General features: G+C 36.8%; 2 protein-coding genes, 4 long non-coding RNA genes and 1 pseudogene across 10 annotated transcripts; 4 read left to right on the top strand and 3 right to left on the bottom strand.

The window, feature by feature from the left end:
• The first annotated feature begins 24,522 nt into the window (after positions 1–24,522).
• On the top strand, positions 24,523–110,434 carry LOC140641788 (uncharacterized). Of its 2 annotated transcripts, XR_012038375.1 has the most exons (5): positions 24,523–24,580; positions 36,778–36,868; positions 54,732–54,797; positions 58,389–58,475; positions 110,185–110,434. It is a non-coding gene; the product is annotated as an uncharacterized lncRNA (long non-coding RNA). The 2 variants fall into 2 exon arrangements; XR_012038376.1 differs by lacking the exon at positions 58,389–58,475.
• Positions 102,474–130,999, bottom strand: LOC140641787 (uncharacterized). Its single transcript, XR_012038374.1, has 6 exons — positions 130,687–130,999; positions 130,496–130,551; positions 121,391–121,615; positions 121,177–121,305; positions 106,003–106,144; positions 102,474–102,729 (listed from the first exon to the last, which is right to left on the bottom strand). It is a non-coding gene; the product is annotated as an uncharacterized lncRNA (long non-coding RNA).
• Positions 115,698–115,816, bottom strand: LOC140642031 (5S ribosomal RNA; annotated as a pseudogene).
• Positions 131,000–139,089: 8,090 nt separating the features above from the next.
• On the top strand, positions 139,090–150,421 carry LOC140641789 (uncharacterized). Of its 2 annotated transcripts, XR_012038378.1 has the most exons (6): positions 139,090–139,340; positions 140,648–140,677; positions 140,755–140,883; positions 145,113–145,166; positions 145,737–145,947; positions 149,923–150,421. It is a non-coding gene; the product is annotated as an uncharacterized lncRNA (long non-coding RNA). The 2 variants fall into 2 exon arrangements; XR_012038377.1 differs by lacking the exon at positions 140,755–140,883.
• Positions 150,422–153,955: 3,534 nt separating this feature from the next.
• Positions 153,956–165,909, bottom strand: LOC140641790 (uncharacterized). Its single transcript, XR_012038379.1, has 2 exons — positions 165,005–165,909; positions 153,956–155,282 (listed from the first exon to the last, which is right to left on the bottom strand). It is a non-coding gene; the product is annotated as an uncharacterized lncRNA (long non-coding RNA).
• A 313-nt stretch (positions 165,910–166,222) lies between these two features.
• On the top strand, positions 166,223–230,141 carry SMC2 (structural maintenance of chromosomes 2). Of its 3 annotated transcripts, none has more exons than XM_072842203.1 (26): positions 166,223–166,243; positions 167,266–167,495; positions 168,080–168,229; positions 170,476–170,598; positions 172,005–172,043; positions 175,183–175,293; positions 175,467–175,511; positions 177,332–177,565; positions 177,764–177,913; positions 180,458–180,691; positions 182,104–182,263; positions 188,728–188,845; positions 189,620–189,758; positions 190,270–190,389; positions 191,958–192,162; positions 201,699–201,834; positions 204,420–204,544; positions 207,222–207,415; positions 208,402–208,545; positions 211,150–211,344; positions 213,592–213,792; positions 215,773–215,889; positions 219,083–219,243; positions 223,048–223,195; positions 224,201–228,365; positions 228,593–230,141. In XM_072842203.1, exons 2-25 carry the CDS (start codon positions 167,328–167,330, stop codon positions 224,357–224,359), a joined length of 3,576 nt encoding a protein of 1,191 aa, XP_072698304.1. In that variant the 5' UTR covers positions 166,223–166,243; positions 167,266–167,327; the 3' UTR covers positions 224,360–228,365; positions 228,593–230,141. The 3 variants fall into 3 exon arrangements, with proteins under 3 accessions (XP_072698304.1, XP_072698302.1, XP_072698303.1); XM_072842201.1 differs by lacking the exon at positions 166,223–166,243 and adding an exon at positions 166,275–166,467; XM_072842202.1 differs by lacking the exon at positions 166,223–166,243 and adding an exon at positions 166,275–166,450.
• A 3,231-nt stretch (positions 230,142–233,372) lies between these two features.
• LOC140641792 (F-actin-capping protein subunit alpha-1-like) lies at positions 233,373–235,709 on the top strand. The gene has a single exon (XM_072842204.1). It carries the CDS (start codon positions 233,407–233,409, stop codon positions 233,788–233,790), a length of 384 nt encoding a protein of 127 aa, XP_072698305.1. The 5' UTR covers positions 233,373–233,406; the 3' UTR covers positions 233,791–235,709.
• Positions 235,710–288,358: the final 52,649 nt, after the last annotated feature.

Raw genomic sequence — 288,358 nt, forward strand, 5'->3', positions numbered from 1 at the left:
CATATTTCCCACTGAGCCACTTAGGCACCCCCACAACTTTTTGCTTGAGTGTTGAAATGAGGGAATCCCTGTCTGTGATTTGTACTTACTACTTTACTTGAACTTTAAAGGAAATTCTGAGAGTGATCCTTTAGAAAGCATATATTTTGAGTCAGAAACAAGCCTTCTTCAAGGAAAAAGTGGGGAAAAAGAACAACTGGAGTTAGAGTTCTCTGACCAGCACTTTGCCAATTTCAGGATACTAGATGCAGCTGAGATGCAGGATAATTAAATTCTAACACATTGTGGCCTTTGAGAAAGTGGAGCTCTGCCTGGAGAAGCAATTATAAGAATCAGCCAAGAACAAAATGCAGATCCTAAGATGTGGGCTATATTCAACCAGTGTGGTTGAGTGATTTCTTGTAGGTCATCTCCATTCTTCTATGGAGCCCATCCATAGCCCATTGAGGTTTTATTTTCATCATGGTAATTTTCAGGTCTATAATTTCCATTTCTTTCTTTTTTACAAAATCTATTTAGTTGCTGAGATTTTCAATCTTTTCATTTGTCACAAGGCAATTTTTAACTGATTTTTGAACCATTTAAATGATGGCTACTTCAAAATCCATATTAGGTAATTTACATATCTGATTCATCTTGATGTTACTGTCTGTTGGTTATCTGCTCTCATTCAAGTTGTGATTTGCTTACTGGAAATTTTGGGTATTATACGGTGAGATTCTAGATACATGAGAAATAAAAATACACATGTTGAAAGTAACTTGTACATGATGGTTTATAGGTGCTTTGTTCATAATAGCCCAAAAATTAAAATCACAAGATATTTCCTATCAGGATAAGGATAATCAAACTTGTTACTTTCACATAATGGAAAAATAATTAGCAATAAATACAAGTGAATTACAGATACATCCTGCAATATCAATGCATCTCAAAAATATTGCATTGAGTGAAAGAAGGCACAGAAGAGTACATACTGTATGATCCCATTTATATAAAATTCAAGAACAAGATAGACTAGTATATGGCAATAGAAATCAGACATGGCTGGCTATGGAGAAGAGAGTTGACTAAAATGGGCACCAAGTATCTTTCTGGAATGAAAAAATGTTCTAAATTTTTATGGCTATCCCAGTTGCTTTCTCAAAACTCACTGATTTATACACCTAAGTTCTATGCATTTCATTGCAGGTTCATTTTCCCTCAATTAAAAACTGCAAAAATAAATACAAGTAAATAAATAACTGATGTGCTGATAAAACTTTTTTTAATCTTATGCAAAAGAATACTGTGTATCTCATGACAACACTCTGTCAGGAATAAATTCCTCCTTTTCTTAGCATGGGGACACTCCCTACTCTGCCATCATTGATACCAGAAATCTAACAACAAATAAGCAACAAAGAACGTGATGCTGTCTTAGTCTCCAACTCCCTACCACTACCCCCTATTTGCACCTACTTGTGAATTTTTCCATAACCTGCTTTAAGAAATCTATGAAATGATAGTGCTGAGGTCACAGTGATTGCATTATGTAGGTAATGGCAATGAGAGTTCATTTTGGAGCCTTTCTTTTTTTTCTTTTTTGTTTTTATTTATTTATTCATGGGAGACACAGAGACTGAGACAGAGACAGAGACAGAGACAGAGAGAGAGAGAGAGGCACAGAGAGAAACAGGCTCCGTACAGAGAGCCCGATGTGGGACGCGATCCTGGGACTCTAGGATCACGCCCTGGGCTGAAGGTGGTGCTAAACCGCTGAGCCACCCGGGCTGCCCTGCAAGTTCATTTTTATGACTAAATACAATGTAATAAATAAACACTATTGGATGAATACTAATAACCAAAGGCAACAGACTTTCCTAGGCCAAACTGCAGTCTTTTGTAACATGTTTGAATAGCTGAGTAGAAAATAATACTCGTGTATAAAAGAATATATCAACAAAAAGACTTACTTTTCCTACTAAAGTGCTGTCTCTGCCTAGGTGAACAGTGCTATCCATCAGTTGTCATTGTGTCTCTCTGCCCCCTCAAGAATCCCTCTGCTAGGGACACACCTGGCTGGCTCAATCTGTAGAGCATGCAACTCTTGGTCTCAGGGTTATACATTTGAATCCCCACATTTGAGTATAGATATTACTTAGAAATAAAATCTTTAAAAAAATCCCTCTGTTATCCCTGACTGTTAGTAGCTCTGCTCTATGGCCTACTCTTCATCACCTAACATAGAAGTCAAAAGGTAGATTTTGGACCTTCCACCTATTCACACAGTAGCTTATGCTAGGTGCTGTTTATCTCAAACATTACCATTTACCATTAACCATATCCAGTTTCAAGAAATAAATTATCTTCCTGAAGAGGTAAAATAGGATACATAAAATGAAAATATCATGGGGGGCCTGGGTGGCTCAGTCAGTTAAGCATCAGACTCTTGATTTGGCTAGGTTGTGATCTTAGGGTCGTGAGATGGAACCTCACATCAGGATCTACACTCAAAGGGGAGTCTGGGGATTCTCTCTCTCTAAAATAAACAAATTAATCTTTAAAAAAATCATAAAATGAAAACATCATGGGCAGCACTCCACAATGCAATTGCAATAGTCATTTAGAGTAATAAATCCTGTGTAAAGACAATCACTATAATAAATCCAGTTATTAGAGATATTATTGCTGTCATAATTACAGAATTAAGAACTAAAGGGTATGTTGAATTGTCTGAAGAAAATCATTCTTGTGCAAATAACAACAGCTGTTCAAATTTCTAAGTTGCTAAAATCCTTAAGCCCTAGCTCACCAATCTTTATATGAATATACTTTCTGTTTTGATGATTATTTTTTCAGCATGGCTGACAATTTATTTCACTTTCAAAATCAGACACACAGGTGACCACAATCGATCAAATTTATATTGCAGAGGAAGCCAAGAAATATTTCATTTAACTTAAAAATAGGCCACTAAAAAAGAGATAATGAAATAGACCAAGACTTTGTCTTCATGAAGAGCTGCAAAGAAAAGGTGTAACCAGATTCTTCCAGTAAACCTCTTTTACACAAATCTTGTGGGCATCCTAGACTTAGTAAACATGTTACGGGTCCTTGTGCAAAAAAAAAAAAAAAAATATTGCGCACCCTCAAATTGTGCCAAATGTACCATGTACTGATAATGTACCATTTAATATGAAAAGTTTCAACAAAGCCAAACAGGTACTTGGTGATTGGGTAGCCTTCATAATAGTAAGTGTCTTTTCTGAAACTGGTCCATATTCCAATGATAATTTACTCTGGATGGAGAATTTAGCCTTAGAACAAGAAAAATAAAGAATGAAGGAATGAAAGAATGGTTTATTGGTGGAGTTTAACACCCTTGATACTTGTAATCTGCTATATAATCACCAGAGAGGGTCACTGCAAGCTCCAGTGGTAGGAAGACAGATTAGTTTGAAGAAAAAAAATGTTCAACCTGCATAGTTGGTGTGGAGAAGAAAAAACATTTTTCTGTATCATCTATCAATGCTGCCGTTGGTATTTATTTTTGTTTTAAAGATTTGTTTAATTTTTGAGGGAGAAAGGGGGGGTAGGAGCAGAGGGAGAAGGAGAGAGAGAATTCTAAGCAAACCCCCTGCTTAGCATGGAGCCTCATGACCCTATCATGACCTGAGGTGAAATCAAAAGTCAGATGCTGGGGGCACCTGGGTGGCCCAGTGGTTGAGTGTCTGCATTTGGCTCAGGTCATGATCCCGAGGTCCTGGGATCAGGCTCCCTGTAGTGAGCCTGGTTCTCCCTCTGCCTGTGTCTCTGCCTCTCTGTGTGTGTCTCTCATAAATAAATAAATAAAATCTTAAAAAAAAAATAGAGTCGGACTCTCAACTGACTAAGCCATCCAGGTGCCCCCCTAAGGCATTTATTTTAATACACTTACTAGTCTTTGTATAAAATTGCTAATGCCAAAACTTTTAACATACGTACATACATGCATACACACACATACATACATGCATATATACACAAACACATAGATAAGCAAGCAAACAATTGAATAATTCATTAAATGCAGTTGTATTTGGAAGATCTTTTTTGGTTGTCACATATAAGAGTTAAGTCCCTATTTTCATTTTTGTTTTAGCAAAAGAATGTTTGAGGCCTTCCCTAGAAAGTACACTGACACTGGCATTGTCAATGTTAGTATGTCTGTGTTGGAATTGTACCCAACTAAGACTTTCAAAATGAGGAAAGCTAATATAATAATGCCTTCTAGTCACCGCATCATATCATTCTGATTTCTTAGTATCACTTTTCATTATCTGTTTTCTCATGTTTATGTATTATGTGCCATTTAGAATAGACACTTCTATTTTTCACTATGATACTGTACTTAAAAGATTGCTGGCACTTGTAAACACTTATTACATTTGTGAGAGGGAAGGGTTGATGGTGCTCAATCAGCTCTGGAGAGGAATGTGGGTGAGGAGAAAGAAGGATATCTATAGCCGTGAAATAGAGTCCTTAGCCACTTATACTTTCCTAAATATAACTTATGTGTATTTTTATAAATAACATAACCTGCTTTTCTTCCTCACTAATTATGGGTTGCAGTTGGCCATCTTTGAAGACTTCTCAGTCCAAAAAGATTGTACTGATGGAGACTGTGACTGTCCATTAAAGTCTTTTGGCTGGGTTTACATAGAAGCCTAGTGAGATGCTGTTGTTTAAGTGTGAATTCTTCTTCCTGAATTCTGTCTATACTATTTCACTTCCAAGTCTGAGTTTTCTGGACAGGTAGAACTGAGACTGAGTACCTGAGCATAGTATTTTCTTTAAGTTAATGCCATCCTGTAGAGTAAGTGAGGACAACCACCTAATCTTCCCTGGGAACAACCTCCATGTATGCTAACAATTGTTGTTGCATTTGTTAAGGCACACTTCAGAAAACCAACTGCTTTTAAGTAGGTTGAATATAAACCTTGTAAAAATAATTTAAATTTTTTTTTTCTAAAAACATAATGTAACAGTTAAGGTTCTAGAAAACAGACCAATGTATGTGTATGTACATATAAGCATGCACAAGCCTATGTATGTATGTATATGTGTATATACATAAGTATATATTTTAAGGGGTCTTTGATTATAATTTTAATAGTTTAATTATGGCTTTTGAAGAAAGTAAAAATTTTACAAAATTAAACATGCACACCAATAGTAAGACACAACCTAATACCAGAAACTAGATCGTAAAATCAAGGTAGTTTCTTGTTGGTGCAACATTGAATGTGTTGAGGAGAGGGAGGAGATGTAGCTTGAACAACCATCTCAAGCAGAAACTTGTAAAACTAAAATTATTAAAATTCTTAGGCAAAAGCAAAGGAGCAAATCATCATGACCCAAAACTAAAACCATACCCATTAGCAATCATTCCTCATTCCTCCCTTCTTCCAGCATCTGGCAATAATGAATCCACTTTTGCCTCTATGGGTTTTTTTTTTTTTTAATCTTTTCATCAGTTCATGAGCATTTGAATTGTCTCCACTTTTTGGCTATTATGAATATTGCTGCTATGAATGTTTGCTTACAAGTTTTTCTGTGGACATACATTTTCAGTTCTCTTGGGTATATACCACAAGAGTGAAATTGCTGAGTCATATGGTACCAAGTTTAACATTTTGAGGAAATGCTAAACTGTTCTCCAAAGTGATTGGAATGTTTTACAATGCCACAGGCAATGTGAGATTTCCAGTTGGCCACATATCATCAATGCTTGTTATTGTATCTTTTTTAATTTATAGAAATTTTAGCCATCCTAGTGAGTGTGAGATAAAATCTTATTGTGATTTTGATTTGCATATTTTCCCAGTGAATAATTATGGTCAGAACCTTTTCATGTGCTTAGTGGACATTGTAGATCTTATCTGAAGAAACAATACCTTCATTGACTGGCAGTGGGATCCAAGTATAAGAACGTACCTATTTAAAAAAAAAAAAAAAAAAAAAGAACGTACCTATTTTGGTTTTCTTAAAAATTCACAAAACATAAGCCATTCACTGTCAGAGGGATAGGGTGGAAAGGCATGGACTTTCACCTAATTTTATATCACATAAAAATTAAGGTTTAATATACTTCTTATCATAGCGCTTCTAGAGTTCAACACAGTGTCTGGCATATAGAAGACTCTCAATATGTTTGTTCTAATGAATAGGATTACATATACATTTGTTAGTGTTTACACTGCTAGTGGGATATTTGTAGAGTATCCATGCCTCTTGAAAATATCATTGGGGATATGCTAGGGATGCTATATAATTTTAAAGTTGATCACAAAAATCTAATCAAAGTAAAAATCATGTCCAGCAAGAGGGAATTTTCTTTCTTTTTTAAAAAAAGTATTTATTTATTCATGAGAGACATAGAGAGAGAGAGGCAGAGACACAGGCAGAGGGAGAAGCAGGCTCATGGAGGAAGCCCGATGCAAGACTCCATCCCCGGACCCCAGGATCACACTCTGAGCTTCAAAGGCAGATGCTCAACCACTGAGCCACCCAGGCATCCCAAGAGGGGATTTTCAAGCAAAGTATAATATAACCCATAACGAAAAGCCACATAAATAAAAATAAATTTTGCAATCAATCCATGTTTATTTTCTTCAAAACTTGTTAATGATATTTTGTGAAATCAATAAGAAAAATATGAGAATACTATATAAACCATAGGAAAATTTTTAAAGTAATCTTATAAGGGAAAGGCTTTTGTAAATATGACATAAAATTCAGAAGCATTAAATCTATTATATAAAAATTCAATGATCTATATAAAATATAAAGTTACATGGAAAAGCCCAACATAAGCATTTCAAAAATGAAACTAGTGAAAATACTTGCAAATTTTTTTAGAGACATGGTATAATTTTTCTATTATGTAAACAATTTTATATCAATAAAATGAACAACCTACAAGAGAAAGAACAAGGATATGCTAAGTAAAGGAAGATAATATACATATGCATTTTAAACATATGAAAATATTTAGTATATTGAGAAAAATACAAGTAAGAACTACACTGAGATGCAGTTTATTTAGTCTGGCAAAAATAGAAAAAGTTTTAAAACACACTAATATATTAGTGACAGTGTAGGGGAATGGAAATTCTCCAAAGATCATTGAACTCATATAAATTGTTAAACATTTGTGGAAAACAATAGTATTTATCACGATGATAAATACTGCCATTTGACCCAGCACTTTTGTTTCTAAAGAATTTACTCTACAGATATTTTCAGCCATGTAAGAAATTACATATGTACAATATTTTATATTGCATTATTGATTGTAATAATAAAAGAATAGAAGCAATATAAATATTTATTAATAGAGGATTACTTAAATAAATTATGGTACATATATCCATATAATGATAATGAATACAGCCATTAAAATGATTGAGGAAGTTCTTCATAAACTGATCTGTAAAATTCTCTAAGATATATTGTTAGGTAAAAAAAAAAAAATCAAGGCATAGGACAATACATAATAATATTCTGGTTTCGTATATAATTGTAATTAGGAGCAGGATACATATATGTATGCACAGAATATCACTGGGAATAATATAAGATATTCATAATATTGGTTGTCTCTAAAGGAAATGACATATGCAGCTTAGAAAAGAGATTGGAATTTTAAACCATATGAATTCATTATATTTAATAATATGTAAATAAAACTTAGCTACAGACAAAGTTCACACAAGATTATGTGAAGTATAATCCCAATTTTTTTTTAAGATTTTATTTATTTATTCATGAGAGACACAGAGAGAGAGAGAGAGCACAGACACAGGCAGAGGGAGAAGCAGTCTCCATGCAGGGAGCCTGACGTGGGACTTGATCCAGGGTCTCCAGGATCACACCCCGGGATGAAGACGGCACTAAACCACGGAGCCACCTGGGCTGCCCATATAATTCCAATTTTTAGCAAACAAATGAATAATATAAATTAGCTAACTGACACTGAGAGGGCCTAGAAGTGATGCCAATAGCAAAGAACATACTCAGTGCTCATATTTTGGTTTCTAAACACAATCATCCAGTAAAAGAAACCAGGGTTGCTTGGAAAAAATGGCTGATTTGGTTGGGTACAGGGCAAGAGAAGATAAAGATGAATGTAAATCATCTAGTAGTATCAGAAGTGCTCAAAAACATCAAAAGACTAGCCATGTTAAATGACCACAAGATCCAACCTAAAAGAGCACCCAGTGACCAAAACTGGAAAAATTTGAGTAATGAAATAGTGTAATATTGGATTATAAGGCAAAATATAAAATAAATATCCATGAATCTGTATTGTTATAAACAATTGAATAAATAAGTAAATAGAGAAGAGATGACTCTTCCTTACAAAATAATTCCAAGAGATGATAGATGATAGATAGATGATAGATAGATAGATAGATAGATAGATAGATAGATAGATAGATAGATATAATCCCTTCTCTAAGAGTGGAGCTTAATCCCATCCTGGCCCCAAGGGTGATCTAGATTTAAGAGTGGAGCTTAATCCCATCCTGGCCCCAAGTGTGATCTAGACTTAGTGACTCTTGTAAAAGAAAAGACTAGGGAAAAGAGGAAGTAACTTTCTATTGAAGAAACCTAGCAGACACTACCTTAACCAAGTCATCAAGATTGACATAATCAGGGATGTCAAGTACATATGTAATCTCTGGTGTCATGTGATGAGAAGAATACCTTATATCTTTGGTGTTTCTCCACAAATCCTTAACCCAAGACCAATCATGAGAAAACTATCACACAAATATAGATTAGGGGACATTCAACTGGACAGTACTAACCCACAACACTGTAAAGGTCATTTAAACAAAGAAAGACAAATTTATAGACCAGAGGAGGCTGGGAAACATGCATGAGGTGTGGTACCTAGATTAGATCCTGGAACATAAAGTAGACATTAATGAAATATCTGGTAAAATCCAACTAAAGTCTGGAGTTCAGTTATTAGTAATGCACCAATTTTGGTCATTTGAACTGGAAAAGAGGGCTCAGAAGCTTCAGTCTGTGTATTTCAGTAGATTTCAGTAGATTATTTTCTGGTCACAATTGTGCGTGGATAGAACAAGGAAGAAAACTCCAATATTAGCCTTCTCATTGCCTTCCTTTCTCCACTATTTTTACCAGTTCCTCCATAGTGATCTCCATAACTCATTTCTCCAGATGAGGTGATGTGAGGAATAAGGAGAGCATTGTTCAGAGTGGGCAGTTCAAGCTCTCTGATTGAGAAATGCATGGAGAAAGGAAGTGCCTTAATCAAATGTAGTAAAAATTGGCCAGTTTCTTCACCATTGGTTCCTTCCCTGGAACACCTACTAATGGATGGATAGGCATGCATGTATGTATAAATATAAATATATATGTAAATAGTGAATGAGGAAACTGGAAAATGGCCAAAGCTTACTTTTAAGAAGCGGGTCACATCCATAACTATTTCTGGAGGAACCATTTGGTAAAGGGAACAACTATATACTTTAAAGATAGATAAATAAAAACCTCAAACCAGGAAACCAATGAGAAGTTTATATTTTAAGAAATTTAATTCTCTTAAAAGAGAATGAGTAAATCACTGAAAATTCTACATTAGGTTCATGTTATGTGTAGAAAGCAATCTTCAGTACTTCCAATCTGCTATTAAAGATAAACCTAATGCAATTTTCATTTGAGGCTTAGCTTTACTATACTTGAAATATAACACTTTCCTCAACTGTTAATATTCCATCTATGAAAAAGTAAATTAAAATACCTCAATCTACTGGTACCTTTTATATAACCTTTTCCTTGCATTATTTTTTATGTCTTTAAAAGCATAATTGCAGCCAGCTTAACATAACCAAACTATACATGAAACTTTCCTAATGTTTGCTTACCTCAAATAATTTGGTCTTATTAGTGACTATAACCATAACGTAGCTATAGACATTTGTATGAATGGTATTTGTACTTCCAATAAATTGGTCTCATGCACATATGCAGTCAATACATTTCCTTTTTTTTTATTTTTTGCATAAAACATATCATAGATTTTTTTTTCTTTTTCTTTCTCTCAGAATTTCTACTGTAACATTCAGTCCTGGTCCGTGATATGGTAACTAACACAGATTGCCTTTTTTCTCCTCTGAAAACAAACTTGCAAGTGATCTCAGGACAACAGAGATGTGAGCTAATGGATATAAGAAACTGAGGGGAAAAAAAAAAAAAAAAGAGGAAAAAAACAATCTCTGACAGCTGACAACTGTTAGCTGCCTGGCCGCCAATGGCTAGGTTGTAGTGTTGCTTCCTGAACATAAACCATTTCATGGAATATCACTGTCACATAAGGTTATTTTGTGACCTTGATGGAAACAAAAATAAGGAAAGGATATAACCACATTCTCCTCTCAAAGCCAATGTGAGTGCCTAATACTCGTTTACCAGTGACAGCCCTGCTTTGTCCCTCTCCACTTCTGAATTAAAATGATTAATGTACTTAGTAACCAAATAGCCTCCATTCTCTTTCTTTTTCCTAAAGTTGAAATATAGTTGATGTACAATCTTATATTCATTTTAGGTATACAATACAGTGATTCAATAATTCGGTATATTAAACTAGGTTCACAGTGATAAGAGCAGTTAACATCTGTCACCATACTACATTATTACAATTTATGGACTTATATTCCCCATGACTTACTTATTTTATAACTGGAGATTTGTACCACTTAATCCCCTTCATCTATTTTGCCTCAAATCCACCCTCCCCCCAGCTTTGGCAACCACCACTTTGTTCTCTGTATTTATGATTCTGTTTCTGCTTGGTTTTTGTCGTTTGTTCATTTGTTTTGCTTTTTAGATTCTACATACAAGTGAAATCATATGTAATTTGTCTTTTTCTGACATATTTCACTTAGCATAATACTTTCTAGGTCCATCCGTGTTATTGTGAATGTCAAGATCTTATTCTTTTTATAGCTTAGTATTCCATTGCACATCTTTATCTGTTCATCTATCAGTGGACACTTAGGTTGCTTTAATATCCTGGCTATTATAAATAATGCTACAATAATATACAGGTACATACATTTTTTAAAATTAGCATTTTTATTTCCTTTGGATAAAGAGCGGAATTACCGGTTTGTATGATATTTCTATTTTTTAACTTTTTTAAGGACCTTCCATACTGTTTTTCCACAGTGGCTGCAATTTCCACCAACAGTGTAAGAGGGTTCTCTTTGTTCCACATCATCATCAACACTTTTTATTTCTTGTCTGTTTGATATTAGCTATTCTGATAGATGTAAGGTGATATCTCATTGTGGTTTGATTTGCATTTCCCTAATAATTAGTGAGTCATGTGTCTGGTGGACATCTATATGTCTTCTTTAGAAAAATGTCTTTTCAGAACCTCTGCCCATTTTTAAATCAGATTATTTGGTTTTTGGTGTTAAGTTGTATAGGTTATTAATATATTTTGGATATTAACCCCTTATTGGATATAGCACTCACAAATATCTTCTCCCATTCAGTAGGTTGATTTGTTGTTTTGTTGATGATTTCCCTCACTGTGAAAAAGCTTTTTATTTTGATGTGGTCCAACAGTTTATGTTTGCTTTTGCTTGCCTGAGGAGACTTATCTAGAAAAATGTTGCTAAGGCCGATGCCCATGAGACAGCTGCCTACATTTTCTTTAAAGAATCTGTTTCACGTCTGACATTTAGGTATTTAATCCATTTTTAGTTTATTTTTGTGTATGGTATAAGAAAGAGGCCTCTGCTTTCTGAAAATCCAATCAAAAAACAGACTCCCAAATCACCTAGTATAAACCCAAATCCCATACATTATCATTCTAATTCCATTTCACTAAGATTATTTTCCTCGTAGCATATAGTTTTCCTTGCTGCAGCAAATTAATAAACCTACATTTGTTTGACTACAGGTGTATTCGTGGTAGTCTTTGGGCACCAGACTTTAATGAAACAAACAAAAACTATGGGAAGATTACTGGTGGATAAAAGGTCTTGTTATCACCATGGTTGTTTGGCAGCTGTGGGATGGGTTGGAGGGTGACATGTATGTGTATTTTGGCTACAGTGGGAGGAAGAGCAGAAGAAAGTTATATACTGTGGATGAAGATAGGTTACAGGAAAGCTTGAAAGACTTTAATTTTGCTCTATTTTTCTTTCTCATATATGCTGCCTGATTTTCATATTGTCCTTATTCCCATATTGTCCCTTCATTTTGCCTTCGCTGGGAGCCCAAACAAAGCCCAGCAGCACCATTACTATTGTTCAGGTGCTTTAATAACACCCCTCTTTTTGCCATCTCTTTCTGACAAATGGATATCAAAAGAGGGGTGTTGTTACTCATAAGAGCTGGTTAGAAGTTGAGACTAAAGTTTATGAAAGAGAGCGTTCTGCTAATGCTCTCTGTGACCTTTCCAGCCCAGCTCTTGAGGCACTTGAATTGAAGACAGCTTTGGTTTTCAGGGAAGACATAACTACTGAGGATTTCTTCCTTGTACTAGTGCAAAAAGAATGAATGTTAACGAGAGGCCAGGTTCCCAGAGTTAATGAATTTTCTCTACTCAGGAAATATGGACCCTTGGTGTCACTAAGTAATCCAATAGTTTATTCCAGAAGAGCTGTTTCGGTGAAAATTCAAATGCATGGAAAACATGTGTAGTGGATTATAATACCCTCTAATACTCTCCAGTGATTTCTCTTCATCGAATCCATTGAGTTTATTCATGAAACCTGTGGTCATATATGACCGTGGTGATTTTCCTTGGGAGGGAAAAGTACAGCCTCATTTCCATCTTTATGTAGCCACTCCTCCTGTATCAATCACTGTTCTTTTGTGGACCTCCTTTGTACCTCTGATGGTCAGTATAGATTTTGCCCCCCAGAAGGCATTGAAATAGATGAGAACAGTGTGCTCAACTAATTTGTTCCAATGTTCACTGTATTTGAAGCTGAAAATTCACTCTCTAATCATGTCCAGCCACATTGTCTTATAAAGGTTATCAAGGTCTCTGCAGTGATATAAAATGACAATATTAACCTAGTCTAATAACAAAATACAACATCAAGATGTCCCAAGGTTGAATATAAACTCCTCTCATTATTAAATTTCTGGTAAAATTTATATTCAGATATAATGCCTCTGTGATTTAGTACACAGACTCTGAACCAGATTACCTGGCCTCACATGTCAGTTCTTGCACTTACTTGGTTTGTGATCCTGGGAAAGTTCACCAAACTCCCTCTGCCTTCGTTTTTCTTCTCTGACAAATGGGAATATGACAAGACTTGCAGAGTTGTGAAAATTAAATGAATTGATATCTCTAAAGCTTTTAGAAATATTTCTGGCAGATAAGTGTTTTATGAAAATCATTGTTTACTACTCTACTTGTATCTTAAAAATTGCATTGAAGTCAAACAATCACCCCTATATCCCTCAGTTTCTTATTCTGCTTAGCATCAGTTAACATATTCTCCATCTTCAGATTCTTGAAGAGATCCATTCATTGGTTATCCATTCAGTGGCTGTCCATTCTGGATATTTTCATTGGAAAAACGATTGCTTCTGACTTAAACGGCGGTAGCAGCTCTGAACCTAAGTCATGCCAAGCCAGCTTCTGATGTACTTCAACTTTGTTATCAGCTTCATCGACCTATAATTTACAAACAATAGAACTCACGAATTCTCAATGTATAATTTGATGAGTTCTGAGAACTGTTTGCAGTCTTGTAACCACCACCACAACCATGAAATAGACATTTCCATCACCACAAAAAGTGCCTTTGTGCCCCCTTTTTTTGTCAGTATCTTCTGTCCAACTCCTGGCTCCTTGAAGCTGCCAGCCTTCTATCACTATAGCGTTGCCTACTCCAGAATTTTATATAAATGGAATCACACATTATATAGTTTTTCTCTCCAGCTTCTTTCACTTGGCAAATCTTTTGAGATTCATCCAGCTTTCTTGCATGTCTCAGTAGTTCATTTATTTTTATTAAGTAGTATTTCATCATGTGGCTTTACTAATCTTTTAAACTTCGTTTTTAAAAAAGGGAAAATGAGAGATTTTTTGGGCAATTGGGATAAAAGGACAAAGATACTCAAAGATCCTATCTGGCTGTTCTGAGAGCTGAGGAATTGATATTTGTCATACTTATAACCCTTTTGTAAAGATAAATATCTTGTCCATGGCATCTACATTTTTGCCTACATTAAAATATACCCCGATCTTGTGCTGTATGCCCATCTTCTACTACTTCTTCGAAAGCCTTCTGCACTGACTCCTCACTGAACCAACTACAGGTGTCTCCAAATATCCTTGTTTCTACAGATGCAGTTCTCTCTGTCAGGAACTGCTCTCCCTCCATTGTCAATCTATCAAGTTCCTTCCTGTTCATACTTTATAGCTCAGTTGAGATATCACCTTCCCTGCCTTGTCTTTCCTGATCTGTACAACTAGAATTAATTACTTCTTTCTTGGTGTCCCCAAAGCATCATGTATATAACTCCACTATATCACTCATTTAATTGTGATTTATAAACAAATTCAGATATGTCTCTATTATGGAAAAAGATAGTGTTGTTCAACTTTGTTCCCCAATGTAAGTTTAATGCTCAGCACCAATGTAGATATTCAATAAATGTTTGTTTGATGGAATAAAATGAATAAATGAATGCATTAAAAGTGCCCTCCTGTTGATACACGTCCGTCATAGGTAGTGTAAGTACATGAACTAAACTCTCTGCTTGTAAATTGCCTGGAAATCTACTTCTTTGCTCCCCGTAGGGTTTTGAAACAGGGAACAGGGAAATCTGCTAATGGTCGGATAAATCTTGGTGAATTTTAAGGAAACAACTGCTATCCGCTGAAAAGTGCACTTAATTATTCACGGTGCATAGGGGTTTCTGTGACATGACTAGCAACAAGCTCTTGGCCCTTCAGACGGGAAGGATGCATTCCTAATTAAACCGTGACCCATGCTGTCTCCTGCTGCCAGATTTCCTTGAGTAGTCACTGGAGATGAAATTCTAATTATGACATTTGAAGAAATAAAATTCTCCAGGGAAAGCAGCCTCCAAAGACAGACTGTATGTCGACAGCTGTTGTGGAAATTACTTATTTTAACCTTTGCCATAAAAATTGTAAAACTGATCCAGCTCCTTCTCTGTGGCAAACATTTTGGGAGATGGATTTGTAGGTGTGTTTTGGGGATTAGCCTAAAGCCAAGACAGCATCATTTTGCAACAGAAGTTCCATTAAAGTTTCTTAAATTTTAGTGAACTTCTGTTCAGGAAGTCCTTTTAAATTCTGATGAGCTGACATTTGAATGTTTCTGTAGCAGATGGCTATCAGCTAAAAGAAATGCACAATATTTTATTCTCACTAGCTGAAACCAAATTTGAAGGATATGATAGATTTTTTTCTAATTAAAACTCTTAGAAGCTTGGGTCATAGATTTTATTCATTTAAAAAATGAAAATTCAAACTGCCTCGGACAGAAAGTCAAGTTTCCAGATGTAGGTTTTTTTGTAAAAAAAAAAACTGGAAAAATGGAAATGGAAGCATGGTTCTCCAAGACACCTATACTATAGCCATTTAGAACAACACATTTAAAAATCATTGTACTTAATCAAATATTATTTATGAAAGTCTACATAACTAAGATTTTATTTATCCATCAATTATTTTTCTAGAAATTTCTATTCAAGTACCTCTCTCTCTCTCTCTTTCTCTCTCTCTCTCTCTCTCTTTTTTTTTTTTTTTTTTTTTTTTTTTTAGCAGATAGCTAGTCTGTGCTCAACAGGAGATTTGGAAGAATTGTTCAGGGTTTCTGACCTGCAGGGATTTCACTACCCTAGTGGGAAGATAAAGTTAACACACACAGAGAATCACATATAGTTAGGAAAAAGCTACTAAAATGAAAAAATTCCTTATCAAATCTCAATGTTCACAGATGATGACTCAGGACAGAGACTTAAAGTGCTTTACCGAAAGATACACATCTAATTAGTAGCAGAGTTTAAGATGTACTTCTATCGGTTTTTCTCATAGCATCAGAATGATTTATATATTCTAGTGGTTTTGCTTTTCTGATTGAACATTGAAACAGAATCTAAGTTTTTATAACCTCAAAGCCCACACTCTTTTCTAAAAATGTTTTTTCTCGGTTTTATTGGTCTTTTACTATAATAATAAAAGACCTGGCTTGGATATACTAAAGATCTTAAAATTCTCCTTTTCAAGATGACCTTCTCACCAAAATAGAGAGCCAAGATGCCTCATAAGCCTCTGCCTCACTCAACTGTGTCATCATCAACCACTAGTAAATAACTCCAGACAAGTAAAGTGCTAGCTGTTTCAGAGCTTGATGAATAGCTTTATGGGCCCCTTCTCACAGCTGTCATTGTTCTGACAGCTTGATTGAATACAACTCTTGCACTGTACCAAGGGGAGCTGCCCACAAAGTCCATCACATGTTTCTAAGTGTTTCTGGTCGCATGCTTCCAGGACAACACCACAGTACAAACCCAGCAACCTGTTACTCTAAGGGGAAAGTAAACTCTGATCTCCTAGAACCTAACTCAAATCTTCTCTAAGGAGATTCATAGATCAAAATTCGTCTCTCCATATGGCATGCACATATATCCCCATAGAATTAGATCATGTTCATCTTCCAAAATCTTATCACACCAAATGGCTGTTGAACAACATCTGAATTCATTTCAGTTAAGCAATGAAACATTTAAGAAGGGGAGTAAGCATGAAACGACAGCTTCCTCTCAGTTCAGAAAGTTACCTGTCCATCTTGTCTTGTTTCTCTTTGCATCTGTATTTGTTCTCCATAGATACATGCTGGTGCCCACCCCCCCGCCTTGCCTGCAAATTCTTTCCTGTTGCAGTTTCTGGGCTAACCCCGACATATGTGGAAGTAGATCAGCATCCTCAATCTCTCATCCTCCTCTTCCTGGTCTGGTCTGTTGTGGCTAAGACCTAATGCCCACCGAGAGTCAGGTTGCTGGCTTACACCACTTCTTTTTAAGATGGCTTCACTAACCATGAGATTTGGGACTAATCTCCCTACAGGCTAATTCTGAGATCTTTGTCGCCCTCCAAGTCAAAACTCCCCCTTTTCCTTTTGTTGCTTTAATTACAAGGCTTAAGTTATACTCCAGCCCTTCTTCCTAATTTCTAGTTAACTTCTTTAAGCTGAGTAGCTTCCAGCCAAGTACTGCCTCGTGCTCTAGGACTCTATGTTCTTCCTTGGCAGACATGTGCCCTTCTGGCATACTGTCTAATCCAGCAGCCCAGGTTGCATCACGGTGAGTATGGACTCATGGACAGCAACTTCTTAAGTCTCAAGGGCTGATTCCACCATCATCCCTTGCTATAGTGTTTCATCCCACCAGCATCAAAGGTGCTAGATCTATGCCTTGAGAATTTTAGGACACTTCAGATACCCATAATCAGCTAACTGCTTCCTCTAGTCACTATTCCTGTACTGTTATGCACTTGTGTTTTGAATTGACCCCATCCATGGCTTTACTCTAAAACTGAATAATTGACCTACTTTTAAGATATGTGCGGCAAATGGCTATGTACGAAATACACGATTTTGAGGTGGAAGTAGCCCACACCACAGTTCAGCAAAACATTCCCTTTATCGAGCATCCACGCACAGTCCTAGGATGCACGCCTGATAGAAGAGACAATCATATAGCCAAAAAATATACAAAATCTGTATTTCCCAGGCCATAGCTGCTTAAAGTATAAATAAGAGCATCTTACCAAACTGTTTCTCTGGCTTCATCACTATCTGCTCTATAGGAATCTAATCCACACTCAGATACACCCCCTGTGGTTCAGGGTGTCCCTTTTAATTTTCTTATTTATTACAATAGCATGTACTGTTTTCCTCCTCCTCTGCTACAGCTCACTGTGATGCTACGCCGGTCAATAATGATTCAAAAAGAATGAGCCCTGTTATCGATGTCTGTTGGCACCCACTGATGCTGATGCCAACATAAGTTTTAGATGTTTGTTCCGAGAAGCCAATGACAGAGGTTAAAAGCATGTGTGTTGATGTTAAAGATGCCACAGCTTGCTATGTGTTTGCTCTAGTAGTTCTTTTATGGCTGCCCATTGATCCTTTATTTTTCTTTTGGAAACACTGTCTCTCTTCTGCACAGAAATGCTGTTCCTCCAGAACTAAACATGAGTTCTGAAAGGTTACATTACTCTTAAAAGCATGCGCATCTCCCCATGTCCCCATCCCCAACTACGTGATTGGCTTGGTGCTGGGTACCTAACTCAAATTAACCTTATTCTTGGATTTTATAACATGACATTAGATTAAGCAAATGTCAGCTTTTCCCAAGAAACAGGTGATGAGTCCCTGAAGATTTCAACAGCATAGTGCTTGCCATGTGGAAGACAAATTTGCAGTAGAGGGGAATGTTGTCATAGAGAAAGAGGAAGACAGAAGAACTCTAGAGAGATTTCTGGCCTCATTGAGACTTCCTTAGGAAGTATTGTACCCAATGACTAGCTTCACTTCTGTCTTTCTTACAGTTACAGGATAACCCTGAGCTTCTTGCTGAGGTATGTAGACACACTAATATCTGAACTATGGGCTTTATCCCCTGAATTTATTATTGGCAATATTATTGAAGAATTGATATCAGTCCTGTTAAATACTGGGCTCTCGTTTTCCAGCTTCTTTTTTTTTTTCCCTAAATGTTCTCACTCAGGTATTTCATTTTACTTTCTTAATATGTTTTTTAAGTTTTTATTTTAATTCCAGTTAATTACCATAAGATGTTATATTAGTTTCAGGTATACAATATAGTGATTCAACACTTTCATTCATACATCACCTGGTGCTCATCACAACAAGTACACTCCTTAATCCCCCTTTCTATTTAACCCATCCCCTCAACTCACTCCCCTCTGGTAACTATCAGTTTATTCTCTGAAATTAAGAGTCTGTTTCTTGGTTTCTCTCTCTCTCTCTCTCTCTCTCTCCTTTCCCTTTGCTTGATTGGTTTGTTTCTTAAATTCCATATGTGAATGAAGTCATATGGTATTTGTCTCTCACTCACTTATTTCACTTAGCATAATACTCTCTAGCTCCAGCCACATCATTGCAAATGGCAAGATTTCATTCTTTTTCATGGCTGAATAATATTCCATCACACACACACACACACACACACACACACACACGCCACTTCTTTTTTATCCATTCATCAGTTGATAGACATTTGGGCTGCTTCCATATCTTGGCTACTATAAATAATGCTGCTATAAACATAGGAGTGCATATATCCCTTTAAATTAGTATCCTTGTATTCTTTGAGTTAGTACCCAGTGGTGTGATTTCTGGATCATAAGGTAGTTCTCTTTTTAACTTTTTGAGGAACCTTAACTTACACAGTAGCTGCACCAGTTTGCATTCCCACCAAGAGTGCACAAGCATTCCCTTTTCTTCATATCCTTGCCAACCTCTGTTGTTTCTTATGTTGATTTTAGCCATTCTGATAGGTATGAGGTGATATATCATTGAAGTTTTGGTTTGCATTTCCCTGATGATCAGTGATGATGAGTGTCTTTTCATGTGTCTGCTGGCCATCTGCATGTCTTCTTTGGAAAAATGTCTGTTCATGTCTTCTGCCTATGTTTTGATTGGATTATTTGTTTTTTGGTGTTGAGTTTTATAAGTTCTATATATATTTTAGATGCTAACCCTTTATCAGATATGTCATTTGCTAATATCTTCTCCTATTCTATAGGTTGCCTTTTAGTTTGTTGTTTCCTTCACTGTGTTAAAGCTTTTTATTTTGATGTATCTGAAGTTTACTTTTGTTTTGTGTCCCTTGCCTAAGGAGACATATCTAGAAAGAAGTTTCTATGGCTGATGTCAAAGAAGTTACTGCCTATGTTCTCCTCTAGGAGTTTTATGCTTTCAGGTCTCACATTTAGGTCTTTAATTAATTTGAATTTATTTTTGTGTATGGTGTAAGAAAGTGACCCAGGTTTTATTTTCTTTTGCATGTTGCTGTCCAGTTTTCCCAACACTATTTCTTGGAAGACCTTTTTTCCATTGGATATTCTTTCCTTCTTTGTCAAAGATTAACAAAGATTGACTGGATAGTTGTGGATTCATTTCTGCATTTTCTATTCTGTTCTATTGATCTGTGTTTCTATTTTTGTGCCAGTACCATACTGTTTGGAACACTACTGTTTTGTAATATAACCGTAAGTCCAGAATTTTGATGCCTCCAGCTTTACTTTTTCTTTTCAAGATTGCTTTGGTTATTTGGGGTCTTTTATACGTCCATACAAATTTAGGATTGTTTATCAATTTTGTTGATTTTTTTCAAGGAGCAGCTCCTGGTTTCATTGACCTGTTCTATTGTTTTTTAGTTTCTATATCATTATTTCTACTCTAATCTTTATTTTTCCTTCCTTCTTTTAGGTTTGTTTATTGTTCTCTAACCTCTCCTTCAGGTGCAAGGTTAGATTTTTTAATTTTCACTCAGGTATTTTAATCCTTTCACTTTAAACCTTTAAACCTTTCACTAGGTTTCAGTTATAAATCTATATGAGCTATGACATATTCAAAATCATGTACTCTGTTTTCTATCATCCAAAACAGGTCCAATGACTCAGACAAAATTTCTGTGCTGTCATTCTCTCTTACCTCCCAGGAGGCTTTTCAACTTCTATTAAAAATTCCTAGAATCCTTGTCCTGTCAATAAAAACTAGATTACCTGGTATGTAATATAGAACTACAGGGAGAAGAGCAGAATCAGGTAGGGCATCCTAGAAGAGGTGGTAGTGAAGAAGAGTCATGAAGAATGGATTTAATTCTATGCTTACAGATAAAATCTGTGATTTCCTACTTGAAAAAAATGTTAAGAATGTATACACTCTTTCAGTGCACCCCAAAATCGCTTCCTAGAAGCACAAAAAAGTATATTTCAAACCTGGCTAGCTAGACAAAATTCAACAAAACTTGCATCGTTTCATTCACTTTGAGGTTTGTCCTAGTTTTGCAATAAATAAGTTAAGCATTGCCAGGAAAAATAATAACAAAATAAAAACTCTCAATTGTCTGATTTCTGCTAAACCTGTGGGTTTTATCAGCATTATAGATTTCCTGTAACATTCTCCTCATATACTGTTTCCCTGCGTCTTTATTTCATTTACTAGAGCAGAAAGTGGAATATAGATCTGCCTGTAGCTCCAGGAATGGATGGACAAGTGAAAATAATCTGTCATTGTGTCTTTCTGTGAATGAAACATTGACACCAAACAGGCAAAACCCTGGAAAGAAATATGAAAATTGGGTCAGAGTACAGCATGCATTGCAAAAGATACATCGAGTGCCTTTTCAGGAAACTAAGCAAGAAATGGAAGTAAGGGGAATTATATTTTTCCAGCCGAGTGCAGACAATTGTCATTAGTCATCTCTTCAAAGTCTTTGCCTTCTTACTTGATGTCACCCAATATTCTAAATCTTTTGTTTTGTTTTTTCCTAAGGGAAGTCTTAAAAACATGTTAGTGAAATAAAACGGATAGATATTGATGCATATGTCACTTCCATGGTGAAAACAAAACAAAACTAGAAACAAAACCCTAATAGGATTCCCTTGCTCATGTAGGGACCAGTTTCTGCCTCCTCAGATTGCTGTGAACAGCGAGTGCTCTCAGAGCAGGACCCTGGCTTCCTTCTCAGTCTTTTCCTGCTTTCAATCCCAGTGCACCTTTTAGATTCCCAAGATTTTGTACTCTCTATTTCTTATCCCCATAATGCTTTTCCCCACTTTCCCTCCTAAGAAATTCTGGAACATCCTCCAAGCCCACTCTTGTGTTGCTTCTTCTCTGCCCTCCTACCATCTCTCCCCAGCAGGTAGAGTGTAACACCCGTTCTGTCCATGTTCTCGCTGCAGGTTGATCACACACCTGCTGCAGAATTTATCAAATTGCCTGTGGGCATCTCTCAAACATTAGCCTTTAGGCTCTTTCAAGGCAGAAGGGAGGTCCTCAGTTTGATTAATTCGAAGCATTTCTAACCCCTACTTCAACATGTGGAATATCGTCAAATCCTCCAGTTTGTTGGAATCAACTTGTATGTATGTATGTATGTATGTGCAAAAAGGTGGTTTAATTAAAGCAAGGGGACAGAACCCATGGGCAGAAAGAGTTGCTTGTTCTTGTTAGTTTAAACTGGCTTAAACTGCACCCTACACAAAAAGGGATAGCATCTCCTTCAATGGATTTGGGGGAGAGGGAGAGGACCGTGTCTGTCTTTTTAGCACCTCCTGTTCTGATTTTCTTCTTCCATTGAATTCTCTCTTTTCTTCTTTTCTCCTTCTGTGCATGCTGTCCAGTTGCAATACTATACCCTACTAGACACCGTCCTTAAAAATACACTTTTTCTAGAGTTGCCTGGGTGGCTCAGTCAGTTAAGTGTCTGCTGTTGGCTCAGGTCGTGATCTTGGGTTTCTGGGATTGAGCCCGAGTCAGGCTCCCTGCTCAGCAGGAAGCCTGCTTCTCCCTCTGCCACTCTCCCTGCTTGTATACTTTCTCTCTCTGTGTCAAATAAACAAATAAAATCATATACATATATATATATATACACACACACACGCACATCTATATATATGTGTGTGTATGTATGTATATATGTGTGTATATACACATATATATTCTAATTCTTAGGAGTCTCTGGACCATTCCTACTATCTGCACACAAATTCCTCTGGTCATCCCTTCCTGTTTGGTCCAGGCTCCTGCCTGAATGTTGGGTGTCCTTTCTTCCTTGATTTCATTATTTCTCCTCCCTAGTTTAAGCACCCTGCACTTCAGAAAAGTTTATTCATATGGCTCTTTGGCTTCCTCCTGGTTATACCCTTAAAACTATCATGCTACTATCACAATTGCCATCCAGGTATTTTACCAAACAAAAGTTTCTGTCTAGTTATTCTAAAATCAGCTTCCATGTAGGTATCTTACTCCAACAACACACGTAATGAGTATTTGGTTATTAGACCCTGTGCTAGATTCAAGGAATGCAATAGTGAATAAAACATGGTACAGCTCTAAATGATTTGATAGCCTAGAAGAGTCCTGTTCATTTTTGATAGCTGAAGTATTTACACACAGCAGGAACATAGTTAAAGGCCCTATAGGATTAAGAAAAGAAATGGAGTCTTCTTTTTAGGTGGTTAAAATTAATATGGATTTTATCTGGCATCATGTGAGATATGATCAAAGGCAGAATAGTGTGGTTAATGAACTTTACAAATCCCTTCCTAACCTCTAATTCACCAATTCCTTTATTTACCACTCTTCCTAGACACAAATTCAACCTCATGAATATACAGTAGCATTGAAATTATAGATATTTTCATTGATACAATGGAACTGTGGAAAAGATAATATTCTTGAAACACACTTTACATATCTTATTAAACAATTAACTGAAATCATTTTGAAAGTTACTTTCTCTTAAGGGATTAAGAAGCATAGATAAAACTGCCTTATAAAAAGGATGTGAAAGATGGCCATATAAAAGCTTAAGCTGATACTTATATTATTTAATAAGAGTATAAATCATTCCTTGAAAGGCTTTATGTTTTTGAAAAGAGACTTTACTGAAAATGAATTAAGTATTAAATGAACTAAATTGATTTAAGAAATTTAATGATTTCTAGGGTAGTTATATTTTTGAGAAAAGATATGGAGCTTTCCATTCTATGTATTTCATTAACAGTTTCATTATCACTGCCATCATACTAATTGGCTTTTTAGTACCTAGCACCCTTTGTAATAGTTTGGGATTCTTTTTGAAAACCGCAGGTATGCCTTTGTCCTTGCCATATTGTTCATCCAAGGGATATGGCATCAAAGTTTCCTGACTCTTCTTTATCCAAAATGTTATCACAGGACACAAGTACTAAAAAATTAATAAGGCTAATGAAGCTTAAACCTCAGTCAGGTCCCCTTAAATAAAGGTACCCCTGGAGGGGCCCTAATATTGGGTTCATATAGTCACATATTTTTTGTAAAGTTTGCAAAGCAGGATACTCTAACCTACTTTTACCTACAGATAAGTATTCCAATCTAAGTCCCATTTCTCTCCAGTCCAACCTTTCTGGAATAACCAGAAAATTTTTGTGTTTGACTAAAAGGAATTTGAATCGGAGATATAGTTAGTTTGGGGGTTTTAGTATATATGTAATTCAGAGCCACTGAATTACATGTAACTATATTATATGTAACTATATCATATAGATATTTGGAACTACTTCTGCTTAAAGTTAGGATATTACTAGCTTTATGGTATAAAAATGGATTCCAGAAATATTATCTCTGTCTTCTGTGCCAACTTACCTTGTTTGTGTCATGAAGAATTAGAATGATACCGCAGTACAAATATAACCTATGATAGTCAGTGTCAGAAGTACATGGGAGTGGAGAAGAAAGATGGATTTAAACGTGTGGAGCATCTGTGAAGTTGAGAGGTAATTGCTGTTTTTTTGTTTTTGTTTTTCTGTGTGTGTGTGTGTGTGTGTGTGTGTGTGTAGGTGTGTGTTCGGCAATTCTTCATAGATGATGTGTGATCTGCCTTAGGCAAACTGAGTGTGTATGATGTACTCATTTCTGTGTTTGGTTTAGGCATGCATCCAGTGGGCAACAAGGGCAGGTGGCATCAAATTGATTGACTTTTCATTCCAGATTACAGTGACTGGTCACTGAAAATTTGTTTTAGGAATAACCTTTTAATTGGAATGAGTCCCTCTCAGTCTTAAAATGAGATCATCTCAGAAGAGACGGTCAAGGACTTCCTAGCACCATAAATAAATTTTAAGTTTGGATCATCAGTTTTGCTGTCTGACTTGGAGTGAGAAGTTGAGATCTGGGAAAGTATATTTGAATTATAATAAAGAAATTCAGAAGAAAATGCCCTGGATTACAGACTCAGTAACATGGAGCACAGGGGCCTTCTGGCAGCTGTCAAATCACATGTTGCCTGATAGAGAGGCAAATACCTCTTCACACTTAAGGTTATCTCTAGAAAGATATGATTTTCCAGAACCTTCTAGTGAGTCATAATATAAAGTCTATGAATAGGGGACATTCCAATAAGAAAAATATGTGACCAGTAAATCTCATTTTGTTTACTGCATTGCTTTATGTTCTGTTGACAGTGCAGTATTTTGCTTGGTGCATGTCCTTCTAGGAAGAGAAAAAATCGAGTTCAATCATTAGACTATAAATTCAACATTAATAGAAAAATGAATTATTCATCCATATTTATAGCCTGTGTATAAGTATCTGGCCTTTGCCATCATAGCTGTTTTTCTTATGTGAATTAATAATAGATAAAAGCCTACTTACTTTCAAATGCCAGAACCCTTTTGCTTGGTTTTTTATTTAAACCTAATTTTTTTTTAAAAAGGAATTAATAAGGTTGGTGTATCATATATCACTTCTGATATCCTCAGGCTATAAGATCACAAAAATTTTATCTTTAGTGGCATTAGGCTGCAAAATTATTAACTTCTGTAAGGGAGATAACAATTAACTTCAGTGCAATATCTTCCTCCTGACTAGAGGTGGTCACTGAACATAGGATTTATAGGAATATACATATATAGGGATATAAATACTCTGAAAGTTACTGGTAAAAATGAAAATCAACAATTTTAGGATTATTTTTAATACTTTATAGCTGAGAGTTTTGTGTAGTGAAATAACTCATGATTGATTCATCCTTAAGAATTCAATTCATAGTTATTTTTAAAGAATAAAATAGTTGCATAATTCTTCATCCAGTTAATTGCATCTACCTCCTTATCTACCTAATGGGCAAGGTATAGTGGTGTAAAGAATTTGTGCTTTGGATCTAGTTAGACCCTCTTTAAATCTTGGCTCTCTCACTATTTAAATATATTGTTATGATCAAGCAATGTTGTCTCTAAAACAATTTTTATCAACTGAAAAATATGGATTTTAATAGATAACCTGGGAAGAATTTATGCAGATTATGTTCAACAATTAAATGTGCTGATTATTTAATTCTCAACTCAGGTTCCCTCTTTTTGCAAGAGCGTATTCTGTTCTTCCCATTTCTACTTTTGCCAAATGGGGATACCCAGCCTCCTCTCAATCCCCTTCTAAAATTGCTCTTACTTTGTGAAAGCAATTTATATTTACAAATATATAAATTTATATTTATATTATAGTTTATATTAAAGGAACTTCATAAAAAGTCTGTTATGGTCATCACAGCATGTACTGATCAGTTGTGAGAACACTTTTCATCAAATTACCCATATGCCTTCTATGAGGACCCGTAAGAGAAATTCATTTTTGGTTTTTCTTCTAAAAAAAATACATTCATCCTAAGGGTTGTTATCTTATGTGCACTATGAGTTATAGGATTAATAGTGATTTATTAGTTTAGAGCAAAATTAATGTCCATCTTTAGCAAATGTGTGTAAACTTATGGGATATATCATGGGTACTAATTTCATTTTCAAATCTATTACATTTCTGAGACTTACAGTCTCATCTCTTGCTTAAGTATATTTTTTAAAAATTGTTGTTTATCTTAGAGGGAGTGAGCGCTCACACACAAATAGGGGAGGGGCAGAGAGAGAGAATTCCAAGCAGACCCCATGCTCACATGAGCCCAGTGCAAGGGCTCCGCCCCAGGACCCTAAGATCATGACTTCAACCAAAACCAAGAATCAGATAGTTAACCAACTGAGCCACCCAAGCATCCCAAATATTTTTATTTTGCTTTATTTACTTAATCTTAGCCTTTCTAAATCCTCTTCATAAGAAATTAAAAATTAAAAATAAATTAATAAATATGACCTTGTCTAGTTCAGAGTTGCTGTCAAGATTATGAAACAATGTATCTCACAGCCGTGTGTTTTATTACTTGTCAAGAGTTAAACAAATGCTTAGTAATATATACTCTGGTAGTCTTTTGTATTTTTATGTGCATCCTGACTCATTCTTTAACTTTTTACATGTGCTTTTGCTCAGATTTTTCACTAAGAATTGTCTGATGTAGATTCAGTGACATTTTATCATCTCTCGGAAATTTATATTTGTGCATATTTATAAATAAGATGGAACAATCCAAAATGGCAAACGTTTAGACAATGTGACTGAATTGTAGGCAACTGACTGGCCAACCAGACTAATTCAAAGTATGCCGTGCTAAAACGACAAAAACAAAGAGCAAACTTTAAATGTTGCTATGAAGAAAGTGCATTCCCCCAGCTTCTAGAATCTCCATCTTTTTTTTTTATCTTACATCTAGCTTGATGCACCCTGACCCCAATGGGCTTTTTACCATGGTAATCTATATTTTATCACTAGCCCTGGAATAATGCTAAATATAAAGAAAATCACTTTAAAGGAGGGGGGGAGGTCGTATTTTTTTTCTTTCCTTATGGAAACAAATCTGTTTTCCTTCTGGCCTCTTCTCCCTTTATGGTCTCTATGAAGACAGCAAGGTACATGCCATCTTGGGACAAAGAGGTTATGTGTAGAGAACATAACATATATATGTGTAGAGTGTAGGAAGTAGTGTAGAGAAGTAGGAAGACTGCTCTGTTGACATGGGTAAGGGAAGCAAAAAGGAGTAGCACAGCAAGGGGAATAGAGTCACATCCGGGGTTCCTTTCAGGGTACAGAATGGAAATTTCAAGGGTGGGGAGCAATGAGTCTCTAAGAGAAGCTCATATATGAAATGAGATCGTAGCACATAATGATGAAGTAAAGTGGCTAGGAAAATTAACTGGAGACAACTTTCAAAGAATTCATCAATGAAGCCATCTGGCCCCTTCTTTGCTAGCTTCTTAAAATAGAACTTTAGGTCATGGTTGAGTAAACTTTTTGGTAAAGAGCCAAAGAATAAATAGTTTAAGCTTTGCAGATTGAGGATATTCTATAGATACTTTTATAGGTATGCATATTGAAGATATTCTACATAAACATATCTGACTATTAAAATATAGCCATTTAAAAATCTAAAGGCATTTCTGTTTGATGGGCTATAAAAAATATCCCTACCAGTATTTGGCCCACTGGCTCTTATTTATCAAACTCTGCCTTATATCACTTGTTTTATATCTTCCTTCTTTTCTAAAACAAGCTATTAAAGCTAAAATTTTCTTCAAAGCATTGCTTCAGCTGAATCTTACAAATAGTTATATTTTCATTGTCATTCAAAAAATTACCTTTTCAATTTCTCCTTTTACCGTAGCTTTACTTGAAGTTTTTCAATTTCCAAACGTTTAGAAAAGGGTTGTTCTGGATATAACATTGTCCCTGATTTTAAGTCCACTATGGTCACAGTTAAACTCTCTCACATTTCAGTCTTTTATAACTTATTGAGATCGTTTTGATGGCTTAGCATATGTCCCATCTTATTGGATGTATACTGTGCCCTTCTAAAAAATGTACATTTGGCAAATTGTTAGATGTAGTTTTCTATGAATGTCAATTTGGTCAAGGTGGTTAAAGATATTCTATGTCTTTACTAATATTTTGTCTGGATATTCTATCAGTTACTGAACAAGTGGTATTAATATCACAAAATATGCTTATGCATTTATCTGTTTTTCTCTTTATATCTGTCAGATTTTACTTTATGTGTTTTGGAGCCTCTATTTTTAGAGGCAGACTTGTTTTTTGAAATATTTTTCTGCAGAATTAATCCATTTATTATTTTGAAATTCCTCTCAATCTCTGGTAATAGGTTTTGTCTTCATCATCTGATATTATCCTTACTATTTATTTGGTATTTTTTTAGCATCCTTTGAATTCAACCTCTGTGAGTCTTTATATTTAGTGTATCACTTCTAAACAGCATATATTTAGGTCTTGCTGAGATTTTTTTTTTCCTTTTCACTCATATATGCATATTATACTACTTGGTCAATTTACATTTATATAATTATATAGGAGTAGATTTATGTAATTGTAAATAAGATATGTTTATCCCACTTTACTAATTATTTTCTATTTATAATTTCTGTTCCTTGTTCCTCTGTTACTCCTTCTGAACTTCTTTTATGTTAATTGAATTTTTTTTAAAGATTTTATTTATTTATTCACGAGAACAGAGAAAGAGGCAGAGACATAGGTAGAGAGAAAAACAGGCTCCCTGCTGGGAGCCTGATGTGGGACTCGATCTCAGGACTCCAGGATCACGCCCTGGGCCAAAGGCAGATGCTCAACCACTGAGTCACCCAGGCATCCCTGAATTTTTTTTTTATAATTCTCTTTTAAATTATCTTTAGATTCTTTGCTATACCTCTTGGTATTAATTTTTAGAGGTTCCTTTCTATAATGTCTCCCAAATTAGAGTAATTTGAGTTAGAATAATTAGAGTTCACATATCTCTTCATGTAAAATGTGAGAACCTTGAAATTACCCACCTTGTGCTGTGGTTTCCATGTGTATTACATCTACATATGTTACTAATCACACAATATGTTACAATGTTGTTTTAACTAATCATTTATATTTTAAATAAATAAATAGAAAAACTATTTCTGATACTATTCCTTCCTAAAGAGCAAATTTCTATGTGGTAACATTTCCCTATGGTCTGAAAAAACTTTTTTTTTTAAAGATTTTATTTATTTATTCATGAGAGACATAGAGAGAGGCAGAGACACAGGCAGAGGGAGAAGCAGGCTCCACGCAGGGAGCCGGATGCGGGACTTGATCCCAGGGCTCCAGGATCATACCCCTGGCTGAAGGCAGCGCTAAATCGCTGAGCCACCCAGGGATTCCTGAAAAAAACTTTTTTTTAAAGATTTTTTTTCATTTATTTGAAAGAGACAGAGAGAGAGAGAGCTCTTGAGCAGGGGAAGGGGCAGAGAGAGAAAGGGAGAGAGAATCTCAAGCAGACTCCTCTTTAAGGACAGAGCCTGAAATGGGGCCTAATCTCATAACCCTGAGATCATGACCTGAACCGAAATCAGGAGTCAGATGCTTAACTGACTGAGCCACCCAGATACCTTCTTAATATTTCTTGTAATGTAGGTCTGCTGGTGACATATTCTATTAGTTTTAATTTATCTAAAAATATCTTTTTTTAATGTAAAAATATCTTTATTTTACCTTCATTCTTTTCTTTTTATTTTACCTTCATTCTTGAAAGGATATAAAATTCTGTCTTCTGAACACTATTGTTTCTAGCAAGAAATTAGAAATCCTATTTACTGTACCTCCCAATATAGAAAATCTGCTCTCTAAATTTTGTGATTATATTTGCTTTTCTGTGGTTTGTCTTTGATTTTCTTAGGTGTCATTTTCTTTGTTTTTATACTACTTATGGATTAATGACTATATTCAGGTGGTTGAACAGGTCAGCCCAGTACTGGCTATACAATCATCTGGGGTGTTTTAAAAATATCTGATATTTGGGAATAATTGATTATGGCCCACTCTTGTATTGAATCTGAATCTATCTTCAAATCTTCTCAATACAGAGTTCCAGGAAGCAGTTATCATTCTCTCAGACTTAAAACTTTAGATGAAAACGTTTGTCATGTATGCTGCAAACCATGGCCTTTCAGAGTTGCTTTCTATAAAGAAAACCAATGGCTTCATAATGTGCTCCATAACACATTTGCTCAGAGTCACTCGGTTAATGGGCAGCAGAGATGATTATAGCTTTGATCAGGGATCATCTGATTTGAAAGCCTGACCATTCCCTCTTGACTTCAGTGACTCCTATAGAGAAAAGTAACAGTTGTTAATCTAAAGTCTGAAGACAGATTTGAACTCAGCCCTAGAGAAGAAAATTTAGAAACCACAATATATGGTCTTAGATAATCTCTAACAATTGGTTTTAAAATATTTGAGATCTAGTTCCTTTGTTTAACATCACATGAAAATACTTCACTCATTTGATCACTAGAGCTAATTTTCAAAACATTTTAAAGATTTATTTTCAGCTTTAACCTCAATTCTTTGTTTCATACTTGAATATTTTCTATTCATCTCCAAAATGGTATTTTTCTCCTAAGTACATTTATTGCTTCTAACACAATGCAGAGTTCAGGAGAGGGAGAAAGAAATCTCTATAGTGTGTTTTATTACACCCAAGTGCCTCCCCAAGCTGCAAAATTATCCACTTACCAGAGCACAGGGGTGGCTGATGACAAAAAGTTCAAGACCATGAACATGGGTATGTTTCATATGGGAGATAAATCCCTATGCTAGAGGTTGAACCTTTTTAAATCATTAAAATCAATAACTCACTCTACTTGTAGTGAATCTGGGCTTAACAAGCACATTTCTAAGTGTCGGTATTTCTTCTCTGCTAATAATTGGGAAGAGTAAAAAAGCATGACTTTCTTACCAAATACCTATCACAAAATAATTACCATTCTTACTTAAATATTTAAAAATTGTGTGTATATTTGTGTGTGTGTGCATATGTGTGTATAAATGGGTTTGACCAAAATATTCTATTCAGTGCTTCCATGAAAAATCACTATAGAGGCCCCACAGTAATTTGGCAAGAAAAATATAAAATAACTGGAGTTTTTTAAAAAACATAAATATATGATATATACTTAACGAACATTTTAAACAGTTTTGCCCTAGTATTTAAGCCAAATTAAAATGAATTGTCCAATTGTATTATCAAAGACTTAAAAGACTAAAGGAAATTTCTTCCACAAAAGGATATTACTTATTTTTTGGCATAATCTATTTGTCTCCAAAATGGTTTCCAATTTGCAATACCATATGGTATTGTGTTTTTTTATGTGATTTTGTACATGAAATTGAAATTTAAAAAACTCATTTCAGTTTTAATAATTTTATCTTTAATTCTAGACTTGCTGCCCATCAAATATATGCTAATAAAATATACTTATTACTTGGGACACAGTGGTCTATCTCCCTGATGATTTATCTGAATAAGTTTTCTGAATCATAAGTATTAATTATCTAAGCAAAGTGCTGATATCTCTGGGTAAATATGTCCATCAATTTCACATATTTATACTTTCTTACAAAAATATTCACTGTAGACATTGGTTAGCCTAAGAAAAATAAAATAGTTGAATTTTCCTATTTGTGTATGCCACAAGGTCAGTTTCATCTACCAACATCTCTTCAGAAATTTAATACTGCTTAGTTCAGAAGAAAAGAATCTAAAACAACTTTTAATTGCTGTTGCCTTAAGGCAACCACCAAGTTAATCTTGGAGAGTGAAAAGAAATTCCAATTTAATTTATTACGAGATCTATACATTTGTTAGAAAAGTACAGGCTAGACCAGTGTTTCTGACTGTTTACTTGGAAATGCATTTAGAAATTGCCTAATAGATAGAAATATATTAACTTTGACTAAATGAGTTTTATCAACTCAGTATTAACAAGTATGGTCAAAAATGGATGTTGGATTCGTCTAATCTGCAAAACCACTGTGAAGGGGAGTGCTATCCATGAAAACATCAAGGAATTATGTGGGTAAGATGGTGAGGTACTCTATTCTCTTCTGCTTTTCTAACTAATGGGATTTGCTATTTTAGTGCAGAAGAAAACCTCTGGGCCTTTTGGTATTTGACTGAACTTTAAATACTAAATCTATCCTGGCATTGCTGAGCCAGTCTGTTCAATCTGCATTCTCAAAGCCATGTATACATTGGAACAATGAAAAAGTAGAATCCGTGATTAAGAAATGCAGAGGGTTTGCTACTGCCCTTATCCATCACTCTTAGCAATGTTAAATTTAAACTTCTGGATTTGTAATGTACCTAATTACACAGAGACTATCTTTTAGTTTGTGATATTTATAAAAAGCTCTTCAATTATTTTAACCCAATTACCAAAGTAAGCGATTAAATTATTTTAGATACAGAGCTACTTCCAAATTTTCAAAACCATATACTTACACACCTAAGTATTGGCAATCATTAATCAACTTGTCTCAAATATTTATTTCTCCTGCTTTGACTGAAGTTCAAACATAGTTGAGTATAGGATTGCTTTCAGGAAATACAGTAATACTGATATTCCTATGTAGCATTATTATTATAGCCAAATTTTTAATAAAATGATTAAATTGGTTTAAAACATTTCCACAGTAACTAACAAATCATCATTAGAGGTGATGGTATCTAATGCAAAAAAAAAAAAAGTTATAGCCAAATCAGTGCATTTGTACTCTATTCATTTCAGTATAGATTACTTCTGAAAAGAATATGCTAATATGTAGCAAAACCAAAGGTTTTCATGGCTTTTGCTATGGTAATTCCACATTTGGAAATTTGTCCTATGGGAATAATTCAACAGAAGAAAGAAGGTATATGCTTAAAGAATATTCAGTGCAGCATTTTCTGTAATAGAATAAATGCTGAACAATAGGGAAAGGCTTGTTAAATGATGGTACATTCATATAATGGGATATTACACAGCTATGAAAAATGATGATTATGAAGATAAAGGGGAGACAAGTATTTGTAATACAATTTCAAGTGGCAAAAAAAAAACCCATAGATTGTAATTTATACTCAGCTTCAACTGTGTAAAATAAGCTATTTGCAAATAACACACGAAAGTAATACACAAAGAATGAAAAATACCTGCTATATTAGGATAGAAAGAGTCATGGGTAATTGCTTTTCATTTTTTTCCATTGCATTTTATTAGTAGTAACAATGGTGAGCATGACAATGAAAATAAAAACACCTATAATATATCCAAGGTGAAAAGCCACATCACAGTCAGAAAAGCTGAACACTTTTAAAAGGTTTTGGAAATAGACTATTTTTTAAAGCAGTTATAGGTCACAGCAAAATTGAACAGAAAGTAGAGAGTTCTCATATACCCTCTGCCCAAACACATGCACAGCCTCCCCTATTGTCACCACCCCCCACCAACATGGTACATTGGTTATAATCTGTGACCTTGCTTTGACATCATTATCACCCAAAGTCCATAGTTTATGTTAGAGTGTAATCTTGTACATTTTATGAGGGTTTTTTTTTATTGCCTCATGGGGAGTTCTGTATAATTTATAAGTTTTGGCAAATATTTAATGAAATGTTTCCACCATTATAATATTATACAGAATAGGTTCACTGTCCCCAAATCCTTACTGCTCTGCTTCTTCAGCCCTCTGTGCTCCCGAGCTCTGGCAGCCTTTAATATTTTTTTCTTTCTTTTCTTTTCCATTTTTAGGTTTACCAGTTTATTAAAAAGATGAAAATTCATGAATAGGCAAATGGAAGAGATGCTTAAGACAACTAAAAAAAAAAAAAAAAAAAAAACCATAGGGACGCCTGGGGGCTCAGCGGCTGAGCGCCTGCCTTTGGCCCAGGGCATGATCCAGGAGTCCTGGGATCGAATCTCACATCTGGCTCCCTGCATGGAGCCTGCTTCTCCCTCTGCCTATGTTTCTGCCTCTCTCTCTGTATCTCTCATGAATAAATAAATGAAATCTTTTAAAATTTTTTTAAAAATTAAAAAACATAATTTTTAAAAAATGTCTCCATGGTTTTGTGTTTTTTTTCCAGAATCTCATATAGTTTAAATCATACTGTACATACCTGTTCCAGATTTTCAATCAGTAATATACATTTAAGATTCCTCCATCCTTTTTCAAGGCTTGAGAGCTCATTTCTTTTCAGCACTGAGTAATACTCCATTTCCTGGATGTAGCAGTTTATTTATCCATTTACCTACTGAAGGGCATCTTGGTTGCTTCTAAATTTCAGCAGTTATGAATAAAGCTGCTGTAAACAACCATGTGCAAGTATTTGTGTGGGCATAAGTTTTCAACTCCTCTAAATACCAAGGAATGTGATTACTGAATCACATAGTAAATTTCTTTTTCACCAAAAAAAAAAAAAAAAAGTATGTTTCTTTTTGCAAGAAACAACCCAAATGTCTTCTAAAATGGCTGTATCGGGGTGCATGGGTGGCTCAGTCAGTTAAGTGTCTGCTTTTAGCTCAGGTCATGATCCCAGGGTGCTAGGATCGAGCCCCATGTCAAGTTACCTGCTCAGTGGGGAGGTTGCGTCTCCCTTTCCCTTTGACCGCTCCCCCACTTATGCTCTCTCTCTCTCTCACTCTCTCTCATAAGTAAACAAAATATTTAATAGTTAAATAATGTAATGGCTGTATAATTTTGCATTACAACTAGCAATTAAGAGTTCCTGCTGCTCCATATCATATCAACATTTGATGTTGTTAGTGTTCTGGACTTTGGCCATTCTAAGGTGTGTGTAGTATCTCATTATTTTCATTGGTATTTCCCTGAAGGCGTACCATATGGAATATTTGTTTATATACTTATTTACCATCTATATATCTTCTTTGGGGAAGTGATTGTTAATGTCTTCAGCTCATATTTTTAATCGTGTTGTTCATATTCTTGTTGATTTTAAGAGTTTTTGTGTATTTGGGATAGCAGTCCTTTATCAGGTGCCCCTTTTGTAAATATTTTCTCTTATTCTCTAGCACTTCTCTTGATAGTCTCTCACCAGAAATGTTTAATTTTAATGAAGTTCAGTTTATCAATTTTTCTTTCATGGGTCATGCCTTTGTTGTATCTAAATATTTACTGCTAAGCACAAGTTTGCCTACATTTTTTCCTATTTTGTTTTATAGGTGTTTTAAGTCTACTACACATTCTGAATTAACTTTTGTGAAGAATGTACGGTCTGTTTCTGGATTCATTATTTGCAATTAGGTGTCCAGTTTTCCCAGCACCATTTGTTGTTGAAAAGATTACCTTTGCTCCGTTGCTTTTTCTCCTTTATCAGAGATCAGTTTACTATATTTGTATGAGTTTCTTTTTTTTTAAGATTTCATTTATTTATTCATGAGAGATGGTGAGAGGCAGAATAGGCAGAGGGATAAGCAGGCTCCCTCCAAAGAGCCTGATGCAGGACTCAATCCCAGGACCCCAGGACCCTGGGACAACAACCTAGCCAAAGTCAGATGCTCAGCCACTGAGCCACCTAGGTGCCCCATGTGGGTTTACTTCTGAGCTCTCTCTCTTTTTTTTTTTCCATTGATCTGTCTGTTCTTTCACTAATACCACAGTCTTTTAATTACTGTACCTTTTTGGTATATCTTAAGTGGGTAATGTCAGTCTTCCAACTTTCTTCTTCCCCTTCAATATTGTGTTGGCTATTCTGGTTTTTTTGCCTCTCCATATAAACTTTAGAATCAGTTTGTCAGTGTCCACAAAATAACTTGCAAGGATTTTGATTGGGATTGCATTGAATCTATAGGTTAATTTAGGAAAAACTGACATCTTGACAATATTGAGTCTTCCTATTCATAAACATTAAATATCTATCCATTTTTTTAGTTTTTTTATTTATTTTATCAGTGCTTTATAGTTTTTCTCATATAGATCTTGGACATATTTATTAGATTTATACTTAAATTGTTTAATTTTTTGGAGTGCTAATGTCAGTGGTAATGTCAATTGTAGTGGTTTGTAATTTCAAATTTCATTGGTTCATTGCTAATATATAGCTAAAGCAAATGACTTTCATATGTTAACCTTATAAAAATCTTGCTATCATTGCATATTATTCCAGGAGGATTTTGTCCTTTTGCTGATTTTTTGGAATTTTCTATATTGACAATGATGGCATCCTTCCTGATCTTTTACCTTTTATTTCCTTCTCTTGTCCTATTGGATTTTCTAGGACTTCCAGTACAATGTTGAAGAGCAGTGGTGAGAGAGGATATCCTTGTCTTGTTCCTGATTCTATCGTGAAATATTCAAGTTTCTCATCAGTAAGTACAGTGTTAGTTACAGGTTTTTTGAAGATATTCTTTATCAAGTTGAGGAAGCCCCCTGTATTCCTGGTTTACTGAGAGTTTTAAATCATGACTTGGTGTTGGAACTTATCAATTTCTTTATCTGCATCTATTGATATGATGATGTGATTTTTCTTCTTGATTGATGGATCACATAAACTGATTTCTGAATATTGAAATTGCTCTCAATACCTTGGATAAATCCTACTGAGTAGTGGTGTATAATTCTTTTTATACTTTGCTGGATTTGATTTGCTAATACTTCACTGAGAATTTTTGCATCTATTTCTCATGATAGATTGGTCTGTAGTTTTCCTTTCTCATAATGTATTTGTTTGGTTTCAAAACATTATTAGGGTAATGCTGGCCTCCTGGAATGAGTTAGGAAATATTCCTTCTGCGTTTGTCTTGTGAAAGAGTTTATAGAAAATTGGCCTAATTTCTTTCTTAAATGTTTATTAGAATTCACCAGTGAACCCATTTGGGCCTGATGCTTTCTGTTTTATAAGGATAATAATTATTGATTCAATTTCTTTTATAGACATAGGCCTATTCAGATTGTGTATTTCTTCTTATGTGAATTCTGGTAGATTGTGTCTTTCAAGGAACTGGTTGATTTAATCTAGATTACCGAATATGTAGGCCTAGAGTTATTTATAGTTTTCCCATTTTTAAAATGGGTTGTTCATTTTCTTATTGTGGAGTTTAAGAGCTCTTTGTATATTTTGGATAACAGTCCTATACTTTAAAGATTTTGAGCCAGACGGGAACATACCTTTGCTAAAACTTTGCTCTGCAGATTAACCTCTGAAAGAATACATTCACTGTGATTATCTGGTAATATAGTCACATGCAGAAAAGGGACAGTTAGAAGACCTGGGTTACATTATCAGTTCTAATCTAAATTAGTTGGTGAGTGTCATAAGTCATTTAACATCTAAATCAATCCCACACATATGTAAGTTTAATAATTGATAATAATAAGCACTTTACCCCACAGATTTTATACAAGTTATAGTCTAGTAGAGAAGTTAATGGGATTCATTTTTCAGCAAATATGTGAGCACTGCTTTCCAAGTCTTTCCCAGTTTGCCATGTTGAGATGACACATTCAGGTGGTAGCAATGGTTGCATGCCTATCAAGGATAACATTCTGACAGATGTTAGAAGCTTGACTTTTCTCAATCTTAGATTGACTTTGGACTGGTTAACATATCCAAATCTCAGTTTCTGACTTTGAAAAATAATGCTAGGCAAGTGGGAAGCACAATATTGCTTTTTAGTCAATGATAGATACTACTACCAATAATAATAATACAAGAATAATCATTCCAGGCAGCAATAACAGCGGTTTCTTTCATTTTTATTTTAAGATTTTATGTGTTTATTTGAGAGAGTGAGAGAGAGGGACCAACAAGAGAGTACGTGAGTGGTGGGGAGGAGTGGAGGAGAGGGAGAAACAGATTCCCTGCTAAGCAGAGAGCCTTATGTGGGACTTGATCCCAGGACCCTGGGATCATGACCTGAGCCAAAGGCAGACACTTTAACTGGGTCACCTAGGCACCCCAATAACGGGTGCTAATAATATGTTTAATATGTATAATGCACTGTAATAAGCAATTTGCATCCATTACCTCTCTAAGTCTTGCCAAAAAAACCCACAATGTTAAGAGGGCTATATTTATTATTCCTATTATACAGAGAAGCAAAATTAGTCTTTGAGAACACACTGTTAAATAAAAAATTTGATTAAACTAGTTTCATCTCCCAAATATAATTGATAGCATTTCAAAGTGGTTTCTTTAAAACTTCTGCGTTTTCACATAAATATCATTTTTCAGTGCTAATTAAGACTCTTCTAAACATTACCATTAATTATTTAATGTCCTTAATGCTAGATATTTAAGGTTTCTGAAAGTTTTCGACTATGGAAGTAATGTTGCAATGGCCATCTCTAAGCATAAAGTTTTATTTTTTACTCTACTTCAAATGATGCCCTTAGGATAATTTGAGAAAAGGTATATTTTTCATTTTTTAAGATTCTTGATTAAAATGGGCAGTTTGTTGTCCCAAAAGTTTGTGCCAAAATACAACATTTAATATACATATACATATGAGAATAATACATATCAATGTGTATAAATATAGATACATAATTTTAAATCAGTTCAATATATTTATAATATTTATTTTTTGAAAAGAGATTTGAAGAAGCAAGCCAATCTGGTATATATGAATGAGAATTTCAGAAATCACTGCTAACATCACCCTACAGAAAATAAGCTTTCAATTCTACCAGGATAAAAATCACTGAAGCAAATAAAATTTCTCCATTCATAGATTACGGCAGTAAATTGGTCCAAAAGGGTAAACAAAAAACATCAAAGCTAATGGAAGAGACAGATGCTAGATAAGAAGATGAGTGTGCTGAACTGAAGACTAGCGTTTGTTAGGCTTTAAGGAACAGATGACTGGAAAATATAAGATCCTTCTGCAGGGTTGTCAGAGTGAAACGACTTATAAATGATCAATTTTCTCTTTTGTAAAGTTAGAAACAATGGATTACTTTAACTGACAGCCAAAGAAAAGAAAGGTTACTGAGAAGAAAGAGAGCAGATTGCTAATGGAAAATGACTCTCAAAAAAACTCGTGAATTTTTAGGGAAAGTTGAAACTTCAAGAAAATTAGAACAAAGAAATAGTTAATTCAGAGAATAAAGATTAAGAACCAGAAATGGTCTTGGCAGCCCATAAAGCAATGCATCCTTTTTATCCATTCAATTCTAAATATTTTCTGATTACCTAATAGATGCTGGGCAGTGAGTTAGACCACACCAAATAAAATTACTTTAGACAGTGTCTCTGGCAATGGAGTTTGAGAGTCTATTTTAAGAGTAAACAAATAAAGGTAATTATAACTTCTTCAGTAACAATTAAAATGTACATAGCCAAACAAAGAGATGCCTTATTTACCATCAATTAACAAAGTTGAGAAAGTTCCCTCTGTTTTATAATAGCCTATGTTGTCAAAAGTGAGTATAGAGGCAGTCTATCCACTATTAATGACATTGTTAATTGATGCTATGAGGTACCAGTGAAATTTAACCCAGGGAAATTTAACCAGAAAAGGATTGTGAAGAGTTAAGAGATTTTTACCTTCCTTGCAAGCTAAAAATTTAGCCTGCAACACTTATATGAAGGTTGGCGGAAGGATGTGAGACTCTGTAGCCGCAGTATCATTTTCTTGTATTTTCTTGTGCCAGTGCCCCAAGCCCAGGCATCCACAGAGGAAAGTGAAGAGGTCCAGGTGACATACCCATATGTGATCGACTGCAACAGAAGAGAGGAACTTGACCCTTAATGACACCAGACAGTAAGCTGCTTTCCCATTGTTCTGGAGGGAGATAACACCTCTATTTTCCAAGACTGTTCAGTACATAAACATCTATGAAAATTATTTGGAACAAAGGTAGTGAGTGATTGTGCTTACAAAATGTAGATAATTGTCTCCCAATATACCCTACACATCAAAAATGTTTAAAAAAATAACTGATATTATCTAAAGGATAGGGTTGCTAAAATAAGATTTAAATGAATAAAAAATTTTACTCCATATGGAGATAGCAGTTTCAAGTTTATAAATAATTACCAGCCTCAAGGATGTCAGGGAGAGGTTTGAGACCATCAGGACAGTTCCCCAGGTCCTTTCTTGTCACATTATGAATACTCTAAGAATAGTGTATAGTCCTGTCACTTGCAAAGAAGGGGACTGTTTCGATATTTCCTACTCATTCAGTTGTTCAATTTCATTGTCATTACATAGCATATATGACATATTCCAAGAACTATTCCCTATAAATATGTTTGTTTACCACAAACAATTCTACACAGATTGGATAGATCCTGCTAAAAGAATTCCATAATAAAGTCTCCTCTACTAGCAAATATCATCAATGGATCTGCTAGCAGATATGTCAATGTATTTATTAAGAGGTAGGTGAGGTGGGTGCTATAAGTAATAACTTCTGGACAACTCAGTTCCCTTAGACATAAAACAAGAAAAATAATACCTACCTCATGTTTATTTTGAGAATTAAACATGTTAATACATGTAAAGCATTGAATAGTATACATCTTATAATATCTTATATAGAGTAAAAATCTATGTTGGTTAACACTATTATGATAAACAAAATCTCTTTTAGGGAAATGTTTAAAAAGTTTGATGTATTCATCTGATAAAAATCTAATCTTTTAAGTTTTATGAAATATTTAGTGCAATAGGAAAATGCTCATAACATATGGTTAAGTAAAACTACCTTGATTCAAAACTATATTCCCATAATATACTATTTTGCAAAATACGTATGTGCATCTACATAATAGAAGAAAATAATAGAAGAAAAATTCCCAAATAATATTCACTGAGGTTGAGATTTGACCAATAAGACTTTAATCATAGGAAAATTGGACACTCCTAAATAAAGTGGGGCTTTATATTTAAATTTTTTTAATATTTTATTTATTTGAGAGATAGAAAGCATGAGCAGAGGAAGGGGCAGAGGGATAAACAGACGCCCCCCTGAGGGGGGAGCCCAACATGAATGCACAAGGTTCAGTCTCAGGCCCCTGAGATCATGACCTGAACCAAAATCAAGAGGCTGATGCTTACCAGCTGAGCCACCCAGGTGCCAAAGTAAGGCTTTTTAAATACCTTCTTATGAATTCCATTTATATAAGCATGTGAACCTTTGTTAGTAGCATGATGAACTCTAGACTGATTCAACTTCTGTGCAAAATCCTTTTGTATTAGCTTTTAAAAATTGTAGGAAGATCCTGTTTAAGATGAAAAATATTTGCGTTAATCTTATTATGAACTTCTGCTTTTAAAATTTGTTTGTTCCCAGAAAACCAGTGCTTTGTTTATCCCTCTATTTATAATGCTTCCAATATCTGAGACTCTAACTAATGTTCCCTACCTAACAGAGAGGCTTTCTTTAGTCATTCAATAGGGGGAGATACTTAGTTGTAGTTTGTCTTTGCTCTTCCGAAGGAATTTTGAATGCTCTAATAGAACTTTGAAGCTAGAATTGCATAAAAACAACAAAAAACACCTTTGATGCTTCACATTAATGATTGCATTAATTTTATGAAAACCAGTTTGACTATAAAACCGGTCAGTTACTAATTTATAAACTACATCAATTGATTATTTGACTATCTTTTCCTAACAAATGCCAAGTGAATTATTGACTTACTTGGAACTGAAGGACACCTAGAGTCATCTAATTAACATAGAATTCAGGGCAGTCCACCTCCCTACCTTGTGATTAAATTTAGCTGATCTGGCCAGGCTGTTTTCTTTCTCTTTCATTGTATGATGCATTTCCTTTGTGAATTTCAGTGCAGGAATTAAGGGGGACAGTGATGAGATCTGAGTAGATAAATTTCTCTGCCTCTTCCAAACAGGCTCTGAAAATCCCCCTTCCTCATTTGACAGATATGGAAACTAAGATCCAGGGTTAGCTAGGTGGTTGCTTAAAACAAAACTGTTAGAGATGGATCTGAATCAAAGGCTTTTGACATCCAATTCCATATTATTCTTCATAAGCTGCAACAACTCTTTTTAAAGCACTATCTGGGGATCCCTGGATGGCGCAGCGGTTTGGCGCCTGCCTTTGGCCCAGGGCACGATCCTGGAGACCGGGGATCGAATCCCACATCCGGCTCCCGGTGAATGGAGCCTGCTTCTCCCTCTGCCTATGTCTCTGCCTCTCTCTCTTTCTCTCTCTGTGACTATCATAAATAAATAAAAAAAATTTAAAAAAAAATAAAAAAAAATAAAGCACTATCTGTCAAAAAATAACTACTTGAGTTAATTATAGTAGATATGCACACAGGGCTTTTGCTGGGGCGGGGGTGGGGGGGCGTCATCTGGAATGAGATGGTCAGGTGTAAATATGATATTTACACCTGACCATGATATTACCCATTATGATATTTGATATTTGATATATGATATTTGATATTTATGATATTGATATGATACCCATTATTGATATTTATGATATTACCCATTACCCATTATGATATTTACACCTGATTTACCCATTTAAGATGGGTAATCTTACACAGAAGTCCATCTGTGAAATGAGTCAGCCTGGTGTGTGGGACCAGGAATGGGAGATAGTACAATGCTGAAAGCTCAAATGGACTAGAATTTCATCCACAGCACACTGTACACTGAGTCTGCAAGAAGAAACAAATTCCAGGGCTGGGTCAATGGTGAAAAAGAAGGAGTTGACTTGACCAGCTTGACGTCAGATTTTGGTTGAGTCTGGCAATGCAGGGTAAGCAGAGATACCTAAACTGTAAGACTGGGAAGAGCAGAAGATGTCTGCGTATTATTAACAAGGAGGAAAATAAAAAGATTAATTTGTTAACCAAACATACACTTTTGCATTTGAAGGTTTTTCCCCCCATGGATTCTGTTAATGAGTGAAGAATATTCAAATATATTCTTATAATTTTTCTCTACTTTATCAATAATACTGATTATGGGACTTCATCAGAAGATGTTGATAAGCTATTCACTTAGCCTGAGTAGCAAAATGCATGAAATGGCATTGCCTAAGGGCTTTATACAGAGAAAAAATTGAAAACATAGCCAGCTGCCAGATGGAAGATATGTTTGCAGAGCTCCAAAAACTGCTGCAGAGCAAACACTGCTGAACAATAGCAACTGGGGCCTGCCTTGGCACTTGTTATCTATTTGCAGTCATTCATAAAATTTTAATGTTTGGACATTAAACAGAGCACAGAAGAGATATTGCTCTGGTCTGCTAAGTGTTAGTGCTGGATTAAGACCTAAAGTCAGAATTATGAAAAACACCACACCACAAGCAGCTATAATGATTGAGGGGAATGTGACTGCTGCTGTTTGTTCATCTAGGATGATGGCACTTACTGATAAAAATACAAATTACTTCCTATAACTTATTTATGATCAGCATGGAATCATACAACAGCACCCTGCTATCCTGTTCTGCAATGATATATATAATCATTGGCCAGGTTTATGGAAGAAGTCTCAGAAATGATCTTTCCTCGGGGTATCAATATGTACGAACGAAGGACCGTTATTTGAGCTTAATTTGCCTAATTACAGCGGATTACTCTATGTTAGCAAGGGTAATTTCTCAAGTCAGTCTCTGCAGATGCTTTGTGTGAAATGGGAGAGATAAAAAGAATGTCTCCAAAAGAAGAGGTGTAGAAGAAGAGCGCAGAGCTTGGAGTCGGTCAAAGGAAAGGCATTTACCTCTCCAGACCTCATTATTTTGTTTCATCTATAAAAGCTGATAATATCTAGTTTATATGGTGTTGGAATAATTTAACAAAACACCATAAAGGAATGCTCTGATTACAGTCTGGTTTATAACAAGAGAATAATCACAACAAAGAATATTTGACTGTTGCTACCAGATTCCTCTTTTGACCTAAAATTTTAAACACTGAGGAGGGAGTGAAGGTCTCTCCACCAGAAATTCCCTAAGAGGAGGTTGGCCTCTCTTTATCACTCGCCACCCTCGACCCCACATCCCCCCCCATATACCTCAATATTAGTTATGACTACTCCTTTAACCCCATTCCAGGAATGATCTATGCTCACTTGCAAGCTAAATCCCAACCAGTATGAAAACTAACCAAAATATATTAAGTTTTCTTCTTAGCAAGTGAAATTCAAAAATAGTTCACAGCTGCCATCCATGCCTGATGAATGAGTTTCTGGAGGTGTTCAAAACCCCAGGTGCCTGTGAGAGCATCATGCTGAAACTTCTTGACCTACACTAATGCTGTGCAATATCTCTGCTTGACTAACTACAGACTAAACTTTCTCTGCTGGGCTGGGAATACTAAGTCTCTGGCCTCAGCTTGTGGTCATTACTCATACTTCTTACCAGTGTCCCCTCTGTTGCTCTCAAATCTGTAATGTCACACAAAATATCTGCCCCATTTAAAATAGAATTTTTTGGAACAGATGTCTGCCTGGCTTGGATTTGAGTTTGGCCTGTGTCCCTGGGGTTTATGATCCTGGATTTACACCACCATTTACTTCTTCCTCATCTTGTGCTTGCACCCTATCTTGGTTGCCCTCTGAAATCCATATAAACTACTTCCAGTTCACATTCATTTAGTTATTGACTTTCTATTCTTGGAAGAGTTCCTAATATCAACAACTCAGCCCGGACCTAAAGTTTAAGACACTCTTGGTTGCTTTATAAAGGCTCATTTAGTTTAAAATTCATGCAATGGGAGAAGTTTAATTTGTGGCTTTTTGGTCTTATGAAGTTGTTAAACCAAGTTTGCTTAGATTAACAAACTGGTTTTCTACTGAAACTCATTTCTTCACCTCCATTCTATGCTCCATATTCAACAAATGAAACATTTTAAATAAAAAAAGAACCAGTTTTAAGAAGTTATTAGAATTCACTCCGGATTCTGTAAGGGGGAGTATTATACTCTACAATACAATGGCTTAGCAAGAATGAGAGAACATATTCTCAGCCAATGGAGAATGAATGTTTGACTGTCCTGTATCCAGAAAAATAAAAGACCCAGAAGTGGAATATTATGCTGTGTTGTAGAAAATTACAGAAAAGTCTAAACTGCTCATTAGAAAAATTTTATTTTCAAGGTTGTTTATATCTATTCATGCTATTTCTACTTCCTAACGAAACATGTTGGGCCATACACTATTGTATAAATTTAATTATTAGAAGCATCCAATTTATACATAATTAGGCAGTTTACACTTTCAGAGTTTAAGACATTTGAAAATGTTTTTTAAATATAACAAGCAGGGATGCCTGGATGGCTCAGTGGTTGGGTGTCTGCCTTTGGCTCAGAATGTGATCCCAGAGTTCCAGGATTGAGTCCCACATCAGGCTCCCTGCATGGAGCCTGCTTCTGCCTCCGCCTATGTCTCTGCCTCTTTCTGTGTGTATCTCTCATGAATAAATAAATAAAATCTTTAAATAAATAAATAAATAAATAAATAAAACAAGCAATAATTTTTAAAATATTTCTATTATAGGGAAATGTATAAAAGATCTAGAAAGAGGTAAATACCTCTATTTACTAAAAAGATCATGAATAAATTTCAGTAGTGTGGATCTAAATACAAAATGTTTAATAAACAAAAACTAAAAAACCCACAGAAGTTGGCTAGGAAAAATCATAAAGAATGAATCTCAATTAATTGTAGGATAAATCAATAAATATTATGTAAAATTCATTATGTGTCAGATTTTAGGAGTCCCAACCTACTCAAGTCCTGAGCATTAGTCACCCATTTTGGGTGGGAGGAGCCATCTCTGGAAAGAAGGAGAGTTCCTTGTCTGCAGAATGAATGAAGTGTTCATTCATGTCCTGGCATCATCCCCTATGCCTGATTATACTCATTGTCTTTCTTCTCCTTGTCCATGTTTGTAGCTTAAATCATGCTGACAGAAAACAACAAAGAGACACAACCTATTTTCCATGATGAAAACAAGGAGGGAAAAGATAGTCATATCTTTTTTTTGTTTTTCTTCATTATTCTTTGCTGTCAGATACTTCCCATGGTGTCCCCTCCCCATTATTTCCTTTTGTCTTCTTCATTTTCCTCTCCATCCCCCTACTCTTCCTTTTCTTGATCCTTTCTTTTCTGTGATCTTCATCATTACCCCTTTTCTCTTTTTCCATGTCTTTTCTTCTTTTCCTGAAAGACTTCAAAAGTACATATCAATCATTAAACAAGGTTGAAGTCGGTACTCAGCTTCTGAGGACTTGCAAATCAAGATATCAAAAGCTCACCACTAGAAATATTTTAAAGCCTTTATGAATAAATAGTGCAGCACCCTAACAAAGACCACCAGAGAAGCCTGTTAACCCAACAAAACTGAGTCTACTAAACTTACCAAAGCAGAGGACATCATCATCTTGATAATTTTAAATATGTCTCAAAAGGGAAAAGTTTTGGAAAGTCTTGAATTTTGGAGTCTGGGGTAAAGTGGCTTAAGGCAGGTCTTTTAAGATAGTAAATGAACTGGGAAAACATTTATGATGTATCCTTTAGTATTTAGATGGTAAATGAACTAGGAAACATTTATGATGTATCCTTTAGTATTGCTGTACCATCGGGCCAAGAATCTTAAAGCAAGCCTTGATAATCAACCTGTTGTTCTGATTAGCAAACTGTGTCTAGGTGATGAACTTTTGTCCACATCATTCACCTAGATAGTTTGGTTTATAAAAATTTCTTCAAGCAAAAAAAAAAAAAAAAGAATTATTTACTGGGTGTCAGGTTTATTTCCTTCGTTAAAAAATTCTTGAGAAAAGAATTGAATCATATTGACATGAGTGGTCTCAGTTCTTAGTCCCTTATAATTTAATTATGGTTAAATTCTCTGGGAGCAGTGGTCTTAGTTTTTACAGAAGGAATGGTCTCAGTTCAACATAGAGAAAAGTATCAAATAAAGTCTCTCACAATATACTTTGGAAAGAAGGTAAAATACATGCTGGACAATTCTCCATCAGGGAAAGTACTGTACCCTGTGGGTATTTGGAGATATGTCCAGGGAGTATTATTTGCATTTAGAGGCTAGTGTCAAGGAATGCTAAATGAATAATGATATGTAAAGCATCTCATACAACAGAATTGTCATAGCTGAAATGCCAATAGAGCCCCTCTTAGAAAACAATGACTGGCTGATAGTAACTTTAGGTAGAGTTCCTCTTGTTTAAAAGCCACACTAGAAGTATACAGATTAGCAGCTCATCAGTTTATAGTAGTCCTCTCCATTAACATGTCAGAAAATTCTCTTGTTTTCAACATTCCAAAAAACCCATGAAGAACTAGGAAGTAGATTAAATAAAGTTGGAAGGGATATCTACTATCCTAGGAAACAATCAAGATTCAATTTTTTTCTCAAAAAGAATAAAAGAAATGGGAAATTCAACAGTAACAAAATTTAGTATTCATCCATCAAAGTAAAATCAAGTTGGCTTCCAGAAGACCATACGTAGCAGTAGTTTAAGCAAGGAAATTAAAGATTCAGCAGATCACAAAATTAATATGAACCTACAAATTTAGTGAAAATTGGATTAAATTATTGGAAGAACACTAGAGTGCCAATTTCAAAGCACAGTAGGAGAAGCATATTAGATTATATACATCGCATTTTATGAGAGACATTAGCAAAACAAAATGGAGCCAGGAGAAAATAACCAAGATGATGAAGAGAGTAGAGAGACCTTGGCATATCCATACTGTATGAGAAATTAAGTAATAGGGGCTTATAGCCTGGAGATAGGAGTCTCGATATTCAACATGTGGTTCGCTGACCAACAGGATTGGCTCACCTGAGAACTCATTAGAAATGCAGAAACTCAGATCTCATCCCAGATTCATTAAGTGAGAATCTGCATTTTTACAAGGTGCCAGGTAATTCTTACACGTACATTCATGTCTAATAAGTGGTTGGAGGACTGTTTCTTGATCTTACCTGAAAGTAATAATCATCTGATGTGTGTGATGGAAATGCTGATTCCCTAGACCCAAACTCAGACTTTTGGGTTCAGAATTTCCTGGGGAAAAGACTAGGTGATCTGTAGGTTTAGCAAGTGCCATGTGATCTTAATCAGGCAAATTTGGGAAACTGTTCCAATTCCCAGAACTAGATGTAGAAAGACTGTTAAGATCAGCTAGATTTTGACTATAATTTCCAAAACTTTGTTCTATCAGAAGAATATGCTGCTTTGGGAGGTAATGAGCCCTGGTCACAGAGCTATTATAAGTAGAGGCTCACCATCTCTCAGAAATGACAAGGAAGGGAAGTTTGTTCTCTGTAGGAGGTAGAACTAGATGATTCTATGTTTCCTTCCAAATATAAAATGTAGAGTCTTCTAAATCCAGCTGTGATTTCTCAAACCAATTTGTAGAGATACTTGATAATAAAAGCCAGAGGCAAATCCAAGAATAAAAAATTTTGACCCCTGTTTCAGTGGGCCCATTCCCACTGCTGCCTTTCATTAGAATTTGCTGGTAATTCATCTAAACTGTGATCCCAGTGGCACCAGGAACTGAAAATAGATCCACAGGTTCCAGGAAGTAATTAACGGTTTTTCTACTGAGCTCAGCTTGAATTAACTTCGAGGAGTCTTGCAGCTGCCTAGATTTTTCACACCAAGTCATGTCATGGTGCATAATTTGATGCTGTAATTTATTCACAGTTAATTCTTATTAAATGAAGCCCAGTGGCAGTTTTACCGTAATAAGGAAAGAAAGTACTCCTTGTTTTATTGCCAGAAAACTGTTCACTGAGGTGAAAAATCAAGACTCACCTATGATCTGTTAATATACAGGTAATTGTTATGTGGTGCTCTCCAATTGAGCAGCTACACGAGTTCTCAAATGGAACTGCGATGAAGTTCCACCTCTATTTCTCTTTTATGACTCTGGTTATTTGAAGATTACATTCAATTAGAGTTTTGCCCTTCTGTTTCAAACTCTAGCACCAAGTTACACCACTCACTCAGGATTTTGCAGCAGTTATTGTAACAAAATCAGACAGCCATCATTTCATTCAGGCATGCTCACTCACTCTCTCTTATGTATTAAAGTGTTGTGGAGGGAAAAAAAATAGTTGCTCTGAGCAAGAAGGGAGAGCGGAGCAAAGGGGAGAGGCTCTGACAGGTGTGAAAATTGGCTTTGTCAGTCTAAGGTGTGGACCTTAAATGCATAATCCGTACCCCATGCCAGTATGCATCACTTGTGTGAGTAAGATTGGTGTTAGGGGTGTTGCCATGACTGGATAGAAGTAGAAAGAGGGGAAAGGAAATGTATGAGATTTTGTGATGTTCAAATAAAGTCATTTGCTGGTAACTTTGTTTTTTTTTTTTTTTTTAAAGAAACAATATTTTCCTCAAGTTTGAATCTAAAAAATAACACTTGATCCTGCTCAGTGAGTGGCATTATTGCCCATCAACCATTTCATGCTAGAAATAATAATGCTCCCCAGTCATGCTCAGTTCTCCCTCCCAGCCCCACATTCAATTTGTTCACCAAGTCCTGTTCATTTTATCTATTAAAATGCTCTTGAAAATAACACATGTTCACCAAACTCATAAGTTAATAATTCATCCATGCATTTACCATGTATTGGTAACATGGTAACAATTATGTGTTGGACAGTCTCACAGAAAAGATTTAAAAAGTGCACTAACCAAGGTCCCTACTAATAAGCTAGGCCCTAAATGATAGAATGAGCCTCTATCTTCTCTCCCTCACATAAATCTCTTTCTCCAACCAGTACATTTGTATGAAGGTATCTCTGTGGCAGGTCTGACTCCACTAAAATCTAAATGACTCCTAACTGGGTGTAATCATGAAAGTCACCTGAATTCTTTGGAAAGAAAGAAAAACAGACAAGGAAGGAAGGAAAGAAGGAAGGAAGGAAGGAAGGAAGGAAGGAAGGAAGGAAGGAAGGAAGGAAGGACAGAAGACAGGAGGGAATGGGGGAAGGAGAAAAAGGAAGGGAGGGTGGGGGACAAGGACATCTCCTTTGTTGGTTATCACTGGAGCCAAGTCAGCAAAAGTTGACTAGTAAAAAACTAGGCTGCCTGGAATTCTTATCTAGGGGAATTTAGAAAACACTAGACTAAAGGCTTCAGCCAAAATACATAGCTTGATGCTCAAAATTCTCCATAATCTGCTCAGACCCGCCATATACATAATACTTCACATTCTCTAAGGTACTCTAGCCTCCAGTCCATTGATTCACAATCATGTTTTCAAACCAAAATAACTGTGAAGCTTTGTAAATAACTCACACAAGTAGGTCTCATCCCTATAACTCTGGTACACAGGATCCTCCAGACCTAGAGTGTGGCCCATAAACAGCACGACGAGGGATTCTGATTCACAGCCAAGTTTGAAACCTGTTGCCTTTTCACAAACAGCCACTCCTTTTTCTCTCACCACCATCCTGTCTCCCTCTGGCTGGGATCATCTACTTTTTTTCCCTTTGTGAACCCAAGAAGCCAATTTTCAGAACTCCCTTTAATTGTCACCTCCTGTCTAAAGACTTATTTGCCTCACCTCCACCAACGAGTTTCCCTTTTTTGAGTTTTCATAATACTTTGCTCACAGTGCTAGCCTCTTAGTACATTGTCTCATATCTGTTTGAATAAAATCGCCTCTTTTGTTGAATTGAGTCTTCTTACCTGAGACAGTGATATTTTTGTCCCTATATGCCTTATATCCTAGGAATGCATCTAAAAGAAAAGTAGGAAAATAGGATGGAAGAAAGGGGAGGTTATTGAGAAGGTGCACAATGGGAGGCATTTGGGTGCTATTACTCTTATTCTTCAATTTCTTCACCAGAGTAGTGATTACACTGATGTGTTCATTTTATAGTAATTCATTGAACCATACACTTTTGTGTTTATCTGTTTATATATGTTTTGCCTCAGTATTTAGTTTAAAAGAGAGAAAAAGAGACGGAATGAAAGTGTCCACATTAGTGAAGATGAACCCAAAGTCCAAACTCAGAAAGGAGACTACCTGGCTACTTGTTTCTCTTCCACATTATCTTTGCCCTGAGCCATTTTCTTTAAAGAAGTCTCTGCCAATTGGGTGTAATCATGTATGCCTACTGGTTGTGTCTTTTATCAAATGGGAATCATGGAATTTATGGTATTGTTCTTGACAATCTGGTGTATCTTTTAAAATAGGGAGAATCAGGGGATCCCTGGATGGCTCAGTGGTTTTGCGCCTGCCTTTGGCCCAAGAGTCCCGGGATTGAGTCCCATATCAGGCCACCGGCATGGAGCCTGCTTCTCCCTCTGCCTGTGTCTCTGCCTCTCTCTCTCTCTAGGTCTATCATAAATAAATAAATAAATCTTAAAAAAAAATAAAATAGGGAGAATCAGATTACCATTAAATGATTTGAAAATCAAAAATTCTGATTCTAATCAAATTCTGAGTCAAAAATTCTGATTCCCAGCCTTTTATGCCTTGACAATTTAGTAGTTGTGATCCTCAAACACATTAGTCTTTGTTTTTTTTTTTTAAGATTTTATTTATTTGAGAGAGAGAGAGCAACATTTCAGCAGGGTGAGGGGCAGAGGGAGAAGGAGAAGCAGCTCCCCGCTGAGCATGGAGACCAATGTGGGACTCAATCCCAGGACCCCAAGATCATGACCTGAGCCAAAGGCAGCCACTTAACTATAAGCCACCCAGGTGCCTCATTATTCTCTGTTTTTGAGACACAGCTTCCCATTTAATAAAATTGATTTTTCATTTTTCGTTCTAGTACATTTTATTAAATGTACTAGATACTAGACTCTACTACTATATATGCTAGAGTTGGGGCTCAACACTAGAAACTAGACAAGTTTACTGCCCTTAAAATGCTGACAGACTATTGGGGAGAGGTATGATTATAATATAGGGTAAGAAGTACCATAAAAGCCCTTTGTGGAATGTGCATGTGTATCAGGAAAGATGAATACCTCCTGTCCAACCTACCACATATCGGTGTCCCGTTGTGAGCTTCTAATGATACGGACATTTTCATCCCACTTGGATGGGAGAAGAGAAAGAGGGACAGATTATAGAATGAAAAGCAGACTATTAAAGATAAAGCCTTGGGTGAGATTGACAGTTCCACTTCTAAAGTTGACTCTTGGGACACCTGGGTGGCTCAGGGATTGAGCTTCTGCCTTTGGCTTAGGGCATGATGCTGGAGTCCCAGGATCAAGTACCACACAGGGCTCCCTGCGTGAAGCCTATTTCTCCTCTCTCTGCCTGCGTCTTTGTCTCTCTCTCTCTCTGTGCCTCTCATGAATAAAATATTTTAAATAAAATATTTAAAAAAAAATTAAAGTTGACTCTTGGCTAATTCTTGACTGGTGGTTGCCTATTATAGTTACTTCAACTAATACTTACTGAATCCCAATCATGTGCAGGGTATTTGGTTAAAGCCTAAAAATAAAGCAGAAAAAAAAAAAAAAAAGATAGAGTTCATCTCTCTGCCTTTGGAAGTTCACAGGAGGAACAGACAACCAGAAAATGAAAACGACGCCATAAGTAGTATAACAAGGAAGTAGAGTTTATGTTCGTACATTCATGTCTGAGAGAAGCTGACCTGAATTTGGGAAGTTGGGTAAACCTTTCCAGGAATGAAGGGTAAAGAATTAACCAAGAAAGGAGAAGAATGTGAAGTTATGGGTTTAGTGATTCATCCGGTGGGAACAACTCAGACAAGGATCCAAAGGAAAGAATTTGACAAGTTCAGGCAACTGAGAGAAGTGCAGAACGTCCATGAGGAAATAAATGGTAACTTCTGAGGCTGCAGAGGCAGGTGCAAACCAATTCGTATAGGCCCTCCCAAATTTGGGAAACCAGGTTCCAGAGTTTTGACTTACATTCTGGAGGTCAACAGAGATATCAGAACCCCTTGTAAGCATTTGAAGTAGCAGAGTGATCTTCTATGAGTTATATCTAAGGAAAAAAAATCCCTTAAATTTCAGTTTGAGAAATTCCCTGTGGTGAGGGCCAGATTGGGGTAGGAAAGTAAACCAGCTTCTACTCCCACTTAGTATGTGGTGTGCTGGACCATAAGTGAAGGTGCAGGATAAGCATGGTACACTTTCAAGAAGTTTATATTTTACTTAGAATTGGGGCTAAAGTTTGTATTCCATATTTTTAGGATGTTCCACGACATACCTGTCACATATACAGAGTCAGCAGCACCTTACTGCTGTCAGGGGCCAGCCTCATGTTTTCATCATGAAAACTCACAGAGTAGAACATTTTATTTGCAGCAACAGATTAGGAAACTTGGAACTTTTGTCTAGTCCCTGTGGCTTCCCAAAGAAACAAAGTAACTAAGATGACAGCGCTTCTCTGCCACAGTTTGTGACTCAGTACTAAGCAGCAGTCATCAATATAAAAGCCATGAGATGTACTTAGATGTTTATTTAAAGTATGGGCTTTATTATTGGGGAGATGCAAATTAGTCTAAATGTCAGTATCTGTTGTGTGAAAAAAGAAACTGAACAATTACCACATGAAACTCTCTTTCAGCAACATTTAAAAGCCAATCATGCAAATTTTGAAGGCAAATCATCAGAAGTTTTGGAGCTAAAAAGAGAAATGTCTTGACTAGGAGCGAAACAATAAAAAAAACAATCAAACAAGCAAATGAAAAATTGTCTGACACTGTCTTCAAGATCACTTTCAAAAATCATCTTGGAAAGAAATCTCATATTTAGAAGTACATTTAGAAAACTGCTATACTGCAAATAAGGCCAAATCTGTTTGAATCAAAAAGGGGTAACCAAATACTTCCCATAGAGATCTCACCAACCAACATATTTTAATGTATTCTAGACATAAGAACAACTCGTTAGGAGACCGATGTTAACCTGCTATTCTTTTTAACAACTGCTTGAAAACAATATTATAATTTGGAAAATATTTGTAATTATTATTATTTCCCATAATTGGAGTACGTTTTCTAGTAAAAATGAGTTTTGAATTATGTGTAGAGATTTCCTGGGTGAATATATTTTTTGTGACTTTTCTGTGAGCTGGGAGTTGTCCCAGGATACTTGATGTCATCAACATGGTCTGAAAACTAGCCTTGTAGTCGTCCACTTCTTATCATAAGCATCTTAAAGACATCTGGACATTAAGTGAATAAAACACAAAACCCCCACAGATTTAAATAATTTAACAATCGTAACATAAGCCTAACTAATTCTGTTTCTTTCTCATGTACCTGTTCCCTTAGGAACCATACCAACAATTAGTGCTTCGATAGCAGCAAGCAACACAGAGCAGACACTGCACTGGAGAGGTAAGCTACACCCAGCATGGGGAGTCCGTTATTACAGGAAGACTTAATTCTGAAGGGAGCTAATGAGGGAAGGCTTAAAAGTGACAATAATTTATGTGCATGCCTTAAAAGGTATTAAGTGATTTGGATTCTAAACGTGTCCAGATCCCAATTCCAGTGCATGGGTGGGAAGTTCTCTCCACCTCCCAAACAATTCTCTGGACACCCATGGGGTGTCCTACAATTCTACTCAATTCTGATCCCATCTACCCAGAGGTCATGTCAGATTCCACAGTTTAAGGGGTCACTCCTATAAGACTCACCTACCTCTCTACTTCAGATGACAGTTGCCAGTCCAAATTGTTACCTATACTTCAGACCAACTGGCTAAAAATCAGAGGTTCCCAAGACCTCTTCCTTTGGCTCAATTGATTTGGCAGAATGGCTGACAGAGCTCAGAAAATCTGTTTACTGGAAGCAGGAAATCTGTTTACTGGAAGCCAGAAACTTCCATGCTATCTCTGAGGGAGCCCCTGTACCCACACCTCCACCTGTCCACCAACCTGGAAGCTCTCTAAAACCCTGTCATTTGGGGGTTCTATGAAGGATTCGTTATAAAGGCATGATTGAGTAAATCATTACTCAATCACTTCTCTCTCTTCCCTGGAGGAGACTGGGAATGGATGTGGGGGTCAGGTACCTGAAGGGTCAGATTCTCTAATCTTGTAGTTGGTTCCCCTGACAACGAGCATCCTTATGCAGAAGTCACGGAAGGGCTTTCCAAAATTCATTTTTTTAACATAATAAAAGATACTTTTATTACTCTTATCACAGGAAATCCCAATGGCTATATGAGCCAGGACTTAGGACAGAACACATATTATGAGAAATATATGTGGTCATCTGGGTGTTTTGTTTTGTTTAGGTGCTGTGCTTTAACCTATATAATGTTTAGAAATATTTAAGGAGTTTTAAAGTAAGAAAGTGAAGAAGCTCAGCTTTGACAGGTCTCAGAGGACTTGCACATGTTATGGAGTTAGGTAGGCACCTATTTTGGAACACTAGGGATGTGGTATTTCTATCAGTTTCTTTTATTTTCAGTATAAGCCTATTTTCCTCTTTTAAGCTGCTGTGCCAGGGGACTCTCAAGCAATTGAACTTTGCAGGCCCCAGTGACTTTTTGGCCATCTGCCACATAGCCCCTTTCTTAACTATAAAGCAATACCACAAAATTGAAACTAGAAGAACATGGTACCTCAGGGTTTGGGCAATTCCATTTCAAGAAATAATTTATGTAATTAACAACCCAGAAAGAAATAAGACTGTGAGATATTGTACAGATATATATATATATATATATATATATATATATATATATATATTTTAAAACACACAAAAAAAACCTTATTTCTAGATTTCTGTTACAAGCTAGGAAAGCCTGAGTATCAGTGCCTCAACAGAGAAAAGAAAAGTTGTAAGTTAACTTCCCTGCTGACAATTTTTTTAATCCTCCCTTTCCTAAAGCAGAAGTTAAGTGTTTCCTGCTCATATGTAATACCTGATTATCATATACTGAGTGTAGTTTTTGACAAATTCATTTGACTAATATTTATTTCTGGAGTTCTGAATCTTCTCTCATTACCTTATTACTATTTTTTTTAACGAGCCATTTAGTTCATTTAGCACTCGGCAAAGGTAAAGTTTCCTCTCCTAGTTTAAGCCAAAAATTCTCAAAAATAGTTGGATGAGGAGTTATTTTTTAAAAATATCTGTAAGTAAGGGTGTCAGGGCCAACAGTAACAATCTATAAATGCTATTTTTAGTGAATATGTCTGTTTATGCCACAAGACTATAAATTACTTGAAGACGTATATATATATGTATGTATATTTTATTTTCCTAGCAGAAGTCTCACACAGAGTGGCTATGCCAATAAACTTTGATGAATGAATAAATGAAATGGAAAAATTAATAAAGGAAATATCTAAAATATTACTGATTTAATGGTATATTTAAGAAAGTTCTTAGATATACAAATTAGTTATTGTAAGGCACTTTACGAGGAATACCAAGGACACTGTTTTGTCCCGGTGGTTACATCAAATTTTGTCTTCTATGAAATCATCCCAAAAAGTAAATTGTGAATGTTATTTCTAAATGACTCAGAAAATGAAAACCCCAAAGATATTACTGGGGAAGGGTGGGGGTGGGAAGAGACATTTCATGGAAATAAGGAATAAACAAACAAAGCCCCTAATTATGACTCAAGAAAATATATTGGTAGTACAGTGTTGAAACAAATTGTCAATTCTGTCTTGACTTCTTTTTTTTTTTTGTCTTGACTTCTTTTTTTTTTTTTAATTTTTTTTTTTAATTTATTTATGATAGTCACAGAGAGAGAGAGAGAGAGAGAGAGAGAGAGAGGCAGAGACACAGGCAGAGGGAGAAGCAGGCTCCATGCACCGGGAGCCTGACGTGGGATTTGATCCCGGGTCTCCAGGATCGCGCCCTCGGCCAAAGGCAGGCGCCAAACCGCTGCGCCACCCAGGGATCCCTTTGTCTTGACTTCTGATGTTAAGGACTTTTATATTTCTGTATACATAGTTCCTTGTATATATAAGGCATTTCTTTCTCTATCAGGCACATTTTGGAGTTTTTTTGAGAAATTTTCAAATGCAGTCAAATTGTCACAGTTTTGCTGTCAAAATAATAATAATAATAATAATGAGAGTGAGAAACTCTGCTCTCAGATTGCCCTGAGCTTCCATTTCTGATATCGTTCTGCATCACAACTTCCTTCTTCCTTGTCGAGATCTCTTCTGCTGGAACCTGGGCTCTTTGTGTCCAGAAACCATGTGTAGTTGTTGTATTACCAGCAACCAGCTCAGTGCCTCACTCATAAGTGGTAAAGTTAGTAGATTCCTAAGGGGTAAAGTTAGTAGATTCCTATATAATGAGTAAGTGAAAGAATGAATGAGCAAAAACCTGCCTCTGGAATATCTGTAGAAACCAATTTCAGGTTTATGCACTGGCAGATGAAGAAGACGGTCAGAATTAATCAGAAATAAAAACTATATTTTCTACAGCCAGAATTTAAAAAATTTGTCATGTTTCACATGGACCTGAGCTTTACTGCCTCACTTCCCCTGCTGTTTGGATTTCAACATGGTGAAGGAAAATCGAACATTTGCAGGATGCATTATAAGGAGACCAGATCTGTGCAATAATAAAACCACAAAATCAAAAATGAAAATTTAGGCTCCCTTATCTGGAATTATGATACAAGTAAACATTGGGTGGATTCTACAGTTTTTTTAAATAGGAAAAAAAATAACCAAAACAAGTTTTATCTTATAATGTTATTATTGCACTTTTCAGTTAATGAATCGTCTTTAAAAATTAAAATTGGCAAGCATATGTTTGGTGTATATATAGTTTCTACATACATGTGCTAGATTCTTATAACATCATACATTCAATAAAAATTATTAGTAGATAGATATTATTTGAACTTCATAAAACCTTTAGAGGCAGCTACGTTTTAGATATTGTTGTATTTACTGGTCGGGAAAATGAGTGTCAGATAAGTGAAATTACTTGCTCACCCAACAGAGCCAAGATTCAAGCATGGACCCTGACTGTAGTCATGTGTAATGTGCCAGCCTGCGTGGCCTTCGTTTCCCAGAGACCTTATGAAAGGTATGTGGGAGGGGAACAGCATTCCAGTCTGGCTTTCACCTGGACCACTTTCCCGTGTGCTTGCTTGGCCTGCCTGTGACCATGGCTTCCCAGTCATGTGCATCATTAGGGCCCCGGTTCTTCCATTCTTCACCTACCCATTTACCTGCTCTTGTCACCCCCTCCCCCAGCCTCAAACCCAGTTCTGAATTGATATTAATCCTCTTGCTTCCAACTCCGAAAAGTCATCAGACTTTCTCTGGAGATGCTGGCATCCCAGACTGTCATTAGGACAAGGTTTAGCATATTCAAGATCAGTCTGGGGTCTAAGATGCATGCTAAGTGCCATATAACCCTGGCACTGAACCTAGCTGTCAGCCCTCTCAGCTTCGGCACCAAAGAGGGAAACAAGGATCCCAGTGGCATCTGTGCTTAGACCTCCTGAGAGTCCCAGGAGGGGGTGCGACCTACTCAGGCTTTCCTCTGCAGAAACAGAAGCATGGGCTTCCGGATGTGGGTCAATATCCATGAGAGAAACAACCCATGTAGGTGCTCTTCTCCTATAACCTGGAAACCACGACAGTCCCATCTGCTACAATACTGAAAAGCAGGGAGTTGCAGTGTTTCTCAAGGGGGTAGAACCATCGCATAATACAACAGCTGCATTTGACCCAGGGCTGGTCCCCCAGGGTTTTACCCCTGCTACTTAATCAGCACCTTAAGTTGTCTTACTTCCCTCCCTGCCAACCTCCCAACCTCCTCCCAATACTCTGGACATCAGCCCAGAAAGGCTCTTTCTATCCTTGTACTAAGAACCAGAGGCACCTGCTTCGAAGCCAGACCGCAGGAGCTTCAGGCAGCAGTGCACTTACAAGTCATAAAACTTTATTATTTTTTATTTTTTAATTGTCTCGCTTTGTCTTTAAAGAACCGGTAGTGAATTTTCAATTCACAAATTAAAATTCTCGAGATTTCACAGATGAGGAAAACGAGCTTAAGGAAATTGGAAGAAATGTAAAACTAGTTTAAGTCAGAGCCCACATGTAAATGTAGGCAGTCTGATTTCAGCTCTGGGGTAGGGGAAGGGGGCAGTAGGAGGTGGTGGGTAGGAGAAAGGAGACTTCACCTCCACCTGTGATACTCTGATAGCTGCTGCCCAAGGCAGTGCCGTACACCGAGGAGGTCTTGGCACAGGAATTAAATTTCAGTGATGCTCAATTAGAGGTGACCTACTGGTAATGGCAAAAAGCACCAAGATAGCATTTGGACCAATTTTAATCCCAGTTGCTTCAGTCCTGGTGAACTGGTAATGGAACCACCCAGTGAGCAAGCATAGATCAGAGGACTTCAGATCATGGGCAGATTGGAGAAATTTTGGTTTTTCCTCCAATAGCCTCCTTTCTTAGGAAACATTCTCGAATAATTTGTGGCAGGATTTTTGCAGAAAGCAGAGTACATTCAGTTCTTTCCAATTACCCAAAAGCCTTGACTCTCTGTTGCAGGATTTTTATTCCTTTAGTGCCCAAGGCTCTTGGTCACACCACTTCAAAGAATAAAGAGATAGACCAGACAAAGAGTGGTGGGCAGCAAGGCAGCAAAGTTGATTGAGCCTAGTACAAATCTCCCAGAGAGGGAGGGGATCCGAGAGAGTTGCCTTCAGAGTTTCTAAGTTTAGAGGGTTTTATGGGGTCTTTTGCAGAACTATCTTAAGTAATCAGGGCTTTGGTCATGTATCTGTCTACCTATTAGGTTAATGTCAATATGCGGATGGTCTTTTGGGGCTGACATCTGGGGGCTTATGTCTTAACTTCTCCTTGCCCATGATAGGGACAAATGCTTTGTGGTTAATTGTCTTATTTTAGGACGTTTTGCAGAAGCCATTTCTGCAAAGGCTGCAAAACAGAATGCCAGTGCAGTCCTGTCTAAGCTGCAAAATAGTATATTAGTGCTGTTTTATCTTAGCTGTCCTGACTCCATATTTTCTTGCTGGGGACCCTGACCCTGACTACCTAACTGTCCAGCTAACTCCGAACGTCTCCAGCATGTCTTCCAGGGCTTCGTGCTCTGCCTCTGCTTACCTCGCACACAGTGCCTGTCCCTTTAGCACATTACTAGTATGCACTGTCTGCAGTTCCACAAAATGGAACTGCTCTTATGTCCAGGTCCTTGCTCACACCGTCATTTCTGTCTGGATCATACTTTTCCAGTCTCTTTTCTCTTTTGTCATCTTCCACAAATAAACTTAGCCATTATTATATTTGGGAAACCTCTCTGAATCCCCCTAATTACATGTTACTTACCCCTAATGTGTCTTTCTCTGATCACACACTGTACTGTACCCTCTTTGTGATGATGTCACTCAAATATAAACTCCTGAAGGGTAGAAGCCACATCTAGCTGCTAGAAATATGTCTGGTACATAATATGCACTCCAAAAATATTTATTAATTTAGTGCTGAATTCTTTCTATTAAAAGGAATTTTATTTCCAAAATTATCTCTTATCTATAGGGATTGGGATAGTAGCAGATAGAAATGTCAGGATAGAAGCATAATAAATGGCAAGTTAATTTGGGTTAGATTGGAAGGGGCCTTCATGCTGGATATTCTTGATGCGTTTTCCTCCTGAATCCACCCTGTTCTGGGTTCCAGGAGTCTGAACTTTGGGGTCCACATGTACCATGTTCTCTAAGCATCTGACTGAATTCTACTAGTGGATGCCCGAGAGGGAGATTATAAGGCATATATTGGGACATTTGTTTTCTTAGCTCCCCACTTTGCAGCTGAATCCCAGTCATTTAACTACCAAAGTGCTCATCCTCTATGGGGGTGACCCTCTCCTGAGGCTGCTGCTCTTTCCCAGTTCAGGGACAGAAGCTAAGCTAAGTTTTGCCATCAATTTTGAATTTCTCTTTAGCCTTCCCCCACACACATTCGTTCCTTGTAAATTTGTAAGTGGTTGCACCCTCTTCCTACAAGGCACCTAAGCTATACAGCTTTACATTGTGTGAGATTGGGACTTAATTCTGTATGAAATGAGAACCAAAAGGTTTTAGAATATAAAGATATCCATGCAACTTGAATATTAGCAGGAAAAAAATGACCTATCACACTGTAGTTTCCTTAGGAGCAGAACCCTTGCCTTATTCGGTGCCATAACCAGCACCTACAAGACTATATGATATACCTGGCCACAACACATACTTATTAAACAACATAAGTAACCTTGAAAACAATTGATTAAATCTGCATAACCTAAAGCTTGAATTTTAATCAAGTACAGACAAAGAGAATGAATTAAAAAAAAAAAAAGAGCCCCTAGTTATTGGAAAGAAAGAGCAACAAAGCAGGTAGATTCCAGAGAAATCCTATAAGCTAACAGCAGGCAATCTAAATGAGTAATTCCCCGAGAGAGCAGGACCTGCAAAGCACCTCTTCCCATGTAGGTGATGTTGTACTGGCTCTGACACAGCCATCTTACTGTGACCATAGATAATTCCTCTCAGTGATTAACTGCACTAGGACAGTGCTGCAGTGAGCACTTATTGCTTTACAATCCATAAGGACAGACCGGGAATCGAAGGCATCATTGCCAGCAAGGCACCATTTACCTCGTCCTGCAAACATCACTCTGATATCAAAAGGTGGTTGACTTTGATAAACTTTCCAAGTATAGGGCCTCTGAAGATATTTTTAGAATCAGGAAGCCTGTAAGATAAGTACAAGATGCCAAACAGAACTGAGGAAATAAGGGGAGAAAGGGAGGAGAAATTAAACAAAGAAAAACTCTGCTGGATTTCCTGAACAAATTCTTCTACTTCCCCCTTGTGGCCGAATTTCCCAAGAAGTGGGATTTCTTTTTCCCTCCAAGCAACATTTATTATTATTTGGGTCAGATTATAAAAATAAAACTTGTTTATTACAAATGATACAGAAAGTGCATTGGAGCAGATAGATAGAACGCCTTATGGGGAGGCATAAATTCTGCAAGCAGGATTTTATAAATGAATTAATGTTTCCACGAAGGCTTAACCAAGAACAAAGAGATCCATCCAGGAGCTTGACTGGTACAGAAAGGTAAGCTCCATCTGTGGAGAGACTCATCTAATTCTCGTGATCACCCTGTGTGGTAAATAGCGTTATCCCCAAATTAGTAATCTAAGAGTGCTATAAAAACTATTATATATTTGCTGCCTACTGTGTTCTAGCATGTGCTAGCCTTCTGCACAAACTCATTTAATCTTTAAAACATCCCTGTGGGATTAGGTGAGAAAACCAACTTTATTTAATTTCCCAAGGTACTACAGCTTATACACGACAGAGGTGGACCTTTAACCTGTCCTTTGAACTACAAATTCTCCAGTATTTCCACCATTCCATGTTGCTCATCATTTTCCCTCTGAATTCCTCTTTTTATCTTTCTACCCAGTTATTTCTTCTTCTTAAAAAGACTTATTTATTTATTTGAGATGGGGGCAGAGAGAGAGAGGGAGAGAGAGGGAGAGAGAGAATCTTCAAGCAGTCTCTGCACTGAGCAACAGAGCCAGAGGTGGAGCTCAATCTCAGGACCCTGAAATCATGACCTGAGTGGAAATCAAGAGTTAGATGTGTAACTGACTGAGCCACGCAGGCGCACCACCACTAGTTTCTTTAAATTGGTCTTGTACTTCCAGTAGGGACACCCATGACTTCTAGGAGATTCTTCTACCTTTGTACTATTCTGTACATTTTCTACCTACTTACCAAAGACAGGGTAAAGGTTCTCCTCCTGACTCTGTGCCTTAGTTACATACTCATATTAATAATTAGTGGGATAACCAGAATTATAAAATGTGCTTTGTTCTCTTCAACCTACCGTACTCCTGGAGTAGGGAACACTTTCAAAATAGTTCAGCATTATTTTCTTTAAAATTGTAGTAGACACATTTGGATTCAAGAGACAATATGGAGTGGGAATTATCAAATTTTCTGAGTTGGAAGTGGAAGACTAGAGGGGAGCAGAACTTGTGAACCATTGTATTTGGGGACATATTTGAAAAAACTGCAAAATCACATATGGCTATTCAAAATGCTGTATAACAGAGAGGAGACAAAAGAATGTATTATTTGCTAGTCTATCTCTTTTATCCATTCCAGAGAATCTTAATTCTAATTTTTCAGGACTGCTGGATGTGTTTAATTCTGTCAAGTTACCTCATAATATTTAAGTAACTAGAAAACATATATTAATTGGCATTTTAAAAATGTGTTATAAAGGTTATTGGAGGAGTTGTTTTAGGGTAAGTGAGCAGAAGTAGATGCAGAAAACATGGGGCAAGTAGTTATCAAATTCTCAATATTTAATATTCTATTTCTTCAATGCAATAGATCTTCCATTAATAAGTAAGGACCCAGTTGCTTCTTGGGTTTAATTCCTGGCTTTATAGCTCGCAGAAGTGTGACCCTGAACAAATTACTGACCCCACATTTTTTTAAAGATTTTATTTATTTATTCATAGACATGCACACAGAGAGAGAGAGAGAAAGGCAGAGACACAGGCAGAGGGAGAAGCAGGCTCCACGCAGGGAGCCCAACATGGGACTTGATCTGGGGTCTCCAGGACCCTGGGCTGAAGGTGGCACCAAACTGCTGCACCACCGGGGCTGCCCTGATCCCACATTTGTAGTGATGACAAAAATTTGTTGTGAGGCTCAAATGAGTACTGCTTTAAAGTACTTGGTATAAAGGACATTTGGCCAATGATTGCTCTTTGTATTAGAGCTTGAAAATTACTTCATCTAAAATTTACCTTCAAGAGAACATCTACTAATGACTGGTTGACCAATCAACACCAGGAACACTCTGGATAGCATTATTTCTTTGGTGATTTTTCTGCTAATAAGTCTCCTTTTCATACTTTAAAACCTTGAAAATGCATCTTGTATTTATATAACAGTTACATGTTTTCAAATGCAATTGTATGCATTTTTTCATTTGGTCTGGCAACCAATACTTTAGCTTCATGACTACCGTGCTGTTTCTGTGGCCAGTCCCAACACTGGACTCAAGTGGTCTTTTGGTTTTGGGCTTTTTTTTTTTTTTTAAGATTCATTTATTTACTTGAGGGGGGAGAGAGAGAGTGAGAGAGAGAGAGAGAGAGCATGCACATGTGGTAGGGAAGGATAGAAGGAGAAGGAGAGAGAAACTCAAGCAGATTCCTCATTGAGCATGCATCCCAACACTGGGCTCGATCCCACCACCAGGAGATCATGACCTGAGCCTAAACCAAGATTCAGACACTTAAGTGACTGCCCCAACCAGGTGCCCCTAGACTCTTAAGTTTTAAGTCCTCCCAGGAAGGCCAGTGTGAGAGCACCCACATTTACCCAATGCATAAGGTTAGAAGCTAGGCTGGAATTTAGAAAATCACTGAAAGCTCATATGAGCTGCCCTCTGCTTCTGAACAACCATAGAAAATATCTGTTGTATTATATGTATAACCCCCAAGAGGTTGTGAATTAAGTATTCAACACTGATACTCATATCATATCATTCATTTCATATATAAATTAAAAACCTAGGGGTGATGGAAGGGGAGGAGGGCGGGGGGTGGGGGTGAATGGGTGACGGGCACTGAGGGGGGGCACTTGACAGGATGAGCACTGGGTGTTATTCTGTATGTTGGTAAATTGAACACCAATAAAAAATAAATGTATTAAAAAAATAAAAAAATAAAAACCTATATGTATAGCATTTGTCTGATTATAAAAGCAAAGAAACTATAGAGAGATATGAAAAAGAAAATAAAACAATCCTTTTGTTAGTGAGAGTAGTGATAGACCCTGTTAATGTTTTAATACATTTAATTCCACAATTTTTCTATGAGTTTTCATGATTTTACTTTCTTTTTTATAGGATTGAAAACACATGTAGAATTTTTAATCAATCAATAAGTAAAAATATTTATTTCGTGTTACAAAGCCTTCTCAGTGGATATGCAAGATGCAAATATAAATATAAATTGATCTTCAAATGACAATTAATATTAAGGACCCACCTACACACCACCATCAGCACCATGAGGACCAAAGCATAGTTATGTTAGTCTCCTCTTCTGTCCGCATAGTATTTTTGTCATGTGTTCTGAACCATAACAAATCTGTCTTCCTGCACCTACCCTCTGAGTTCTTTGAGGACAGGATCTGTGGGTGGTGGTGTCTATCTTGGGGAGAGAGATCAATGTAATAGTGAAGAGAGAGAGAACCCGGGATAATACTGCTTGGGCTGGTTTGTCAGCTCTGCTATTTGATACTTTTTAGGGAGTTACTCAGCTTCCTCACTGAAAAAACAGGACACCAAAGGTTTGTTCCAAGAATAAGAGGAGGTGATCCACATATGAAAAACTTAGTGCTTAGTAAATTCTTGATAGATATTATGTTGTACATCCAGAACCAAACATTGAATGCAGCCTGGAAAAAGTACCCCCAAAATTGAACTAAATATTTTTAGCCTGACCAATAATTATGAAGTTGAGATTGAACAGATCTGATCCAGGCTGTCACTGACTTATTGTGGGAGTTCGGGTGTAATCCTCTCTGAGTTTTGGCCTTCCCACTTGGAATATGGGAATAATGAGTGACATAAAACCAAACTATAATAAGGGTTATACAAACACATGATGCTCAAGCACCATGAGTCGATTTTCCAGAGAATCAATTCCCAGAATTGATGATGCTAATGACTCAGAGATGATAAATGCTTTTCAAGTTTTGGGGGGTACATTTTACCTCTCTCCTTCCCAGAAAGGCTGTGCCAGTTTTCAATTCACTAACACAGTACCTGAATTAATGATTTCTCTTACCAGAAAGGTTATCGTTATTTCTAAAATGATTCGCCAGTTTCATGCTTTCTTTAATTCTTGTTTTTTTTTTCTTTTATAGATGTTTTGTTGTTGTTTCTACTGCTGAGGGTTGAGCTTCTCTATGTTTACAATGATTTGTACTATATCTCTGTGTATTTCCCCTACATTTCTTGTATCCATTTTTCTGTAAGACCACTTCACATTTCCTTGCCAATGGGTAAGGGTTACATATTAGGGATATTAACATGATGATAGATTTTCTAATCATTTCATGATGATAGATTTTCTAATCATTTCTTTGTTGGAGATCCTAACCAAAGAATGATTATAAAACAGAAGAGGGGCACGTGGGAGGCTCAGTCAATTGAGTATCTGACTCTTGATTTCTGCTCAGGTCACGATCTCATGGTCATGAGATTGAGCCCCACATTGAGCTCCACATCGTGTTAGTAGGCTTGGGGCTGAGCCTATTTGAGATTCTTTCTCCTCCTCTCTTTCTGCCCTCCCCTGCCCTCAACTCTTTCTCTTTCTCTCTCTAAAATAAATAAATAAATCTTAAAAAAAAAAAAAAAAAAAAAAACAGAAAAAAAGAAAACACTAAGCCATAAAGGTCTTAACAAATAGTAGCTTTTTTGGTAACATTTTAAATAACCTCTGAAATCCCAACTATAAACCAGATTTAGACTTAGAAAACTCATTTGTATTAGTCTCCTTATGTCCTATAGAGTTTGTAGCCTTCTATTTATAAGCATTATCACATTAACAAAACCTGAAACTTCTGGGGCACCTATGTCAAATTCTGCAAAAAGAGCTTTAAAATTGTAAAATTTTAAAGTTGTCCCATGACTAAAAAAGAGCCTGCTTTTGCAGTTAGAAGCTTGAGTGAGTTCTCACTGATTAAAGTTTAGAACCTCTTAAAAAATTTAATGAACCAAAACAATTGTTCTAATATTAAACACCCTCTTAGTAAATCTTAAAGAGGTTTAGTATTGAACCAGAATAACCTCTTTTTTTTTGAAACTCAGAAACCATTCACCTTAATACATAATAAAAGATTTTGAAACATTTTGGCAAAATAGCATTCATTTTCCTTTTCCTCAGGGTTACCCAAAATACCAAAACCCTTATAAAGAGAATACATGGCCTTTATTTTTAAAAACAAACCACTTAGTAATTGAACTACTACTCCTGGAAGGCTTCTTTCTGTTAATGGATTTTTTTTTTTTTTTGTAGCCTTTAGTTCAGTGCTATTAGTGAGAGTTAGATACACCTTCCTTTCTGTCACCAGAACACCTATGTCTATGTGTTTATTATCCCAGAGTCCTCTTTGAGTGGGAAGAAATATTTGTCTCTATATCTGCAGATCCACACAGGGCTCAGTCCTTTATAGTTGTAAAGTAATATTCTACTGAACTGGGTAGTGGTGAAGACATATACAAGATCCAAGGCATGAATTTGCTCTCCTCTTGCTGATTATGGGCAGAAAAGAACAATTTCAAAAAATTTAGCCAACATTTTACGAATTGAGATTCTATAGAATAATGTTACCAGAGATTTTTTGAGATCACTGCATAATGGGTGAAAAAAGTTAAATATTTGGGAACCATTTCCTCCTCTTGGATATGCATAATACACCAATGCACCCACAAAGCCTCTGAAGAGCTATTGCAGCATAAGGAAAAGGATTATTTCATACACACCTCTTTCAGCTTCTAAAATAAAGAGACAATAAGTTGTCTGACTTATTTTAAAAGTTGCCTCATGAAAGAGGGATGGAGAGCTAGAAGGTAAGAGTCAATAGAGAGAAGTATAGAATAACAAGCAAGTTGAACTCATTAAATTAATTAAAATTAACAATACAAGCAACTCCAAAATCAAGAAGAAGATTTAATTCTGCAATGGGGTATGATAAGTAATACACTCAACTTAGAGAAAATAAAATCAATAATATGGCAGATAAACTTGAGAAATTCTAAGAATAAAGGGTAAAAAGAGAGATCAATACAAGACAATATAATAAACATTTTGAGCAGAATTACAGATCCAACCTATGAATTAAATGTGTTCCTTGTGAAAACACAGTAAGATCAATAGCAAGAGCAAAACCAAGACACAATTTAAGAACTTCTGGAGAAAAAGTGAATAAAAATACCTAGAAACTACACATGAAGTAACCTACTCAGTTATGTGGAAAATGCATAAACGCATTAAAAGTCATACCCAGATTTATCCTGGGCTCTGGAATTTTAAACTCTACTTTGGAGCTGCACATACACAAAAATAAAGGGAACAATATAATGAATTTCCGTATATTCATCACTCAGCTTCAGCAGATACTATGTTAGTTTTTCTTTTATTGTATCCTCTTTTTTAACTTTCAGGAGGAATTTTGTGTCCTTTTACCTACAAATAGTATACAACTTTAATAAAAATAAATTTTTCATATAATCACCATAATATTAGCACATCTAATAATGTTAATAGTGAACTTAATTTCCCTTTGGCCAGATCATAAAAATAGAGAGAAGTCAGACAGCCATCTAACTGTTTGCAGTTAAGGTATCTCTACTTTGAAAAACCAAACAAACCAAAGAAAACAGAAACCACCTTGTATAAACATTCTTAATTTCAAATACTGGCTCCTCCATTTGTTGATGCATGACCTAAGGGAAGATTCATAGCTGCTGTAATTATCAGTTTCCTGGTCTGCAAAATGTGAATATTGCTACTATCTGTATCATTGGCTTATTACCATAAAGACGAAATAAGATAGCACGTAGTAAATTTCAGTATATATTAGCTAAGGTTATCGTAAGTGTATATATGTATACATATGTATAATATATACACAGAGAGACAGAGGAAGATAGAAAAGTAGAAAAAAGTGATAAAATAACTTACCAAGGATATAGAGGCAGTAAATATACAGAAATATACAGAAAAAAAGTAAACATAGTTTTTTGATCATATATAATTCCCTTTCCAAAACCATTAAAAAATAACTCCTTCTGCCATCTGAAGACATCTAAACACTGCCAGTATTTGATATTTATAATTCTGAACTTTTTAAAGGTACTATTATTTTATAAGTTTTCCAAATATAACACTCAGGTAAATTTTAGTACAGACCAAATTTCCAAAGTCCTACCTCTTTCTTACTTTCTTCGTCTAAATGTTGAAAATTTTGTCTTGCTGGTTTCTCTCTCTAATTGCTTTAAGAGATAAAATAAACTCATTACAAATAGATTTTCTGGAAATCAAGACTGGTCAATGAAGCTGTTCAACAATGTTTTTCATGGTCAGTATCTACTGTCATACTTCATTTTTCTACGAAATGATCACTACGTTGGCTCTGGCTCACCTTGGCCTACCCAAATCAAATTTCAGAAAAGATTAAACTGAAATGATCTCTTCTGAACATCTCCTTTCATCACCTAACTAGCTTGGCATTTCTTAATAGTTCAGGTACAAGTTTTAATGTATCCTCGTAAAAGAGATATCGTCACGTTAACTATACTCTCAGAAATACTCGCCTTGGCCTTTTAGCAATCCTAAGTTTATCTGGTGAAACAGCTGGCTGGGGGGTAGCAAAACCATTTGGTAAGAAAATAATCAGATCCACTGAAGTATTTAACAGCAAGTATTTATTCCTATAAACCACGTTCAAGCATTCTTGAGGGTTCTCAATAATTTAAAGCACCTTAAAATGTGCACACTTATCTGAACCAGCTTGATCCCCCTTATGAGTCTTTTTTCAGTATGCAAAGGAGTCCACTTGGGATCCTATCTGGCAATATAGAATCAGAGGTCCCATCCAAATGTAACATATCAGCATTTAGATAAATGGAGCCCTTGCTCCTAGTAATATTTTTGCATATAAATTATTAAATCGGGATCCCTGGGTGGCGCAGCGGTTTGGCGCCTGCCTTTGGCCCGGGGCACGATCCTGGAGACCCGGGATCGAATCCCATGTCGGGCTCCCGGTGCATGGAGCCTGCTTCTCCCTCTGCCTGTGTCTCTGCCTCTCTCTCTCTCTGTGACTATCATAAATAAATAAAAGTTAAAAAAATTTTAAAAAAAAAAAATAAATTATTAAATCCTCCTCTAACCTCCTCTAAGCCACAGGGAATTTTTCAAATGTTAAATATATATATGTAGGTATGTAGATATAGATATAGATATATAGATCTCCTTTTGGATTCTATATGCCCAGTTATACTGTCTAAGGTTTCTCTTCCAATCCTTACAATATAATCTTTCTGTATCCTCTGTATCCCTCTATTCTCTTTTAAGTTTCTGCATGCATCTTGGGTCTATCTGATCTGTGCATGTGTGTGGGACAGATAGATAGATCTGTCCTGACTCCTCCTCCTCCATCTAATATTAAGCCTCATGAAAAAGCAGGAAATCTGTTTTGTTATTGCTTTCTGGCTCCATGCCTAAGACAGTGCTTGATAGTTAGAGGGTACTTAATAAATCATAAATGAATAAGCAAGTAAGGTCCTCTGACTCTAAATCTCTGTGCCTAAAATTAGATGTTGTAATAGATCACTAATAGAGATCCTGCCTATTTTGGTAACAATTGATTTCCAAAATAAGTTGTTCCAGTAGAAATAAAGCTATTGTTAAAAGATAAACTGAGGCGTCTTAAAAATTTTTAAGAGTTCATTTGAGAATTTATCAGTTCTGATCAGACAGTGCTAAACTGAAGTGGTTAGGGGCTTGCTGCCCCACCCCACCCCAGCCAGGAGCCTTGGGGAAACACCTACACAAAATAAGTGCAGAAGGAAAGTATTTGATTGGCTATAATTTTAAAAAAAAAAAAGATTGTATTTATTTTTTCATGAAAGACACAGAGAGAGAGAAAGAGAGAGAGAGAGAGGCAGAGACACAGGCAGAGGGAGAAGTAGGCTCCATGCAGGGAGCCCGACATGGGACTTGACCCTGGGTCTCCAGGATCACGCCCTGGGCGCTCAGAAAGCAGACTCTCAACCACTGAGCCACCCAGGGACCCCGACTGGCTATAACTTAAAGCTTACTTGGCTGTTGGTGACTGGTTGGCCTTGGCGGGTTGCTTTCATAACCATGAAGCATCTACATGCTTAGATTTTGATTTGCTTACATAGGCAGCCACGGCATTAGAGCCACATCAGTCTCATGGCTTCCTTGTTTAATGCAATGCTACATTATTAAAAATAAGTTATAAAAACAAACCTCTATGAGGAAAAGAGGAATATGAGGTATATAGTTTCAAAGTAACAATAAAAATTCTGAGGGGCGCCTGGGTGGCAGCAGGAAGGGTAAATCAGACTCTTGGTTTTGGCTCAGGTTGTGATCTCAGGGTTGTGAGATGGAGGCCAGCATTGGGCTCTGCACTCAGTGTGGGTCTGCTTGAGATTCTCTCTCCCTTTCCCTCCACTCTTCCCATTTGTGCTCTCTTTGTTTCTCTCAAATAAATAAATCTTTCAAAAAAATTTTTTTTCTGACAGGAATTTTAGTAATCGTGTGCGTGTGTGTGTGTGTGTGTGTGTATTTATAGAGAAAGAGTGTGCAGTGGTGAAGGGGGAAGGAAAAGGGAAAGAGAATATTAAGTGGTTCCATGCCCAACAGGGAGCCCATCATGGAACTGGATCTCAATACTCTAAGATCATGACCTGAGCCAAATTGACGAGTCAGGCGCTTAACCAACCAAGCGACCTGGGCACCCCTTAGTAATTGTGTTTTGAAATCTGAAAATATTGCTCTAAAACTTAAGCATCTCTGATTAAATTCTGAGGGTAAACTGGGGTCATGATATACGGAGACTTTCAGGCAGTACAAAGAGTTTAGGGTTTCTGCCTGTGATGGCCAGCAGTTGAAGAGTTTTAGAGACAAAACCATACTGTGTTGCATTTTAAAAATCAAGTCCACTATAGCTTCTCCCTGATAGAGGAAGGAAGAGTATCCATGAACCCAGATCAGATCCGAAGTTCCCTGAAGCAGCGAGTGTGAGGGATGATGGTGGGCTTGTTCTGCTTCTGTACTCAGCAAGCATTCTTCAGACCTTTACTTGCCTGCTGACCTAGTAAACACATTCTAGAGATGCCAGTAGGAGAGTGCTACTTTATGTAGAAGTTTAACTCTTCTTTTTTAAATTAATATATTAACATTCTGTTTTTATACATCAGCTTGATGAACTTAATTACTGTGATTCTACTTGTGTTGGGAAAAAAAAAAAACAACTTACAAATGTCTAAGACTGCAAAGCTGTTGATCATAGCCTGGACCTTGACAAATGCACTAGGATAATGGCACTTAGTAGAGCCTGATGAAGGACATGTAAGTCATCTTTTTCTGGTGACACCGTGAACCCCACCCTGGCTAGGCTTCAATTTGAATTTCGAATGTGCTGTTGATCCCTCAACATCTGAGCTTAGAGTTGTCACTGCACCTCAGGGACCGCTTTATTTCACAGCTGCAGAGAGACTCCCCCTTTCTCTATTTTATTTATCTGTTATTACTACAATGTCACTTTAGCAAAGAGCAGTCATAGACCTAACTGTAAGGAAATAGTCTTTATTGTCCCTGCAGACCACAAATTCCTTTCATAGCTGAGCAGACATGAAGGAGGCAAGCAGTCTGGAAGGAGGATGAGGCAATGAGGAAGATACATATGGAAACAAATAGATCTTACACTTTTCTTTGGTTTTTTTTTTTTCTTAATCCTCCTCTGTCACTTTGATTCCTGACACCGACAGTACTCTTAATAGCAAGCAGTAACAGCTACCAATTCGTAGAGCACTTACAAATATTGCTGTTAATAATATTTTTATTATAAACAATAATTATTTTATTGAGCTGTTAGAGTCTTCATTGTACCGTACATGCTCTTTGTCCTAGCCTAAGCTTGGAGAACAGACACGATATGCCTCTTGTGAAATTGAAGACATCTGTGTTCTAATCTTATTTTGTTTCATGCGGCAAAGGCATATCAAGAGGGAGACATTTATTAGTTTATATATTAGCTTATGTTTATGCGGCTTTGTTGCATGTTTTTTTGTGTGTTATCATTCCTTACTCCCAGATTATTTGCCCACATGTACATCCTTGAGTTAGCTTTGCGTTTGCTTGGCATCGTTGCCATGAAATCTTGAGGGCCTGCTTCCAAAATGTGCCCATTTAACTGTATGTTGATCATGAAAGCTCTATTTTAGTACTGATCTGGAAAGCAGGAAGGAAGATAAAATTAACTTTTAAACCTCTAGGTCACAGGGAGTGCCCTAATGCCATTCACAGTGCTAGTGCAGGGCAAGTTAGGAGCTCAACAGAGTCCTCACCAAAATGAGCGGCCAGTGGCTATGTTACCCAAGACTGTAGAAGGGGGACAGGGAGCGAAATAAGGATTTTTTTCCCCACTTAGGTTTTGAATCAATCAAAAGTAAGGCCAGAAGTCAGCAGATGGCTATTGATTTACTTACGTTTGCTATTTACAAGGCAGAATTTGAGAATGTGGCTTCTTTTGTGAGCAAGTAAGCTTCCTCATATTTAACTCCCGAATGGGTTTATCCACTCATTTATGGTTAGATTCACTCACCTATATTTAGAGGAGCAGAAATGCACATGCATTCTCTGCAATTAGCTCACTCACAAAAGAAAAGAGAGAGAGAGAGAGAGGAAAAGCGCCAGAGCTCTTAAAGGTCTAGTTTTTCTCCAAAACTCATCAATTAGGTATGTTATTGCCTACTCCATCCCTCCAACTGCCCCCTCAGGGGAAGGATAATGGAGAGTAAATACTTGCCAGCTAATGAAAGTCCCTCCGCATAGAAGGAAACATCAGGAGAATGGAATAAATATTCTCGTTTAAAAGTACCAAACAAGTCCATTGCATCATTTTTTTTTCCCTCCTCCTTTCTTTTTTTGAAGAGAACTCTCTCCTTTACACCTTTTTCCATGTCTCTTTTGCATGTCACTGACCTCCAGTGGCCTACTGTGAACACGCAATCTTTTTTTTCCCTTTGTAAAACATAAAGTACATAAGGTAAGTGACAAACATGTAGAGCATAATAAAAATTGTTAAGCATACACCTGTCTGATCATCATCTAGATTGTTATAAAGCTACTGGCCTTCCCAAATAGAGATGTGCTCATTCTTGATTACAATTCTCAATCTCCGACTGGTAGTCTCTGATTATCCAGGTGATCGTCATCCTGATTTTGGGGTTAGTCATAACCTTGATTTTTCTTTAAAGTTTTATCATCCATGAATGCAGCCCTAAAAATATAGATTGTTTGCCTGTTTTCGAACTAAATATAAATCAATCCTGTATGTATTTTTACATTTTTGCTTCTTTCAACCCAAGTGTGAGACTCATCTATGTTGCTGTACATAGCTATAGTTGGCTTGTTTTTCACTTCTTTAAAGAATCCTATTTATGAATATGCCACAATTTACTTATCCACTTGTGATGGCTAATTTTATGTCAACTTGATTGGTCTAAGGGATGCTCAGATAGCAAGTAAAAGATTATTTCTGGGTATATCTGTAAGGATGCTTTTGGAAGTGATTAGCATTTGAACAGGTAGACTGAGTAAAGATTGCTCTCACCAATGCAGTGAGATTGGATGATATCATCCAATCCATTGAGGGGCAGACTAGAACAAAAAGGCAGATGAAGGGAGAATTTTTCTTAAACTTTTTTTTAAATTTTTATTTATTTATGATAGTCACAGAGAGAGAGAGAGGCAGAGACATAGGCAGAGGGAGAAACAGGCTCCATGCACCAGGAGCCCGATGTGGGATTTGATCCCAGGTCTCCAGGATCGCGCCCTGGTCCAAAGGCAGGCACTAAACCGCTGTGCCACCCAGGGATCTGAGAATTTGTTCTTTATTTGAGCTGGGACATCCATCTTCTGCCCTCAGCATCAGTGTCCCTAATTCTGGGGCCTCTGGACTTGGACTTGAAACATGCTACCAGCTTTCCTGGTTCTCCAGCTTGCCAATGGCAGATGGTGGGACTTCTTAGGCTCCATTATTGCATAAGCCAATTCCTATAATAAATCTTCTCATACATATACATATAACACATATGCATATCATATCCCTGAAGAACCCTGACTAATACGCCATTTTACTGTGATGAACAGTTGGATATTATGAAGAATGTTGTTCTGGACATTCTTGTGTATGTATTTTGATTCAGAAGTTCCCAGTTTCTTGTAGTAGGATATCTAGGAGTAGAATCTCCTGTCAGTAGCCACATGAATAAACCATCTTGGAAGCAGATCCTCTAGTCCTTTGAAACAAGTCTTTGGATGACTACAGGCCTGATAAATATCTCCACTGAAATCTCATAGATGACCCTAAGCCAGAACTGCCCAGCTAAACAATGCCTGTACTCTTGAATTTCAGAAAATGGGAAATATTAAATATGCATTGTTCTAAGCTACTAAATTTGGGAAATTTGTTAAGTCGTAATAAATATCTATTTTGCCTGCTTTATTTTTCTCCATTGCACTTATTACTGTCATATCATATAATTTATTTATTTTGATTATAGTATAATATCATTTGCAGAGCATAAACATATGGAGAAGGAATTCCATTTGTTTTTCCTTTTTTCCCCATTTGTTTTTCCTATTGATATATCTTCAACATCTATAATTATAGTAATAATAACATTTACAGTAATAATAAAATGATATTTATTTACTATGTACAATGCCTATCAGGCAACCACAGAGTGATTTCAAGTAGGCAATCCAAAGCTACTGGAGAAGGTCATGGCTGGAGATAAAGATTTGGGAGCCATGAGCACACAGAATGTTCCTAGAACTGCATAAGGCCATCTAGCACTATAGATAGAAAACAAAGGACATCCCAAGAAAACAAAGGACATCCCAGATCACATCCTTCTAGAACTCCCAACAGTTAGCAAGAGAGAGGTGACAAGGAAAATTGAGGAAGAGTAGTTAGTGGTGAAGAGGAAAAAAAATACCAATTCTCAGAAAGTGACAGCAAAGAATAAAAATATAGTAAGAATTATAGAAAGCCTGCTATTTGCCAAGTGAGGCACTTTAAATAACTTCCAACTGGTTATCAAAATAAATAACTCTCCAAGGTAAGTTTTATTACTCACAGTTTGTAAGAGAAAATCAAGGTGCTTGTGGGCTAAATTCTTGCCCTAGGTCACATCACAGAGAAGTAGTTGAGCCAGGAGTTGATTCCAGATCAGTATAGCATCATGTTTCTCCACTAAAACATTCCCAGAATTAGTTTTTAATACCCATCTATTCTGAAGATATGACACTTGTGTTATCCTTTTTACAATCATATTCAATTTTTTTTCAGTTAATATGATGCAATGACATATAGAAAAGTATGGAGGCAGCTTGAGGTTATCACTTACAAGCAAAATGTGAAATGTTACAACTCAAGGAATATGTATCAGGTTTCCCAGAGGGACACTTCGAAGACAGTGTCTACTTTCTCACTTACCTTTGGCATCTTCTCTGACTTTACCTACATGCTGGAGTACACCTGAGTAAATATCATAAATTTTATTTGGTGAAGGAGAAAGCCTTAGTCATAAGTAATGATTATATTATACTAAAAGTGTAGTCAAGCGTGATGTTTCTCGGATGACTAGCAATTGAAATTATTAATCATTTAATTGAAGAATTCACTTCAGAGAAACCTACAAACAAAGCTCATGCTAATGCTGTCCTGCAGGTTTCAATTCATTTTCTCTAGAAGAAGAAAAGTAAACTGTTATTTATCATCATAATAAAAACTCATCATATTCCAAGATGTCAATAACAGTGAGATAGATTTTTGGTATAAACTCCTACGGTATTTTCAACCTAGCAATTTGCAACCAAGCATACTTCAAGTGCCTGTGCATGAATGATTTTCAAGTGGGTGACAGAATGGCTAAATATGTTAGGAATACCTCTGTGGTGTTCCCGAATATGACTATCGCTCCAGACATTTTTTAGTTGATCCAGATATCTTGATCCAACTTTCCAAGGAACTCAGATACGCCTCTATTTTGAAAACACTCCATATATGCATAATACATATATAAAACAGGAGAAACTACGTCTGCTTAAAAATTATATAAATATAATTTATACATAGGGCAGCTCCAGTGGTCCAGCAGTTTAGCGCCGCCTTCAGCCTGGGGCATGATCCTGGACACCTGGGATGAAGTCCCACGTTGGGCTCCCTGCATGGAGCCTGCTTCTCCCTCTGCCTGTGTCTCTGCCTCTCTCTCTCTCTCTCTCTCTCTCCCCCTGTGACTATCATAAATAAATAAAAATTAAAAAAAATAAAGATTTTATTTATTCATGACAGACACAGAGAGAGAGAGAGAGAGGCAGAGACACAGGTAGAGGGAGAAGCAGGCTCCATGCACCGGGAGCCCGACGTGGGATTCGATCCCGGGTCTCCAGGGATCCCAAATCTTTAAAATATATATAGAATTTTTATATATATATTTAGATATTATGATGTATTATGTCATATACTATGTAATATTCTATAATCATGTAATATTATATAAAATACATACTATATTCTGTAATTATATTACAGAATTCATATTATAGAATATATTATAATATATAATACAATATCATAAACATATAGGATATATATTATATCATGTATTATACAATACATTTAATATAGTGCATATTATAGTATAACATAAATATATAGTATGATATGTGATTATATAATAATTATTATACCTATGATAATATATAAGAATTATTATTATATTTATATACAATGTATATGTTATAGACATTTTTGTATATTATATGTATATAATGCTGAATTCCCAAACTCAATGTTTGACACAAATTATTACTGAAAAAGCTCCTTAACAGGTTTCCAGTCACATTCCCTTCAAATTTACGAAGTGTGTGACTGCCAAAATTTGTTTTCAAAAATGCAAATACAATTATGCCACAGTACCTACTAAGAACTCTTCAGTAGTTTCATTTTGATGCCAGGCTAGAAATTCCAGTTCCTAAGGTGGCATAAAGCCTTTATTATGCATCCTCTGCCTTGTGTTCAAGCCGCGCCTCTTATTACTTCCTACCTTGCACTGTTGCCTCCAACAATTTCAAGCTACTAACAGATTTTTTTACTCTCACAACCCTATCTACTCACACGTCCCCCTCTACCTAGAACAACTAATTCTCTCCCCCTAGCTGATGCTTATTTTCGAAGACTTTGCTCAGGCATCACACCATCCTGGAATCCTTCCTGAGCTTTCTAGACCTGGTTGCAGGAAAATACCATTTGCACTTTATGTTAGTGACGTTGTAACCATTTATGTGGTATATCTCCCATGTTAAAGTTGATCTCCTGGAGTTCATTACTATATATCTCTCACCTAGTGTTAGAAGTTTGGGATGTTGTTTTGGTGCTGGAATACAAATACTCATTCTTTCCTTCAGGCATTTTCTGCTATGAGAGTGAATATCCAAAAGTAGCAATAGCATAATGGGTGCTGAAGAAGAAGCTTTCTGGACACAAGTTGATTTTTTATTCTTCTAAATCTAGGGATTCACTGGTAAGCTATGCTGATATGAAAGGATTAGGCCTTGAAGAGTGTATAGCACCCCCTTTGGTCCACTTCTCTGAATCTGAAGTGACTATAATTGTGTATGAGGATAGTACCTGCTTTTTCTACGTTAGTCACAGAACACAGATAGATAACCAGGTGACAGCTGGTCCTGCTGTGGTAAGCCTTGCTGGGAACACTACCCAAATAAGTTCAGGAAATTAAAAAAAAAAAAAAAAAGATGTAGTAATTCAGATTCTGTATTTTATATATAATAACCCCACACTCCTGTAAAATGAGTTCCAGTGAATGTCTCAGGCTTTTACCAGGTTAGTAATCCCGTCTTTTTTTTTTAAGATTTTATTTATTTATCCATGAGAGATACACAGAGAGAGAGAGAGAGGCAGAAACGCAGGCAGAGCGATAAACAGGCTCCATGCAGGGAGCCCGACGTGGGACTCGATCCCAGGTCTCCAGGATCAGGCCCTGGGCTGAAGGCGACGCTAAACCACTGAGCCACCCGGGCTGCCCATCCCCTGTCTTTTTTATCTAGAAAGACAGCTAGACAAAATGACCATGTGTATTTCTTCCAGCCACCTTTGCTATAAGTCTTTATACCCCTTCTCTATACTGGTAAGACAACTTTAAATTTTTATAGCAATCTGTAATAATCAAAATTCCACGTACATTATATCATATAATCTTCAGTATCATGTAATCTTCAACAAAATTGGGATGTTAAACCTTAATGTCTCTTACAGGTAAGAAACTTGAGGATAATAAATGTAAAATAATTAGACCTGGTCATAAAGCTAATGAGCAGCAGAACCGCACATTTTCTGAAAGACTTGGTATATTCATCCTAGTATTGCAACAAAGTATGCTTCCAATGCCCACGCAATGATTCTCAGCTGGGGTGAAGAAAGACCAAATATGGCAGAAATACCTCTGTGGTGTTCCCAAAATCTACATGACTGTCCTTGCTTCCATGAGCTTTCCAAGTTATTTTGTTCTAGCTGCCCAAGGAACATATCATTTATTTTGAAAACTATTCATATGCATAGTGCATATATAGTATGAGGGGAAAAAGAATGTAAGTGAAAACAAATAGTCTTTGAGGCTTTTTATTTATGAATGTACTTACGTCAAGAATCATGTGTGTAGTCTAGCTATTTCAACCTAGAATTCAGACAGATTCCTTCCTGCCTGTAGATCTGAAAGGTTGGGACTAAGATGTTTAGATGAGGGGTGGATATTTCCTTAGGAAAATCTCAGAAGAGGGAAATGTCAGTCTCCTAGAGACTGAGATTTCTTTAGGGAATCTCATCCTGAGAAAAGAGAAAGTTCAAACAGAAGAAAGCTTTCCAGTTCTGCAGACCTCAGAAATTGACTTCAGAAGAGGCAGAAAGTAGAATTGGTGATTCTTTTATGTTCTTTATCCTAGCCCACCACGGTGTAGAAAAAGCCAGAAACTCAGAGTGAAACATCTGTCCATAAATTAAAGATATACTTGAAGTGGAAACCTCCCTTCCCAGTTGTGTTTCAGGGACTTGAGTGTAGAGAACATGATGTAGGATAATAAGGTGTTAACACAATTGATAAGAACTCCCAAGTCATCTTACAAAAAGTTTAAACATTCAAGTGCAAATAGTTGAGAAAGCCAGCAAATGTGTATTGATATATGTCCCTGTTTTGATATATTTCCACTAAAAATAAGTTCAAAAGTTTTTAACTGTCTTTGGAAAGGATCATTACATTTAGTGGAGATAAGTTTTGCTAAACACCTAATTCTGTGATATACCAGTTAAATAGGAACAAGAATAATGAAAGAAGATTTTTAATACCCTCACTTCAGGGCTTTGATACTCAGATCTGCATGGTCACCATTCCGACATAGAAATATTTTGAAGCTCTTGAGAAATATGTGAGCCTGTTCAGTAATTGTGAACTGACAGTCTTCTAATTACAAGACTCCATTTCCCCCAGAATCTATTGCTGTCATCAAATATTTATCTGTTTGTTTGCTAGGGTGTGCTTTTTGCCTTTTCTCAACTCACTGATAGGTATTTTATAGTTTATAACAATTTAAATCTTATTGGTATAAAACAACTGGGAAAACACTGTAGACTAGAACTATAACTTACATTAAATCAGCAAACTAGGAATCAAGGGCAGTGGAAGAATCAACCAAATAAACAGTCATGGTTCTTTTTCTATAGGATAAAACATCACCTACCTGTCAGGGAAAAAATAAGGCAGATTCGTGTGAACTTGGAGAGAGAGGAAGTTGCTAAAAGTCTGGGAGTGTCATACAGACATGTTTACTTTAAAATCCAAAGTTTTTTGTTTTGTTTTTGTTTAGAGAGAAAGTGTATACATGAGTGGTGGGAAGGGGCAGAGGGAGAGGGAGAGAGGGAATCTCAAGCAGACTCCATGCCCTGCATGAAGCCCAAAGCAGGGCCCGATCTCTCAGAACCCTGAGTTCATGACCTGAGCCAAAATCAAGAGTCAGATTCTTAACTTAATGAGCCAACCAGGTGCCTCGTAAAATTTGATGTTTTAATTGAGGGCTATCTTAATGTTTCTAGGCTTCCAAAGTTCTTTGCTAAAATGACATGTGACAGGATTATATACCACAACGTTGATTGATATTATTGCTGGTGAGTTGCGATTGTGATTGATGGGGTATTTTTGCTTGTTTCTCCTCTTCTTAATAGAACACAAGGTGTCATTTTCTCTCTTTCAGCACACTCCAAAACAGAAATAAAGATTAAAAGCTCATAGGCTTACTTCTCAGGTTGATACCTGCCTCCCACCTCGCTCACAGAAACCATGTGAGGATAGGACTGAGAGACAGCAGCATGGAAGAAAAGTGGCAACTTAAATAGCAGATGAGAGATTCATATGGAGGGGTCAAGGGAAAGAGGGTAGGAAGACGAAGACAAAACCTCTAGAGCAGAGTTTCTTTTTGTTTTTCCTTTTTTATTTTCTTTTTCTATTTAAATTCAATTAATATGTAGCATATTATTAGTCTCCAAGGTAGGGTTCAGGGATTCATCATCAGTCTTATATGACAGCTGGTGTAGAGCAGAGTTTCTTAAGCAGGGTTCTCCAGAATCCTAGGAGTCCACTAGATGATGCTAGGGGTTCCTTGAGAGATTGACTTAGAAAAATAAATTATTCATGGTTTTTGGAACTTTGTGCTCTGTGGAATGCCAGCACTTAGAGTGGTAGACAGTCATCATGCCACCTTGCTTGTGATCTCATCAGATGTCTTTTAACCCCAAATGGCAGTGTGCAGGATTGCGTGCACTTAATTGATTCCATTCTCAGTTGCTAACATGAGATAAAGGATGGTGGTGATCACTGATGAGCACGGTATTGTATTGAGGAGCCGATGACAGGCTTCTTCCTTCTAAAACCAACCTTCCTTGAAGCTGTGTTGGCTGGATCCTCCAGGTGTAGACTCAAAGACAGAGTTAGAAGAGAAAGAGATGTATTTGGGGAAATTCCTACAAAAGAGAAGGAACAGAAGCATGCAGAAGAAGCCTCAAGACTGGAATGCTGATCTGACATCTGTGAAAGGGGAAGGAAAGAAAGGAAAGTCAGGTTGGAAGATCTTTAGATGACAGCACTTTGTTGCAAGAGTCAGGCAGCGAACAGGTTGCTGGTGTACAAAGATGCCCCATAAAGGAATCTCTCACTGGACATGAATGAGCAGACGCTGTTACCCAGCCACATCTTTCATTCATTATGGGCTGCCTGGGAAGAACATGGCTTTGGTTCAAACACTGCAGTGCAGCATCCTCGCAACTCACCAGCAAATTCCCTCTTGAAAGGCAATCTGAGCTGCACACCTGCCACATTTCACCTTGTGCGCCGCATGAATCCACTTCTCCATACATGTTCGACTTACAGATCCTCAGGGTTCCAGCTGACCTCTCTTTTTGTGGAGGAACTCAGGAGCAGGAGATTAATGGGACAAAAGTAGAGTAGTTGGTATCCATCCTCCACTGTCCATTCCAAATATCCATCCTCTGCTTGTGTTGGTGACTGAGATGAAAGTGTGACGAATCCACATTCCCAAAGGAACCATATCCTTCCAGGACCAGAGTTGCTTCGTTGTCCCTTCCATGGTCACAGTCAAAGGACTACTGAAAAGCACCCAAGCAGGATTATCCAGATTATCCAGCAGGTATTTTTCCCACCCCCATTGTTTAAATAATTTTCATGTTTAGTGCCTATTTCCATGTGCTTGTCTACTTACATCTCCACTCAACCTCCTTGCTTTGGTCTTCTTGTCCTTTTCCTGTCAGGTCCCTGGGCACCTGGCCAGGCCATTTGCTATTGCTCACAGTTCTGTACATCTGTACATCTGTACATCTTCTCACCTAAGGCCATCTCTCCTTTCATATGGAATGGGTGGCTGCTGTGCTCATCGGGAAGATTTTTCCTTACAACTGTATTACCAGGCTGACTCCAAATGTGGCTGATGGCAAGTACTGCCCATTTTGGGCTTCTACCCACAAATCAAGCTGGGCTCTCACTCAAGCTTCTTTCTCCTTCTTCTGTATGGTCACAGCTATGAGCTGAGGGAAGGACAAACTGTTGGGTGACATGAGGGCCTGCTCCTCCTAGTTGAGCTTGAACACAAATGTACCACTTCTGTCTTACTGTGGACCGTTGTTGAGCCTACCTGACTACACTGACCTGGTAGGTCTGATAGGATCCAACTCAGTGTAGTGTTCTGAACACATGGTCACTTGGTTGCTCGTAGTCAAGTGTCCCATCTCTGCAAGACAAACCACATTGCCAGGAGTTGTTTCTCAAAAGGTGTATCATTCTCTGGTGAAAGGGGTGTGTTTTTATTCTAGATTCCCAGGGGCCTGTGTCATGATTCTCCCACAGGGACTTGCCAAAGCCTACAATCCTCTCAGGGACACCTTTGTTACCATAGGTTCTTCTGGATTATAGGACTCAAATAGAAGAGTTTCTCGCACCACAGTGTAGGCCTGCTATAGAGTCCTCTCCTGCTCTAGTCCCATTCAGAGCTAGGAACCTTCCATGACACCTAAAATATGGACCAAAGCATTATTCCTCAGTGTGGAATACGTTGCCTCCAGAAACCAAAGAAGTCTACTGAGCATTGTGTTTATTTTTCAGTAGTAGGGAATGCAAAAAAAGCAGAAATGTGTCTTTTCACAAAAACCAGAACCTGAATCTAAAAATTTACTCAAGTGGCAGGACCTTGAATCATTATAAATTTCATCTGTCCTTTTCTATAGTGTATAAATCTTACCTAACGCCTCCAGCATGCTAGCCACCTCTTGCTAACCTTACCTGATAAACATGATGGCATCAACAAAATGAATCAATGTGATATTTTGTAGTATGTCCAAACAGTCCACATCTCTTCTGGTTATATTATGACAGAGAGCAAGAAAGTAAATGTAGTGTGGAACAACACCGTAAATGTATTTTGTTGTCCATTCTGTGTGAATACAAACTATTTGCAAGAGAAAATAATGCATTTGACAAATCAGTGGCTGCATACTATGTGCCTTAGACCCTTGTAATCTGCTCCAACCAAGGTACCACATCTGCTACAACAGCTACAATCAGGGCTATCACTTGGGTAAGTTTGCAGTAGTACAAAGTCACTCTCCAGAGTACATGTGTTTTCAGAATTTAGTGGCAATATAATAATGACTACCACTCTTACATCCTTAAGAATAGAGCTAATCTCCACCATCCCCCTGGAATACCATATTGTATTAATTAGTTATATTTTGGGAGAGGAGGGGAACACTTTCAGAGGCTTCTGATCACTCTGATTCCACGGGACCATGATCTTTTGTAGGGCTTCCATCAACCCCTGAATATGTCAATTCCAATTATATAGTCAAGGACCTGCTAAGTGACCATTTCCATTTACGATGGACTGTTACTGGGCCTACCTGACTTTATTGACCTGGTAAGTGTGACAGAGTCCAACTCAAAATGTAGAGTTCTGGATGCATCATCACTTGGTGTCCCTTTACGGGACCAGTAATATTAGATAGATTCACAGAACCAGTAGTTCTGCTGTAAATATACCTTTGGCAGGACCGTATTTGTTACCTGCTTCCTGTAGGCTCCCACTCCAACAAGATCCTTGATAATACTTTGAGGCTGCAAGTATCAATGTCAACTTAGACCCTGTGTCCAGTAGCCTTCAAAAAGTCTAGATATTATTTTATTCCTGAAACACAGTGATCTGAGTAAATGACTAGGCGACTGAGAACACCACAGTCTAAATCTGCCAGGGTGTTGCATGGGCCTCCCTCCTCAGGATCTAATTACCTGTTTAGTCATAAGGTTCTGGGTCTGAAAACTGACTCAAGTTGAGAAATTCAGCAAAAGATCATAATTTCCAATTAAAGTGGTCCATCCACAGTCTCTTGAATATTCATGCTTACCTTCTTTTGATTGCCTATATTAAGCAACACTCTTGTTGGCTGTTAATCTATGTTACCATGATAGTGTAGTCTATTAATAATCTCCAAGCCTCCTCTTCTGCCTCTCTGACTTGTCAGTCATTACATTAATTGCAGTCTCCTTCCTGCAACTTTGGGACCTCATTATCTGTATTATTATATTATTTTTAAAAAATATTTTATTTATTCATGAGAGACACAGAGAGAGAGAAAGACAGAGACACAGGCAGAGGGAGAAGCAGGCTCCATGCAGGAAGCCCAATATGGGACTCGATCCCAGGCTCTAGGATCACACTCTGGGCTGAAGGCAGGTGCTAAACCACTGAGCCACCCAGGGATCCCCTGTATTATTATATTAATAAGCCAAGCTTGTGCCCATCGGCCAGCGATGATGGTGTCCATCTCTCCAGTGCATTCTTGAAGGCCTTAGTAAGTTATGTGTTTCCTAAAGTTTCCCGCTAAACCTCTGATGGCTCTTCTGTTCCAGCATGTCCACTCCCCTCTGAGTCTTTTAATCATTTCATACACTGTTGACCATGCGTGCCTCCAACAAGTGTGTAACAAGTCTCCTGATGTAACAGACAATCAGAGGGAATTTTTCGTCATAGAAAGGGAATTTTTATGAGCCACAACTTAAATGTCCTCCTGTTGCTTTGCTGTTTTCAGAAATATTGCAAGCCACCGATCAAGTAAGTTAGAAGACATTTTTGAAATGTCTTGTTCATTATTTATTATGCCCTTTTGTTTTATATTTTATTAATATTTGTGTTTTTAAGCAAGTCAGATGGTCCAGTATGAAGCATCTTTGCAGACATGAGATGGAAAAGGAAGATTCTAGAGTTAGGCCTATGAACAATTCCCATACAGTTCGTGATAAAGAATTACAATCTTCTTGGTGGTTTCATTGCACTAGTGTATCAAGCGAGACAAAGAATAAATTCCTCTCTTACCAGGGAAGCTATTTTTCCATGGATTTTTACATGGGCTGGTAATCCAAGTTGTTTTGACCTGTTGCATGTTGTTTGTGGCAGACAAGTTAAAGATTTTTTTTATTTTTTAAAACATTTTAAAAATAATCTCTACACTCAACATGGGGCTTGAACCCACAATCCCGAGATCAAGAGTCTTATGCTCCACTGACTGAATCATCCAGGCACCCCTGTGGCAGGCAAGTTAAAATGCTGCACTGCCTCCAGAAATCTTGGAAAGACACTTAAGTACAAATTACATCCAGTTGACAAAGAAAGATGATGATTATTTTAAGCATCTATTGGAATTTCAAAATAGAGTAAAGCTTTTGTCAAGAAAAGGTCACACTCATTGAAAAGTCTCAAAATCAAGTTACTGAGCAACAAAACATTGCCTAGAAGAAAAAAAGTTACACAACTGGTGAAAAAAACTGCCAGTATATAGTAAGTAAATTAAGATTCAGCAGGAGGAATTGAAAAGATTTCTCATGAAAAAATGTCAATACAGGGTTGACATGTCACATAATATCAAATGGAATTTTGTATAATAAACTGAAAAATGAGGTTTTCTATCCAGGTTGATGAAGAAACAGATGTCACCAATAATGTCATGTTATAGGATTTGTAAGATTTGTAAATGATGGAGAAATTTAAGAAAGATTTCACTGCTGCCATACATTGCCCAGAACAGAGGTAAAGCTATATTTAATGTTTTTTTTTCTTTATACTTGGAAAAAAATAAAGACGTGTCTTAGAGGAATTACATCGGCATCTGTCCTGATGGTGCCCCATCAATGGTTGGTTCTGTGAGAAGGTTTCTCTCTCTAATTGTTAAAAAATAAAATTCTAACATTGTATCCACACACTGATTTTTTTTGCAAGAGGTAAAGATGAAATAAATTACATTCTTGTTGAAGCTACAAAAGTAATTAGCTTTATTAAGCAAAGACCAGTTTACTTGAAAATGGTTTAAAAACCTGAACAAAGAGCTTATAAATTTCTTCTAAATGCAGAAATCTGGCGGCTTAACAAAGAAGAGTTCTCAATACGGTATTGGAACTAAAATATATATTGTAGAAGTACTAGGATTTTCAAAAAAAAAATAGTAGCTGGATTTTGCTGAGTGGTTTGAAGAAGAGTGCTACAGAAACTAGCTACTGAAGAGAGATTTTTCTTCACGTGAACTGGTTGGACAAAATGGAAAGATTCTCGGCCTTAAAAGGAAACTGAATTTTGGGAGGAAAAATTTCAGGTTGCAAAAGAAAATCTTTTAAGTTTCCATTGCTGCCAGAGCTTGAGAATAGGGGGAGGGAATCAAGTTATACTGAAAAACCACTTAGGAAAACTGCAACAAAAAAAAAAAAAAAAAAGTTTTTCTTTTCTTCTCTCTTGAACACCTATGTATGACTGGGCGCTTTCTCTGTACCTTCTGCCTTGCCTGAGAACTTTGCGTGAAGAAAAGAATCTTCTGAGCTGCACACTGATTTAATACTCAAGATGATATTTATTCACTTGCCTTAGAGAAGTTCTAGGTTTCTGTGAATAGAGTACCCTGCATTCATTGGAAAGCAATGAACACTGACCTGACATTTTCAAACTTTGATATGTGTGAGCAAGCTTATTCATTTAGCAATCATCAAGAGCGAAGACAGAAACTCTATTTCTGTTGAACATAAAATCTGTGTGTGCTTACCTCAAGCTTCATCCAGAATTAAGAATTTGTGCAGTGAAAATGAAACATAGATTCTACATTAAAAGGTAAAGGATTTCTTTATTTCAAGTTTCAGAAATAACCCTTTTATGTATATACAGGTCTATACAAGAATAGGAAACCAACACATGTGTATAATAATTTTGCAACTTCTAGAATTAAAATAGAGCTAGGATTAAAGTTGACACGATCATATGTCACTCAGTTAAAGAAATTATTAAAGGCTTGCATGCAATGTGTTTCAGGATATATATCTTATCTTATGGTTTTAGTAAATTTACTATATTCATTGTCAACAAATCTTACTGTAACCCATATTACTTAAATTAACATATTATCTTTATTTAAATTAAATTTCCTGAGCCTACTTTTAAAGGAACTAAATCCTATTTTGACTTAAGCAACTTATTTAACAGAGGCAAACTATAGCCCATAGGCTAAAGTTGGCCTATATATATATATTTTTTAAGATTTTATTTATTTATTCATGCGAGACAGAGAGAGAGAGAGAGAGGGGCAGAGACACAGGCAGAGGGAGAAGCAGGCTCCCAGGCAGGGACTTGATCCCAGGTCTCCAGGATCAGGCCCTGGGCTGAAGGCAGCGCTAAACCCCTGAGCCACCAGGGCTGCCCAAAGTTGGCCTATATTAAAACATGTTTTCACTAATAAAGTTTTATTGGAACACAGCCATGTCCATTCCCTTATGTATTTTCCATGGCTGCTTTTGCTTTACAACAGCTGACTCGAATAACTGCAACAGAAACCATATGACTTCCAAAGCCTAGAATACTTATTATCTGGTCCTTTACAGGAAGAGGTTGTTGGCCCTTATTTAACAGAAATTTATTATGGTTACCTTGTGATTCTTTATATCTTTATGAAGTTAAGAAAAAAGCTAAGCTAGGCTTAACAATCTGGTGGTTCTGTTTTGTTTTTCCCCAACATGTTTAGCTATAAAGTCATTCTTGGTTTAAATGGAGAAAGGCCTGATTAACAGTTTGAATAATAAAAATATGTGCAAAGACCTTTAGTCAAAGGATAAAATTCTTAAAAATCAAATAAGAAATTTAAGAAAGGGAACACTTGAACTTTTGTTTATCAATATTACTGACTTCCATAAAGTTTATTTCCTGTGTGGACCAGGAGAACTATAAACATAGAGTAATAATTTGGCCAAATAGATCCACAGGAAAATATCATTCTGTACTCAAAAGGACATTGCCAATTATTATAAGATCACTTCATCTATGTGCCAATAGTCCTAAGGCATCCTGAACTATTGCTGTAATAATTTTTATGGAGAGGTTCCCTGAGAGCCCGCAATTATTTCAGTAGTTCCTCCATGGAAGGAGGATTGAGAAAGGCTGCCCTAGAGAGGAAGCACAGTGGAAGGAACCCAGAGAATAAGCTGTCTGTGAGCAGGATCCCCTACCACCATCCTCAGATCATTATTAATAGATAGCCTGCCTCGTAGGAAATATGTAAGCTTCCCTGTTACAAGTACAGAAATTGTGGACACAGGAAATAAGCACATAGAGATAGAAGTAAGAAGAACCTCACCATCCCACTGTAATAAATCTGATGGAAGCAGTTGAAAATGTTTCTAAGAGTAGCACCTGCTGAGAGAAATTCATCTCTCCCACTACAGAAAGAAAGGAACATTCCCTTGACTAGAAAAGAGAATGGGGCAAATTATGAAGTAATGGAACAGAGTCCAAATATTAATTCCAACGTCTTACATCCCTGAAAGTATGGGATGAAACACAGAGACAAAGAGATACAGCTGAGAAGACGTAGAATGATAGGATGAGGCAAGAAGATTCCATAGCTTCCCCCTGCCCCATGCAATACAGTTGACCCTTCAACAAACCAGGGGTTAGGGACAATGACCACCCTCACAACAGTAAAAAATCTGTGTATAACTTTTGACTCCCCAAAAGCTCGACTAATAGCTTATTGTTGACTGGAAGCCTTATGGATAACAGAAATAGTTGATTAACACATATTTTGTATGTTATATGCTTTATATACCATATTCTTATGAAAAAGTAATCTAGAAAAAAGAAAATGTTATTAAAACCATAAGGAGGAGAGAATACATTTAACAGTACTATATTTATTGAAAAAAAAATCAGTATATATAAATAGACCCACACTATTCAAACCTGTGTTTTTCAAGGGTCAGCTGTACTTTCTTCCGGAGTACTGGCCACGTGGGTAGGTCATCTGTAATGAAGGGCCAAATGGCATCATCTTATAGTATTATTTTCTTAGTGGGGGAAACCAGACATTCCACGTAGTAGGTGGATCTCTATGGCTTAGCTCCTCATGGCTGATACCAGTCAGGTCATTTTCCAATGAATGGAAATTACGAATACTCCCTTTGCTACAGATTAACTTCATCTTGAAGCCTATTTGCTTACTTTGTTCCACTTGAGACTGAACAAGTTTCTTAGAAAAAATAGAAGAGAGAAAATAATAAGAGAGAGAAAGAGAGAGAGAGAGCTGGTAAATTTTGGAAACAGATTCCAGATTTTTAATGATGCCAAAAAGAAGGGGAGGCATGTAATTTGTAAAGTACCCTCAGGGCCCTAAAACATGATTAGTCAAACACATAGAAAACATTTTCAAACCTTTTCTTAATTGTAACAGATGGTTGAGCAATACATTTCTATTTCAAGCTAAGGGATGTTCTGCAAATATATCTGGCTGGAGCCCAGACTGGCCAGGATAGTATTTCATTGCTCAAAGAAGTTTGTGTGTGTAGTGAACTGTTAGAATTGCTACCACTAGCTGTCTGGGTGAGACTATTATTATTGAAATTGAAACCCTTAGTGTAGTAAAATTTCAAATTTAAAAGGAATAAGCCTTCCATATCCCTCTCATTTTAGAGATTGAAAAACAACAACAACAACAACAACAACAAAAAAAGAAAACTAAGATTTAGATCAGCTAAGTGAAATACTCCAAACCACACAGCTAATTGCAGAGCTGAAACCCAAACTGGAAACACCTGGTTTTTAGTGAAGCACTACCTCCACTCACCATCACATGTGTGATGCCACCAGTAGTAATGAGTATCAAAGAGGTTAAAAAGTAGTTCATCCAAAGTCACATAGCTAGTCCACACATAACTAGTCCATCAAGATCCATTTCTGATTCTAAAATTTCTGCCTCATAAAATAATTCCCAGGGCTATTAAATCTCTGCATGGGGCAAAGAGAAGAAAATTGACTTTGGAATTAAAGAGACCCAAATTCTTTTTAAAAACTTATTTTTATTCGAGTTGATATACAATGTTACTTTAGTTCCAGGTGATTGAACTTTGCTTTATCTTATGCTCTGCTCATCACAAGTGTAGCTACCATCTGTCGTCATACAACGCTATTAGAATATCATTGATTATATTCTCTATGCTGTGCCTTTTATTCCCATGACTTACTCATTTTATAACTAGAAGTTTGTATCTCCCACTCCCTTTCACCCATTTTGACCATCTCCCTACCCCCTCTCCTCTGGCAATTATCAATGTGTTCTTATATTTGTAAGTCGAGTTCTGCTTTTGATTTTTTTTAGATTCCACATATTAGTGAAATCATATGGTATTTTAAATAGACCTAAATTCTAAACTCAACACTATCACTTGGTAGCTGTGTGCACCGTGGCAATATACAAGTTTCCTTAAGTATCAGATTATCAGTTAATCATCCATAAAATTAATATTGATTAATCTTAAAATTGATATGAGGTTTTTTTGTTGTTGTTTTTTTTAAGATTTATTTATTTGAGAGAGCAGAGAGAGGGACAAAGGGAGAGTGAAACCCTAAGCAGACTCTGAGCTGAGTACAGGGCCTGACTCGGGCTAGATCTCAAGACCCTGAGATCATGACCTGGGCCAAAACCAAAAGTCAGACACTCAACTGACTGTACCATTCATGTGCCCATTAAAGTTGATATGAGTTTTAAATAAGAATATATATATATCGGGATCCCTGGGTGGCGCAGTGGTTTAGCTCCTGTCTTTGGCCCAGGGCGCGATCCTGGAGACCCGGGATCGAATCCCACATCGGGCTCCCGGTGCATGGAGCCTGCTTCTCCCTCTGCCTGTGTCTCTGCCTCTCTCTCTCTCTCTCTCTCTCTCTGTGACTATCATAAATAAATAAAAATTAAAAAAAATAAAAAGAATATATATATATATATATCACAGTGTCTATCATATATCAAGTACTCAATAGTATCAAGTACTCAATATATCAAGTACTCTCTATATATATACCACAGTGTCTGTCATATATCAAGTACTCAATAGATGTTATTTTCTCTATGTCAACATGTTCTTTAATTATGTATTGCCAGTATGTCATTAATTTGAAGTGGGGAGAACAAATTCTTCTATTCTGTACAAACCACATCATCCACCTACTTAGATCTTCAAGTGAGGGGGAGGTTGACATAAGAAGAGGAAGTAAACAGGAAGGTAAAAAGAGTGTATTCAGAAAATTTGCACCCACCCACAAGTGAATAGAAACATCAGAAAATATAGAGGCTTTGAACTCTAGTGCTATCTATTTCAGCCCCTGTAATTAGCGGTGATTGATGATACAACCTGTCCTTAGGAAGTCTTTCAAACACCAACTATACCCAAAGCTTTGTAATGGAAACTCACTTCACCCCCTTACTGTCCTGTCCGCCTACTCATGCATCTGAAAGAAATATGAGTCTCATCCTCCAGTCAGATGTGAAGCCCTGTGAGGAGAGCAAATAATGAGAAGAAGCCCTGTACACTAAATCCCTTTGGCAAGGAGGTTAGGAGAAGCTGGGTATCCTGGGTATCCTGAGGTTGGGTATCTTTTTGCCTATTACTACCTTGCTTCAAAAAGCCAAAGGCATATATATATGAGATCCCTGGGTGGCTCAGCAGTTTAACACCTGCCTTCCGCCCAGGGCGTGATTCTGGAGTTCCGGGATCGAGTCCCACATCAGGCTCCCTGCATGGAGCCTGCTTCTCCCTCTGCCTGTGTCTCTCATGAATAAATAAATAAAATCTTAAAAAAAAAAGAAGTCAAAAGGCAATCTCAAATCCTGACCTAGTGAGGTTGTCCTCATTACTCCCATTTTATGTATAAGTAACTGACCCTCTGACACTGTGTAAAGACTTATGTACTTATCAAATTCATACAGCTTGCAAGTGACAAAATCAATATTGCTAGGGTATACTTTCAGGAAAAGGGGATCTGGGGGCACCTGAGTGACTCAGTTGGTTAAGCATCTGCCTTCAGCTCAGGTCATGATCCCAGGGTTCTGGGATTGAGCCCCACATCAGACTTCCCTGCTAAGCAGAGAGTCTGCTTCTCCCTCTCCCTATGTTCCTCCCTCTACTTATACATTCTCTCTCTCTCTGTCAAATAAATAAATAAAATATTTTTTAAAAAAAGAAAAGAAAAAAGGGATCCAGAATGGGTAATTAGAGCAAGAATTAAAGAAAAGATACAGGAATTAGAACCAAATGACCCAGGAACATAAGCAGCAGCCATTGCCTTCAATGGTGCTTTAATATCTATCATTCTGGTAGAACTAGTGAACGGACATGATGAACACCAATAATGTTAATCATGGTAATCAGTTAATCATGCATGAAAGGGTGACATTAACACCAACATCTTAAAATTGATATGAGTTTTTAAAAAAGATTTATTACTTGCAGAAAGCAAGTAAGGGGGACCCTCAGCAGAGATTCCTTCTTGGGCATTTAGAATGTGGACCTTTGCACAGGTGGTTTTACTCTACCTGGAACACTTCCATCGCTTTTCAAATGGATCTGAGATATAAATAAAAATATTAATTATGCTAAATGTTTTATCTGTTTCATTAGGGAAAAAACATTGAAGTTCTCCCAATAGTGTGCACAGAGATCATCTGGACATATCAGATTGTCCATAATCTTTATGGCTTAAAACAACACAAATGAATTTATGGTTCTATTTTTTTTTTTTTTATCTTATGGTTCTAAAAGTCAAAAGTCAGATATGGGTCTCACTGGCCTACAGTCAAGGTATCTGTAGAGCTGCATTCCCTCTAAGGCTTTCAGGGATAATCTGTCTTCTTACCTTTCCTAGTTTCTAGGGCCCATCTGCCATGCTCACCTTATCGTCTCTTCTTCCACCTCCAAAGCACATCATTCTGACTCTACTTCCATCATCACATTCCCTCTCTCTGACCTTGGTTATGTTGCTTCCCTGTTATAAGGACAGTTGTTATTACATTGAACCTATCTGAGTAATCCAGGATAATCTCACCTCAAAATGCTTAATTTAATGACAGCAGAGTCAATATGTTGCATGTTTACCATGTAACATATTTATAGTTTCTAGGGATTAGGATTGGAGCATCTCTGAGGGGTCATTTTTCTATCTACCAAACAGGTCTTAATTATTTTTCTTTATCTGGGGTTTTCAAACTGAGTGGAACCCCATTCCTCTCTTTATGTTTACCTATAGCATGTTTCCCCTGATCTCCCATGCAGAAACTTCAAAACTTGAAGTTTTGAGAGAGTCCTCCCTCTCATTCTTTCTTGCATCCAAACTCTAAAACATCCCCCAAATTTCCCTTCTCTATCCCATTTGCATTCTTAATTCAGGCTCTTTTAACTTATTGCCTGGATTATTTCAAAGGCATCCAAACTCAACCTCATGCAATAATTTCTCCCTGCTCCAATCCATTTTGCAAAGTTCTTCCATAATTAACACGCAATTATGTGTCAGACTCTTTTCTTAAGGCCACAGCTGAGTTAGGGACAGATGGAGCTAGGCAGAGAAAGATAAGGGAAAACCCAGAGTGAGGGTCCCAGAAATCTGTAGGCTCCCATAAATCCCAGGGACACTGAAGGGCCCAGAGTCAGGCTCCTACCCATGCCAAGGAAACAGAGATAAGGCAGCAAAAACAGAGAAAAATAAAATAAAAAATAAATCTGTCCCCCTAGCTCCAAAATGTTAGAGAGTATCTTCCTTTGGTGGCTACTGATGGAGAATCACAGAAACTCACCAGACCCCAAAACAGCCATATGTCATTCACTCAAGACAGCACAAAAAATCTCAAGGCCATAAATTTTCTAGTTAGGTTCTCAATAAAAGACCAACTCTACAAGCCCTCAGTCATAACCCTGTCAGGACCCCTTCTAACTTCTGAGAGCTTTCTCTGTATCTTTGCTTAATAAACTTCTGTCTCTTTACTCACTCTCCATTGTCCTCTGGATTCATTCTTTGATTCCCTGAGACAAGAACCTAGCCCTCCTATATCACAACTGCTCCATACACCTCAACTTGGCAATCAAAATCCCTTCAAAATCTTACTGCAAACTTCTTCCAATCCCCTTTTATATACCTTACATCCCAGCCACACGGAACTTTGCGTAATTTCCCAGTAAGATCTCGGAGCAGTTGAAGATGCTTTGACTTTACTCATTGTATTGCTGAGTATCCTTAATTTTTTTTCTTTACCGGTGGAATTCAGATCAGCCTTTTCATACACCCACCAAGTATATGAAATTCACCTTGTCCATTCCACCAGGTATCTCTTCTCCAAATGCTGTACCATACCAAATTATTCATTTCCATGCCTGTCCCCAACAATTCCTAGTTTTTTATTATGGCATCTATGACATTCTTTTCTACTACTTGCTTATCATCGTATGCTATTTCCCAAACTACAAGCTCATTGAAGAAGGCAGGGACTGAGTCTCATTCTTGTTTTATTTCCTATCTAGTGCTTAATCTATTTCTGATCTAGTGCTTAATCTAGCCCTGGCTCATGACTCAGCTTTTCATTCTGAGTAAAATTGGGACTTAGACTTGGCTCTTTACTGAACAGTGGATTAGTGACACCGGGGAAACAACTTACTAGTATGTATTTTCAATTTTGTTTGGGGGAGATTGATAAAAAGAAAAAAAAGAGAAAGAAAGAATAGTTTCTTAAATTTACTTTTTTTTTTTCTCTAATGTTTGGAGAGATAAAACAAAAAAATGGAAGACAAAATATGCCTGTTCTGATCCAGCCTGAGAGCTAGATCTGACCTGGATAGAAAGAGCAACAGCAGGAAGGAACTGAAGGGATTATAAGATGTAATGTTGTAAAACTTTTGAAAAGAAGTGCTATTTTTGAGTCCCAATGGAAGAATTTCACAGAAGTGGGTGCAAAGTAATTGCCCTACCCTATCACAGTCTGTAGTATGAGAATGTTTGGAGCAGTGACCCATGAAAAAAATCTCTGTTATGACCAAGTAATAGGGGAGATTATTGGCACTCAGCAAAAAGTTTCACTGTTCTAGAATGCTTCAGTGGTCATACCGGGGCAGAGGGCCTTCCCACAAGTTTTTGGGCATTAGACCTTTGGCAAATACACCAGAGCAGAAGAACATGAAAAAATTTATTCCGAGCTCATATAAACTCCCTTTTGGGGATTCCCAGATATAGTTGTATTTATTCCCAAAGAATTAAGCAGACTGAGGTTGTGTAATCGTGCAGATTAGAATGAGGAGTCATGAGAAATTTAGTGTTAAAGTTCATGCAACCGGACACTTAACCAAAGCTGGTAAGGTCTAAGGTCATTCAGGTTACATAAAAGATTTAATGAATGAGTGAACAATAAGTGCTTGATGTGATGGAGGTCAGAGTTTTTTCACTATTACCAAAATGCAGGTTTTATTTTCAGTACCAGGCCTATCCTTTATAAGAAATGATGAACTCATGTCATTGAAGGTCTGTTTCCAATAGGAGTTCATTATTTTAAAAGCTTAATTCAGTGGCTGGCACATAGTCTAGGTTTGATTCCTGAGCCTTTGTCCTCACCTAGAATCAACTGCAAGCCTTTTATAACACTATGTATTTTTTTTTTCATCCATGGAGCAGTAGTATCAGTGAACTACTATTTATCCACTATATGGTACAAAGGAAAGCTACATATGTAATGTGATTTGTAGTAGGAGATAAAAGAATCTCTATCAAATAAAGCATGATGATCTACTTAGCCTTACTATTAACTAAGGGGAAAACAAAAAAGTATACAGAGTTAAAAATAAATGAAACATTAATATAGTATATCTATTCTGTTGTGCAAGTGCCTATGAGATGTTAAGTTGAAATATTGTCTAACATTTTGCCGATAGGGGGAAAAAATAACAGCAGATGGGCCAAGCAGAAGGCAGAACAAAATCATTTTATATTCTTTTCAATATAGTTTTTTTTTTCAGTTTCATTACAGATAGGACTGTGATAGATAATTCTACATCAGAAGACATGCATCAGATATTCTTGCAATTATACACATGTGTTACTTTTAGGGCTACTTTCACAAGTAAGATATTACTAGTAAGTTCTTTTCCAGGAGGCATGGATGAAATGAGGAATCCCTGAAGAGTACAAGAATTATGCAGGATGGTAAAAGTGGAGAGGCTTCCACTAGGAAGCTGCATTCTGTGATGCCACTGCCCTGCATTTAATATTGACTGATTTTAGCCATGAAGATGTTTATTAGTTATCATGCACTACTCTGATCTTGTTCAATTTGTCATCAGGAGCAAAGTGGTATAACAGCAAAGACAACAGATGTTGGGGATGACAAGCCAAATTATTGGAAACTCAGCCAATAATTTCTCCTCAAAAGTAAATGGTTTGACTTTATAATCTCCTGAATTCATTTCTTTCATAAGCAGCCCATGGGTTTGCATTGTTGAATTGGAACGCCATCTGTTTCCTGGACGCAGATAACCTTGGTTCCTGCCCCACATGATAAGTCCACCCGTCACAGTTCAACTAACATTCTCCTGTTATTATAAACCCAAGTGCAGCATTCTCAGTCAGGACCACAACTGGAAGACTGATAATATTCTCCCAGGAAATTTGCGTATTTTAGCACGCTCCTTCAAATCCAAAGTTTTGAAACAAACGTTGTCCAACCTATTTTTAAAATGTATTTATGATGGTAAAGAAGCATGTTTATAAGAAGTCTTCTGTTAATGTTTATGTTGAGGCACACTCATTTGTTAGTAATGGAAACTAGTTTTTTTTTTTTAATTTTTTATTTATTTATGATAGTCACACACAGAGAGAGAGAGAGAGAGAGAGAGGCAGAGACACAGGCAGAGGGAGAAGCAGGCTCCATGCACCAGGAGCCCGACATGGGATTCGATCCCGGGTCTCCAGGATCGCGCCCTGGGCCAAAGGCAGGCGCCAAACTGCTGCGCCACCCAGGGATCCCGAAACTAGTTTTATTTAAATAATACTTTATGCTGGTTCACTATTGGCAAAATATATATTAATTCACATTGATTATAATAATCCTATGATTATTATTCAGGATTTATAGAAGAGGGAATCAAGACTTGAGAGTTTATTTATCAATTCTTATTGAGAATTTCCTGGGTGCTGGATAGGAGAGGTATTAAGGGTTTAGCTGTCAGTAAAATGGACATAGATTCTGACCCCACGAGTCTTAAATCTAGTAGAGGAGACAGGGCTTAAATATGTTATATTGATAACTATGAAGAAAATTAAAGGGGTATGATCAGAGAGTATAACAAGATAGTTTAGTTTAGAAGGGAAGGTCAGGGAAGCCTTCTCTGAAGAAGGGACACTGAAGCTGACACCACAAAGATGATTGGGAGTCACCCGGGCAAAAAGTACAAGAAAGAGTGGGGTAGGCAAAGCTTTAGGAAGGCTTTCGGTGGGAAAGAGGTTAGCTCTTTCCAAGAACGGATGAGAGACAGTGAGCTGGCTCAAAGGTAAACCAAAGGAAAAGTGAGATGAGGAAAAATGAAGTAGGAAACAGGGGACCTATGGGGTCACATTCAACATCTGCCTTACTTGCCCAATGTCACACACATAGAAGTTGGCCTCACTGAGATTAAAACTTGTCTCTTAAAAAAAAAACAAAAAACAAAAAACAAAAAACAAACAAAAAAAACTTGTCTTTTGATTTCTGTTCTATTTCTCTTCACTTCTTTATGGTACTTTCTTCATTAAAGAAAAAAATTAAGCACTCGTATAGGACCATAGATTTGCGTAGATGAACAGAGGCTGCTGTGAAAACAAACAAAACAACAAAGCAACTTGTTGCTCCTTCAGGTTTGTTGCCTGAAAACCTGTTTGTTGTTTTTGTTTGGTTTGGTGGAGGACTTAGGTCAGTCATGTGATGATTCAGTGATGAATAAGCTTGTTTCCTGCCAAATTATCATGGGTAGAGTGGTTATTTTCCATGAGCAGCTTTGTGTCATTGTTACTTTAAGCCAGATAACTAATTTCTTTGGGGACAAGTTCCCTCACCTGTAAGAAAAGGCTGAGAGAATTTCCTAAGAAACTTTTATCAATTGCTCCTGGCAGTTATCTGCCCACCACAAGGGTAATCAGCCTTAAGTTGCAGTTGCCCTGCAGATAACAGAGCAGAGAGAACAGAAACCCTTAATGAAATCATTGAGCCTTTGTATCACTCGATGTCAAAGCTTGGTCTAGCTCTCTGCTTTCTGTAATGGGAATGAAGAAAACAGTAATGATGGCATTTCTAATTAAGCTGATTGAAGTGAATTTCTCTATAGCTGAAATCATCAATGTATGTACCTTTTCTATCTTAACATAAATTTGAGGCTCTATTGCATGTGTTCTAGTATATTCTGGACTTGTTAGTACACATTTCAAAGTCATATTTTTCTGAGTACTTCAAGAGTGCAAAATTTTATACTAGGGCAGAGATGAATGAGGTGGGGTCTTTTCCCTTGAGTTGCATACAAACATGAAAAGGGGCAAATGAAATGTACAAATGCCAGTTATCTAAGGCAGATGCATATATATTATGAACATAAGTAAGATGTGATGCCTAGGGGTGCTTGGGTGGCTCATTTGTTTAAGCATCTGACTTCAGCTCAGGTCATGATCTCAGGGTCCTGGGATTGAGCCCCATGTCTGGCCCTGTGCTCTGTGGGGAGCCTGCTTCTTTCTCCCTCTCCCTCCCCCCTCCACCTGCTCATGCTCTCTCTGTCTCTCTCAAATAAATAAATAAAATATTTTTAAAAAATAGATGTGATGCCTATTAATCCCACTTACATCCTGTGCCCTATCTCTCCCCTTCCATGAGTTTTTTGGTTGTTTATAATATCTAATATGTCAAATCCATACCTTGATTGAGCCGACAGATGTTTTTTAGGAAAAGATATTTTCTTTATATGATACATAATACATACATTTGGACTCTGAAAGTTGTGATAGTGAGTTTCCTTTTCATCTCCTTTTTCTTCTTTTTTTTTTTCATCTCCTTTTTCTATGCATTGTAATTCTCTTCTCTACATCAGCTGTGGTGGGTTGAATAGTGTTCTCTAAAAATAAAATTAATGTATACCCATAACCTCAAAATGTAACCCTATTTGGAAATAGAATCTTTGTAGGTATGATCAAGGTAAAGACTGAAATGAGAGGGTGGTTGTTGAACTATATTTCTTACCAAAGAAGAAAATTTTAAAAATGAGAGTTCCTCTGGGCTGTGGGTAGAGGATGAGCTGAAGAGCAGCCAGAGAGCTGGCACTGAAGGAAGTCTCTAAAACAGAATTCTGAACTCATAGCGTTAAGAGAGAGGGTGGTAGGAGACCCATAACGTGTGTGGCAACCCAATAATAGAGGAGAGCTATATAGTCTCCCTCAAAAATAGCAGTAATCAGGGGCACCTGGGTGGCTCAGTGGTTGAGTAGCTGCCTTTGGGCTCAGGTCGCGATCCCAGGGTCCAGGATCAAGTGCCACATCAGGCTCCTTCCCGCAGGGAGCGTGCTTCTCCCTCTGCCTATGTATCTGCCTCTCTCTCTTTGTCTCTCATGAACAAATAAATAAAATCTTTTAAAAAGAAAAAGCAGTAATTATAATAAAGCTGGGACCCTGGTAAACCATAGCAAGAGTTTCCCATGCCACCATAAGATGATTGCAGTAGAGCTGGTTGCCTAGGGTTTCAGGTACCTAAACTGCTGAAGCAGCCCCACTAATTTCCCATGGCCCCAGGGAGGCCTCACTTCTTCCCATCCTCTGAGATTAACAAGGAGATTACTGGGAATAGACAGCCATAGACCCTCTATCCTATGCTACAGCTTTCCCCAGAGTATTCCTCCCAAATGCAAACATGAACACATCAGCAAATACTAGATGAAGGAATGATAATGGCCAAAGGCCAGTCAGGACTCTGCATTTCATGGATGTGGGTCTGTGTTCCGTATTAACTTTCTGTGTTATCTCGTCACCATGTGGTCACCTTACCCTACACCCAACATTCTCTCTGCACGGAGATGCAATTACAGGAAGAAGTGCAAGGGAGGAAATATCGATTTGAGGGAATGGCAGTGAAGTGACTACAAGCAAACTTGAATTTACTGGTTTTACCTAGAATTGCCCAAATTAAGTTTCTCTGACACCAGGTTAAACAGTAGCTTAAAACAGAGATTAAATTTAATTATAGACATGACATCTAATTTTCCTATTTTGTTATCCAAAGTCTGTGGACTTCATAATTGCATTTCTATACAACAAAATGTAAATTAGTTGTAATAAGCCAAATACATTTATATTTGTTATAAATAGCCTTACCCAGCTTTAAACTTTGATAGTGAAAAAAAAATAAATAAAAAATAAACTTTGATAGTGTACAGAAAATAACTTGGTCTCTGTATATTCTCTAACAACACATTTTCTGTATGATTTTACCTCTTTTCTAAGGTGTAAAGATAATACATAATATTCTATAAGCAGTTCTTTACACAGACCTGTTTTCTTTTTCTCACTTTCCAAGGTGAGATAATTGCAAACAGAACTTTAACAAAGCCATATACAGTAGATTTTCTAAAATGGATAATTGGACATATCTTAAACACTTAAATATAGAATAATCAAGTAAATGAAGATATAGTGTGAATTAGTGTCGGTTACTAAGAGTCAGAATTTCAAAAAATATTTAACAGTGGAAGAAAAACACTCAGTATATATTAACCTGACAATGATATAGAAAGTTAAACATATAATTTTTCAGTTTTAGTATATTTATTCCTTTCTTGTTTGGGTAAAGTGTGTTTGTTTTTCATCCATATATAAAAGGCCCCTCTTCACTGATTATCTGTCAAAATGAGTCAAAATCATCCTCTTTTGTGCTTCATCTATGCTCTGCACTTAGATTTCATTACACTGGTGGCTTGTCTTATTTCTAATCTTGCTGTGTCCTATGTATCTTTGTATCACCAACCACTAGCATTGAGATTACCCCCAATTAGCTAGTAATTTGTTTGTTTAGGGCATAGAAAATAGACAGGACCCTGATTTTAGATCACATATGCAAAACAAGATTTTTGGTTAATTGAGAAGTTTACACTTTAAATGGGAATTGTCAATATTGATAAACACTAAAATGAGACAAAAGAAAAGGAAAACTGGCATTGATTTCAGGATTTGCACACAAATTTATTGAACATTCATAAAATGAAATCCTCTGAAAATGCCATGGAAACTCTGAACGTATATTTGAAGGAGGGTATATTTCTTCCTTGGATTCTGTCAAGAGGTCAATTGATCAATTAGAGAGCTGTCACACCAGCGATTTATCTTAGAACTAGACTCCTCTTACCAGCAAATTGTTTGATGAGCATTAAAGTCACAAGACTGTGTTTCATTTGAATTGTTTTTCCTTTGTTAATTTTCCAGAAGGGAGGAAATTAGCTAAAATGAAGAAGAAATTGTGTAAAGAGACAAATTATGGACTAATCATTGAAACTCCAAATGTCATTTATTTCTGTTATTTATCAAGAATTCAAATTGGGCTTTCATTAATATTATACCTCAGGACTCTAAGTCTATACCCTGACTAATATAAGAATCATAGTTCTGATTCTCAATATATAGTACTTTTAGCTATTTTAAACTCTATTTGTGATCATCACTAGCTTAAATTTCTGCTAATAATGGAATGCTTACCAGATCTTGATTGGGTCTTTCAGTACTTGCCATGGGTCTAACTAAAAACCTCTCTGAAGTTCTTGTATTAGGCAGAATTGAGGTATTTTGTAGATTGGGGTTACAGAAAACTGACAAAGCAATAAGGGTTAACAGATCCTCCTTCCCTATCCCCCCAAATCCCTATCATGCAAATTGATGGTCTACTCAATTGTAACTAACCAATAGTGTGAACCAGGGCCTTCAGGAAAAGCCTGAAGTAGAAGAACCAATAACCTAGGACATTTAGAGGGAGAATTTGTTTCCACTTGATTTTATGCCTTTCTACTTCTGTCTGCTAAGTTACAATTTAAAATTACCTCTGAAGAATGAGACTCAGCAATACCTACAGCTGAGCACCAGTCCAGCTGATGGACAGATGTCCTATAGTAATCTCGCTGTTTTGAGTTTTAAACATACTAGCTCTGAATTGCATTGCCTTTTAAGTTCCTGCTGACTCCATGAAAGTAATAAAGAGCAATAGACCAGAACTACAGCCATTATCTAACCTGGTGGTTCTCATCAGGAATAGTCGCACATTCCAGGAAGCATTTGAGAAATTTGTGGGTACATTTTTGGATGTTGCAATTTTTGGGGATATGACTGGTGTTTAGCGAGTGGGAGTCAGAGATGCTCCATAATGTGTGGGATAGCTACCCACAATGAAGATTTATCTCACATCCTAGGTAATTTGTAATTTGAAGATCAGTGGTTCTCAAACCTTAGCCTGTTTCAGAATCTCCTGGAAGGCTTGTTAAAGCGCAGACAGGTGGTCCCCACTCCCAGTTTTTGATTCACTGTGCCTAGGATGGGGCCAGCGAATTTGCATTTCTACCAAGTTCCTAGGTGATGCTGATGCTTCTGGTCCAGGGCCCACATTTTGAGACCTATAGCTCTAGATAGGTAGTCATGTAGGTGGGAGACTGTTTATAGCTCTGGGTCAAAAAACTAGATCCACTTTACATATAAAAAGCTATTTTTGCATGGTTTTAATATACATTGAATATTTTAGTAATGTAATACCATATAATTTAAGAGATATGAATTTTGTTGTGTTTAGGCTTTAACAAGAGTTATTTAACAATTCAGAAAGTCCTTTCACCCAGAATTAGTCATCATCAATGCCAGGCCAGCACCAGCACCACCTACCTCTGTCTGCCTATATTTATAGCTTTTGCATCTAAATATGTAACAGAGATTTGAAACTTCTTTTAGAAAGCCTACAACTAAATATTAAATCAGTAAAGAGATATGAAAATCAGATATTTCTCCAATATTTCATTAATACGTTATTTCAAAATATTTATAAACACCCTAGAGCAGCGCAGATGTAAAATAGCCAATCTATTATAACACACAGATGTAAAAATTACTGAAATCATTCGTTTTGAGTATGCTAGTTGATTTTCAATCTTATTCTTTTGTTTTGTTTTGTTTTTAAGATTTCTTTATTTACATGATAGAAAGAGAGAATACAAGTGGGTAGAGGGAGAAGCAGACTCCCTGCTGAGCAGTGAGCCTAACATGGAGCTCTATCCCAGGACCCTGGGATCATGACCTTAGCCAAAGGCAGATGCTTAACCCACTGAGCCACCCAGGTGCCCTTCAGTCTTACTCTAGTATTATTCTCAGAGATCTATTACACATCTTCTCTACTTCCTCTTCATTGCTGTTTACTTTTCCAGTCCACCTTCTATTCCCCACCACATGTCAAAGGATACAATTTCTAAGGTCCTTTTAGATATTATAGACCAATAGAAGGATTTCAAGATAGGGCATATTTTTTCCTACACCTAACTTTTCCATGTCATAGAGTAATTATATGGATACTACACTTAAAAATAGGATGTGTTTTATTTGTAATGATAATATATTCCCTCATTGTATCTACTTCTCCATCTCTAATCATTGTCATGTTAACTTGTTTTTAGCTACCATTATTTCTCTCCTTTTCCTACAATATACAGGTAAGTCTGACCTTTTTTTAATTAACTCTAACACTATTTTTCTTATTTCAGTGTGCACTCTTGTGTCTCTTATTTTCCTATGCTTCTCTTATGGAATGGTTTCTGATCACCTGGTATCCAATAAATCCAAATGTTCCTTGTAAGGAATATAATTTTCTGACCACTTCAACATGTCCTTCTGTAAAGCCATAACTGAACATTTGCCAATTGAAATATACATATTATTTTATTATGAATTACTTTCTCTTCAGTTCATCTTTATGTATAGTTAGAGTGTGATACCTATTTTGGTGGTAATTTTTCTATAGTAGATTATATTACATACGAATTTCACTTCAGGATAACAAAGAGGGCATTAGAAATATTTGTTATAAAAGGGGATGTTGGCCTGGGTAGAACTGAGAACCAATGATCTAGTCCAATCCCTGGTTGTTTTTTTCATAAATTAGGTTCACAGTGAAAAACTTTAATGTATTTACATGAGAACCCACAGCTGTTTAGAGAAACTGATGCTTCTAAAATCTGAGTGTACCAATTTCAAGTCCAATGACCCTCCAACTAGAACAAAAATAATGTAGTTGCTTTGTCCTTTTCCCTATTTCAATGTAAGAGGCAAGAAGCTGAGTACAGAGATTTATGCCATTTCTGATCATGGATCATAACAGCAACTGAATTTTCTTTATGGCTTCAGGTATAATTTTTCTATGGCAAATTTCACTTATTGGTTTTTCTCCATCTAAAATCTATAAATCCACAGGTTCTTGTTTGAGTCAAAGAAATTGTGTTGTAGATGATCCCTTTTTCATTATAGCATACCTTTGCTCTGCCTTCCAATGCTAAGAAATTGGTTCAGGCAGCACTTTGAAAGGGATACATTTCCCAGGAAAAGGCACAGAAATGGAGGCAATCATCTTCAACTGACAGAAAAGAGTGGTGAACTCAGAAAGACTGAGAACATAATCAATACTGAATCAGACTAAGCACAATGAAGTACCAGATTATTAGAGAGCCGTCTTTAAAGTGTGATACTTACAATCCAGGAGGAGCCTGGGTGCTTTGGAAGCTAGGCTCAGCATTTATTAAGCACTCCCATCGCACACATCATGGATTGCTGAGAGTTGGTCAAAAGTTTACTACCACCGAATGCAATAATTGAATATGTCTTTGTGTGTGACCTGGAGAAATGAATCATTTTCAGCAGCTTATATTTTTAAGACTTATTACCTTAGCGTTCTATAGAGGATCAATGCCCCTGCATTGGTTTTATTTCTGTTATTGTTATTGTTATTGTTGTTTTATGGTTATAGTTTTTTGTTGTTTGTATTTTATCTTGCTCTCTCAGAAATAAGGTCATTATAAGAAACAACATGAAATTAGTGCAGGGAAAAGCTTTGGTTATTCTAAGGAACCACATAATTTTGGTTTTCTCCCTCTGATCATAAGAAATGTGTAACATATCTAGTCGCTCCTTTCATCTTTTCTGCCTGAAATCTCAGAGCCCAAGTTGGAATACAACTATACAAAATATTTGGGCCATTATTATAGGCATATTTGTCTTTTCTGTCCTACCCTATGATTTTTTTTCTATTTTATTATAATTTTATAGAGTTCGTTATTGATGTAGTCTGTTTTAAATTTTTCATTGAGGGTGCCTGGGTGGCTCAGTGGTTGAGCGTCTGCCTTAGGCTCAGGTTGTGATCCCGGGGTCCTGGGATCGAGTCCTATATCAGGCTCCCCGTAGGGAGCCTGCTTCTCCCTCTGCCTATGTCTCTGCCTCTCTGTGTGTGTCTCTCATGAATAAATAAATAAAATCTTTTAAAAAGAATCTTACATTGAATGATGTGGAGGATAGACAAATAGATTTGAATAAATAGGGTCAAAATGCTCGTCTCACAGGCAACCACTTTGATTCCAGTAATGCAAGAGTTTGGTTTCTTTTTTAAAGTGTCCACTTGTCTTAAACTTGAGAAATAGATGTAGTGTCTTAGAAAAAGCAAGTACCTAAGGGCATTTGCTTGGAGCATTCAAAAAGGATCACTAGGGAAGAAACATTCATTAGACAACAGAATAGATTTTATACCTAATTAAAGAACATTCTCAAATAAAATTAAGTAAGTTCATAGAGATATCTTGGTGCATAGGTTGACACAGGAAGAACTGTGAAAGACATCCTACTTCTGTCCCAGCAGAGAAAAGAAGAGGCAAAGAGATAAGGGTATCTTGGAATTAGCAAGCTCACAAATGAGGTGACATCGCATCTAACGCTCATGATCTTGGCTCTAAAATTTTGTAAATCTTTTAAAGAAAGTAAAGGCTGCCATGAGAGAAAATAACAGGATAGTTAGTAGAAGTGTCTCTGAAGAAACAACATGTAAGCAGACTAGAAGGGTAAATTCAGCCAGCCAGGTGAAGAGTGGGCAATGGAGAACATTCCAGGCAGAGAATAGAGATCCCAAGGTGGGAGAGCACTTGATGCCTTTGGAGACTAGAAAAGACTAGGATGGCAGAAATATAATGAGCTAGAGTAAAAGTAGTGTAGCATTAAGTTGAAGACCTGGGCATGGGGAGAGTTTAAACAGAGCAGAGGCGTAATCAATTTGCATTTTTAAAATACCAGTTTGGCCTCCATGTATAGACAACACTGTGTGTGTTGAGAAAGGAAAGGTGGGTAACAGAAGACACAGATAAGAGACTGTTGCAGCAGTCCACAGGAGAAAGAATAATGGCTGAGACAGAGATGATGTCTGGAAAGTTGGCAAATGGGGGGCCAGATTCTGGATGTATATTGAAGGTAGAATTGATATATCATGGGAGCAGAATGAATATAGGGTAAGAAGGTAGGGTGTCTAAAAATGGTTCTCGGGTTTTTGGCACATAAACATCTAAGCAATTATGATGTTTAACTTGATCAGAAGATTAAGGGAATTGTGGGAATAGAGTAGGAAAATGGTGATAGGTTTTATTGGAGCAATCCTAATATTGGCATGTCTATAAACCATCTAAGAGGAGGAGCACGGGGGTGGCTCAGTCTGTTAAGTGTCTGCCTTCAGGTCAGATAATGATCCCAGGGTCCCTGCTCAGTAGGGAGTCTGCTTTGCCTTCTGCCTGCCATTCCCCCTGCTTGCACATGCCCTCTGTCAAATCAATCAATCAATCAATCAATTGATCAATCTCCTCTTAGATGCCATGTGATTCATTGGATAACTAAACCTGAGGTTCAAATATGATCAGTAAAGATATACATTTTGGAGTCAATGGCATGTACACGACTTTTAAAGCCATGGTAATAAATGCTGTCACCTAGAGAGAGAGTATAAAAAAGAAAATTCAAGAGTTCCATACTTCCCTGTGTCTTTTCCTTCTTCTACCTCTTTGTTCCTAGGAGCAAGCCAAGGGAAAAATTACTAAGAAACCCATGCTCCATCAGATCCTGGGGCTGTAATTGAGTGGGTGATACTTCCTTATCACCCAGATGCCAGTTATGCAAACTCTGTTAATTGATTCAGTGGAGATTTGCTTGACAACTGGATTGTGATCTTCTAAGAACTTTATCTCATGGGTGTTTTTAGTTTGTTTTTGTTTTGTTTTGTTTTGTTTTTGTCTTTGCTTTTTTTTTTGCATTCCACTTCCTACTCATTTGAGCAGTGAAAAATACCAAGGACCCATAATTCTAATTTTCCCATTATCACTAGCATTGTCTTTAAACAAAATTAACAAAGACTGCAGGACCAGAAAAGGCAGCGGAAGGAAAGAGTCACAATAATACAAAGGAAGCCTAAAGAAAATAGATGTATATTGGGTTTTCAATATTTACAGGGCACACTCGTCTATGCTTTTCCTATAGCAAATATTTGGGGTGGAGTTATCTGACATGTCCCAATATCTCAGGTATCATGTGGACACTGGAGGTGGAGGAGATAGGGATAAGCCTTCCAGGAGCTTACACAGTATTTCATAGTGTATTGTATTTTATCTAACTTTCAGAACAGCATATACTTTTTTTAAATCTCCCATTTAACAGGTCCAGCAATTAAAGCTAATTTGTCCATCAACACCCCAAAATAAGGAAAGAACTAGTATAAAATTTTGTATAGTAGCTATGTTCCAGGATTAAGTGATTGAGTGAATAAAGATATATATAGGCAAAAGAAAAAAGTGTATATATTATATATAATATATACACACATATCTTTGCAAACATACATGTGTATATATATATTTGTGTATATATATTTGTAAATATATATGTGTATATACATATACACACACACACACATATATATTAGAAAGCAGAATCTCAGAGTCATTTCATTGAATGAACCCCTGTTTTTATATAATTAAACAAATTTCTTGGTTATAGCCAGAGTCATTACAAACTAAAATCCATAGCCATTTTAAAATAAGCCCAGGAAAGTGAAGCACACAGTGCTTTTATCTTTTCTAAAGATATGGCAAGAGTTTCATTCACGTCTTCAAAAAAATGTTAAATGAGACTTTACATCAAATTAATTATTGAAGAAAGAGAAAAAAATCAAATTTTGGAAAATTGAGAGAGCATAAAATCCTGTTCTATGAAGAGGTCCCTGTACAATTAGGTTTAGTACATTACCTGACTGTGTGGCTAAAGTAGTCTTTTAATAGAGATGCAAAACAGGAATCTGGGCTAGTTCTAGGATAATGGCTAAGTGTTCAATAGGGATGGATGTTAAGTACTCTGGTTTATTACATTCTGTTTATTGCATTTTGAATACCTTAAAATGACAATTTAATGTAACTGAAATTATAAAGAGTGGATTTTATGCCAGCCACTTCTTAGCAAAAACCTGTGAGATATGACCAGAGATCAGAGGCTAAGTCTTTATTACATTATGGAAACAAGAATGAATTTCTAAAAATGAAAGGGCAACTCCCAACTGTGAAGAGTTTTATGTTTGTTTTTAACAGACTTTCACTCCCAGGCCATGACTCACATTTAAGAGCTTCTCACTCCAGAGCAGACCCTCGAGGCAGGGAGTTTTAAATCATAAACTTAAGGAAACATTGATTTGTTGAAACTTTTGAAGGCATTAAATATAGCCTTTGTGTGACCTTAGCCAGAATGGGAAAACATCGGTCAATCTTGAAACATTGACTCACTGGAAGGTAAAAACCTTCAGTAGAGTATCATGGCCAAGAGAAAAATTTCATGTGATGGTATTTTTGTGTTTGTTTTTAGGAGAAAGAGTCTACAGCCATACCACCCTGAACGCGCCGGATCTCGTCTGTTTTTAGGAGAAAGAAATATAAAATATTATATATCCTGGGGCGCCTGCGTGGATCAGTCAGTTGGAGCATCCGACTGGGTTTCAGCTCTGGTCATGATCTCAGGGTCATGAGATAGAGCCCCACGTCCAGCTTCCTTCTCAGCATGGGGTCTGCTTGAGATTCTCTGTCTTCCCCCCCCCATCTGTCCCTCTCCCCTTGCTTGCATGTACTTTCTCTCTCAAATAAATACATAAATAAAATCTTTAAAAAAAATATATATATATATATACATCGTACATTCCCCTCGGAATATATATATATATATATATATATATATATATATATATATATATCCTGGCTTTAGATCTTTAGATAGTAAGAACAGAAAACATAAAACCTGTATCTTTTAACTGTTATTGTCATGGGATGATTCAACAACAACCAAAGTACATTTACCACTCTTACTGATATTTAAGGGAAGTAAGGAAAATAGGCAAAAGAAAAAAAGAGATGAGATCAATAAGGAGGTGAAGGTAAAGATGAAGAGGAGATTCCACCTAAGAAGCAAGGAGGAGAGAAAGAACATGTGCTTAAAAATATTTTAAAACCCTTTATTCTTAGGATTAGGTTTTGCTGAAGATAACCAAAAAAGTGAAAATAACAGTGGCTTAAACAAAGTAGTATTTATTTCTCTCACACATAAAAGCTTAAGCAGGCAGGACAGCTCTAGTATTGGGGTCCCCCAACCATCAGCAACCCTAATTCTTTTTTTGAAGATTATTTATTTATTCATGAGAGACACATAGAGAGAGGCAGAGACATAGGCAGAGAGAGAGAAGCAGCCTCCCTGCAGGGAGCCCGATGTGAGACTCAATCCCAGGACCCCGGGATCATGCCTTGAGCCCAAGGCAGATGCTCCACCACTGAGCCACCCAGGGGCCCCTTGGCAACACTCATTCATTCAGTCATATTGCCCTGCCCACGGTGATATCGTGCCACATGCACCAGGGTGGCTGCTCACGTACACCCCACCAAGTCCATGTTCTAGGTGTTCTTTAGGAGTAGAAGAAGGAAGAAAAGCATTTCCTCTTCTTCCATTAGTCAAGTTTCCTTAAAGTTGCATGTTTTACTTTGTCACATGTCTATACCTAGCTGTAAACAAGTCCAAGAAATGTAAAAATTTCAAGTTTAAAATTGGAGTTTCTGTCACTAAGTAAAAAGGGAAGAATTGATATTTCTATATATAACTAATACTAATTTCCACCCAAACTCATCATTTATTGGCATTTTCTGGGATCACAATTATTAGGTTTTTGTGAAGTTATAACAAACTAAAATGTCCCAATTCTTCTGAACAGTCCTATTTTCTACATTTGATCATTAAATAATAGTTTGGAAGACAATTTGTATTTTCCCATGAAGTTTTAAAATTTTTCCTTAGAGGTAGAAAGGAATTACTTTGAGATTTTAAAATTTATTCTGAGGCTCTTATACTATTCAATCAATTTAACTGTGTCTGCTCATATCTTGAGTATTTTCTTCCTCCTGTAGTTGTGATTTGCATGGAATCTATTGGTGTGATTAGCTAAAGCATCCAAATTTCAAGTGTTCTTTCAAAAAAGATAAATTATGAAATATAGTATTAAATGTAAGTAATTTGCTATTTCTTTGTAGGATACTATATGTAAAAATATAATTAAGGAGAAAATTTTGTTTGTAATCCATATGCCCCTAGCTAGAATTAAGGAAATCAAGCTGTTCCTTCTATTAGTAATAACTCTGAAATAATTTGGGTTGAGGAAAAAATAACAGCAAGAATTATACTTATATAGTATTTACCAACATTGGAATGCATAGTCAATTTTTTAAAATTCTGATAAATAGAACACTAAATGACTTTCAAGGCTAGACTATGAAAAGCTTCTGCCTGGCTTTCTCTTTCTCTCAGAACATGAAGTCTTGCAGCTCTGAGCTGCCATGTAAGAGCCAAGCTAGCCAGGCCACCATGTCAGAGAGACTCTGAGGGAGACTACATAGAGACAGAACAAGATGCCCAAGAAGCCCCCATTGCGAGGTGTGGCACTGACATAAAGGCCCGACATAACCATCTCCTTGTCCAAAAATAGGCATTATCTAAGATGAGACAGTATATGCCAATGTTTATTGTATCCATTGATTTGCTATCTATTTCTGCTGATTGACTTGATCAAAATATATTCAGTAATGACCTGAGACCGATCTCTGCAAAACTTGAAGTGGGTGGTTAAAAGAAAAAAAAAAAAAAAAAACTGAAGACTTGCACAGCATTGGACATATATTTATTTTGCTTCAAAAAATAAAAATAAAACAATTCAATGAACAAAACAAAACCTTTCTGAGGCTTTGTAACTTTTGCTTACAACATAGCCCTCCACTTTTTTGGAAGAGAAGAAAACGTGACATATGGAGGAGGTATAAATCCAGTGGAAATAATAATGTTTAGTTGTAGAGCTCTTTCTTTCCTAGGTATTATTTTATTGAAACTTCACAGCAGTTATCTATAGAATTAAACATAAGTTTTATTTCCACTCTAGAAATGAAGAAACTGAGGTTTCAGAGAGGCAAAGAGCATCTCTGTTCAAGAACCACTCCCTCTACAACCACCCAAAGTCAACTCTTTCATGAGTTGGTCATGAAACATAGGACCGTGTTCCTCCTTCATAGGGTAATAGCATTTACAACTTGCACTTATTTGTGTGATTAGTTACATATTAAACTTGTCTTCTCCACAAGATTGTACATTTCATTGGAACACGGACTGTGTTTGTTGTAACCATTGTAATCTAACCATTGTAATCTTCAGCACTTCCCACGTGTCTAGTTTATTATTAGTATTCAATAACATTTTATGAATGAATTGACAAAGTCATGCTCTCCAGCATTGATGAAATAATATCCAAAAACACCAAACTTTTGAAGTGACTCTGAGCTTCTAAATCTCTAGCTTTTCAAGTGTTTTAAAAAGACTTTATGTCAAGGATATTTATGGTGAAAAATCATGCACTCTCACAAGATATATTTTTAACTTTTTAAAATATGTAAATTAAATTAATTAACACATAGTGTATTTTAGTTTCAGAGGTAGAGGTCAGTGATTCATCAATCTTATATAATACCCAGTGCTCATTATATCTCATGCCCTCCTTAATGTCCATCACCCAGTTACCCCATCCCCCTACCCCTCTCCCCTCCACCAAGCCTGTTTGTTTCCTATGATTAAGAGTCTCTTATGGTTGTCTCCTCCTTCTCTGATTTCATCTTGCTTTATTTTTCCCTCCCTTCTCCTATGATCTTCTGTTTTGTTTGTTCAATTCCACATATCAGTGAGATCATATGATAATTATCTTTCTCTGATTGACTTATTTCACTTAGAATAATACCCTCTAGTTCCATCTGCATAATTGCAAATGGCAAGATTTCTTTTTTCAATGGCTGAGTCATATTTATATATATATATATATATATACCACATCTTCTTTATCTATTCATCTGTCGATGGACATTTGGGTTCTTGCCACAGTTTGGCTATTGTGGAATTGCCGCTATAAACATTGGGATGCAGGTAGACCTTCGGATCACTACACTTGTATCTTTGGGGTAAATACCTAGTAGTGAAATTGCTGGGCCATAGGGTAGCTCTATTTTCAACTTTTTGAGGAACCTCCATACTGTTTTCCAGAGTGGCTGCAACAGCTTGCATTTCCACCAACAGTTTAAGAGGGTTCTCCTTTCTCTGCATCCTTGCCAACATCTGTTGTTTTCTTTCCTTTTCTGCTTTTTTTTTAAAGATTTATTTATTTATTCATGAGAGAGAGAGAGAGAGAGGCAGAGACACAGGCAGAGGGAGAAGCAGGCTCCATGCAGGGAGCCCAATGTGGGACTCAATCCCGGGACTACAGGATCACACCCTGGGCCAAAGGTGGGCGCCAAACCACTGAGCCACCCAGGGATCCCCCATCTGTCGTTTTCTGACTTGTTAATTTTAGCCACTCTGACCAGTTTTCACAAGATATTTAAAATGCTCTTCTGCTCAGCCACAATTCAGATTTTTAAACTCAGTCATCAGAGGGAAATAATCACTAACAAATCATAAAAGTAGAGGTTTGCTTCAAAGGAAGTTTTTTCATTTATTCATGTATTCAATTATTTATATATTTTTTCCAACAAGCATTTTATAGTGTCTCCTATGTGTTTAAAACCACATTAGGTGCTATAGGGAATGGGAAATTAAATATAATATACAATCCCTATCTCAGGATCCTTATAATCGATTTTAAGAGACTAGAAAATCATTTGTCAACTTTTGAAATGGAAGATTATTAACAAATAACTAAGTTTCAAAAGTATTGTGCAGGGAATTCATCCTAGTAGACATTTATTGGAGACTGAAGTTGTTTAGATGTATTTTCATCGAAAAAGCCAAAGCGAAACAGAACAAATTATGGACTGATTGTGGAAACTGCAAGTATGGCTGGAACAACTAAAGGGTGTGTGGCAATATAGTTGGGAGAGGGAATGAGGTGATAGCGATGAAGTGGTAGACAAAGTCCAGATCATGAAGGGCTTTATGTTCTCTTAATCCCAAAATCTGTTGGAAACCATGGCATACTTTTCCTGTTACCAAGCCATCCTGGAAATAATGCAGGTGATAGAAAGGGATACGGCAGCAATGGCTTATACAAGGCAAAGAGATAAGCTATGAGTATTCTAGATAATATAGATATGAAACATCAGAATATGGAAGCTACAATTTTTGGTTATTGAGTGAATACCATGAGGTGGAAGGGGTTAAGTAAGATGTGGAAATAGAGTATTATTAGGCCTAGGATTCTTGTTTCAGAGAATGGGAAGAAGATGGCACTATTTATAGAGAAAGAAAAAAGAACTACCAAGCATAGCAAATTTATGGTTAATCCAAGATTATTTGACTACAACAGAACTTTCAATATATTGACCCTCCCACTTTTTGCATTATTCATTCACCCAATCCATGTCCTCACTTTCTTTTTATCCAGCTCAGACTCCATGCTTAGCATTAAAATAATCCTCTTGCATATACTCACATTTCCTTTCTTTCCTCCACTCTCTCTGAAGAGTTTATTTTATTTTTTTTTTAATATATATTTTTTAATTTTTTTATTTATTTATGATAGTCACAGAGAGAGAGAGAGAGACAGAGACACAGGCAGAGGGAGAAGCAGGCTCCATGCACCGGGAGCCTGATGTGGGATTCGATCCCGGGTCTCCAGGATCGCGCCCTGGGCCAAAGGCAGGCGCCAAACCGCTGCGCCACCCAGGGATCCCATCTCTGAAGAGTTTACATGGTAAAACCCCTTCTCCTACTAGTCACAACCTTCTACCTATTTCTTCCTCTGTACTTGAGCAGCTAAATGTACTGGGGAGAAAAAGCATAGTCATGTTTATTTGTCACACTATTTGGTTTAAAGCCTACAGCACCTGGTCTTCCCAGGCAGTTTCCCATCCTAGTACTAACCAGGCCAGATCCTGCTTAGGTTCCAAGGTCAGACAAGATTGGGCACATTCAAGGTGGTATGGCCATAGACCATTTGTCACACTATAAACTCAAAACCACAAATGCATAGCAGATTTTTACCATTGCTGGACAACCCTACAATATATCCCTAATTTATGTACTCTCTTTCTCTCCCATTTCACATTTTTTCCCTCCTCTCCACTCGAAATGTCAAAGCCCTATCTCCTTCTCACTTTTAGCTGATGCCCTTCCTTCTCACTTCATTGATAACCAAAACTACATAGAGTCAAATTCACCTTGAAAATTTCTTGGAGGGGCACCTGGGTGGCTCAGTGGTTGAGTGTCTGCCTTTGGCTTCCATCATGATCCTGGAGTTCTGGGATCAAGTCCTGCATCAGGCTTCCTGTAGGGAGCCTGCTTCTTCCTATGCCTATGTCTCTGCCTCTGTCTCTGTGTCTCTGATGAATAAATAAATTTTTTTTTAAAAGACAATTTCTTGGAAATTCCCACATTGGAGATGGACACATCCTCACTTAGGAAGTCTAATACAACCAGTTTTTGCTCTGTCATTGAAACTTTCCCTAGGTTAGTACCAGCTAAAGTATATAGACTACATTCATAGTCCTTATTTTCCCAACGTCTTTAGACATTATAATCATACTTTCTACAGCTAGATGCTCACACTATGAGAGCTGTATGAGAAGTGACATCAGCTAGGGAGGGCACATATTCACCTCTCTCATCTTATTCTCACTCTGGGGCATAGGCTCACTGAATGAAATGGAAGGAAAATGTTTAGCTTTTTCTATAGCTTTTTAATCTCTCATTTTTTTGGAGAGTGGGAGCTGATGAGTGTGAAATGTTAACTCACATTTTATTCACAGATGTATGATGTGACCTCGCTGAAAAACAGGATGCATTTTCTGCTTCTCGTTAAGTGGAGTCATCTATTTAAAATGCTGAGCACAGTGCCTGGCATATAGTGAACAATAAGTGTAAGCTATTAGTAGTAGTGTTAATATTCAAGAGTTTATGTTACAGCTAAATGGAGAGGACATATGAATATAAAGATAAATGGTGGCATACAAGAAATACTAAGTAACTATTATAGGTGTTTCAGAGCAGAGAGAGATCACCATCAGATAAATCCTCAATTAGATTTAAAATGTTATATATAAAAATGCATGAGATTATAACAAGAAGAAAGCTACCAGCTGTGAACCAACAGTTCAGATCAGAAACAGGACAACACTGGAGATAATTTCCAGACCATTTCCAGGAAAAATAAGCCACAAAATCAAAGTTTATACACAAAGTTACACACATATGCTTTATGGGTTTCAAGAAATTAACTGAAACTGTCTTCATTAACTGTCTCATTTGGTGCTCATGGAACTTAGTTGGTGGAAGGGAAGGTACTCCTGTCCTCATTTTACTAATGAAGAAACTGTCCCTTGGAGGTCTATGACTTGCCTTCCTTCTACTCGGTAGCAGAGCCTGCACAAGAGCTGCATTGGGTTCTCTGACTCTAAATCCAGCACCTTATCCATCTCATTCTTCTTGTTCCGCCTGCAACCATAATTCAAAGAGAAGAGCATGTGCTCTGATAATAAGTGCCAGGTTTAATATATTGCTTAAAGTATTTCAGTGTGTTGGCAAAGTCCATTTAAAAAGAACAAGAAAATCCTTAAAAGTTGTGCAACCATCAATACTGTTATTCCATTAACTAGACATGCTGGTATCATCTTAATTTAAATATTTGTAAGCAGAAAAGAGATGCTCATTTTTATTCACAATGCCTTTCCTACCCCATCTGGCACAAGCAATTTCCTTTTGTGTGCCTTTAAACTGTGTTATAAAGAAATTAATTTTACCCTGAGGGCTTTCACTGTGAATCTCACAACTTTCATTCTGGTTATTTCTCAGTTTCATCATCAGTAACAAATTGTTCTTGTGGGGGGAATTGTGCCTGTCAATTTTTCTTGTTTAGCCCATCAAATTTTTCATTAGGTGTCGCCACTAACAAATGCCTTTGTTTTCTTTCCAAAGTTGTTGGCAGCTATTATAATTATTTTATCAGAAAAACACAATTTATATTGGTATATATTTATTAATTGGAAAATTACCTTTCAAATTAGTTTATAATGAGAGTGATTATGTTTACTATCACTTAGACATGTGGTAAATAAAAGAGTCAATTCAAATAAAGGATGTGATTAATAATTAAAAATACAAATGTCAGTATTGTAGTTGTTTCACTGTCCTTCCTATGCAGTTTGTCTTAATGATTTCGGTAGGTGATTAGAAAAATTTGCTGATGCCTAACCTCAGCTTCCTAAAGGTCAGTGGCCTTTGGGAGATGAAAGACAGAAGATAGAAAAATGCTATTACTTTTCTTTTTTTTTTTTTTTTTTTAATTTATGATAGTCACAGAGAGCGAGAGAGAGAGAGAGAGAGAGAGGCACAGACACAGGCAGAGGGAGAAGCAGGCTCCATGCACCGGGAGCCCAACGTGGGATTTGATCCCGGGTCTCCAGGATCGCGCCCTGGGCCAAAGGCAGGCGCCAAACCGCTGCACCACCCAGGGATCCCCTGCTATTACTTTTCTAAAAATATTTATTTATTTTATTTGAGAGAGAGAGAGAGAGAGAGAAAGTGCATGTTCAGTGAAGAGTCCTCAGCAGACCTGCCCATGACCCTGGAATCATGACCTGAGCTAAAACCAAGAGTCAGACGCTTAACCAATTGTACCACCCAGGCTCCTCTTTTATAGTAATAAATCCTATGACTTTTATTAATTCTTTCTCTCTTTTTTAAAGATTTTATTTATGTATGCACAAGAGACACAAAGACAGAGGCAGACATAGGCAGAGGGAGAGGCAGGCTCCCTGCGGGGAGCCCAATCCAGGAACTTGATCCCAGGACCCCGGGATCATGACCTGAGCCAAAGGCAGATGCTCAACTGCTGAGCCACCCAGGTGCCCCTATTAATTCTTTTTTTCTTGATTCACTTCTCTAAGTTGGACTTGGCTTTGTCGGCAGGACCATGAAGATAGACATGGTGTAACTCCTGGCTTCAAAGAGGTCAGGTCTAAAAATGTCACAATGTCAACAGCTATCAATCAATCACCCAACATTTTCTTTCTTTTTTTTTTAATAATAAATTTATTTTTTATTGGTGTTCAATTTGCCAGCATACAGAATAACACCCAGTGCTCATCCTGTCAAGTGCCCCCCTCAGTGCCCGTCACCCATTCACCCCCCACCTCCCGCCCTCCTCCTCTTCCACCACCCCTAGTTCGTTTCCCAGAGTTAGGAGTCTTTATGTTCTGTCTCCCTTTCTGATATTTCCCACACATTTCTTCTCCCTTCCCTTCTATTCCCTTTCACTATTATTTATATTCCCCAAATGAATGAGACCATATAATGTTTGTCCTTCTCCAATTGACTTATTTCACTCAGCATAATACCCTCCACTTCCATCCACGTCAAAGCAAATGGTGGGTATTTGTCGTTTCTAATGGCTGAGGAATATTCCATTGTATACATAGACCACATCTTCTTTATCCACTCATCTTTCGATGGACACCGAGGCTCCTTCCACAGTTTGGCTATTGTGGACATTGCTGCTAGAAACATCGGGGTGCAGGTGTCCCGGCGTTTCATTGCATCTGTATCTTTGGGGTAAATCCCCAACAGTGCAATTGCTGGGTCGTAGGGCAGGTCTATTTTTAACTCTTTGAGGAACCTCCACACAGTTTTCCAGAGTGGCTGCACCAGTTCACATTCCCACCAACAGTGCAGGAGGGTTCCCTTTTCTCCGCATCCTCTCCAACATTTGTTGTTTCCTGCCTTGTTAATTTTCCCCATTCTCACTGGTGTGAGGTGGTATCTCATTGTGGTTTTGATTTGTATTTCCCTGATGGCAAGTGATGCAGAGCATTTTCTCATGTGCTTGTTGGCCATGTCTATGTCTTCCTCTGTGAGATTTCTCTTCATGTCTTTTGCCCATTTCATGATTGGATTGTTTGTTTCTTTGGTGTTGAGTTTAATAAGTTCTTTATAGATCTTGGAAACTAGCCCTTTATCTGATACGTCATTTGCAAATATCTTCTCCCATTCTGTAGGTTGTCTTTTAGTTTCGTTGACTGTGTCCTTTGCTGTACAAAAGCTTCTTATCTTGATGAAGTCCCAATAGTTCATTTTTGCTTTTGTTTCTTTTGCCTTCGTGGATGTATCTTGCAAGAAGTTACTGTGGCCGAGTTCAAAAAGGGTGTTGCCTGTGTTCTCCTCTAGGATTTTGATGGAATCTTGTCTCACATTTAGGTCTTTCATCCATTTGAGTTTACCTTTGTGTATAGTGCAAGAGAGTGGTCCAGTTTCATTCTTCTCCATGTGGATGTCCAATTTTCCCAGCACCATTTATTGAAGAGACTGTCTTTCTTCCAGTGGATAGTCTTTCCTCCTTTATCGAATATTAGTTGCCCATAAAGTTCAGGGTCCACTTCTGGGTTCTCTACTCTGTTCCATTGATCTATGTGTCTGTTTTTGTGCCAGTACCACACTGTCTTGATGACCACAGCTTTGTAGTACAACCTGAAATCTGGCATTGTGATGCCCCAGATATGGTTTTCTTTTTTAAAATTCCCCTGGCTATTCGGGGTCTTTTCTGATTCCACACAAATCTTAAAATAATTTGTTCTAACTCTCTGAAGAAAGTCCATGTATTTTGACAGGGATTGCATTAAACGTGTAAATTGCCCTGGGTAACATTGACATTTTCACAATATTAATTCTGCCAATCCATGAGCATGGAATATTTTTCCATCTCTTTGTGTCTTCCTCAATTTCTTTCAGAAGTGTTCTATAGTTTTTAGGGTATGGATCCTTTACCTCTTTGGTTAGGTTTATTCCTAGGTATCTTATGCTTTTGGGTGCAATTGTAAATGGGATTGACTCCTTAATTTCTCTTTCTTCAGTCTCATTGTTAGTGTATAGAAATGCCACTGACTTCTGGGCATTGATTTTGTATCCTGCCACACTGCCAAATAGCTGTATGAGTTCTAGCAATCTTGGGGTGGAGGCTTTTGGGTTTTCTATGTAGAGTATCATGTCATCGGCGAAGATGGAGAGTTTGACTTCTTCTTTGCCAATGTGAGCCTTTAATGTCTTTCTGTTGTCTGATTGCTGAGGCTAGGACTTCCAGTACTATGTTGAATAGCAGTGGTGAGAGTGGACATCCCTGTCTTGTTCCTGATCTTAGGAGAAAGGCTCCCAGTGCTTCCCCATTGAGAATCACCCAACATTTTCTACATAATGGGCCGAAGTCCAGGTTTTTTCACAAGGTACATAAATACTTTGTTATTTAAATCTCAGATTAATCTTAGAAGTAAAACACACTGTGAGGAATATGAAATTTGCAGAACTTACCTCCTAAAGGTTATGGACCTGGGCAGTGGCAGGACTCAGGCTGTGAACCTCAGTCTCTCCATGTCTCTGTGTCTGTGTCTGTCTCTCTCTCCTTCTTGAACTACCATGAGTAGTGGTGGAGCCACCAGGCTATACAAAAACAGACAAGTCTCTGCCTTACTTTTCTTGGCTCCTGCTCCTCAGAAAGACCTGACCCCAAATGCATTGAGCTCACCATTTTTCTAACACGCACTGTCATTAGAATATCCTGGAAGCAATGCTTGTGTCCACAGCATCCCTCTCCACAAATCACCAGGTATCGCTGAGGCTTTTGGTCAGAACTTCCAGATGTCACCATGGTCTCTGTCTAAGCCATGACCAATCAAATTCGCACTGTCGTATCACATCCCATCGTAACTTCAGATAAACAGATATTTCTAATTATGTGACAGGAACTGAACTAGGAGATAGAGATAAATGAAATGTTAACATGTGATATCTGCCCTCAGAAATTCTAAGGGAGGACACACTATAAACTCATTTTGATGAGGATGAAGAGCACAGTCGAAATTTATTCAGAGATAAACAGCCAAAAAAAAACCATTATTTTTTTGCATTAGAAATGTCCAGCCCTCCCCACTTTGGGGAGACACCCTCTTGGAGATCCCTGGGTGGCTCAGCGGTTTAGCACCGCCTTCAGCCCAGGGCGTGACCTTGGAGCCCCGGGATTGAGTCCACATCAGGCTCCCTGCATGGAGCTTGCTTCTCCCTCTGCCTGTGTCTCTGCCTCTTCTCTCTCTCTCTGTGTCTCTTATAAATAAATAAAATCTTAAAAAAAAAAGAAATATCCAAATCCTGAACATGGTCAGACGTACAAGAATGTTCTTCCTTGGGGGCACCTGGCTGGCTCAGTTGGTAGAGCACGAAGTTATTGATCTCAGGGTTGTGAGGTCAAACCCCATGTTGGGTGTAAAGATTACTTAAAAAAAAAATCTTAACACAAAAAAAATGGTCTGCCTTGGTTGGCAATAGGCAAGAGGTGGGGGGAAGGATCTAAATGTAGAACATTTAAATATTTAAAACAATTCCTAAAAATATGTGTCACAATTCAAATTAAAGAGGTGTGAAAGTGCAGACTGAGGTGGACAGATTAGATTTAAAGCCTGGTTTACTACTTCTCTTAGACTCAGTTTCCTCTGAAAAAAAACGTTAGGAATGACTTCCACATTTTTTATTGTATATCTGATGCTAGAATGAGATAATGTGTGTCCTTGCTTAGCACAGTATCTGGCACTTACTATTGAGTCAGAATATGCACATATAACATAGAATTAGTATTTAAATTTTCAGGACACATGTAAGGTACCTTCAGAGATTCTGGCTCATGTAGGATATAGGATATCAGACTGTTTTGACAATTATTTTAGACGAGTATGTCCAATATTTACATGTATGGAAGGGAATAGAACATCCAAAATAATAGTCCGTGTAATCTTATGATTGATGAAATATCAGGTAACACTGCTTTTTTTTTTTTATCAGAGAGTTGTTATGAATGCTTTAAGCTTGAAGACCTCACGTACTCAGTATAAACCTGTATTTACACAATCCTACACCAGTACGTTCTCACCTGCCAACATGAGTGGATCACAGTTACTCCATAAATGCCTGTGGCACTACTGCATTGTGGGTTTCTCACAGCAGGGACCATGACTTCTGTCTTTGAATCTTTAGTGCCTGACATGTACCAGGTACTTAATAAGTACCGGTTGAAAGGACACTAATAACTTTTACCCATTTAAACATTATAAATTTCATTTTTTATGATAGGTACACACATGACATAATTTCAGTTTCTAATGACAACATAATAGAATTATTGAGGAAATCACACAACTGGGGAAATGGATGTAATTGGTGTCACTTGAAATTCATGAACACCTTGATCACCAGCCTTGAATAAATATTCACTTCTAGCATGCAGTGTTCCTGTTTCTCCAAGAAGCTTATTTTTCTGTTCTTTACTCAGATTGTTCCTTTTTGCTACTTTGTACACCGCCCAGCACCACTTTATTATGCTGACCTGGTCTCATAGCTCCCAGAAGCTATGACATGGGAAGCACCCCCTCTTCCTATCACTAAGTCAGCAACCCAAGGGCCTGACCTGCCCTTACTTTTTCTACCTTTCAGATGCAATGGAGAAGCTCCCCACACCAGCTGAAGTCATTCCTTCACCCCATGCCCTGTGGCCAGTCACCTTTAGAGGATTTTGCTTCCTGATTATTCCCCCTCTCTTCTGCATTATCAGTCTCTCCTTCTGTCATGAATAATTCCTGCTAGCATGTAAAGATTGTCCATCATCACATATATTTAAACAATATTTCCTTATGTCCTCTTTACCCACTCCCCATTTTTCTGCTCACTTTCAGAGCCAACTTCTTCAAGAGTCGTCAACCCAAACTGTCTATGCTGCTTCTCCCAGCAGCTCACTCTTCAGTTCCCTACTGTTTAGCCTCTGCCCCCACCATTTCTCTAAAATTATTCTTGTCAAGGTTTCCAGTGACCCTCATGCTTTCCTCTCTCACTGGATCTCCAACCACGGGACCGACTATTCCCTCACAAATTACTCTTCTTTCATAAAATCTGCAGTATTACTTCGCTCTAACTTATTTTGTCCACCCTCTGCATCCTCCTCAGTGTCTTTGGTCTTCCTCCAGTCTACAACCTTCTTTTCTCTCTTCTATCTTTCACTGGGTGATCTCATTCATTCCTATGACTTTAAATATCATGTATGTGCCAACCCCTCCAGTGTAATATCTGTGGCCCAAACCTTTCCTCATCCCGAACCCCATTAAACTGAAGGCATTTAACATATAAATGATAAAATACAAGTTTTTCCTTTTAACAGGTATTTTTCTCTATATTTTTCCTATTTCAGTAGATAGCATGACCACCTACCCAAGTGCCCAAGCCATAAATCGTAATATCATTTTTAATGCCACCTTTGGTTTATCTTTTACATTCTGGTTACCAACAGATAATTTATATACCTTGAAAATTTATCCCTTCTTTTCCTTCTTTCTTGCTACTATCTGGCACCATGTCACCATCATCTTCCTTCCACCCGAGCAACTAAAACAATTCTCCCACAGGGACACTACACTTTCCTATTTTCCCCCCAATTCTCAATGTATTTGTTACACATTGGACAGTAATATTTTGTAAAGACCCAATCAGATTGTGAGACTCCTCTGCTTAGAACACTTCTACATAATTCCATATTATTTATAATGAATATAAATTGCTTTTGATAGCCTGCAAGGAACACTGTGATCTTTTATACCTCTCCAGCTCACCTCTGGCCATTTCCAGCCTTACCCCCTATACTTGTAACACATAGGCCTTTTCTCAATTCATGAAACCACTAAGGTCATTCCTGCTATAGGGCCTTTCTCTCCCTGGAATGTTCTCCTTTTGGTTCTTTAGGTAGTTAAATACTTCACATTCTCAATACTGCTTCCTCATAAAGAAACTTTAAGTATCAACTGCCCATCTTACTAAGTAGCATTACTCACTTCCCCATTATTCATCATAAAAACACCCTTCAACGCAACTTTTTCATCATATTCATTGGTCAAATTCAGCAGTTGATTTCCAAGTCGCCAATCTAGTGACCATTTCTTAATATTCTTCGTGCTCATTCTATTAGCAGCATTTGGAAGCTTGTTAGTCCCTCTTCCTTTAAAAATCTTATGTACCTTTCAGGTGGGCAGTGGTATACTAGAGCTTGCTTTGCAAGATACAGCTGTTAATTTTTTGGAATTTTGTAAGCCGATTGCTGAATAATGATACATAGCATAAAGTTGGTTATGGTAGAAGTACTTATACCACAGAAATTGGCAAGCATTAAAAATTAGGGCTTTTAATTTTAGAAGGCCGTTTGTTAAACATTTATCATCACACCATTGACTCTGGAACATTGCTCTTTTAGATCTTCTCCTGCCTTGCAAAAACGTATTCCTGATCTTTGAACATTGGTGTGCCCCAGAGCTATGAGTTCATGGACCTCTTTTCTTATTCATCTATATTCATTTTCCAAGGGATCCCATGATTTTAAATACCATCTACTTGATGACTCCAAAGTTTTTATCTCAAGCCCTAACTTTTCTGCTGCACCTCATATTCCATCTATCCAACAACCTTACTAACATCCTCCTCCAGTGTAAGCACCTCAAACTTAATATTCTGAAACCAAATATTTGGTTTACCAACTCTCTTTCATGTATGCCCCTCCAAAAGTCTTCCCCATGTCTCTGGCCAAAACCTTAGAGCTTTTCTATATTATTATTATTATCTTGCTTCGACACCCCATACCTAACCCATCAGCAAATCTTTTATGACTCCATCTTCAAAATACATTCTGGATCTGACCACTTCTCACCATCTCCTCTGCTACTTTCTGACTTTAAAGTTCTATAATTTCTTATCAAAAATTTTATAATTGCTTTATAACTAGTATCCCTACCTCCTGCTTGCCTGACAATAATCTATTCTCCACTCATCAGTATTAAAAATCCTCATGGGGCACTAAGGGGATGAGCACTGGGTGTGAACTTCAATAAAAACAAATTAAAAAATAAATAAAACAAAAACAAAAATCCTCATGACTTTCTGCCTCAATCAGTGCAAAATTCAAAGTGATCACCAGGACCCATAAGGCCCTATGAACCTGGCCTCTGGCTGGCTGGCTGACCTTGTTACTTTCCACTGGCTTTCCTTGTTACTTTCCTCATTCTCTAGGCTCCAGACACACTGGTCCTTCTGATATTCCTGCAAGTTCAAGAACACTTCAATAAAAACCTTTACACCTGCTGTCCTCTCAGACTAGAATATTCATTGCCTGGATATCTGCAGGGCTCATTTCCTTCAGCTCTTTACTCAGATGTCACTTTATTGGAAAAGACTTGCATGACCACCCCCAATACTTTTATTTTTCTTTTATAATCTTTATCAAAATATGTCATAATACCACATTTATGTGTTTATCATGATTCCCTCCATTAGAATATAAGCTCCAAGAGGTCAAAGATTTGATCTGTTTTGTTTATTGCTAATTCCTCAACTTTTAGAGCTGTCCCTGACACTTGCTAATTATTTACGGAGTAAATGATGAATTAAATTTTTTTGCTTACTTGTTTATTTTTGTGGAGTTCTGTGTTTTGGCTCCATGAAAGTCCACCAAAAAATTGTATTTCTAATTATCACAGAAGCTGTTGATAACCCTAATATACTTCCTTATACTTTCACCTAATTTCCCCAATAGAACTAAATTCAACATGTCAAAACCGAACGTCACATTCTACCTATCAAAACAAGTCTTTCTGGCCTTACCGTTTCCATTAGAACAATATATTCTCTCAGTAATGCAAATTTAAATATTTAAAGCCTTTCATCTTTTATTCTACTCCCTTACTGTTATGAACAGATGCCAAATTTTAAATTATTACTTCTGTAAGAACTCTTTGCGTCTTTCTTTCCATGCCTGTTGCCACTATACTAGTTTAGACTTTTTTAAAATCTGTTTTAGTCATCTTCTAACTAGTCTCTTGGTCTTTACCTGTAAATGTTTTTTTTGTTTTTAATCATATTATATACTGATAAGTCACTCTAAGTCATAGCTCTCACACCCAAATCTTTAAACGTCTAAAATGATCTATTTTAGCTGCAGTGACCATATAATTTATTGTCCAAACAGGAACACTTTTGAGAGTGAATTAATGTATTATTAATTACATTGGGATAGCAGGTATGGACCAGAACTCAACAGGCAGACCAGGATATATGATCACCATAACTTCCACAGGGACTGTTGGTTGCCTACTCAGCAATCATCATGCCTTTCTTCTTCTTCTGGAAGAAAAACTGCATCTACTCCATCAACATGAATCAGTGATATAAATTGAATCATCTTAGCCAGCATGAACATCCCATTCCTTTTATCAGTAATTGCTTTAGGAAAGAGCATGTGATCTAATTTCAGCCTGTGAAATGTGAGAGGTAACTGCTTCAGGGAAAGTGATTTCTGAAAGACGCTTCTATACACCTATAAAGACAGTTCTTATCCTTCTGTTGGCTGATGTCTTGTCTGCATTTTGTTCCCAGAACCACAGTGGGCAACTTGTGATCTTGGGTGGCTGGCAGTGGACAAAGCTGACATCTTTGCTTCAGCAAAAGAGAAAGATGAAAAAAACTGTGGGTCTTTGATTATATCATTGAGATACTGAATCAACCAAACCTGAGGTATGTCTCCAGAAGCAGGGTAGTCTTCTACTGTGTGAGATAATACATTTTCCTTATTGTTTAAATGGGTTAAGACAGAATTTTCAGTTACTTACATTCCCATTTACAAATTCCCATTTAAATGGGTTAAGACAGAATTTTCAGTTACTTACATTCCCATTTACAAATTCCCATTACATTCCCATATGCAAATCTCTGTCTCTCTCATCTTCATGACCCTTCGCCTTGTGGCCTCTCTCCCCTCTCTCACTCCTGCTTACTACAACCTATTTCAATACATTTCACTTTTGAGCCAAACTGAAAGACTACGATCTTTTTTTGAAAATATTTTTTTTATTTCCCATGACCACACCTTCGTATAGGCTGGCCCACATTTCAGAAGTGCCCTTTGCTCCATTTCTGCATGCTAAAATCCTTAGGACCAATTCATCTCAGAAAATATCTCCTCATGAAGGTTTCCTGGTTGCTGGAATAGTCTTATCCTTCTCTTTTGAACCTATGTTGCAATGAGTTTATATATCTTTTATCACTCAAATTTGACCCCATCCTATAGTATCTCATACCACTCTAAATCTTCACCCTATACTTTCTCTCCTCTGTAAACTTTCATAAAACATTTGGCACAGGATTTTGCATGTGCAGGAAATATTTCTTAAGTTGAAATTATGAAAATATTTCGCTATCTGTAGTTATTACTGAGTTAGTAACATTTTCTTGTAATTTACAAGGCACCACTCTTAAAATAGTTGGATCTCTGTCCTCAAATCACTATCTAAAAATATAGAATAGGGGAAAAATTAGTATCTAATGATTAATAAATTTTTGATAGGCAAACCCTTGCTACAAGTAATGTAGTATTTCTTTTTCACACACCTGCCCTAGGTAACTAGTTGGTCAAAGCGATTATTTTATTGACGGTATATTTCTACAATATATGTCAGATACTTTAAAGAGATAAATGGAACCTTGCCATACATGATGACAACTTCTTTATTGAATTGAAAGGAACAAGAGAAAAATACAGAAACATGTATCAGTTTATGGTTCTACGTCTCCCTCAGATAAAATACCTCTGATTTAGTCGTTAATGTTTTAAAGAGACTTGAAATTCTGTTATATCTGTTTCAATTTATTTATTTATTTATTTATTTATTTATTTATTTATTTATTTATTTATTTATAATTAATGCATTATGTTTAGCATTACATACGCTTAGGTCAAAAATCAGCCTTACAAGACACCGATTCCTTTATTTTAAAATATTGAATTTGGCAAGAGAGAGAAAGGCAAAGGGCAGGAAAGGACTATACTGAATGAGTATCTAGGCACTAAGTTAGGACCTTTGTGTACATTTTCTTTTTTATCCTCTGAATAGTGCCCAGTCCCATGAGCCTAGGTGTTTTTATCTCTAGTTTACTAATGAAAAATTTGAGGCACAGAATAGTGCACAGAAATACAGTTGTTAAAAAATGGATCTGAAATTTGAATGAATGCAAGTCATTGATTAACTAAACCCAGGTCAACTTTACCAAATATATAGGCAACTTAATATTTTAGATTAAAGGTCAAAAGCTCTGTTTAGCAGTATAGAATTTTTAGGATATAAATTGAGGAACTCACAAGTTAGTAATAGATGCAAATGTTCATAAATAATATAATATAAAGAAAAAAACCAATAAGACCATAGGACTTCAAAATCAAAATGCTACGGTGTCTGAATTTAGATTCCCCTGAAGTATTTGGGTTGGAAAGGTTATTTATAAGCCGAGTGCAGAAAGCACATGTGAAAGAATGCAGAGAGGGAGACAGAAAAGGGCAAGATATCTATAAATGGTGCATTAATAAACAGACACTATGAGCAACTGATGCTTAATCCCAATGGGAGCCTCTGAGGAGGTGTGGAATGCACTTCAAAATTACTCGACTAGCAGATAGGGAAGCTGGAGTCTTTACCCACTCACTCTCTTCTCTCCTTGTTTGAGGATAATCCCTGAGGGATGTTAAGTCCCCAGCACTTCTGGGCTTCCTTGCACTCTAAGCACTGGAATGCCCTAAGGCAGAGAGTCAGTGAGGCAAGCACTTGAGGCATGGAGCTGTCAGACTGCATATATGCAGGAGCATAGGATCTGTCTGCTACTCAGAGGGATTTGGGGAGAGCAACAATACGAGCCACATGTGGGAATGTAAAGGAAGGAATGTTTATGGAATATTGAGGAACTCAGGGAGACATTACAAAGGAGGTGACTTCTGAACAGGGCATTGAAGGACGGTTAGAATTTAACTCCACTAGATGTGGTGAGGAAGAGAAGCAGGAAGTACCATTGAGTTTTGTTCAATTTCAGTCTACCCTGACCACCCAGTTTAAAGTTGCATTCCATCCTTCCCGGCCATTCCTTACCACAGTCCTGACTGCCCCCCTTACTTGATCTACCTGTATTCCACAGCAATCATGAACACACTACATAAATTATTAATTTGTTGGGCAGCCCAGGTGGCTCAGCGGTTTAGCGTGGCCTTCAGCCCAGGGCTTATCCTGGAGACCCGGGATCAAGTCCTGCATCGGGCTCCCTGCATGGAGCCTGCTTCTCCCTCTGCCTCTGTCTCTCTCTTTCTCTCTCTGTCTCTCATGAATAAATAAATAAAATATTTTTTAAAAATTATCCATTTGTTGTGTTTATTGTTTTTTTTTAAACTTTTTTTTTAAATTTTTATTTATGATAGTCACAGAGAGAGAGGCAGAGACACAGGCAGAGGGGGAAGCAGGCTCCATGCACCGGGAGCCCGATGTGGGATTCGATCCCTGGTCTCCAGGATCGCGCCCTGGGCCAAAGGCAGGCGCTAAACCGCTGCGCCACCCAGGGATCCCCCTGTTGTGTTTATTGTTTACTGTCCATACTACTCATCTTCACTAGCATATATGTTCCAGGAAGGCAGGAATGTTTGTCTAGTTTGTTCACTAATGTATCTTAAGGGCTCAGGACAGTGCCCAGCGCTTCAGTTGTTTAATAAGCATTTGGTGAATGAAAGAATGAACCTTACCATACAGCTCTTGAACTACTGGATGGCAATCTCTAACTTTAATGAAGATGGAGATTCTGAAAAGAGAAGGAAAGAAACATCAGAAAAAAATTAATGTGTTTAGCGTGGGACCCACTCGAATCCAATGAGAGATCCCAGTCATGTTTCACTACCCTGAGGAAGAGAAAGGGCAGGAATCAATGCTTGCTTACCATTCTGTCTCTGCTGTTTGACTTGATATTCAGCATCATACATCTGGTACATTTTCAAGGATCTTGTTCCTCAGGAAATTAGCTATATTTATAGTATTAATATACTCTGGCAGGCACAATAATCTCACATTTTTCTGGCATCATCTATCCTCAAGGGCCTCGAGGCTTCTGTGCTGGAAAGTTATTTCTCTTACAGTTTTGCATTTACTTCTTTCAACTGAGAGCATCTGTTACAGGAGTTGATTCTATTTGGCAGCTCCTACTCACTCAATAGTGCCCTTAGTATCACTACTAAACTCAAGAGTCTGCTTTCCCTGGGAACTCACGCTTCTGCCCCAATATGTCACAGAATTCTCCTCTGACACTAGATGGAATTATGAGGTACAAAAGCTTTAGAAGTGGACACTGTCCTTTGTGTGTCGTGGGCAGTCTTACAAGCAAGATATCCGCTAGCTAGAACTGATACATATGCTAGTTCTTGGATGATCAAACAGACATAGGTTCAGCGACAGCCCATGTCCACTTCTGACATCAAGTTTATACCTGCGTCACCCTGGCAAAATGAAATGCACTTATGCAGATCACCGTAATTCAGAAACTTTCTTAATTACGTTGCTGTTTACCTTTGTGCTGATGATGAAGAAATGGTTTGTTAAGCAAATTAATAGAGGAAAACCATTGTGAACAGAATGCTTGAAGTTTATAACTAATTCAAAGAAGAAATTACTTTCAGGCAACCTCAAGTTTTTTAGAAGCATCGTTTCCATGTAAATACCTGGGATAATAGGCTAATTACAATAGTTTTTATTTATTCATTGAAACTATTTCCCCAAAACAGTCTCTTAAACTATATGTTCACATTCTATCATCTAGTTTCCTTAAAAGTAAAACAAGTGGTTTTTTAAAAATATTCAATAATTTAGATTTGTCACTAACTATGCTACTACCCAATTAATGAGGTTTGCCAACAGCAGATTCACTGGTGATGAAGCAACACCATCAGATAAAAATGTCAAAAGCTCAATGGTAAATCTCAACATCAAGCAATTCCAGGTTTTATAGAGTTGTTTGAAAAGAAAAAGCACCTAGTGGGTTTTATTTAAACCAGCTGCTGCAGAGCCCCCTTGCAGACTACAGCACAGCAGGGGAGCCATAGCCTTGTAAAGCAATTCTTTGATGGAACCCTGTGCCTTTAGCGGGTGAAGGAGCAAACACATAAAAAGTTACCACCCTGTGATGACTTGCTGCAAGGGCTTTCTTGTCTGACCACTGATGTTTCCATTGCCTGTTTCACTCTGCAAACTCTGACATCTTTTTATCTTAATAATTACAAGTACTAAGTGGCATCTCTTATGGATATTATGTGGCTGGGTTCCTCCCTCCAATTATGGTTCTGCCTCTGCTTCAGCCAGAAGTCCTCCCTATCTATCTACTTCACATGGAACTGTTCGAAAAAGAATTGGAAAAACATGTCTTTAGTGTTTTTCCTAGTAATCAGTGTGATGATTTTAGTTTTTGTGTTTGGCTCTTTGATGTGATTGTATGTAACATTACCCTTTAGGATAGAGATCCAGTGAATGAGTTTTTCTACAAATAGTCATTCATACCAATTTTTCTTTCTTCACAAAATTTTTATTCTAAAAGGAAATTTACAAACCAAAGACTGAGGAGAATTACTGACTGGGACACTGGTGAAATTAGAGGAGTGTGAATGGGCCAGGCTTACACAGAGCTGATCAGTTGTGTCTATGCCCAAATTAGCTCTAGCATCTGCTAAACAACTGAACAAGGCAATTTAGTTGTTTATGCTTGGCTTAAACTCTTTTCTGTTGTTAGACCCCTACACTGATCCAGAGACGCCATGGTTCTCTTTCTTTAGTAACAATATTTCCATGTCTCCTGCAGGGTGTGGAGGAAGCAATAGCTGCTGTTCTTGTACATTTTCAGGCAGGTCTCTCATTTTCATTTACCCCATCCCCTTTATCCCTCCTGACCCTTTGTGGTAAGTGATGCTTCTAATTCTTTAGGCCTTTCCAGAATGCTATGGAGAAGATAATCATCTCGTTGTCATAGTTTCTCTCTCTGCAGCCTCTTAGATTTGAAAATTTTCATTTTGTTAAGTGAGGTGCTTATTCCACATCCATTTCCATGTTCATATGTTTTAGCTTACAGATATTATCCAGAATATGTGTTTAGAGTAGGTGTTTCTGTGTCTTTTTCTGTGTTGCCTGTGGGTGATTTTCCACAAGGAAAGGGAATTGAAACCTGAAGTTGAGCATTCTATCTTAGAAACACCTGAAGTTAAGTGAAACAGGAATTAAGGGAATGGGATTCCAGGAAAAGTTTTTCAAAGCCACTGGAAGGTGTATTTGTGGTAAGCAGAATATTGTCATGTTCATATTATTATTTATGTATTATTTTAAAATTTATTTCAAGTTTTTATTTTAATTCCAGTTAACGTATAGCATTATATTTATCTCAGGTGTACAATAGGTAATTAAAAACTTCTATACATCACCCTGTGCTCTTCACAAGTGCTCTCCTAATCTCTATTTAAATGCATTCCCTTCCCCCAATCATCGATTTGTTCCCTATAATTAAGAGTATGTTTCTTCCTTTGTCTCTTTCCCTCTTTCATTTTTTTCCTTTTGCTTGTTTGTTTTGTTTCTTAAATTCCATGTATGAGTAAAATCATATGGTATTTGCCTTTCTCTGACTGCCTTATCTCACTTAGCCTTATATACTGTAGCTCCATGTTGTTGCAAATGATAAGAGTTCATTCTTTTTGGTGGCTGAATAATATTCCATTGTGTATATATACAATATCTTCTTTACCCATTCATTAGTTGATGAACACTTGGGCTGCTTTCATATCTTGGCTATTGTAATAATGTAATAATGCTGCTATAAACATAGGGGTGCATGTATCCTTTTGAATTAGTGTTTTTGTATTCCTTGTGTAAATACCTAGTAGTGCAATTGCTGGATCATAAGGTAGTTCTCTTTTTAGCTTTTTGAGAAGCATCCATACTGTTTTCCACAGTGTCTGCACCAGTTTGCATTCCTACCAACAGTGCATGAGTTCCATTTTCTCCACATCCTCACCAACACTTGTTTCTTGAATTTTTTATTTTTGCCATTTGACAGGTATGAGGTGATATCTCATTGTAGTTTTTTATTGTATTTCCCTGATGATAAGTGATGATGAGCATCTTTTCATGTGCCTGTTGGCTGTTATTCATTCCCATATTAATCCCCAGAATATAATACCTTACATGGCAAAAGATACTTTGCAGATATAATTAAGTTAAGGATCTTCAGATGAGGGGATTATCCTAGGCTAGTCAGGTGGGTCTAATTGAATCACAAGGCAGTTAAAAGGTAAAGAAGGGAATGTCAGAAAGAATCAAGATTTGAAGAAAGCACACTTCTGGCTTTGAAGATGGAGGAATGTGCAATAAACTTGGCCTCTAGAAGTCAGAAAAGCCAAGGAAACAGATTCTTCCTTAAGCCTCCAGAAGAAATGGAACTTTTGACATTCAGAAATTGTAAAACAATAAGCTTGTGTTGTTTTGAGCCACTAAATATGTAGTAATCCTTCATGGCAGCATTAGAATACTAATACAATATATATATTAGTATACCAGACACCAGTCTTAATTTAAATTAAGAAATTAATTTAAATTAAGAAATTTAAATTTTACCCTGAATGACAGTAATGACCGCAGAGAGATTTCACAATTAGCTTTGCACTTTAAGTTTTCCAGTCCAACAAAAATTGGGACGGGGAACAAATTAGAAGGGCCAAAACTAGAAGTAAGTAAGTTGATTTGGAGAGTATCTCCATAATCCAGTTAATTAATGTTATGTTTATTAGCTAAAATAGCCAATGAAATGGAGAAAAAGTGATAAGCCTAAAGACACATTAACAAAATAGAACAACTGATTAAGTCTAGAGTAACTAAATAAAAACCAGAATTCTAAAAGACTCACAAATTCTGTGATTGGGAGGATCTTTTATTTTTCTGGAAGATAAAAAGTAGAGAAGAGGGTTTAGATTTGGTAAAGATACAAGCTTGATATTCTGTTTTTGAGGTGCCTATAAGGTTTACAAGTGAAAAAGATATTCAATAGCAGATGGATATATGAGAAATGGATTAGGTTTTTCAACACTCAAAGATAGAAAATAAGTAACAAGTGGGAAGGAATTATCATGAAGAATTATTTAGAGAAGCTTCCCATTTCTTTTAACCACACTTATATCCATGACTTTTACTAATATTTATAAACCAATGATTCTAAATTTATAGCTCTAGTTTTAGTTCTTATGATCTAATCTGCACTGAGATCCCTCCTTCACTATTTTTGGATAACACTACCTTGACATTTAAAGGCCTATTAAATCTCATCTTTTATCATCCTGTTTAAGAGAACTACCACTCCTTGGTTTCCAAGCCAGAAATCTCATGTCCTCTTCAACAACTCCTTCTTTCTCACTCATATCAAATCCATTACCAATTTCTGTCCATTTTACTTCTCCAGTGTCTCTGGAGCCCTCTACTCTATCATCACTGCCATTTCTTTGGCTCCGACTCTGATAGCAACCTTTTACTCATTAATGCATCCTCTTTTCTCCAATCTGTCCACTGCGCTAGCACAGAAGAGACAAGATAGTAAGTATCATTGCTTCAACATGGCTTCCTGCATAAGGTCTACACAAAGCCCCTGTAAAGTAGGAAAAAGACATCTTGCCTTCTTTCCTTGGGTGCAAATTTCCTTGCAGGAACCCAACCATTCCAAACACTTTATTGGCCAGAACCAGGTCACTTGTTCAATCCTTCACCATTCATTAACATAGGGAAATGTTTAGCTTAGACTACTTATGCTTAATTTTATGAACTTAGCTTGTGACCTACCAAATAAAGTCAGGCTTATTTAATGGAGGAAAGGTGTGTGGATACGGATCACGGTTTACAGACAACCAATATCTCCTGCATCCAGAAATCAAGAAATAATAAGGTGGTAGATTTCTTCCAGATTTAAAAATAAGTAAATAAAGAGAAACACATAAATACAAAGGTTAAACAATGATATGCATCTCTTTATTTTTAGGAAGGTTCTTTCAACCCTCATTCTGGAAAAGTTTTTATACTGCTGAAAAATATGTGTATTGAATTCCCCGTAAGTATATTTGCATAAAAATGTAAGGAATGGATCAGGATAGTAATACATTTTTATGTTTAAGCATGTGAAAGCACAGGTGCACACATAGGGGTAGGATCTAAGCTCACCTAAATAGACACCACACAGTTCATCTCATGTCATTCATCCAAAGATCCTGCAAATAGTTATTTGATCTCTGTATGTCTAGTCATTCTTTTCATATTCATTTTAAAAGCTTAACCTAACACATTCTGTGTTTATGTCTGTGAATACTGCTACCATCTGCCCATTTAGGGGCAGCGCAGCAATTATAAAAAATGGTCATTGGTGTCTCAATAAAGGATAGATGGGGCCAAATGAAGAGAAGAGATTATCACAGACTTTTAAAACCAGGGGCTTCAAAATGCATTGTTTGTATGACACATTTTGAATGTCAGTAGCTTCTGTGTTATGGTTTCTTTACTTGGCCCTAAGCTGGAGCTCATTTCTGTTTTTCAGTAATGTATTGTCTTGTTAATTATTTTACTTTCATGTAAAGCATTGAACATTTTAGATATCCTCGCACATACATTGTAATAAATAATACCTATTTATACCTAATAATAATACCTATTACACCAAAAGGCTTAAGTTTCTTAAAGTAAGTTAACAGTACCATCTACCAAATGTCCATTACTCACATTTTTCTTCATGTACATTCCTCCTGGGTCTGTCTATTCTAGAATTTGTGCTGATAATGAGCTTTTGAATACTGATTCTATATGACACAAGGTCATATTTGAAAGCTTTTTATCAAAATAACTGAAGATGTGATCTTAAATACACCTCATCAATACAGCTGTCTCTAATCTCTGGGGATAAATAGTGACAAATGAGGCTTAGTTTTTGACTTGTTTAGCTGCTGCTGAAACAGAGTAGCTGTTTTAATGGAGCTTTTAAGTGGATAATAGGCATGCAGTAAACATTCTGAGGTATGATAATGAGCTCTATGTATGGATGCAGGACTATATTTTTCACTGTGTTTCTGCACAAGAAAGTGTTTGCAATTTATAAAAGAATCAGAAGTCTATTTACATGGCCACTGGGATGTGTGCTAAATTTCCTTATGCATTTAAATATCCCTATTTTCACACCCACTACAACCATTATTTAGTTTGCAGATTCATTAAACTGTATAATGTGTTCTTATTAACTGCCAAAGAAATCATGTCAAATTAGGTGTGGATTTTTATTACTTTAAAAAAATAGCACGCAATAATGCAACATGCTCAAAATGTCTGAATGACAAAATGGGTATGAGAAGAAAAAACTTTGCATAAAAATCTTTCATCCTAGCCTTCAAATTAATGTATTTAATGTTAATGTACTCCAATTACAGAAAAGTACTTGCTGTGATTTCAGGATAGGTTTGATGAAACCAAATCTAGATTCTCTAATTGCTGAACTCATAAATGATTACAACCAGAATACAGGAGCCATGGAATCCTGACAAAGAAGTAGAAACTCTTGCTCTTGCAAATCTAAAATGTAGTTGGTATAAAGGAAAGATTAGCAGAGGTAAAAGTAAAAGCTATGGTTGAGTGCTCAGACAATAAAATATTCTGATTTCCTAATAAAATCAACAATTGGTTTCCTGAAAATAAGATGATATGAAAACACATACAAGAACAAAAAATTTTATAAGACCTCATATTTCCCATTATATGTACCCTACTGAAGATGAGAGTATGGTTTTGGGGAAACAGCATGGAGTTTGGTGCAGACAATTCTTCCTACGTATAACACTTCCTAGCTATGTGGTTGTGAGCAGATTACATATCACCCTTATTCTCAGTTTTCTTCTTATTAAAATGTGGCAGAGTGTGTACTTCTAACTCAAATGATCAGGTGACTTCTGTTTATAACCCTGTGGAGTCAAGATATTCTGAAGGGCCTTCTAAATACTAAACAAATAGGTATTGTATGTATGTATTTGTGTGTGTATGTATGTATATGCTTTTTAAAGCATTACTGGATTATAAGAAATAAAAAAAATTTAATAGCCACCTCTTAATTTTTTTAAATGGAAAACCAAAAGGTCTGATTGCCCCAGTACAAATTCCAGCATCAGAGCTGCTAAACCAGCTACAAAACATTAGCAAATCTAACAATATATGAAATATCCATAAAAATACATAAAAAGGATACATTTTGTACAATTAAGTGACCATATTAACAGACTAAATAAAAAAAAACCTATGCAATTATCTCAATAGATGTAGAAAAATCATTTGCCAAACTTTATCATTCAACAAAAAAACTAGGAATAGAAAGGACTTTCCTTAACAGAATAAACAACATCAAAATATAAACCTATAGCTACCATCCTACTTAATGGTGAGAGACTGAATGCTTTTCCTCTAAGATTGAGAAAGCAAGGATGTATCTTATTACCCCTGATCAACATGGAACTATAAGTACTGACTAGCACAATAAAGCAAAGAGAAGTAAGATTAGTAGATTGAATAGAAAAATTGTATTCACAGAGGACATGTTTGTTTATTTAAAAAATTCCAAAGAATCTACAAAAATAGCTCCAATAACTGAGTGAGTTTAACAAGGTCATAGGATACAAAGTTTATATATAGATGTCAATCATATTTCAAAATACCAGTAATGATGGGCAGGTATAGGATAGACATTCCCATTCCAAAAGGAAGAAAGGAGTGACAGGTTTCAACTAAGTCCAAAACCCAGCAAAGCAAACTCCATTCAGCCTTACAGCTCAAAAATAATCCTCTTTGGTTTGAAGCTCTGACTTCCAGACCCACTGGAGTGGCAACAAGAATTTGGTTGGAAGCTATCTGGCCTGTTGAGGTGGTCACCAGGATGATATCTGGATCATCCTTGGGGTCCTTCTTCTCTTTTCTTGAAGGACAAGTTCACACACAAAGCCAAATAGCTTTATGGTCCAGTCCTGTAGGGTCTAAGAAGCCCAGCAACCTTCCTTCATTTCATCCCACTTTCTCTGTTCTCCTAAATTCAAACTGGCAGTATCTTCTGGTGTAATCATTCCCTATTCTTTGCCGCCTTTGAGATGGCTAATAAGATCTGTGGTTTATGCTCAAACTTAAACCTCCTTACAAAAAGGACAACCTTGGTGTTCTCATTTTTTGCGATATGGACAGGCTGAGAATTTTACAAGGCTCCAAGTTCTGATTTCTTTATTGCTAAACAATTCCATCTTCGATTTATCTCTCTCCTGTCATATTTTAACATAAGTAGTCAGGAGGAACCAAGCCACTCCTTCAATATTTTGCTTAGAAATCTCAGCTAAAAATCCGATCTTACTGCTTGCAAGTTCTGTCTTCCAGAAAAGACTAGGACACAAACACAATTCAAACAAGTTCTTTGCTACTTTCTAATGGGGATTATCTTTTCTCCATTGTCCAGTCACATGTCTGAGACCTCATTGGAATGGCCTTTACCATCTGTATTTCCACCAGCATTCTGTATGTGATTATTAATGTATTTTTTAAGAAGATGGAAGCTTTTTTTTTTAAGATTTTATTTATTTATCAATGAGAGACAGAGAGAAACAGAGAGAGAGAGGCAGAGGGAGAAGCAGGCTCCATGCAGGGAGCCCGATGTGGGACTCAATACCGGATCTCCAGGATCACGCCCTGGGCCAAAGGCAGATGCCAAACCACTGAGCCACCCAGGGATCCCCAGAAGCTTTCTTTACAGTTTTCCTCTTTCTATTCTGAGCCCTCACCAGAATTACTTATAAAAATCTTTTTACAGCAATATTGGATTTTGCTAGCATTGACCTCAAAACTCTACAACCTCTGCCCATTATCCACTTCCAAAGCCACTTCCACATTTGTAGGTATTTGTTAGAGTGGAGAGCCCCCCCCCCCCCCACTCTCAGTACCAATTTCTATCTTAGTTCTAGCTCGCGTCATGGGGTCTCTACTCCTATGACTGAATGCAACCTAATTACTTCCTAAAGGACCCACCTCGAAATCCCATCACATTAGTGATTAGGAAGTCAACATATGAATTTTGAGAGCAGAGGAACATTCAATCCATAGCACTGCCATAGTGCCCTACCATAAAATGTATCAAATTATACTGTTATTGCCTGTTCACTTGTCTGCCTTTCCTATTGGACTGTGGAAGAAGATCTTTGTCATTTTTATGGTTGTATTCCGTGCATCTAGCCCAATGACAGTAGGCCCCAAATAAATATTTGTTGAATGACCAAGGAATTGATACATAGAATAGAAAGATAGTAATCTTTTCTTTTTGTAATGAATATTTTAAATATTTATTAATACCTCCCTCAGGAGTAGCAAATGCAATTTTATCATTTTATATTTTTGAGTGAATTTGCATTTCTTTTCATTAATTTATAGTTTGTTATAACTTTTTCCTGAGAAGCAGAGGGAAGGGAAAAATTACTATTAGCTTATAAATAAGATCATTGAAGCTCAAAGCAGGTAATATCTCTTTCAAAAGTTAATGCTAGCTTTCAGATTGAAATCTCCTAAAAATCAGCATTCAGCACACAAAAAAATGATTCTTTCAAATGTTCAGTATTATGATGGTTCTTTCTGTGATGTGGATAGAAAAAGAAAGAGCTCCATATTCCTTATAAAGAATTGTATAACTTAATGTGGAATGTGAATGATGTAATTAGCTAAGATTCATACAGCTATTATTGTTGGGAAAAAAAAGTGTTCTCATTTTTTTCAAAACATAACCCATAGACACTGAAAATATCATTTTCAATAATTTGTTTTTTCCTTTTTCCCAGTCCAAGATGTAGTGAAGTGTTGATGAACTGGTGAGTAATTGTCTTATCATTCATTCTAAATTCTACACAACGCAGACTGCATAAATTCCAGTCTATTATTCTTACAGTATTTATTTCAGGTTGATGTCAATTTACAGCTACAAGAACATTTAATTGAATCTGTTGAAGAAAGGACGTGAAGCATTTCTGGATATACGAAATTACACTGATATTGGTAAACTGTAAACAATCAACCTGTAGGTGCCTTCAAGATCTAACATAAGAGTAATTAGTTCCATATTATTAATTTCTAATTCTGTCTTCTGTTTGTAGCACTAGAAGCATTAGACCAATATGAAAGAGAGAAAGAAAAAGAAAGAAGAAAGAAAGAAAGAAAGAAAGAAAGAAAGAAAGAAAGAAAGAAAGAAAGAAAGAAAGAAAGAAAGAAATCTCTTGCAATTTCATCTCACCAACAAATCCTTTGTTTTCATATTTTGTGTTTTCTGGATCATGGGAAAACAATTTTATGTGTTTGGAAATATAGTGTAGATTTTAATGTTTTTTTTTCACTTGACATGATGTTATAGACATTTTTATATGTTGCTATTCTTCACAGTAGTACTTTTTAATGGATGGTTTCTAGCTTACAAATTGATATTCTGTTATTTACTGAACCATTTCTCAGTTTTAGACATTAAACTGCTTTCAGGTTTTTCACTGTTATGAATAAGTCAGCAATGAGTCCTTTTGCATGTGATTTTTACTTTTTCCATAAAATAACACGGTGTCACCAATAGCAACAGCAGGTCAAAAAACTTGAAAATTTTCCAAGTTTTTGCTGTTTTGTTTTCAAAAGATAACTACAGTTTATACTCTCACCAGGGTGCATTAGTGCCCAGTTTCAACACAAACTCACTTGCACATATTTGTTAATAGTTGTAAAAAGAGCATTGGATTTTACTTCTTTAATAAATAGTCATACTAGTTTTGTTTCATATGTGACTGTAGGTGTGAGGATTCATCATCCCCTTCTAGATGTAGCTCCCTGACATAAAGACTCTTAAAACAATGACAAGTTTACAAGGGCAGTTGATAAACCTCTGAGGGGAAAATGATCCCACCCCTAATTTACCCTTTCCCAATGTGTTGGTCCATATTCAACTGTGTTTTTGTTTGTTTGTTTATTTGTTTAATTTTTTTTTTGTTTTTAATATTTTATTTATTTATTCATGAGAGACACAGAGAGAGAGGCAGAGACATAGGCAGAGGGAGAAGCAGGCTCTCTGCAGGGACCCCAATCAATACAGGACTCAATCCCAGGACCCCGGGATCATGACCTGAGCCAAAAGCAAACACTCAACCACTGAGCCACCCAGGCACCCCTCAACTGTGTTTGGTAGGGATTCATTTTTCATTTTATTCTTACCACAAAATCACTAATTCAATATTTTTTGATGTTGGAACATGATCTGTATCATTCTGCATTTCATCTTGTAGAGGAAGTAAGGATTGAGATGAGTTTCTGCATCCTCCATAATTGCATAATAGCATAAATATTTCTATTTGACATATAATCTAAAAAATCGTATCAGTAAAATATGAAGAATTACTGCACTTCAGAGCACCACTGAACTTAGTCATGGTTGTATCCATCTTTAAGGTCACTATTGAAACTTTGATTCTAAGGGATTTTTTTTTAATGTATTAAATGTTGATTTTTGTAAAAATAGCTACTGTCTACCAAGTGCCTACTGTGTGCTGGACATTTCTATATACCTTATATCTAATTTTCCCAGAAATCCTATGAAATAGATATTCATTGTCTCCGTTCTGCTGGTTATAAAACGAGGACTCAGAGATGCTAAGTGTCTTGTCCAGGTCCAGGCAGTAGATGACTAAATTGAATTTCACATCCAGTATTGTCTCTCTAACATCTATGACCTTTCAGTTATATTGAGTCATTTAAAAGGGTAAGTATATTTTATCCTCCAAACACCAATTTTTTATAATAAATTATGCTTTGACATTTGTATATTTTAATTTAAAGTTATGAAATTATAATCCAAGTAATCAAAACACTCAACCAATTTACTATTTTTGCTTATAAAGTAATAACAATTTCTTTCCATTTAAATTTTCATCTGAATGCACTAAAAAACCTAGCATAAATAAAAACCACTCTTGGGGCATTATCTCCCAATGCTTTTTTCTGCCAACTGTACTTTGTGGGTAACAGCCTCATTGGCCATTCTTTGAACATGATTTTCACCTTCTTGCTTTTAGACCTTAGCTCATTTTCAACTGCAAGCCTCCTTCTCTATTAAGGGTGCAATCCAAAGAATATCTTCCTTATAATAGCTTTATTAATCATGTCAATCAAAGTTACTCCTCCCTCTTTGCAGTAACTATACTACTTTGGTCTAAACATCTCTATATTATTTATATCCCATGCAGTGTATGGAAAGAACACGAGCTTTGAAGTTACACAGGTGTGATTCAGTATTCACCTCTAATCTAAATCGTGTCACTTTTTTGAAGATCAGTGTGTAATTGTTAACTATTGCTGGGTAGCAAATGACTCCAAAATTCAGTGGCTTAAAACAATAGCATTTTTCGGGTGCTGGGTGGCTCAGTCGGTTAAACATCTGCCTTCGGCTCAGGTCATGATCCCTGCTCCCCCACCAACGCATGCTCTCTCTCTTTCTCTCTCTGAAATAAATGTATAAAATCTTTAGAATAAAAATACAATAAGCATTTCTGAATGCTTTTTTTTAAGAAAATGAAAACTTTTAAGATTGACTTTTAGCAACTTTTAAATATACAGTATTGTATTATTTATTATAGCTTTATTATTGACTTAAAGTTCTATTTCTCTTAAATCTTGAGTAAGCAAGGTGGTTCTTTTGGGCTTGGCTGGGCTTACTTACATATCTGTAATGAGACTTGTATCAAGGGTGCAGCTTTCTTATCTTGGCTGGGTTCCTTCCCATGTTTGGTAGTTGGCTGGCAAGATGATCTATGATAGCCTCAGGTAGGACAACTGGCTCTTTCCATGTAATTTCTCATCCTCCAGTAAGCTAACCGGAGCTATCTGTGAGAATAGAATGCCAAGAGAAAGCAAGTGAAAGATTTCCTAGAGACTGAGCTCAGAAATGATAGTCAATTCTACTGCACCCTGTTGACCAGAAGCTAATCAAAAGTGAAGTTTAGATTCAAGTCATGGAAGCACTTGATGGGAGGAGCTGCCAAAATCAGCGTAATGGGAATGTCTACATTTCAGAGCTACTGTAAAATAAGATATGATTAAAAAGTACTTGGCAAATGCTTTGAATATATAAATTTGATACATGTTAATTATGTGTTCCTTATACATCTTGGTCCCCCATATCCTATGCATGGTAAGTCTACAAGAAGTACCAAATGAATGGATTATAGAAATATATAATTTAGAGGACTTTCTGAAAAGTTTTAAAAATATTTTAATAAAAATATGCAATTAAATAGACACCTTATTGCCTCAAAATTGGATTTAATTCAAGTTATGTAAAATACATAGCAAAATAAAAACTGGTGCTAAAAGCCAGGACAATTTTAACCATTTTTCTTCAAACTCTGGTTTCTTAATTTATATTTTTATGTCATATAAAAAGTAGGAATTTTAAAAGGAGGTATTTGATCATTTTCAATATATAATTTGTGCAGGACCATTATTTTTAGCGATAGATTTTCTTTTATGAGAGTGAAATAGAGTATATAAATTCTGCATCGCATGCTGAGAGAAAATCAGTATGGCTACACACTTCTCATGCTTCAAGGATTTTTAGTATAATAGAAATCTACAGGAACATAACACCTTCGAACTTCACTGCCTCAATGTGTCTTAGACAGACATGGTAAGAATGCATTCTTGTAAGTTTTACTTGCTGAAATAAAGCACACATAGGGTTTAGTAGCCAAACAAATGTGCTGACTTTACTTACAATTTTAGAAGCTACCTTTTTTGTCAAAGAGCTTGGAACAATAATCTGAAAAAAACAAATATGTCAATTTTAGAAATGGGTAAATTACAGAAAATTGAAATACCTGTGCTTATATATGTGGTAAAACTCAGAGCCAGAATATGACTCATACAAATGGATAAAATTTCTCTCATTCAATAAGAGGATAAAATCCTCTACAATAATGAAATCCATAATTTCCCTAATTCATCTCCTCTTACAGGTTCAGATGTTTCTACAGAATCCTGAAATTCTAATTCAATGTTTCTAACATTTGATTGGCATCTTATCTTTTATACATGTTAAAGGCAATTTTTATACTCATTAAAAAATATACAAGTTTGAATATGCAATGCTTTTTAAATTAGTGTTTCAAGATTAAGTAGTTAAAAAAAACTCAACAATATTGAATACCATAATAAAAATCATGTGTGTAGCATCTGGTTTTATCATACTTTCACATTATTCCATATTTGCTTTTGTTATAGTTGGGGTTCTCTCTACAATACTTGCATTTCCATGACCTTTGCTCCTTCTCAGAGGTAGTCTCATTAATTCAATATTTATCATTTTTAATTAGGTTTTCTACTCTTTCTATACTTGTATTTATCTCTAAACAATATATATTATAATTTTGCAGAGTTTTAAACTTTATATAAATGGTATCATATTACAGGTATTATTTTGCAAAGTGCTCTGTTTTATTTAACATTATGTTTGTGATCATCATCCGTATTAATATATATTTTGCTCTGTTTTATTTATTTTGACTGCTTTATATTTGTAAGATTCTATTCCATGACAAAATCACACTATTTTTTTCTCCTGCTGATGGACACTTCAATTGTTTCTAATTCTTCCCTTTTTCAACTAGTGCTGCCATAAATCTTGAGCATATTTCCTTTTATACACATATCAGAATTTCTCCTAGAAAAGAAGCTGCTGAGTTGTAGGGAATATACACTTTCAACTTCACTAGATATTACCAATTTACAATTCATTCACTGTTTATTAGAGTTCCCTTTATCCACATTTTTTTTTTTCTAAAGTAAGTTATGTGCTTTCTCATTGTCATGGAACATACTATGATCCTTTTTCCTCTTTGACCTCAGGGTATACTCAACTATGTAACTGTCAGATTCTTTCTTCATCAAGATCATGGATCATATTACACGGGAGAGAGGAACCATATCAGTTCCTCCACCACAATTGCAGCAAGGAAGACATTTCATTCTGTGGGAGGAAGAAATCAGGAATGCTGAGTAGGGGCACCTCTCTCTGATCCCATATGAAGGAAATGTTTGAGTAAAGGACTATCTCCAGGTGAGTCCTCTGCAAATAAGCACACAGATCTCACAGGACAAGACTCTTGGTACTATGTAGCCTGGGAGTCACTAAACATCCTTACCTATCTACCCCCAGGTTCTCCTAGAAAGCCTTATATTGAAAAGCTCATTTTGTCTTGGGAATGAGGCACCTTCGATATGTGTTGTGTTACTGTCCAAGAGTTAGCAACATTTGCAATCTCCCCCTATCCCCCCAAAAGTGATAAACTGATTTTGCCTACTGATCTGATTCCTATGTTCTGTGTAGCATCAAGTTTGCCTGGTTACAGCAAGACATTAACTCCTTCAATTTCTAATTGCCTAATTTACTATAGGAAAAGCAACTGGGAATAAGAGGGAAAGCATTTTCTCAACATAGCCAGAAAGTAGCAAATCCTGAAATGTAACTTGGTCCTGCTTCTAGAAAAATGCTTTTTTTCTATTATACCATTCTTCCAAAATGATTCCCTTTACGTTCTCTAGTTTTTCTTCTGAGTTTTGTGGGTTGGTTTTGTTTTGGCTTGGTCTAGCTTTTATATACATATTTTTTTTTTCTTGAGAAAATTGCGTTTATAATGTATTTCTAGAAATAATATTATGTAAACATAAACTTTAGTCTCAGTATTATATAGGTCCTCTGCATGGAATATTCTATCCCCTGTCAACTCTTACAAGCCATAGAATTTCAGAGCAAGAAGGGATCCTCAAAAAGTTGTCTCAACACTCTCAATTTCCAGATACAACAGAGATGAAAAATTAAATATAAAGAGGGTATTGCCCAGTGTTTTCCTGCTTAGAACAGGCAGAGCCACAGTCATAGTATTTTTTTCTGATTGTAACAGTAAAGAATAAAATAAAACTAAACTACAAAATCCTACCAAACAGAGATAACTACTATTAAAATATCATTGTCTGCTTCTTTAATCAAAGTACCCATTAACACAATAGGTAACTAAATTGAATATTAATTTAATACCACAATTATTATTGTAATCCACTTGGGTTTAATTTCATTCTAGACATTTTTTAGATATGTGACCTTAAGCAAATTATTTAATCTTTCTGAGCCTCAGTTTCCCGATCTGTAAATATAGGGGAATAGTTTTGAGGATTAGATGTAATACATGAGAAAACTGAGAACAATATCTGCCAATAATCAGTGCTTGATAAAGCATAACTATTCTAAGTGAAAACACAGACTGTGTGGTTCATTATAATAGGAAAGATACTTTTATATTTCATTGTGTATTCTATTTGGCTATATACACATAGTTCTACATAAGATACTCAATATTTTTTTAAAATATGTATGTGTTTCTCTTTCTTTTTTATAAAGTAGACTCCATGCTCAGTGTGGAGCCCAACATGGGGCTTGAACTCCTGACCTTAAGATCAAAAGTTGGATGCTTAACGGACTGAGCTACCCAAGTGCCCTCAGTCTCCCTTTTTTATAAAGGGATCTATCAGATCAATCAGAAATTTGAGCTATGTTAAACATAATTTTATCTTAGGAGTTGGCATCCTACTGGGCCACACCCCAAAAGTAATTATGTCCTGGAACAGACAGTTCAGTGGAAGTATTTCCACCACACACCCAATCACATCTTCATCTTGAGCAGTTAGATTTATGTGTGCATTAAAGGTCAAAAAAAAAGTGACAAGGTCTACAAAATATGACCTTAGCTATAAATAAAAAATTTCTATGTTAATATTAAGAATATGTATATAATAACAAACATATATTTACATTAGGAGAAAATATACCAGGATTTTATCATGTACTTTTCTGAATTCCCAGGATGAATTATGGTACTTTTATAATAAGAAAATTCATAAAAGGAAAATGAAGGGATGTTTTCTCCCTTCTGTGAATTGTTTATATATGAAACATAATACATATTTTTTAATTGAAGACAATGACAAATCTTCAGGTGTCCAACTTAGACTGATTTAGTACTTTATATCATGAGTTAGGCTGCCTCTTCCTGGCTTTACCTGTGCTGTCCTAACAGCCTTATCTCCTTTTCTTCTTTTGCCTCCAACACTCCATTATCACCTAAAGAAGAAGCTTAACCATATCTTCAGATATAACTTGTTTCTTCTCCTGAATTAAGATCTTATTAATTACTAATAATTGGCCTTGTCTATCTTTGTGACCTACTGTGGCTTTAATATATATATATATTATGAACCTGAAATAATTTTTTGTACCTTTCCAAGGATATGTCTGTACCTTGGGATTACAAATTCTAATTTATCCTTGTTTCCCCAGTATTTAACAGAATAGGTGCTCTGTGAACATTTGTTAAGTAAGAAGAAGAAAGAGGGAGAAAGAAGGAAGGAAAAGATTGATTGTGTTAATTTGGAAACAGACTACTGTAATGGACGATAGAGTTTCTGCCAAGAGAATTGTCTTTAAGAATGGGAAGAATTAGTCCGAAAAGAAACTGGCCCCTTTCCATGTTAAGTTTTTATTTGTATCCATCCTAACCCAGCTATGATTGTGTGTAGGTCCAGGGAGAATGAAAGGAGCTGTGTATCAATTGAAAGTTCTATTTCACTCGACTCAGTAATGATTTGGAACACAAATATTTCTGCTGTGGAATACTTCTTTTTACACCTGAACATAACATACTTCACAAGTGCAGAGGTATTAGCATAGTGGCAGCAGTAATGCTGGCTTATGCCATATGGGATACTGGACATAGTGCCATTAAATAAAGACAAAGCAGTTTTAGAGGCCAGCCCCTGGGAAATCTCCATGATATTAGTGATCCTGGCTATGACATCAGCAAATCTTGAAAATGGCTGGTATTCAGTAAGTAGTGGTGGTAGAGATGACCTGATTCTAAGGCCACTAAGAACAATCTCTGCTTAGGGCACATGTATCTTCCTGGGGCAGTATCTCTGTAGCATTGTTGAGGCTGGTGGCTGTGGATTCTTGAATATTAGTTAAAAGAATTTAATTAGTTAATTTATTCAATTATTTATCATATATTCAGCTAGTGCCTACTCTATGTAAATCACAGACCTAAGTTTTTCAAAGTGCTGGACATACACTAGGGAAGGAAACAAGTGAATTTTCTGTTCTCATGGAGCTGAAATTTTAGGAGGAAGAAGCAGAAAATAAGGAGATGAGCAAATAAGTAATATAATTTCAGGTATATATACTCAGGATAAGAAAGAAAGGAGTCAAGGATGACTTCTAGGTTTTGGAGAATGTTTATGCCATTTGCTGAAATATAGAAGCATAGGGGTTTTAGTGGGCAAAATCAGGTATTTGGTTTTGGACAAGCAAATTTTGAGATGCGGACTCAATAGTAATGGAAATGTTGAGTAAGCAGTTGGATAAGGGAGTCTGAAGCTTGATGGAAAGGGGGATCACAGCAGTGACTCTCCAATGCAGCAAGTCTGGAATTAGGGATAGAAACATTGGTAGTACAGCCTGGAGCAGTAAATACGAGCTGACTGCCGCTGGCCCTCTGGACTGACTTGTAGTCCGTAAATCCCACCTAGAGGCATTCCCATATGTGTTCAAGGACGGTTACTCTGAAAGGAAAGGAGCTGGAATTGGTGGAGAAATTGGTGGGGAGCTTGAAGCAAGTTAGATTTGAGTGCTAGGGAAGCCTGGGTGGCTCAGTGGTTGAGTGCCTGCCTTTGGTTCAGGATCCTGGAGTCCCAGGATCGAGTCCCACATCGGGCTCCCCGCATGGAGCCTGGTTCTCCCTCTGCCTATGTCTCTACCTCTCTCTCTGTGTCTCTTATGAATAAATAAATAAAATATTAAAAAAAAGATTTGAGTGCTAGTGCTGAGGTGATCTCATTGATACCTCCAACCTTAGTAAGGTATGGTATGTTCTGGTAATAAATGTATATGCAGAATGCCATATCCTTGTCCAACCAAGTGTCCCAATGTGATTATACATTTTTACTGTATAATTAATTCACAATTAACATTTATTAATGTCTGCAGATTAGTGATGTTATACTAGTGGAGACAGTATGGGATAATAGGAGGGCACTGGACTTGGAGCCAACGTAATTTTCCTTTAATGAAGAACTTGTTGCCTCAGCTTCTGGGAGTCCTGTTGGCAGACAGTATTCAGCTGTCACCACCTTCAGTGATTGCTTCAGCTGCAGAGAACTGTGTCTGCTAAGTTCATACCCCTTCCTCGGGTAGCCCTCATCCAAAGCAGGAAGATTGCGGGCAGGCCACAGAAAGAGCTAGGCCTGAGAAGCCCCAGCAGTTTTTATACTGGATGTTGGAGTCATCCCAGCCCAGGCATCAAGCATGTGAATGAGACCTGTGAGGTGACCACAGCTCTGGTGATCACATGATTGCATGGTCCCAAGTAAAGATTGACTAGCTGAGCCTAGTCAGTTCTCAGATAAGCAAAATAAATGAGTGCCATTATCTTAAGACACCACTTTAAGGTAGTTTGTTCACAGCTATTAAATAACTGCAACAATAATCATTTTATTTCTTTCAGCCTCAATTTCTCTATATATGATATGGGAATAATTGTATTAAAACTACCTGGACCTATCTCATGAGCATGTTGCGGAAATAACTTTAATAGTTTACGTAAACTTGCTTTATAAGCTGTAAGAGGCATAGGACATGCAATTTATTGTAATTATCACCATAAATCATCATTAACTTGGAAGACAGTATACAGAATACCAAGAAAGCATGGCTTCTGATTTCAAGGAGCAGTGATACTAGCTTTCAGTTCATTATAATTTATCCTAAGCACATAAAGATTTGTGGTGCTATATATGGAAAAAAGTTTTTTTTACATGTAAATAGAAGGGTCTTAAATGGGAGGAGGGGAAATGAAAATCAAGAAGGGTTTAAAAACAATAAAAGACATTCACTTTTCCTTATCTAACTTTTCTACATAGGTTAAATCAGAAGAATGTTCTCAAGTGCACTTGTAGATGGCACAGATTTGTCCTGCCTAGCTTCAAACTTGACTCTTAATTTCCTCCTTCGCACTCACTTAACATAGCCTGTATCCTGTCCTTGTTTTCTTCTCCTATATACTTCAAATGCCTGTTATCTCCAACTAGATACAAGTGTATTTAAGGAAACATTCCAGAGATTTTTCATAGTTATGCTCCAAGAGTAACAATCATAGCACTTTTTAAATAGAAGGTACCTAACAGGTGTTTATAAAATAAATACAAAATCTAAACAGTGCAAATATGACTTGAAAGTCAATAAAGGATCAGTGATTACTTACTACCAAGCTTTTTAAAAATTTCATTGAAAATGAGAATTCAGCTAACAGTTTAACCAGATTTTTTCTTTAGATTTTTTATTTTCTAGATTTCAAGATTTCCCCCGAGGCTTCATGAGTGCAGTCTGCCAATTATTCCAGCCCCTGTGGCTGTCTTGATTTTCCAGGCATCGTTGGGATTGCACTTCGTGAGCCCCCTGTGGTAAATAGTTGTGGAAAATTGTGAGTGTAAATAATGTTATTTTGGGTGGAGCTTTTTAAATTCTGGTTTTAGACCAGTCCAGAGCTCATGTTCCCTCTGGCAGAGATGTGTGAGATTCTTTTTTTTCTTTAAGATTTTATTTATTTATTTTAGAGAGCACCCGCATGCGAGCAAGCGGCGGGGGGGGGGGGGGTGTAGAGAGAGAATCTCAAGCAGACGCTGCACTGATGAGGCATAGGGCTCAATATCCTGACACTGAGATCATGGCTTGAGCTGAAACCAAGAGTCAGTTGCTTAACTGACTAACCCACCCGGGTACCTCTCAAGTGGTTAAATTGAGAAATTTTACACACACACATACACATTTATTTAATTTCTCTAACTGCTTGAGGCACCCAGGTGCCTGAGAAATATAAGGTTCTAAGGGAGGGACTATTCCAGTAGACTACCTCCCTTAGTGATTATAACAAGCAGCAATACCTCTTCCCTCTGCTGACCTACAACGGATATATAGCATGAACAAGAAATAAGCCATTGCTTTTTAAGCCTTTGAGTATCTTTGTTTTTGTTTTGTTTTGTTTTATTTTCCCACACATATCTTCCAGTTATAATCTTACTGATAAAGCCCCTAACACTTAGTGACCAGAACTGATTGATGGGCTTGGCAAAGCTTGAGGACAGCCGCATCGCAGCTTAAGTACAATTTCTCTCCTTTCCAGGTCTTTGTCAGTGGAATATAAATTGGTCTAGTAATTCAGCACTTAATTTGAGGTGCCAACTTGTTACCACAGAGACCAAAAGCCAGCACTTCTAATCACATATACTCTTTAGGCTTTCCAAATTCTATGTTAAATGTTGTTAAAATAGCCTATAGTGTCTCCAGTTATATCTGGAGTTTCCTTAGGGGGTTCCCCAGAGAATACAGAGAGTTCAAGAGATTGCTATGCAGAAAGTTAATTCGGGAGTGCGGTCCAGAACACCTGTGACAAGTGCAGAAAAGAGAAAGGCCCCAGGGAGATGCTGAACTGAGATGCAATCACCAGGTCCCTGCTGACTGTATAGGGAACTGTCTAGATGACCCTTTATATTTGTCCGGTTGAAGCAAAGGGGCTTTGTGTCTGTGTATCAACCAACCATTGGATGTAGCTGATCACAGAAGAGGAGGTATAATTTCCAGCTCGGCAGCTTTCTTCATGGGAGAGCAGTGTCTGGGGAGAGGCTTAGCTGTGTGCTATCAGCAGCCACCGCTCCTGGCAGCTGAGGGAAATTCTGCCTCTGTCCTGAAGGGGATTCCATGTGGTACAACACAGCATCCACTACAAGAGTAATATAGATTCCTAATAAAATCTTTGGAGGCTGTACCAGGTTATCACCTATGGAAACCATTGCTTCTTAGTTTTTGCCCACAATGGTCTGTCCACCTGAACCGTTGTTTCCCTACATCCAAATGTCAAAAGCATATTACCCTTAAGGATTCAGCTCAAACACCATCTAGGAAAAACCTACCAGGAAATGATGCTGTTTTCAGCCATGATTTCTTCCTTCCTCTTTTGTACTCTCTTGGCACTCTACACCAGACCTGTATTACAAGTTTGCTTTGAATGGGGAAAAGATCCACTAAGTGAATGACTATGAAGCTGCTCCTCAAACCTGAGGCATAGAAAAACTAAGATGGAAGATGGTAGGGGGGGATAACATGAGAAATTCAGATAGGATACTTCAGTGCTATTTATTTCTCTGGGGTCTCACACCAATGACCCTAAGCCTGGGAGTCCCAGAATATCTGCTGTCCCATGTCATGATTTGTAAACTAGGTTCTTCTTTCTTTCACCATATTCTATGAACTGTTTCCCCATTATTCTAAAGCTTCAGTAGAAGGTTGTATAAATGTTCCATTCTTGACTTGGCCTTGTTTCAGAGACTTAAAGGGAGAGCAGGTCACTTCAAGGCCTTTTGTCCCCATTCCCCACCCTGACCCCATGCCCATTCATGGCTGAATCCTGCATGGTGGTTGTGATGTTAAGTATTGAAGAATTTTGCTGAGGGTGAAGGAAATATCAAAGAATAAGAATTTGAGTTCTCAGGTTTTCCTGTTCTTTTTCCAAGCAGAACTCTTCCCTGCAGAGTCAACCTCTGATTATGTTTTAATTTTTATTTTGCAGGGAAGTAATTTCTTTTACATTGAATTAAAATTATTCATATGCATGTTTTATTTCTTCATTAGACCTTAATTTACTTGAGATAAAGAGTAAATTTAGGAAAATCACTAGAAGAGTTAATTTTCCCATTGGCCAAATGAGTGGCTATAATTCTTCAAGGGCTCTTCTGTCTGCAGAACTTACTAATTTTACGTGAGTCCCTAAAATGATAGGATGTCACAATTCTAGAAAGGTTGAGAATACCTTATCTCTGGTTTCCATATTAGTTTGTTGGCAGATATGCTGCCTACATCTTTTTGTTATTGTCAAGTGAAATAACTGCTCTGGAACAGAGGGTGAGAATAACAAAGAAAGTAAAACAAAGAAATTTCACAACAGCCATCATTAGGAACTCAAAGGCAATTTGACCTAAAGCAGCTCTAAATTTTATTTTTTTTTCAAAAGATTTTATTCATTTATTTGACAGAGAGAGCACAAGCAGAGGGAGTGGCAGGCAAAGGGAAAGGGAGAAGAAGTAGCCTCCCCATAGAACAGGGAGCCCAATGTGGGGCTGGTTCCCAGGACCCTGGGATCATGACCTGAGCAAAAGGCAGAGACCCAACTGACTGAGCCACCCAGCTGCCCTGCAGCTTGAAATTTTAAAAGAGAAACAGAAAATGCAATCTTTTCTCATTTGCTGTTTCTTTAAACAAGTACACTCTACCTCCCCAAAGATTTCCCCCTAAAAAGAAAACACATTGCACAGCTTGACCTGTAATTTAAATCACAATTAAGCTTCCAGTTAGATTTTTGTCATAAATCTGCCATAAATACCCCAGCATTCCGTTAAATTCCCTTACCCTCTTAAACAGCATGACCCCAGTTTTATTTTTCCTAGACATAAAATGTTGAATTTCATGGATTTATGAGTTTCATGAATAAGACTAATCCGATGGCCATTTGTAGAGAAATTCTCACCAGATACTCCTAGATCCCATTAATTAATAAAAAATATTCAAAATAAATATTACTGCAAATTACTCTAAGTAGAATGCTGGCAATATTGCTTTGTATAAAAAGATGCCACTGACTGGAACTGTGAGGAACATTTCCTCCTGTTGTCCCTGCTCAGCACTTTGAACTATGCTACATCCAAGCTGCTTTTTACAAATCTACCTTTTATCCTGTCATTTATTCTTAGTGAGATACTACTTCTTCTTCACTTCCCTGAACACAAAGAAGTTGTTAAGATTTTACGTTTTTGACCTAAACCTGGGTACCCACTATAAATCCAAACTTGACTGAGAATGTCCAGCATCTGGTGAAATAGGTCAGCTGGGGTTTCAATAACTTGAGGGCTTCAGTAGTAACATGGAAAAGAAAGTTACCAGAGGCATTAAGACTGCTAGTTATTTCTAGGGCACTATAAGATTACTGCAAGAAGTTATGCTTTGTAATCAATAAAATAAGAACTGATATCCACTGTAGTATAAGCTCCGTGAGGCAGAAATTGTTGTACTCTTCACTGACATTGTAAGCACCCAAGCATTTGTTGAATAAATGGATGGACTTTAGTCCTGGCTTTTCTCTGTGATCAAAGTCTAGTTCTGTGATCCTGCTTCTTCATCTATAAAATGGAGATAATTGGTTCAGTAGGTTAAGCATCTGACTCTTGATCTCAGCTCAGGTCTTGATCTCAGGGTTGTGAGTTCAAGCCTGGTGTTGGACTCCAAGCTGGGAATGGAGCCTACTTTAAAAAACAAAATAAAAATAAATAATTATTGAGTTACATAAAGTAACTTAGGAAAAGCGTTTGGAACTTGGCACTAGTATACATCAATATTTTAAGCAGTAAAAGTAATAAGATGACAAGCTAAGTCATAAATGAGGTGTTTTTTAAATGAGATTATTTTAAATCATTGAACAGCAATGATGGGCAAAACTGTTTGAAAGTTGCAAACCCTGTTTTTTTCCCCTAAAATGTGAAGGATTAAATTTTTAGGCATAAAAAGCCTTTGTTTTTGGAGAATCATCTGGATACTCAAGTTTATACAAACATTGAGCAATGGTTCTCTGCTAGATTTTAGATATATAGCACCAAGAAAATAAAGAGCTTTCCTTAATATAGTAACATATTTATATTAACGTAGGCAAAATCTGTTTCTCTCAAAAACATGTTTCTTTACTGTGTATGGATCTAGAGTAGTCTATGCCTGTACATTATTGCTTGTCCTTATAGAAGTCAATAAGCATTTTCTTTTTTCCAAGTAGTGACCCATAGAGATTGGGAGAGGAGAACTAGAAATGGCAAAAAAGACTGGCAGACATGATTTTCAATGCCCACTGACAAAAGATATAAAGAGAATTAGATCTGGATTGCTGAAGCTGCAATAAGCTATGCCATGAATGTCCCACAAATGCTGTATTTTGAAGGGAAAAAAAAACCCCTCAAACTCTTAAAAATGTATTGATGTTACATTATCCTGGTCTGAAGTCCCTTGGGAAATAAAGGTCAGGATCCCACCATTTTGGGTAGGAGTGGGATTTGGGGAAAATAGAGTATAGGAAGAGTGAAGACTGAAGAATAGCCAGAGGGCTGGATATTCCCTATCTGCCACCCAACCGGAGTGGGGTATAAGTGGAGCAGAAGTTAGTGTTTGAAGATAAGGTCAGAGTTGGAAAGGGAGGAGAGAGAGTGATCAAGGTATACCTGAGTTTCTGTGCATGTTAATGTTTGATGGAGTATGCAGGTAATTACTTAGGAATTTTAAGAAGCATAAAAGTAACAAAACAACAACCAATGTTCATTTGAAAAATCTAAAAAACAGAATGCGTGTTCTCTAGTTTCAAAAGAATGCCCATCTTTATACTATGTTCTATATGTTCTTCTGGTTGTTCCTCAGTTCAGTAAACATTTATGGAGCACAACTCTGTCAAAGAACTGGGATGGATGCTAAGTATACAGACACTAATAAGGCAAGACCACTGCTATGAAAGTGCTCACAGTGAGGAGAAACAAGAATATAAATTATATAATGTATATAATTTATAATGTATATAAATATAATAACATGTAACAGGAGTCTGTGTATGTAATAAAGGAGCACAAAGGAGGGGTAGTAATTATATTGGGCAGCAACTGGGAGCTGGTGATACTTGAATCGTACTCTTTGAACCTGAAACTGCAGCTGTTCCATGGCATAATAGAAGCTTGTTTTTACTTTACAGGTTAAAAAAGTAGGATGGGGAAAGTATATGGGGCTGACAGCCTCTGAAGCAAAAAAGCTAGGATGGATATTCTATGGTAGGTTACTCAGCTTTATGATGATCACTTGGTCACTGATGGTATGACACAAAGAGAATATGGCTAGCTGGCATAAAAAAAATGTTTCAATGTTATATCAATCGGAAATAATCACTACCATTAATTTGCTGAGCCTTAAAATATTGAATAATTTGAGGAATATATTATGTATTTCAATAATCTGCATTTTTCAATGTTTCTGCATTTTTCTTTCTAACCTATTCTTTTCCTTTACCTTAATCAGAAAGCAGGAAATGAACTCCCTAAACTTACTCATATTCAACCAGTATTTATTGTCCACTGTGTGCTAAGCCCTGAGGTATGTCACAAAGATATGCCACTATATGAATAAAGCTCAGAAGAAAAATCTGATGAAAGGATTAAGAGATTAAAGAAGAGAATAGGAGCAATGTTTCCAGAAATGGATTAGATCTGGGTTTTGAAATAGACATAGGAATAGAAATACACATGCGGAGAGATATGGAGAGGATGGGCATTTCAAGTTTAGCACGTGCAAAGACACAGAGATGAAGAACATCAACATTTCAAGAATGACACAAAGTTCTTTAAAATGGCATACAAAATACTATATTATCTGAGGCTTCTGTGATCTCCTGTTCTAAATCTTGATAATTTTTACATCAAGCATTATGTTTATATTCTATGCCTTGTGCCATCTACTCTATTTATAATGCCTTTTACTCTTTCTCTGGTTATGTCTTTATACAAATCATCTCTACTCAACTATGGACTCCTTGGGACAGGTCCACATCTTCTTCATCTTTATATCCCAACACCTTACACACTTCTTGGCATAAGGTAGGCATTCTATAAATGCCTTCTGAATTCATTCATTCATCTATCCATTAACAAAGTTGGCATGCTATCTTTTGTCATTGGTTGGTTGGTTGGTTCACAGTAGTGAACAACAACAACAACAAAAAGACAAGGCAATCTAAAGAAGAAACAGGAGATGAGTCTGGGAAAGAAGGTTGAGAATGAATTATGAAAGGCCAGGCATGTCACCTTAAAGAGACTAGAATTAATTCTGTAGGCAGTTTCCACCAAGTATTTATACAGAGTGTAGAGATATCATATTTTTGATATAGAAGCCTAAGTATTTTGTAGAACTTTAGAGAGGGTAGAGACTGGTACTAATAAGTATTTGCTGAATTAGGAATTTAAGTCAGAATTCAAAGAATAAGAAATACTTGTGACTAGAGGACTGAAGAAGGATGTCGAAGACTACAGAAAATGTTAATTACAGAAGGGACAGAGTTTGTGAACTAAAAATCTAAGAGTGAAAAGTCTGTTTGAATCTAGTAAGAACTAACAGTAATAAAAGGGAACCCACTGGAAGAAGATCAAGCAGATGTGCATGGATTTGAAATAAAAAAGAAGATACCATCATGACAAAGAGAACAATGAAATGAGAATCACATTGGAGAAAGGGGATCCAGTAATCATCTCCATGAAGGAAGGGGTGTGGCAAAAGAGAAGGAGTAGTTTTAACTATAAACCAATACGGAAGTGATAAAAGTCAAGGAGAGCTGAAAACCTGCAATTACAAATAGGAAATAAGACCTTGGATTTTATGAGTATTATGTGAAAATATTTTCTTAAAAGCTAGTTGGTGCCGGACTTCTGTTTTTTAGGAAAAGCTACTTTATATGGAATATAAGAATCTGAAAGCAATGCTTACCGGTGCAAAACAGAGATCACTGATGTTCTTCATGAAAAGTAAATGAGAATGATGAGGGAGCGGAAGGCAAGCTGAGGACAAAGCACAAGCTGACACCCCACAAACCCCCACCGCCACTCCTAGGTGGGATATTCCTCAGGCATTCCTGGCTGCCCTAAAACTAAGAAAAGGAAAAAACAAAAAACAAATGTTTAACTAATAGAGATCACAGTCCCTCAAGACAGGAGCCTCTATCAGTGTGTAAAAGTCTTAGTGATTTACAAGGAAAAAGCATTCTTATCAATAGCTAACTTTCAGAGACCCTTAGACTCAATTTCTTGGAGTCCTAACAACACCTGCCCATCCATAGAGATGTGGGAAACAAAGGTAGAAGGGAATGTAAATAAAATAAAATTTCCTGGGGATCCCTGGGTGGCTCAGCGGTTTAGTGCCAGCCTTTGGCCCAAGGCCCGATCCTGAAATCCCGGGATCCAGGATCGAGTCCTGCGTTGGGCTCCCGGCATGGAGCCTGCTTCTCCCTCCTCCTGCTTCTCCCTCCTCCTGTGTCTCTGCCTCTCTCTCTCTCTCTCTCTCTCTCTATCATAAATAAATAAATAAATAAATAAATAAATCTTTAAAAAATAAAAAAAATAAAATTTCCTTATAACCTGCAGCCCATTGACAAGGACTTGTGATAGTCAGAGTATAACATCCAGGAAACTCCCAACTGTCTTAATGTTAATGCTTTGCTAAAGGGAAACACAACCTTGACAATGACAAAGCCTCCGATATCTGGTAGGTCCTCTTTAGCATATAAAAGTTCTTTTGAAAACCTCCCTTCTCTGATTCCACATTAAGATTTGTGTGGAATCAGAAAAGACCCCGAATAGCCAGGGGAATTTTAAAAAAGAAAACCATATCTGGGGGCATCACAATGCCAGATTTCAGGTTGTACTACAAAGCTGTGGTCATCAAGACAGTGTGGTACTAGCACAAAAACAGACACATAGATCAATGGAACAGAGTAGAGAACCCAGAAGTGGATCCTGAACTTTATGGTCAACTAATATTTGATAAAGGAGGAAAGACTATCCATTGGAAGAAAGACAGTCTCTTCAATAAATGGTGCTGGGAAAATTGGACATCCACATGCAGAAGAATGAAACTAGACCACTCTCTTGCACCATACACAAAGATAAACTCAAAATGGATGAAAGATCTAAATGTGAGACAAGATTCCATCAAAATCCTAGGAAGAACACAGGCAACACCCTTTTTGAACTCGGCCATAGTAACTTCTTGCAAGATACATCCACGAAGGCAAAAGAAACAAAAGCAAAAATGAACTATTGGGACTTCATCAAGATAAGAAGCTTTTGCACAGCAAAGGATACAGTCAACAAAACTCAAAGACAACCTACAGAATGGGAGAAGATATTTGCAAATGACATATCAGATAAAGGGCTAGTTTCCAAGATCTATAAAGAACTTCTTAAACTCAACACCAAAGAAACAAACAATCCAATCATGAAATGGGCAAAAGACATGAACAGAAATCTCACAGAGGAAGACATAGACATGGCCAACATGCATATGAGAAAATGCTCTGCATCACTTGCCATCAGGGAAATACAAATCAAAACCACAATGAGATACCACCTCACACCAGTGAGAATGGGGAAAATTAACAAGGCAGGAAACCACAAATGTTGGAGAGGATGCGGAGAAAAGGGAACCCTCTTACACTGTTGGTGGGAATGTGAACTGGTGCAGCCACTCTGGAAAACTGTGTGGAGGTTCCTCAAACAGTTAAAAATATACCTGCCCTACGACCCAGCAATTGCACTGTTGGGGATTTACCCCAAAGATACAGATGCAGTGAAACGCCGGGACACCTGCACCCCGATGTTTCTAGCAGCAATGGCCACGATAGCCAAACTGTGGAAGGAGCCTCGGTGTCCAACGAAAGATGAGTGGATAAAGAAGATGTGGTTTATGTATACAATGGAATAGAAATGACAAATACCCACCATTTGCTTCAACGTGGATGGAACTGGAGGGTATTATGCTGAGTGAAGTAAGTCAATCGGAGAAGGACAAACATTATATGTTCTCATTCATTTGGGGAATATAAATAATAGTGAAAGGGAATATAAGGGAAGGGAGAAGAAATGTGTGGGAAATATCAGAAAGGGAGACAGAACGTAAAGACTGCTAACTCTGGGAAACGAACTAGGGGTGGTAGAAGGGGAGGAGGGCGGAGGGTGGGAGTGAATGCGTGACGGGCACTGGGGGTTATTCTGTATGTTAGTAAATTGAACACCAATAAAAAATAAATTAAAAAAAAAAAAAAAGAAAACCTCCCTTCTCCCTAACCTCCCCCAACTCCTCAGTATATATAATCAGCCATTCCTTACAATCCTGATGAAGCAACTCCTGCCCACAAGTCCAGTCACAGTGCTTTAATAAAATCACCAATTTGCGCCATAGACATCTCAAGAATTCTTTCTTGGTCATCAGCTCCAGACCTCACCCCACCAACACCAACTCACACGCATTCAAAAACTACGTCATGAAGACCTCCTCTAAAATGATTGACTGAACTTTCCTTTATAAAGTAATACTGGATAAAATATAATAGTATCTTTGAAGAGGCACCTGCACCTCAGTATCTATGGCAGCAATGTCTATAATAGCCAAACTATGGGAAGAACCCGGATGTCCATCAACAGATGAATGGATAAAGATGTAGTGTATATACACAATGGAATACAACTCAACATCAAAAAAAATAAAATAAAAATAAAAAAATAAAAATAAAAATAAGGGAAAAAAGAAAAAGAAATCTTGCCATTTGCAATTATGTGGATGGAACTAGAGGGTATTATGCTAAGCAAAATAAGTCAGTCAGAAAAAGACAATTATGATCTCACTCATATGTGGAATTTAAGAAACAAAGCAGAGGATCATAGCAGAAGAGAGGGAAAAATAAAACAAGATGAAATCAGAGAGGGAGACAAACCATAAGAAACTCTTAATCATAGGAAACAAACTGAGGCTCGCTGGAGGGGAGAGGGATGGAGGGATGGGGTAACTGGGTAATAATGGACATTAAAGAGAGCACGGGATGTAATGAGCACTGGGCATTATATAAGACTGATGGATCACTGATCTCTACCTCTGAAAACAATACTACGTTATATGTTGATTGAATTTAAATTACAAAAAAATTGATGTAATAATTATTATATAAACCATATGCCAAGCTCAGTAACAAAAAGCAAAAACATGACAGGAAATTCTCAGTGCCAGAAACAAACTGATAAATTGCAGCCCTCCCACATTTTATACTTGGCTTTAGGGCTCGGGAGCCAGTAGCTGGGTTTCCGTGCACAAGCAGCACAAGGCCCAGCGCCTCAGTGAGGCAGAGGAATAGGAACTAAGCCCTCAGGTAAAACCTCGAGGCTTAAACAACTGCCAGTCACTGGGCCTGGAAAAATTCAACCTACTAGTCTGGGAAAGAGGCAAAGAAGTTTGTTCTTTGCTTGTGGCTTTGCATAGGGGTTAAAAACAAAAGGTACCTGTGAGAAATAAAAACCCCAGGCCTGCAAGATATAAATTTACAATATCTGCATAATTCAGAAACCACAAGCTGAGAAATAATCATTCACAAATGCCCCAGGATATTTAAGAGCCAAAGAACCCTGGCAGAAACAAATACATAACTGTTCTGAAGGGACTCTTTCACAACTCAGGGCATGAGAGACTCCCATTAAACAAAACAACCCCATCCCAGAACAGCACCATGGGAGGATATAAATCACTATGAGTAAAATTCAGCAAATGTTGTAAACAGTAGAGTTGGGAACTCAAAAGCTGGAGTACCTGAAAGAGAAAATAAAGTTATTTTATTAAAGAGGCAAAATAATAGAAATTATGACGAAAGAATACACAAAGAACCAAACAGAACATGTAGTACTGCAGTTTCATCATCGAAATGAAAATGAATGGGTCTAACCAGATCCCATAAGTGAATGAATATAGTCATCTCCTTTTCCATTCCTTATTTTTTTAAGAGATTTTATTTATTTATTCATGAGACACACACACACACACACACACACACACACAGAGGCAGAGACACAGGCAGTGGGAGAAGCAGGCTTCATGCGGGGAGCCCGATGCGGGACTCGATGCCAGGACTCCAGGATCACGCCATGAGCCAAAGGCAGACGCTCAACCACTGAGCCACCCAGGCGTCCCACCATTCCTTATTTTGGATTATGCTCCGCTATATTTGTCAAACAGGTTACACTTGGTGTATTCAAAATGAGCTCCTGTGCAATACAATTTTACAATATGAACTTCCGTCATTATGAATTCATTCCTTTGAACCCCAAATTAATCTCAACAAAATGAATCAACCTTTCCTTACGTCTGCAGGGAAGGTAAAGTCCTTTCATTATTTCTTCTGTCCTAAGTTGCGGGGAGAAAGGAATCATCTAGGTCTCAAGGGCTACTTTAGAAGTCTAAAATTAGAAATATGCACCCAGGGATAGAGGGTTCTTCCCAGTGCCCTGGAAGAGTAGACCAAATCTTTTTCCTAAGTCCTTCCTTATGGCTTTATCAGTATGTTTGTTGGTGCTGCTGCTTTGGACATAGGACTAAAACTTTACCAGCCTGCCAATCTTGAACCTTTCACAAGATCCATGGTGATGAAACAAGAACAGTGCTCTATTTCTATTACATTTACCCTATGGTCTATCCTTACTTCCAGCCCTTTTCTCTCCAAATTAGGGAGGTATTAGTGACTTTGTGCCTTGGTCTTCCCCACTTCCCTATGATCTCAGGAGGGGGCTATAAGTCAGCCATTAGTTGTTTCCTCAAATCCATCCAATTTCACAGAAATTCCTTATGTACCTGGCATGCTGGAAGACTAAAACTGATATAGATCTCTCCCTTAATAAGCAATATTCATTTTAGGAAATAATTGCAATGGAAGTAGGTATGTATATTCTTTTAACAACTCAGAATGCTCATCCAGCAAAAGTGCATTTGCAGTTTTCATCCATCTGACTTAAATATATAAGCTAATTATTAAGGGCAAAGGCTAATAGTGTCCATTTTCACTCCTCAAAAATGTTTATTTTTCACAACCTGGTAAAACCCACTTCAGGGCTTGTTGGCAAATTAAAATGCTCTACTCACAAAGTGATGAAGGGGACATAGTTGAGAGTAAATGTATGTTAAAGTTGAATAGGCCATTTGCAACAACAGGGATGGAGTTAGAGTATTATGCTAAGCGAAGTAAGTCAGAGAATGACAAATACCACATGATCTCGCTTATACGTGGAATTTAAGAAACAAAACAAACCAGCAAAGATTAAAAAAAAGAGAGAGAAAGAGCAACAAATGAAGAAACAGACTCTCTACAGAGAGAGACCAAGAAAGAGACTCTTAACTAGAGGGAAAAAAACTGATGTTTACCAGAAGGGAGGCAGGTGGGGGGACTGGGTTAAATGGGTGATGGGGATTAAGGAGGGGGCTTGTAAGCACTGGGTGTTGTATGGAAGTGTTGAATCCCTGGGTGGCGCAGCGGTTTGGCGCCTGCCTTTGGCCCAGGGCGTGATCCTGGAGACCCGGGATCGAATTCCACGACGGGCTCCCGGTGCATGGAGCCTGCTTCTCCCTCTGCCTGAGTCTCTGCCTCTCTCTCTCTCTCTCTCTCTGTGACTATCATAAATAAATAAAAATTAAAAAAAAAAAAAGAAAATTGAATAGAACCAATATAGGAGTTGTAGAATGTAGGGGCTGCAGGATTCAAGATAGACAAAGAGAAATACTTAGCTGTTAAAAGATGTGAGGCTAGTAACCATTGACATTACAGAAGGGGGTGGGATAGGAGTGTAAGTGAGTCTTTAGTAAATAAACCAAACCCCCCCAAAAAAACTTGTTTTGTTCCTTTATAAGTAGGGAAAGGGATCCCTGGGTGGCGCAGCGGTTTGGCGCCTGCCTTTGGCCCAGGGCGCGATCCTGGAGACCCGGGATCGAATCCCACGTCAGGCTCCCGGTGCATGGAGCCTGCTTCTCCCTCTGCCTGTGTCTCTGCCTCTCTCTCTCTCTCTCTCTGTGACTATCATAAATAAATAAAAAAAAAAATTAAAAAAAAAAAAGTAGGGAAAGAATTTCAAAACATAGGCCCATTCTTGGTAATTTTTGGTAGTTCCACTGGTGCCCAATGCTGCAAAGCCATTCTGGGCCAAAGAAAGACCTTTCTTTCTTCCTTTTTCTTTTTCTTTCTTTTCTTTTCTTCCTTCCTTCCTTTTTCTTTTCTTTTCTTTTCTTTCTTTTCTTTTTTTTCTTTCTGACATTTTAAATACGTGGTATAACACAGGGGACCGGGTGCACCGTGTTTTTCTGCATCACCTGGGGACAGTGCCCTCTGAGGCCGTCCTTCCTAAAGGACGGTTATTATCCGTATGCTCACCTCCGGCTGAAGTGGCCAGTTTGGTTAAGAACAGGACACGCTAATAAACACAGACCCCGGTTACGAGCGGTACTGGATTCTGATCACGAAGAGGACCGGTAGGTCACCATCACGAGGACGCGCTGCGGGGCTGGACGCCCAGCCTCTCCGCTCACCTGTAAGAGAACAACGTCACAGGTTTCAGAGATGCTGCAGGATTTTAAAGCCCTGGGAACCCAGCCTGACACACTGAGGCTCAACAAATACTAGCTGTCGGGTTTCCAAAGAAACTCTCGGACATGCTGGCTCTGCCACCGTTTTATAAGTGCAGGGAGCGGAACACCTGTTAGGCCACCCCCTGCTGCCGGCCGCACAGCTCCCGACGACCCCGAGTACCAATCTCCCTCCCCGACGCGAAATTGGAGATGAAAAAGCCCGCCAGGCTGGGGATGCCCGGGGGGCTCAGCGGTTTGGCGCCACCTGCGGCCCAGGGCGTGACCCTGGGGTCTCGGGATCGAATCCCGCATCGGGCTCCCTGCGTGGCGCCTGCTTCTCCCTCTGCCTGTGTCTCTGCCTCTCTCTCTCTCTCTGTGTCTCTCATGAATAAATAAATGAAATTTTAAAAAGATTTTAAGATTTTTAAAAGATTAAAAAAAAAGAAAAAGCCCGCCAGGGTCCGGAGCGCGGAGGGGCGGAGCCAGAACGCGCCCCCCAGGCCTCCCAAACTCCGCTCTTCCCCAGCCCCCCAGAAAGCGCAGCCTCCCAATTTTGATAAATTTGAGCCAAATAATCAGGTAAATTCTGAGGCTTCTGCAGGACGATGAGGACACGGGGAAAGAGGCCGCCCGCCTCCCCGCCTCCACGGCTCTACAACTACCCCGGCGCGAACCAGCGAGTCCCGCCAGGATCGCGGGACTCGGGGGCGGGGCCTCTGGGGGCGGGGCTTCTGGGGGCGGGGCTTCTGGGGGCGGGGCCTCCGGGCAGCCCGAGGCCAGATGGGGCCTAAACGGGGGCGGGGCCGGCGAAGCGCGAGGCCCCCAGGCTGCGGTGCGGGGCTGCCCGCGAGATGCCGGACGCCGGGCTCCACACAAGCCGCGTGCTCCTTTAGTCCTCAGGCCCCCGCCGTCGCACCCCCGGAGCTGCCAGTGTCGTGACGCCCTTTCCTACCTCCTGGTCGCTTTTACTGTTGGACGGGAGGGAAAAATGTAACCTCTACGTCAGGCATCTCCTAGGCACCGGCCAATGAACTAGGCAGCGGAGGTGGGGTCCTTTGCTCGCGCCGAAATTCAAAGGTATAAATATTTCCGGCCGGGTTGAGGAGCGCGGGCTGTGCGTCGGAGCCGCTATGTCGGGGTCCGCTTGGTAGCGTCCGAAAGCCCGGCAGAGTGGGCCGGTCTCTGCTTTTGCAACCAGGAGTAGCTTCTAGGGCACCTGAGACCCGGGCGGCTTGGCGCGGCGGGGAGGCGGGTGCGTCCGCGCGGCAGGTGGGGCCTAGTCGGGCAGTCCCGGCTGCCGAGGAGGACGCGTTGTTTCTGTGTGTGCGCGGCGGGGCGGCGGGTGGGGGGGAGACGGGTTCGCGAGAAGCGACCTCAAGCTAATGTTAGTCCTGATGGGTTCCCTGGCGGAGTGGCTCCTTTCTCTCTAGCCCGGGAGGAGGGCAAACAGGTGTTGGTAGAAAGGCCTGGTGGGGCGCGGGGACACGCCGAGTGCGAAACAACCTGGAGGGTATTGACTGACCCCCCCCCCCCCCCCCCCGCCCTGGAGTCTGGGGCCGAAGCCGTGGACATCAGCAAAGATCAATAGGAACTTGCATTGCGATGGTCTGGAGAGACGAATAGATACTGTTGAGTGTCATCTTGAAGTACGACGAAGGGAAAAGAGTGAGGGGATGGGGACAGGTCCGTTTTTAAATGGGAAAGTCAAAAAAGAGCCTAGTAAAGTGACATTTGAAGAAAGACGTGAGAGTGAGTCGCGTCAGTATCTGGAAACAGGGCACTACGGGCAGAGGGAGTGGGATGTGGAATGATCCGTTTCTGTTAGAGAATGATAAAGATGGGGAGGTAAGCCTGGGGAAGGAAGTCGGTGACTTCCAGGTTGAACTAATGGTTTAATTCACTTCCAACTGGTTAGATTGGAAAACGTGTCTTTTACATCAGAGGAAAGTAGCTCGGCAAGTGCCGGTTTTCTTTCTCTGGAAGCTGTCATTCTAATGTTTTTTTAGTCTTTCACGTACATTATGATTACAGATTTCTGTTCCACTTAATGTTCTCTGTTTTGTATAGAGCTGCTTTGCGGCCTGTTTGATTCCCAGCAGAAGTTTTGCCAGTCCTAGTCCCTGGTGACCATGCATGTCAAGTCCATCATTCTTGAAGGATTTAAGTCCTACGCTCAGAGGACTGAAGTCAATGGTTTTGATCCCCTCTTTAATGCCATCACTGGTTTAAATGGTAGTGGGAAATCCAACATATTGGACTCCATCTGCTTTTTGTTGGGCATCTCCAACCTATCTCAGGTAAACTTTCTGATGTACGTGAATCTTAAGTTTGGGGAGTCTCGAGGGAACCCACATTGAACGTAGAGACTATATTGCTAGTATCTCTTCGTTTGCGTTTTGAGCAAGTTTTATGTAAATCATTATACCTCACCGCAGTCCTTTAGAGGTAGATGTTATTACTCCACTTTCTGGTGAGAAAACAGAACTTTTGGGTTGCTTAAGGTTCATTTCCTTAAGATGTTTGGAGCAACACTCAAACTCAGGCATTGTTTAAGGCAGCCTTCTTCCAGAGTCTGGATTCCTACCCATCACTCTGCATCTGAACGGTGAAATTCTTAGATGCTGTCTTCCTAAATCTTTCAAATGAACTTCAGTTAAGAAATTAGTAGAAAACAATTCAATGGAGGGTTGGAAGAGTCCTGTGGAGAAAGGCCCTCATTTTAGGTGGTTTCCCATTTTCCTTTCCTCGCTTCTGAATGCAACTGTCCTCAGCTACTTAACAGATACTACATGGGTGCTTTTCCAACAGCAAGTAACCCATTTTTAATGCCTTTTTGTGCAGTATGGGGTTTTGTAGATGATAAACTTTTCTTTTGTTTTAGGTTCGGGCTTCTAACTTACAAGATTTAGTTTACAAAAACGGGCAGGCTGGTATCACCAAAGCCTCAGTGTCAATCACATTTGATAATTCTGACAAAAAGCAAAGTCCTTTAGGATTTGAGGTTCATGATGAAATAACAGTAACAAGGCAGGTGAGTGGCTACAAAATATTTGGATACTTAAGAACTTCTATCTGACCTGTTTTTTTGGCAATATGACTTTACTGGCAAAGTTGATGAGCAAATTGATCAAATAGACTCGACCTCTTAAGAATGTCTTCCTTATTTTAAAAATTTGATCATGCAAATTCCACCATTTACCAAGAGGATTGAAAGGGATCTGGAAACCTATCAGTCGGTACAGGCACTCAGCTGTGCTTAAATCTTGAACGGTATTTGAGTCTTCTCTGCTGGGATACCTATACTTGGGATCTTGTTACCTTCTGAGGTAATCTACTCTGTTATTGGGCAGGTCTAATTAAAAAGTTATTTCTATAAAGTGAGCCAAAGTATTATCATCAAGTTTTACATATTAAATCTGGTTCTTTGAGATCATAATCCATATTTTAATATTTCGGTTTAATATTGAGGTGTTAAATATTTAAGCTAAATCTTTCTAGGTCTTTCAACTGATAAAATTGTTTCTATTTCCTTCACTTGTCTGATTCCACTGAATACAAATTTGCGCTAGGTTTTTTTTGCCTTTATTTCATGCATGGCGCCTTAAATTGCATTTACGAGGATTAGTCTCCTTAGGACAGGATTAAGCAGAATTGTCACTTCATTTTAAGTGCGATTCTCTTTTCCCCTATATGACATTGGAGAGTTCAAAATACATTATGAATTCATATCCAACTTACTTAAAAATCACCGTAATTTTTAAAATGTGTATTAGCTGTGTTACTGCCATTTCTATTTGTAAGAAGGTTTTTGAAACCAGTGCAGGACCAGACCTTTGTCCCTTTATCTTGTTATAGTCATACAATGTTCCTTTGTCAGTTTTATTTTTAAAAATTCTGTTAAGTCCTGTTTACTCTCTATGTTAGCATTATGTAGCTTGTAGATTCTGCTTTCTTTTTTAATAAAAACCTTAAGAAAAAATAAGGCATTGACTAGGTTGGGATAAAATCCTGTTCTGTGTCATTAAGCATCCATCAGATACCTTTTAGGAATTTTCATAAGTCTTCTACTAATCTACCTAAAATTCCTGTCCTCATGCAGTCCATATGCCTTTATTTTCACCAAAATTTTGTTATAGGGATTTTTAAAAAATATTTATGTATACTAGATTTCTTGTTTAAATATATTAATATATGATCTATTAGCTTAATACTCCTGTCAAGAAAAGAAATGAATTAACACTCATCCAGTAGTTTGCTGTGTGCTGGGCATTCTTAAAGGCACTGGGAAATACAGAGAGAAAAATGAGCAACATCTTTTTAAGGACCTCAAAATACTGAGGATGACATGATTATGTCCATTAAGTGACAGTATAAGGGCTATAGTACAGTGTGAACAAGCTGGTGTCTGGTAGAAGTTGTTCTTTGAAGCTCTATGGTTACTCTTTTTCTTTCAAGAATTCAAAAGTCATGTCTTTATTAACTCCTTTTAGAATCTCTCAAGGATTGTTATCAAACTGCTTATCTTTGGGGCATTTGGGTGGCCCAGTCGGTTAAGCATCTGACTATTGATTAGGGGTCGTGATCTCAAAGTTGGGAGATTGAGCCCCCTTGTCGGTCTCCCTGATGGGCATGAGGCCTGCTTAAGAGTCTCTCCCTTTCCTCTTAAAAAAGAACTGCTTGTCTTTAGTTTTTAGTATCTACGTTCTGTTCTTTGGAAATTAAAAAGTGGAGGAAAGAAGGGTTAACCTCTGAGGGTGGAAAAATTACAGAGAATGATCATGTGTAGAATATGAAAGACTCCTAACTCTGAGAAAAGAACTAGGGGTGGTGGAAGGGGAGGTGAGCGGGGGGTGGGGGTGACTGGGTGGCGGGCACTGAGGTGGGCACTTGATGGGATGAGCACTGGGTGTTATTCTGTATGTTGACAAATTGAACACCAATAAAAAATAAATTTATTAAAAGAAAAAAAAAAGAATATCGTTTCACATGTACTTGAAAACAAAGTCAGAAGTGACCTTAGAGATCTAGTCCAATGCAGGGGAGGTTAGGAGGATTGTGCTTGGTTATATAATCCAAAAGTCCTTGGATTAGAAGTCGGTTATCTTGATTCAATCTATAGTCTTTTGACCACCTCCTACTTCCTCCATTATTTACTTAGGATTGGTTTTATTTACCATTTGTTGGACAGAAGAAACAAGTGAAACATATTTGGGAATTTGTCATTTTAGTTCAAGATACGTGTGTTCATTTATATTTTTAAAAATACTTCCCTTTTAGGTGGTTATTGGTGGTAGAAATAAATATTTAATCAATGGAGTAAATGCAAACAATTCCAGAGTACAAGATCTCTTCTGTTCTGTTGGCCTTAATGTAAACAACCCTCACTTTCTCATCATGCAGGTATTTTGTTTATGGTCTTTATATAATAGTTTTGACATCGTTTATTTTAATAGGACAAGTGTTTCATTTTGGCTTTTCCATTTTTTATTTTCTGTTGCACTGGTATTTGGGTACCTGTTAAGAAGTATGTGTTAGTTATGTGTATTGATATATTCTAACATACACATTTGAAGTTTAAAGAATGTCTAGAAGTAATTTTCTTTGACTTATTTTGTTATTACAAGAATAATACATGGTCACTATAAGAATGTATTTATTTTTAAAGATTTTATTTATTTATTAATGAGAGACACAGAGAGAAGCAGAGACACAGAGGGAGAAGCAGGCTCCATGCAGGGAGCGTGATGCGGGACTCGATCCTGGGACTCCAAGATCATGCCCTGGGCTGAAGGCAGGTGCTAAACCGCTGAGCCACCCAGGGATCCCCTATAAGAATTATTTAAAGTATATTGTCATAATGTATTCTTTCAGAGTATTGGGTTGAAGCATTTTATTATTTCAAATATATATTAAATTTTAAGTAATTTCCTTCCTGAGAGACTTACTCAAATGAAAAATAAGTGCTAATATTTTCTTGCCCTTATATTATCTCACTCGACTTATCCGCAAGGTCAATGGCATGATCCTGATGTGACCAAAATAACTTTATTTTTACTACATCACAGCCTTAAAGCTTAAAATTTATTTTAAATGAATCTAAATCCTTGGGATGCCTGCGTGGCTCAGTGGTTGAGCGTCTGCCTTTGATTCCGGGTGATCCCAGATTCCTGGGATGGAGTCCCACTTTAGGCTCCCTGAATGGAGCCTGCTTCTCCTCCCTCTGTCTGTGTTTCTGCCTCTCTCTCTCTGTTTCTATCATGAATAAATAAAATCTTAAAAAAAAATAATCTAAATCCTAAGTAATATGATGCTCTGAGACTTAGGTAGTGGGGTTTTGTCTTGTTTTTTTTTTTTTTTTTTTTTGGTAGCGATATTCTGGCATTGAAATAAAAGATTTTACGATTCTTTTTGAGGCTCACAAATGTGCAGTCTATTTCTAGAAATTATCTTGGAGTGTAGCCTTTAAAAAAAGACGTGTTAAACAATTATGCTAAAATTTATATATTTATATACTTATTGGACACTTTTATATCATTAATGTTGCCTCAGAAATACGGTCTGAGTTAATTTCATATTTTTTAATAACCATATCACTGGTAAGTGAAAAGGTAATTGGCAAAATTATGGAATTATAAGGTACCTTTGGTCTCAAATATAATAAAAGAAACATCTTTTCATGTAGATTAAAGAAAGAACTCCTTAAAGATTGGTATATTAGGATGGAACAGCTTCAGTGAAGATAAACATGTATGCCTTTAGGTAGGTGATTAATTTATCATTATAGTAACTGCCATTTTATTTTTCAGGGCCGAATTACCAAAGTATTGAATATGAAACCTCCAGAGGTAAGGATGCTATTTGTGGACAGTAAAAATTATAATTGTGAATAGTGTTTTAATCTTTTAAATCAATTTTTAAAAATTTCTTCCATTAAAATTCTTAGAAACATTATTGATTTAAAAGTGGCTAGTAAAGAATTTTTTTTTTAAAACTATTTGGCAAAAAAATAAAAAAATAAAAAAAATAAAACTATTTGGCGCTATACCTCCCTACCCATTTTTTTATTTGTTTGTTTTTTTTTTTAAGATTATATTTATTCTTGAGAGACAGACAGAGAAGCAGAGACATAGGTAGAGGGAGAAGCAGGCTCCTTGGGAGCCTGATGCAGGACTTGATCCTAGGAGTCCTGGGTCACGACCTGAGCCAAAGGCAGATGCTCAACTACTGAGCCACCCAGGTGCCCTACCACTTCACCTTTTTAAAGTTGTATAACATAACCCTTCTGATCCTTTGTTTCTTTATCCATAAATTAGAGTTAGTAGTCCATACCTCATGTCTTTTCTGAGGATTAAATGAGGATGTATAAGAAAATGCCTGGGACATTGGGGCGCAGATTTTTTTTTTTTTTTTTTTTTTAATAGAGGTAGAAGTGGCATATTAGTTGGTATGCGATGTAGTGATTAAACATATGTAGATGTTGCAAAATGATCCTTACAAATCTAGTTAACATCCATAACCAGTTACAATTTTCTTTTTCTTAGGATAACTTTTAAGATTTACTCTCCTAGTAACTTTCAAATATATAATACAGTATTATTAATTATGGTCCTCATGCTGTAACATGGTGACTACCATGTATATCCCCAGGACTTTTATAACTGAGAGGTTGTACCTTTTCACCTGGACCTATTTTGCCCACCCACTAACTCCCATCTTTGGTAACCATGAATATGTTCTCTATAAGCTCAGGGTTTTTTTTTTTCTTTTTTTCTTTTTAGATTCCGCATATAGGTTTTTTTTTTTTTTTTTTTTAATTTTTATTTATTCATGATAGTCACAGAGAGAGAGAGAGAGGCGCAGAGACATAGGCAGAGGGAGAAGCAGGCTCCATGCACCGGGAGCCCGATGTGGGACTCGATCCCGGGTCTCCAGGATCGCGCCCTGGGCCAAAGGCAGGCGCCAAACCGCTGCGCCACCCAGGGATCCCAGATTCCGCATATAGGTTATATGGTATTTGTCTTTCTCTGACTTATTTCACTTAGCATAATGCCCTCAAATTCTATCCACATTGTCACAAATAGCAAAATTGCATTCTTTTTTAAATAGCTTTATTATATGCCATTGTGTATATATGTATATATGTCACATCTTTTTATTCATTTATCTGTCAGTGGACACTTAGGTTGTTTCCATGTCTTGGTATTGTAAATGAGGGTGCTGATACCTTTTCAAGTTAGTACCTTTGTTTTCTTTGGATAAATAGCCAGAATGGAATTGCTGGATTACATGGTAGTTATATTTTTAGTTTTCTGAGGAACCTTCATAGTTTCCTATAATGACTGCACCCAACTTACATTCCTACCTGCCAACAATATGTAAAGGTTTCCCTTTCCCCATAGCATCACCAACACTTGATATTTCTTGTCTTTGTGATAATAGCCATTCCAACAGAGGGAATAGCTCATGGTTTTAATTTGCATTTCCTAGATGATTAGTGATGCTGAGTACCTTTCACATACACATTGGCCATCTGTGTATGTCTTCTGTGAAAAACTGTGTGTTCACATCCTCTCTCCGTTTTTAAATTGAATTGTTTGGTTTTTCTTCTTTTGAGTTGTATATACAAATTCTTCATGTATTTCTATGTTAGACCCGTAGCAGATTTGTGATTTACAACTATTTTCTCCTGCTCATAGGTTACCTTTTCATTTTGTTTATAATTTAATTTGCTTTGCAGAAGGTTTTCAGTTTGATATAGTTTTTGCTTTTGTTGCCTTGGCTTTTGGTGTCAAATCTAAAAAATCCCCACAATGACAAATATCAAGGAGTTTATTAACCAGTGTTCTAAGAATTTTATGTGCCCAATGACTGTATCAAGCAGCCCTTCTCAACCATTGTTCCATGTTAGACTTAAACCCTACAGAAAAAGAGTTGAGTGAAATTAATTCATTACATACAGTGGATTGCTTAGGGTATTAATACTTAATTTTAATTTTTTTCTTGAAACCCCCTTGAAAGAGTTGGTATGAAGGAATACGTGTTTTGTACAAGAACAAAAGTTACTCTTTTCTGTTGGGAAGAACTAAGAGAAAACTGATAATTGATAACACCAGTCTGTTCTGAACCTGTAGGTTATGCATATCTTCTTTAGATAACATTTTAAGGGGAAACTTCTAATTTGAAACCTAACAAATACATAGAAATCAAAAGTTTTGAGAGAAATAATCCTCTAGAGATAAGACTTGATGATGAATTGAAGCCTCTGAAAAAGAAGTGCTGGCAAAATTGTTCTACTTATAAAATTGTAATTGATGAGTATTTACCTTTTTCAGAGTGGTTTTCACATAAATTACTTTGTGTAATTCTCAACAGTATTGTGACATACTAAGTATCCTATGGATGAAGAAACTGGCATAACAAATTAAGTTACTTGCCCAAGTTCTTAGAGCAAGTGCCATGGTTGGGATGCATATGTTATGTCACACTTCATCCTGTTGTCAGAAAGGATTACTCTAAAGCGACAACTGAATGTTGTTAGCCTTTACTTTTTTTAGATTTTTAGACTTATATTTGAAGGAAAAGAGAGAGGAGTTACTGGCTTCAATTTTATTTTTAAATTTTTATCTTTAGATAATCTCTGTACCCAATGTGGGGCTCAAACCCACAACCCCAAGATCAGCAGTCACATGCTCAGCCAACTGAGCCAGCCAGACATTCCTGGCTTCAATTTTAAAAGAGTTTTTACTCTACATCCTCAGTGTAGCATGAAGTTTGATTTTTAGGTTGGCGTAAAGGCCAGAAAAGTTTCTTGAATGTTAAGGCTATGGGGAATACATGCATTTGTATGTACTTCTTTGATCCATTTGGGGCATTATTTGGTAAGATATTTAGTGAAGTTAAGACCTTAAATGATATACTTAATGTAAACTCAAATGAAGTTCTTTATCTTGGATTCTTAAAACATTAACGTAATTGTCTTTCTAGATTTTGTCCATGATAGAAGAAGCAGCTGGAACCAGGATGTATGAATACAAAAAAATAGCTGCCCAGAAAACTATAGAAAAAAAAGAGGCTAAGCTGAAAGAAATTAAGACGGTAATTAAATTTACATAAAATATTTTTAAATATGAAAGTAATTTTAGAGTTTCTGTACTGCAAAGAGGAAATTCCCTCTCCCAATTTTTCCTTAGACTTCATAGTATTTTCCTTTCAAATTTTTTTAATGGTACTTTACATACTGAAAAATTTGATTTTCCTTTATTTTCCAGATACTTGAAGAAGAGATTACTCCAACCATTCAAAAATTAAAAGAGGTATATACTGTATAGAGGTTTGCCAGCTAGAATGTCTCAAAATTGGTGACGGTATTTAAGATCATACAAATAAAGATGAAATGTGTGCCACAGGAATTTTTCTGTAGGATGAAATAAGGAGTTAGAGTTGATATTTGATCATCAGCCTTCTGCTTGTAGAAGACATGTTCTGCATATCTATTAATCATAATGATTTCAGAGATCACTGGTGATCCCAGAAAATGATATGCCAATCATTTTGTAATGATTCATAATGATGTAACACTTTGTTGAAGAGAAGTCTAGACTTTCTGAATAATTAGAATTGAGTGGGACATTTCTTGAGGTTATGACATTCATAATACTCCTGCTGGTAGAGTGGATAGTTTCTAGGATAATAGAGGCTATCGCTGTAATTATTGCTATCAAGAGAGTTGGTAAGTGAAGGGAACTGAAACATGTCCAGGATTTTTCTATAATTTTTAAAGTTTCTGACGCCATCAGCGTTTCAGTGAAAAAATGCATTGAGGGCGTATTGATTTTAAAGTTGTCCATTGGGACGCCTGGGTGGCTCAGCAATTGAGTGTCTGCCTTTGGTTCAGGTTGTGATCCCAGAGTCCCAGGATCGAGTCCTGCATCGGGCTTCCTGCATGGAGCCTGCTTCTCCCTCTGCCTGTGTCTCTGCCTCTCTCTATGTCTCTCATGAATAAATAAAGTCTTTAAAAATAAATAAAGTTGTGCATTTAGGAATTCATTAAATGTTCATTAAAATTCAATACTTCTCAAAGTTGTCTTCTGAATCCATATAGTATTATGGATGTTATTGGAAGGACTGAATAGTGATCTTGAAGGTATCCTGTTTATAGGCATGTTTTAGTAGAAAACACTAAATCAGAGTGAATTTATTTTTTAAAAAAGATTTTATTTGAGAAAGAGTGCACACAAGAGCACAAGCAGGGGGAGAGGGATAGAGGAGGAAGCAGACTCCCCACCAAACAGGGATGCCCCGGACCCTGGGATCATGACCTGAGCTGAAGGCAGACCCTCAGACAACTGAGCCACATAGGTGCGCCTAGATCATGAGTTTAAACCTGGGTTTTGGGCAGCCTGGGTGGCTCAGCGGTTTAGCACTACCTTTGGTGCAGGGCGTGATCCTAGAGACCTGGGATCGAGTCCCACGTCAGGCTCCCTGCATGGAGCATGCTTCTCCTTCTGCCTGTGTCTTCTCTGCCTCTCTCTCTGGGTCTTTCATGAATAAATACATAAAATCTTAAAAATAAATAAATAAACCTAGGTTTTACACCCGATTTTGCAAAATTCATTCTGAATCTGACATTAGGTCATTTAACCACACCAAGTTCATTTCTTCATCTGTAAGTTACAGAGATTTTCATTATTACTCTGTCTACGCTAGCAGGTCCTTAATGGAATCAAGTTAGTAATGTGTAAGCATATGTTTATAAATAAGTTACATAATTGATTGTTGGGTAGGTATCTTGATAATACTACTACAAAATACATGTAATAGTGTATTATTGGTGGTTGTATAGGTCATACTGATAAACTATTACCCTCAGTTTATGAACCTTTTATCTACATTTCTTTGTTAATCCCAACTGCCTGATTATATATTAGAAGAAATAGCCACATAGGATTCACTGGTGATGGTATAATGCTATTTGAAAAGCCACTAATGTTTAAGTTTCTATAATCCATGATCACTAACTGAAGATGAAAACTGTTATGGGAAGTTTTATACATGTTGCTATAGTTTGAGTCTTTCTAAATTTGTTGAAAAATATGAAGGTTGAGTTATACTTTATTGGTGATTTCTTTTCCAGGAAAGATCTTCTTACTTGGAGTACCAAAAAATAATGAGGGAAATAGAACATTTGAGTCGCTTATATATTGCTTATCAGTTTTTGCTGGCTGAAGATACAAAAGAACGCTCAGCTGAGGAGTTAAAAGAAATGCAAGATAAAGTTGTAAAGCTTCAAGAAAAATTGTCTGAGAATGACAAAAAAATAAAAGCACTTAGTCATGAAATAGAAGAGTTGGAAAAAGGAAAAGATAAGGTCAGACATACATAAGAAGAGATGATATACTGTAAAAAATTATGTATAGTAACTAAGGTTCGCTGGATGTAGTCTTCCATATTGATTTGTTAATCTTTATGATAAGCTTATAAAAAGTCAGTCTTGAAGTCCTATAAGAAAATGATGGCATGAGTAAATTATAAGTACTTTGATTGATTTGGATGCATTTGATTATAGGAAATTGGAGGTAAACTCCGATCTTTAGAAGATGCTCTTGCAGAAGCTCAGCGAGTTAATACTAAATCTCAAAGTGCCTTTGATCTCAAGAAGAAAAATCTGGCAAGTGAAGAGAACAAACGCACAGAGCTAGAAAAAAATATGATTGAGGTAAGTAAATACGGAGTTCAGTAAATATGAAGTCCATTTCATTAATATTTATTGCTTGTGTGTGCTATGGACCAAGTGCAGTTGTTTGGGCTACAGATAGAGCAGTGGACAAAATGACAGATTGGACCAGTGCCTTTTGGGTCTTCATTCCAATGAGGAAAATGATGATAAAATAGGTGAAATATATAGCGTGTTATATAGTGATAAGTGATTTGGAGAAAATGCAGGGGAGAGTTTTAGGAATATAAAGGAGGTGGGTACAATTAGGGATTTTTAAATTGGGTAACCACTGGAGATCTCATTGAGAGGGTGATATTTCATTAATAAGACCTGAAGGAAGTCCGAGAACCATGAAAATAAATTGGCTCTGGGGTAAGATGTACCAGTAGCAGTTGTCCCAGGTACCTACGGTATTAGAAATAAAAATGCAGGGAGACTAATTGTGGCCAGTTAGCACTAAGTAGGAATACAGAAAGGTAAAAGGAACGCAATCAACATGATTTTATAAGACGTGAAAGACTCTGATCTTTATTCTGAGTGACATGGGAAGCTACTGTAGCTGGCTAAGAAGAGAAGAACAAGATCTTTCATATTTTAATAGTACTTTCATGGTATTTAGAGAATAATATAAAGATAAGGGGAAGAAGCAGGTAATTCAGGTGGTAGGTGCCAATGATAGCTCTAGGATAGCGGTATAAATGGGTGTATTGAGAGAAATTATAGGATCTTATGAGTATTTTTAAGGGTAGGTCCAATAAGGTAGTCCAGACAGATTGGTTGCTGAAAGTGGAAGAAAGATCTGATGGATACTGAAGATTTTTGTCTTTGATAATTGGAAATAGCATTACCATTAGCTTAGTGGAAAATAGGAGTACACTGTGAACATAATAAGCTTAAGGTGCCTGTTAAACTAAGTAGAGATGTTGATTAGGTGGTTGAATATAGGAATATTGAATCTGATCTAGAGAGACAAATCTAAATACAAATGTTGGCATGCCCCAGGGCTTGTGCTCAAACTTCTTTTATATGCACTCATTTCTTAGGTAGTTCCATCCAGCCTGGTAGCCCTAAAATACCATCTGCATGGTGATGTTCAGATCTTTAACTAAACTGGACTCTTTCCCTGAATTCTATATTTATTTGTCCAGCTATTTGATTGACACTTATACATAGAAAGAGTCTAAAACTTAATGTATCCAAAATAAAAATTTTTAAGTTTTCCCTAACTACCCAAACCTTTTTCAGTACTGAATTTTCCCACGTCAGAAAATGGCACCACTATTAACCTAATTGTTGGATCTAGAAATTAGAATCCTCTTGCATTCTCTCTTTTTTCTCAAACTCTGTCAGAAAATTCTCCTGACTTTAAAAGTACATCCTTAATACAGCCACTTTTCATCACCTCCATCACTGCTAACCTGTAGGCCGTCACCTCCCAAGAGGGATGCTGTAATGGAGTCCTTACCACTTGCCCTGCTTTTACTCCTGCTGCTCTACAGTCTGTTCTTCACAGAAACTGAAATATAAATTGGATCACATCGCTCTTGGGCTTAAAGTTCTTTAATGTTTCAATGTCACATATATAATTAAATTCAGCCTTTACCACCTTTACCATGGTCCACAAGACTGTACATGTTAGGACTTCTGGCACCTTTCCACTCGGTCACTTTGCTCCAACCACAGTTCCTCAAACATCCAAGCATATTCTGCAGAGCTTGCGTAGTTGTGTCCCCCTAGCATCAGCATGATCACTCCTTTTATTTCATGTAGGTTTCTGCTCAAAATGTCATCACAAAAAGGCCTTCCGTCATTCTTCTTAAAATAGTAGTTCCCATCACTTTCTGTCCCTTGCTTTATTTTTTACTATGTCTTCCCCTCTAGAATATAGGGTCCCTGAAGACCTGTGTCTTTAATGTCTAGAACAATGCCCAGTAGATGTTAAATATCTAATATTTAATGAATCATGAGCTAAACATGTAGGCCAAAATTTTTGGTCACTTTCATGTAAATAATATAGCTGGATTCCCCGCCCCAGGCTGTTATCTTACCGTATATGGTGTTTTAGTGTATATAACTTAAACGGTATTAAGTATTAGTAATGCCGTTCACACAAGTATTTAATATTTAAATTTTATGGCTTTTGATAGTTTATAAATTTTCATGTACATGTTCTTAGTCCTACAATCTTCACTTTGAAGCCTGGAGTAGAATGGTTATTACTTTTTTAGAGCTCTAGAAAGTTATTTTTTAGTTTCTTCAAATGACTGGTTTGTGCTATTATTTAACTAATTTCTGAATTAGATTGTAGCATGTGGAATAAAAGTATTTCTGGTAGTATAAGGGTACATTTATCCCGAAAACAGAGAGGGTGAATTGAAAAATGGAAATAAAGTTTTAAAGTTAGGATGGTTAAATTATTTTCCTTTTAACCATGCCCACTTCAGAATGCTATGAAATTTGATGACATAAGGGCATAGGTATATAAGAAAAAATGGGAATCTTTCCTAAAACATAATATTTTCCAATCTGAAACTCTTCCTGAAGGATTCTAGAACTTTAGCAGCAAAGGAAAAAGAGGTTAAAAAGATAACAGATGGGCTGAATGCCCTTCAAGAAGCAAGTAATAAAGATGCTGAAGCTTTGGCTGCTGCACAGCAGCACTTCAATGCTGTTTCCGCTGGATTGTCTAGTAATGAAGATGGTGCAGAAGCAACTCTTGCTGGTCAAATGATGGCCTGTAAAAATGACATAAGTAAAGCTCAGACAGAAGCCAAACAGGTAAATATAGACATTAATGATTGTGTGATTGCTCTTTTTTTTTTTTTTTTTTTTCTTAAGAAGCTGCTATGCCTTGACAGTTGTTATAAAATGATGAAAATAATCAGATCGATGTGAAGGAATTTGTTATCTTGCTGCTTTATAGCACCTAATGAAATGAGGTGCTTTATAGCACAATGAAATTCAAATATGTTAACTGCTAAATATTGATGACAATAGTTTGAGATGCTATAACATTAAATACCCTCCTAGATTAGTTGAAATTGTAAATACAATAAATGCTTTATTCTATTTGTAGTATTGTATGAAATATTTGAGGTTAATTAGTTTGTTGTTTTTGCTGTTTTAGTGGCAACATAAAGTCACAGTCTTAAGCTCTAACAGGACAACAAACATCCTGCCCAATTCTGTGCCCCCACATTTAGTCCTTACCTTTCATCCTTGAGGTTATCTCTACCTCCCTCTTAGTCTTTCTAGTCTTCCATTTCCCTACACTGATTTCATAATCTTCAAAGCTTGTCATTCAGGCTTTCAAATTTGTTTAGATAGTTGTACAGCTTTTAAAGTCCTATACATGCAAGAGTTTTGAGGGCAGAAAGAAAAAATATATTTTTTCACACATTATCTTTTAAAAGAAGACTCCTCTTTAAAAATACAGATGTTTGTGTCTGTGTTGTATTACTCCTGTTCAACATTTCTGTTATGCATTTGCAACTTTTCCATTCAAAGATGATGGTCACAAGAAATTTGTAAGAGATCAATAACAAAAAAACTTGCTAGTCCTCTCAGATTTTCTGTAACTTACTGTATATTGGGAAAAGTCCACCATTATTCAGTCTTGGATGACACATCCAGTTCGATCTCAGAATATGAGTTCATGCTTTTAAGGAACAGTCCTTAGTTATATAAACTAGCATTTGAATATCAAACTTCTGGCATTGAAATTTCTCTTGTTAGTTTCCTGTTCCAGTTGAATTTTCTTATTGCTCAGTACAGTTTCTCCATTGTTAATTGAACAACACTCAAAAATACACAAATAACAAATGGGCATACGTAAGTGGAAAGGAAGAGAACTAGTGTTCTGATTACTAGATTTCTGTTGTGTTTTTAATTTAACAGCTAATGGCAGTTATTCTTCAATATAATTTTTGAACTCAGTAATGTCATCTTTTGTAAGTATCTAAAAACGGATTTAAATTATAAGTAATGACTTATGTTAAGCATTTATTTGTCTAGACTGAGTTGTTTTCTGAGGAGAAAATACTGGGAAATGATTCATCTCTTGAAATATTAATGCAAGTCACCTAATAGTTACATTTTAAGTCTGATGTTTCTTAAACCAATCTGCATCTATGGTCATTTAATCACTAGCACTATCTGCCTCAAATAGTCTATTAAATTTTCAATAACAGGCTCAGATGAAGTTGAAACATGCCCAACAAGAATTAAAGACTAAACAGGCTGAAGTTAAGAAGATGGATAGTGGCTACAGGAAAGATCAAGAAGCTTTAGAGGCTGTGAAGAAACTTAAAGAAAAACTAGAAGCTGAAATGAAGAAGCTAAATTATGAAGGTTTGCATTTAAACACCTGATATTAAATCATTAGGAGGCAGTGATTGTTGATAGAAACTAAATTAGGGATGTCTGGGTGGCTCAGTGGTTGAGTGTCTGCCTTTGGCTCAGGATGTGATCTCGGAGATCCCGGATCAAGTCCCACATTGGGCTCCCTGCATGGAGTCTGCTTCTCCCTCTGCCTGTGTATGTCTGTCTGCCTGCCTCTCTCCCTCTCTGTCTCTCTGTCTCTCATGAATAAATAAGTAAAATCTTAAAAATAAAAATATAAATAAATAAATAAATAAATAAATAAATAAATGAAATAGCAAGTAGGAATTTTTTTTGACTCTATTAATGGATGTTAGTATAAGTATAGAACAGTTGATCCCTGAACCTAAGTTTGAACTGCATGAGTCTACTTGAGACTTTTTTTTTTAAATAAATACAACTGGGTATTATAAATGTATTTTCCTTACATTTTTCTTTCTTTCTTTTTTAAATATTTTATTTATTCATGAGAGACAGAGGGAGGCATAGACATAGGCAGAGGGAGAAGCAGGCCCCCTGCAAGAAGCCCGATGTGTGGGACTCGATTCCAGACCCAGGGATCACGTCCTGAGCCAAAGGCAGACACTCAAATGCTGAGCCACCCAGGTGTCCCTCCTTACAATTTTCTGTAGCTTACTTAACTGTAATAATACAACATATAACGCATATGACATAGAAAATATGTGTTAACCATTTATCTTATCAGTAAAGCTTCTTGTCGATGTTTGGTTCATTAAGTTTAAGTTTGAGGATCAAAAGTTAAACACAGATTGAGGGATATCTGCTTCAGTTGGTAGAGCATACAGCTCTTGATCTCAAGGTTGTGAGTTCAAAACCTGTTTTGGGCCAGAGACTACTTAAAAAAAAGTTAAACATGGATTTAGAACTTCATTTAGAACTTCTTGGGACACATTCTTCATGTGTCAGTGCCCCAACCTCTCCCCGCAACAACCATCCCATTGTTTAAGGGTCAACTAAGTATAAAACAGCTGTTTTGTTTTGTTTTATTTTATTTTAAATCCCAGTATACTTAACATACAGTGTTATATTAGTTTCATGTGTACAGTGTAGTGATTCAACAATTCTATACATTACTCCGTGTTTATCATAAATGTACTGTTAAACCACTTGTTTCATTTCACCCATCCCCTTATCACCTCCCCATCAGTTTAACTATAGTTAGGAGTGGTTTTTGGGGGATACCTGAGTGGCTCAGTGTTTGGTTTGGCTCAGGGCGTGGTCCCAGAGTGTTGGGGTCAAGTCCTGGATTGGGTTCCCCACAGGAAGCCTGCTTCTCTCTCTGCCTCTCTCTATCTTTCATGAATAAGTGGATAAAATCTTTTAAAAAAGTGGTTTTTTGGTTTGTCTCTCTTTTTCCTTATTTGTTCTTTTGTTAAATTCCACAGGAGTGAAATCATATGGTAATTGTCTTTTTCTGATTGAATTATTTCACTTAGCATTATACTCACCAGATTCACCAATGTTGCAAATGGAGAGATTTCATTCTTTTTTGTGGCTGAGTAATATTCCATTGTCTGTCTATACTATATGTTCTTTATCCATTCATCTATTGATAGACACATGGACTGCTTCCATAATTTGGCTATTGCAAATAATTCTGCAGTAAACATAGGAGTGTGTATTTTTTTTTTTTAATTCGTGTTTTCATTCTCTTTGGGTAAATATCCAGTATTGGAATTATTGGATTATATGATAATCCTATTTTTACTTTTTTGAGGAACCTCCATCTTGTTTACCAAATTGTTTACACTATTTTGCATCCCCATCAACAGTGCACAAGTGTTCCTTTTTTCCACATCCTTGCTACCACTTGTTGTCTCTTGGGTTTTTTTTATTTTAGTTAGCTATTCTAATAGGTATGAACTAATATCTCATTGTGGTTTTGATTTACATTTGCCTGGTGATGAGTAATGTTGAGCATCTTTTCATGTGTATGTTGGCCATCTGTATGTCTTGCAGAAATGTCTATTTGTCTTCTGCCCGTTTTTAACTGGATTATTTATTTTTTTAGTGTTGAGTTGTAGAAGTTCTTTACATATTTTGGATACTAACCTTTAATGGATATGTCATTTGCAAATACCTTCTCCCATTCCATAGATTGTCTTAATTTTGGTGGCTGTTTCATTTGTTGTACTGAAGCTTTCTATTTTGACATAGTCCCAATAGTTTATTTTTGCTTTTGTTTCCCTTGCCTTAGAAGATCTATCTAGAAAAATGTTTTTATGGCCAGTATCAGAGAAATTATTGCCTGTGCTTTCTTCTAGGATTTTTTGGTTTTAAAAAAGTCTCACATTATTAGGTCCTTAACCCATTTTGAGTTTATTTTTGTTTATGGTGTAAGAAAGTGTCCAGTTTCATTCTTTTGCAGACAGCTGTCCAGTTTTCCTAGCACCACTTGTTGTAGGGGCTTTTTCCTACTGTATATTCTTTCCAGCTTTGTCAAAGATTAATTGACCGTATAATAATGGGTGTATTTGGGGGTTCTCTTTTATATTTCATTGATCTATGTGTCCACTTTTGTGCCTGTTATGAATACTGCATCTTTATAGTATATCTTAAAATTTATGATTGTAATACCTCCAGTTTAGTTCTTTTTTTTTTTTTTTTTTTCAAGATTGCTTTGGCTATTCAGGGTCTTTTGTGGTTCCATACAAATTTTAGGATGGTTTGTTGTAGTTCTGTGAAAAATGATAGTTATTTTGGTAGAGATTTCATTAAATCTGTAGATTGAGTAGTATGGAGAGTTTAACACTATTTGTTCTTCTAATTCATGAACCTGGAATATCCTCCCATTTGTTTATGTTGTCTACAATTTTATTCATCAGTGTTTTATAGTTTTCAGAGTATAGATCTTTTACTTCCTTGTTAAGTTTATTTCTAGGTGTTCTATCATTTTTTGTGCAATTGTAAATGGAATCTTTTCCTAATTTCTCTTTCTGCTGTCTAATTATTGGCATATAGATCTTTCTGCTGTTTCATTATTGGTGCATAGAAAGGCAGTAGATTTTTGTACATTGATTCTGTATCCTGCAACTTTACTGAATTCACTTATCAGTTTTTAGCAGTTTTTTTGGTGGATCTTTCGGTCTTTTTATACGTAGTATCATACCATCTGGAAATAGTGAAAGTTTTACTTCTTTACTAATTTGGATGCCTTTTATTTCCATTTTGGCTGATCACTGTGGATAGGACTTTAGTACCATTGTTGAATACAATTGGTGAGAGTGAGCATCCTTGTCTTGTTCCTGATCTTAGGGGAAAGCTCCATTTTTTTTTCCCCATTATGATGTTAGCTGTGGTTTATTCCTATAGAGTCTTTATTATGTTGAGGTATATATCCTCTAAACCTAGTTTGTTGAAGGCTTTTATTATGAATGGATATTGTACTTTGTCAAATGCTTTTTATCTATTGAAATGATCTTACGGTTTTTATCCCTTATCTTGTTGATGTGACATATTTTTTTTTTTTTTTTTTTTTTTTTTTTTTATTCATGATAGGCACACAGTGAGAGAGAGAGAGGCAGAGACACAGGCAGAGGGAGAAGCAGGCTCCATGCACCGGGAGCCTGACGTGGGATTCGATCCCGGATCTCCGGGATCGCGCCCTGGGCCAAAGGCAGGCGCCAAACCGCTGCGCCACCCAGGGATCCCGTTGATGTGACATATTACAATGACTGATTTATGAATGTTTAACCAGGAATAATTCACACTTGGTTGTGGTGAATGATTTCTTTTAATGTATTGTAGGATTTGGTTTGCTAATACCTTGTTGAAGATTTTTGCATCTATGTTCATTAGAGATACTGGCTCTTATTAGTTCTCTTTTTTGTGTGGTATCTTTGTTTTTTTAATCAGGGTAATGCTGGCCTCATAAAATGAATTAGAAAGTTTTCATTTTCTATTTTTTGGAATAGATTGAGAGAAGAATAGGTATTAACTGTTCTTTAATATTTGGTAGAATTTGCCTATGAAGGCGTCTGGTCCTGGACTTTTGCTTTTTGGGAGTTTTTATATTACTGATTCAGCTTCACTGATGGTAGTCAGTCTGTTAAAATTTTTTATTTCTTCCTGTTCCAGTTTGGTTAGGTTATATGTTTCTAGGAGTTTATTCTAGGTTATTCAGTTTGTTTGTATATATTTCTTCATAATATTCTCTTACAGTTTGTATTTCTGTGGTGTTGGTTGTTATTTTTCCTCATTTCTGATTTCATTTGTTTTGTCCTCATTTTCTTATTGAGTCTGGCTTAAAGTTTTGGTTTCTTTTATCTGTTCTGTTCTTTAGTTCTATTTCATTTGTTTCTGCTCTAACTTTATTATTCCTTCTTCTGGTTTTGGGTTTTGTCTGTCTTTCTAGCTCCTTTAGGTAAAAGGTTAGGATATTTGAGGTATTTCTTGCTTCTCAAGGTAGGCCATTATTGCTTTAAACTTTCCTCTTAGAACAGCTTGCTGCATTCCAACTATTTTGGACCATTGTGTTTTCATTTTCATTTGTCTCCATGTATTTTATTCCCGCCCCCCCCCCCCCCCGCCCCTTGATTGACTGATTCATTCTTTAGTAGCATGTTTTTGTCCTCCATGTGTTTGTGCTCTTTGCAGACTTTTTCTTGTGGTTGATTTCTAGTTTATAGCATTGTGGTCAGAAAAGATGCATGGCATGAATTTGTTGAGACTTCTTTTGTGGCCTAATATGGGATCTGTTCTGGAAAATGTTCCATGTGCATTTGAAAAGAATGATGGCCTTGGTGGACAGATGGCCTTGGTGGCCTTTCAGCACTTGAGAGTATCATGCCACGCCCTTCTAGCTTGCAAGATTTGCACTGAAAAATCAACTAATAGCCTATGGAGTTTCCTTGTTTGTAACTATTTTCTCTTGCTATTTTTTAAATTCCTCTTTATCACTACTTTGTCTTGGTCTGGACTCCCTGGGTTGATTTTTGTTGGGGGCTCTGTCTCCAGATCTCAATTTCTGTTTCCTTCCCTAGATTCGGGAAGTTTTCAGCTATTATTTCTTCAAATTTTCTGTTCCTGAAAGTTATTATGCGTGATGGTATTGCTGACTTCTGTAAGTCTGTTTTCATTTTTTATTTTTTTTCTATCACCTGTTCAGCTTGATTGCTTTCTGTTACTCTGTCCTATAGGTTGCTTATCTGTCCTTCTGCCTCCTGTAGTCTGCTGTTTGTTCCAACTTGTATATTTTTAATTTTGGTTATTGAGTTCTTCATCTCTGATTGTTTGTTTGTTTGTTTGTTTTTTAATGTTTTCTGTCTCTTTGTTAAGGGTCTCATTGAAGTCCAGTCTTTCCCAAGTCCAGTGAATATCTTTATGATCATTACTTTACATTGTTTATCAGGCATATTTGTGTTTCATTTAGTTCTCTTACTATGATTTTGTCTTCTTCTTTCCTTTGGGATATATCCCTGTATCCCCTATTTTGACTAACTTTGTGTCTGTTTTTATATGTTAGGAACATTAGCTAAATCTCCTGATCTTGAAAGTAGTGACCTTATGAAGCTGAATACCTATAGTGCCCTGCAGTGCAGTGTCTCCTGTTCACCAGAACCTGATGCTTTAGTGGTATCAGAACCTGATGCTTTAGTGGTTTTATGTCATGTGTGTAGCCTACTGTTATGGCTCAGCTGCTTTTGCCTTCAGTCTAGTTGTCTGGAATGTCTCTTTGCCTGTCATGGACAGGGTTTGTACCCTGTGTTGTTAGTGGGCCAGTCTGGGACTGCTTTGGGTTTGAGCTGAGTCAGACTAGGCGTTTGCCGGAGATGGATTAGCATGGAACTGCTTGTTGCTTTCCCTATGTTGTCCCCTGAGAGACTTTTCTTGGTGGGTGAGGCTACAGTCAGACCAGATGCCTGATCCCAGCCTCCTGCTCGGGCCATAGTAGGACTGGTGTATATAGTATCTTCCGAACCTCTCTGCATATGCCCTTCCTACCCTCTTTGACGTGGTCTCTTCTCTAAACTTAGCTGTGGAGAGTGTTGTGCCAATCTTTGGGACGTTTTCTGGGTTATTTACATTGATGTGGTTGTTATCTAGTTAAATCCATGGGACATGGGGAGATTAAGATTCTCCATTTTCCCAGCTCTGAATTTTTTAAAAACAACTACTGACCATTTCCTGCTTCGGTCACCAAAGTGCCACTTGAAAACTCAAAAAGTCATTTGTATGTTCCCATTCAGTTATTCAACTCTTATATTGCTTTCAGAATGAAAATTTCTGTTATTTGTTGGTAATAATGTCTATTTGACCTTTCATGTTAAGCATCCTTTTATTTCATACCAGAAATTTGTATTTTGCTTCTAGGAATGCTTTGGAAATAGAGATTACTGTTAGTTTCTTTAAAACTATAGAATGTTTGCATTTTTAAAAGCTTTATGCCAATTTACTTGTGATTTACTGTTCAGAAAACAAGGAGGAAGGACTTCTGGAAAAGCGCAGGCAGCTATCTCGTGATATCAGTAGATTGAAAGAAACATATGAAGCTCTCTTAGCCAGATTTCCTAATATTCAATTTGCCTACAGGTAAGATATTTAAACCTTAAATTTTAATGTGGTAATAGCCAAGATATATTTTTAAGCTGGAAGACAGTTTGAAAATTTTATTAACATCAGGATTTCTGTATGAAAAACATTGTAAGCTGTTTTCCTTTAATTGGCATTTTTTATTCTTATATTCTTAAATGTTTATTGAAATGTTTCAAGTGTTGGCAGTAGGAATTCTAAAGACCAAAATGAAGAAAATTAAATCTCAATCAAAATTTTCTTTAGATATCTATGTTAACATTTTACAATTTGTTTCAAAACATGGGTATTTTTCAAGGAATACTTAGAGTAGTATATGTATTACAAAGATTATAACATCAGGAGCGCCTGGGTGGCTCAGCTGATTGAGCACCTAACTCCTAGTTTTAGTTCAGGTCATGATCTCAGGATTCCAAGATTGATCCCCATGTGGGGCTCCAAGCCCAGCAGAATCTGCTTCCCCTCTCTCTCTGATTCTCACTCTCACATGTTCTCTCTCTCTCCCCCCCTCTCTGTCTCTGAAATTTTTTTTTTTTTTTAAAGATCATAACATCAAAGTTATTTTAGTTTCATTGAAAACAGTATGTACTGAAAGATCTTTTGACTGAAAACAATAGTTGTCTAGTCAGCTGGAACATTTAAAAATTTTTGTTTTTCTTAAAAGCATATAAGCTTCTCTTTTAATGTGTTGTTAGGAAGAAATCTTACCTAGTAAAATACAACCTTTTCTGTTTTATTATTTCAGATTAATTTTTGTCAACTGTTCTATTTTAGAGATCCAGAGAAGAACTGGAATAGAAATTGTGTGAAAGGACTTGTAGCTTCTCTGATTAGTGTGAAAGATACTTCTACAACCACAGCTTTAGAATTAGTAGCTGGGGAACGGCTCTACAATGTTGTAGTAGACACAGAGGTAAATTAATTTTAATTAATTGGCATTTTTTACAGTTTTTACATTTTTTACATTTTACAGTTCTGTAGTTGAAAATATCATGAGCTGCTAGAATTGAGTAATGTCTCGATATTTTAAGATATTCGTAAGGTTGCTTATCTTTACAGGTACATTTATTCATTTAATGGCTTTTTATTATATTACTGATTATATTTGATTAACTGTATTCCCAAAGAAGTGTCATGCTTACTCAGGAATCCAGAATGCATATTACCAGTTTTAGACCTTTGATTGTTCACATAGTAGGCACTAAACATTTATTTTATTTATTTATGTATGTATGTATGTATATTTTTTTATTGGAGTTTGATTTGCTGACATATAGTATAACACCCAGTGCTTATCCCGTCAAGTGCCTCCCTCAGTAGGCACTAAACATTTAATTATGGATTCCTAAACTTGCATTCTTTCCCTCTGAATGTTTTCTGTCATTAATATCTTATGTTTTCATTTCAAATGCACAATGTTTTAGGTTACTGGAAAAAAGTTACTAGAAAAGGGGGAACTGAAACGTCGATACACTATAATTCCACTCAATAAAATTTCAGCCAGATGTATTGCTCCAGAAACTCTGAGGGTTGCTCAGAATCTTGTAAGTCTTCTTTATGTGTTTTATCTAAATCTTCGTTTTTTGTTTTGTTTTAGTTAGAGGAGATTAACTTGGGGGACATAATCATATGTAGAACCATAAAATGTTGTTGTTACCATGCCTTAAACATTTAAGCTTACAAAAAAAGAGTTGGCTTTTGTGAAATTAGATGAAAGGGGAATAGCAGTGGTAGAAAACTAAAACTACCTTTGATCTTTCAAAGTTGTAATGTTAAAATGTCTTTAAATCTTCAGTCAGGTTACATGACTATCACATGATAGTATTACATTTCTAATCTCTGAGTTGCTAGAATTACAGAGCTTATAAATACCAGAATTCTTCAGTTTTTTTCATGCCAGGCGCAGTTTAACTGCCCACAGTAACAACTGTTACAGGGGGTATCTATCAGCCTTACATAACAGGGCTGCTTCTCTGTGAGTTTCTCTAGGTTGCTTTCCATCCTGTGGACAAGCAAAGCAGAGAACCAGGCTATCCAGTCAGCTGCTGAGGTGGATCTAAAGTGTTATGGATATTAGTAAAAACAGACAAAACCAAAAACACAATAACAAAAAAGTAAACTCCAGAGGAACACAAGGCAATACATTTAAAAGGCAATTATAGTTGTGTAATATTGGGTAATAACATGAAGCCAATCCTTATGTTATCAGCCTTCACTGAAAATTATTTTAAAATACAGTTGTATTGACATGTATACTCTTAGGAGAAGGAAAATTAGTGCAGAGTAATTGAAAGGTAGTGTTTTGGTTAGTATTTTGTTTACTTTGAATAATCACCATTGGGTCTGGAAGGTTTTGGAAGTTACTTCATTTTTTTGGACAAGTCCAAAGAAGTAAATGGGGATCTCAGCTAACAACAAAAATACTTTTACGCAGGTCCCTTAACCAGACCTTTTTAATGGTAGCTGCGGTGTTAGAGGGCAATGCTGAACATTTATTACACAGAACTGCCTTCATTTTGATTTCTTTTGTTGCTACTAAGTTCCTTAAAGGATGCTTAATTGTTTTAAAAAGATGGGCAGAAGTACACATCAACAAAGGTTGAGAAGAGGCAGTTGGATCAAAATAAAACAGAGATTTAACATTTTTTTTGCCCTGGCAATTGTTAGTTGTGTTTTTCTGTAACTGATAGGTGGCTGCCCTCCTGTGTTTAACTTGAATGAAAAAGTATTTTCTTAGAACAAACAAATGACTAATAATTGAAACAAAACATTTTGTGTAATTGTGTTGATCTAGCAGTTGCTTTATTTTAACTAAGATGTGTTCAAGTAATCCATTTTGGATTTAGAAATTTGGTGCTGCCTTCTGCTGTTAATAGACAGTCTCATAATGCTTGGTACTTTAGTTAAATATTTTACCTAGCCATAAAAGTTTCATTGTTTAAACCTGAAATTTTTTCTAAAACTCTTGATTTTCCATAGTATTTTAGAAATTTCAAAAGGAATTGTAGTGCTAGGTAAGTTAATTAAACTTGTAGTATAGTAGTTCTGTTTTATAAAATAATGTAAGGAAGGTAGTAGTATGTACTGTGATATATCTGTTGTTTTCCCACAGGTTGGTCCTAACAATGTTCATGTGGCTCTTTCCCTGGTTGAATACAAACCAGAACTTCAGAAAGCAATGGAATTTGTCTTTGGAACAACGTTTGTTTGTAATAATATGGATAATGCAAAAAAGGTGGCTTTCGACAAAAGAATAATGACTAGAACTGTAACTCTAGGAGGTGAGGTATTTGATCCTCATGGGACATTGAGTGGAGGTAGGTTGCTTGCTTTCTTGTTTATTTGCAAAGAATAAAAATAGCTGATATTTATTTAATTCACTCTGTGCTAGGTGCTATCCATATTTGCCTTTTTTCTCATTTATTCCTTATAACTGTTCTATAAAGTAGTTTTATTATTTTTCCCATTTTTTTTAGAGGGAATGAAATTGAAATTCGAAAAATTTAGTAAGTCATTTAGTAACTCAAATAGTGTTAGAGCTAAGTATTTTAACTCAAAGAGCTAGACTTCAGAGCTAATGTTGAAAAGTTACTAAAGATTCTTTCCTCTATATGTTGAGAACTTAGGATATGCCAGGAACCATACCATTAGTTCATTTAGCTCTAGGAAATACGTAAGATTAAAAAAGGAGAAGCAGAAAATATTTATTAAGCATATCAGTTTACTAATGACTTAAAAATCTTATATTGAAGTGTAAAGATTTATGGATTTAACTTTTTAAAAAATTGTATTTATTTATTCTTGAGAAACACAGAGAGAGGCAGAGACACAGGCAGAGGGAGAAGCAGGCTTCATGCAGGAAGCCCTCTGCGGGACTCAATCCCAGGACCCCGGGATCATGACCCGAGCCGAAGGCAGATGCTCAACCACTGAGCCACCCAGGCGTCCCTGGATTTGACTTTATTTACTTTCAGGGTTGTGGGATTTTTTGGGGGGCTTTATTTTGGAGCTTAAATCTAATGAAAAAGAGGTAAAAATAAATATCTAAAAAGATACACAAGATATGAGACAAATAGCAATGAAAAGAAAGTCTAGGAGACAAGATTAATACCAAAAAAATACTCTGTACTAAATGAATTAAAAGTAAAAAGGAACTGGAACTTTCTTATACTATACACTAAAATAGACTCAAAATGGATGAAAGACCTAAACGTGAGACAGGAATCCATCAAAATCCTAGAGGAAAACACAGGCAGCAACCTCTGACCTCGCTGCAGCAACTTCTTTCAAGACAGGTCTCCAAAGGCACGGGAAGCAAAAGCAAAAATGAACTATTGGGACTTCATCAAGATAAAAAGCTTTTGCACAGCAAAGGAAACCGTCAACAAAACCAAAAGGCAACCTAGGGCATGGGAGAAGATATTTGCAAATGCCTTACCAGATACAAGGCTAGTATCCAAAAATCTATAAAGAACTTAGCAAACTCCAGAGCCTGGGTGGCTCAGTGGTTGAATGTCTGCCTTTGGCTCTGGGGGCCTAGGATTGAGTCCTGCATTGGGCCCCCCACAGGGAGCCTGGTTCTCCCTTTGCCTATGTCTCTGCCTCTCTCTCCGTGTCTCTCATGAATAAATAAATAAAATCTTAAAAAAAAAAAAAAAAACTTACCACACTCAACACTGAAAAAAACAAATCCAGTTAACAAATGGGCAGAAGATATGAACAGACATTTCTCCAAAGAAGACCTACAAATGGCCAACAGACACATGAAAAGATGATTAGCATCACTCAGCATCAGGGAAACACAAATCCACAATTAAATACCACTTCACACCAGTCAGAATGGCTTAATTTAACAACTTGGGAAATGAGATGTTGGCAAGGATGTAGTAAAAGGGGAACCTCTTATACTGTGGTGAGAATGCAGACTGGTGCGGCCACTTTGGAAGACTGTGGAGGTCCTCAAAAAGTTAAAAATAGAGGTATCCTACCACCCATCAATTTCACTATTAGGTATTTACCCAAAATTTACAAACAGTGCTCTGAAGGGTGCTCGCACCCCTGTTTATAGCCACAGTGTCCACTATAGCCAAACTCTGGAAAGAGCCCAGATGTCCATCAACAGATGAATGGATAAAGATGGTGAGTGTGCGGTATATGTATGCACATACACAAATAATGGAATATTACTCAACCATCAAAAAAATGAAATCTTGCCATTTGCGATGACATGGATAGAACTAAAGGATATTGGGATGCCTGGGTGGCTCAGTGATTGAGTGTCTGCCTTTGGCCCAGGGTGTGATCCTGGAGTCCCAGGATCGAGTTCTGCATCAGGCTTTCCACAGGGAGCCTGCTTTTGCCTCTGCCTTTGTCTCTGTTTCTCTCTATCTCTCATGAATAGATGAATGAAGTCTTTTGATAAAAAGAACTAAAGGGTATTATGCTGAGCAAAATAAGAGAAAGACAAATATGTGATTTCACTTGTGGAATTTAAGAAACAAAACATGACCATAGGGGAAGCAAGGAAAAATAAGAGGAAAATAGAGAGGAAGGCAAATCATAAGAGACTCTTAAATATAGAAAACAAACTGAGGGTTGTTGGAAGGGGAGATGGGTGGGGGGATCGGTTAACAGAGATTGGCATTAAGGAGGGCACTTGATTCAATGAGCTCTAGGTGTTATATCATTCCTTTTTATGGCTGAATAATTCGTGTGTGTGTGTGTGTGTGTGTGTTTAACCCACACACAGGTGACCTCTTTAGCCATTCATCAGTCAGTAAGTAGACAGGTGGGCTGGTTCCATAATTTGGATACTGTAGATAATGCTGCAATAACCATAAGGGTTTATATATCCTTTTGAATTAGTGTTTTTATATTTGTTGGATAAATACCCAGTAGTGTGATTGATAGACCATACGGTAGTTCCATTTTTAACCTTTTGAGGAGTCTCCCCCACTGTTTTCCACAGTGGTTGCACTAGTTTGCATTCCTGCCACCAGTGCAAAAGTTGCTGTTTCTTCACATCTTCTTCCACATTCGTCTGTTGTGTTTCTCATTTTACCCATTCTGACAGATATGAGGTGATACCCTTATTGTTTTGATTTGCATTTCCCTGATGAGTGATGTTGAGCATCTTTTCCTGTCTATTGACCATCTGTATTTTTTACTTGGAGAAATATCTCTTCATGTCTTGTGCTCATTTTTTAATTGAATTTTTTGGGTTTGAGTTGTTGAGTTTTATCAGTTTTTTATATGTTTTGGATACTAATCCTTTATCAGCTTTGTCAGGTGCAAATATCTTTTCCCATTATGTAGGCTGCCTTTTAGTATTGTTGATCGTTTCCTTTGCTGTGTGGAAGCTTATTTTCATGTAGTCTCAAAGGTTTATTTTTGCTTCCATTTCCCTTGCCTTGGGAGATGTGCCTAGAGAAATATCGTTGTGACCTACGTCGGTGACGTTACTGTATGTACTGTCTTCGGAAAATTTTATGGTTTCAGGTTTCACAGCTCTGTCTTTATTCCATTTTAAGTTTATTTTGATGTATGGCAAAAGAAAGTGGTCTAGTTTTGTTTTGTTTTTATTGCATTACTGACCAGTTTCCCAACACTATTTGTTGAAGAGACTGTCCTTTTCCTATTGGATATTCGTTCCTTCTTTGTGAGAGATTAGTTGACCATATAATTGTGGATTTATTTCTGAGTTTCTATTCCATTGATCTATAATGTCTATTTTTATGCCAGTACCATACTGTTTTGATTACTACAGCTTTGTAATATAACTTGAAGTCAATTCTAGAATTGTGATGCATCCAGCTTTGCTTTTCATTTCAAGATTGTTTTGACTATTTGGGGGTCAATACAAATTTTAGGATTGTTCTAGTTCTGTGAAAAACCCTGGTTGGCATTTTGATAGGTATTACATTAAATGTATAGATTGCTTTGGGTAATATGGACATTTTAACAATATTTGTTCTTCCATTTAATGAACATGGAATATTTTTCCTTTCCATCATCTTTCATTTCTTTCATCAGTTTTTGTAGTGTTTGGAAATACAGGTTTTTCACCCCATTAAGTTTATTTCTAGGTATCCTATTATTCTCAGTGCACTTTTGTAAATGGGATTATTTTCTTAGTTTCTCTTTTGGCGATTCATTGTTAACACAAAGAAGTGCAACATATTTCTGTACATGGATTTTGTATCCTGCATCTTTACTGAATTAATTGATCAGTTCTAGTAGTTTTTTGGTGGCATCTTCAGGGTTTCTATATATAGTATAATTCAAATAGTGCAAGTTTTATTTCTTTATTAACCTGGATGCCTTTTATTTCTTTATGTTGGCCGGTTGCTGTGGCTAGGACTTCATACCATGTTGAACACAAGTGGTGACAGTGGGCATCCTTGTTATGTTTCAGACCTTAGAGTAAAAGCTCTCAGTTTTTCCCCATTGAGTAGGATATTAACTGTAGGTTTTTCATAGATGGCTATTATTATGTTGAGGTGTATTCCCTCTAAACCTCCTTTTTTGAGGGTTTTTGTCATGAATGAATGCTCTATGGAATGTTTTTTTTTTTTTTTTTTTTTTTTTTGCATCTTTGAAATGATTTTATGGTTTTTGTCCTTTCTCTTGATCATGATTATATGGTTTTTGTCCTTTCTCTTGATGTGATGTATCACATGATTAATACACAAATGTTGAACCACTCTTGCATCCTGGAAATAAATCCCACTTGTTTATGGGTGAATGATTTTTTTTAATGTATTTGTGGATTTAGTTTGCTAATATTTTGTTGAAGATTTTTTTTTTTGAGTTGAAGATTTTTGTTTTTCAAAATCTTTTGTTCTATCTCTATGTTCATCAGAAATACTGGCCTATTCTCTTTTTTGTGGTTTCTTTGTCTGATTTCGGTATCAGGGTAATGCTGGCCTCATAAAGTGAATTTGGAAGCGTTCCTGTTCTGTTTTTTGGAATAGTTTGAGAAGAATAGACATAAACTGTTCTCTAAATGTTTGTTAGAATTTGCCTGTGAAGCCATCTATCTGGTCTTGGACTTTTGCTTCTTGGGAGTTGTTACATTACTGATTCAGTCTCCTTGCTAGTAGTACTCAGTCTATTCAAATTCTTTATTTCTTTCTGTTTCGGTTTTAGTAGTTTATGTTTCCAGGAATTTATCCATTTCTTCTAGGTTGCTTAATTCATTGGCATATAGTTCTTCATAATATTCTCTTAGATTTGTTTGTATTATCTGTGTAATTGGTTGTTTCTTCTCTTTCATTTGTAATTTTGAGTCCTTTCTCTTGTTTTTTCATGATTCTGGCTGAAGATTTATCAATTTTATCCATCTTTTAAAAGAACCAGCTTCTAGTTTCTTACTTCTTTGTGGCCTAATATGCAATCTATTCTGGAGAATTTTCCATGTGTATCTGAATAGAATGTGTATTCTGCTATTTAGGATAGAACATTCTGAATATATTTGTTAAATCCATTTAGTATGTCCATATTGTGTCTTTCAAAGCCACTGTTTCCTTGTGGATTTTCTGACTAATCGATCCATTGATGTAAGTGTTGAAGTTCCCTCCTACTTTTCTGTTAATATTGATTTGTTCGTTTTTGTTTGTTATTAACTGTTGTGTATATTTGAGATACCCATGTTGAGTTTGTAAATATTTACAGTTATGTCTTTTCATTGGATAGTCCCCTTTATTATTACATAGTGTCTGTCTTTGACTCTTGTTAGAGTCTAACTATGTCTGTTTCAGCTTTCTTTGACATCCATTCAGTATAATAAATGTTTCTCCATCCTCTCACTTTCAACCTTCAGGTGTCTAGGTCTGAAGTGTGTCTTGGAGGCAGCATATAGATCTTGTTTGTTTGTTTGTTAATGCATTCTGTCACCCTGTTTCTTTTGATTTAAGCATTTAGTCCATTAGTACTTTCAGAGTAACTTTTGATAGGTATGTATTGCCATTTTGTTTCTTGTTTCATTTCTGAAGTTTTCCTCATCCTCCTTCTTTTCTCTTTCATGGTATGCTGGTTTTCTTTAGTGATATATTTGCATTCTTTTTTTTATTCCTTGCATTTAATAGTTTTTAGTTTTTGAATACCTTTAGGTTTGTATGTAATATTTTTTTTTTTTTTTTTTAAGATTTTATCTATTTATTCATGAGAGACACACAGAGAGGCAGACACCCAGGCAGAGGGAGAATCAGGCTCCATGCAGGGAGCCTGAAGTGGGACTTGATCCTGGGACTCTGGGATCATCCCCTGAGCCAAAGGCAGACGCTCAACTGCTGAGCCACCCAGGTGTCCCTGTATGTAATATCTTCTGCATATAGCAGTCTATATTAGGAAACAGTTTGCTTAAGTTTGAACCCAATTTTACTGCTCTCCTCCCCACATTTAGGTATTTGGATATTTTACATCCTTATGTTTTGTAAATTCCTTAACTGATTTTTTTTTTTTACAGAGATATTCATTTTTATTACTTTTGTGTTTCCTACCTTCATACTGTCACTTTTGGTCTTTCCAGTTTCTTGTAGATCTGGTTTAGTGGTCATGAACTCCTTTAATTTTTGTTTCTGTGGGAAACCTCCTTTCTCCTTTTATTCTGAATGATAGTCTTGCTGGATAGAGTATTCTTGGCTGCATCTTTTTCTCATTCACTTTCAGTGTATCACTCCACTCCACTCCACTCTTGCGTGTGCTCTTCTGTTGTGTCCTGGCCTCTTTATCCTTTAGGCCAGTCGTCTACAGAGGCTCTCTTTGCCTATTGTGGGCAGTGTTTAGTCTCTGGCCTGAATGTGGAGCACTAACTAGGTGTGCTCTGGTCTGCTTGTGAAAAGATACCTATTGCCAGTGGAACTGAGGCCCTGTAAAATTCCAAGGCCAGGAGACATGGTCTTGCCAAGGCTTTGGACTGGTCTTCTGGGGGTGGGAGCCTGCTGTTCTGGGACTGAGGCAAGCCTGACTGGGAAGGGGGAATCCACTTGAGCATGGGAGATGGAGTTCAGTATAAGCATCTTAGGTCGCAAATGTCTGCTGGGTTGGTTCCCATACATGGCTCTGTGTTTATACGAGGGGTGGGTGAGGGATGGGTGTGCTTGTTCCTTTGTTCTAAGGGGAGATCTCTCCATGAATGCTGCCTTTCTGGGACTTGCTTCCAGATGAGCTCACTGCTTCCCCACTGTGTGCTCCAGGCACTCTTCAGAAAGGTGTTACCATGTTGTTTGTTTAGGCTGTTTACCCTGCTGTCTGTCCAAAGAGCAGCTCCAATACCCTTGGGGCTCTTCCAGAGCCAAGCACATTGACCTTTAAAACTAGATTTTAAGCTCTGCTCATTGCCACAACTCATGAAATTTGGCCCCTCTCACTTTTTTTTTTTATATTTAAATTCAATTTGCCAACATATAGTATAACACCCAGGGTTCATCTCATCATGTGCCCTCCTTAGTACCCGTCACCTAGTTACCCCATTCCCCTAGCCACCTCCTCTTCTGCCAACTCTTTGTTTTTCCCAGTTAGGAGTCTCTTCATGGTTTGTCTTCCTCTCTCATTTTTTTCCCTACTAAGTTTCTTTACTTTCCCATATAGTCCCTTTTCACCATTTCTTATATTCAAAGCCAGTTGCTATGGGGATTTGTCTCCTGTGTGGCCTCACCCATGTGGCCTCCCCCAGGTACTAGTCTCTGGCCATAGCTCCCACCCCACCATGGTAGCCATTTCTCTCCCTAACCACATCTCCGCACTTCCTACCTTCTTAGACATGGTTTCTTTTCTGCCTTTACTTGTGGCGTTTGTTCCACCAGTCTTCAGGTTGATTTCTGGAGTATTTTGGATGATTTGATAGTTATCCAGTTGTATTCATGGTATGAGGTGAGTCTAGGGTCCTCTTATTCTGCTTCCATCTTCCCCGAAAATCTCAGAGGTAGGTTTTAGTTTATATCATTTTGTCCTCAAAATCTGTGTGGTAAAGTTGGATGAGACTTTTTGTTTTTCAAAATGGGAAATTGTGGGTTTGGAATGACTTAATCCAGAGTTTATTCCTAACTTAAGGATTCGATTTTCTTTTTGAATGCCTACTGTATCACAGCTATTTAATAATAACTGAGAAATTATGTTATAGCCCTCAAGGAGTTCATACTATAGTAATCAATTCTGTTGCTTTATTTACTCTTCTCAAGTAAATCTGTTCCTGCTTTTTGTTTTTGTTTTTTTTTTTCTCTTGCATTTTGCCCTATTACGATATTCTAGCCACTGGAAAATTTTTTTTTAATTCAGTATTTTTACTTTACCCTTGCTTGAGAAATGTTGAGTTCTAAATTGTGTACATGCCACTGTATTTGGCAAAAGTAAGACAAATTAAATCTGCCCTTGAGATAAGATAATGATCATCATCATCTTGTTCTAGTATTTGCCACATTGAGTTTCCAGATCTCATGTTGAGTGATCAAGTACTAACAAACACTAAATAGTACTCCCTGTGTATCAGGCAACATTATAAGACTGTGCTGTCAAGTACAGTAGCCATATGTGGCTCTTTACATTTAATTAAGATAATTAGAGTTAAAAAAATAATTTACTCGATTGTACTAGTCATATTTCAAGGATTCTGTGACCACAAGTAGTTAACGGGTAACTGGGCAATGCAGATATAGAATATTTCTGTCATTTTATGATAACCTATTTTTAGGGCTTTAAATAATGAACTCCTTTCATCATTTAGCAACTGTATAATAGGTATATTGTTATAATCTGCAGTATACCGTTGTAGAAACTAACGTACAGAGTAGTTTAATAACTTGTGGGTAAATGGCAAAGCCCGGAATTTGAATTCAGGTTATCTGTTTTCACAGTTTGTGTTTTTAACCAAACCAAGAGACTGTATATATAATGCCTGTTGAGATATCACATGAATGAATCTTTTTCTAGGCCAAGAAAACAATAGCTAACAAAATGAATTCCATCAGCAAGTATCAAATTCCCCAGTATATACAATAAGAGGATTAGTATCTGTAATTGGAGGATAAAGAGAGATCAGATATTTTTAAATATGTAAGATAGAAGACACTTTTTAGATTTCATTGATTTGGATGTTCTTGAAGTTCCTTCTTTAGAGATGGCAAATACACATCCCTGTATCATATTACCAAAGTGCTCATAATACCATTGCTACTTGATCTTTGTATTCTCCCATCAAACCTAGAGTTTTCTTGCCAGTATAACTCAATCTTTTGTCACACAATTACAATTGCTTATAAAGTGAAATCAGTTTTTCCTGCTTCCTCTGCTATATCAAAATTTAGGCCAGGTTATGATGCAGTAACAAATAGCACCCGAATCTCAATGGCTTCTAAAAAGTACCTACCGTAAGTAAGACTACTTTAGCTGTAGGTCATTTATGTCTGTTCAATGTTATTCTCATTCTGGAACCCAGGCTGAAGGGAAAATAGCTCCTACTTTGAACCTGCTTTTCTAATGGGAGAGGGAAAACAAATGGTGAATTATGTGCTGCCTTTTTCAAGCTTACTTTCAAAAGAGGCACATTTTCCATTTCACTGGCCAGAGCAAATCACATGGCTAAGTTGATATCGGAGAGGAAAATGGCCCTGAGAGGGATGGGCCCAGAAGGAGCAGTGATTATTTTGAGTAAACAATTCACATCTGCTTAGAAGTATTTTCTTATCGACTATGTATGTCCTAAGATTCCAATGATAAAATGAACTCTGTATCTTTATAAGCTAACTATATAAGATTTACTATTGAACCTTTTCAAGTATAATTCTTTGAAAGTTATTTATTGTCTAAATATGTAGTAACCCAATGTCTAAGTCCTCTTAAAATTTGCTTTTATCAGGTGCTCGATCCCAGGCAGCTTCTATTTTAACCAAGTTTCAAGAGCTGAAAAATGTTCAAGATGAGCTGAGAATCAAGGAGAATGAGCTACAGAGTCTAGATGAGGAATTAGCAGGTCTTAAAAACACAGCTGAAAAGTAAGATTTCTGTCAGATTAAGTTGTATTTTTAAGTTTCTTTTTGGTCAACGATTTGTATGGTAGAAAAATGAAAGAATTTTATCTAAAGAATATAATTTCTGACTTTTCTCATAATATCCTTGGTATTATCTGAATAAATTGTGAGTTGATAACTTATCAGTTACTTACTTTTTTCTGATAAATATAAGGTCTCTGTTATAAGAAAATAGGGAAAGCTAATTAAACAAGGAAGGAAAAAAAATCAGCCAAATATTTTTCTTTCCCTGTTAAGATATACTGTTAGCTTTCTCCTGGAATTGGTAGGGAAATCCATAGATACTCTGGAGGTTGATACCAGAGGATACTAAAGTCTCTGATTTGAAATGATATATAATGTAGCATCAATCAGATGTCAACATTAGCAGCATATGGCTGTCCTATAGATATTAAAGACTGCTGGGTTGCCTGCTGAGGAAGTACAGGAGTTCATGTCAGGAATTCACTGTTAAACTATTTCTAAAATTAAGAGTCAGACACTTAGAGTGTTTCTTCTCAATGGATGTGGATATAGATATATATGTGTACCTCTCAACATTACTTCTGTTTGTGTATGATATGGGTAAATACATATTTTTATTTTTTGAAATTGGGATCATGCTATTTAATATAACCTCTTTTTGTCAGTTAATGTTATTTACTACTGAGTGTCTCCTATGTGCCAAGTATTCTTCTAGGAGCAGGAATACAGCAGTGACCCAAACCGATAAATCTCTTCCTTCTTCTTGTGTGTGTGTGTGTATATATATATATGAAATCTGAGAAAATGCAATAAAAAAGTTAAATTGGTAAAACATATGTTAGGTAATGCTAAGTTCTAAGGGGGAAAATGTCACAAACTTTAAAAAGTACATTATTTGAAAGTTTCTAATTTTTTCCAGTCTGAAGATGACAAATGGGAACAGAGTTAAAATTAAAATCAAACATTTTATTCAGAATTCATAATACTGAATAAAGGTTAAAATCTGTACATAGATAAACTTCAATATATATAAATTATTAGCATTTATCTTCTGAAATTATCAAAAGTTGGAATGGTGCCAAGACTTTTTAGAATATTATATATGTGGAAAGAGATGGGTCATAATCAAAGTGGCCATTCCAAGATAGAAATTGTATCAAGATGTCCACTTTCAAACATATACATGTAGAGCCTACTTTTACTTTCATTAACATAAATTACCAAAAAGTGAATGAACTTTTTTCTCTGTGAAAAAGATGGGAAGAACATTTCTGAGATCTGTGGAAGCTTTGGCAAGGCAATGAATTTGTAGTTGCACTTGACTTAGAACTGTTAAATGATCCAATACCACTGAATAAAGTTATTTTGCAGAATTGTCTTGTAGGCTGATTATGGCATTGAAGTGAAGGAAAGAAAATAGATTTTTTTTTTTTTAGAAAATAGATTTTTAAAAATATGAGAGATGCCTCAGTAAGTAAAGTGTCTCACTCTTGATTTCAGCCCAGGTCTTGATCTCAGAGTTGTGAGTTCAAGCCCCATGTTAGGCTCCATGCAGGGTGTGGAGCCTACTTTAAAAAAAAAAAAAAAATGAGAGTAGAAAGCCCTTCTTTCATGGACCATATTAAGAAAAAAGCTTATATCTTTTTTCAAGTTTCTACATCCCACATTTTTATTTTTTTATTTTTATTTTTTAAGATTTAATTTATTTATTCATGAGAGACAGAGTCAGAGAAGCAGGCTCCATGTAGGGAGCCCGATGTGGGACTCGATCCTGGGACTCTGGGATCACACCCTGGGCTGAAGGCAGGTGCTAAACTGCTGAGCCACCCAGGGATCCCCTACACCCCACATTTTTAAATGAACTGAGAAATGGCTTGAGAATTATGGTTTTAATTGCTGTCAAGCATTCTTAGGCAAATATACTTAGGTAGTATTTATGTTATATAAGTTGCTTCCTTCCTTTTTTACTCAGATCTCATGAATTTCTGGTGCCAACTGGAAATTTCACTACTGCTGAATTAGACAAATATTTTCCAAAGAAAGAATTTTCAGCAGCTAGAAATGGGCTAGAATTACAGGATTTGCAAGAAGAGTGTGCTATAATGTTTAAGTTCAGCACTGTGCCTTTTTAAACTATTGTCTCATTATAAAATATAGGGAACTTTGCTAATAACTTGAAAATGGAAACTGATAACCAGATTTCTGAAGTTTTGTGTGGTTGTTACATTTTAATGTATTTTTTTGGTAAGGAGCTACTGTGGACTCTTTCTTCTTGATACAAATCAGTAGGAGAGACCCTTTTTAAGGAAACCTATTTATTCCAAGGTTATTTTTAGTGTTTTCTAAAATTAAGAGTATTTCTATAGTTATTACCAGTATTGGTCATTTAGAGTCATTTACCTTAAGTGACCAAATCAGACTTGAATTTGATGCTTCAAAAACATGTCATCAAAGCTCTTCTTGTAACCAGTGGCATCTTATGTTGTTTATATTGTGAGTTTATATTAGTTTATATATAGTTTAAGTGCGTATCTCAAATATCAGAAAAGTTATAATCATTTATTGTAATCTTCTCTTTTTCTAAGGTATCGCCAACTAAAACAGCAGTGGGAAATGAAAACTGAAGAGGCAGATTTATTACAAACCAAGCTCCAGCAAAGTTCATATCATAAGCAACAAGAAGAATTAGATGCTCTTAAAAAAACCATTGGTAAGATAAAAACATTCTCTGTTTAATCTATTTCTGTTAACTTTATATATTTTAGATCTTATATCTATTTGATCACCCTAAATATTTTAATTATTATATTATCATAAATTGACTATATGCACATGGGTTTATTTCTGGGCTCTCTTTTGTTCCATTGATCGATGTGGTCTGTTTTTAATACCAATCCCATATGGTGTTGATTACATTAGCTTTGTATTATAGTTTAAATCAAGGAGTATGATTTCCTCACCTTTGTTATTCTATCTCAAGATAGCTTTGGCTATTCAGGGTCTTTTATGGTTCCATACAGATTTTAGGATTGTTTTATTTCTGAAAAAAAATGCCATTAGAATTTTGGTAAGGATTTCAACAAATCTGCAGATTGCTTCGGGTAGTATGGACATTTTAATAATATTCTCCCAATCCATGAGCATGGCATATCTTTCCAGTTATTTGTGTCTTCAATTTCTTTTATCAGTGCTTTATAGTTTTCCGTGTACAGGTCTTTCTACCTCCTTGGTTAAATTTATTCCTAGGTTTTTACTTTTTTTTCTTTTTTAATTTACTCTTTTTGATGCAATTATAAATAAGATTGTTTTCTTAATTTCTCTGATAGTTCATTATTAGTATATAGAAGTGCAACAGATTTTTGTACATTGATTTTATACCTTACTACAAATTCATTGAATTTGTCTCTTAGTTCTGACAGTTTTTTAGTAGCATCTTTAGGGTTATCTGCAAATAGAGATAGTTTAACTCCTTTCTTCTGTGGATGCGTTTGTTTGGTTTCTTTTTTTCTCCTCATTGCTCTGACTAGGACTTCTAGTACTATGTTGAGTAAAAATGGCAAGAGTCATCCTTGTCTAGTTTCTGATCTTAGAGGATAAACTTTCAGCTTCTCAGTGTTGAGTGTGATGTTAGTGTGGGCTTGTCTTGTATGGCCTTTTATGTTGAGATACATTTCATTTATACCTACTTTGTTGAGTTTTATTATAAATCGTTGTTGAAATTGGTCTAATGCTTTTCCTGTATCTATCGAAAACATGCTCTTTATTCTTCATTTGGTTTAATGTGTTATAACACATTGATTGCAGAAGTTAAACTAGCCTTTCATCCTTGGGATAAATCCACTTGATCGTAGTATATTATCCTTCAAATGTATAATTTAATTCAGGTTACTAATATTTGCTAAAGATTTTTGGGTCTGTGTTCATCAGGGTTATTAGGCTGTAATTTTTTTTCCCCCCCTCTGGTGTCCTTGTCTGGTTTTGATACCAGGGTAATGCTGGCCTTAGGAGTTTCAGAGTGCCCTCCTCTTCTGTTTTTTGAAAGACTTTGAGGATAGGTATTAAATCTTTGAATGTTTGATAGAATTCACCAGTAAAGTCCTCTGGTCCGGGACTCCAGTTTAAGAGGTTTTTGATTACTGATTCAGTCTCCTTACTAGTAATTGGTCTGTTCAGATTTTCTGTTTCTCATGATTCAGTCTTTGTAGGCAGTAGGTTTCTAGGAATTAATCTGTTTCTTCTGGGTTATTCTATTTGTTGACATATAATTATTCATAATAGTCTCTTGGGATCCTTTGTATTTCTGTGGTGTCAGTTATAATGTCTCCCTTGTTTTTCTGATTTTGAGTCCTTTCTTATACTTAGACTAGCTTAAAGTTGGTCAGTTCCATCTTTCTAAGAACTAGCTTTTACTTTCATTGATCTTTTCTATTATTTTTTGGTTTCTTTCATTTTACTTTTCCTCCTTCCTTTTAACCTTGAGCTTTTGTTTTTTGCTTGTTTTTAGTTCCTTTACGTGTAAGGTGGTAGATTGAGATTTTTCTTATTTCTTGACGTAGGCAGTTATCACTATAAACTTTGCTCTTAGAACTGCTTTGCTGCATCCCATTAAGTTTTATATCCTATTTCCATTTTCATTTGTATTTTTAAATTTTTTTCTGCATCCCATTAAGTTTTATATCCTATTTCCATTTTCATTTGTATTTTTAAATTTTTTTCTTTGATTTCTTACAGTAATATTATACACTGAAAAGCAGTATAGGACATTGTATAGCCATGATCTCCAGGGTTATAGTTGTATCTACATTCTAAAACAGTGTATAGCAGTTGTAATAGTAATGTGCTCATTTTGATCTTGCTTTTATTTTTTTCCTTATAAATTAGAGCTATTTTTTCTATGCTTCATCCTAGACATGTTTTCACATATTCTCTACCTTAAGAAAAGGCATAAATAAGCAAAGAATACAACATAAGCTTATTTATGAAATTAACTGTAATCTTTTTGGCAACTAAGTAAAAGGAAAAATACCATAGTTATACTGTTGATTCTGGTTTAGGAAGCATCTTAAAGGTACACTAAAAGGATGGCTTGTGATCTTTTAAATAAGTTACAAGTAAAGTTTATGTTACTCAGATTTCATATGCTTGGAAGTACTTTCTTCACGGATCTGTAGATAATTCAAGTAGGCTCTTAGGTAGGATCTGTGTTTCAATATAACATTTCTAGGATAAGGTTGGAACAGTTAATTTTTTTAAATTTTAGCTTCCAATTTTTCAGACCATTTCTTCTATTAAAAGGTGAATTTAATAAGACATTTATAAACCATTACCTATAACTGCTAATTGTTGGAGGAACTCATTTAGTCACATTTGCCTGCTTTATGATACAGAGGAAAGTGAGGAGACCTTAAAAAACACCAAAGAAATTCAGAAAAAAGCAGAAGAAAAATATGAGGTACTGGAGAATAAAATGAAAAATGCAGAGGCTGAGAGAGACCGAGAACTGAAGGATGCTCAGAAAAAACTAGATTTTGCCAAAACAAAAGCAGATGCTTCTAGTAAGAAAATGAAAGAAAAACAACAGGTAATAAATAACCTTTCTTGAAGTGGAAACCAACTTTTTATCATCAATACAAAGCTGAAGATGGTAGAGCATATTTGATGGCCTTACTCATCAGTATTCACACAGTATCTAAAGCACACTATGCTTCTTTAGGAGATAAATTATGTATCTTCTAAGTCAAATTAAAACATTTTGCTGAAAACCTTGTAATGGAGGGTCATAATTATAAGGATGGGTTGCATAGTCTTGCTAATTTTAAAGAGCGAGCAAAATTACCTTATTGTAAATGCTTTGCGCAAGAGTAGACCAAAGCTTCTATTATGTAGTAGAGCTGTGTCATGTCAGCTTGAGTTTTGACATTTCTATTTGGTGATCATCCATTTGGTGAATGGATGCTGTGAAAATTGATACAGGACAAAGCATGTCACATTTATAAAGTGCCATTCAGTTGTAAACTGGTGATATCTGATTTTACCCTTTGGATAGTGCCAAAGTTGGAATTTGAACCTAGCCTTTTCTGTCTATTTTAAAGACAGCTCTGAATCACTTTTCTATACAATTTTATTTAAATCTATTTTTCTTCATATTCTGTCATTAAATGCTTGCACAAAGTATTTTCTAATGAACTAAAAGGTTTAATGGGAAAGAAGAAAATTGAGAAACTAGTTTTTTTTTTGACATTGCATAATTATGTTTTTAAAAAGCATTTTTCCTCTGCTAGTTTATCTCTTATGTAGAATTCTATATTTTTCTCTAGGAATAAACGGATAAAGGAAATAGCTTATGCTAAGTTATTTAAACTATATGTGATTTTTTTTTTTTTTTAAGTGTAGGAAAATAAATTTCCTTTCTCTTTTAGGGGAAACCACTTACATGTGTTCTGGTAGTTGAATAATGAAGCTGTGGGTCTTACTTGCATGAGAATCTTACTAATTTTGCTGAGATATATGTATTCATTTTTCAGTAGTTAATAGCCTGTTGAATGTGTAGATAATGTTTTTTTCTAGGAAGTTGAAGCTATCACCCTGGAGCTGGAAGAGCTCAAGAGAGAGCACACATCCTATAAACAACAGCTTGAAGCTGTAAATGAAGCTATCAAATCCTATGAAGTACAGATTGAAGCAATGGCAGTAGAGGTGGCTAAAAATAAGGTAACGTTTACTTACTATATTGGATAAATAGCAAATGTGAATCTACTTATGAAATGTTGGCTAGAAGATGTTTGACTCCAAGAGGTCTTGCTCTCTTGATTCTTGTCTTGATGAGAGCCAAAACAGTGATTACTGTGATCCAGAAAGAGTCCTGAAATTATAATACTAATTGTTTTAGTCTGGCTCTACTCTGAAGACAAATTATACAGTAATTCGAGCAGGCAAAGTTTAAATTAAAAATTCACTACAGTAGGAATTTGGAATGATGTGGGATTGATCGATCACTAAAGAGAAAAGAGAATGCAAAATGATAAAGGAACAGCAGATACAGGGAATAGCCATTATGACCCATAGGACTGAGAAGTACTCCTCCGATGGAAGGAACAAATCTGGAAAACAGCCCCATTGCGCTTGCTCTTAATTCTTTTGATGACTTAATTCAAGTTTTTTGTTTTTTTTTTAATATTTTATTTATTTGAGAAAGAGTGAGCACAAGCAGGGGGAGGAGGGGCAGAGAGAGAGGGAGAAGCAAACTCCCCACTGAGTGGGAAGCCCAAAGTGCAACTCGATCCCAGGACCCTGGGATCATGACCTGAGCTGAAGGCAGACACTTAACCGACTGAGCCATTCAGGCACCCAAGTTTTGTTTTTAACACATTGTCAAATCAATAGAATAACATTTTTAACTACTTTTTTTGAAAAAATGCTTCTCAGCTCTGTTTTGTGATGATTAGATTTTCTAGATTTGTTCAGTTTCTATTTTGTCTCCAAAGTAAATTTTAGTTGTTAAAGATATTTTATTTAATATGTCTTAATCTTATATTTTTTATTTCATATGAAATATTTTCCATATTTTATGCTGTCTTTCATGGATCTCATGTTGGAGAATTTTTTAAAAATTCGATAACATGTTTCTAAAGATAAAGATAAATGTGAAAATAAGCTACTCCTTTCTCAATCTAAATGAAATCAAAGTCCGAACATATACATATTTCCATTTTTCTTTATGGAAAAGTATAGAATGGATCACTTCGTTCTTAAAGGTGGTTCTTTCAGGCTCTTCATTCTAAATTGTTTCCTCTCTTTGATAAGAATAGCAAAGGACACTCCCCAGAGGCTAAGAAAAGAAACTGCCTACTAAATAATTAGACAAAACTAAAATTTCATTTCTGCTCAACCTTAGTGACAATTTCCTATTATTATAAAAAAGATTAAAATAGTCAAAATTGCAATGCAATTTTTAACCTGTAAGCATGAGAAAATCTTCATAAACATGTTTTTTTTTTTTTTTTAGATATGGTGTTAGTTAATAGGCCTGTATCTGTTATTTTTCCCTCTGGTTAATATCACCAAACTATTTTCACTTTCTTTTCTTGTTCTTCAAATGTTTCAAAAAGCTAAAATATCTTTAGGTTTTTATATGAATGCCCTGATTTATTTTCCTTCCTCAGAAGATCTCTAATGACACAGATTAAACATTTTAGGAAATTAAAGCACTTTGAGCACATTCAATAACCTAACCATAACATTAAGTGTTCTTTGTTGCTCAAAATGATCATTTTGTAATGAGCATGCCTAAAAAACTGCTACACTTTTTTTTTTTTTTAAGATTTTATTAATTTATTCATAGAGATGCAGAGAGAGAGAGAGAGAGAGAGGCAGAGACATAGGCAGAGGGAGAAGCAGGCTCCTTGCAGACAGCCTGACATGGGACTCGATCCAGGGTCTCCAGGATCACGCCCTGGGCTGCAGGCGGCACTAAACCGCTGCGCCACCGGGGCTGCCCTTACTTGTGCTTTTCATCACAAAGAACCACCCTTTTACCTTTCTCTTCCTCAGAGGCTTGTAGCAGATTGTCCTACTTAGGTTTTCCCTGTACCCAAACATGAGTTGAACTGGTTTTTTTGGTTTAAACATTTAATGTGATTTAAGATCTAGGATGAACGAAAGGGGTTTGTGGAGCAGGGGGTTGTTGATAGACTGAATTGCAGTTTTAATTACCACTTTGAGGATTGAATGAGTAGCTTCAGCCTTGGGAAGTAGGAGGATAATAAAAGTCAAAGCAAGAAACTTTTTCTTTGTGTCACAGATCTATTTGTTCAAAAAAGTTTCTCTTTTCTTTTTCTCTTTTGACCCCTGTGCTAGAACCAAACATTATGACCTTCCATTGTCACTGGTAAAAATAGCTTATATCTATAAAAGGGAAGAGTAGAAAGCACCAACCTGCAAACTCTTGATAAATGATATTTGGGGATCTGTCATATTGTCTTCTTCTTAACTACTAAAAAATGCCACCTTTTGAGACCTCAAAAGTCAGATTCCTATAATCCCTGCAAGTTGATCCCAACTAAACTGTACCCAGCAGAAACTTTGTCACTTCCAGCATGAATACTGCATCCCATCTTTTTTCTAGTAGTAAAACAAGTTTTCTCCTATATATAAATTAGTCATTTTAATGGGGATGTAAAATATAGAGGGTTAGGTGACCATCTGCCTCTAAACATATTTCTATCTTGCCCAAAAGTTTGTTAGATGATCTTTTAATAAACTAAAAATATGTCCACAGCACCTTGCTATATGTTGTCTTTGAATTATTTGTTTCAGGAGTCTGTAAATAAAGCTCAAGAAGAGGTGACCAAACAAAAAGAAGTGATAATAGCCCAAGACAATGTAATTAAAGCTAAATATGCCGAAGTAGCAGTACATAAGGAACAAAACAATGATTCTCAGCTTAAAATTAAGGAATTGGACCACAACATCAGCAAACATAAACGGGAAGCTGAAGATGCTGCTTCGAAGGCACGTTTGTGTTGTTTATTTTTACCCGTAATCAGATTTTTGCTTCTGAGTTGTTGAAATATTCTGGTAAACTGCTCAATGAGGAATTCAGTATAAATGGCAGAACTGCTGTGTAACATAATTTTGAGGCTTACAGCTATTTTGAAGGCTTCTCAGCAATGTTCCTTTTCACCAAATAGGATAAATGTTTGTTTCTAAATTTCAGGTATTTATTCCTATCTCCAGCATGTTTTCACCAAATAGTGTTTTTTCATGGAACTGACCATTTTTTAATCTGCAAATATTCATAGACCTATTAATAGATCAGTACTAAAAATATATATTGTTTACCTTATTTCAAAATGAATTGGAAACTCACAGAAATACATATACAGGCAAATTCTAAAAGAAGGACTTCATTGGCTTCCGGATGTCCTTGTGAGAATCAGTCAATTTTGCAGCCTCATCTGAAATCTGATGTTTTGCCTACCAGCTATCTTTTTGCAGTTATCTCAGTTTTTTGGTCACTCTTAAAAAGTTTCTTCCTTCTTTGTATCACAATGTCTTAAGTACTTTAAAGAGAATATATACTTTTGCAGAAATTCATGCTTGGTTAAGAGGCTGCACTGATGAAGTCTTAGTAACTCACCCATTATGTTTTCTGAGGAGTGTGTAATAGTTTGGTGTCTTTTAAATCTTTGTTAGCATCTTGAAAGTAGAAGAGATTTAACTTCAGAAAACTCAGAGTATACAAAATAGTTACCCCACCCTCTGAAAGAGCCATGTGTTCCTGTTCAGGTTCATTACTGAGTTTTAAAAGAAATGTTTTTTTTTTTTTTTTTTTTCATAGCCACATCATTAGTATCCTAATTTATTACTGATTTCCTTTTAGCCTGGTAGCCTAATATTAGTGGATTCACTGAAATATTACCAATGTTAATATTACTGTTATCATCCTGAAATAACAAAAAAAGATACAGTTTTTTGCTAATTGAAAATGCTAGTAGTGGTGATTGCTGGGGGATTTTATTTATAGTTAAGGAGGTGAAAAGGAGATTTGCAGATAGAACTGCTAAAAAGTCAAGGATTCTTTGAAGTATATGGTTTATCAAATACTTATTGAATACCATCTAGTATCAGATGGTAGGCAAGGCACTAGAGATAAGGCTAAGTAACCTGTACCCAGAATCACTTCCTAGAGCTGATGGATCAGCGGGAAGTTTGACTGGAAGTGATCATCTTTAGAGCCTGGAGGAGAGACCATACCCCTGGAATTAATAAGGATAAACAAATTGACAAGGATTAGATTTTACCAGTAAACACCAGCCTAAACAATTTTAGTTGAGAAAGTCTCCTTAAGCACCATAATTTAAAATTTTTAACTGTTTATATTATATAAAGTATACTGCTGTGCCTTATCAAAAGAGTGGCTAAGAAAATGGAGTCACATTTAGGGCATCTTTTTATTCATCTAATAATTCTCAGAATTAATCAGTTCATCAGGATTAGGCTTGCACAAATTTACTAAGTCTATGCCTTACATATTCCCATAAGAATCCTAACTTTCATAAGTTTTGTGTGTTTTTGTTTTGTTTTAATTCATGAGAGGCAGAGAGAGAAGCAGGCTCCCCATAGGGAGCCTGATGCAGCACATGATCCCCGGACCCGTGGACCATAACCTGAGCCAAAGGCAGACATTCAACCAAAGAGCCACCCTGAGGTTCCCTCACAAGTTGTTTTTGAAGCCATTGCTTGAGTTTGATACAATCTGAAGGAGCCTTATCTGACTTATATTTTATTCTAATGGAAATGTTTCACATATACTTTATACTTGCCTGAGCTGGCTGGTTCTCCTAATGCTTAAGTAATAGGAAGATATTTTTTCTATACAACATCTTTTTTTTGAGCCTATCCTCCAGGTAAAAATATAGATTTACTATTAACAGTGAGCCTCATTTTTATGAAGGAGTCGTTGATTTAAGATTACTAAATATTTAAGAAACTTTTTTAAAAAAGATTTATTTATTTGAGAGAGCATGCACAAGCAGGAGGAGGGCAGAAGGGGAGGGAGAGAATCCTCAAGTAGACTCTCTGCTGAGTTTGGAGCCCATAGTGGGGCTCAGTCTCAGGGTCCTGAGATCATGACTTGAGCAAAAACCAAGAGTCTGGAGGCTTAATCAACTGAGCCACCCAGGCACCCCAAGAAACTGGTTTTTAAATGTCCATTTGTAAACAATGATAGATGCTTCTATTATCCTCTGTAACTAGGTCTCCAAAATGTTGAAAGACTATGACTGGATTAATGCAGAGAAACACCTTTTTGGGCAACCTAATAGCGCCTATGATTTTAAAACCAACAACCCAAAAGAAGCTGGACAGAGACTTCAGAAATTGCAAGAAATGAAGGAGAAACTGGGGAGAAATGTCAACATGAGAGCTATGAATGTTCTAACAGAAGCTGAAGAGCGGGTAAACCCTTTTCCTTTGGCCACCTGAGTAGCATTGATGGCTCTCTGTGACCCTTGCAGCAAATATTAGCAAATTTTCTGCTTGATGCCTTTGATACTGGATTTTTTTCTGTTTTCCCTTTCTCTCTTTTCAGTTATTACATTGTTTTGCATTATCAGTTATTTATATATTCTTTTGTACCTTGAATAACTTTTCTATTGGCTTTGCCATAAACATATTGTACCCTTTTCTTATTCTCTGTGTACATAAAAACAAGTTTGTTCTGGTTACCTCCTCATATTTCTATCCTTTCTTTCACTTGCCTTGAAAGGGCTTTGAAAAATAAGGTGTACTCAGCTATCTGCCTCCTTACCATTCATTCCATAGCTATTGTCTCCCTTTTGACTCAAGGGTGTCCTGGAACCATTACATAATAATGACTAATATTGTTATATGCATAGCCACTCATTAATTAACTTGTAAATCCAGCTGCATCTTCTGTTTTAATGCTCACTTACTTGATAATGTTATCCATCTCCCCAACCCTGACAAAACTTTTAAAATCTGCCATGTTACTAGAAAAATCTACAGGGGAAAGCAATCCATATTCTTGACAGCTCCATAGGAAATAGCAGTCTGAGTAGTTTTATATTATGCCATATACCTTCTTTAAATTTGCAAAATTCTGTTTGAATTTGTATCATAGAATTATGAGAGCTCTTTAAAAGTGGTAATACTTATGAGCTCAATTACTTTTAAGAAATTTTTCTATAATGGGTCTTTTTTGTAATTGTTATTGACATTAGTATCTACAAAGAATCTATATTATGTTAGATGCCAAATAGGCTAATAATGTTCATGTTGTGATCTATCTATAAAATGTTCCTGCTGGATTTTATTTCTCCATTAAAGCTTTGCAATATATGCCATATATGTGGAAGAAAATCTGGTCTGAATTTGAGCTGCATATGATCATGAAATTTATTCACTTCTTTGTTTTTATTAGATATGATAACTGGGTCTAATATTTCTTTAAAAGAATTTGCCAGCTCCCATTTCCTTACCAGAGGGGGGAAGGCTCTGTTGTTGATAAGCAAGGTGGCCTTTTGTTTTGTTGTATTTTGTGTCTGTCCACATGAGAAACTACATGGAATTATGCAAGGAATAAGAGAAAATTATAGAGAGGAAGTCTTAGGAGCTTGGCCATAAAGCAGAGAGACAGCAAGGGGACATGAGCAGGATTGGCTGGAATTTTTAAAGAATTTGAAACCTCCTTTGAGGCTTTGAGGAGAAATGAATTGAGGATTTTTAGAAAGTTCTGCTGCTACTCATGGTGTAATTATCCCTTTGCAGCCTCCCTCAATTTTTTTTATCAGTGAGTTTCTACATTAACCAGGAAAGACCACTCTGAAGATATGATACTTGAGGCACCAATTATGTCAGATACAGAGAAAGCATTCTAGGAAGAGAGAAGAATGCAGAGGCTGTAAGGCTATAATGAGCTTATTATGTTCAAGGAACTGAAAAAAGACCATACAGCTGGAGACTGGGGAGAAGTGGGATACCAAAAAATCAGAGAGAAGTAAGGGCCAAATTATGTAGGGCTTGTATATAATGGTGAGAAATTGAAATTTTGTGTCACTGCTGAGACTGACTTTAAGAAGAAAGCATGCCAGGGCTACTTTTGAGTTTACATAAGACATTTTCTTTTTTGCCTTGGCTGCTAGAAAGCTCTGGTGGGGGTATTAGTGGAATCAGAATACGTCAGGAGCTCATCCTATAAATTCTCAATAATAGCAACTTAACTTTGCATATAGGTGATATATTTACTTTCTTCATGATTTGGTTTACATCATGACTCTTAATGCAGTATACCTTTCTGGTAAACAGGAGTATGTATATTATATATAAAAATTAAACCTCTATTCCTGACTGAATTCTAGAATATAAGGAAAATTTTATATTTTTCTAATTAAGTATGATTTTTTTTAATCTTACTAGTATAATGACCTGATGAAGAAGAAAAGAATTGTAGAAAATGACAAATCCAAAATCCTTGCAACTATAGAAGACCTTGACCAGAAGAAAAACCAAGCCCTAAATATTGCTTGGCAAAAGGTATTTGAACCAAAAATATTGCCATTTATTCTCTATGAGGCAAGTATGAAGAATATTGTCAATAGGTTTATACGCTAAGATGAATTTGAAATGATTTGTGTTTGAATGAGACACACATTCACACCTTAATTAAAACCTCCTTGACTTTTCAATGCATTTGTCCTTTTAGACTTACCTACTACTGATTTGCAAAGGTAATAAGTTTGTGTTCCTTCATCATACTCTTAGTCTACTTCTCTGGGTCCTAACTTATATTAAATTTCTAACTTTCTAACTTTCTAGATTTATTTTTCATTCTTACCTTCAAAATACTATTTATCTGAAACCTTAGATTCTGTCCAATATCTGCCATACCCCACTCACCTTCTGCTTGAAGCTAGAAGCATTCTCAGATTTGCATTGGGAAGCTCTGATCACTGGAAAGCACCTCCCAAGGACCCCTTTGGTTGGTTCTAACTTCCTTGGTTTCTCTTGCCTAGACTCAGAGAGGTCAAATATTCCTTCTCAGAGCATTTCTCTATCTAAAGATTGGCATATTCCCTACCACTTATTTATTCATGAGTGACATAGAGAGAGAGGCAGAGACATAGGCAGAGGGAGAAGCGATTTCTCCCTGGGGAACTTGATGTGGGATTCAGTCCTTAGGACCTTGGGATCCCATCTGAGCCGAAGGCAGACGCTCAACCACTGAGCCACCCAGGCATTCCTCACTTAGAAGTTATTAATTGCATTTCAAAATTCATAGTTATGCATTTTGTAGGTTTTTAGTGAAGCATTTTGTACTTTTAATGAACAATTCCATAACTGATAGTTAACCATCCATATTTTATAGATGAAGAAATAAAAGCTTAGAAAGGTGAAATAGCCTAAGATCATATAGCCAAAGATGGAAAAGTAATAGGAAGGATTTACCAGTATTCTCTTCCTAAGTTAGAACCAAAGTTAAGATTGCCTTTCAGTTGCTAATTGCTGTTGCCCTTAAAAAATTGGGCAGTAAGCAAGGAAGTTTAGAATTCTCTTTCACTGGACTGTCATTCAGCAAAATCCCAAGTACTTTTTTGTCTTGTATCATAACAACTTTAGCAGATTTCAAGGTTCTTTACTATTATTTCTCTTCCTAGGCTGCATGTAATTTGTCTGCTTTAGGATAAATTCCATAGCCTCTTATGTGGAAGTTTTCCTGTATCATCCTAGCAAAAGATTCTCAGTCAAAAGACTTCAAACATAGTTACTGTGCTGTTTGGTACTTTAGCAAGCCTATGCCTCTGGGATTTAATTGGGTACTTTGCCTCCAAATAATTCTGTAACTATTTGGAATTCTGAAAACTTCATTTTCAGTAATGGCAGCACAATTATCCCGTTTAGTCACCTTGTTCTTACTCTATGACTTATTTTCAGTGTTCCATCTCCCTATGGAGTTTGCTTTTTTAAAAGGCGTGCAAAAAGTGGGTCCCATTATCTTTGTATAAGTGTGGATTTAACACTGGATTAGAGAACTTTTCTCCATGGTTCCTGCATTTAATGCAAGTACAAATTTCTTCTTTAAATTGATGTTCCCCCAATTTCTAAGTTTCTCTCAAAGCAGGTAGATTTATTCAGTGCTTATTATGTTAGATACAATTCTCATATTAATGTTCTCATTTAATCCTCAAAATAACCTATTGAGGTAAGTAGTGTTATTATCAGCATTGTATACTTCTGGGTTCCAGCACATTCAATTCAGAAAGCCAGAGTATTTTCAGCATTGGTTCTGTTATTTTTCTGTTTCCTTCTTACCTGTGTTGGATTTTCAAATTCAGTCCCATTTCACCTTTATATATGTCCATGAAGGTAATGCATTTCCTATCTTGAATAGGACTATCTTCTTCTTTACCCACTAACTGTTAAGTTTCTCTTTTACTCTTTGGAGGAGTTTCCACATGGAATCCATGGTCATGTTCAGAGTTTAGTAGCAGTCTACTGTTTTAATCCTGTTTAGTGTCTCACTCCTACCTGGACAAAAAATTAAAGAACGGAAAAAGAACCAAAGTTGTTTATAAATACTTTGCTATCTTCATCATTCCCAAAAAAGAGAGTGGCCCTCTCCATTGTGATGAACCTCACCTAGCTCCAGAAATCTATCCCAGATAAAACTAAAATCTATTAACTCTGTGTAGGGTATTACTCAGTATGTATGCAGTTACTCTTAAAACTGTATTCCTTGGTATCTAGATCTCTTGTTTATTTGCGCTTGAATTTGGAGATTTCTTCAAGGATCATGACTGTCAGATCCTCATGGGTTTGTGCCTGTGTGTGTATACGCTTTCAAATTTACTGAACGCTCTAAGATTATTAGTTGTGTATTTTTTTGAAGACCAATGACCAAATTCTCAAATCATTGATCCAAACGTGTATGTACAAAAATTACCCAATTAAAATTAGAATACTGACCCTAAATCTCTAGGTAATCTGTGGCTTGATGGGGATAAGCCAAACAGCTTCTTTAGCCTTTCCTGTTGGGGTCTAATCCTGTTCCTGTTTTTTGACAACTTCTTTGGCTGAAAAGAAGCCTACAGACAAGGACAATCCAATGTCAGATCTGGTTGTTTGATTTCATGCCTTTTTTTTTTTTCTGAGACTTCATTGTGATCTTAGGCTTTTTAAGGTTAGCTGATCACCACTGGCCCATCAAAGCAGTCAAAAGAAAACAAGTTTTATAAGAGAACATTTTATACCCAAGAGTTTTTTGTTTCTGCCACTTGCAACTGCAACTTCTGTCTCCTATATTATATAGTTGAAGGAAGATTCTGGAATCTGAAGATTCCTATAATATAGCTTACAAGAGTATCAAAATTTCAGAGTACAGTTAGAAGTATAGCCTCTAGTTCCCCTTAGAAGTTAGAGCAGAGCTCAGTAAACTTTTTCTGTAAAGGGACAGGTAAGTATTTTTGATGTTTCAAGCCATATAGTTGCAATTACTAGACTATTGTTTTAGTTTTAACAGCCATAGACAATACATAAACAAATGAGCATGGCCAGATTTATCACATGGACCATAATTTGTGAATATCTGAGTTAGTAAGAGACAACAAAATGTATCTACTAGATTGAATATACACATACCAATATTTGACTATTCTTGGAAAGCCTTTTATAATATTTTAATATCTTTTTTTTTTTTTTTTTTTTTTATCTTTTTGTTTTTTAAATCCAGGTGAACAAGGACTTTGGGTCTATTTTTTCTACTCTCTTGCCTGGTGCTAATGCTATGCTTGCACCACCAGAGGGCCAAACTGTATTGGATGGTCTGGAATTCAAGGTTGCTTTAGGAAATACTTGGAAAGAAAACCTAACAGAACTTAGTGGTGGTCAGAGGTGAGTAATCCCTTTTCAGTATTATAATTTCTCATTCCTCTTATTTTATTATAATCCATAATCTAAGCAAAACAAAATTGAAAATTGGTGGGTAATCTTTATATGTAGAATTTAAGGAGCTTAGTATATAAGATTGAAGATTTTTATTTTTTGGAACATTTGATTAAAATAGTAGGCAACAGGGGCATGTGGGTGGCTCAATTGAGCATCCCACTCTTTTTCTTTGTTTGTTTGTTTTTTTGAGCGTCCCACTCTTGATTTGGGCTTAGGTCATAATCTTGGGGTCGTGGGATTGAACTTCACATTGGACTCCATGCTCAGCAGGGAGTCTACTTGGGATTCTCTCTCCACTTGCATGTGTTCTCTCTCTCAAATGACTAAATAAACCTTTAAAGTAGTAGGCAACAAAGGAGAAATAAGGATAAGCAACTAGAAAACTAGATGAGATATATGAAAAGTAATTATTTTTAGACTTTGGGAAATGAATAGCCCAAGAGTATGATACCTATGAGCAATAAAATAAAAGTTCTCAGCTCAGTGTTTACTCCAGCTTTCTCCATTGGAGAAGTTTCTGGATTATAGGTGTAGGGAGGGGAATCCACACAAAGCCTAGTGGACTCACTAAATTAAAGAAACAAATTAAAATTTGGGAGGCCCCAGAAAGCAACATCTTTGCATTCAGTCTATACTGCCCCCAAAGTGAAGGCTACCTTACACACACAGCAGAGTTCATTGCAAATCTTTAAGAGAGCAAGCTGATCCTCCTGTAACGTAGTTGTTTCTCAGAACAAAGCCCGGTGCTTTATTTTTTTTTTTTTTTAGTCCAGTGCTTTTAAAGAAAGATACCACAATTTAGATTGTAACATAACACAATGTCTGGCATCTGATTAAAAAATACTGGACAGAAATCAAGAAAATGTGACTCATTGCCTAGAAAAAAAGTATTCCAATGGAAACAGACCCAGAAATGACAGGTGAATAAAAATGGAAGACAAGGAAGTTATAGAATTATGTTAGTTATTTCCAAAAATTACAAGGAAAAAGGAATCTAGTGGAATTTCTAGAGAGAATAAATATGCCTAAAAAAAAAATTCACCGCATGACATTAACAAGTTAGACAATGTAAAAAAAAAAATTAATGAATTTGAAATTACAGCAAATAGAAACTATTAAAACTAAACTGAGAAAAAACTATAAAACTGAGCTTCAGTGACCTATGGGAAAATATCAAGCCATCTAACATACATGTACTTGGAATTTCAAAAAGGAAAAGGCAAGATAGAAAAATATTTGAAATAATGGCTCCAAATTTTCCCTTTGATGAGTTCTGTAAACCCACAGTCTTCGTTTCTGTGACCCTAAGTAAGATAAACATATCCCCCTCCTTCACACACATATGCTAACATAGCAAAGCCATGTTATATGAAATTGTGATTTTATATGCCAGTGATTTTAGAAAAAAAATTTAAAAGCAGCCAAAAGTAGAAAGACATATTATGTGCCAAGGAACAAAGATAAAAAGGACTTCAGGCTTACTGTCAAAAACAGTGCAAGCCAGAAGTCTGCAACAACATCTAGAAAGTGATAAAAGAAAAACATGTCAACCAAGAATTCTATGTCTATTCGAAATACTCTTTAAATTGAAGTCAATATAAATATTTTTTTCAGAAAAGCAAAAGCTGAAGGAGTCTGATCCCAGCAGAACTTTAAAAGTTAAAGGAAGTTTTCAGGCAAAAGGAAAATGATACCAGATGGAAATTTGGATCTACATAAAGGAATGAATAGTGTTGGAAATGGCATGTTCTAGGCTTCAGGGACCTCTTTCCCAGTCTTAACACGGTGATTCAATCGGCACACTTAGGAGGTCATGTGGCCTAAATCCTTACCTGCTGTAGAGAACCAAATAATTAAAACCTACTGAGAGAAAATTGTGAATATTCACATAATTAAAGATGGTTATTAATTTTGCATTTTTCCCCTGCAGGATATATAGTCCTAGTAGTTAAATTTTTCTCATGTGCCCTATGATGCCATCATGGAACTCTTATGTATGTAGAAAACACCAAGACCTGTTAATTTTCCTTATGAAATCCTTTGTCATTTTTATGATATAATAGTGATCCCCTGATTATAATTCATTATGATAAAATTCCTAAATATTTTAACAGTATAAGACACCTTTCAGTGACTTTTAAAATTGAATTCCATGGTTCATATCCCAATATCTAACTTTTTTTTTTGCCAAAGCCTTAGAAAATGTTTTGAAGATAACCTAAAATGAATGCTTATTTTCTTATTGGGACCTGAAAATTATTTCCATAATTAAGATGATACAAAATTATTTCTAGATATATACCATTATTTTAGCTGTATATCCAGCACAGTATAACTCTTGGTGAAAGATTTTTTTTCCTGAAAGGTTAAGTTGAAAGAAAGTTCAGTGCTGTAAACATTTGGCACAGAGAGAGCCAATGAAAAATAATTTTAGGTTGCTTGAATAACCTCCACTCCCCTTTTAGAGGTAAATATCAGTTTCAGTATTGTTTATTGCACTGTTTTTTACATGCCCTTGCTAGAAAGTTTGGTTTCTCTATTTAAAAAAAAAAAAAAAAAAAGCTTTTTTAAATAAAATGTTTAAGAAAAAAATGTAAGAATTATTATATGATTCTTCATACCAAATTAGAACAAAACCAGATATAGTTACAGGGGATGGCTAGCTAAAAGAGAACTGAAAAGGAGCTCTAAAATCTGGGGTGCCTAACTCAGCTTTTAGATAAGGTGTATTAGGGTTCTCCAGAGAAACAGAACCAGTGGGCGGGGGGTGTATGTTTGTGTATGTATATGAAAAGATCATTTTTTAATACAGAACTGGCTCATCTTACTGTGTGGGCTGAGAAGTTCCACAGTTTGTCTGCAGGTTGGAAATTCAGGGGGACCAGTGGTGTAATTCAATGTGAGCCTGAAGGCCTGAGCACCAGGAGCATGGAGACCAAATATCCATGTCCCAGCTCAAGTAACAAGGCAGGAAAGAACAAATTCTTTCCTCTACCTTTCTTACTGTTAAGGTCTTCAGCAAGTTGTAGGATATCGGATATCTACCCACGTTGGAGAGTGCAAAGTGCTTTACTGAGTCTTCCAATTCAAATCCAGATTTCACCCAGAAATGCCCTCAGAGACAAACCCAGAAATAAAGTGTAGCCAAATATTTGAATACTCCATGATCCAGTTAAGTTGACACACAAAATTAACCACATAATAATTGTTTGAACTTCTGACATTGGGAAGTAACGGGTCATAGTCAATACAGCTTACTCTTAAATGGTACCAGTACAAAAAGTGGGTATTTGTGTGCATCTGTGTATACTCATAAGTGCATGCATAGTAAAAGTTTGAAAGAGGGCACCTAAACCTGTTATACTATCACCAAGACAGTAGCTATTGTCTTTACAGGTAAGTATATAGCCCTCAGTCGCCTTCTACCTAAATAGCAATTGGGGAAGGAAAGAAAGAACCTAACATGATCTTTCCTTAAGGATAAATACCAATTATCCTGATTATTTGATTGGAAAGAAGAATATAAACCTGGTCTGTTAAAATAAAACTCATTTAAGAGAAAATAGGAGAATCTAAATTAAAAGAAACATTTTAATACAATAAAAGTGTTGAAGTTTGAAATTTATTTCTATGGTGATTTTCAGCTAAATCTGCATTACCCATAATAAGAGTATAGCAGATTTGCTTTAGTGTTTTGGTAAAGAGTGGTAAAATCAAGTTTTGGTGACTTCTCTTCTGATCTTTTCATAGGTCGTTAGTAGCTTTGTCATTAATATTGTCCATGCTCCTCTTCAAACCTGCTCCAATTTATATCCTGGATGAGGTAGATGCAGCTTTGGACCTTTCTCACACCCAGAATATTGGACAGATGCTGCGTACTCATTTCACACATTCTCAGGTAAGAACCAGAAAAAATGTCTCCATGATAGTTTTAAGTATAGTATTTGTTTTCTAAAACTATTCTTTAGTAATGGCCAATACTAAGATATTTAGGATTGAAGAATATTAAAGTATTATGTATCTCTTTAAATATACAGTGAATATTTAGACAAACTTACATTCAAATGGATAGAGAAGGGGGAAAAAAAGGGTTGGTTTCCTATTAAAGAAAGATCCAGACATTACCATTGTTGGTTGTACGATGAGGGAGAATCGAAGTTTTTCATAATTTGGAATTAATTTATGGTTGACGTTATTATTTTCTCTAGCTAGCTGCCAGAGGATACACAATCTAAGTAAGAAATCAGAAAATCATAGGGTACTTGATGGGGGTACTCATCATTTTTCCTGGGTAGGAAATAAAAGCCCAAAGCCCTTTAAGAACAGTTTGTTTTTATTGAACTGTTGCTGTAGGAACTGGGGCTTCCAAATGTGGTTGTGTAGATCATGCAAAATCCAACGCTGGGAGCTTCACTTTTCATAGTTCTCACAGACTGTGTTTATTAGCAGGTAACAGTGAGGTGGTACCTTTTCTTAATTATGTAAATGTTCCACTTGAGCTAGTGGTAGTGCTTTCAGGAACTTGTAGCCTTCTCTGATATTTTTAAAATATCACAGGGAAAGCTATTTCACCAGGGCATTTAGCACTTGTAGCAACAAAACAGTGATGCCAGCTGCAGAGGACAGCAACAAGCAGTCAACGGGCAGGAAATAGTAAACTTGGTTAATGAAGCACTCAAGGTAAAAGAGACTCCTAAAACCCAAATATAGAAAGCTAGAATCCATATAGGTGCCTAATAATAGAACTGTTACTTGGATTTGAGCATGTGCATTTGCTTTGAACCAAGCTTTGAAAGAAATAATCAGAATACCTCTAGACAGTTCTTAACCCCAGAATAAACATAGTGCATTTCTTCAGATTACAAAAAATAGCGTTTATGTTTTTTTTTTTTTTTCCCTTAAGTTCATTGTCGTGTCACTAAAGGAGGGTATGTTCAACAATGCAAATGTCCTTTTCAAAACCAAGTTTGTGGATGGTGTTTCTACAGTAGCCAGATTTACTCAGTGTCAAAATGGAAAGATTCCGAAGGAAACCACATCCAAGGCAAAAGGACCCAAATGACCACATCTGGAAGTTAAAAGTACAGATTTACTCCTTCACCTTGACCAGTTTTTTTAAACATAAAGAACTTGGGCTTATTTATGTAAAAATGTAATGTTTTGTTACTTAACCCGTATTTTCTCTTCCTTTATATAATCACTTCTAAATGAATATAGATTCCCCTTTTCTTAATTAATGTAACTGTGGTCCAATTACTGTGATTGTGATTTTATGCACGTCCTCAAATGCTTTTTCTTACACAATTCTTTTATATATGTTGGGGAGCCTGAGGTACCTGGTTGGTGGTAGATTCTGTTTGCAAAAATACAAAGAAACAGATGAAATTAAATTATAGGATAAATATAGCTGATAGTCAGCTTTTAATTAGTTTAATTCCTAAGGTGATATTAGTGTGTTTTCTGTTAAGAAAGTCATTTAGGTAAGGAAGACTTAGAAAGTGAGCATCTGGACCAACAAAGGAACACAAAGGAAGCTGTTAGGCATTCCCTGAGCTATTTGTGGTTAGTTCTATGACGATACAGTGCCAGAGCCCTGATTTAGACTCAGTCATGTTTGGATATCATGTTTCTTTATGCTTTGTAATTGGTCTGTGCAATCTGAAGGTTTTAAAAAGTATTTATAGATTTTTAATAGCCTAGGAGAAGGTGTGGTGCATGCTGCTGTCCACATTTATCTGAAGTCTCTTCATGTTTTCAGAGACTTTTGTCAGCCTTTTCATAATCCAGTCAGTAACAATCTATTAGTGAATGAGAATGTGAGAGTGAACAGACTAAACCACATTTTTCTTTGAATCAGATACATAACTAGATCCATCTATTTTACCAAAAGAACTCAAAAGAAGCACTGCCAACTGCTAAAAGATTACTGTGTATAATTCCTATTATTTCTAAGTGTATCACCAGAATAGTGTCTCCAAATTTTGAATCTTAAAAGCCCTCACATGACCTAACCTGTTTGATCTTGAGTATGTTTTTTGGGCCCCACATCCCTTCTTTATCCTTAAGACTTAGTTCCTTTATATTATCCTTTCCCTAATATATGCTTATAGTTTTTGGCTTTAAGATTTCTTATCCTTCATTCTGATACATATCTGAGGATGTCAGATAACATCCAGATTAACTGATAAAATGGGGCATATCAGAAAGGATTGAATCTGGAATTAGTTCATGCCTGCTGTGGGAGGAGAGGGAGACAAAGCTGTAAATGTTGAATTACAGGAAGTATAATATCACATATATAAGAGGCAGGCATGCGTTTTTTTATTTCATTTCAAATGTATTGCAGATTGTTTGCCAGGACAGCTCAGTCAGTTCACACTTGTCATCAAGTCGTATACCTATTGACCACAACCTAGTCAGCACTGGCTGTAATTTTTACTTCTGATTTGCTAGTTGTAAATGGCACTTTATTGCTGTTTTAACTAGCACTTTATAAATAACTTGTGAGCTTGAGTATTTTACCAGATGAACTTTCTTTACTACAAATTATCTACTTGTTCCCCTAATTTGTCATATAATCTCACTCTTTAATGAGAATGCTCAAACATATTAAATTTTTGTGAGTCATGTTGTTCGTATTCTTTGGAAGAAATGAAGGGGAAATGGGCACATTTATTTCATACATGTGCAGTAATAGGAGTAACATTTATTACTAAGCTCTTTTATACATCAGATGCTATTCTCATTTGCACATGTTTTCACATTTGAGGTAAGTACTTTTGATCAGCATCATATATTTGAAGAAATTGAATTGAGCAGAAAAGTTAAGGAACTTGTCTTTAGTGACCATACAGTTAATAGAGAGGCAGAGCCAGGATACCAATCTTGGCAGTTGGTCTCCAGAATCTATGATACATTACCCTTCTGACAGTTTGAACATTTGTATTTATTGTACATAATAAATTTAAGACATACCTGGATGAGCAGTATGCACAATGTGAGAAAATTATTTTTAGGAAGAATGTCAAACACTTGCAAAGGATTCTTCCCCTTTTTGCGGGGGCATTTCAGGTACACTAAGAAGGCAAAAGCAAAACCTTGAGAAACCTCTTCCAATATGATAAAGTAATCAAATAGGCCGACTACTCCCACAATCATGTCATCTGCAAATCAGGGCAGGTTTTCTTCCCTTTGGATCTGTGTTTTATTTCCTTTTTTTTTTTTTTTTTTTTTTTTTTAAACTACACTGGCTTGAAATTCTAGCATTGTGTTATATAAGATTACTAATGAGAGCTGGCATATTTGCCTTTTCCCCAGAATTCCGAGGAAAGCATTCAGTCTTTCACCAGCTAGGTATTGTGTTAGCTATAGGCTTTTAGTATATATTATTTATCAAAGTAAAGAAGTTTCCTTCCATTCCTACTTTGATCAGTTTTATCATGTATGGGTTATTGAATTTTGTTCATTGCTTTGTCTGCATTGATTGATATGATCATGTAACTTCCTTAAACTGTTAATATTATGAATTACATTGCTTAATTTTTTAATATTAAACCAGCCTGGTATTCCTAGATTAAACCCCATTTGGTCATGTCTATAATTCTTTTTATGTACAGACATGCTTCGTTTTATTATGCTTCATGGATAACTACCTGTTATTTTTCCTTTAAACAAATTGAAGGTTTGTGGCAACGTTGCAGCAAGCAAGTCTTCCAGCACCATTTTTTTCCAACAGCATTTGTTCTGAGTCTGTCACAGTATGGTAATTTTCACAATAGGTTCAAACTTTTTCATTATTGTTATGGTGATCTGTGATGAGCTCACTGAAAGCTCAGATAGATGATGGTTAGCATTTTTTAGCAATAAGGTATTTTTTAAAGTATATACTTTCTTTTAGACATAATGCAGTCACATACATAATAGACTACAGTATAAATAAAACTTTTATATGCACTGGAAAACCCAAAATTTTGCTTTATGATACCTGCATACCAGAAATATCTCCAGGGTATGCCTATTACAAGATTCTGTTTGCTAATAGTTTGGTCATGGATTTTGGTTTTTGGTTTTTTTCTACTGGCTTTGTTTGGTTTTAAGGTAATACTAGCTTTATAAAAATGGGAAATGTTCCTTCTATTTTTTGTAGAATTATATAGAATGTATTAGTCCTTTTTTGAATACTAGAATTCTCCTGTGAAACTGTCTGGCCCTGGAGATTAGGAGGGTAGGATGGGGAGAATGTAAAGTACACACAATTTCTTCAATAGTTATGGGACTATTTAAATTATCTGTTTTATAATGGGTGACTTGTGATAGTTTGTTTTTTTTTTTTTTTTGTGGAATTGTTCTAGTTCATCTAAATTGTCAAATTTGTCATTTGTGTGTAGAGTTCATTATATTACCTCATTATCTTTTTAATGTCTTCAAGCTCGAAAGTGTATCACTTGTTTTCATTCCTGATATAGGTAATTTGTGTGTTTTTTTCCTCTTTTGTCAAACTTACTGAAGTTTGTCGATTTTATTTTTTCAGAGTACCATTTTTTTGTCTCATTGACTTTGTCTTTCAGTTTTGATTTCTGTTCTTCTTTTTTTTCCTGCTTACTTTAGGCTTACCTTGCTCTTTTCTAGTTGTATGGTAGAAGTTTAGATTACTGATTTGAGACCTTTTCTTCCAGCAAGCAATTAATACTACCATTGTCCTCTTATCAAAATTTGTGAGATGAAGCTAAAAGATTAGTTATGTTGCGTTTTCATCTTTAAGTTCAAAATATATTCTAATTTGCCTAGACATTTCTCACTGTTGGATTCTTTTGGAATGTATTTTAATACTACCATTGTCCTCTTATCAAAATTTGTGAGATGAGGCTAAAAGATTAGTTATGTTGTGTTTTCATCTTTAAGTTCAAAATATATTCTAATTTGCCTGGACATTTCTCACTGTTGGATTCTTTTGGAATGTATTTCTTAATTTCCAGATAGCTGAGGATTTTCCAAATTTTAATTTATTATGTTACGATCAGGAATCCTTTTTTAAATTATTAAATGATAGAGTTAGAAAACAAAAAGAGGTACATATTTAATCTATATTTTAGGGATCCCTGGGTGGCGCAGCGGTTTGGCGCCTGCCTTTGGCCCAGGGCGCGATCCTGGAGACCTGGGATCGAATCCCACATCAGGCTCCCAGTGCATGGAGCCTGCTTCTCCCTCTGCCTGTGTCTCTGCCTCTCTCTCTCTCACTGTGTGCCTATCATAAATAAAAAATTAAAAAAAAAAAAAATTTAGAAAACAAAAAGAGGTACATATTTAATCTATATTTTAGATAAATAAGAACAAAGTAAACCCAAATTAAACAGAAAGGTAGAAGTCAGCATATACAGGACCAAAAAACAGTGGAGAAAAAAAATAGTGAAACTAGTATCTAGTTCTCAAAAGAACAACAAAATCAGTCTATCTCTAATTAAACCAATCAGGTAAACTGGAGAAATTACAAGTCACTAATATCAGGAAGGAAAGAAGAGTTGCTACTGTGGCTCTTACCTAAATTAAAAGACTGCAAAAATATGATTTTTATGCCTATAAATGCAGCAACTTAGACAAAATGGAAATTTGAAAAATAAAACTCAACCAAAACTTACCAGAGTAGACAAAACCAGAATAGCCTCACATCTATTAATGCAATTCAAATAATTAACTATCCTCCACAAGGAACACTTTCCTCCCATTTGGTTTCACGTATAAATTTTACCATTCAAGGAAGAAATAACCCCAGTCCTACAGTCTTTTAGAAAATAGTGGGAGAGGGGAACACTTCCAACTTGTTTTATGAGACCAGGGTTCTAATACTAAAACTTGACCAAACATTATAAAACAAAATTAGAAGATGGAGCAAAAACACAGAAAGTATTAGCAAACTAAATCTAATAACATCTGTAAAAGATAAACTGTTTTCATGGTTTTTTTTTTTTCCCAACAGATGTTACTGACAGCAAGATATTTATACAGAAAAACATTCCCCCTTTCACAACATACACAAAAAATAACTAAGGATAAGTCATATGCCAAAAAGCAATAGTTATAACACATCTAGAAGAAAACAAAATCTCTGTGACCTTATAGGGAAAGATTTCCTAGAACACACACACACACACACACACACACACACACACATACACACACATACATACATACATACATAAATAAACGAACATTAAAATTTTAAAAATATCTTCAAAAGACTCTTAAGAAAATGAAAAGACAAAGCACAGAAGTTATTTGCAATGTACAGAACTGATAGAATTATGTGCAGACTGAAAAGAATTTGCAACTCCCATGCTAATATTTGCATGAAGGGTGGGTAAAACTGCTGTCACCGTAGCATAAACCAAGGCAGAGCAGCATAGTGTATTAGCAATACTGATTGAATTTTTTAATGACAGGCTCACTTTTAAAGAGTGTCTTGATGAAGCTGTAAAAGTTAATTTTTTATCCCATCCTCCATCTTTCATAATCTGATAAAATGGGAATTATATAAAAAGCATTTCTGCGTACCAAAACATGGTTATTTTACAGAAATGCAGTTCTTTCAGTTGGAGTCTGAAGTAACTGCTTCTTTTTTACTTGAACAGATAACTAAGACAAACTGTGGTTATAAGTCTATAGTATTTGGTAGACATTTCCTAAAAATGAACAAAGTGAGCCTGTCCTATTAACCTGACATTTGTTGCAAATAATAAAACTGTAACTTTCAAATGAAAATTAGAATTTTGACAAACTTGTATTTATTTGTCATTGTGAGCTGGACATCTTCTCAGGACATCTTCTCAATAAAGACTTTTCTGATTATACTGGTGGTAATATTAAACAATTTTTTTATATTATGAAATGTTTAATATTTTGAAGATTTGCATAACCCAATAAATGGTATTTTCCCATGACCAATGTATGATGCTACAAAATCCTGCATAGGTAAAATAGCCCTTCTAAGTACAAGAAACACTAATTTTAATGTTAGAGTACGGTAATTTTATTGATAGGGTTTCAGATTCCACATGGCAACAAACTCTTAAGAATCACTTGTTGCATTGTGTTTAGTGCCAGGAAAGAATATCTACATTATCTAATACTCCCTTTCCAACTATATATTTATTCTCAACTCTAGATATGAATTTTGAATAATTTGTCCAAAGTTACACAGCTAGAACGTGAGGAGTGGGAGACAGGAGCCAGGATTTAAACTAAGACTGTCTAGCTGAAGATCCCATACTCTAAGCCATAATAACATAACAAACTAGGAGTTAGGTATACTCTTGTGTTTGTGCCTGGAACTAACATTCCCATTCTGCCTTGCATTGACAAAATTCTCTTATTTCTTGCCATGCATGGGTAGGAACAAGAAGAGCTACATTTAAATCCATTGTAGAGAACAAAGATTGCAGTTTAATCCTAAAGCTGATGCCACTGGTCATTTTATACCAATCCAGAGAGATTCTGTGGCTACTACTATTCCTTATTTGTATGACAGATTGGTAGGCATAAACTGCCTCTTTTCTAGCCACCAGTTAAGGACCAGAGTTTTCTTTGATGGGTTGATGCTTTACATATTACCCAAGACAACTTTTCTTAGTGGTTTGTAGGATGGGCTCTGTTACTTGATGGTCATAAGCTTCTTCTAACGTTTACCTCAAAGCTCATTGCTCCTTTCTGCATATTATTCCTTGTTTACATTACTACTCTGTTTAACAGTTTGGACTTCTAAGCCCCTAACGCCTACTTTATGGAGTTCCAACCTATCCTAAGCTGCTTTTGTGAACCCCACATGCCACACAATCTACAATCATTGTCACTCGTGAACACAGCATGCTGCTTTGTTTTTGCTCATGCTTTTCATGTGGAATATTCTATACCATTCCTATCAATAGCATATCCATCTTTCAAGGTTCTATTAAAAAAATACCTCTATGGATCATTCTCTATTCCCATCCTCCTTTCATAAGGCATTTAAAAATACTGCCTATTAGTAACTGAACACGTCCTAGTTGTAGTAGATTGTAAACTGCTAAGTGCAACTCTAGAGTCCATAACCTATTAAATGACTTGGTCTCCAAGATTTCCTCAATGAAAGAGTATAAGAACTCATAAAAGTTAAGATGAAATAGCCCATGGTATTTAGCTCATGTACCACACTATGGATTAGCAAACTGACTCAAATGAGATTGTTTGACCCATATTCACTATGAAAAGTTACTATTAGGGTTTTAACATATGTAAAACATAACATATGTAATGTATTCTCACAGTAAAATTTTATAAGCATAGATTTCATGCTAGAGACTTTTCCTCCAAAGAATTAAAAGAATCTATATTATTAGCCCTTTTATGTTTTGTTACTTCCAGTTCTATTTTTTGTAGGTGTGCAAAGTTTATAAATTCTCTATTGTGTTCCAAAGTCGAAAGGTTTTTATTTCACATCCATCAGCTTTCATGAAAAATTGAAGATGACACAAAGGAAATGCTCCATGCTTATGAATCGGAAGGATTAATATGTTAAAATGTCCATACTACCCAAAGCAATCTACAGATTCGGTGCAATTCCTATCATACCAACATCATTTTTCACAGAACTAGAACAAATGATACTAAAATGTATATGGAACCACAAAATAGCCAAGGCAATCTTAAAGCATAAAGCTGGAGGTATCACAATCCCCAGTATCAAGATATACCACAGAGCTGTAGTAATCAAAATAGTGTGGGACTGTTAAAAAGCAGTCCCACAGGTCAATGGAATAGGATAAAGGGCTCAGAAATAAAACTTCTGCTTGTCTAGTCATTAATCTGCCACAAAGGAGGCAATATACAAAACTTTAAATCCCTTAAACTTACTAGTTTAGATCTAGAAGTTTGCATTTGTGCTAATTACTTTGGATTAAAGATTGAAGGCATATTAATTTGAAGAAGAGGAAAACAATATCTAAAAAAATGTTTGTCCTGAGATTGCTTCCAGCTTAGCCTTAGGTAGCAGGTTAAACACACCCTGATTACCTCCGCTTTGGGGAACCAAAAAGAACATGAGTTAATTTACTGCTATAAATAATTCCAATACCTTAAGCTTTATTTTCCACTGCTTCTCTCATTATTTCTATGAGGGCTAAGTGGACCAAAAATGCACTGTGCTGCTAACCTATGGCCCATGCTATTCCCTGGTTGCTGCTGAAAAATTTAGACGGCAAAATAGATTGAGTATAAAGAGAAAAGAAGACAACAAGCATACAGTGCCTGCACTTAGTTTCATCTATGACCTGATTTTAACAGCTCAGCAGAGCTGCCATTATCATTCTCACAGATGAGAAAACAGGCTCAGAGAAGTTACTTTGCTCAGTTAAGGTGCAGCCAATCAGAATGTGGTTCTCTTTCATTCCAAAGTTCATGATCTTTCAACTACACAATTGTTTCCAACACATTATTTAGTAATGTAAAAACTATTTATAGGGGAAGTCTTTTCATGGGAGATTTAAATATGTATGAGAATAAACTTTGAAATGAACTCCTTTTGCCTCCATCTCATAAAACTAAAATAACAAAAAAATACAAAATAAGTACAAACCACCACAGAAACAAAAGTTTAACTTAGCATTTAATCTAATGTGGATGAAGGGTGAAATAAACTTGTTGCTTAGATTGAGACTAGGATGCTATCTTGCAAATTCTTTTAATTTTGGCATATTAGTGTGAGGCATGACTAATTTTTCCCACTACTGCCTTCACTGTGCACCACACTAAAACCTTGTAAGTGTGCCATAATGGCATTTGGTGATCACCTACCTGGAATACACCATGTGCATATTAAGAATAACTCTTCTTCCCTCAGGCAAGGGAAACAAAAGCAAAAATAATTGAGACAACACCAAAATAAAAGGCTTTTGCGCAGCGAATGAAACCATCAGCAAAACAAAAATGCAATCTACTGAGTGGAAGAAGATATTTGCAAATGATATATCCAATAAGTGGTTAATATCCAAAATATATAAAGAACCTAGGCAATTCGACACCAAAAAACAAACCAAAAATAACAATCCTCTTAAAAAATGGGCAGAGGGAGAGCAGCCCAAGATGGCCGACTTAGAGGATCGGGTGTCGGAAGAGGAGAAGGTACACATAGCTGCTAAATTCATCACTCATGCACCCCCAGGAGAATTTAATGAAGTGTTCAATGATGTCCGGCTACTACTTAATAATGACAATCTCCTCAGGGAAGGGGCAGCACATGCATTTGCCCCGTATAACATGGATCAGTTCACGCCTGTGAAGATAGAAGGATATGAAGATCAGGTCTTAATTACAGAACACGGTGACCTGGGTAATAGCAGATTTTTAGATCCAAAAAACAAAATTTCCTTTAAGTTTGACCATTTACGGAAAGATGCAAGTGACCCCCAGCCAGAGGACGTAGACGGAGGTCTGAAGTCTTGGAGAGAATCCTGTGACAGTGCTTGAAGGGCCTATGTGAAATATCATTATTCCAACGGCTTCTGTACTGTTTATGCTAAAGCTATAGATGGGCAACAGACCATTATTGCATGTATTGAAAGCCACCAGTTTCAGCCTAAAAACTTCTGGAATGGTCGTTGGAGATCAGAGTGGAAGTTCACCATCACACCACCTACAGCCCAGGTGGTTGGAGTACTTAAGATTCAGGTTCACAAAAAAAAAAAAAAAAAGATTCTGGTTCACTATTATGAAGATGGCAGTGTTCAGTTGGTTAGTCATAAAGATGTACAGGACTCAGTAACTGTTTCGAATGAAGTCCAGACTGCCAAGGAATTTATTAAAATCATAGAGCATGCAGAAAATGAGTATCAGACAGCAATTAGTGAGAACTATCAAACCATGTCAGACACCACATACAAGGCCTTGCGCTGGCAGCTTCCAGTTGCCCGCACCAAAATCGACTGGAACAAGATACTCAGCTACAAGATTGGCAAAGAAATGCAGAATGCTTAAGAGCTGAATGTAGGATTCTTCAGTACATGGAAAGAAAGGGTTCAACGTGCGGTCATATGATAAATAAGTGATTTATAAACAAGAGTGATATTTTGCTAGGGCTTTCAGAGTTAACAGGTTTTCTAGTTTTGTGGAATACTGTTGAACCGATAGCATTGTCTTGATTCTTTTGTGTTCTCTGCCTTGTAATTTTTTGTTTTCACTCTATGTACTTGTAATTTTTTTTTTTTAATTCTGCCACATTTAATGATGGAAAGAGAGACAGGCAGACAGACCTATCCTGGAGTCATTTTACTGTTTAGAAAATTTTCCTAGCCATGACGCCCTGTTAGTGATATAGACAGGTAATATGCTCAGTACATTTCTACCGCTTACCTTCAAAACACTTCTGGTACTTCAGCGGTTTTTACTGATCCACCAACAACAGCTAAAGAGGCTATGCTACAAACTAGCTGAATGGAAGACACACTCATCCTTCTCCCTCTGACTGCTTTGATCATCATTTATAACATCTCATAATTGTAGTTTTCAAAGTTTAGATTGGGCTTTTCAGGTCCTTTCGTGAGGGCAAAGGAAGTTTTCTGGAAATTCCATTATAGCCAGCTTCTCTGGGGAAGTTGTTTTTAAATCCAAAGACTTGAACCACATTCCCTGCACATGAACGTGTTTGCTTTTTTTCTCTTCCCTCATTGTCTCCTTCCCATCTAGTACCATTATAGTTAGAGACATCTGCATTTTTAGAAGAGTTCTACCTGTTTATTATTATTTTGTATTATTCAAAAACTGCTGACCTACTAGGGATGTAGTAGAGTATAAAACTTAAAAAATGCAGATGTTGAAGGAATACTAGGTATCTTATGCTTTAATACTTTGTGGCAGGATTATACTATAAGCAGATGAGTCCAACAACTATGTAAATCACAAACAAAAAAACTAAAAATGAGCCAAAGTGAAAAGGATATGTTCCAGGCAGTATCTTTCTATTGTAACCTGTTATTTAAGGGAATACTAGTGATTCGTTCTAAATAGGTTGTAAAACTTGTTCCAAATTACTCTTCCTCAGTCCTGCCTGCCAAGAACTCAAGTGTAACTGTGATATAGAAACCTTGGCAGGTAAATGTGTGATCTTAGAATACACAGGTGACATAGATATGATATGACAACTGGTAATGGTGGATTCATTTACATTGTTTACACTTCTATGACCAGGCCTTAAGGGAAGGTCAGTTTTTAAAAAACCAAGTAGTGTCTTCCTACCTATCTCCAAATAAATGTCAAAAAAGAAGGGTGTTTGTGCTTCAGCTTTGTTTTTGCTCAGTAATACAGTCAAGCAAGTTTGTTTCCAAGTGACCTGTTGAGCTGTGTAAGCTTTTTTGTTTATTTCAAATAAAATATATTTGTATTATGTGTCATTCATACTATATCCATTCATACCACACTATCCTCTGTATCAGGTAGTCCAATAGAAATATACCTGTTTTGTTCTTAAAAAAAAAATGGGCAGAGGACCTGAATAGACAGTTTTTCAAAGAAGACCTACAGATAGCCAACAGACACATAAAAAGATGCTCAACATTACTCATCATCAGAGAGATACAAACCAAAAAGAATTTTTACAAAAAAAAATTACAAACCAAAAAGAATGAGATCATCTTAACTCCTGTCAGAATGGCTAAAATCAAAAAAATAAATAAAAAGTGTCCATAAGGATGTGGAGAAAAAGGAAACCCCGTGCACTGTTGGTGGGGGAATGTAGATTGGTGAAGCCACTGTGGAAAATAGCATGAAGGTTCCTCAAAGAACTAAAAATAGAATTACTGTATGATCCAGCATCCCACTACTCGGCATTTACTCAAAGAAAACAAAAGCACTAATTCAAAAAGATAGATGGATTCAGTTACTACTATTATTATGGAATTTGTTTGATGCCTTGTGAAAAGAGGATATGAATTGAGAAGAATCTATACACATGGTGTTTTTTGAATAGAACCTTGAAGAATGGGTATGCTGTTGATAGGAATGTGATAGAGTGATGGCTCCACATTGGGAAGAGCATGAGCAAAAGAGGAAGCAAAAGGTGACACCATTCCAGAGTCAGATGCCGTAGCTGTTGGTGGGAATGTAAATTGGTGCAGGAACGAAGGAAAACATAGTTTGGAGGTCCCTCAAAAAAAAAAAAAAAAAAATTAAAAGAACTGCCATATAATCATACTTGTGGGTATTTGAAGAAAACAAAAACAAAATTGAAAAGATACCTACACCCCCATGCTCACTGCAGGTTTATTTATAATATCCAAAATATGAAAAGAGCCTATGCATCTATCAATGGATGAATGGATAAAGAAAATATGGTGTATATATTACATATGCAGTGGAATATTATGTGGCCATAAAAAAGGAAACCTTGCTGTTTGTGACAATATGGCTCGAGTTTGAGGGCATTTTGCAAGGTGAAATAAGTCAGAGAAAGAAAAATATTGTATGATCGCATTTATATGTGGAATGTAAAATAAACCAACAAAAACCTCCAAGCTCATAGATACAGAGAACAGATTGATGGTTGCCAGAGGCAGGGAGTATGCAAAATGGGTGAAGGAGGTCAAAAGGTACAAATATCTAGTCATGGGGATGTACAGCATGGTGACTCTAGTTAGCAATACTGTATTGTATATTTGAAAGTTCCTAACAAATATATCTAAAAGTATATCTTTAAAAGTTCCCATCACAAGAAATATATCTTAAAAGTTCCCATCACAAGAAAAGAATTTCCAACAACATATGGTGATGGATGTTAATTTACTGTGGTGATCATTTTGCAATGTAGACAAATATTGAATCATTATGTTGCGTATACTAGAAACTAATACAATGTTATAAGTCAGTAAAAGAAAATGAAGCTGGAAAAGCAGTCCAGGACTGGACTGAGAAAATTATTTTACTTTAAGCTGTCTCTTAACAAGTCTGATGTGAATGGAAAATTGATGCTAAAAAATCTAATCAGAAATCAGGAAAATAAAAATTGAAAATACCTCCTAAAATATGAAAGGAAAATGGTAAGGGACGCCTGGATGGCTCAGTTGGTTAAGCATCCAACTCTTGGTTTCAGCTCAAGTCATGATCTTAGGATCCTGGGATCGAGCCCCACGTCGGGCTCTGAGCTCAGCACAGAGTCTGCTAGAGATTGTCTCCCTCTGCTCCTCCCCCACTCAAGCTCTCTCCAAGATAGATAAAATCTTTTTTAAAAAATAAATTTAATTTTTTAAATGGTCAAACAGGAGAAAAACAATGTGACAAAAATCATTAATATGTGGATATGGACCCAAGATCCAACCTTGAAAATTTAGCACAATTCTAACAAAAGCAATAAACAGAGACAAGATTAAAATCTTCCTGAATGAGGAGAAAAACACTGCAGACACAGGTAAAAGATATTCATGTATTTTTGGCAAAATGAGTGGAAAAGAAAATGCACCTGAAACTATCCACTTCTGATTGGCTCCTTGCCACAAAGGCATCATCCATAACTAAATTGAAGCTTGATATATTCGAATTTGAATTCATGGTGTTTCAATTGTCAATGCACAAAACGGAATTGGAATTAATAGGTGTCTTTAACCTGCCTCCAGGTACTCCCTCTCTCCTTCCTCCCAGGCAAGTCCTGCTGACAAACCTGATCTCACGTTTTCACCCGGCCTCCTTTGGTCTTTAATCACTGGCAAGCTCATGTAGGTCCTGTGCCAGAATTTCTGCAGGATTTTGTTTTGTTTTGTTTTTTTGTTTGTTTGTCTTTTGCCCAGAACCACAGTATTTTCCCAAAGCCCTTCCACACTCCCACACTCCTTAGCTTCTTGAACAATAGCCCAGGCTAGGCTAAGCCTTGGATCCCCTGATTGTCTGGGAAGGAAATTTGGATCCTTGTAATATTTTTAGCAAAAAATATTCTAAAGAGCAATTTGAGTCTTACATGTTTTTCCTTTCTCTAAGAAAAACATCAAAAACTTGAGCGTAATGCCAACCAATCTAAGCAAACACAGTTATTGCAGAGTCCCCTAAATCAATGATATCATGCCACTGGGGATATTAACAAATAATCCAGATAGAAAATCTTGTCGCACATTAAGTTGATAGACGTAGCAACTTCCACAAATGGAAGACCGTCTTAGCGCTGAGTCATTCAGGGTGAAAAACATCAGATTAATGTGTTCGTACAAAGGCCTGTTTTAAGTCACGTGCGGTTTGTTACAGATTCCACTGGAATTGCAATTAGCAGTCTCTGTGTTTTTACATATTTCCTGAGAACACATGCTTACAGCTTTTCAGTTCTAGTTTTTAACTTCTCACCCAAATAGCCATTCTTAATTTTAAAAACCCTCATTTTGAAACCTAACATCGAGTAATATACACGTGCTATAAGAAAATTCCTTTTTGCAGAAAACACTCCATTTTGTATTTTCTTATAGCATGTATATATTACTTGATGTTAAAAGGTTTCAAAATGAGGTTGTTTTTTTTTTAATTAAAACCTGCAACTTCTTTTTAATTGCTATGATTCAGGATACAAAATAAGTAGGCAGCAGTTATTTTGAGAGGGAGAGGCATCACTTTGTGGATCTGTTACATTAGAAAATATGGAGGCAGGCTATGTGCTATGTGCCATTTCCTAAGAAATCAATACAGCTTCAGACAACATACAGCTTTTCCTTTCCCACGCATGTGGAACAAAATTAAAAAGTACTATTAGTAGTGCTAGGATTTTAGAATTATTCTAGGGTATTCCTATTCTTTTCAAATTTTTAGTTACATCATTAAGATCATTAAATTTTAAAAAATTTATTCTGAGTGATAAGAAAAATGGATGTGCCCAGCCAAAGAAATGCAAAATCGAGATCTATAAATTAGAAAATTATTTCTCCCTTCTCCACCTACATTCCTATTTCCAGACTAATCATTTTAGATAATTTCTGTTTTAGTCTTTCTTTTCTAATTAATATTCCCATCCCACTGTATTAGTATCATGTGTCAAGCTCTCAAAGTATCATGTTCTCACAAGCTCTATATGGCAGATCAACTCTAACCTAAGACTCAGATTTAAGTGTTCTAACATTGGTTCACTCTTACTGTAAACATAGAACATTAGTTTGTCACCCCCATTCAGTTATTTTTATAAAAGAATTCAAGGCAATGTTTTGTGTCAGGTTTTCTGCTGCTCCTCATGTATCCACTTTTATGTTTCAACAGTGAATGGTATAGTTTCTATATAGTGTGAACTTTGTCTAGATAATGAGGAGTCCATTTTACCATGGTCACTGACCTACCTCACTCTCCTCTGGGTAGAAGGAAAGTTATATTCTGAGAGAGGAACAAACTCTGTAGTCCCCAGTGCCTTATAAGGGTTTTCTTGGTCAAAACAAATGTGATTTCTTCCTTACTTATTCCTAATTTTTGATTATTTATAAATGTCATAGCTTTTAGAAGAATACTACATATGTTTACTTTTTTCCCTTACTATACCAACTAAGGTTTAGAAGGTGGTATGCTAAAATGTAAAATCACTTACAGGATACTGGTAATATGAATTCTTTATATTTGAATAATTCAACCATATTATTATTATAGTGGTATACTTCATAATATTTAAAATAATGTTTTTCAGGATAAAATTGTGAAAAAGTCTAGGAACAACCACAGTTTATGTCTTAATTGGATGCTGGGACACAAAGGAAGTCAAAACGGATTCAGTGTAGAAGAAGCCTAGTGACTAATATGAAATTTCTCTGCTTGAACTATCCTTAAATCTATTTTTGTTTCCAAATCAGCCTAGTCTGAGCTGACCATACACATTTATAGCAATTTATTAGCCATCGAGAGAAAGGAAAATTCTAACAACAATGAAAGTGGATAGAGAGATGCCTGGGTGGCTCAGTGGTTGTCTACCTTCAGCTCAGGGATGTTCCCAGGTCTGGGATCGAGTCCCACTTTGGGTTCCTGCTTCTCCCTCTGCCTGTGTCTCTGCCTCTCTCTCTCTCTCTCTCTCTCTCTCTCTTTTTCTCTCTCTCTCTCATAAATAAATATTTTTTAAAAAACTGGATAGAGAGAATGTCTAAAAAATAACCTACATATGAGTAAGCACTAGGCTGTCAGAAGCTTCTAGTAGTTAAAATAACCAAAAAAAAAAAAAAAAAATCACCTAGAATATTGCATATGACATGATCCTGCAATCTATAGAATAAAGTACTCACAGTACAGAGAAAATATGCTTTAAAACTTTTTAAAAACTATACACAAAAAATTAGGAATTAAGCAATTCCTTTTCCCAGTATTTATGAAACAAGATAAAATATATAAAACAGTATTCAATTAAATGAAACAAGAGCCTGAAATAAAACAGTGCTGAGAGGCAGGCAAATCAAAAGAAACAGAACAGAATTTAGTGGTGACACTGAAAGCAAATAGAATTAAAATTTACATTACCAGCAATTAAAACCAGTCTGAAAAATCAAATCGGTATTATGGAAAAAAATATGAGGAACTCTTTCAGTTACAGAAAAGAAAAGAACAAAGAAAAAGGAAAGAATTAAAATAACTTAGAGTTTAACCAAAATGAGACTTAGAACACAATAATTACTTCTTGAAGAGGTGTCCAGAACAAATGGACACACACAAAAAATAGATGAATATTTTCCTGAGGTGAAGAAAGATTTGAGCTGAAAAGTTCTCACTGAGTGTTTAATACTTAATAAAGAGAAGAACACATGGATAAATCCTTTAAATACATAATATAAATATATATAATTTAAATGTAAATAGATAATATAAAAATATTGCTTCAGGGGCATGTGGGTGGTTCAGTTGGTTGGGCGTTGCCTTCGGCTCGGGTTGTGATCCTGAGTCCTGCTTTGAGCTCCCTGCTTAGCAGGGAACCTACTTCTCCCTCTCTGCCCCTCCTCCTTGCTTGTTTTCTCTCTCTCTCTCTCTCTCTTTTCTCAAAAATTTTTAAAAAATAAATATTACTTCATTTAAAATATAAAGAATTTCATAAGCATTTTGGCAAAGATGCTGTACAAAGGGAAAAACTCTGGTTTTAACAACTTCACGATATTATATATCAGGATATTTAGAATCTACATGGGAAAAAGTTGTAACATGAATTTTATATTCAACCAATTTGTTAATCAGGTGAGAAAGGAATAGAATAGCATCTCAAGTATGCAAAGTTTAAAAAGTATCACCTATTTGGTCTTTCTGGGAGAGCCAAACAAACCAACAACATTTCCAATAAATAGCCCAGCTACACAAAGGATGGATCAAAATACAGACTCAAATAGGGAAGGTACAGTTTAAGATGTTTAATGGTGACCACTGAAATGGACATTGTTGGAATTATTTTTTAAGTAAGATTACAAAATAATGCAAGTGTAAAAAATAATTACTGAAAGAAAGCCATCTGTTAACCATGAGATGTACCTGACCAACATATGGAGCACTGTAGGTAGAATCAATCTTTGAGTTGTGCCAAAATATCACATACTTTTATTAAAAAATTATTTATCAGGAACATTAGTTGGATGTTGCAGGGAAAGAGGCTTTAATCCTGCTTCCATGATGTCCTATTTGTCCATAGGAAATGGGATAAAGTAGACAGAAAACAATTGTTTTAGTTCATATTTGTGTAATATCTCCACTAGGCACTTTTCTACCTCTACTGGGTGCTATTTTTGCATACTTAATTCTTATAACATGTTGATAGGTAGTACCAAGTCTATTATGTGACAAGAAGAATCAGGCAGTTTAAGTAATATAGCCAAGGTTGTATGGATAATAAAAGATAGAGCTGAGATTTGAATGCAGGTCACATCATTCCAAAGCCTGGGCATTCCCTGTCCACATTATACCATTCCCATCAATGTCTGTTTAAATGGTTTCACCACTTGGAAACTTTTTATCTTCATCTCTTCCTAGGCTAAGCTTAGCAGTTTAACATTGAATTGCTGCCTTTTAATATACAATGTGTAATGTATAAATTATTCTCAGATTACACCTGTTTGATCAGTTTAAAAATCCATGAGGATTGTTGTCATGAATCATCACAGAGAACCATATGCTATACATATCACCTTTTAAAACAAGAAAACCCCACAATAAACATGACCTATTTGTGATTTCACACAGCAAAATAATTCCAAATCAATGTTTCCATTTAAATTTGCATATAGTCCACAATCTGCATGTAATGCAATCCCTATTAAAATACCAACAGCATTTTTCACAGAATTAGAACAAATGATCCTAAAATTTGTGTGGAACCACAGATAACCCCAAATAGCCAAAGGAATCTTGAAAAAGAAGAACAAAACTGAGATATCACAATATCAGACCTCAACATATACTACAAAGCTGTAATAATCAAAACAGTATGGTACTGGCAAAAAAATAAATAAATAAACACATTTACCAGTAGAACAGAACAGAAAGCTCAGAAATAGACCCATGATTATATGGTAAATTCATCCTCAATAAAGGAGGCAAGAATACGCAATGGGGAAAAAACAGTCTGCTTAATAGTGTTGGGAAAACTGGATAGCTACATGCAAAAGAACAAAACAGAGCCACTTTTTTATGTCATATGCAAAAATAAACTCAAAATGGATTAAGGACCTAAATGTGAGATCTGAGACCAAAAAAAGTCCTGGAAGAGAGAACAGGCATTAATTTCTTCGAAATTGGCCACAGCAACATTTTCTAGATATGTCTCCTGAGACAAGGGAAATAGAAGCAAAAATAAACTATTGGGGCTACATCAAGATAAAAAGCTTTTGCGCAGCGAAAGAAACAACAGAACTAAAAGACAGCCTACTGAATGGGAGAAGATATTTGTAAATGACATATCCAACAAAGGGTTAATATCCAAAATGTATAAAGAACTTATACAACACCAAAAAACCAGATCTTCCAAGTTAAAAATGGGCAGAAGACATGAACAGACATTTCCCCAAAGACAACATATAGATGGCCAACAGACAATGAAAAGATGCTCAATATCACTCATCAGCAGGGAAATGTAAATCAAAACCACGATGAGATCACCTCAAACCTATCAGAAAGGCTAAAATTAAAAACGTAAGAGATAGCAAGTGTTGGTGACAATGCAGAGCAAAAGGAACCCTCATACGCTGTTGTTGGGAATGCAAACTGGTTGTAGCCACTATAGTGGGAAAATAGTACGGAGGTTCCTCAAAAAATTAAAAATAAAACTATTATATGATCCAGTAATTCCCAAAAGAATACAAAAACACCAATTCAAAAAGATATGCACCCCTATCTTTATTGCAGCATTATTTACAATAATCAAATTATGAAAACAGCCCAAGGGTCTATTGATAGATGAATGGATAAAGAAAATCTCAACACACACACACACGCACACACACACACAATATTACTCAGCTAAAAAAAAGAATCAAATCTTGCCATTTGCAACATCATATATGGAGCTAGAGTATAATGCTAAGTGAAATAAGTCAGAGAAAGTCAAATAACACATGGTTTCACTCATATGTGTAATTTAAGAAACAAATAAAAACGAGACCAAAAAACAGATTTTTAACTATAGAGAACAAACTTATGGTAACCAAAGGAGAGGCAGGTGGTAGTGATAGCTCAAGTAGATGAAAGGGATTAACAATACACTTTTCATTATGTGCAGTAAGTAATGTATAGAATTGTTGAATCACTGTATTGTACACTTAAAACTAAGATAGCCCTGTGTGTTAATTATACCAGAATTAATTTTTTTTAATTGCATGTAGTCTTTATTATATCCCAGGGGGGCCCAACTTAAAAGTTTTTCCTCCTGAGTTTTAAATTTAACAAACTACCAGAACAGAATTCAAATAGGTTAGATTTACAGTGTACAACTGAGTTTCATAAAAGAGAGAAGCCATACAGCACAGTAACGTTTACTACATTTCCATTAGAAGTCTATATTCTAATTATTAAGTGGTCACAAATCTGGATTTTATGAAAATAAAAATTTTTTATAATCATAATATATTATAATTATACTACCCTAAATTTGTTGGGGCTTTAAATTTTATTAGAAGCATTAAAATGAAATTAGAAATAATTTAGCTCCCAATATACTGACATACTGTTAAAGAAAATGTCAACTTCACAGGCCAAATTGACTCCATGTGTGCATTTATGTTAATTAAGTGGATGTGGTTCCGATTGGTGCCCATGGATCTGGATTTAGGATGAATCCTTTATGCCATGAACCTGGAGACAGTCACAGTCTGGTACAAACCACTCTGGTCTAAAGCTAAGGTAACATTCAGAAGTACAGGAAAAGCATGGACAAAATGAAAACTCAGATACTGCTACCTGACAAGCTCAAAAGATTTATAAGTAATCATCATGTATAGTCACCAGTTCAAACACAGGCAAACATTCACATTCTATCCTGCATACACGCATCATAAAATAGATGGTACAAATTTTTATTGGCCTTTGCAACTTTATAAAAAGGACAAGTTTTGACCATATGTTCTTTTTCTTTTGGATCATATATTCTTAACAGTGTTTTTCTTTTTATAAAAATATATGGTTCATTATTTAAAATACATGAAAGATAATAAAAATCACTTGCAGTGCCTGTCATTCCCCAGTTAGGACACTCCATACGGTCACGTTTTGGTACTTCTATCTTTTTTTTTTTTTTTTTTGGTACTTCATTATATGCATGGCATATATATTCTTTTTCTCTTTTTTTAAAGGTGTGTGTTTTTGCAACATTATTCTTTCTTTAACAACATATGGACAAAATTTCATATCTTTAAATGTTCTTTTACTACACAATTTAAAATGATATGTATAATTAAATGCATTCCATCAGAGCATTTATTTTTATATGTGACTCTTACTATAACATACATGTTACAGTCTACGTCTGTGCTGTAACTATCATAACAGCCCTCCAACTAGTCTCTGCAGGTTAACTTGCTTCAAGTTGATGCATTCCTTGACCTGAGTCTCTTCATCTGTAGCAGAACTTACTGTCTTTGAGATTTGCAGGCCACTGGCCTTTGAGGATGAAGGACCAGACTTCCCCAGAAGATGAGCCTGACTCCATTCTCCAACAGCTGCCACAGATGCCAGCAAATCTGTTCAGGGTCATGTCCACATTCCACTCACCACCTGGGCACCTGCTTGTCCTGCATATAACCCCTCCCGTTTTCCCATGTCTTCCCCTTTAAAACTTCGCCTGGAGAGGGAAGATGGCCTTTGAGACATTACTCTACCATCTTCCCAGGTTGCCAGTTTCCTGAATAAAGCAATCTTTTCAGGATCCCTGGGTGGCTCAGCGGTTTGGCGCCTGCCTTTGGTCCAGGGCGCGATCCTGGATCCCGGGATCGAGTCCCACGTCCGGCTCCCAGCATGGGGCCTGCTTCTCCCTCCTCCTGTGTCTCTGCCTCTCTCTATGTCTATCATGAATAAATAAATAAATAAATCTTAAAAATCAATAATAAATAAAGCAATCTTTTCTTTCCCACCATCACTTGTTTCTTGGGTATTGATTTTTCAAGCAGTAAGCCCTGAACCTGAGTTTGGAACCAGTTCTCTATCTGGTAACACAATGATGGAGTGCATTCACCATTTAAATAGCAAATAATAATGGAAATTGTTCATATTTTATATAAAAAAAGATGTACAAAAGTCATGCCTTTTTTAAAAAAGAAACTGTATACATACTATATATGTATAGTGTGTATGTATAAAATAGATATTTTAGGCAATTTAAGAATTGTGGGTCCTTTGATTATTTGCAGATTTTATTAGCTGTAACTTACTTTGCAATGAACAGTGCTATAAAGAAATCTTTGCACACATCCTATATATCTGCTATTTCAATGCTTGACACAAGTGTTTATTAAATGAATAATTTTCCAAGCCTTTATAGATGTCATTTCAAATATATACCGCCTTTGCTAAGATCTTCCCAACACTGAAAATATGTTAAGGGATCCCTGGATGTCTCAGCGGTTTAGTGCCTGCCTTCGGCCCAGGGCATGGTCCTGGAGTCCCGGGATCGAGTCCCACAACAGGCTCCCTTCGTGGAGCCTGCTTCTCTCTCTGCCTATGTCTCTGCCTCTCTCTGTGTCTCTCATGAATAAATAAATAAAATCTTAAAAAAATATATGTTAAATATGATAGTTTTATTTCTGAGATTTTTGCTAGGGCTTGGTAACAGGTCTTGTCTTTTGTCTATTTTTTTGTGTGTGTGTACATTGTTCACTCTACTTCCAGTATCCTAAAATGCAGATCCGACCATCTCACTCTTAAAACTCTCAATTTTATTACCCACTAGCCACAAACTAAGTCTACAAGGGCAGTCTTATTTAAACTGTGGTCTACACTGTCAGACCAGCCTCCACCGCAGGATTCCTTGGCTCCCTCTCACCTTGCTGTGAGTGCAGCGTGCTGCATGTGCTCATTCTCGCCCCACACCTCAGGCAGCATTTCTTCCTGCTGAACACTCATTCTCTAAAGCCCTATGTGAGCCTGAGTTTCTTTGCGTCATGCATTTCTCCACGCACGTAGGCTTCCAAGAAGCTAGTTCTTCCATTATAGCTCTCACGACTCTGAACTATATCTATTCATTTATATTTCTATATCCTAAATTAGACCATCAACTTCTTGAGTTCAAGAAAAATATTTTCACCTGTGTTTCCCTGGCACCTTAATGACAATTAGTGAATAATCCATTTTCTTCGGTGTGGGTTCAGAATACAGGCAGTAACTGCAATGCTTCACACACATCTGCTGATTTTTAGCACCTAGCTTTCAGTAATCAAAGTGACCAAATCCTATTACACTTTACAGAACAGAACTGGTAGTCTCAGGAAATTGGCATTTACAAAGTCCATTTTTGGGCAAAGATAGACACTATGACTGACTTCTGTAATTCACTTCTCTCTCATTTCAAACAAGATGAATTTAAAATGTAACCTCTATAATATGGTTTCACTTTTTCTTTGCTCAAGCTCAGTATTCCTCTTTGTGTGAAAAGGAGAGAAGTCTACAAACAAACAAAACTCCACAATATTTAGAAAGTATGGCTTAGAGCAACCTCAGAGTGTCCTTTATAAAGGAAAAAAGAATTAAAGTTTCTTCCAGGGTAGCACAGTTTAGGTAGTTCAGGGTTATTTAGTCTTGTCATGCTATAACTAGTCTACAGACAATTTTTTCTCTTGTCCTCCACATTTATCATTTAAATGAGCTTTCCTGATACACGGAAATGAGTAACCTTTTTGTGCTCTGAATTTTGTCACCCCAGGTCAACTGGGGAGCCAGATCAAGACGAACTTTAAATAACAGTGCTGAATGTTTTATGACCTGCCTCTACATTAGAGAACAGAAACATTTATATTATGTGTGAAAACATGTGACATGGCTATAACAGGCTGCTGATTTAGGCCTATTGAGGTCAATACAAGATGGGTGTTCAGGAGGGCACAGGAAGTGGGGCACCGCCTCCAGAAACGGACCCTGAAACAGGCTGATTTTTGAGAAAGCTCTGGGGTGGAAGAGTCCTTATTCTGTCAACTGGAGATGCCAATTAGGCAGTTATGGACATAGCAAGGAAAATCCAGGCATGATGGTAGACCTGGAGTCCCAAAGGAGTTCTGGAAACATCTTATCAGAGAAGTACGGGGTAGCCATTTTATAAAAATCATTGCTGGGTTTAACTAAGAGGCAAGACTCACCAATTTTTGGGGGGCTTTTCTAGCTGTTTGGCTTCTTTGTGTACACACACACACAAACACACCCTCCATGCCAAACAGATCAATTTATCCAACCACTGGGAGCAATGTTTATCAGTCCCCTCAACCATGTAGACTTTCTCTTCCCAAATTTTATTTCCGCTAAGATATATAACCATTTTTTCCACATCCTTGGTGTTTTGTACTAAGCCCTCTTGTTTTTTGTTTATATTTTTTATTTTAATAAACATCTTGTTAAATGTAACGTGGTATAGAAAAGTATACAAATCATAAGAGTATAGCTTGATGAATTAGAATGAATGCATGTACCCAAGGGATTGATGACATGTTGGCTCCAGAAATATCTGTATAGGAGCAGTTAGGACTGAAAATATTATCAGGAAGGGAGGTAGTCCTGGGGATATGACTTGAGGTTGAAATTATACAGTTCCATTTCCAGGAAAGCAGAACATGAATAGTAAATAAGAAAGAAACAGTCCTAAGATCTGGATCAAGGAGGGAGTGAATAAGGAGTGTTATAATTCAGCATCTACGGGACCACCAGGGTTTACCACTGATCTACTAAGGTAGTCTGGCTACCAAGGAAGCCTCAGAGAAGACCAATGCTAGCAGTTGTTGAGAGCTGGTATGTGGGGAGGGGGGAAGAAACAATGGAGAAGGTTCTGGAAAGTGGGGATTGAGAGGACAGAGGGGAAAAAAGGGAAAGACCATCTGTCAGCTCAACATGGGATGCTGGATGGGTCAGCTAGTAGCATCTACAAGCAGGCAGGGCTTGCGTTTGGGGTCTCTAGTCAGGTGAGGATGCTACCCATGTTCTGAGGTAGGGGACTGGTAGGGCACCACCACTTGCTGGTCTCCTTGGCTGGTGAGCCTCCTGGCTGGGTTCTGTAGTCAGCCAGGGGCCCTCACTGGACTCCTCAATCACAGCTGATGGGTGGGAATGGCAGACAGTGTTCCCTGGCCTGGTGGTGCCCTCAGTGGAATTCCAAAATTGTATAGCGCTCCACAGTTACTCTTGGTGGGTGGGACCGCAGGCTGTGCTCCCCCACTGGTGGTACTCCACATTCAGGTATGACTGCAGGCAGGGCTTCCCAATTGGACAGGGACACAGGCTGTGCTCAGGGATCAGATGGGGCCATGGGGTACACCTAGTAGTTGGGCAGAGCCACAGCCAGCGCTTGCTGGAGGGGGAGACAGCTGCTTAGGCTCTGCATTTGGACCTGGTTTCTGCTATACCATGCAATTTAGTGGGGATGGACGCTAGGGTTTACGGTTGGGTGGGGTCAGTGGCTGGGCTCCATGCCTGACAGGGGCCAGGGGCTTGGCTTCACACTTGGGCAGGGCCTTAGACTGGACTGGCTACAGGGGGTAGCTGTAGGCCCGGCTCTCCCAAGAGTGGGTGTTTGTAATATTGTGATTATTGGACCTCTGTAATTGGCCCTGTCCCTGTTATTGGAACTGAGCTCCTAAAAGTCTTGGAATTTGCTAAGTGATGAGAATGATAAAGGTGTCTTTTGTTACGTCAATGACATGACTTTTGAACCACCCTTGGGTAACCTAAGGGTTGGGGCTGGTTGCTAGGGGAACCAAGAGCAGGATTAGAGGGTCTGAACTTTCATTCCTCATACCCGACTCCCTCCCTGCCCTGAGGAAGGGCTCCAGCCTCTTCCCCACCTTTGGATCTCCCCCATATAGCTGTTCATTCAGATCCTTTAAAGCCTTTGTAATAATATGGCAGTTCATTCAGATCCTTTAAAGCCTTTGTAATAAACCCATAATCTAGTAAGTAAACTGCTCTAGCAAATTAACTTAAGGAGAAGGCTGTGGGATCTTTATAACCAGTGGTCAGAAACACAGGTAACAATCTGGACCTGAAATTGATATCCGAAGTGGGGACAGTCTTGTGGGATTGAACCCTTAACCTGTGGAATCTGACACCATCCCCAGGTAGATAGTGTCAGAGTGGAGTTAAATTTGTGACACACGGGGTCAGTGCCTGCAGAGAATTGAGTTAATTGCTTGGTGGTGTTGGAAAAAATATGCATTGAAGCAGTACCACAGTCTGGGCCCCATGGGTGCCTGAGTCATGTTTCCCCAGGTCAGGTGGGGCTGGAGTCCCTGCTCCACAGCTGGGCAGGGCTTCTGCATTGGCTCATGCAGTAGCCTGGCTGTAGGACGGGTCCTGTCTGCCTGGGGTCTCTAACCAGGCTTCCAGGTCAGGCAAGGCTAGAGGCTGTGCTCAGCAGTTTACAACACATTTAAATATGTAATATATTTTAATCAACATTCTTATTTCAGACTCAATTATTTCTCACTATCCCCTTAGAAACAGGCTTAACTTGCTCTCACCCTCTATTTGTATTTGTTCCTCTAGAACACTTAGAGATGAGAATTCTGAGCTATATGGATTAAAATGAGGAATTGGAGAGAGAATAGATGCGACTGGGATTTACAATATCTCACCGAAACACACTCACAGAAACCATAGGCAAGCAGAGAGGCTTAAGAAAATCTGCCATAGAAGGGTCCTTCCCTCCGGTCGGAGAGACTTTGTGGGAGCTGCTAGGACTACATGTGCTTTCAGGGCAGATAGCATCCTTAATTCTTTTCTGGTTGCATGGCAGGCCTCCGACTCTCACTATTTAAAAAAAAAAATGTGACAAAGAATAGAGTGTGATTTTTGTTCAGTGTAATGATAGTGTGTTGTTCTGGCAAGTTTTTTACATGAGAGAAAACTGAGAAGCGCTGAGGAAAGAATAGGTCACAAAACCACCACTTGGGGAAGCTGCAACAGAGACAGGTGAAGTAACTTGATTAGAATGGTTAGTAAAAGGTGGAACAGAAAAGGGTTTTTATTTTTTAATATAAATGTCACAACCAAGACTAAAATATTTATGAGAATTTGATAAGGTAGGAATTTTTAGGAAGCACAACAATGATTAGAAACTAAGTTGCTCCTTTTTATCATGAAAACTAATTTAGTGCATCACCAAGCCACAGTACTATGGTCAACATTCTTGCCTGGTAGGACGATTTAAAAAAATTTTAGTTGTGCAAAGAGCATATAGAAGCTATTATATAATTTATTGTGATGCAGACCTTAAAATCATTTTTGCAATAAAGCAATTTATTATCAAAAATGACTAAAACCCTTAACATTTAAGGAGTCATTACACTTAGGAAGAAAAATAAGGAGAAATTAAGAGATCTTTACTCTTTGTAGTAGAAATGTCAAACAACTGCGTTTATTCATAAATAGGTCAAATGAACCATTTGTCAAACAAACATTTAAAGTCTTTATTATGTCGAGGAGTGGTAAAATCATTTAATGCATGAGAAGAACAGAAGCCACAGGATAATTCAAAAGCCAACCAAGTAAAAATGGTCTAATAAGAAAAAGCTACTGAATGTTCCGTACTGTTATTTTTTTAGTTTCTTAAATATCATGACCCTAATTTATCAGAATAGTAATGACTTAGTAATGCTTACATTCTTTTGTGAGGTTCACAATAATCTAAATTTTTTAGACTGGTTTTGGAGTTCAAATTCCAATTAGGATGGAGTAAACACACTCCACCCTATTTTTCCCACTTATTAATACTTAATAAAAACTCTAGACCAAATACATAAAGGCACTAAGAAGTCTGGAAAGTAAATAACAGCAAGCCAATTTCAGAGAGAAATTAAAACACAAAGAATAACCAATACATCCTTGAGTCTCCTGTTTTGGTTTTTACTCCCAGGACTCCTTATTCTAGGTTTTAGGACTCCCCAAGTCTGTGAGTATGAACAGAAAAAAATCACCAAGAAATTCTCTCTCCTTTTCTGGCCAAAGGTTGAGGAAAGGAAACCCTGTCCAATAGTTGAAGGGAATTCTAGTTTTAAAAACAAAACTCCCCCAGCCCAGCCCTATGCAAAGCCCCAGCCATGAAGAGTCTCGTCCTTAGCAAGGACAACAGTGATGACCACTCAGGCACCTAAAACTGTGAAATAAGATCCTTCTTTTTACCAAGAGAACCCAGAAAAGAAGCCTCCATGGTCTAATCCCTCCATGGGATTCAGTTATTTTTCTTTTTTTCCTCACACCATTCTCTTGCTGAGGTAGACCCAATCCTAGGAAGTGCATGATAGCACAGGACACTAAAACCTTCAGCTTAATGGCCAGAGGATCAATAGAAAGGATCTCCTGGAGACACAGTGTGTGCATGGTGGGAGGAAGGGAATTCATAGGGAGGAATGATTTATAGTAAGAGATCTCTAAATCCATGTATAACGATTGGCACTCACCCTCCAAACAGCACAAGCGAAAAACTGACCCAAAGTGTGCTGTCACCCCATAGTTTAAACCATGTTGTGAGCTTGTTAAATTCTTCAGAGAACGTTGATATTTTAGCAGCAACCATTAGGTCCACATGCAAGTTTTAACCTGTCCTTTGTGGGCTGTAGTTTACATATCAATTTTCAAAGTTTATGCAGTACTATTTGTGCCAATATGGGAACTGGTCCGTGGTTTATTTTTATTATTTTTTAAAGATTTTATTTATTTATTCGTGAGAGATACACAGAGAGAGTCAGAGACACAGGCAAAGGGATGAGCAGGCCCCTTGCAGGGAGCCCGATATGGGACTCAATCCCAGGACTGGGATCACACCCTGAGCCAAAGGCAGATGTTCAGCCGCTGAGCCATCCAGGCATCCCTTGTCAGCGGTTTAAATCCAGTATAGCAGTAAAAAACAAAAAACAAAAAAACAAAAACAAAAAAACAATCAAAAGTACCATATCCCATGGGATAGGTAGCAATTACTGTCAGTCTTAATCTACAGAATGATGTAGGGTTGGTGGTCCAGACCTTTCACTAGTCTGGCTCCTGGAAAAACCAGATGGATCCTAGAAACTGGCATTACATTATGGAAAATTGAACTGAAAAGTTGTCCTAATTACAGCCACTACAATATCTTTATTTAAAACAGTCCTAAAAAAAAATAAAAATAAAAAAAATAAAAAATAAAAAATAAAACAGTCCTGGTCACCTGAAATGTAGCCACTGATTTATCAAATGTATTCTTTTCCATCAGAATCAGCTTAGGGGATCAGAAATGGCTTGAATTCAGATAACAGGCAATGGTATATATTCACAATTTAGTTCCAGGTTTATGTTAAGTTTTCCTTCTGCTGTCATAATATATTGCAGAGAGATCTGAATCATCTAAATATCTTGCAAAATACCACATCGATCTACTCTATCAAAGACACCATGTGTATTATGCTAGAGGAGCAAGAAGGGCTAATGTATTAGGGAACTTGTTAAGATATATATACTCCAGAGCATGGAAGGTAAACCCTATGATGGCTCCAGTACACCACATTAGTAAAATTGTAGTGCTTTCGTGGTCACAGGTATTCCAGGACATACCATGCAAGGTAAAAGATAAATTAATACATATTTACCTTCTAATATGAAGAACAGGGACTAATAGGCCTCTTCAGATTCTGAAGGCAGTGTATTCAACAACTAGGAATACCTCATTGACAAGTGACATAGAAGCTTTGAGCCAGGCCCCAAACAGGAAAAGCTCTTTAGCAAAGCCAAGGTATGGTGAAAATAGCTTTGCCACCTGGAGCATATAACCAGGCAGATCCTGTGCTATTACCAGCTGTGGTAAAACAAACAAACAAACAAACAAACAAACCAACCAACCAGCTTGTTGGAACTCACAACAGAGACCCACAGGCCAGGGCCAGCCACCTGCAGCAGAAACCCCAATATCTTCTGAAAAACAACTCCTGGTGTGCTACTGAGTCCCCGTAGAGATGGAGTACTGAGCCATGGGGCATCAAGTGACCACACAGCCCCAGTTGCCTTTCATTAGCTCAGTTTTGTCAGACTTACCAAGTCATAAAGTCAGGTGGGCCCAGCAACAATCCATTTTAAGACAATATTGCAACATCAAGAATCAAGCACAAGTCTCTTATCAGCTACCTCACCACCCCCATGTAATTCACCACTGTTACACTCCCCTCTTTGTGCACATCTGGTCAATCTCATTCTCACCTGTTCAATCTCAGGAGACCACGTCAAATGATTTTCATACACCAAATTTCCCCCAACCCAATGATCAGAGTCACACTGTAATGATGGCTCATCCCGGGGCCTGGCAAGGAGTGAAGGACACAGGCAAGTAGCCAGAGTCTCACCTTCCAGGATGCCCAGGTCCTTGGTGGCCAAAGTCCCAGGATACAGCACAGGTTCCAGGGGTGAAACACTTAACCTCTGGTAGTAAGGTCAAAGTCTGTGGCATCATGATCACATGGTTACACTGTCCTTGGGGTCAATTTTTCCTCCCAGCAGCTACAAGATGTCTTGATTTCATCACAGGAGACCTTTGTGGTCTGCTCCTCTGGCCCTCCCCAGGACAGCATCAGCTCATTGTTCTCTCTTTCTACCCAGCCTAACTGCCAACTCCCTGAAATGCAGGAGATAGCCCCTCCACCCAAGCCAGTCCATCAGGAAAGTTTCTCTTTTAAATACCATGAGTGACACTGGAAAGCCAGAACCAAGGAAGGGAAGGGAATGTGAGCCTTCCCAGGAAGGCAAACAGGAGCCCAAAGGGTGGACTACGTGGCTTAGGGTATGTGGGGGAGCAAGTGTGGGTCCAATGGAGACATAGGGAGAGGATGGGCTGGGATGCACCGAGCATTAGCTCAGAGAATGGCAGAATTGGACACAAGGTGCTGCTACCATGATGATTCTTCACAGAGAAAGCCCAATCTTGGGGAATCTTGGGAAATATAAGGGAGTTATATTTCCCAAGGGAAAATATAAATATAAGGGTGGCAAGGGAGGCCTGGGATGGGAAACACCTGGGTGCCCCAGGTTCCAGAGATCCCCCATCCCAGACTCCTCCTTTGGCTCCTTAGTTTGGCTTTTCCCACCTGACACAATAGGACTTAGTACAGCAGGGTCCGTGCTTATGACCAGTAGTATGAATTTTCAGTTACCAATGCTGATTGAGCTAATTCTGGTACGGAGGGATATTTACAATGAAGAGTGCTGGCCACTGGTGGAGGGAGATAATGAGTATCAGTTGTGGCTCTGAGACCAGCTGAAGTGTCTGTAGTTTGTCCCACCAACTTTCCCCCCTGTAAAATTCATTTAAGAAGAAAGGTCTACTAACAAAAAAAAAAAAAAAAAGAAGAAGAAAGGTCTACTAGAATCCTATAGAAGTCGCTCCCAAATTATATAAGAAAAAGTAGATTCAACTTGAACAAGGGGTGATTTGTAGACACCATATATCACCCAGAAGTCCCTTCAATGAAGGACTTATTAACCCAACTGTTGGGAGTGCTGACGATTGACAGCTGAAGGCTACTCAGGGTCTGGCTCAACCACCGGGAGTCACCTTGCCCAAGGGTGCGTTCCTTCCTGGGGGAGTCTACATCTAAGGAACAATTGCTAAAAGTATATAAAGGCCTGGCCATCTTGACCCACTCAGGACAACTGTTAAGGGGTGTTCTAGCTCCAGAGAAATTCTGGGAGTAGCCTGAGGCTGCCATTGGTCCTGGCTGCCTCTTAGCTTGACCTATGTGTCTTCTCAGTTCTACTTCCTTCTCCTTTCCACAGGGAGGCCTTTAAGGGAGCTCCTTAATAAGCACTCAGGAAAGTAACCCCATCTTAGAGTCAGCTTCTGGAGGAAGACAACCTGTGACTACACTTCACACTCAGTTTAATTTTTTTCTTTTTTGTATTTGTTAATTTCTCTCATTTTCTTTTAAAATTATTCTTGGGTAATTTCTTTGTGTCTTATTCTCTAGATTGGAGAAATCTAGGACTGAAAGAGACATTACTGTCCATCTACCTAGTTTTCTTCTTGTGTACACTTTCCCCCTCTAATGTTCCCAACCTCAATCTGTTGAATATTTTCAGTGGTTACCAGATTAAACGATAATGCACAGCTGTAATGTTTACGTCTCCTCCTATGATGACTAGAAATCTGCCTGCTCATGTCCGCTACTCATTTGCCTTTGGTTATTAATCAACTTCCAAATGACAGCTTCAAATAAATGAAAACATCTAGCATGACCTCTGCTGAATCTTCTTGAGGCCGGAGGAAATCCAGTTTCCTTAACCACTCCTTATATGTTTCAAGATCCCTTCCCACCATGGTTTCGCCTCTCCTGCAAACTTTGTGAACTACTCATTCTTTAGCCTAGAGATAACTCAGCTTTTTGTATTGTCCTGTCATCCCCTTATCAGAAGCATCTTGTCCAGGGTGGATATTTGCACAAGCAAACAAACAAATGTAGATTGACTGGACAGATAATATTTCGAGTTATTTGATCATTTTTTGAGTACTAAGATACATAAAAAAATATCCAAACCTTTTGATTTAATCCTCCTAATCCATAAATATAATGATGTGCCCATAAATGTTATGGTGGGAATTCTGGTCCCTTTGTAGGACTAATATGATTTATTAATGGTATCCTTACTTCGTGGATTGATTTGACAAATCAGAGGTAATTCAATTTTTCATTCTTTTAGTTAAAAGTGAGTGACTGATTCTTATTCTGATTGGCATCACTAATGGTAGTGTGAGATTCAGCATTCTGTGCTCTGCTTCAAGGACAGCAAAAGGGTGAACTAGCTGCCAACTTGACTGACATTTTATGCAAGTGACATGAACCAATATATCTCTTGTACATGGCTCATTGAAAATTATAATCGTGTATTTAAAAATGTATACAAGCCGTATTTTATATTGGTAGCATGTGTTTTGCAGAGCAGGTAACACATGACAAGAAACAAACATCCCTAGGTTGTTAAGGAAATCAGGCTGCTATCTATGTTAACACACATAATTTTCTGTTTTGAGAATGAAAAGTGTCCACTTCAATGAGAAACTCTAATTATTAAATTCACTCTAAGTTCCATGGAGGGCTGAAATCCTCGGCTTTTGATAACTTAAATGGCAATTTGCTTTGGACACTACAATGATATGAGGCTTATGTCATTAGGAAGAAAAACTCATTAAATTAATTCCCAGTTCCTAATTTACTTTAGGAAATTATTAATGTTGAAAAGATTAGCTGGGAAGAAGATTGATGAGTTTAGTTTTCTCATGGAACATTGAGGTTATAAAAAAAAAGTCAACTGATTTATCATTTTTATATTGTGTGTACTTCCTATCTTAATGAACAAGTTGACATTTTGTTCACTCGATTTTTATTATTTCATAGTTCACTAAGAGAGTAAGCTTTCCACGAGTTTCCATCTTTGACAAGGAGATGTATGGCATTACAGATACAAGTATAGGCTTTAGAGTCAGACAGAAGTTTAAATCCCAACTGTGCTGCCTATTAGCTATGTGACCTTGGTCCAGTTTTATTTTACCTTCATCAGCCAAGTTTTTCTCATTTGTAAAATCAGAATGGCAGTACTATTCACTTAATAAAATTGTAAGCATTAAATGAGATAGTACACCTATATACCATAAGTGTTCTCAAATGGTCATTATAGTTTGGATGGAGTAAGATTCAGGAGCTGTGGTACAATTAAAGCTTTCTATTATTTAATTTTTTCTATATTAATAAGAAAAAATGACTCTAACACAAATGTTCGTTAATACTTAAAAAATAAAAAGGAGAAATTCAGATATTCTGACTCCAAAGGCCATTGTTCCCCACATCTTAGCACAAAACACAATAGAGTGTCTTAAGGAGGGAAGAATAGTAGTAGTTCTTGAGAGAAAGACACAGTACATTTTTCTTCAGGGCACCAGAGAGAAAAGTCACAGGTAGACTGCACTATAAATATTTAACAAAGAAATCTTGAGAAGGAATGAAATGAATATTGATTTTTTTCCTGTGTTCCAAACTCTGTGATAAGTATTTGTTTAAAAATCAGTATGACCATCATCATCTCATCATCAGCCTAACATAAAAGCCAGCTGCCATTAACTAAGGACCTGTTACACAGTAAGAACTTTACATATGCTATTAAATGTTATCCCTACAATGCCCTTATGAGGTATACATTATTTTGTCTAATTTATTGATGAGAGAAGGCAAGGCTTACAAAGTTGAGGGAACTTGCCTCAAATCTTCTTGCTGGTGAATGTTGGCACTAGAATTGGAACCTACTTCTATCCAACAAGGACCAAAAAGAAGCCATGACTACTCTATTTCTGTTTGCTTTACTTCAGGTCATATCAACACAACTCAAGATCCTCTCATACATTTTGTATTGTCTCCTAAACATATGACCTTTGGATAGTATTGTGGGGACCACAATGAGGGACCAGGTGAGCTACAGGCTCAATGCCAACAGGCTCAATGCCAACCCCTCCATGGTTTTACAATCCCCTTGAGTTTTGTTCAGCATCTGTAGGACATCACTCATCAACCACATGGGCATGTCTTCCACTTAGGCTTGCACTTAATAACTCTGTTGCTATATACCAGTCACTGCTACAACCTCAGCTGCTTCCAGGGAGCCACCAATCTTGCTGAGCTCTCTGGTATTCATAAAAATCTTCCTTGGCTAGCAAGAGCTTTGCCCCCAACGAATGGCTGAAGAGCACTTATATATGTAGCAGAAGCTACTAAACCTTACGATTTATTCAGGTACTTGCTCCTCAATTGGTAGTTCAACAGCTTTCTTGGATTTTTTCTCTTAAAATACATACCATGCAAGCTTCCCTAGAAAAAAGAAGTTTCAAGCTATTCCATGGTTTGTATAGGGGTTTCTCTTATGGAGACTTTCTGGAACCCATAGAAACCCGGATCCAACTTACAGCTCAAAAGTCTAATAGGTTATTTCCTCCTTACGAGGTTGCCTCTTAAGTGAATCACAAAATTCTGTTGTGAAATAAATATTGAAAATAAAATATTGGCCTCGTAATTAAAAAGTAACATTTTATATATTTTAGGTACCAGTTAAATTTACATACATGGTCTCTAAAGCAATTTGGGCTTTTAGCACAGACTGCCAGTATCATTTATTGTCTTAAATCTATAATGCTGCTATTCAACATCAGGAATAATTAGAGACAACAGAAGATACACAGGGATCTCAGAAGGCAAATTCTGTTGAAAATACTAACAAACAATATATTATAGCAGTATCTTTCCAAGGTACAGAAAAATGGCCCAAGATACTTTAACTGGTTTCTTATCTGAGGCTCTGAGATCTCAATTGTGAAAGATATATCACTGTGGAAGATAAAAAGAAAACATCCCAGAGGCTCCAGTGAGTGAAAGGGAAAGGTCACTAAGGCAATCCAGGTGAATGATGCCTGTATGATGCCCAAGGTCTGGACTGAGAACAAGAGGAACCCAAGGTTTACTGACTTCAAGGCAAACCTCACAGCTTAGCCAGTGGGCTGCAAGGTCAGTGGAGACGTGCAGTAAATCAAAGCCATTTAGTTCCCGATGCATGACTGCAATAGTAAGGAGAGCAAGTGGCATTTGGCAATGGCTTCCTTCACTGGCAATGTAAGCTCATTTTGTATCACAACATCCTTGGTGTCTCTTTGAACCTTTATTACATTCTCACGGCTGAGCTGGGACTACAATATTTAAAACTACTTTGGAACAGATGCTGTTTTGTGACAAATGGAAGAACCAGAAGGGTTCAAGCTTGATCCACAAGGAAAGTTTGTATGGAAAAGTGAGATAAGAAATAATAAGAACATACAATCTTGTAACTTATAGGGACCTTAAATAACCATCCTGCTTTGTATTAGTTATGGTCACTGTAACCCAGAGAATGTTGCTCCACATCACAGGATCAGAGCTTGGACTGAAACCCAAGTCCTTTTTATTCCTATTGTAACATGTTTTTTTCCAGTCCAGGAAATGCTAGAGACAATACCAAACAAAACAAAACAAAACAAAACAAAACAAAAACAAAACAAAAAGTGCATTGTAAAGGAAAATGGCCAGGAGCTCACTGGAGAATCTTCCTGTGATCATGGACAATTTTTGCCAGCATATTCTTAATTTAGCAAATATTTACCATGAGCCAGGCACTTTCTTATTTAATCCTCACAATGTTCTTGTGAGGTAAGAATTACTGAATTTTTTAATAATGACACTGTGGCTCCAAGAGGTTAAATAACTTTGCTCCAGATGCCAAGTCCAGTGAGTCTTCTCTGAATATTTAAAAATTGGGTTTTATGAGTAAGTCTGACCCGGCTCCAGTATACAGCTGCCCCAGTCAGCTTCATAGGGAACTCCTGAGTTTAAATAGCAATTCAGAGATTTTTATGAATTGAAGCAAGTGTTTCAGACATTTGTTGGCAAATGTCTGGCATCAACCAGCTACTGGGTGTCAGCTACAGCCTTTGGCCAGGATTATTCCCTGGAACATTAACACATGAAAGCAATATTTCTATATTTGCAACACTACTGGGGCATTTTCAATAATTCAAACTAAACCAGGGGGCTGATGAATTATAACTGTAGAAGAAGACAAATATAGATTATTAAACTGGACAGCTAAGAAAGGACTTTAGCAGAAATTGCTTCACATAGTTCAAAAGGGATGTGATTTTTTTCAAAAACTTGCTTGTTATGGCAATGTGGATAAAGGACCCTCCTTTTACTTTAGATGAATGCTTCCTGAATGTTGGCTTTGACTAAGCCCTCTCTCTGATTCTGGAGGAAAAAGTCTTACATGAAAGGTGAAATTATTCATGTCAGTCATTTTGATCTGCCAACCGCCTGTAAACAAGGCCTATCCTCAGATGGGAAACTGGAACTCTTATGTCTGACTCCATTTTTATTATAGGAAAATTTAAATACATAAAAAGAACTATCAAGAAGAAAATAGAACACATAAACACATTACCTTGAAATAAAAAGCTGTTAACCTTGAAATAAAAGCTGTTGATTTTTTTTCCAGGAACATCATAATTTTATAATAAGCATTCTTTTAAGTAAACTTTATATGCATCCATTATTATTTCCTTAGGATAACTTATTAGAAGTTAAAAACTGGAGTCAGAGTTTATGCAGAAATTGAACACTTTGGATATGCTGCAAGACTTCCCTCCAAAAGACTAGGTGAACTAACATTACTACCAGCTCTATCAAAGTATTAATAATGTAGTCTTTTGCATTTCTTCAGGAAAACACCAGATAGCTCCTTTATGGTGGAGATAAACTGGGTCTCAGGAATCATGGAAATAATAGGAACTGAACTTTGGGAATATAAAAACATTATTTTGGATTATTTGTGAGAACTACACTTAAGGAAAAGGTGAATCTAAAGATTTGGGAGGACAAAATGAGGGCTTTCGGTGAGCTGCTCAGTGCTACCTGGAGGGTTGTGTGTGCATGTGTGTGTTTGTGTGTGTGTGTGTGCACGCAAAATGTTGTTTTCTCAAAACATGGAGGGTCCAATGGTTTGAACAGGGAAGTATTCCTTTTATTTTTCTAAATTTCCTTTCCTAAATTTTAGGTAAAGCAAGATATTATTGCAATACAGCATAATTTATTAATAGATTGGTTTTAAAATGGCATATTAAACACCAAGTGAAAAGATTGGTGTTCAAGATTTTAAATCAACTAATATGAAAAAGCACTCATAGTTTTCTTTCTTTCCAATTTATTAAAGCATTGTATGAGAAATTAACTGCTGTGCAGAGACACCATGTGCTTTGAATAGAATAATAAAACTGGACTTGCATTTCTGGAAATGAGTCATGTGGCTTCAATGGTGGATAAAGAGGGCATAGAAAGAAAGTGTTTGAATGACTTTGGCTTTGAGAAAAGACACAACAGAACAGACCCAAGATCTTATTAAATAAACAAGAACATTGCATTATTGAGGATGAGATGCTGACACACATTATATGAAGCAGGAGTTTCAAAATGAACTAGGAGTAGGTTTCTTTATGAATTTTGCCGGTGTGAATGCAGAGGTTTTGTATTCATAGACCTGTTGGGCTTATTTATAATAAGAATTACTGTCCTCAGAGAAGCTTTCAATGATAGAGACAGTAAAGGGGTAAAAAATGGTAAGTATGAGATGATATCCCTGTCTTTAAAGAAACTTCAGCTCAAGGCTGTGAATGAGGAAGTGCGGGTGGGTAGAGAGTATTGAGAAGAGGCTGGATCAAAATGCCAAAATGTTTGAATGTATATATTCTGAAAAATGCATTTCTCTGACTGTAAAAATAATAGTTTTTAAATATTTGGAAAAAAGTCTAAGTATAAAGAAGATAATACAAATTATCCATCATCTCACAAGCCTTTTGATTCAAATGCTTATACATCATATATTGTATATACATACACATTTTAACTTTATATCTTAATTTGGAAATATGTACAGGAGTGATAACAACTCAAATAATTACTTAGTTGCACCAGAAGTTTGAAGGATAAATTTATTCTTATCTTGTTATCAGTCTTTGTGCCCTATGATTCTCACAAAATTATTGGAAGTGTTATTCTCACCTCTGAGCTAAGAATTTATTAATATAAAATCCTTTGTTGTGGATTTGTTAATATGCATTTGAGCATTATCTAAAATAATATTTTTTAAAAGCGCTTGTTAAAGATGCATGCACAAATCGAGTGGTTTACCTCAATATCAGGCTTCTTTTGCTTAGAATCATTTGCTAATTGGAAAGTTGAAGTTAAAAAAAAAGGAAATTTGAAGTTAATACTTCTGGAGATAGAAAGGTAATTGATCTGATGTTAGACTAGGTTCAACAGTGTTGAGAGGTTTCTCTGATCCACTCTCAAAAAAGATCTTTAATCTTTCCAGAGCTAATGTTACTGTCTCTATTTTCCTGATATATAGCATCTACATAAAAAATGTTTTAAGTTTATTCCTCCAATATATGTAAAATTTAAAGAATTGTTGTAAGTTATTTCTCATTTTTTGGAGATGTTGAACTCTGCAAGAGATGGTTTCTCTTTTTTTCTCGATCACAGGGAAGCTCAAATCAAATTGGTATCATACCTTTAGTACATAGAAGACATAATTAATGGCTTGAACTTTACGTTTAATCTTATCCTGCCTTATTTCTCTATCTTTATGTCCCTTCCCCTCATTTCCTTGTCTATGTTATTTAACTTGGTTGTGTATAAGATTAGCCAGATTTAAAGCTGAAATCCTAGTGGCTAGCCACAACAATGGTTTGTTTCTTGTTTATGCACATTATAGGTTAGGGATCTGCTCCATATGTCACTCAGCAACCCATGCTAAAGTTTTACCATCTGTAGCTGCACCATCTGGTCATTGTAGCAAGGGAAGAAGAGTCTGGAAAGATGCACATGCTATTTTCACTGTTTTAGCCAACAAGTAACATACTTCAGTTCACCTTTTTGTTACTTGATTGACCATACTTGGCTTCACGGCCCAATGCAATGGCAGAGGAGCCAAGAAAAGTAAGGTTTTGACTCTGTCTTGGTGGAATTTTTTTTAAAGATTTTACTTATTTATTTGAGAGAGACAGCAGGAGGAAGCATGTGGAGTGGGGAGAGGCAGAAGGAGAAGCAGACTCCCCGCTGAGCAGGGAACCCAACATGGGGCTCAATCCCAGATCCCTGAGATCATGACCTGAGTTGATGCTGAAACTTAAGTGACTGAGCCACCCAGGTGCCCCCATCACAGTGTAGTTTTGACAGGATTTTGAGAAGTAGTTTTAGAATAAAGTAGATTATAAATAATATAAATATTGTCATTTTTGTAGGTCAAAAATGGTTAAATATCAGCAGTTTTATATAGTTCAGCCTAATAAATAAATGCATAATGTCATAAGCATTTTACTGAGTTAACACTGTCCTTGCCCTCAAAAGAGAGACTGCCTATCAGCAGGAGCAAGTCTGCATACAAATAACTGCAATTCATTCAGAGGAGAACTGTGACAGAAATGTGTGCAAAACGTCATGGCAACAGAGAAGAAAGCAATGACTGGTTATATAAGAGCTTGTTAAGGGAGGTGTCAGTTGTTAATTTTGTTAATGGTCGTTGCAAGGAGAAAGTAACTAATTTCTAGACAGAAGGAATGACATGCAAAGAAGCATAAAAATGAGGAAGGGAGCCTTGTTTAGAAAAGCCTAATACAGAAAGAGTAAGAAAAAGGCTAGCTTGAAATGAGGTCATAAATATAGATGGGATCAGGCTAGAGATGACTTTTTATGTCATGCTAAGCAATTGTCACTTTTTTGCTGATGGCAATTTGAAATTACTGAAGGCCTGGTGTGATGGGATCAGATCTGTCTTTAGGGAATGAGGAAGGAATCATGCTGTAGGAAATACTGGATGTTTTAAAGAAGAGTTTCTTTTCAATATGGACACATTCTTTAAACTATGCAATAAAATCTCCCAAACTTAAAGTAATCAAATATCACAAAACCTTAGGCAAGAAAAGACATCAATGGGTATGGTATAGACTGGACTCTGGCTGATTTTGGGGAGGAAAGTGGCTGGTGAAATATTTACTATAGTTCTAGCTTATCACTTGAAACTGGTACATTGACACCCTCCAAGTTTCCTGCAGTATTAAAAATATATATATACTGTTTTTGGAATCTTAAGGGTTAGATGAAACTTGAGGGGTTTCAAGGTCCACACTTGTTTTCCATGTGAGAATTTTCCTTATATTTAATAAACTTGAAAGTGGCCATTGAGTCTTATGCTTGAATAGGCCCTTGAGAATCTAATTTATTCTCAGGACAGATCATTCCATTAAAAAATAGTGAAAGCGTCTTGCTGTTGTTTGCCATTACAAAAAATGATACTTGAAAAATGGGAAGAAAGATGAGAGTCTGGCTAACAACCCCAAATAGAGCCTTTTCCATTATAAACTAAAATACCTATAATGATACATGACTCGCCTTAATGGGAAGAGAAAGTCACTTAAAACTATAATGAACAATAACCACTTCAACCTTTTAATATCTTTGTGTATTGTGGAGACAATTCATATCAGAATAAAAACAAGGCTCTACACTGTCCTCTTCTATGGAAAAGTTTAATAGGAGGAGTGAGAATAAACAAATGATATTTCAAAGTCTTTGCCAGTTCATAATAACAGCCCTAATGAAGGTAACACCAATAATGATCCGAAGGTGCTGGAGATGAAGAATCCGGAAGGGCCAATCGGCCCACATAATAAAGTGGGGGGAGATTGTGTTGGGTGAGAAAGTCTGAGTACGAGCAGCCCTAATCTTTCATTACAGGCTGCTACCCACTCAAATGCCTATGTGACTGATGATTTAGAGCTTTTCAGAAAAGTTCCATTAGCTTTGTAAAAATGGGAGAATTCTCCTCTGGATCTGGCAATGGCTTTTGTTGTTATTCATGATGTGACTTAGATGTCAACTGGGATAAACTAACATTTGAGATTGGAATTAAAATGACTCAATGTGAAATATACCTGCCACAAGACTTCTAAATGATTATCTACTTTCTCAGGAGATTCCACGTGCCATGAGGGAGCTGGAGAACCATTCACGTTATGGTCTGATTACCGGTAGCCATTGTAACACAAATGGGTACCTCTTATCCATCACACATTCTCAACACAGATGATTTCATTTCCAAGAGGGTGAACGTTTGTTCTTATTGGAGGGGGTTAAGGGAAGAAACAAACTCTTACTCTTTTATGTGTGAAGCACAGACATACATACAGTACAAAAAGGGCCATGTGGCATATATGTGGCCTTCAAATTCCATGAGAAGGCAATAAGGAAAAAAATATCTAAAAAGACTCCCTCTGTTTTACGTCTATATAGACTGTGATATGCATGGCACCTCATGTTGTTTTACAACATGGTAATTCTGGGTGGAAAGGGAAAGGATTTATGACTCTCCTGAGTCATGCAATTTCTGAGCTTCTGCTTCCCTTGAATTGGATAATTTTCTAGATCATTCCTCCATGGCATGCATGCTGCCCATCTTTCTTCTAATGTCACTGTCACTATGGAATACTATTTCTTTTCTTATCCCGTTAAAAGAGATGGGAAAAAACCTTCACCATTCTTCTATCTTCTCCTTGGTTCATAAACATAAGGCATGTGGCACTTTGAAAACTGGATAAAAATAAAAATATGTTATGCTCTTCATGAAGCCCTATTCTGCGTATTAGAAATGAGTTCTCTCATCTCTTTACCCCCCTAGCAATTATTTTTGCACCTCAAAAATCTACTTTTGAGATTACTGTGTATTTTTCTTACTCTTTCTTCTATAGCTTAAACTTCCTAGCATCAGAAACCATAATCTTCATCATTTTCATAGCCTCTTCCATGTCTTGCGTGATACCTTAAATAATATTATAGCAATCAACTTCATATAAATCTGGGAGGGGAGAGGGAAGGGTAGACTTGGGAGCAAGAGAAACTTTTAACAGTGGGTTTCAAGACTAATCAAATTTGAGATGAATAATGCCTAATATGGAAAGGTTCTATTAAAATGGGGCCCTTCTGTTAGGGGAGGAATAATGTATGTTTATTTGTAGGCAAAATGATTCAAGCCCATGCTAGCTGTGTATCATAAAAGAAAGGATAAAATGGAAAAGTGAGAAAAGTAAGGAGACATAGGTGCAGAATTCTTCAAAGAGAAACGAAGAGACACACAAGGAGGCTTCGGGTTGTGGACTCTGAGCAGATGTGCACACGGTGTTGTGGCCAATTGCGGGGGATAGTGTCTGGCTCTAGCAGGGCTTTGACTTTATTGATGGCTCTTTATTTTCTATCTCTCTGCTCTACTTCTAACATCTATCCTACTTCAGTCCTGTGTCCCATCACATTGCTTCCTCCAAAGTCTACAATCCTTAGAACCCAATTCTCACTTCTCCTTGTTTTAATTAATTTGCACACAAGTACGGAGTGCCTTGTGTTTCGGGCTATTTGTAAGGCATGAAGAACACATGCAGGTGTAAGACACCACCCCTGCCTTCCGGAGGACTTCATAGAGGAAAAGGCTTTGAAAGTTATACATAAGCTGGATAACTAGATCAGGAGAAAGGAGGAAAGGCCCAGGGAACAGCTCAGAGTTGGAGCCGGGACAGTGCACACTGAGGCTAGATTGTTGGGGTGGCCTGAACCCCCCGGGAGGCATGAACAGAAGTGTTTTCGGGGAGCTCAGCTAGTTTATGCTCGGTTGGCTGCCTGAGGGAAACCTGCCACACGGAGTTCTTCATTTCTACTGAATCTCTGCTCCTCTGCCTTTCAACTCTAATCCTGAATGTTCCTCCAGTTGTTCCTAATCCTAATTAAGTGGCATTTGGTAACTCGGGGGAGAAAAGTCATCTCTTTTTTACAGACCAATTATTACTGTAGTTAATTAGCTTACATTTATAAAGACAGTGCGTGCCTAATTACATCAAATATAGCCCCCATTCAACCAATTAATTATTGAAGCAAATGTTTTGGGGCACATACGCTGCATCGAGAATAGTTCCATCATTCGGCCCTTGAACTCAGGAACTGAACATATTATTCTTACCATCTCTACCTCCCACTTTTTTTGCTTTTAAAAATGAGAATGACTGTATCTATCTCTCAAGATAGTTTTGAAAATTAAAAGATAATTCTTACAATGCACTCGTGTTGGTTGCTTTCTCCCTCCCTGTTCTGTCCGACTTCTCTGCCTTCTCCACCCTCTTCTGTGCCTCAATGTTGATCCCTACACACTGCAATGCCCACACGCCCCGGGGCTGGCTGGTTTCTGGTTGCTTCTGGCCAGTGCAAGGCACTGATAGGAGACAGGAGAAGAGGAGAAGGAAGTTGGTCTTTCTTTTTGGCTTTCTCCCTCCTTCCATGTCCTTGTTCTGGCACATTATGGCAAGAGATTTGACCCTCTTCCTGCCCCATGGCCCCTCTTCCACTGCACCAGCTCTTAGCAACACTTCTACTCTTGTCCTTTGGGTTTAAGAGCCATAATTGATGGCTTTATCCTGTTTGTAGCCCCTGGGCCCTTCAGCATCTGTTGTTCAGTGTCTCTGCCCAGTCCTCTGTAAAGAGTACCTTCTTTAAAGGCCCTTGAGTTGAAATTATCTGAGTGGAATTTTGTTTCTTGCAGGACCTTGGCTGATGTAGCATGTTACCAGTTGAGTGTACATCTGGCATGTAGTTTATCCTCATTAAATATCAACCATTCTTATCTTCATTCATTCTTTTGTCAGGCTTATTTAGTACATGTGTCTTCCTTGTGCTCAGTTCAATCAGTGTTACTTAAATTTATAGTGTTACCTGCTTCTTTCTCGAACACCCACATTACTCAGCAGCTTGTGGATCAGAGACAGACATCCATCCATCTGCAACTTAAACCAAGAAGGCGCTGAACATTTCTATGAGAACTTTCTCCCTTACATTTCTGAAACAATTAACAAATAGACTTTGAAACCAAGGATCAAAGTACCGGCTTTAAGTAAATATTCTTATTAGGCTTACTACAGAGAGGAGCTAGGAGAGGAAAAGGCAATGAATATGTGTAACCCATAGGGCAAGTGGATCTTTAGAGAAAGTCAGTGGCCTTTCTCCTGGTGATCCCCTTCCATTTAGTTAAGGCCTCCCTTCGTTGCAAAGCATGAGTGACAACGAAAAGACAGAACAATTTTTGCTTATATTTTCAAGAGGATGGCAGTTCCTATTTTAGGGTCAGATGCAGGGACCACAAAGTGAGAGATAAGCCTGTCTTCCTTATAATAAGGGGTTGCATGAAAAAAACCTTTTACTGTGCTTACTGTCTCAATGAGAAAATGCCTTTTGTAAATCTGTGTTGGTGAAATTATATACCAGTGAGATGGCAGTCATCCAGACTGTCTTGGAAAGTCTCCATCTGGAACCGACAGAGACTTAAAATTTTATACCAAGGTTTTATGCCATAATCCTTATACACCATTCCATTAGGATGTTCTCCATGCCTGCTCCTGCTCCGCCTGCAACTCTGAAGCATTTTTGCTGAGTTGCTTCATGCCCAAGGGCTGTACTCTTTTCGGACAAGCAAGGAGAGTAGGGTCTTGGGAGACTGTGCTCTACTCTGCAGGTAGGGTGGGACAAGAAGCACACGTGTGGTGACAATGATGTTCAAGATGACAGTGATGCAGGAAGAGACTCTTAACACCAGAGGCAAACGATGAAGGCAGAACTTGGAAGAAAAAGAGGCCTCAAGCTCAACACTGAGAAAGTCCTCAAGGCTTTCTGCTCCAATGCTCATTGTTGAGAACCTGAAGCTGTCTTGCACCTGTGCCTACTCCAGGTGAGAAAACACACGCTGTCAACTACTGTGTTAAGTAGGTTGGAATTCTTGAGGTTGCCTTTGACCTGTATTTCATGATAGTTCTTTCAGGAAACCTTAGATTGCATTTCTGCCATCATTTCTGTTTGAATTTGCAGTTACCTGAAGGATGTATGCTTTCTGACCACATTGATCCAGGAGCCTATAAGAAGAAACAAAACTCTTTGTTTGTTTGCTTGCTTTGTTTTTCAGACATTGAGAAATTGTGACAGAGCTGGTCAAATGTACAAATGTGATGTCTACAATTGTGCTTGGTTGTGAAATCTTCTGATGTCTTGTCTCAGTTCATTATCAATTGCAACACTGCTGAAAAAAATATAAAACTCTCCAGTGTCTTTAGCAGGATAAAAAAAAAATATTTCAGGCCTTAAAACTCATGACAATAGCAAACCACTTATTTCCTTGAAAGAGCAAAAATGTGTGTTTTCCCCCTAGTGCTCCCAACATCAAAAATTTATTCTCGTCTAACAATTTCAGTTTAAGGGCTGGAAATTACTTAATCTCTACATATAACATCCCTATTTGCACCATATATTGATTCTGGTAACCTTTCACACCTATTTGATCATTCAATTTTCAAAATTGATTTGCAACATAGCAAATAAAGGCATCAGCAAACAACAAAATGGTTATTTTTAAATTACACACACAAAAAAACCTCAATATGCACCCAGAGGTAAAAATCTGATCTCTGACAAAAGTAAATAAAATAAGAACTAAAGCCTCCTAGCACCCAATTCCCAACTTTCACAGTACTATATCCTTCCTGGGTTATAGCCATGTTAATAGTTTCTTCGATAGGTGCTCAGAACTGGACACATGCACACATAGATACCCATGTGTATAACTGTAGCTGTACTTATACTCACACATAAATATACACTTTTTATAAAAATACTACTGTAATTAATGCACTGTTAGGCAATCTGATTTTTGCATTTAACAATAGTACACAAAAATCTATCATTCTTTTCAACAATTGAAGTGTATTTTATAAGAAAACAATTTTTCTATTGATGGACACGTAGGTTATATTTAGTCCTGATTTTTATTCACTCAATCGTTCAACAAATTTTTATTGATTTCCTATTATATGCCAGATTTCTGCTAGGGGCTCAGCTAATAGTGAACAAATCAAATACAGTCCTAGCCCTTCAAGAACACAGATTCATGTGAGGGAACGCACACAAAAAAAGTCAATCAGACATTAAGTGACATACTTACAAATGGAGTTCAATGCCATGAAATCAACAAAGATGATAAAGAGATAGAGAATAATGGAAGTTTCCATGTTAAATAAAGTATTCAGGAGGGACTTTGGTGAGGAAGTATTTGAGCATCCATTTGAAAGGTGGAGAAAAGAGCCCTTCAAGCCTACAGATAGCATGTGCGTATGTTCTGTGGCAAGAGCTCGGCATGTTCAAAAAGTGAAAGAATGCCAGTGGTCTGGGGGTGCTGAGAGAGGCAGAGAGCTACAAGCTATTGCAAAGGGACCAGATGGCACAGTACCTCATATGCCACAGTAAGGCGTTTAGATCTTATCCTAAATGAAATGGGAAACCATTAAGTAGTGGATTGCCATGACATGATGTCTTTTTTTCTAGCTTTACTGATCTATAACTGACATATTATGTAAATTTAAGGTATACAACATGATAATTTGATACATGAATGTATTGCAAAATGATCACCACAATAAGGTTACTATCTCTAGCACTTCACATAATTACCTTTCTTGTGTGTGTGGTGAGAACATTTAAGATCTACCCTCTCAACAACTTTTAAGTAATATATGATCCTGTTAACTGTAGTCTCTATGCTAAACATTAGATCCCCAAAACTAATTCATCTCATAACTGGAATTTTTCCCAGGTGACTAACATCTTTCCATGTCCCCCAGCCTTCAGCCCCCGGCAACCATCGTTCTACTCATTGCTTCTAGGAGTTCAGCTTTTTAAGATCCCAAATATAAGTGAGATCATACAGTATTTGTCTTTCTCTGTCTGACTTATTTCACTTAGCATAATACTATAATGTATTTTTAAAGAAGGTATTTGGCTGCTACGTAGAGAATGAACTAGGAGTCAAGAGGGAAAACTAAGAAGGGTGATTGCAGTTAAAAATTATTGTAGAATTGACCAAATACAGTCATTGACTTTTCCAAGTCAGCAAGGCTCCAAATTATGAGATTCTCAGTCAGAGTGCCAGCCTCGGGCAGAGAACATCTCATGTGCTATATTTCATTCCACCTCTGTTTGCAGATAGGCTCACTTAGCCTGAGTTTGCTAGAGGGTTATATTGTGTCTCACAGGCACATTTTGAGAATGGTGACAAAGTAAATACTTGACACTTTGGGTTTCTTTTGTAATAAGCTCACAAATGCTTCTAGGGTTTCCAAGTTTTCAAATAAATATAAAGAGTACATTAAAAACTTAGTTTAAAAATTTTAAATTGTAGTAAAATATATATAACATTAAATTCATCATCTATTTTTAAGCATACAGTTCAGTGGCATTAAGTATAGTTACATGGTTGTGCAACCATTACCTACATCCATCTCCAGAACTCTTTTTATCATTCAAAGATGAGAATCTGTACCCATTACATAATAAGTCTCTATTCTCCTCTCCCTCAAGTCCCTGGAAAACACCATTACTTTCTATCTTTATAAGTTTGACTATTCTTGGCACTTCACATAAGTGGAATTGTACAATACTTTTCCCTTTGTGATTGGCTTATTTCACTTAGCATAACGTCCTCAAGGTTCATCCCTGATACAGCATGTGTCAGAATATCCTTCCATTTTAAGGTTGAAAAATATTCCATTGTGTGTGTATATATAGTAATTTGTTCATCCATTCATCCATCAATGGACAACAGAAGTTGCTTCTGTCTTTTGGCTACTATGAATAAACTGCTATGAACATGAGTTCAATATCACTTTGAATTCCTGCTTTCAATCTTTGGGGCAAAAACTTCACATGTTTTGATATTGATTTTTTTCCGTAGTCACAGCTCCAAATTCTTGTACTGCTTAATGCATGTTATCAAATTAGAGATCATGAAAATGAGGGATCTAAGGTATAACCGATGAGGGAAACAGTGTGATGTCATAGAAAACCGTACATAAAGTAAATTCAGCATAGCATGAGTGAAAGTCTAGATCCAACTCTTTGTAGCTTTTTGACCTTGGGCAAGTCAATTTTTCTGAGTCTCAGTTTTCTCATCTCTAAAATGGGATAAAAATGCCCACCTTGGGATGCCTGGGTGGCTCTGTGGTTGAGCGTCTGCCTTCAGCTCAGGGCATGATCTTGGGTTCGGGATTGAGTCCCACATAAGGCTCCCTGCAAGGAGCCTACTTCTCCCTCTACCTGTATCTCTGCCTCTCTTTCTGTGTCTCTTATGAATAAATAAATAAAATCTTTAAAAAAAAAAAAAGGTCCACTTAAACTAAATGTCCACCATGAAACTGTTATGAGAATCAAATGGGAAAATGTAATCAAAATACTTTAAAAATTGAAAAAGTAAAACATATATATGTAATATTAGGTGATAGTTCTGCAACTATTTGTCTTCAAAAGCTCTTTAATGTCCATTATTAGTACTTCTTTTTGTCTTGTTTTTAACAGATTTACCAAGAATTTGTCAATATAGCCCACATAATAACTGCACGTGTTTAACCTGTACAATTTATTAAGCTTTGGCATATGTATACATTACCATCAAGATGATGAACATCACCTCCAAAAGCTTCCTTATTGCCTTTGTACCCACCCCACTACCATCACTAGCGAACGATGATAGGCTTTCTGTCTCAGAGATTTGTTTGCATTTTCTAGAACTTTATGTAAGTAGAATTATTCAGTGTGTAGAATTATTCAGTGTAGAATTATCCAGGTCTCACAGGATGGGGTTGCAATGCTCTAGTTTCCTTCTCACTTGTTAAATGATGTCTTATGAGCCCATCTGAGCCTGCTGACTTCCTCATAAAAGAAAATCAAGGGGAGATATAGGGGGCCAGAACACCCTGAGAGAAAGAGAGAGAGAGAGAGATCATTAACATCATATGTACTTATGGCCACACCATTTATACTGCAAGAACACCTGAATCATATTCTGAGAGAATACTACTTTGAGATTAAGCATAGAAAAGGAGATAAATTGACAAGAGTGCAAATGTGAAGTTATAAGAATGTTCACTGCAACTTGAAACAGAGAAAAATAATTGAGAAAAACTTAAGTGCTCATTAATAAGTGGTTGTTTAAATAACTTAAAACCATGTAGGGACATATCTGCATTCATTGCCATTCAAAGATATCACGACTTCAATTTTTTGAAAAAGAAAGCTGAAGAATAGGATGGGTGATATGCTTTAATTTATATAAAATTATCCACAGCAAACTCTCTACTAACATAAACTAACCACAAATGTCAAATGCATTCTGGAAGGATAACCACCCGAATGTTGATAGCAGCTCTTTTGAAATCTGGCTGATGAGTCTGGTAGTAATGATAGTGAGGGGGTTCTTTTTACTCGATAGCACCTCAATTTTCTACAAAAACTATTTTCTTTGAAAGCAGATAGATAGAAAAGCATGAGGTGAAAAGCATGAGGTGCTGCTGTACCAGCCAGATCTACTCTCAGCTAGGCATTAATTTTAGAGATATACGCTTAGAAGATGTTTGCAAGGGGTTATATATAAAATATTAACAATAATTATGTTTGGATAGTGGGATCATGGATTTCTTTTACGTTAAAAATTTCTGTATGATCATTTTTTAAAAAAATCCAACCCTGCATCAGTGATAACAGTAAATACCTTCTGCTTGGAAAGTAGAATAACATGAAAAGACATTCTAACCTGTACTTCTGGTCAATAAAGTAAAAGAACAGTTCTGTATCTTTGCATTATAGTAAAAGGGAAAAAATTTAACTACTTCTGGTATAATAATGGATGTATTTAAGCTTCAGACTTTTTTTTTTATCCAGTATTTGAAGGATTCTCTAAATATAATGGTTATTTTTGTCACAGAAATGCCAGCAATTGTCATAGCATGGGAAACCAATATCAAACTCTCTAATTATTGCACTAAGAAACTCATTCATTGTAATGATTTCTCTGCTGTTATTGAAGAACTAGAAATTTAATAAGAGTATCTATTCATAGTCATTTATTGACCTCAAACTGCCAAGTCATTTAGGACAAGAATATAGGCCAAATGAAGTAACTTGTTAAAGAAGTTACGAGTATGAATAGCCACCCTCTCCTTTATTTAAGCCCATAAAAAGATTTTTTTAAATATACTGAACATGGAAAAGATATTGTAAAATGAATGAAAACACTCTGCCAGGGTGAAGAATTTTAAGAGGCATATGACTAAATCAAGTCTTACCTTCTTTCTTATGAGTAAAGCATCAGGGAAGTGTATAATTTTAAATCATATTTTGGCAGATACAGAATTGAACAATTACAATAGGAAAATGCTCAGAACTGAATTATATATTCTTGAGAGTTTCTGAGATATCTAAAAAGTAATATCCTTTTTTTATTTTTTATTTTTAAGATTTTATTTATTTATTCATGAGAGACAGAGAGGCAGAGACATAGACAGAGGGAGCGGCAGGCTCCATAGAGAGAGCCTGATGTGGGACTTGAACCTGGGACTCCAGATCACTCCCTGGGCCAAAGGCCTCACTCAACCACTGAGCCACCCAGGTGTCCCAAAAGTAATATCCTTAAGGAAAGAAACCGTCCTTAATTACTTTGAAATTTTAGGCTTTAGCTAGGCAAAACTGCGAAATGACTGAATAAATAAATTGGGAATTTATTGATTACATATCTAATCTGCTGAATAGGTATTACGGTGAAGTAATGATACTGCCAATACCATTAAGGTGTTCTCTCATTAACCTACTCTAATTAAGCTTCCATTCTTTCTGTTCCATCAAAACTACTTTTGCCGTGATCATCGATGGTCTCTAGCTTGCCGGATCTGGTGGCCTTTATTTTACTCTGTTTTACAGTTGTTGGTAGGCTAGATTGTTCTTCCTTTCCTGAAATTATTTTCTTTGCTTCAATGACAAAATATTATTCTGTTTGCTCTCAGTTTCCTGTGTTGGTGTCTCTTCTACTAATTAAATTGAAAATGTTGGTGGGCTTGGTAACCAATATTCTTTCCTTTTTTCCCTTTGTTCTCTAATCACAGCCCCTTGATCTCAACTGGTTATAAATACTGACTCCTCTCTTCCCTGTGTCCTCACAGTGCTGATCTCTTCCCTGTATTCAAACTCAGCTATCCAATTGTCTATTGGATCTCTCCAGCTAGATTTCTAGTAAGCATTTCAAAAGTAAGAGAACGTTTGATTTTGGACCCTGCCCCCCACCAAAACTGCCCTTACTGCCTATAAATGACCCCACTTTCCACCTACTGTCTTGAACCAAAATGTAGGAGTCAACTTTGATTTCTTTCCTTTCCTCATTATCTCACAATCAACTCAATTCGTGTTAGAATTGAAAAAATGTACTAAGTCCTCTCTTGTTTCTCTGCCTTCAAACTACCACTTTCATTCAAGCCACCATATTTTTCCTATACTTAAGTAGTTGTCTCCTAACTGGTACCCCTGTTTCCCTTCTTTCCATCCACTTTCATCCCCAAACTATTTTCCACAAGAAATGGCATTTTTAAGTGTGAATTAGATATTGTTTCTCTGCTTAAAACTTCCCATGATCTTCCACTTCCTTAAAATGAGGTAAAATTTTCCTACCAAAGCTCAAAAGATCCTTTGATTTTTGTTCCTGCCTAACTTCCCAACCTTGTCTTCTATAATGATCTTCTTACTATGCTTGATAGACCCATTGGACACCTCTCTGTTTACCATATTTTCCAAACCTAATTCCACCATGAAATCTCTGCATTTGCTCCCCTCTTTGTATATAATAACCTCCCTTCCCCCATTCTCTTTTCAGGGTAGGCCTCTATATAATAATTTAAAAGTTAGCTTAGATGTTACATTCTTACAGAGGCTCCATGACCAGAATGAAAGCTCCATGAGAGCCAGGAGTCTAACAAGTTCATCTTCCATTTCCATTAAATTGCCAAACTTTAATCATATTTATTTATTGAACACTTCATACAAAGGAGAAAAGAAAAAAACATCTTTAAACATTCATTCATTCATTCAACATTTATTAATTGCTAGGCACCATGCTGGCACTGAGTATATTGTGATGAACAAAACAGACTTGGTGATCAGAGTTCTCATGATGGATTGATATAGATATATAGAAGGATACAAATATAAAACAATGATACACACAAATATAGTTATCAAGTATGACCACTATTATGAAGGAAAATAACGAGGTCTATGAAAGAAGATCTCTGGATGAGTGGGGGGATGGAATAATTTAAATTGAATCAGAAAAGTCTTCTATCACAAAATGACATTTCAAGTTAGATCTGAGAAATAAGTAGGAATTAGACGAATAGGTGGACATGTAGATTGGGATTCTCATAAAGCAACTATTAGCACTACAAAATCTTATGACAAACTTTCATATTAAAAGCTATCTAAAAGGGTAGTCATGTTTCATATAACTCATACCCTATGTGATCTGCCATTGAGTCTTCCGGATTTTACTGCCCTCATGGAAGGAGTTCTTAAACAATAACCTGGTCTTCTTGCAGACTTTCCTATTCTGAGCCCCACTCAAAATGGTAAGTTTTTTTTTGTTTGTTTGCTTTTGATTTTAAATTTGTAGTAAAGATGTCTAAGTAGTATTCACAGCTTGAAATATGCTACTTCCAGAACCCAGAGTGGCTTGCTCACATTGGACTTCCTCCTTTGTGTCAGAAGATGCACTGTGCAATAATTTGATTTTATATACATAATATATATACATATATATACACTATATATATACATATACATATATATGTATTTTAAGAGAGAGAGAGTTTGGGGGGGTGAGCTGAGGGGGAGAGAGAGAGAGAGAGAGAGAGAGAGAGAATCTCAAGCAGGCTCACACATAGCATGGGAGCCCGACTCAGGGCTCAGTCTCACAGCTCTGAAATCATGATTTGAGCTGAAATCAAGAGTCAGACTCTTAACCAACTGAGCTACTCAGGTGCCCCTGATTTTACTTTTTGAAGGGATGCCCCACTGTGCTCCTGATAACTGCCCTAAACATTTTATAGATGTGATAAGCCATTAATATCTGTAGGACTTACCTCCTATTTTTTGGATAGCTATAAAATAAGAAAGTATTGAGAAAAAATAATAACATTAAAAACTATTTAGTCATATGGAAAACTTGCTATGTTAGCACAGTAATTGACTTGCCAGTATAAAGTGGTACTTATACTGACTGCAACTCTAAAATATGATGTATGAAGACAAACACTGGATGGTAAAATATGACAAATAGATTATCTGGAAAGGGTAATTATGGTTCATTTCCCCTAATATTTCAGAAAATTTCTCTTAAAACCAACGAGGAAATTACCTTCTTGTATATCTTTGGCAAAAAAGCAGCAAAGATCTCACACACTAAATTTGTTAAGTTACATTCTTGCCGAGCTAGTCTACTTTTATTTTATTTTTATTTTTTATTTTTATTTAAATTAAATTTGCTAACATATAGTATAACACCCAGTGCTCATCACATCATGGGCTCTCCTTAATGCCCATCAGCCAGTTACTTCATCCCTCCAACCCACCTCCCCTTCAGTAACACTCAGTTTGTTTCCCAGAGTTAAGAGTCTCTGATGGTTTGTCCTTCTCTCTGATTTTTCCCACTTAGTTCTTCTCCTTTCCTTATGGACCATTGCACTATGTTCTTATATTCTACATATGAATGAGACCATATGATAATTGTCTTTCTCTGATTAACTTATTTCACTCAGCATAACACCCTCCAGTTCCATCCACAACAATGTAAATGGTAGGTATTCATCCTTTCTGATGGCTAATATTCCATTGTATATATAGGCCATATCTTCTTTATCCACTCACCTGTTGAGGGACATCTTAGCTCCTTCTACACTTTGGCTGTTGTGGACATTGCTGCTATGAACATTGGAGTGCCCCTTCATTTCACTACATCTGTATCTTAGGGGTAAATACCGAGTAGTGCAATTTCTAGGTCACAGGATAGCTCTATTTTTAACTTCTTGAGGAGCCTCCATGCTGTTTTCCAGAATGACTGTACCAACTTGCATTCCCAACAACAGTGCAAGAGGATTCCCCTTTCTCCACATTCTCACCAACATTTATTGTGTCTTGTCTTGTTAGTTTTAGCCATTCTCACTGGTGTAAAAGTGGTATCTCATTGTGGTTTCCATTTTTTTTTAAATCCTTTCTTTACCAATTCACAATACTTGTGCTTCCTCTGTTAATTTGCAGTATTATAATAACACTTACTTGCCCTATGACTTTTCTGATTGGCTCTTGGCTTCTTTTGTGAAAACTGTTACATGTCCTTTTGGGGACTTGGTTAAGATTTCAAGGGGGTGGGGAAACAGACTCCCTCACTTCCTATCTCTATGGCTTTTGTAAATGTCCTAAACCTCTAAAAAATGCCTGTATCCAAGTACCAAAGTCATTTAATCATAGCTGATTTGCTGGAGGGTTGTTTTTTTTTGTTGTTGTTGTTGTTGTTTTTTTTTGTATCTGACACCAGTATTCTAATGAATCAACTATACTTTGAATCTCCAGGTGATAAAGATACTGTTGTTTTGTTTTGTTTTGTTTTGTTTTGAATTGAATTGACCCTGTACATTTGCCCTGGAAGGATCCTTTCAGAAAGTCTGGAACCATATGGCCAGGCTGGGGCACAGGTTGAAGGAATTAACTCTGGTAGGTAACCCTTAAATGACCCCAGTGGTGTTCATCAATGAAATGAGCCTTTTAGTCAGGTTGTTAGAAGTGTAGCTCACCATCTGTGTTATTATGATGATGATGTTACAAGAATTACAGGATTGCAAAGCAAGTGCTAAATAATGACCTGGGACCTCATGGCTGTGAGATATATGGAATTTATCTTAATGCTTACAAGTGCAAAACTTGACCCAATGAATTTCATAAGTGGTAGGATACTTTAAGTCCTCAGATTTTCCCAGAATCAGGTCTTTTCCTTTACTAAATGCAGAATCAGCTGTAGGCCTCAGGAAAATGGAAAGGGAAGGCTTGAGTTGTTGGCCTAATGTTTGCAGCTCTGATTTGAGGTTGCTTGTTGTTGATTTCACTCTGATCTTAGGGACCTCAGTTTCCCAGATCCCATTTTACTTCCCAACATGTGAAGAGAAAAGAAAACGTTTTAAAAAATGTTGAGCACCTATCATGTTGCAGTGACTACTAAGCACATATTTTAAATGATGGTATTTCATTTTCATCATATTCCTTCCATTTGGCTTCATAACATCCATAATAGTGGTGAAAATTTAACACTTACAAAGTAGAGCTTTCCCAGTAAGTGCAGAGCTGAAATATAAACCCAGAGCTTTTTGATTTTAAAACTGCACTGAGGGGGGCACTTGACTGGGTGAGCACTGGGTGTTATGCTATATGTTGGCAAATCGAACTCCAATAAGAAAAATACAAAAAAATAATAATAAAACTGCTCATTTGACATGCTGTGTCTTCTTTCACAGCAAGTATCCAGTGACAAAACCTCTGCCCCTTTTCCCCGTACCACAGTGACTCAGTGCCTGCCATGTTCTCCAATTCCTTTTAGAGGCTATATTTTTTATCTTCTACTTAGTTCTTAGATGTCCTTCCTCTAAACCTGAGTCTCCCTATTACTACTCAGAGGTGACTGCTGGCTTGCACTTTGGAACATTACCAATCATTTGCTTCTTTTGCTCTGAGACAGCTGAGATCTGTGGTTTAGCATGTGTGATGGTTAATTTTATGTGTTAACCTGGCTAGGCTACGGTACCCAGTCATTTAATCAGACACCAATCTAGGTGCTACTGTAAAAGAATTTTGGAGATGTGGTTAACATCTACAGTCAATTTATTTTAAAAGAGATTGCCCTTGGGATTGTAGGTGGGCCTCATCCAATCAATTTACACCCTTAAGAGCAATTTACACCCTTAACCTCCTAAATAGGTTTTTAGGAGAGGTTCTGCCTCAAGACTGCAGTTTCAATACATCACATCAAGAAGAGAAAGGATAAAAATAATATGATCAATAAATGCAGCAGAAAATATATGACAAAGTACAGCATCCATTCATGATAAAAACTCTCAAGCAAAGTAGGTTTCAAGGGAAGATATCTCAACAAAATAAGGGACATCTATGAAAAACCCACAGCTAACATCATACTCAATGGTGAAAAACTGAGAGCTTTTAATGTAATGTCTGGAACAAGACAAAGATGTCCACTCTCGCCACTTATATTCTACATAGTGGTGGGAGTTCTAGCCACAGCAATCAGACATCAAAAAAACAAATAAAAGCATCCAAATTGGCAAAGAAGAAGTGCAACCTTCACTATTTGCAGATTACATGGTAATATATATAGAAAACCCTAAAGATTCCACCAAAAAACTGCTAGAACTCAAATGAATTCAATGAAGTTACAGGATATAAAATCAATGTGCAGAAGTCCGTTGCCTTTCTATACACCAATAATGAAACAGTAGAAAGAGAAATGAAGAAAAGAATCCCATTTACAATTGCACCAAAAATAATAAACTACCTAGGAATAACCTTAGCCAAAGAGGCAAAAGACCTGTACTCTAAAAAGTATAAAACATTGATGAAAGAAATTGAAGATGACACAAACAAATGGAAAAACATTCCATGCTCATGGACTGAAAGAACAAATATTATCAAAGTGTCTATAATATCCAAAGCAATCTACAGATTTAATGCAATCCCTATCAAAATACTATTAGCATTTTTTCACAGAACTAGAACAAATAATCCTAAAATTTGTGTAGAATCTCAAAAGACTCCAAATAATCGAAGCAATTTTGAAAAAGAACAAAACTGAAGGTATCACAATCCCAGATTTCAACATATACTATGAAGATATAGTAATCAAAACAATATAGTACTGGCACAAAAATAGGCACATCTTGATGGAATAGAATAGAGAGCCCAGAAATAAGCCTACAGTTATATAGTCAATTAATCTTTGACAAAGGAGGAAAGAATATCCAATGGGAAAAAGAGTCTCTTCAAAAATGGTGGTGGAAAACTGGACAGCTACATGCAAACAATGAAACTAGACTACTTTTTTATACCATACACAAAAATAAACTCAAAATGGATTAATCATCTAAATGTGAGCCCTGAAACCATAAAACTCCTAAAATAGAACACAAGGACACCTTCTTTGACATTGGCCATAGCAACTTCTTTCTAGATATATATCCTGAGGCAAGGGAAACAAAAGCAAAAATAAACTATTGGGACTACATTGAAATAAAAAGCTTCTGCACAGTGAAGGAAACAGTCAACAAAACTAAAAGGCAATCTTCAGAATGGGACAAGATATTTACAAATGACATATCCGATGAAAGATTAGTATCCAAAATATATAAAGAACTTATAAATCTCAACACCCCCAAAACAAATAATCCAATTAAAAATGGGCAGAAGACGTGAACAGATATTTTTCCAAAGATATCCAGATGGCCAATAGACACATGAAAAGATGCTCAACATCACTCATCATCAAGAAATGCATATCAAAACTACAATGAAACACCTCACATCTGTTAGAATGGCTAAAAATCAACAGCACAAGGAACAAATGTGGCAGAGGATATGAAGAAATAAGAACTCTCTTGCACTGTTGGTGGGAATGTAAACTGCTACAGCCACTGTGGAAAACAGTATGGAGGTTCCTCAAAAAGTTAAAAATAGAATTATCCTATGATCCAGCAATTGCATTACTAGGTATTTACCCAAAGAATACAAAAATGCTAATTCAAAGGGATGCATGAACCCCTATATTTATAGCAGCATTATCTAAAATAGCCAGATTATGGAAACAGCTCAAGTGTCCATCAACTGATGAATGGACAAAGAAGATGGGGTGTATATACACAATGGAATATTACTTAGCCATAAAAGAATAAAACTTTGCCATTGGAACAACATGGATGGAAGTAGAGGATACTCTGCTGAGCAAAATAAATTAGAGGAAGACAAATACCATATGATTCCACTCATCTATGGAATTTAAGAAAACAAATGAGCAAAGTGGGAAAAAAAAACAGAGAGAGACAGGCAAACCAAGAAACATACTGTTAACTATAAAGAACAGACTGATGGTTACTGAGGGAAGGGGGGCAGTTTACTGGGGGGTTTGGTTAAATAGGTGATGTGATTAAGGAGGGCACTTTTGATAAGTACTGAGTGTTGTATAGAAGTGCTGAATCACTATATTGTGCATCTGAAACTAATATTACACTGTATGGTAACTAACTGTAATTTATTTATTTTTTGATAAATTTATTTTTTATTGGTGTTCAATTTACCAACATACAGAATAACACCCAGTGCTCATCCTGTCAAGTGCCCCCCTCAGTGCCCACCACCCAGTCACCCCCACCCCCCATCCTCCTCCCCTTCCACCACCCCTAGTTCGTTTCCCAGAGTTAGGAGTCTTTATGTTCTGTCTCCCTTTCTGATATTTCCCACACATTTCTTCTCCCTTCCCTTATGTTCCCTTTCACTATTATTTATATTCCCCAAATGAATGAGAACATATAATGTTTGCCCTTCTCGATTGACTTACTTCACTCAGCACAATACCCTCCAGTTCCATCCACGTCGAAGCAAATGGTGGGTATTTGTCGTTTCTAATAGCTGAGGAATATTCCATTGTATACATAAACCACATCTTCTTTATCCATTCATCTTTCGTTGGACACCGAGGCTCCTTCCACAGTTTGGCTATTGTGGACATTGCTGCCATAAACATCGGGGTGCGGTGTCCCGGCATTTCACTGCATCTGTATCTTTGGGGTAAATCCCCAACAGTGCAATTGCTGGGTCGTAGGGCAGGTCTATTTTTAACTCTTTGAGGAACCTCCACACAGTTTTCCAGAGTGGCTGCACCAGTTCACATTCCCACCAACAGTGTAAGAGGGTTCCCTTTTCTCCGCATCCTCTCCAACATTTGTTGTTTCCTGCCTTGTTAATTTTCCCCATTCTCACTGGTGTGAGGTGGTATCTCATTGTGGTTTTGATTTGTATTTCCCTGATGGCAAGCGATGCAGAGCATTTTCTCATATGCATGTTGGCTAACTGTAATTTAAATAAAAACTTCAAAAAAAAGAAAAAAATCAATGTGCTGACTTGGTTAATAGACAATGTGTTTGGTAGCCAGAAGTTTGAAACATTTTAGAAAAGTAAAAAGTTGATAAATCTATAAAATTTATGGATCATATCTATGTGACAATGATTTGTTTATGCACAAAGAAAGCCCTTAAATTGAAGAATTTTAATTGAAGCAATTCCTCTTCCTTATTTATCAGATTTTATGAAAATTCAAAAATAACTCATAATATGTCACTCAATTAAAAAGATTAATTAACCTGGATTAACAGGAAAATTTTGTTATGATGCTGAGTTGTCTACTGAGAATTAGTCATTATATTTTTAGCCCATATGACCACCAGATCCTGGTATGTTTTAAGTGAACACTCCTTTTCTGCAGATTGATATGCCAATGTGCCTTGTGGTTTGATCGATTCCTTCAATCCTACATTTATTTATCAAATGTTTATCGGGGAGTTTCATTATAGGCATTGGGCTATGCTCTAAGGATTACAACAGTGAGAACAGGGACCCTTCTTCTCTTCCATGGACCCAGCTAAATAAGATACATCCCAGCAATCAGACAGTGAGGTGAGTGTTATAGAGAACAGATTGCTTTGGTAACACTTGGGAAGGCAGCTAATCCATACTTTGGGGATCAAAAAGGCTAAGGGTAAGAACTAACTAGGCACTGATCAATGAGCAAGAGCGGGGTGAAGAGGGGTGGAGGGGGAGATATTTGCTCTAAGAGAGACATTGATTGGTAAAGACCAAGGGATGGGAGAGTTCGCAGTGTGCCCAAGAAATGAAGGATATATCTGGAACATGTAAAGTAAGGAGGGTGTTGGAGGTGGAAAGAGGGGTAGTAGGAAAAGAAGCTGAAGACATAATCAGGGACAAGCCTGTAAATGTCACATAAAGGAGTTTGGACTTGAACGTGATGGTGATGTAGACTCTAGAGCCTTGCATCTTAGACTGAACCAGCAACCTAAGCATGGAAGCTTATTCCATGCACAGCCCCATCTGACTTATCTAATCAGAATTGGCATTGTAATAAGACCCTCAGGTAGTTCTTATATACGTTAAACTTTGAGGAACATTGATCTAGAACCATTAATGACTTTAATCAGGATGTGCTAAAACAGATCTTTGACCTAATTTAGCCCTTGCTGTGGGTTCTGATCTGACCTGGACCTTTGTTTCTTTGCTACCTTTCATATCTCATCTCTCCTCATCTCTCCTTCCCCAGTCATTATGTTGTAGTGAGGTGCCTGTTTCTGAATACAGGAAACATGTTTCAGTTGTAGAGACTTTGCTCTGGCTCATGATTCTGCCTTGGAAGCTCTTCTCCAGATACCTACACCTACTCCCTCACTTCATTCTAGTCTGTGCTCACATATCACCTCTGCAGAAAGACCCAAGACCTCCCTATCCAAGATACCTGCCCTCTCATTCCCCTTTACTTTAATTTTTATCATATGTCACTACATGACACTGACATGTTATATGTCATAGTTTTTTTTTTTTTTTAAAACACCCACATTCCTTTTTTTTTTTTTTTTAATTTTTATTTATTTATGATAGTCACAGAGAGAGAGAGAGGCAGAGACACAGGCAGAGGGAGAAGCAGGCTCCATGCACCAGGAGCCCGATGTGGGATTCGATCCTGGGTCTCCAGGATCGCGCCCTGGGCCAAAGGCAGGCGCCAAACCGCTGCGCCACCATAGTTTTATTTTTTAAGAAGATTTACTTATTTGAGAGAGAGAGGTGAGGGAGAGACAGAGTGAGAGAGAGAATCTCAAGCAGATTCCCTGCTGAGCACAGAGCCCCATACTTGATCTTAGGATCCTGAGATCATGACCCCAGCTGAAATCAAGAGTTAGATGCTTAACCAACCAGTAAGATGCCTAAGCCACCCACGTGCTCTTAGTTTTATTTTTTTAAATAAATAGCTGTGTATTTGTTTATTCACTAATGGACTCACCCACTACAATATAAGTCTCTTGAAGGTAGGGACTATTCTCTCATGTTTATTGCTGTACTTCCAGCACTTAGGTATTCAATGGATGTTTGCAAAATGAATGAATGATTGTATAAATGAATTAGAGGATTAATTAAAACCAAAAGAATCAAACACCAAATGTATGGAGGCCTAAAGCTACCTATCACTGACTCCCTCAAACAAACATTCATTTTGTAGTGCAAAAGAACTAAATCTTCCTAAATTTAATGGCTCTCACAGTGGGAGTGAGAGCTCATAGAAGAAATTTTCTGACACTCAGAAAGTATTGTAGAAATCTTGATACGATGGCAAATTTTCCCATTCAGTTGAAGATTTAGGGATCTTAGGGTCAAGAGTAACTGATGCATATGCAAAAAGACGGCTAAATTTTAAAGACAAGGATGAAATGAACATTTAAATTTTTAAAAATATCAAACACCAGGATTCGTCTGCTGCTGTTGACATAGGAGGAGCACAGAATTTATCTTCAAGAATCCAAAGAAAGAGAAGCCATTTTTCCTAAGAAACTAGGCAGCAACACATTGATCAGTCACTAAATACTCTGTAAATACCTACGGACTCACTGCCATGCATCCGACTCTGTTCCAGGCTTTGGAGACCAAGAAATACACTGATATCATGCTGTTCCTGCCTTCATGTTTCTTACATTCTGGGGTGGAGTCAGGGGGACCTTTCTAGGTAGGATTAAAATTTTAATTGTGCTTCCCCCCCCCTTTAACACATTATACTACTTCATATGTTAAATTATTAGGATTATTATAGCTACAAATATGTCTCATTTTGTATGACTGTATTAAGGTAAACTTGTCATAAAGTGAAATTCACAGATTTTAATTGTAGATTCTGATGGATATTGATATATGCACATACCCATCTAACCACCACCACAGATCGTTTTCATTGCACATTTATTATTTTGATGTCCTCCTGATGAACTGACCCTCCTGTCTTTATTAAATGTCCTGTTTCTCACAGGTAACACTCCTGGTCTTAAAGTTTGTTTTGATGGGATGCCTGGGTGGCTCAGAGGTTGAGCATCTGTCTTTGGCTCAGGGCGTGATCCTGGGGTCCTGGGATCAAGTCCCACATCCAGCTCCCTGCAGGGGGCCTGCTTCTCCCTCTGCCTATGTCTCTGCCTCTTTCTCTGTGTGTCTATTGTGAATAAATAAATGTAGTCTTTTAAAAAAATAAAGTTTGTTTTGACCAGCTTAGTTAAAGGTTTAACTTATGTAAAACAGCTAGGGGCATCTCTCTCTATACTCATCTGACGTCTAAGTATTTAACTCAGGCCAGCGGACCTGAGCACAGCCGACCCAATATCCAAGAGGAGGATGCTCTGAAAAACTCTTACCCTTACCATAAGTACTCTTACCCTTACCATAAGTACCTTACCATCTTTATATGCCTTTTTCAATTCTTCAATTTCACATCCTACCCCTGAATTTATGGCGTGAGGCTGTTTACTTCCTTTCTTGTATTCAGTTCCATATTTAATCTTGTATTTGATAGCTGAGATGGTGTCTGAATTTGTTTTTGTCCCATGATAATTTGTACACTTTAGGCTCAACTGGCTTCTAGTTTCTCTAGGTAATTACCCTGCCAGATTCAGCCTTGGCTTGTCATAGCAAGCTAATGTGGATCTCTTTTATTTTTATTGTTTTTATTTTTTTTTAATATTTTATTTATTTATTCATGAGAGACACAGACTGAGAGAGAGAGGCAGAGACACAGGCAGAGGGAGAAGCAGGCTCCATGCAGGGAGCCCAATGTGGGACTCGATCCCGGGACTCCAGGATCACACCCTGGACCAAAGGCAGGCACTAAACCACTGAGCCACCCAGGGATCCCACTAATGTGGATCTAAATGGACAATGCAGCTTTAGCAGGATCTCTAGGAGGGAGGGACTGCTGTTGAAGACCTTCAGCCCTCAGTCTTGGTGAAGAAGCATGGAGATAATCTTTTCCTTGAGCTTTATGTAGTCATAGTCCAAATTTAAGTACACATCCTGGTTTCCGTGGTTGGCTTTGAGTGTTTCCCAAGCTTTCTGAAGCAACACATCTATAAATCTACTTTTAGTTTGGTCACTTTTATTCCTGCCTACTTTTATCCAATTCAGTGTCAATTTTTAGTAAACTTGCAGAGGGTGATTTTATGTCTAAATTCTGAGGGTAATTTACTTAATTTCACAATAAACAGGTGTTTAGGGACTTCTACTTTGCCAGCTATTCTGCTAAACACAAAGCTCAATAGTTAAGAGAAAAGTTCTACATGCAAACAAGTCATTGTAATGCGCTTTGAAAAGCCCTTTATGATATAAACACCAAAATGTACTTATCCTGACAAACATCAAACCTTTTCAGAGATGCAACTCGCAGCTTCCCAAGCAGCCTAATGCAGGCTAAGGGTTCCCAGAGAATATACAAGGTAGTCTAAGGAATCTGTAATTCAAAAATTTCCACAAGAAACTTCAGCATTCTATAAAGGTGAACTGTATCACTAATGGGGAGAATAAACACATCTAAACTTGCTTGTGTTATTTTTCTTTGGTTATCCAAAGCTGCAAGACAGAAACTGTAAATTTAAGGAATGCTTTGTAGTGTTGAAGTTAAGTTGAAACTGCTTCAAGTTCCTTTACCACAAAAGAATATGCTGATGTAAGTGATTAAAATTCTGCCATTCTTCTGAATGTCTTTGTAAAGTCATAAAATACACAAG

Source organism: Canis lupus, chromosome 10, assembly GCF_048164855.1.
Source record: "Canis lupus baileyi chromosome 10, mCanLup2.hap1, whole genome shotgun sequence".
Taxonomy (NCBI): domain Eukaryota; kingdom Metazoa; phylum Chordata; class Mammalia; order Carnivora; family Canidae; genus Canis; species Canis lupus.

What these genes read in the sequence shown, in the direction of transcription:
- SMC2 (XM_072842203.1), top strand. Translation starts at nt 167,328, where the DNA reads ATGCATGTCAAGTCCATCATTCTTGAAGGATTTAAGTCCTACGCTCAG. An exon ending in AAATAACAGTAACAAGGCAG is followed by an intron (nt 168,230 to 170,475) that starts GTGAGTGGCTAC and finishes CTTCCCTTTTAG; the next exon opens with GTGGTTATTGGTGGTAGAAA. An exon ending in AGCTGAAAGAAATTAAGACG is followed by an intron (nt 175,294 to 175,466) that starts GTAATTAAATTT and finishes TTTATTTTCCAG; the next exon opens with ATACTTGAAGAAGAGATTAC.
- LOC140641792 (XM_072842204.1), top strand. Translation starts at nt 233,407, where the DNA reads ATGGCCGACTTAGAGGATCGGGTGTCGGAAGAGGAGAAGGTACACATA.